At 46.0% G+C, this 274,729-nt stretch overlaps 22 protein-coding genes, 4 long non-coding RNA genes and 4 pseudogenes across 50 annotated transcripts; 16 read left to right on the forward strand and 14 right to left on the reverse strand.

The window, feature by feature from the left end:
• Window positions 1-10,476: 10,476 nt before the first annotated feature.
• LOC120666670 (UDP-glycosyltransferase 76F1-like) lies at window positions 10,477-14,210 on the reverse strand. The gene is made up of 2 exons (XM_039946574.1): window positions 13,340-14,210; window positions 10,477-11,436 (listed from the first exon to the last, which is right to left on the reverse strand). Exons 1-2 carry the CDS (start codon window positions 13,896-13,898, stop codon window positions 10,556-10,558), a joined length of 1,440 nt encoding a protein of 479 aa, XP_039802508.1. The 5' UTR covers window positions 13,899-14,210; the 3' UTR covers window positions 10,477-10,555.
• A 3,561-nt stretch (window positions 14,211-17,771) lies between these two features.
• LOC120695094 (protein FAR1-RELATED SEQUENCE 5-like) lies at window positions 17,772-20,585 on the forward strand. Its single transcript, XM_039978409.1, has 4 exons — window positions 17,772-18,006; window positions 18,088-18,173; window positions 18,300-19,993; window positions 20,079-20,585. The coding sequence occupies exons 1-4, from the start codon at window positions 17,772-17,774 to the stop codon at window positions 20,518-20,520; spliced, it is 2,457 nt and encodes an 818-aa protein (XP_039834343.1). The 3' UTR covers window positions 20,521-20,585.
• Window positions 20,586-23,329: 2,744 nt separating this feature from the next.
• LOC120695914 (BAG family molecular chaperone regulator 1-like) lies at window positions 23,330-24,561 on the reverse strand. Of its 2 annotated transcripts, none has more exons than XM_039979121.1 (3): window positions 24,187-24,561; window positions 23,847-24,102; window positions 23,330-23,743 (listed from the first exon to the last, which is right to left on the reverse strand). In XM_039979121.1, exons 2-3 carry the CDS (start codon window positions 24,087-24,089, stop codon window positions 23,441-23,443), a joined length of 546 nt encoding a protein of 181 aa, XP_039835055.1. In that variant the 5' UTR covers window positions 24,090-24,102; window positions 24,187-24,561; the 3' UTR covers window positions 23,330-23,440. The 2 variants fall into 2 exon arrangements, with proteins under 2 accessions (XP_039835055.1, XP_039835056.1); XM_039979122.1 differs by having other exon boundaries at window positions 24,242-24,421.
• A 9,902-nt stretch (window positions 24,562-34,463) lies between these two features.
• On the forward strand, window positions 34,464-35,390 carry LOC120666679. The gene has a single exon (XM_039946586.1). It carries the CDS (start codon window positions 34,555-34,557, stop codon window positions 35,161-35,163), a length of 609 nt encoding a protein of 202 aa, XP_039802520.1. The 5' UTR covers window positions 34,464-34,554; the 3' UTR covers window positions 35,164-35,390.
• Window positions 35,391-37,414: 2,024 nt separating this feature from the next.
• LOC120666688 (protein RETICULATA, chloroplastic-like) lies at window positions 37,415-44,665 on the reverse strand. Its single transcript, XM_039946598.1, has 8 exons — window positions 43,891-44,665; window positions 43,700-43,798; window positions 43,384-43,604; window positions 42,858-42,927; window positions 42,673-42,752; window positions 38,832-38,896; window positions 37,893-38,110; window positions 37,415-37,740 (listed from the first exon to the last, which is right to left on the reverse strand). Exons 1-7 carry the CDS (start codon window positions 43,954-43,956, stop codon window positions 37,917-37,919), a joined length of 795 nt encoding a protein of 264 aa, XP_039802532.1. The 5' UTR covers window positions 43,957-44,665; the 3' UTR covers window positions 37,415-37,740; window positions 37,893-37,916.
• A 1,116-nt stretch (window positions 44,666-45,781) lies between these two features.
• Window positions 45,782-47,830, reverse strand: LOC120695095 (annotated as a pseudogene).
• A 2,340-nt stretch (window positions 47,831-50,170) lies between these two features.
• On the forward strand, window positions 50,171-54,069 carry LOC120666693 (pentatricopeptide repeat-containing protein At3g24000, mitochondrial-like). 3 transcript variants are annotated; one of them, XM_039946614.1, is made up of 3 exons: window positions 50,172-50,434; window positions 50,977-53,936; window positions 54,025-54,069. In XM_039946614.1, exon 2 carries the CDS (start codon window positions 51,018-51,020, stop codon window positions 53,196-53,198), a length of 2,181 nt encoding a protein of 726 aa, XP_039802548.1. In that variant the 5' UTR covers window positions 50,172-50,434; window positions 50,977-51,017; the 3' UTR covers window positions 53,199-53,936; window positions 54,025-54,069. The 3 variants fall into 3 exon arrangements, with proteins under 3 accessions (XP_039802544.1, XP_039802548.1, XP_039802555.1); XM_039946621.1 differs by having other exon boundaries at window positions 50,173-53,405; window positions 53,517-53,936; XM_039946610.1 differs by having other exon boundaries at window positions 50,171-53,936.
• A 2,018-nt stretch (window positions 54,070-56,087) lies between these two features.
• On the forward strand, window positions 56,088-58,698 carry LOC120666715. The gene is made up of 2 exons (XM_039946633.1): window positions 56,088-56,248; window positions 58,173-58,698. Exon 2 carries the CDS (start codon window positions 58,184-58,186, stop codon window positions 58,349-58,351), a length of 168 nt encoding a protein of 55 aa, XP_039802567.1. The 5' UTR covers window positions 56,088-56,248; window positions 58,173-58,183; the 3' UTR covers window positions 58,352-58,698.
• A 9,912-nt stretch (window positions 58,699-68,610) lies between these two features.
• On the reverse strand, window positions 68,611-72,159 carry LOC120666725 (annotated as a pseudogene).
• A 2,671-nt stretch (window positions 72,160-74,830) lies between these two features.
• Window positions 74,831-78,736, forward strand: LOC120666732 (ras-related protein RABE1c-like). Its single transcript, XM_039946654.1, has 8 exons — window positions 74,831-75,214; window positions 77,200-77,272; window positions 77,384-77,484; window positions 77,585-77,650; window positions 77,727-77,824; window positions 78,050-78,112; window positions 78,210-78,302; window positions 78,386-78,736. Exons 1-8 carry the CDS (start codon window positions 75,142-75,144, stop codon window positions 78,455-78,457), a joined length of 639 nt encoding a protein of 212 aa, XP_039802588.1. The 5' UTR covers window positions 74,831-75,141; the 3' UTR covers window positions 78,458-78,736.
• Window positions 78,737-82,230: 3,494 nt separating this feature from the next.
• Window positions 82,231-86,852, forward strand: LOC120666740 (THO complex subunit 4B-like). The gene is made up of 5 exons (XM_039946664.1): window positions 82,231-82,536; window positions 82,652-82,822; window positions 83,513-83,581; window positions 83,664-83,848; window positions 86,365-86,852. Exons 1-5 carry the CDS (start codon window positions 82,390-82,392, stop codon window positions 86,558-86,560), a joined length of 768 nt encoding a protein of 255 aa, XP_039802598.1. The 5' UTR covers window positions 82,231-82,389; the 3' UTR covers window positions 86,561-86,852.
• A 794-nt stretch (window positions 86,853-87,646) lies between these two features.
• On the reverse strand, window positions 87,647-90,834 carry LOC120695096 (subtilisin-like protease SBT4.9). Its single transcript, XM_039978411.1, has 6 exons — window positions 90,685-90,834; window positions 90,429-90,547; window positions 90,227-90,321; window positions 89,732-89,978; window positions 88,869-89,660; window positions 87,647-88,758 (listed from the first exon to the last, which is right to left on the reverse strand). The coding sequence occupies exons 1-6, from the start codon at window positions 90,832-90,834 to the stop codon at window positions 87,876-87,878; spliced, it is 2,286 nt and encodes a 761-aa protein (XP_039834345.1). The 3' UTR covers window positions 87,647-87,875.
• A 1,826-nt stretch (window positions 90,835-92,660) lies between these two features.
• Window positions 92,661-95,963, reverse strand: LOC120666748 (vacuolar protein sorting-associated protein 2 homolog 1). The gene is made up of 5 exons (XM_039946674.1): window positions 95,715-95,963; window positions 95,085-95,215; window positions 94,467-94,571; window positions 93,744-94,004; window positions 92,661-93,010 (listed from the first exon to the last, which is right to left on the reverse strand). The coding sequence occupies exons 1-5, from the start codon at window positions 95,749-95,751 to the stop codon at window positions 92,873-92,875; spliced, it is 672 nt and encodes a 223-aa protein (XP_039802608.1). The 5' UTR covers window positions 95,752-95,963; the 3' UTR covers window positions 92,661-92,872.
• Window positions 95,964-100,136: 4,173 nt separating this feature from the next.
• Window positions 100,137-104,957, reverse strand: LOC120666759 (APETALA2-like protein 3). Of its 4 annotated transcripts, none has more exons than XM_039946700.1 (10): window positions 104,353-104,919; window positions 104,228-104,253; window positions 104,066-104,096; window positions 103,894-103,981; window positions 103,660-103,805; window positions 103,216-103,260; window positions 103,021-103,130; window positions 102,795-102,931; window positions 102,251-102,355; window positions 100,137-100,391 (listed from the first exon to the last, which is right to left on the reverse strand). In XM_039946700.1, exons 1-10 carry the CDS (start codon window positions 104,742-104,744, stop codon window positions 100,338-100,340), a joined length of 1,134 nt encoding a protein of 377 aa, XP_039802634.1. In that variant the 5' UTR covers window positions 104,745-104,919; the 3' UTR covers window positions 100,137-100,337. The 4 variants fall into 4 exon arrangements, 3 of the variants coding, with proteins under 3 accessions (XP_039802634.1, XP_039802618.1, XP_039802627.1); XM_039946684.1 differs by lacking the exon at window positions 100,137-100,391 and adding an exon at window positions 100,932-101,591; XM_039946693.1 differs by lacking the exon at window positions 100,137-100,391 and adding an exon at window positions 100,941-101,588 and having other exon boundaries at window positions 104,353-104,957.
• A 4,876-nt stretch (window positions 104,958-109,833) lies between these two features.
• LOC120666798 lies at window positions 109,834-114,694 on the forward strand. 5 transcript variants are annotated; one of them, XR_005671864.1, is made up of 6 exons: window positions 109,834-109,986; window positions 110,884-111,054; window positions 111,146-112,062; window positions 112,454-113,453; window positions 113,760-113,930; window positions 114,020-114,694. It is a non-coding gene; the product is annotated as an uncharacterized LOC120666798 (long non-coding RNA). The 5 variants fall into 5 exon arrangements; XR_005671867.1 differs by having other exon boundaries at window positions 112,488-113,453; XR_005671865.1 differs by having other exon boundaries at window positions 111,170-112,062.
• A 3,834-nt stretch (window positions 114,695-118,528) lies between these two features.
• LOC120695097 lies at window positions 118,529-121,206 on the forward strand (annotated as a pseudogene).
• Window positions 121,207-127,457: 6,251 nt separating this feature from the next.
• LOC120666817 lies at window positions 127,458-130,856 on the forward strand. Of its 2 annotated transcripts, XR_005671872.1 has the most exons (4): window positions 127,458-128,141; window positions 128,257-128,428; window positions 128,560-130,705; window positions 130,799-130,856. It is a non-coding gene; the product is annotated as an uncharacterized LOC120666817 (long non-coding RNA). The 2 variants fall into 2 exon arrangements; XR_005671871.1 differs by having other exon boundaries at window positions 128,257-130,705.
• Window positions 130,857-144,927: 14,071 nt separating this feature from the next.
• On the forward strand, window positions 144,928-149,283 carry LOC120695098 (MEIOTIC F-BOX protein MOF-like). Its single transcript, XM_039978412.1, has 4 exons — window positions 144,928-145,125; window positions 147,530-148,357; window positions 148,668-148,838; window positions 148,928-149,283. Exons 1-4 carry the CDS (start codon window positions 144,928-144,930, stop codon window positions 149,132-149,134), a joined length of 1,404 nt encoding a protein of 467 aa, XP_039834346.1. The 3' UTR covers window positions 149,135-149,283.
• Window positions 149,284-151,439: 2,156 nt separating this feature from the next.
• On the forward strand, window positions 151,440-153,947 carry LOC120666779 (MEIOTIC F-BOX protein MOF-like). The gene is made up of 4 exons (XM_039946715.1): window positions 151,440-151,637; window positions 152,025-153,022; window positions 153,261-153,431; window positions 153,521-153,947. Exons 2-4 carry the CDS (start codon window positions 152,141-152,143, stop codon window positions 153,737-153,739), a joined length of 1,272 nt encoding a protein of 423 aa, XP_039802649.1. The 5' UTR covers window positions 151,440-151,637; window positions 152,025-152,140; the 3' UTR covers window positions 153,740-153,947.
• A 3,306-nt stretch (window positions 153,948-157,253) lies between these two features.
• Window positions 157,254-159,906, forward strand: LOC120666783 (MEIOTIC F-BOX protein MOF-like). Of its 3 annotated transcripts, none has more exons than XR_005671862.1 (4): window positions 157,254-157,477; window positions 157,877-158,781; window positions 159,152-159,322; window positions 159,412-159,906. XR_005671862.1 is itself a non-coding variant. In XM_039946727.1 (4 exons), exons 2-4 carry the CDS (start codon window positions 157,968-157,970, stop codon window positions 159,613-159,615), a joined length of 1,251 nt encoding a protein of 416 aa, XP_039802661.1. In that variant the 5' UTR covers window positions 157,254-157,477; window positions 157,877-157,967; the 3' UTR covers window positions 159,616-159,906. The 3 variants fall into 3 exon arrangements, 2 of the variants coding, with proteins under 2 accessions (XP_039802661.1, XP_039802668.1); XM_039946727.1 differs by having other exon boundaries at window positions 157,877-158,843; XM_039946734.1 differs by lacking the exon at window positions 157,254-157,477 and having other exon boundaries at window positions 157,497-158,843.
• A 3,761-nt stretch (window positions 159,907-163,667) lies between these two features.
• LOC120666821 (PHD finger protein ALFIN-LIKE 2-like) lies at window positions 163,668-167,949 on the forward strand. Its single transcript, XM_039946783.1, has 5 exons — window positions 163,668-164,618; window positions 164,776-164,808; window positions 164,934-165,156; window positions 167,240-167,360; window positions 167,451-167,949. The coding sequence occupies exons 1-5, from the start codon at window positions 164,516-164,518 to the stop codon at window positions 167,694-167,696; spliced, it is 726 nt and encodes a 241-aa protein (XP_039802717.1). The 5' UTR covers window positions 163,668-164,515; the 3' UTR covers window positions 167,697-167,949.
• Window positions 167,950-170,987: 3,038 nt separating this feature from the next.
• On the forward strand, window positions 170,988-174,663 carry LOC120666823 (cytochrome b5 domain-containing protein RLF-like). 2 transcript variants are annotated; one of them, XM_039946801.1, is made up of 6 exons: window positions 170,988-171,326; window positions 171,525-171,692; window positions 172,315-172,663; window positions 173,714-173,848; window positions 173,989-174,039; window positions 174,341-174,663. In XM_039946801.1, exons 2-6 carry the CDS (start codon window positions 171,654-171,656, stop codon window positions 174,415-174,417), a joined length of 651 nt encoding a protein of 216 aa, XP_039802735.1. In that variant the 5' UTR covers window positions 170,988-171,326; window positions 171,525-171,653; the 3' UTR covers window positions 174,418-174,663. The 2 variants fall into 2 exon arrangements, with proteins under 2 accessions (XP_039802735.1, XP_039802730.1); XM_039946796.1 differs by having other exon boundaries at window positions 170,989-171,326; window positions 171,620-171,692.
• Window positions 174,664-200,936: 26,273 nt separating this feature from the next.
• LOC120666829 (zinc transporter 8-like) lies at window positions 200,937-203,879 on the forward strand. Its single transcript, XM_039946806.1, has 3 exons — window positions 200,937-201,767; window positions 202,191-202,340; window positions 203,186-203,879. The coding sequence occupies exons 1-3, from the start codon at window positions 201,057-201,059 to the stop codon at window positions 203,489-203,491; spliced, it is 1,167 nt and encodes a 388-aa protein (XP_039802740.1). The 5' UTR covers window positions 200,937-201,056; the 3' UTR covers window positions 203,492-203,879.
• Window positions 203,880-206,826: 2,947 nt separating this feature from the next.
• Window positions 206,827-210,323, reverse strand: LOC120666847 (cadmium/zinc-transporting ATPase HMA3-like). 2 transcript variants are annotated; one of them, XM_039946833.1, is made up of 6 exons: window positions 210,021-210,323; window positions 209,313-209,924; window positions 208,983-209,120; window positions 208,560-208,893; window positions 208,137-208,339; window positions 206,827-208,033 (listed from the first exon to the last, which is right to left on the reverse strand). In XM_039946833.1, exons 1-6 carry the CDS (start codon window positions 210,262-210,264, stop codon window positions 206,937-206,939), a joined length of 2,628 nt encoding a protein of 875 aa, XP_039802767.1. In that variant the 5' UTR covers window positions 210,265-210,323; the 3' UTR covers window positions 206,827-206,936. The 2 variants fall into 2 exon arrangements, with proteins under 2 accessions (XP_039802767.1, XP_039802774.1); XM_039946840.1 differs by having other exon boundaries at window positions 209,313-209,919; window positions 210,021-210,249.
• Window positions 210,324-211,024: 701 nt separating this feature from the next.
• LOC120666837 (cadmium/zinc-transporting ATPase HMA3-like) lies at window positions 211,025-214,905 on the reverse strand. 2 transcript variants are annotated; one of them, XM_039946815.1, is made up of 6 exons: window positions 214,471-214,905; window positions 213,751-214,365; window positions 213,515-213,652; window positions 212,979-213,306; window positions 212,540-212,742; window positions 211,025-212,451 (listed from the first exon to the last, which is right to left on the reverse strand). In XM_039946815.1, the coding sequence occupies exons 1-6, from the start codon at window positions 214,775-214,777 to the stop codon at window positions 211,346-211,348; spliced, it is 2,697 nt and encodes an 898-aa protein (XP_039802749.1). In that variant the 5' UTR covers window positions 214,778-214,905; the 3' UTR covers window positions 211,025-211,345. The 2 variants fall into 2 exon arrangements, with proteins under 2 accessions (XP_039802749.1, XP_039802757.1); XM_039946823.1 differs by having other exon boundaries at window positions 213,751-214,360; window positions 214,471-214,612.
• Window positions 214,906-217,116: 2,211 nt separating this feature from the next.
• Window positions 217,117-219,113, reverse strand: LOC120666872 (annotated as a pseudogene).
• Window positions 219,114-219,380: 267 nt separating this feature from the next.
• On the reverse strand, window positions 219,381-223,495 carry LOC120666863. Its single transcript, XM_039946849.1, has 2 exons — window positions 223,232-223,495; window positions 219,381-222,962 (listed from the first exon to the last, which is right to left on the reverse strand). Exon 2 carries the CDS (start codon window positions 222,186-222,188, stop codon window positions 219,711-219,713), a length of 2,478 nt encoding a protein of 825 aa, XP_039802783.1. The 5' UTR covers window positions 222,189-222,962; window positions 223,232-223,495; the 3' UTR covers window positions 219,381-219,710.
• A 3,624-nt stretch (window positions 223,496-227,119) lies between these two features.
• Window positions 227,120-229,318, forward strand: LOC120695915. Its single transcript, XR_005683942.1, has 3 exons — window positions 227,120-227,801; window positions 227,942-228,113; window positions 228,843-229,318. It is a non-coding gene; the product is annotated as an uncharacterized LOC120695915 (long non-coding RNA).
• Window positions 229,319-235,102: 5,784 nt separating this feature from the next.
• On the reverse strand, window positions 235,103-238,829 carry LOC120666880. 9 transcript variants are annotated; one of them, XR_005671936.1, is made up of 4 exons: window positions 238,541-238,829; window positions 236,145-237,887; window positions 235,954-236,054; window positions 235,103-235,398 (listed from the first exon to the last, which is right to left on the reverse strand). It is a non-coding gene; the product is annotated as an uncharacterized LOC120666880 (long non-coding RNA). The 9 variants fall into 9 exon arrangements; XR_005671933.1 differs by having other exon boundaries at window positions 235,103-235,451; XR_005671930.1 differs by having other exon boundaries at window positions 235,103-237,077; window positions 237,331-237,887.
• Window positions 238,830-265,637: 26,808 nt separating this feature from the next.
• Window positions 265,638-268,542, reverse strand: LOC120666909 (amino acid transporter ANT1-like). Its single transcript, XM_039946900.1, has 3 exons — window positions 268,142-268,542; window positions 266,708-267,352; window positions 265,638-266,363 (listed from the first exon to the last, which is right to left on the reverse strand). The coding sequence occupies exons 1-3, from the start codon at window positions 268,400-268,402 to the stop codon at window positions 265,971-265,973; spliced, it is 1,299 nt and encodes a 432-aa protein (XP_039802834.1). The 5' UTR covers window positions 268,403-268,542; the 3' UTR covers window positions 265,638-265,970.
• Window positions 268,543-274,729: the final 6,187 nt, after the last annotated feature.

Below are 274,729 nucleotides of genomic sequence, written 5' to 3' on the forward strand. Positions count from 1 at the left end.
TTAAAAAACTGTAGATGGTTGAAATTCTTCAGGAGCGTAGGGAGCCTTCACGGTTTCTTCTCGATCCTGTAGCGAGGAAAATCCTCTACTCATAATAATACCTTGGGGTAGGTCTTTCTCCTATGTCTGAGTTTTTTTAATAATGTTCAAAATTTTTGGATGTGTATTTCTCTACTAGTGGTGCCTGTCTTCTATATATGTCATTTTACCGTCCATGTAATCGATCCAAGAAAAACAATCCATATTGCTTTTTCTAATAACCCACGAGCACTTAACAGCATGGACCATATATACAAATTTATAGAGTAACTTAATCAAAAATTGGCGGCATTCACTACAATGGTTCATCCATCGTTATCATATTAAATCAAGGTGCCGTTTGGTTCAGAAAATGTAACACAAACGCAAATGTAACAGAAAACATGCTTTGTTTGGTTTCCATTCCAAATTGTAACGCTAATGGAAAAAGGTACACTACTACAAAAAGGCTAATTTGTCCTAGTTGGGAAACCGTTGTTGTCCCAGTTTCCCAACCGAGAACGCCAGGCCGGGACAAAAGGGGGGGTCCTTTTGTCCCGGATCTGGCAACCGGGACAAAAGGCTACCTTTTGTCCCGGTTCTGCCAGCGCCACGTGGCTGGCGCACCCTTTTGTCCCGGTTGGTGTTACCAACCGGGACAAAAGGTCCCTTTTTTTCCTGTTTTTCTTTTCTCAATTCTTTTTGTATTTCAATTATACTTTTGCATTTCAATTAAACTTATGTATTGGAATTCAGTGTGTATGATCTCCACTATTATATACATGTGAATTCTTTTACATATGAAAATGTCTAGGACCAATATTATATAAATATATATATATACACACACATATATATTATTGGAGTGCTTATATATATAATACATACATACACATAAATAGAAATTTAATACATACACACACATATATATTTACATAGGTATATTCATTCTTAATTACATATATACACGTATATTATCATATTTGCTGCGATTGTCAATATTAGATAACCCATCATAGTAGAATTCGTCTTTTGGATCGAGGACTTGCTCAACAATAAATCCGGACAATTGTTCTTAAATCGCCATAATCCTTTCCTCCGGTATGAGTTTATCGCGCACCTCCTCGACCTATGGAAAAAGGGGATAATTAATTTTGACTAATTAAAATACGAGTTCAAATATTAACAATTTTTTTACTTACTTCCTCCTCCCAATCTGTCCAGGCCCTTGGAGGACCTACCAGACCATGGATGTTCTCGCATATATAGTATGCGCATAAATTAGTGCCTTGTTTCTGCCTCATACACTTTAAGAGAGAAGAAATTATCAGGTATTTACATGAATATATAATAAAACTAATGAATCGTGCAACAAATCATCCAAGTGTGTACCGCAAAATCTGTCTTGATCTTCAATTCCTTGTCAAATTTTCCTGGATGATTTTTAGCGAATTGTTTCCAAATCCTGTGCATGATTAGAATAATTATAGTCAAGTAACAAAGTGATTCAAATTATCGGTCATCGACGGAGTAGTGGTAGAATTACTTTTTTATCATGTTAAGAAGATTTTCGTATTGTTCTGGATTTCTCCTCAATGAGTCCATAACCACAAGTAGTCTCTTCTCGGGAATTATGACAATTAGGACCCAGTGTTCACTGCAAGATTATACGGAGGCAGTTCTTGGTAGTTAAGGTTTAAACAATTCGATTACAGAATAGAAAGAGTTAGACGGAAGGAATCACTCACGCAAAGTTGTAAGGAAATAATATCATTTGCTTGTTGTGATGAACGCTTATGTACTTGAACAAGTTTTGGTATAGCTCATCGGCAGTGTCACATAGAATCCTCCAATTACAAGTAATTGGGTCGATGAAGCCGAGGTGAGAGTATCTCTTTCTCCTGCAAGATTGTATCTCCATTCCACATGATACCGAATAAATCAAGGGATCAGTATGTTGAGATCATGCAAAACAATACGTAAGAAGAATAAAATACTTACAGAACCCACAAGCCCACCATAGAGATGTCGAGGTCCTCCTGATGGAATAGTTGGTAAATTTCTTCCCAGTTTATCCATATAATGGCCTCCCCCCGTAAGAAATCGTCATCTTTAATCTTTGCGCCCTGCATGAAGATGCAATCGGCCATCGCACGCATGTAGTGCTGGTGCAGCTTATATATTTGCGTTGGAAGCACGGACACTACTTCGGGGGGTACAAGAGTTTTACCCAGCTCATACGTCCATTTGACTACCACATTGGCCTTTGGAATATCTTCTCCCCCTACAATCTGAGCCGCCGTCAGGTTTGATTCTTTCAAAAATGTAACAAAGTCTTGTTGTTGCGTCGTCTGTCCTACTACGAGAGGCTCTATTGATTGTTTCTTTTGGGCTCCGAGCTGTGGAATGCCGGACGACGACGACTCTGATTGTCTCTTCTTTTTCTCAGTAGTTTTGATAATTGTGTATTCGTAGTCTGAAGGGGGGTCTCTCGGAATGAATTTTCTCTTATTTGCTTAGCACATTCCCTTAAAAAATTTCAAATCCATCGGATTTATCACTTTCTCGGGCTCCGGCTTCGGCTTCGGCTTGAAGTGCTCTTTAACTATTTCTTGAGTTATCCGATCGCATTCTTCAAGGCTCATGTCCTAGGGTTTAATAGGAGCCTCTTTGGTTTTCTTCTCCTTTTCCTTCTTCTTTGGAGGCTCCTTAGCCGGTGCAGCTACCTTCTTTGCCGGCGGCTGTTTCTGCTTCTTTGCCGGCGGCGGAGGGGGTGACCATGGAGGCGACAGTGATGCTTGAGTGTTCATCGGCGCATGAGATGATGGTGATGGAGAATGTGCCGGTGAACCTTGCCGAGACAGTGCTGCCCTTGGGGAGTTTTGCGGAGATGCCGGCCTTGGAGAGGCATGGTGAGATGCCGGTCTTGGTGTTTGATCATCCGACTTTAGGACAATGTAGCGCTTATCTCATAGGATGTAGCCATGAATGGCTTCTGCTAGTGTCCTCTCTCCATCGCCTCCAGGAATATCAAGCTCGAGCGTCTCCCAACCCTAGCACACCTGCTCCACGCCAACTCTTGTGTATCCTGGCGGAATTTGCTGCCCGTGGTACACGTCGTCTGGTTGGGTTGGCATGGCGGTACCGTACACAACAGTGAACATTAAGTTCTTAATGGTAGTCTGCAGGTCACAAGGTGCCCGCTGGGTGATCTCATCCACTGGAAATCGCTGTGGGGCCATCGCTTCAACTACGGCCTGGATCCCTGTTGGCTCGGCGACGGCGACGTCTGTGGAAGTGCAGCTGCTTTTCCGCTGAGACAGATGATCGGCTGCGACATTAGGCTCTGGAGGCACCGTTTGCGCTTGCTGTTGCTGGCTCATTGCTATGGCCACTTGGCGTTGAACCTCTTCCTCCAGTCTTTGATCGTGTGACATGGGCCATTCCTCTAGCCTTCGCAAGTACTCCCGCTCATCATTCTTTCTTCTTTGCCGGCTTCTATATGATTCAATGTAATCCCTGAACCCATACTTCCACGGAACCACGCCTTTGCCTCTTGTGTGGCCCGGATGCTCTGGATTCCCAAGGGCATAAGTCAGCTCGTCCCTCTCTCTATCCGGCTGGAATGTTCCCTCGGCCGCTGCTTGTATGGCCTCCTGTAGTCTCTGGGCTGCTCGCTAGATGTTTGGCCCATAGATGCAGTCACCAGTCAATGGGTCCAAGCTTCCCCGTGACCATAAAACTAGGTCCTTGACCTTTCAGGACAGTTCATGGTCGCAGGTTGGATGCCTCTGTCAAGCAGATCCTGCTCCATCTTCTCCCATTTGGGTATTGCAAGCTTGTAGCCTCCTTGGCCTAGAGTGTGATGGTACACTTTCTTCGAGGCATTGTCTTTGGCCTTCTGCACCTTCTGAAGCCCAAGCTCTGAAGACTTGTATTCCACAAATGCATCCCAGTGACCCCTGAGCTTTTCGAGCTCGCCGGTAAATACGGGTGTGGTCCCGGTCTTGATATATTTCTTCGTCAAAATTTTCTTTAATGATTGCAGCTGTTCGGCCATCTTACTTAGGGTCCAGCGCTTGCATATCTCTTCAGATTCAGCTGGAACCGTGAAGTTTTTCTTAAGCTCCCGCCAGCACCATTCTTTTTCCCTTTCAGGTACCGCATCCCGTTCCTCGCTTGGATTGGAAGCTTTCCAGAGCCTGAAGCTGATCGGGAGGTGATCCCTGACAATACATCCGGATTGTCTTATAGATTTTTTGGCGGCAGCTTCTGGAGCGATCGGTTCGCCATCTGGACCAACTGCGACGATGATCCAGACGGCTATAAAAAACATTCATAGTATTCATATAGATTCAGATGAAAATATGATTGTCACTACAAATAAGTATAGTTGTGATATGTACATTAGCACTTTGTTCAGCAGCAACATCATCCTGAATAGATGGTGGCTCAATTCCATCACCGGACATATTCAAATATATGTCGGTATTGCTGCCATCATCAGCTTGTTCAGCGACATCTCCTTGACCTTCGCCAATCATATTCAACAGGAACTGTTCGTCTTCCGCGTCTGTGTGTCGCGGGTCCATCGTAACTAAAATATGAATACAAATAAAACCCTTATAAAAATGCTCTAAATAATTCACATCAATATTGAGTAAGTAATTCTCCAAGTATGTCACTAAGTAATTCAATGAAATATTCACTTATTAATTCACACAGTATTTCACTAAGTAATTCACTAAGTCATTCTCCAAGTAATTTACTAAGGCATTCTCCAAGTAATTCACTAAGTCATTCTCTAAGTATTTCACAAAGTCAAAATGCAATTTTCTACAATATTTTGTAGTCGCTAAGTAATACACATGAAATATTCAAGAAATATTATAAACTTTTGACATATTTGCGAGGAGGATTGGATCGGACTTCGTTTAGAAGGACATACGAGGTCGAGAAGGGGACTACGTTTGGATCGGACTATGTTTACATGGACGTATAGATGGACGAGGATTTGATCGAACTACGTTTACATGGATTGGCGTAAGTTTGTAAAATGTACACATACATATACATACACACATGCACACACACACACACACACACATATACATACACACATGCATACACATTAAATTAAAACCCTAATTTACAAATTTACACACATGGATACACATTCACTCTAAATAATATGATCTTTCTACTGGCCTAGCCCATATTATGACTTTACAGAATAGATCTACTCACAAGGATTCCAAAAAATCCTTATTTGCATTTTTATGATTTTTCTATGATTTTTAAATGAATTTACAAGTTCACTGCAAAAATTTAAGAACAAATCTAGATATTGCGTAAGGGTCCATGGTATTCGCAGCAAAGCCTCTAGAAACAATTTTGATATTGCATTTCGGCCCTTGGCCGGAAACAGAGGTACGTAGAGCCAAACACTAGCTAGGTCGGCGGTGCTCGTGCTTCGGCGAGGGGGAGCGGCGATGGCCGGGTCGAGGGTGCCTTCGGTTGGGGCGGGGATGGCCGGGAAGGGGGTCCTCCCGTGGCTCGGGTGGTGGCGGCAATGGCGTCCTGCGGCGACGGCGCTCCGGTGAGTTGCGGCGGCGGGCTCCGGCTGAGAACCTGCGGTGGAAGGAGGAGAGTGAGATGGGAGCGACGGCGCGGCGCGAGCGGAGCGGCGATGGGAGATCACCGTGAGGGCTCGGGCGGCAGCGATGGGAGCGACGGCGCGGCGCGAGTGCGAGGGTGAGCGACAGCGCGGCGCGAGTGAGGGCGAGCGACGGCGCGAGGGCGTGCAACGACCATTCTGGTGATCTAGGCTGTCGGCGATGGCGGACGCGGCGGTGGAGGAGCAGCGGAGATGGCGGACGCGGCGGCGGAGAAGCAGCGGAGATCAAGAAACCAAGTGTTGGGAGAAGAGGAACAAGGCGCACACATATATAGGATGGGGGCCTTTTGTCCCGGGTGAAGCCACCACCTGGGACAAAAGGCCCTTTAGTCCCGGGTGGTGGCTCCACCCGGTCCAAAAGGTGTTTTTGGGCGGGCCGGGAAAATTCCCAGCCCGCGGCCCACCTTTAGTCCCGGGTGGATCTACCACCCGGGACAAAAGGGGCCCGTTTTCCCTCATTCCCGCCAAATCTTATGTTAGTTTTTGTTTGTTTTTACTTCTCTTTTAAAATTGGCTTTCATTTGTTAATTCAGTTAATAGAATTATGATTCCAAAAATTATGGAACAAAATTTCTTATCTCTATATAAACTTGATACACGCAACAAAAATAATTAATTTTCATTCAAGTGATTGGGTCAACGAAATATCTAACTTTTTTGAAATCATGTTTGTTATTTTGACCATGCAAAAATATATTAGGTGAACAAATTTTTTCAAACTGTTGCTTTTCGACAGAAAGTGGATTCTATCACGATATTAATGTTTAAAAAGTGAATTTTAGATAAAATTAAGCAATTTCATGATATTAATGAGTAGTGTGTGAGTTTGAGAGATAGTGTGTGTGTTAGTGAGATTGTGTGTGTTAGTGAGAGAGTATAGTGTGTTAATGTGAATGTAATTTCATGAAATAAATAAAATTAGTTGAGTAATCCATTATTGAATGAAAAATATAATTGAGTATGGTAATTAAGTGAAAAATATAAAAAATGATATATATATATATATATAACACATAAAGTATAATTGTACAGTACATATATAATAAAAGTATTCAAATTGCGATTACATTTTTATACAATAATATAAAATGATTCAAGTACATGAAGGATTAGCGGTAACAGACTTTCTCTTCACAAATGTCCCTTGATTATGATCACGGCGCAAGTATGGAGCATCATCATTGGCTAGCAGTATGCATGGATCAGCATTTACTTCGAAAGGTGGAATGGCAACAAAATTATTATATTCTTCTGACAAGTCTGTCTTGTCATCCACTCCAACGATGTTTCTCTTTCCTGATAGAACTATGTGTCACTTAGGCTCATCCTTTTGCTTGTTTATCCCCTTATTTGGCTTGCTGGACATGTCCTTAATGTAGAAAACCTGAGCGACATCCTGGGCTATGATAAATGGCTCGTCTCTATACCCAAGATTGTTGAGATCAACTATTGTCATTCCATACTCATCTTTTGTTACCCCTCCTCCAGATAGCTTAACCCATTGGCAACGAAATAGAGGCACCTTGAAATTGGGACCGTAATCCAGCTCCCATATCTCTTCAATGTAGCCGTAATATGTGTCCTTTTTTTCATTATTATCTGTGGCATCCATACGAACACCACTGTTTTGGTTGGTACTCTTTTTATCTTGGGCTATCGTATAAAATATGTTTCCATTTATCTCGTACCCTTGGTATGTTAAGATATTCCAAGATGGTCCCCTAGCCAATAAGAACAGTTATTCACTTATATCCATGTTATGCATTAGATGCTTCCGCAACCAGCTGCAGAAAGTGTTCATGTGCTCACGTGTAATCCATGCCTCAGACTTTTCCGGGAAATTGGAGAGCAGAATTTTCTTGTGTTCCTCGATATATAGGTCAATCAAGGATGATTGTTGAAGAACCGTATAATGCGCTTTCTTGAATGAGAAATCATCTGTGCAGACATAAGATTTCTTTCCTAATGTACCCTTTCCAGTTAGTCTCCCCTCATATCGCGATTCAGGGACTCCAATCGGTTTAAGGTCATCAATAAAGTCAACACAAAAGTCAATGACCTCCTCAGTTCCGTAGGCACTGGCGATGCTTCCTTCTGGACGAGCTCGATTACGAACACATTTCTTGAGTACCCCCATGAACCTTTCGAATGGGAACATGTTGTGTAGAAATACTGGTCCGAGGATATCAATTTCTTTCACAAGGTGCACTAGAAGATGTGTCATGATGTTGAAGAAAGATGGTGGAAATATCAGCTCAAAGCCAACAAGACATTGCACCACATCGTTTTGCAGCTTTATCAAATTCTCCGGGTCAATTATCTTCTAAGAAACTGTGTTGAGGAAGGCACATAGCTTCACGATGGTTAACCGGACGTTATCAGGCAGAATTCCCTGCAGCACAACCGGAAGAAGTTCGGTCATAAGCACATGGCAGTCATGGGACTTGAGATTTGTAAATTTCTTCTCTGCCAAATTTAAGATTCCTTTTATATTGGATGAGTATCCAGATGGAACCTTTATATTGCTCAAGCAGTCAAACATGGTTTCTTTCTCTTCCTTGCTAAGAGTATAGCTGGCAGGACTTAAGTATTGTTGTCCATTATCTCGCTGTTGTGGATGTAAGGCATCTCGTTCTTCCATACGTTGCAATTCTTGACGTACTTCTACTGTATCTTTTGTCTTTCCGTACACTACCAAGAATGCTATCAGGTTGACACAAAAATTCTTCGTGAGGTGCAGCACATGAATTGCATGACGAACATCTAAGACTTCTCAATATGGTAGCTCCCAAAATATAGATTTCTTCTTCCACATGGGCGCCATTCCGTTTTCGTTCGGAACAGGTTGGCTACCAGATCCCTTTCCAAAAATAACTTCTAGATCTTTTACCATGTTGAAGACATCTTTACCACTACGGTGCATCAGTTTTGTTCGGTGGTCCGCTTGGCATTTGAAATGCTTGCCCTTCTTTCGTACCGCATGCCTGATGGGAAGAAACCGACGATGACCCATGTATACAACCTTCTTACAGTGAGTCAACCATATATTATCGGTATCATCTAAACAGTGTGTGCATGCTTTGTATCCCTTGTTCGAATGTCCTGACAAGTTACTAAGAGAAAGCCAGTCATTGATCGTTACGAACAGCAATGCTCGTAGGTTGAAGTTTTCCTATTTGTATTCATCTCACATCCGTACACCTTCATCGCCCCAGAGCAATAAGAGTTCTTCGACCAATGGTCTTAGGTACACATCAATGTCATTTTCGGGCTGCTTTGGACCCGGGATAAGCACTGGCATCATGATGAACTTTCGTTTCATGCAGAGCCATGGTGGAAGATTGTACATACAAAGAGTCACAGGCCAAGTGCTATGACCACTGCTCATCTCACTAAAAGGATTCATGCCATCCGTACTCAAACCGAATCTTATGTTTCTCGCATCCAAATCAAATTCAGGGTACGTTCTATCTATTTTTCTCCACTGCGACCCATCAGCGGGGTGTCTCAACATCGAGTCTTTCTTGCGCTCCTCTTTGTGCCATCGCATCAACTTAGCATTATCTTTATTTCTAAACAGACGCTTCAAAAGTGGTATTATAGGTGAATACCACATGACCTTCGCAGGAACTCTCTTCCGGGGAGGCTCCCCCTCGACATCTCCAGGATCATCTTTTCTAATCTTGTAATGCAATGCACTGCATACGGGACATACATCCAAATTCCCGTACTCGCCTCGGTAGAGGATGCAGTCGTTGGGGCATGCATGTATCTTTTGCACTTCCAATCCTAAAGGGCAAACAAGTTGTTTGGCTTCATATATTGTGGCAGGCAATTCGTTGTCCTTAGGAAGCATTTTTTTAACAAGTTTGAATAATTCACCAAATCCCTTGTCGGATACACCATTTGTCGCCTTCCATTGCAGCAACTCCAAGGTGGTGCCAAGTTTCTTCAATCCATTTTGACAATCTGGGTACAACAACTTATGGTGGTCCTCTAACAACTTCTGGAACTTCAACCTCTCCGTTTCACTCTCACAGTCTGCCTGCACATTGTGCAATGCCTGCCCCAAAACGTCGCTGGGATCATTTTCTGCTACATCTACTTCGGGCTCTTCCATGAGAATATCGTCATCGAATGCACCGATTACAGCATTCCCGGAAAAGTGGTCGTCAAAATCTTCTTCATTGTCTTCCATGGTAACCCTCTGTTCTCCGTGCTTCGTCCAACAAACATACTTCTCCATGAAACCATTTGCGAAAATGTGACTGTGTAGGATTCTTGAAGATGAGTAATCCTTGTTATTGTTGCAATGAACACACGGGCAACACATAAAACCATTCTGCTTGTTTGCCTCAGCCATAGACAAAAAATAATGCAGGCCATCAATGAATTCTTTCGAACGTCGGTCAGCATTGTACATCCATTACCGGTCCATCTGCATTTTAAATAAATTGATTTGAATTCTTTACACATATCGAATAAATAAAATATATCAAACCTAAATTAAACTAAATGTAACATAACATGAATAATTAAAAGATCTGCAATATCCATCATACATCTTGATTAATTAAAAGAAGTACTTAATCCATTACAGAACTTAATAAAGGAGTATTATACATGAAACTTAAAAATTCGGACAACAACACATAGGTTTTCAACCGTCCTTGCGTTGGAACGCAGAATGCTCTAACGGATTTCTTGCTGGCGCAGAAGAAGATGGCGGAGCTGAAACCTCCGAGTTTGGTGGTGACGAACTGTAACGTCGCAATAAATCCTCAAGATCAAACGGAGGTTCCTCGCAATAAATACATCTAATAACAACAATAGTTTCTTCATATACATGAAAAAATATATCTAAAATGACATTATGCGCTTCAGCAGCAACTCTATTGCAGATTGGGAAGAGCCTTCTTCCTCGATGCACTTCGCAGCTTTGTCCCTCAGATCCCTGGCCCTCTGTCTCATCTGTCTACCTTCTTCCGTGCACAGTAACTTGGTAATTGCCATCTCGATCTTCCCCCTCTCCAACTCCCCTTCTAGCTCAAATCCTATCTTCCACACTTCTTGGACGTACCTCATATTTATCGTCTGGTCGGCAAATTGGGGCCTGCATATCATCGGAACACCCTCGCAAATGCTCTCCAGAGTCGAGTTCCATCCATTGTGAGTCCAGAAGCCGCCAATGGCATGGTGAGCAAGAACCTCTTGCTGTGGGGCCCATGGCACCACCATTCCCCTACCATGGGTCGCCTCCTCAAAGCCATCCGGCAGGCTCACCTCGTGTGATAAGGACTTGACCATGTTATGGCGGATCACCCACAGAAACGGCCTCTGGCTGTTGGCCAAGCCCCATGCTGTCTCCAACAGTTCCTTCTCATCCATAGACGCCAAGCTCCCCAAGCTCACATAAAGAACAGAGTCAGCCTCTTGCTTGTCCAACCACTTCAAGCAAGTCTGGTCTTGTGCTAGCAAGCTGCTCTCAGTGCCTGACGAAATCTTGTGAAGCGGCCCTATCGTGTACACCAGAACACCGAGGCCACTGGTGATCTTTTGGATATCTGAATCCTCAAGGTCTTGGAAGGTGTTGAGGATGACACCGGAAGAATTCCTCGCTGCATCCACTAAACGCTGTAGGCATCTCGTCATATTACCATGCATAGCAGGGGCCGAGAACACCACGTCTCTCAACCGTAGTGGTGTAAGCTCATCCAATGGCATGTCCAACTGGGCCTTATCTGGAATTACAGAAATGAAAGGAAATGAGTAGCACCCCAACATAGTGAACACAATTTGGACATACCTTTAGCTTCTTCTAGGTTCCAACATGGGTTTTTGATAAGGTACTCCAAAATGATTGTATGTAGACCATTCATTTAATTAGGTAGATCTGAACAAGTATTATCATATATTACCTCTTTGGAGGTAATAGTAAAAATATGTTTTTTTATATATTACCTCTTGGGAGATAATCGGAGTACCTAGCATAGCCCTCTTCCAACATACAATTAATATTATTATGACCTCCAACGACTTTACTTTGTGGCTACAAAACTATACATTGTACTTCAGAAAACTCTAAGACTCATTTACTATTTTGCTACATTCTGAGATTGCGCGACAAACTTCTTAGACGCTCGGCAATTTCGCAAGCCTTTAAAGGGATCACTTGAATATGTAGATCGATTGACATATCAATAATGCATAATGAATTTTACGGTAGTGCCATCTTATAGGCCATATTTTCCATCCAGTAAATCTAAGAGACAATTTAACTCCATGGAATGGAGCGTGTTGACTGAGGGCTAAGCTTAAAGCCAGTCGTTTAGGGTGCGGGAGGTGAGTAGTTCACGTGGGAATTTATCTTTCAGGTTGTGTTCAGCTGGCTTGACGGCTTGTGTCTATTTAGAGTCCGTTCCATTTGGGCTGTAACCGAACACTGTACCAATTTCTATTTTGTCTTAATACAATGATACGCTGCGCGCGTATTTGAGAAAAAAAAAGAGAGACAATTTAACTAACAATAAGTACAACAATGTATTTTCGGATGAGTTTGTCGCTCAATAACCCCCACAAGCACTTAAGTTGAGTTCTACCATGTTAATTAAAAAATTAATATGATGCAAAGCAATAGCGTTTTCATAGTGGGGGTGGGTGGGGTTAAGTTGAATTCTACCATGTTAATTAAAAAATTAATATGATGCAAAGCAATAGAGTTTTCATAGTGGGGGTGGGTGGGGGTGGGGGACAAAATGCGTAGTAGTGGCAAGGAACCCATAGAAGGCCATAATTTCATATATCCATTCGCATGCTTCTCCACAAGATTGCAATTATGATGCTAAATATGTTTTGGCCTGATGTTAAAAAAATAACAGAATATAAAACAATAGAGTTTTCATAATATCGTGAAAAAAACAAACGCGTAGTGGCAAGCTATCCAAAAGGGCTATAATAATTCCATATTTTCGGTCCCAAGCTTTTCCATAAGAATGTTACTCTATCAAAGCAGCCACAGTTTGAACATGGATACCAAAAAAGAAAAGAAAAATCCCACAACGAGGTCAAAGGGCCTGCAGTGTGGGACAGTGGGAGCATGGAAAGCATCAGAGGGAACCGGTATGGATGCAAGTAGGTATCAATGATGTTTTTCTAGTCAGTTAATTAATTATGATGGTATGTCACTCTAATTTATTTCTTCTCCTATAATATTTAGGTAAAATATTATTCTAATTTATTTTATTAATTTTTTTAGGTCGACCCAGTGATTCAAAGATTATGGCCCTGTTTGTTTCCGATTATAATCGGCTTATCGGTAGAAATAAGCGAGAATTCCACCAAACGTTTCGTTTATTTTCGCTTATGTGATAATCCGCTTCACATATTTGAATTACGAGAACCGAGAAGCGAGAAAATCTTCGCTTCTCTTGGCCACGCTTAGATTATAAGCTAAGTGAAAACAAACATGATCTATGTAACTTGTATCCGAGGAACCGGACAATTGGCCCCCACTTGTCAGTCCTCATGCATCATGTCCTTTTTGTTTTGTATTTGATTTCTATCTCGTCGTGCTTATCAGGTTTCCACCCTACTGGCCTACCCATTGAGGATTTGGAAGCAGCAGTGATATGATCGATCCGTCACCTTGGGACGCCGGCGGGAGGAGGCCCTTGTCGCAGAGCACCGGGAACGCCATGTAGGCGACGAGGCAGGCGGCGCCGCCGGTGCGCAGGACCAGCGTCGGCACGCCGAGCTCCTCCGCCACCAGCTGTATCCCGCGCAGGTTGGAGTCCACCACCAGGCACGCCGCCGCCGCCCCGCCGCCCTCCTCCTCCTCCTCCTCCTCCTCGGCGAGCGCCTGGCGCAGGCACTCCCGGAACGGCTCACGGAGGCGGTCGTCGATCCGCAGCAGCGCGCCGGCGAAGTCCGCGTCGCTGCCGGACGGGACCAGGTCGGCCGACGGCACGCCCTCCCCGACGGGGACGAAGCGGAACCCCGCGGGGTGGCGCGCCGGGTCGGGCGCGTTGAAGGCGGCATGGAACACGGTGACGCCCAGGCCGCCGCCGCCCCGCGCATGCAGCGCCCCGGCCAGCTGCAGCATCGGGGTGAGGTGGCCCTGGAACGGCACCGGGAACAGCAGCACGCGCCGCCGGCGCCCGCCGCCGGAGCCCGCCGGAGACGCCGCCTCCCCCGCCGTCGCCATGGCTGCTCAAGAAACTAGCTTTGCGTGCGTGCTGCCTTGGAGCGCAGCAGGTGGGTGCGTATTATAAAATGATTTGACTCGAGGCGATCGGGATAAGGACCACATGGATCGATGATGCGTCACATCGAGACGGGATCAGGGAACGGGATCGATCGAACCAAAAAGGGGGAAAAAATCGCAAGGAATTGCGTTGGGGTTGGGATTGGGAGGAAGAAGCGCGAGATCGTCGAGAGGATTTGATATGCAAGGTCAGTTTGGGAAATGCAGGCTTGCAAGGAAGCAGCACGCGCTCTTGTTTGGAGGCACCTGCTGTCCGTTTGCTTTATTTGCGAGGCAAAAGGAAGGACGACTGGACGGCCTGTTTCCTCACGTTTTCTGTCGCCTTGTACCATATGTCCATATCCCTGCACTGTATGTACATACACTGTACAAAATACAAGGCTGCAGTACAGTACTAAGGCCTCCTCCAAAGAGAGGCGACTTCGCTAGTGAGGGTGTGTTTAGTTGTTTATGTGTAAAATTTTTGCAAATGAATCTTGCTAATTTGAAATACTATTTACAAAACTTTTTTGCACAGATGGGTTGTTAATCGCGAGACGAATCTAATGATGCTAATTAATTCATAATTAATCCATAATTAGCGGATGGTTACTGTAGCATCACTGTTGCAAATAATAGATTAAGTAGGCTCATTAGATTTGTCTCGCGATTTACAGCCCATCCATGCAAAAAGTTTTATAAATAGACTTCATTTACTACTCTATGCATGTGTCAAAACATTCGATGTGACTTTTTTTTTCGTTTACGGGTTTACAGGTACAGATCTAAACAGGGCCTCAAAGAATACTAGTGACCATGTCCCCTACGTCCTAGCAAAAGTGCAATCCTATGTTTGAAAAAAAAAATCTCATAAAGAATGGAATCTAGAGACTGGATCTCAGCTACCTATTTAATTAAGTGATCAGATTTGAATTGCATGCTAAAACTAATCACATATGGCAAACAAATGAAGGCACGAGAATTTTTCACGCCATCACTAATTTGTCTGAGAAAAAAAATCTAAATTGCACCCTTCATAGGACGAAAGGCACATCACAGATAAATAATCTAAACCCACCCACCGATCACAACAACCAGTGGCGACTGGCGTGGTATATATCTGCCCATTTGATTCTCGAGTTGAAAAGAAATAAGCCTAGTTTATGCTGCTTCGTATTTCTGAAATAAGCCTCTCTTTTCTATCCAAAACGTGGTGAGAGTGTCATTTTATTTTATTAATAAATAGATTGCGCAATATGAAAGATGACACCACAGCCTATATATTAACAACAACAGTGCATTAGATCCAACTCAAAGCAATCGGGTCTACAAACATCAACATCCATCGTTCTCTGTATAAGGTTCTTGTTGATGCTCCAACTAAATATCATTTGTTTCTCGCAAGTTAAGATATCCTATTGGTCATGTATGTTAATGCTCCACCTAAACATATAATTTGTTTGACATGAGACCGCATCAAATCTTTACTTGTCAGAAAGCAATTAATGATGTGGTCACACGGGATCTCGAGGAATCTAGGTGACACCCAAGTTCTCTGCTTCTCTGTCAAAATAATGATGCAGCAGTTGCTTTTGGTTTTCAGTTGGTTGGATGTCTCTGATTAGATCACTCCGTTTGACTGATCTGATTTGGATTCATTTCGTGTTATTCTCTCTCACAGAAAATTATTGTTATTAAGTTTAATTTACAAATTACATGCACATATTTATTGAGTTCACTAGAAAAAAAATCATGAGTGTGGGTTCATAATTGAGATCTCATATTGATATCAGTTTCCGGACCAACAATTAATGAGTGGCAGATAGCCAATCTGCATGTGTTTGGAACCGGCAGTAATATGTCTTCTTGCCCACCGCAGTTCTCTTCCAAAAGAAAAATACCGAATGTCTATGTCAGTTTATCAAACGAACTGATGATATATTTTATTTATTTCTAAAGCGAGATTAATTGCTTGGCCCGTTTTGGACTTGGATCTTATTTTTCTTCGTGGGCCGAACGATTCTCCCTTCCCCCGTTGGCTCACTCTCCATTTAATCGAATCCTTCCACCTGTCGCTGCACGGTGAGCCCACCAACCGCGCTCATGCAAATTTCGAGAATAAGAATTTTTTTTCACCACCTTCTACTGTTTGAGATTCGTGCAAAACAATCACAGTTTTTGGATTTACTTCAAACCCTAGCTTAACTCCCCTCTCTCTCAACCACAACTCGTGCGTCCACCCCGCCACTGCACCGTCGCCGCCACTTGCTCCACACCGCTGCCGCTGCTGCCTGCTCCGCGTGCCGCCTCGCCGATCGGCCGACGCCTTCCACAGCGCCGGCGACAGAGAAGAAGGTTCAACATTTTCAAACTATTGGTTCAATATTTTTAAAATTCTGGTTCAATATTTTTCAGAATATGCTGGTTCTAAATTTTTTTTCTAGTAAAATATTGAATGGACCATCAGCTGAACTTTAATGCATTTTATAAGGGGACCGTATCCTATGGAAATCAAGGTACCGGTGGAAACTTTGGAAACTCCAACGGAGGCCACTGGATCTCCATCCGAGGGCAGTGGACAGAGCTGGGGACTTTTTGCATCTAGGCGCCCGCCACTTCCCCCAACGTGCGTGCATTTTTTGCACATTCCCCCCTCCGTCCGTAACCCACGCGCCGTCACGAGCGTTCCGTCTCCTTCCGTTCCGTCACCGTTTCCTCCACGCGACGAGCGCATCTGCCCGGCGTCTTCTGCCGGCGGACTCGACAGCATCTCCGGCCTCCAACGCCTCCCTCGGCTCGCCGCCTCCCTCGGGTCCCAGCCTCCCTCAGTCCGCCACCGCCTGCCTCGGGCCATCGCCGCCGGCGTCGAGCCGCCGCCTCCTCCCTTGAGCCGCCGCCTCCCTCCGTCGCCCTCCGTTTGGTGTCGTGCCGTCCGTCGCCCTCCGTTTGGTGCCGATCGAAAATGATCAAAGCTCGGTTCCTGGGCACGTACGTCCGTGCGAGCCCTAGGTACGCACGGGTCGCCACCGCCCGTGGCTGAAGGGCACCGGAACGGATCGCCGCCACCCTCCGCAGCAGGGCCACCTCGCCCACGTCCATTCTTGCACGGCCCGTGGTCTTGCCGTCGGCCATGGAACCGCCGGCCGCCGGCAACGCGTGAACGCGATGTAGTTGGGAGCCGCCGGTTACGCATATTCTGTGCAGGGTCTGCTCAGGAGTTTCTGATGCCTTGAACGTATGATTTTGCAGGCATGTGTTGAGAAGAAGTACGGAGGAATTGCGCCCAAGAAGCCTTTGATATCCAAGGTACGGACAGTGTAGTTCATCACTAGTACTGCAGTACAATCTGTAGAAGCAACAAGCAATCTACCTGGCAGCTTTGATCATTTCATTACCGCGTTCTTGCTTGCTAATGCAGGACCACGAGCGCGCGTACTTCGATTCAGCAGACTGGGTGCTCGGCAAGGTAAGACAAGAACAGAGCAAAAATATCCTCACACCAATATTCAGGCACGTTATCGTCAGATCTCAGACTGTATCTATCTATCTTCTAACATTCTAATCCTGGTTCTTCGGATCCCTCTTTCAGCAAGCTGCAAATAGCAGCACAAGGGCTGCTGTCGAGTCTCTGAAGCCCAAGCTGAAGGTCAGTTGGACCATCTCAATTCTCAACATTCAGTTCAACTAACCACTGCTCCTTATAACAAACTTCATCTGAACGAGCTGATGAGATTTCTCCAGTATACAACTGACTAGTACTTGTCAATTGCAGCCTCTACTATGTCTATCATCAGAACGTCCATTCTCGCACGGCCCGTGGTCTTGCCGTCGGCCATGGAACCGCCGGCCGCCGGCAACGCGATGGAGTTGGGAGCTGCGTCTTCGGGAGAAGGCGCCAACTCCGACAGCCTCGTCGCCGCCCAACAGACATGGAGCCACCCACTTAACAGCGCTGCTCTCGACGCTCCCATCATTCAAAGCCGCCCGTCCGCCATGGAGCTCCTCGCCGCCATGGAGCGGCCGTCTGCCATGGAGCCGGCGGCCGGCAGCCACGTGAACTTCGGCGTTGGTAGTGGCAGCCATTCATGCCGGCATTATTTTTTTGTTCAAAATTAATCTGATAATTGCTAACGTGCATGCATGCCTACAGTGGATGATCATGATGGCATCAACGTCGACGCCGGAGTTGAAGCCCACCCTGACCGTCCAAGCACACCACAACATTTGAGTACAGCAGTAAGTTCCTCAACTGTTCTCTTCATGGCATCGAGTGATTTTATTATGAGTTCATACAATTTATCACTTCCGTAGGTCTCTTGTACAAGTGACAGAAGCAATACAAATCCCAAATAACATTTGAAGCCAAAACTTGGAATGATCTTTGATACACTCAAAGATGTGGAGGAATTCTACAAGTCGTATGCACATGAAGTTGGTTTCTCAGTTCGTGTTGGTCAGCACAAGAAGGGAAATGAGGAAATATTAATCAAGAGGTATTATTGTTCAAGGGAAGGGTATAGAAAGGAGAACGTACCAAATGCAAGTGATGAATCTGGGAAAAAAAGGAAGACACACAATGTGATGGAAACCAGATGTGGATGTCAGGCACATATTGTTGTCAAGCTTGGCAGTGACAAGAAGTATAGAATTATTTCAATGGTTGAGGAGCACAGCCATGGGTTTGTGTCGCCAGATAAAAGGCATTTGCTAAGATCCAACCGGAGAGTCAGTGAGAGGGCTAAGAGTACGTTGTTCAATTGTCATAAGGCTAGAATTGGCACCTCACAGGCATATCGACTTCTCCATGTTAGTGAGGGTGGGTTTGAGAATGTTGGGTGCACAAAGAGGGATTTACAAAACTATTATCGTGATCTCCGAATCAAAATCAAGGATGCAGATGCACAAATGTTTGTGGCACAACTTGAGCGAAAGAAGGAAGTAAATCCTGCCTTCTTTTATGAGTTTATGGTGGATGATGAAGGACGACTTGTTCGTGTATTTTGGGCAGATGCTATATGCAGGAAAAACTATAGTGTTTTTGGGGATGTGGTTTCGGTAGATGCGACATATACCACCAACCACTATAACATGAAATTTGTGCCATTTACTGGAGTCAACCATCACTTGCAAAGTGTTTTCCTTGGGGCCGCATTCTTAGCAGATGAAAAGATTGAGTCATATGTATGGTTGTTTGAGACCTTTCTTAAGGCTATGGGCGGAGTAGCACCTCATCTAATCACAACAGATGAAGATGCGAGCATGAAGGCTGCTATTGCTCAGATTCTACCATATACAGCTCATAGACTTTGTATGTGGCATATCATGGAAAAGGTACCTGAGAAGGTCGGGCCCTCTTTAAGAGAAAATGAAGGGTTTTGGGAAAGACTAAACAAGTGTGTTTGGGGGTCCGAGAATTCAGATGAATTTGTGTCACAATGGAATTCTATCATGACAGATTATGGATTAATGGAAAATGATTGGTTTTCCTCTAGGTTTAACATTCGCGAATCATGGATTCCGGTATACTTTTTGGACATACCTCTAGCAGGAATGCTTAGGACAACATCACGATCGGAGAGTGCAAATTCCTTTTTTAACCGTTTCATTCATAGGAAGTTGAGCTTTGTTGAGTTCTGGCTAAGGTTTGACACAGCTTTGGAGTGCCAGCGCCAAGAGGAGTTGAAAGCCGACAATGTAAGTCTTCACACCACTCCTAAAATGATGACACCATGGCCCATGGAGAAGCAATGTAGTGTGATATATACACATGAAGTCTTTAGTAAATTTCAGGAACAAATCGTAGTTGCAAGAGACCATTGCATTGTTCAAGGTATTGAAGAGTGTGAAGATATAAAATGTTTCACCATCAGTAGCCTATCTGGAAAAGAGCGAGTTGTTCAGATGAACAAGACAAACATGTTCGGTAGGTGCTCCTGTAAATTATATGAGTCCTATGGCATCCCGTGTCGGCATATCATACAAGTGCTTCGCGCCGAGAAGCAAAATGAGGTACCATCGAGTTATATTTTGAAGAGATGGGAGACAAGATGTAAAAGGTGTGTATTGTATTTTTTTTTCCTTCTGTACAACCCCTTTTTATATTTTATACTATCAGTCTTAATGGCCTCTTCAATTTTACAGGGAACTATTCTATGATCATGAAGGTAACCTACTGGATGAAAAGCCAAAGGATCCTAGGGAGGTGGCAATGCGGAAAAAAATTTCAGAATCGCGCAACAAGTTTGAAGACCTTATCCAAATGGCCAAGAACACTGAACAAGGGATGGACTTTTTATATTCGAGTTTATCGAACCTAGTAGAACCTCTCCAGAAGATCACGCCTGCTACGAGAGTTGATAAACAGGATGAATATGAATCTTTCCTGGGTAATAGAATTCCAACTGAAGTCGATATACATCCACCAAACGATATCAGGTCGAAAGGGAGATCCAAAAGAATTAGGAAGAGCAAGGAGCCTAAGACCGGAAGTGGAAGTAAGGGTAAGAAGAAGCGCAAGTGTAGGAAATGTAAGCAAGTAGCTGATCATGATGCACGCAATTGCCCAAACAATGTGGTTGGCTGATTTTTCAGTTTCCTGTAACCTTATTGGTGCTAGGTGGATGGTTTGCCTTTCTTTTATGTGTTGCTGGGCTCTTATTTTTTTCTTCTTCCATTAAGCAATATACTGTTTGCCGAATGTTTTTAAACATTCATTATGACCCTTATCATTGTACTGTTGGACACCGATATACAGTTGTTCTTTTACTACTGTTAAGCAAGATTCAGTTTTTCTTCCCTCCTGCATTGCTGGACAGCAAAGCAAAAATGCTGACCATCTTCTTCTGTTCATGGCCATGATCATGTGACAGTTCCAGCAGGCCAGTCACTGATTGAATGAGGCTGCTCAAGGTAGATACTATGATGGACTGAATGTTTCACGTGAAATTGTCATGTATTGTTTATCTTCCCACAATATCAGGCTTGTCGTGAAAATGTGATGAATTGAGAAGCCATGTTTAGTTCTTCAGTCGTTCAGTACTCTATCACCTGAATGTCAAGCACCGGCCACCGGCATCATGACTGGGCGCCGGTTGGAGTTGGAGGCCGGCCATGATGGTCACTCAGCACATATTGCAAAGAGTTGGAGAACCAACGAAAATGCAAGCATCTAATCCAGCACATATAGCAGCTCCTGATGGTCACTCAGAGCTTGTCAACATACCTGATGGACAAATATCAGAGGCTGCAAAAACTAGACATGATCAAGCCACGCTTGGATGACTCCTTTGGGTAGTACCCCCAACTGCTGTTATGCACACCAAATTGTTTCAATATAATTTCCGAAACCTGCAATGAAACCTGCAATGATTCTTTACAGAATCTGGAAACTTGCAATATCCTAGTTTGAGACATGTTTGCCATCAATATTTGACAAACCATGAAACTGATAGTCAATCAAAACTTGTATCAAAGTGTCACCACAAGCAAGAATCTGGTTTGCAATTAGTCAATCTCATTATCAAATGACATAACACAATTGCATTACATATTTTCAGATGATAGATTACAATTCAATCTAAATCCTTTCAAATGACACAACACAATTCAATCTCATCAATACATTGTTCATTGCTCCCATGAAATCTTTGTACATGGTCACTCTGTCAATACAAAATTTCAGAAAATAGGCTACCATCCATCACAATTCAGTTCACAGAAAATGGGATCCTCCACAGAAAATGGCCGAAGCAACAATCCTGCTCCTGCTCGGCTTGCTTGACCGCCAGTCCTCCTGGCCGTGGCGGCGCAGCTCCAATGCCAGGCGACGACGCTGTTGGGCCGCGGCGAACCTTGGGAAGAGGGCGGCGGCGACCCCAAAGCAGCGGCGAGTGGAGGGCTGGGGCGACCCCAGGGCGGTGACGAAGGCAGGCTGTGCAGTGGAGGGCGGCGGCGCAGTCGAGTCCGGCTGAGGCGACCCGAGGGCGGCGGCGCCTCAAGGGAGGCCGGTGGCGACCCAGATCGAGGCCGGCGGCGGCGACCGAAGGAAGGACCTCGGAGGGGATCCAACTCCCGGCGCTTGACCGCCCGTCCTCCTGGCCGTGGCGGCGCAGCTCCAATGCCAGGCGACGACGCTGTTGGGCCGCGGCGAACCTTGGGACGAGGGCAGCGGCGACCCCAGGGCAGCGGCGAGTGGAGGGCAGGGGCGACCCCAGGGCGGCGACGAAGGCAGGCTGTGCAGTGGAGGGCGGCGGCGCAGTTGAGTCCGGCGGAGGCGACCCGAGGGCGGCGGCGCAGTTGAGTCAGGCGGAGGCGACCCGAGGGCGGCGGCGCCTCAAGGGAGGCCGGCGGCGACCCAGATTGTGGCCGGCGGCGGCGACCGAAGGAAGGACCTCGGAGGGGATCCGACTCCCGGCGCGTGGATCCGCGTGACGGAGGGGAACGGACGGAGGCTCACGGACGGACGGAGGGGGGAATGTGCAAAAAATGCACGCACGTTGGGGGAAGTGGCGGGCGCCTAGATGCAAAAAGTCCCCAGCTCTGTCCACTGCCCTCGGATGGAGATCCAGTGGCCTCCGTTGGAGTTTCCAAAGTTTCCACCGGTACCTTGGTTTCCATAAGATACGGTCCCTTTTATAAGTGAGTTGATTAACTATCTTTCATATGTTATACAGGAGCCCCGTGAAAATCCAGCACCCATCCTCGACCCACACGTCCCACCCTGCAGATTGCAGGAGACGGGCCGAGCCAAACCAGCGCGAGTGGCAGGCCCACACCAGCCCACGCAGCGGGTGCGGGTCGTGGGCTCGTGGCCTCCGCGGGCAGCTAGGCTATAGGCGGAAATTCTATATATTTTTCGGAAGATTTTTTTCTTCTCCACCTTCCAGTGTTTGAGATTCGTGAAAACCATGTTATTCGTTAGATCTACCCAATCCTAACCTTCTTTCTCCTCCTTCCTTCTTCCTCCCATGCGCCGCCACCGCATCTACTGCGGCCGCCCCTGCGCTGCGTTGCTGTCGCTGCTGCCGTGCGCTGCGCTGCTGCTAGCCTGTGCGCCGCTGCATGCTGCTGCTGTGCTGTCGCTGCGCCACGTGCGGCCGCCCCCTCTCCGCGCCGGCACCGGAGAAGAAGATGGATTAAAAAAAATATTGATCTAGATTTTAGTTTGTTGAATTTATTGTTTTAAGATGTTGAAATAGTATGTAAAAAATGTTGAATCTATTATTTTGACATATTAAATTTTTTTCAAAATGTTAAAACTAATTTGGGTCTAATAGGTTTTATATATAGATAGTTTATACATCTTCCACAAGTTATATAGGAGCAACTGGCGTGGCTGCAAGTGGCCTCTAAGAGCAACTCCAGTAGAGTTGCTGAATATGGATAAGTAAATACTCATTTAAAAATTCACTTTTAAATTTTACTCACCTAAATATAAACCTCCACTTAAACGAGACGAGTAAATTAGCCTTCTATTTTTCCAGCCGACGACTGGATGCTACCTATCATTCTCTCGTCACGCCACACACCTCTCCCACTCGTCCGTTCCCTACCCCGCGCCCTCGTGCTTGAGCCCCGCCTGCGACGCCGAGACCGACGGCGGCGACCAGCCCCCCTCCTGCCCCTGCGACATGGACGCCGCGTCGGCAGAGCCCAAGAAGCTGGAGCCGAAGTCGACGACGGCGGGCGGCGGCGCCCCGGCACGTGTGCTCCCCATAGTAGGCACGCAGCGGCGCCTCGGTGAGGGTCACCACGTCGGCGTCCACCACCTTGCCGCCCTTGCCCACGATGGTCTCCAGCGCCGACACCTGCGCTGAATCGAGTGGAAGCTCAGCGCTAATTCGACGCCCCGGGTCACCGCGAGCTGCCTAGAACCAGGAATTAAAGCAAGCAGCTGCTCGATTCTTGTACCTTGGTGGCGAGCTTGTCGACGTCGAGGCTGATGCGGGAGATGGACTTGGCGGCACGCTCGGCCTTGTCGGTGCGGCGCTGCTTGAGGATTCGCTTGGCCTGCGCGGCGGGGTCCTCGAGCAGCACCAGCTTGGAGCGGTCCTTGACGCCAGCCATGTCGAGGAAGGTCTTGGAGTCCCGCTCCTTGTCCTTGTACACCAGCTTTTGGTCCTCCGGGTGCAGCCCCGTCTTGGCCGACAACATCTCTTCAGCTCACCTGCAGCAGCAGTTCCATCAGCACACCGCATCTTAGAGCAAGCAAACAAGGCAGCAGCTCGGCGATCGAATCGCATTGCGCTACCGAAGGAGGCCTGCGCGTTGATGTAGATCTCGTGGTAGACGCCGTTGAACTTGACCTTGACGCGGATGGTGGGCACGCGTGCGTGCAGAGGCTCCCGCACTCTCCTCCTCTCAACAGCAGCAGGAACCAACCGAGAACGAGCAGGCACTCGAGCTCCGCTCCCTCCCGAAAAAAGATCTCTGCTTTGACTCGTGCCCCGGCGCGGGAAGGGGCGAGGCTGCCGGCGCCGGATCTGGGCGAGCCGGGGAGGAGGAGGTGGACCGGAGGCGGGCGGGCGGCGGCGGGACGGAGCGCAGCCGGCGACGGCGGGATCGAGCCCAGGCGCCGCCGGCGGGATCGGGCGCCTGGCGGACGAACGTAGGGAAGAAGGAAAGAAAAAAAAATGGGATCCACGATTGGCAGTCCAAACAGAGAGTCATCAAATTAGGGGGCGCTCAAAAATTTGAAAGGACTACTAAAATGGTAGCCTATTTAAAAAACCTGCTGGAATCAATTTTTTTTACTCATCGAGCAAATATAGAGATGGCAGCCCATTTAGCAGCTCTAGGAGTTGCTATGAGCCATGCACGTGTTGGGAGAGGATTTGAAATGTGAGGTCAGTTTGGGAAATAATGCAGGCTTGCACGATCGCCCTAGGCAAAAGGACGTACGACTGGACGGCATGTTCTCTCACACTAGGCTAGAAATAATTTGGCCTGCCGAGCAAATCATATTTGTGCTGACGGGTGGGACGTAATTTGGCCTGCCGAGCAAATCATATCTGTGCTGGCGGGTGGGACGCCCGCCACCACTCTTGTGCCAGCACAAATGGTTTTGTGCTGGCGGGCGGCTCACCCACCAGCACAAATTGTATCTTTACTGGCGAGTTTCTTAAGTCGCCCGCCAGCAAAAATGGCCATCTGTGCTGGCGGCTGTCTTAAGAAACCGCCAGGACAAACTTATTCTGTGCTGGCGGGTGGCTTAACCAACCCGCCAGCACAAAGATTTTTCCATTGCTATAATTTTATTTTCTGTCAATTTGAATTTAAATTTATTTCCCATTAATTAAAAGTTAATATTTCTTGCAAGATATCACTGTACGTTGCATCAATACTTTAACATGGTGCATCAATTAAAATGACTAATGTTTTCAAGCAACTAATATTTAGTAACAAGCGCATCCATCATGTTTACAATAATATTAATATTTACACCAATTATTCAAAGATAAACAACCATTAATTGTCCTTTGTCCAGTTGCTAAGGTTGTTGTTCTCATCCAAAGCCAGCACCCCACTATGGTCAAAGTATTCTCCCGCCACATGACAAATCTCGCGTTGGATGAACCTTGCAATGTCAGCGCAAATGTTGTCGATGTCTCTGTCGCCTAGTCTATTATTGGCCACAGGTATTTCCGGCATCTGAAAAAAGGTAAGATGTTGTATGTTCATATGTCATGTTAAATCATGTTATCAGTATATAGTAGAATATATATGACTTACGTTTTCAGAGTTTGTTCGGTACCTCCCATTGTTTCTAAGGAACTCGCACACGTAGTAGCCACATAGCACATAACCAATAAAGTTTAAGTGCTATGTTCTTACATGGAAATGATATCGAATGTTCATAATTTCCTTCCTGTCCGGTGGATGTGGCCCGCCTTTCATGATGTAGAGGCGGTACGTGCTGTAAGATTAGAATGACATATAGTAATAATTAATAAAATAATAATTTAGAAATGCATAAATTATTGACAAACTAAATATGCATGGAATTGGAATGTCAAGAAATATCTTACTTTTGTAAAATGCCTATGAACTCCTTGTATCGTCTTCGGTCATAGAATGGTTAGCAGAAGGTACTTCCGCTTGTGACATAGCCACGGTGGAAGGTTGAATATGGTCAGCAGCACTGGCCATGTGCTGTGCGTGCTGCTTCTTTCACCAAATGGATTCATCCCGTCGGTGCTCAATGAGAACCGTACATTTCTTTTTTTCTTCTCCAAAAAGTTCATGATTGGCATCGAAAGTCTTTCACTGGCGAGTATTAGATGGGTGTCGAAGCTTTCCATCATTCTTTATGGATTGATCGTCATGCCACGTCATCAGTTTAGCAGTGTTCGGATTTGAGAACAAACACTTTAGGCGGTCGATCACTGGTAGGTACCACATCACCAAGGCAGGAATTTTGCGTTGACAAGTATCATCCTCTGCTTCACAAACTGCACTTTTCTTTGATGCCCTCTTCCTCTTCCCGACAGTGGATCCGACACCATCCTCACTAAAACTGGCATTACTTTTGTAACGACTAGCTTCACAGTTTGGGCACTTAGTCAATGCTGCATAGTCACCATGGTATAGTATGCAGTGGTTTGGACAAGTGTGTATTCTTTGCACACGCATTTTCAGAGAATTGATAAGCTTCTTCGCTTCATATGTGTTTTTGGAAACAAAGTTGGGCTTTGGAAGCAATTGACCAAGAAGAATAAGCAGATCATTGAAACTATTATCTGACCAGCAGAACTTAGCCTTAAGGATTAAAAGTTGTAGCACAAAATGCAAGACTGTCCACTCCTTCCCACAACCATCATACATACGGTCCTTTGCGGCCTTCTTCAATGTCTCGAAGTGCTCTAACCCTTTATCACTGTCTAGCAACACTTCCGGTTCAATATGGCGCAACATTTCCTCCATATCGATATCATGTTCCTCTTCTTCTTGAGCACGCAAATCATCATTGCCACCTGCATGGTCACCATTATTATTTTCAAGATCACCTTCATGCATCATACCATGATCACCGGGATCCTCATCATCATCTTCATCAGCATCTTGCACTTCATTATTGACATTGTTGACGCATGTGTTGCTAGTTAATTGTGCCTCACCATGGTGTACCCAAACCTTGTAATCAACTATAAAACCGCGTTGGATCAAATGTGTTTTGATTACATCAGTGTTCTCCCATACTATATTGTTCTTGCAGTCAAAGCACAGACAACGGATTTGCTTTGTCCTATTAATGTGAGCATGCTCTTTCGCGGCCTTAACAAACTTTGATACTCCCGTCATGAAAGAATATGAATGTCTCTTTATGCCGTACATCCATGCCTTATCCATCCTGAAGCTCTCTATGACAATAAATGTAATATTAAACAAAACTCAACTAATCGCTAATGTAATTTATTTTGACAACAATTATATTATAGTATGTAAAATTTTCTAAAACTTATTAACAATAAAAATCAAGGTCTTAGTGCTAGATCAATTGACTCTTGAAGCTCTTAGTTCTAAATCCTATGGTAATAAATGTAATAATAAGTAAAACACAATTAATTTATTTTGATAACATTTAAAGTACAAAAATATTATCTACTAATTATTAAGAGTAAAAGACAAACTTCTAGTTATAGATAATACTAGATAAAAAATAAACTATTATTACAAAAACCAAGCTCATACTCTTTCTCTCTCCTATTTTTCCTAAACCTAGATCTAGATGATTTTCAAGCTCATAATGGAGGAAAAACATATTAAAACTTGTAAGCAATGGTTCAATCATGCCTAATCATTCAAGAAAGAATGGAAACAAATTAACTTCTAGCTCAATTGCTTCTAGAATGAGGAAGAACACCATGGATGCTCTCCTCCAAAGACAACACAATTTAAGCTCTAAACTATGGATTAAACTTGAAAAAGAAGCTAAATATAGCACAAACTTACCTTTTAGAGTCACCTCCTCCAAGGAATTCAAGAACAAAACCTTCCCCCTTGTATTTAGTGATTTTGGAGCTGTACCCGAGCTCCTTTCGGGCACAGTCCAAAGAAAGGGCGCTGTGTAGAGAAGAAATAGTTTTAGATATTTTAATGACGATTTGTGCTGGCGGGCCATATAACAGCCCGCCAGCACAAATGGTATTTATGCTGGCGGGCTACATAACCGCCCGCCAGCACAAATGTCCCTGTCTTTCCTAGTGGGCACTTAAGAGGCCCGCCAGCAAAGATACCCTTTGTGCTGGCGGGCGCTAGCCAAGTGGGCCTTGCTGGATTTGTGCTGGCGGGTTCCAAATATGCCCGCCAGCTCAAATTATTTTTGGCCTAGTGTCACGTTTTCTGTCGCGCCTCGTATCATATCCCTGCACTGTACATATATACACTGTAGAAAAAATACAAAGCTGCAGCACAGTAACACTTTTTTACAGTAGTACTACAGTAACACGGTACTATGCATGAGGTGTTGCAACTTCACTATGCTGCACTCCATGAATTATATGCACGTAAGTGGTGCCAGACCCGGGGGCAACAGGACAGCTCACAGGCGTAAAATGTTCTAGAAATAGGAATGAAATATGTACAATTCCTTATCCTCGTGTAACTGCTCGGACACGAGTACAACTAGTCTGAATAGATGGAAACTATTCGAGTAGTACTCGGGTAGGACTCATAAGCTAGTATTCGACTAGAATTTCTATATAACCCTGACCTCCAGACTATATAAGAGCGGGCTGCGGGCAGGAATCCCTTCCAAATAATACACATCTAAGGCAGTACAAACAAGCACACAGGATGTGGATTCAAAAAAAATAGCACACAAGACGTAGAGTATTACACACACTGTGGTCCAAACCTTTCTAAAATTTCGTATGTTCGTTGCACCATTGAGTTTCGAATCTTGATAAGCCCTCACCTAATAAAACTAACCACCTCAGAAGTATTTTTCGGTGGGCTTGCGGCTAAACACCGACATTGGTTGCTGCAACAACGGTCCAAGAACGAATAATGAAGGTGCCGGCGACATCCAACGGTCCGAGGAAAACCTTGGGTCGAATTGAATAGTGGAGTGATTGCATGGATGTAACTGGTGGCAGAGCTAATTCATCAAGAGAAAAAAGATCTGGCCAAAAGGAACACAGCGTTGTCGTCTATCCAATGGGAATCATAGCATAACCTCCAAATCCAATCCTCATGGAAGAGGATGCAGGTGCAGAACAAGAAATGGCTTTCACCTCGGGCTAGGCATGTGGGCATCTGCTGGATTACCTAAATTTAAGTTAAAAAAATCCTAGTAGTTTAGGTATAGAGCCCGCATGTATAAAATTATTTGAGGTAAACTTTGCTGGACCCTTTGCTAGGTGTAAAATTGATTCAAGAAATACTAGTGACTATGTGTCAGTACATCGCAACCAAATAATCTCAACCCACAGGCCACAACCACCACCACTGACATGGCATGATTTATGTTGCTTAGTATTTTTGAAATAAGCCTATTTTTCTATCCAAAAGGTGATGAGAGTGTCATTTTATATTGTTTTTTTACAAAACACAGTACAGATGCATCTTTCGAGATCCACCCTACAATATGGGGTCAAAAAGCCAAAAAAAATAAGTGATTCATTTTTAGCCCTTATAAAAAGAAAACGGATTCTTGAACCTCTTTAACACTCATAAATGCACGCACACTCACCCATAGGAATACATGCACGCAATCTCTAAGAGACTAAGCCGGCAGATCCTCGAGATTGACGAAGTCACCATTGGCGCCTCGTTATCGACGAGCACAAATCGCATATCACTGAAGAATAGTGTCATTTTATATTATTAATATATAGATTGCGCAATATGAAAGATGACACCCCCAACCTATATATTAACAGCCACAATACATCAAGGTTCTAAAAAACGCTAGACGCTAGGCGAACGCTTGCCTATGGTTTAGAGTTTTTGTGATTAAACGTAGATTGAACATGATTAAACGTGTGTTGTGATTAAACGACACTGTGATTAAACGCAACGCTTGGCCACCGTTCAGCATTTAATCAAGATTAAACGATGTTTAAAAACGTTTTTTAGAACACTGCAATACATAGATCCAGACTCAAAGCAAACAGGTCTACAGCCATCAATAGCCATCGTTCTTTGTATTATGGTTCTTGTTGATGCTCCAACTATATAAACATCATTTATTTCTCACAAGATAAGATATCTTATTGGTCATGTATGTTAATGCCCCAACTAAATGATGCAGAAGTTGATGGTTTTTAAGCGGTCAGTTTTCAGTTTGTTGGATGTCTCACTGTTGTTAAGGTCTTGTTTAGTTCACTTTTCATTTTGCGTTTTTGCGTTTTTTAAGAGAATCTTTAATATTTGAAGTATTAAATGTAGACTAATTACAGATCTCGTCTGTAAACTACGAGACGAATCTAATGAGACTAATTAGAGGATCATTAGAGTATATTTACTGTAGCATTACTTTATCAATTTAGTATCTAATCACGTCCTAATTAGGCTCATTAGATTCGTCTCGCGATTTACGGTCCATTTTTGTAATGCGATTTATTTTTTTACTACATTTAGTACACCATACAAGTGATTTACAAAAATTTTGTGTTTTGCGTTTACAGGATTTAAACAAGACCTAAGTTTAATTTACAAGCACATGTTTCTGAGTGCACTAGAAAATGGTCATGAGTGTGGGTTCATAATTGAGATCATATCGATGTCAGTTTTTGGACCAGCAATTAATGAGTGGAATTGATATAGCCAATCTGTATATATGTGTTTGGAACCGACAGTAATAATACTCTGCATGTCTCTGTCAGTTATGAAAGCGTGATATAAATTCACACACCTTTATTATGCAAAAAGATAAATTTCCTGCACCACGATCACGCCTTGTACGATATAGCAGTATGCTCCATCGTACATTGTAAGGATGGAAACGGATCGGATTCGCATGTAATCGGATTCGGATAGCACTTTTTACCATATTTTAAATCGAATACGGATACGAATTCGGATATTCTCGGATACGAATACAAAACGGATGTCTCAGATTCAGATTCGAATTCAGATATTAACTTGATATATGAGCTAAACTTTAGCTATTTTCTTTATTAGTAGTTTTAGATTATAAAATCGTTATACATGTACAAACCAAAGTATAATAATATAATAAAGATATCTAGTTAAAAATAACTTATTTATCAATAAATATGTTAATAAATAAATACACAAAAATAAAATTAGAAATAAAAATATATTGCAATAAACATATAAATAATTTTGTTATATAAAAATAAAAATATAGAAGTAATTTTAAAATAAAATAGAAATATTTAAAAGTAAATTTATTTTTTTATCTCTTTATTATAAAATGGGTGGTGAGAAATACTTCATATAATTTTTAAAATAGTGTTTGAATGAAAACGGATACGGATAGTGTCGGATATTGTCGAATACGGATGTGGAATTGGATAGAGAAAACCAATGAAAATCGGATTCGGATGTATCCACTTTGCTGCCACATTAAATTCGAATACGGATACGGATATCCATATTGACGTTTAAGCGGATACGAATATCGGATAATTCGGGTATCTACTATCCGTTTCCTATCCTTAGTACATTGCAACAAGTCAGCCTTGGGGCAACCACAATGTTGTAAAAAGTTAGCATTAGACAATAAATACAGCGCTACTTGTGAGCAACAAACATTGTAGGAATGCACCGTAAGAAAAGATTTCTTGAGTGCATCGTAAGCTTAGAGCTGAACATAAGCAATAAAAAAACATTTTCTGTCACTTCATCTCTCCCTCACGCAGGGCTGTTGATGCTTTTTCTTTTATACGGAGTAGTACTCACACATTGTGTCACAGTCATTAGGCCTTGTTTAGATGTCTAAATTTTTAGGTGTAAAATACCGTAGCACTTTTATTTATATTTAATAATTATTATTCCGTTATGGGTTAATTAGGTTCAAAAGATTCGTCTCATAAATTATAGTTAAATTGTATAATTAGTTATTTTGTTTACCTACATTTAATACTTCATGCATGCGTTAGAACATTCGATATGATGGAGAATCTTATAAAATTTTTGAATTTCGAAGACAACTAAACAAGATCTAGCTATTGCCGATTTTATCTGGACCCCACCTTAAGGTGTACTAACCATTTACCACTAGAGCTGCCTATACTCACTCTGTTCGGCTGGCTGTGGCTAGTGGTTGGTGCTAATTTACTGTGATAAAAAATATTGTTTGCTGGTAGCTAGTGTTGATTTGGTGTAGGAGAAAAATACTACTGGTGATTGCCAGCAAAACAAAGTGACTAGTATCCAATGAGTCAGTTCACGTACTACTAGATGCCGTGCGGGTCCCACATGGAGGTCCATCTCGGCCCAGTATATGGCGGTTTTTTCATTTTTATATTAAAAAAACAAAATTTCAAAAATATATGCCGAATAGGGAAATTTTTAAAAATGAGTACCTGTCGCCCCTGTGGCGATAGGGTGTCGCCCATCCAGTTGGCGACAGGACCTAAATGTAAAAAAAATTACATTTAGGTCTTGGCGCCCAGGGCGCATTAAACAGTGAAATTGTAAAATCGATATAAAATCGTAGAGAAATCAGAAAAATACAAACTCATCTGTTCTGGATTCTATGAAACAAGATCTACAACTTTTGTTACATAAAGTTTTCATTTGATCAATGTATCTTGCTCTATTTTAAATACCAGTTTAATACATTTTTATTTAAATCTCAAGATCCATCCTTTGGATGCATGCCATCTTTGGCCAGAGTGTTGCATGTGGTGAGTATAGTCTTGTGTAAAATTGGTAGGCCCAAAAAACACTTCTAGCATAAGTTTTTAAATTAGATCTTGCAATATATCTAGTTTAAATGAGTTATTTATCCATGCTACTATACTGAGTTTTAGGAGCCATAACTTTTATAAGTCTTATTTTATTTCCTAAGAGCTATAGAAAAAGTTTGGTAAATTTTAGGTAAGTACAACTGGACCAAATGAATTATGACTAAGGTAAATGCACTAAATCAAGATAAATAGTTCTTGTACCTAGAAAAAACTAAAATAATTCATTTGGTCTAGTTATGATTATCTAAAATTTACCACACTTTTTCTATAGCTCTTAAAAAATAAAATAATGGTACTGTAAAAGTTATGGCTCCTAAAACTCATTATAGCAGCATGGACAAATAACTCATTTAAACTAGACATATTGCAAGATCTAATTTAAAAAACTTATTCTAGAAATGTTTGCTGGGCTTACCAATTTTGCACAAGCCTATGCTCACCATATGCAATACTCTGGCCAAAGATGACATATATCCAAAGGATGGATCTTGAGATTTAAATAAAAGTGCATTAAACTGGTATTTAAAATAAAACAAGATACATTAATCAAATAAAAAACTTTATGTAACAAAAGTTGTAGACCATGTTACATAGAATCCAGAACAGTTGATTTTGTATTTTTCCGATTTTTCTACGATTTTATATCGATTTTACAAATTTACTATTTAATGCGTCCTTGGCGCTAGGTCCTAAATATAATTTTTTTATATTTAAGTCATGTCGCCAACTGGATGGGCGACAGGCCCCCCGCCCCATTAGGGGGCGACAGGCACCCATTTTTAAAAATTTTCCTATTCGGCATATATTTTTGAAATTTTGTTTTTTTAAATATAAAAATGAAAAAAAACCTAGTATATGCCAGATCGGTCCAGCCCAATCTTCGTTCCAGCCCAATCTTCGTTCCGTGCCGCGGCAAACCGGGTCGTGGGCTGGCCCAAACGCACAGTCCTCCTGCTCTCTCACCCCCTTCAGCAAATTCAGAGTATGTACTGCCCGTCTGCCCTGCCCCAGTCAGAGACAGAGCCCGTTGCGTTGCATCGCCCTCTTGTTCGTGTTCCTCACCAAGACATCGCCGTCGGACGAGGCGGAAACGGCTTTTGTCACCACTGACTCTATCTCTGTCTGGTAGTCAATCTAGGATCTGAATTTGTTCAGCAGGGTTGCTTCTAGTATTTTGCTCAAGATTCGAAAACTAAAAGAATGTTTACTTAATTCAGTTGATATGGTATCTAATTATCTTTTCAAAGTGATCTGAGTGCTAGTGCTTGTCGGAACATTCTACTCGATGCAGATGAAGGAGATGGCCGGCCGGAGTAGATGATGGCCACCAACGCGTTGGAGTCCGCGGCTCCTGATCAGGCGACGGGACGACGCGGCGTGCGACGGGACGACACAGCGTGCGACGGGAGGAACGACGCATTAGTTGATCGGTAATTTTTGTGGGCCTGTTTTTTATTTTTATCAAGCCCAAATGGCAAACTCTTGGAGATAGCCTTCTTTTCAATTTGGCATATATTTTAACAAGTTGTCAAATCACAAGATTTGTCAAGTTAATTTTGGCAAATTCTTGGAGATGCTGTAAGATGTATATGAACCCCCCGAGATAAACCCCACGCGCTTTCTCCTTTGCTCCGTGGGCCCCACCTGCGCTCATATGCGCACACGTGCTCACTGACCCCAAACCCCCCGCGTCCCTTCCCCACCACCACAACCGAGAATCCAATCCAGCCAAGGCCATGGACGGCGGCGACATCGCGGCCGGCGGCGGCGGCGGGGGCGGGGGCACGAGCATCCACGTCACGGCGCTGGACGGCATCGTGAACGTGAACTCGCTCTTCACGCTCGCCGCGTTCGTGGGCCTGGCGTGGCGCCCCTCCGCCGACGGGCCGGGGCTCGCCGCCGGCGCCGACCGCGCGGGCAGCCCCTGCGCAGCCGGGGACCGCGCCGAGTCCGACCTCGTCTCCTTCCACGTCCTCGCCTTCGCTTGCTTCCTCTTCTCCAGCCTCGTCGCGCTCTGCCTCAAGCAGCTCGTCCGCACCTTCCCGCCCCACCGCCGCCGCGGCGCCGCCGCCGGCCCCTCCTCCTCGTCGTCCGCCCTCGGCCGGACGGCGCGGATCAACCGCGCCGCGCTCCGCGTCGGGATCCTGGCCTCCGCCGTGGGCTCCGTCGCCGGCTGCGGCTTCCTCATGATGGCGCTCGTCAACGTCGTGCAGGTGAAGCTCGGCCGCCTCGGCTGCGGCGCCGGCGGCTCCGCCGCCTGGGCCGCCGTCGTGCCGCTCGTCACGCTCGTCCCCGCCGCCATGCTCATCTACATCGGCATCGTCTTCTACGCCTTCACCCGCTAGCAGATCGACAACAAGCAAGAGCAGAATCTGGTGTTTGGACCAGATCTTGTCTGTGAAATGAAATCCTCAGATCTTGTGTGTCACCTTGTCTGTACAATGCAGCTTGCGTTTGTAAATTGTATGCTTGTGATTGTGTTTTCTGGTCTGCTTATTTTGAGCAAAGTGAATCTGTTGCAAACTTTTATCTGAATCCTTCAAGTTGGACATGGACTGCACTTGCCATGTTATTAGTCAGGTGTGCCAAGAGTGAAGCAATGATGGACCTCAGCTGCTGGTTTCACTCTATTCTGATGACTGCTCCCCCAGGCACCCAACAGTATTTTTCTCTCATACCAAACCAACACCAGTCATCCAGCAGTAATTTTCTCTCATAGCAAACCAGCACTAGCCACAGCCAGCCGAACGGAGTGTTTGTCTCAGTTTCATACTCAGCTGGAATTTTTTTTTTGAAAAACTATACTCAGCTGGAAATGAAACTGTGCCAGGTCCCAAGATTTGAGTTTGTCGTTATCTGCATTGTGTAATGTTGTTGTTTTTGTATGTCTTTTTTCTTATGGAAGATGCATTGTGGTTTAGAGCACCCTGTACATTTGCCAAGTGCTGCCCTGCTCGTCCACAGCATTGCCCATCGAAATGAAACCCCAATCACAAGATGTGAGGAGCCACAAGGAGCCAGCCACGTTGATTTCTAGAGAACCTTGCTGGGGAGGTTGCCATCGAAGCGAGACAGCTGGTTGCTCTCTCAGTACCGACAACTGACTAGAAAAAGTTGGGTTCCACATCAACAATTTTGTTTGATATGGTCCTGTTTAGTTGGTGAAACGTTGTTGGTTTTGGTACTTTACCACATCGTTGTTACTTGACAAATAATATCGAGTTATGGACTAATTAGACTTAAAAGATTCATCTCGTGCTACTCAGTTAGACTGTGTAATTAATTATTTTTTCAACTGCATTGAATGTTCCATGCATGTGTCCGAATATTCGATGTGACGGGTACTGTAGGAAATTTTTTGGGAACTAAACAGGGCCAGCAATGTCAGTTAAGAGAAAATGAAGGCATTGTAGCATTGGGCCTGATTCAGAAGTACTAGCAGAGTCTGAAAATTATTCAGAGACAGTGATGCTTAGGCATCAAGTGGTCTTGTCCCTTGTGAAAAATTTAAAACCCTATCCCACTGGGGAACCTGTGCAGATGACCCATCTTATCTTATAGACGATGAAATGTTGACATCTTATATACAAGAGGATCTTACCACATGGCATATATGAAGTCCATGTCAGGCAGCACTTCAGGACATGTGACACAGACAACTTCATCAACTTGTAAGAACTAGCCAGAGAGATTATTAGCCTATAATAAGGTTTAGTATACACGGTTCATACTTGGGCATGCAGAACAGAATTTGATTCATTTCACCCACTGTCTGCACTATATCACAAGAAATCACTGCCATCATCTCCTCTAAGGTAGTAAGGTTTGAGCATCATATGACAAAACCAAGCACTAAGATGTGTCAGAAAGTAAGAGTTAGGAATTAGGATGCTATCTTTGAATGATTTAATTGTTTAGGATAGAGTAAACTATGAGGGCTTTATTTTGGTTTCGATTATAATGTTCCAGCCATCTCTGCACACTCCAATTTACTCATGAATGCAGATTCTGCAACGCTCAATGGCGACGCATGGCGCTGAGCATCATCTGCCTGCACATTTCAGTCTAAATTACTGATGACACTGGAAACAGCAAGTGAACGATTGAGAAAAGCAAAACCAAAAGCATAGTTAGTTATCCTAGTGTTCTTAATTATGAACGACATCAGCTTTAGAGTTGCTGAGAGCGTGGCCATCTGTTCTGACAAACTGTCAACACGATGTAGAAACACATGAAGACTATTACAGCTTGATCGAGACCCAAACGGCAGGTTGCGTTGGATCGTCAGTCACTTGGATGCATTCACGCGGTCAATGCAGAGAGCGGCGGCGGCAGCCAGCCGAGCTGGTTCGCCGGCGATCTCTGCAGAAGGGGAGGTGCGGCGTAATGCACGTTCTTCAATTGGGTGCCTGTTTGCTTCTTTTTTTTCTCTCTCGACATTAGTTGCCTTCGGCCGACCTGTTCAATTTCCTTGATTCCAGTGCTGTTGCTAGACGGGTGCTGATTTGTTGTGAGAGAAAAATAGTTGGCTGGTGCTGATTTAGTGTGAGACAAAAACACTGTTGGCTGATTACAGCGAACAGAGTGTATAGAGTGTATGTTGCCACTGCCACATAGTCAAATATATTAAATATTATGGAGACAAAATCATTTCAATCAAACAGATCCAGCTATCCGACATCTTCAACAAGAAAATAAACAATTCTATCTCTTGTGGTTCTACCCTGCCTAAGCACTCCTAATGCTAGCTCCGCTCAGTCTCAGAATCACTGTGAGGAACTATCACATTTATTTTTGAGATCTTCTGCACCCCCGAGCAATTATTGATACCATGTCTCTAACTTGTGACAGTGAAAATTCGACGAATGTGGTTGGAACAACAAACAGCAGATCGCGCACAACAGCATCACTGTGAATGGTGACTGCAATAACAAGCATATGAGTTTTCAGCACAAAGGTGGCCACTACAAGGAATGTACATCTACAGTTTTATTGGCTACATCAAGAGAAGAGATTAGTATATTCAAGAAAAGACAAAACGCATGTACATCAAAAAGGTAAAAGAATATCTCACCACGAAAATGTGAAAGCTTGCAACTCACTGGCAGCCAGTCATTCTCGCCCAGTCGACAAACTGCATTCCTCCGTACACATTATTGGCAAAGCGAACGCCGACAGTGAATGCCAGAGAAGCAGCTGGGACACGCTTGGCAACAGGTGATGCCTCAACCAAGCGCTCTAGTCCATTAATAATCTGATAACGTGTGTTGGAAGAAACACCAAGGAATACACCTGCAACAATCAGAACGATTTATTGTTTAGAAAGCTTCAATAGATGCAATCAAGAAATATCAAAACATGAATCCTATGAGAACATCTGAGTAACAACCAGCGAAAATAACTAAGCTTAACAGAACCTCAGATTTTGACTAGTGTAAACAGAAAGTTGTAATCACAGTAAGCTTTAAACAGATGCATATGAATGCCACCAGTGAAACAAGACATTGACTTAATGACTTCTAAAGAGACTGGCTAAATATCAGTTGTTGTCATCATATTCATACAACATGGCTTTCATAAAAAAATACATCTTGTTGAATCAACACACCCTCATTGTAACCTCACGAGTCTTAATTCACTATCAGTGTTCAAAACAAAGTCATCCAAACAAACAAATAAGCATTTGAGAAACTTAAAATACAGCACAAGAGCCATTCAAATTCAGGAGCGGTGCAAGCGGGGGAAGATCCATCTAGATCAAACAAATTTAATAAAATTCCTTTTTTAAGAGAAGACCTAGATACTACTACCACACGTATATTCATAAGAAAATAAATTTTGTACATGATCATGTACCCGAAATATATAAATTCAGTGAATGCATTCTGTAAAGAAACCTCCACATATTTTGTTCAACCTCACAGGGATGAAAGAGAAACATAAATCTAGCAATATGCACATGCAAATAATTTAGATATAAAGGTCATAGAACAATCTGGCTGGCCACCCTTACCCCACAAAGCAGAAGTTTTGAGAAGAGGTGGAACAGGTACATCATCCTCTGACTTCTTAACACTCCTGTGGTACAAATTTCAAGGAAATGACAAAGTCAGAGATTCTACATAAACAATTTGAGAAGAGACTGCCAAATTTGATCACGATAAACATCTTAATTTTTATAAGGACAGAAAGGTAAAAGAATTGTACTCTTTTGTATTATAATTGTTTATTTTAAAATCAGAACTTAAAATTTTTTATAGCAAACTAAGTTCAGAAAAGATCAGTTTACTTTGATCTCCTTGTATATCAGAACGAATACCAAATAAAACTCTATATAAGTTGGTTCACAAGCATCATGGTTGGTACTTGGTATCATACTAGCAATGGTAAAAAACTTAATTGCAGCTGATAGTGATTTAATGAAATATATAGCTGAGATATATAATGTAAGTGAGCAAAAATGCCTAACGAGCATTGAATGAAGTATTTCAGTGGCCATATGGTCCCTCCTGTTTACTCTATCCACGTTTGAAATGGGAATTTGCATATATACATCTGATAGTTTTGGGGGAGATATCAACCACAATCACCACTAAAGCACTCTCTTTTGTTTGGGCTACCAAATCAACATGGTACAATTCACAAAAATAAAATCATGTGGTCTATGGAGCGTTCTAGCACCATTTAATTCTCATACTCAAAACAAAATGAATAAGTTTGAAGAGCACTAGAATTTGTTATTAGCTCTTCATTTTACTTTGAACTTATCATTTGCCAGAATTTTCCTCATTTCGGTTACTCTCTCAACATAATGAATTTGAACTTCATAATATATAGGATAAAGTCTATTTTTGGCCATCCAACTCTTGCCTCGGTTTGGTTTTGGCCATCGAACTCCAAAATCGGGTATCTTCGACCACTCAACTGTCAAAACCGTTCACATTTGGCCATCTGGCTGTTTTGGTGGCCGGTTTCGCTGACGTGGACGCCGCGTCGCAGTAGGGCCCACTTGTCAGCGTTACAACCCCTCTCACTTCTCTCTATCTCCCTCATTCTCTCTCCTATCTCATCTCCTTCCTCCTCTCTCCTTCCTGCTCGCCGGCGCGGCCTCCCCCAGCGCCCTCCCTCCCCTGAGCGGCGCGACGACCGCATCCTCGGCGGCGTGGTCGGCCGGCAGCGGCAGGCCCAGCGCCCTCCGCCTGTCCTCCGCGGCCCGCATCGCGGCGTCGAGGGCGTCGAGCGGCCGCCGCGCCCCCTCCTCCGTGGCGGCGCCTCGAGCGCCTTGTCCCAGCGGGCGAGCACGTCGGGCCCACCCTGGCGCACCCGGCCTGCGCCTTGCCGAGCTCGGCGATGGCGTGGAGGTACGCCCGGTGCACGCGCCGCGCGCGGTCCCGGGCTAGCACACCCTCCCTGGACTCTGCGGTTCCATTCCCGCAGCCGCGCGCTACTTACCTTCCCAGCAATCGATCAGACTGTCGAGGAGCGCTCATTCCCATTCCTTTTTTTTATCCAGCGCGGGGCCTTCCTTCCTGACGCATGATGCGGTCTGCTAAGTTAATATTCCTTTTTTTTCTTTCGTTTTCTAAGTTTGAGTTCTATTAAATCAAGTGTTATATTTTTTTTCTTTTTCAATATTTTTGCCTTCTATTATGTTGTCTCCTAAGAAGTTTTGTTTGATAATTGTTTCATCGAAGTTATGCTGAAAAATATTTCTCAAAAAGTTGGATAGTGAACTTAATAGTAGATGTTGTGCAAGAAGTTTTCCAGATAATATTTCTCAGGAAATTGGATAGTGAACTTATACATAAAAGTTGTGTGAGAACTTATTATGAGAGTTACGCTAATAAAATTTTTGTTACGCTAATAATTTTTTCCAATAAATTTTCTGAAAAAAGTTATGTATGTAAGTTGTATGTTGTGTAAAGTTATGCTAAAAAATATTGTGTAAAAATTTGATTGGAAGAAATTTCCGTATCATAAAAATTGTGAGGAAAAAATATTGCTAGGAAGTTATTTGGAAAGAAAATTTATACATAAATTTTATGTGCATAAATTATGAATATCCAAAACTAGAAAATGAGGGATGATAAAAGTTTCCCAAAAAGGAAACACGTGCTCTGTCGGAGATCAAGCGCCAGGGGTCTTCCTGGCGCGCACGCGCTAATTAGTGCGCCCCCTGGACTCCCACACGTCCGCCGCCGCGCCGCCGTCCCCTGAGGCGATGACGAGCGCGACGTCGACGCCGCAGAGCATGGAGAGCTCCCCTGCCCTCTTCTTGAACGCCTCCTTCCTCCTACCGAACGTGCCGGGGCAGGGGAGGAAGGAGGGAGCGGCGGTAGGGGCCGCCGGGGCAGGGGAGGAAGGAGGAAGCGGTGGGAGGGGGCCGCCGGGGTAGGGGAGCTGCGGCGGCGGTGCCCAGGGTAGGTGCGGCCGCGGTGGGTTTGGTCTGTTCGAGGACGAGCACCGCCGCTGGCTCGCCTGCACGCCGCCGCGGACCACGCCTGCGACGCAGAGCACGCCCCGCCTCCCCGCCGCCCCGCCTTGCTCCGCCGGAAACGGCACCGCGGCCGGAGCCGCCATGACCGCCGAGCAGAGGAACCGGGAGAGAGGAGAGAGAGGGGGAGAAAAGAAAGAGATAGAGGAGAGAGAGGATGGCTAACAAGTGGGCCCCACTGCCACGTGGCGTCCACTTCAGCGAAACCGGCCACCAAAACAGCCGGATGGCCAAATGTGAACGGTTTTGATAGTTGAGTGGTCGAAGATACCCAGTTTTGGAGTTCGATGGCCAAAACCAAACCGAGGCAAGAGTTGGATGGCCAAAAATGGACTTTATCCTAATATATACACAGATTGTATTGAGCAGCATATCATCAGAATTTTTAAATTATTTCGCATTAATTAGGTACTCCTGAAACTGGTAGCATAATTGCACCCACATCACCCATTTTGGACTAAATAACAAACCAGGATCTGCAGAATTAATTAGCTGGGTGTTCCATTTTTATGTGCTATTGATCTTTCTTTTTTCTACCCCTCATAAGCCTAAATCATGATGACATGACCTGAAATATTCGGCTATCCTTTCACATGGCAATTCTTATCAACTCCAATTATCTTCATGTATCTCTTCTTTTGGACAAAAGTCTTCCTATATTGTTTATTGATGATTCAAGAAAAACACAATATCGTCGAGCTCCCAACCAAGCTCCATCACAAGGTGCAGTTCTAATCCTACCATCATTAATTGTTAGTTAGAACCTATATCAAACTCCAGTCCAGTAAACATACTAAGGCCCTGTTTGTTTCAGCTTCTGGGCACTTTTGGACTACTAGTTTTCAGATGTCCAAAACCTGAATGCCCCCAAAAGCCAGAAGGGTGCTTCTAGCTTCTGGCTTTTGGAGGCTTTTGGCTTTTGGAGATCCCAAAATCCAATGGTCTAAAAGTGTCCAAAAAGCTCAACCAAACAGTGCCAAAACAAGCCAATGAACCGCCAAACATGTTTGTACTAACAGTCTATATAGCTATCACCTGATAATTGAGTAACTGAAAAACAAGCAGGTAATAGATAAACACTGATTAAGCAACCAGTAATGAGCCTTATAATGCATAGACTTTAATATAACCTAGTCTGTACACACGTTTTTGCAGTGTACTTGAACAGATTACCAAGGGTCATGCAAGCAAATGCCACAAGGCAGGATGCAACTCAAGTATGTTCCTTTTCCAGAAAAAAAAAGAATAAAAAACTGGACCACATATGCTTGTTAAATAGAACAACAAGATGAGAAAGCAAATCTATAAACATGATAAGAATTTTCATGATAGCAATATAGTACAAGGAGAATAAAATTACCTTTTGGCAGTCATTATCAAATTAGCAATCCCTTGTCCCACAATGCCACAAAAGAATCCAACACAGCCATATAAAACTCCCTGTTCTCGGAGCAAATACCTCAGGCATTAGAAAGACAGATGGTTGCTAACATTTCAGGGTGAAAGTTAGCAGTAAGCCAAGTATTGCACCAAACAAAGAGTTACCTTAAAAAAGTATGTCCCAATCCGTTGTTGTACAGAAAATTTGCATCCTGGCCTTTCAGCTTCAAAAACACTGCAAGAATTAACTTCTGTGAGCATTACTCAAATGAATGGTGGAATGCACTAATGAGAAAAAAAAAGGAACGGTGTTGCTATCATATGATAGTGGTGAAACTACAAGTCACTCATTAATTCTGGAGGTTATAGAAAAAAATAATATAGGCACTTGGCCATAAGAGGATTGATATTCTGAAGGCTCTTGTGTTCGTGTCTAAAATAACAAAGAGTACTCCACGCCTGAACAGAAGTTCTAAGCTACAAGATGGAAACTAAACTTCAACTGACATGTGAGATATTCAATAGATGAATTATGATAATTTCAAAATCAATTATTTATAAGCTAACTTTCACCCCCAAGAAAAATTTTAAACGCAGATTTCCAAGGTTTTAGAATGCTTTTAGGAATGAAAATCAAAGGCATGCCAAGTAAATAACCATGCGCGCAAAATAGTTATTGTTCAGGACTCACCTGCTTGGGAGGGCATCATAAGCATGCCTAACCCGCCCAAGGAGACCTTCTGATGCAGATCCACCACCGAATCGAGCATATGGTGCCAACATGCCAACTAAAGCTACATTAACAACTACTCCTACCAACATATCCGCTGCATACAGCTCAAACTCTGACCAAAACTCCTCCCCCCTCTTCTGAACCTCTGCAAATGTCGCGCAACATGTATCGATAACTATCTGCAACATATGCCACAGAACACATGATCAAAACCATACCGCAAACAATCATCGATCAATGCACAATACTGTTGAAAACAAACAGTCGAACCTACCTCCGTCCCGATTTTGAAGAGGAATGCAGGATCAACCAGCATCCTGTTCCGGAGAAGCGCACAGGACCTAATGGCCGGACCCAGGGGCCACGCCGACGCCTTCCGCACCCAACCAGCAGAACGATTTCACGTTAGCAGGAACCTCGATCGACTCTCTCCCTTATCAGCAACGAGAAGACGGCAGAGCTCACCTGCATGTCCAGGTATCTGAGCAGCAGCAGCTTCTGAATGCCGACGCTCTTGGCCGCCTGGACCATGTCCGCGGGCAAGCTGGGCAGGCTGACCCCGCGCTTCTCGGCCTCCTGCACCACCTGGTCGAAGCTCAGGACGGGCCCGAACTCGTCCTCCCCCTCCTCGCCGTCACCCCCGCCATCCTCCCCGTCCCCGCCGCCGGGCGGGAACTTGCCGTTCCCGCCAGCCCCGTCGTCGACATCCGCGCCGCCCGCCTCACCGTGCGTCTCCGGGAGCGCGACGGGCTGGGCCGCCGCGCCCACGTGCTCCGTGGCGTCCCCGGCCTCCGGCACGTCGACGGCCGGGCCAGAGGCGACCACGCCGCCATCCGCGCTCGCCCGCGGCGGAGGGAGGTCGGCGCGGATTCCCCTGGCGCTGGCGGCGCCCCACCTCGTGGCGCTCGGGCGGGGGCAGCCGCCCCGGCGCGCGAGCAGGCCGGCGGCATTGGAGGCGCGCGCCCGCGCAGGAGAACGCCATGCTCATGGCCGCTCCGCTCGCCGCCGCGCTCCTGAGAACCCGCGCGCGCGCAGAGAGAGAAATGGTCAGATTGGGGCAGCTCGAACAACCGCGGAAAAAAAATCTCTGCGCGGCGAGAGGAGGGAAGCGAGCGAGCGAGCGCGCGCACCGGAGGTGGATCAATGGGATTCTGGGGTGGAACTGGGAGGGTTCGGCTGGGATTGGAGGGGAAGAGAGGGGTTGGTGGGGATTGGTGGGGTGGCGGCTGGCGGCGCGGCGGGAAGAAGCAGCGTGCGGACGGGGGGAAGCGGTGGTTGGGGGAGGCTGCTGGGTTTTGGGGGCGGCCGGAGGGCGCGCGGGCCGTGACATGGACACTCCGGCCCACGTTTCTGCCCGTTGCTCGGTGGCGCTATGACAGGTGGGGCCCTAGGGCTGCCGAGTGAGGTTTTTGCTTTTTTTTTCTAGCAAATTTTCATATAAATAAATATATTGATTAGCGTACCACTATAATACTAAATGTGGATTTATAAAAATACTATTTTTTTTATTGGTTTCTTTGACTCCTGGTCAACCGTTCTCGCGACCTTGCATAGGTTTCTATTGTTTGATTCTTAATTAATGATTGATCCACCTAATTGGATCTTGCAATTGTAGGTTTGTCACGGCGCTGAGAGTTGCGCACGGATCTAGCTTACTTCGATAGTGATGGGTCAAATCGTACGAGTTGCGATGTTTTCCCTTTGCGGTTGCTCGGTAAATTACCGAATTGCGCGCGGGGGCCGGGTGTGATGTTGATATGTAGCATCTTTGCCTTGCCTATGATAGCCATTTCTCGTAAATGTCGGCGATTGGTGATTGCTCATACAAAGATTTAGCAGGCGCAGCTTAGCATTTTTAGATAACGATATAGTTTTATTCTTATGAGTTACTCTAGCTACTCACTCGGACCATGAATATATATAGGGAACATATCAGGTGCAAACCAATCCTTTCGTGCAAACTTTAATCTGATTCACCGGATAACATCCAAATGGCATGGGAGATTGTGTAATTTTACACTTAACCGCCTGCCCTAATCACCTTATGCAAATCCCCCTCCCACTCTCCCTACGCACCACCTTGAATGTGGATCCGGTGGCCCAGATTGAAGTTTGCACAGCTTGTTTGAAGAGGTTGGTTTGCATCTGATATGTTTCCTTATATTAAATTCTAAATATATATCGTTCTAGGATGTAATTTGTGTTACCGCAAAAAAAGGGACGTAATTCGTGGACACGTTTCAGGAGGGAGGAAGAAGAAGGGATGAACATTTGTGAAAAAAATTTACTTAAAAACATGTCGAGCTAACTGAAATTGTCGTTAATTGCTACAACATCATGACCGGCGCCCGGGGAGCTACATGTGAAAAGCTAGGAACAGAGCAGCCGTGAGCATGGAAGAGACGATGGCGACGAGAAGGTCGGCGGCGGCTGAAGCGGCGGCTCCGTCCGGCGCCGGCGAAGTTTCGGGGTTCTTCTCCGTGCTTCCCTCGCCGTCACCGCCGTCCTGATCAAAAACCATTGGTCAGTCACTTCTGAAAGAGTTTTTTTTTTGAGTAAGTGACTTCTGAAAGGTTAAGCAAAAGCTAATCGAAATGAAGCAGATCGTGTGCTCGCCATGGCACCCCTATGCATTGAAATGTTTGTTGCGTGAAGGCGTCCGGCCCCGCTCTCGGATTTTCCGGTCAATGCGTGACTACACGCAAAATGCGTCCAAGTCATGCGAGAACAATGTCGCATCATGCATGCTTCACGCACCTTGGCTGCTGCCTCCGACGAGTCGCCGGCGGCCGCCGCGGCCGGGGCATCCCCTCCTCCCTCCTCCTCCTGCATGCACAAGAAGCCAAAGTCAACCCACTTCGACATCTGCCTTAATTCACACGAACGATGGATGCATTCATGCATGAGTGAGCGAACCGTCGTCTTGTCGTCGCCGGCGGTCGAGCCACCCTCTGCCGCCGGCGCCCCCGCCGGTGATGGTCCGGCCGCGTGGTCGTCCCCCGACGCCGGCGCCGGCGCCGGCGCCGACGCGGCCGTCGTCTCTGCAGGTGCTGCCGCCTCCGCGTCGCGTTTCTTCGCGGCCTTGGAGGATTCGGGCGCTCCGGCTTCTTCGGCGGATGTCTGGGTGGCTGCCGGCGCCGGCGCCGGCGATGTCTCCCCCTGCATTATTATACGATGGCACTCATCATCAGGACGAAGGCGCACCAAATTAAAGAAGGCCAGCGCATGCTCATCGTGCTACGCCGGCGAGGACGCACCCCGTCTTTCATGAGCCCGACGTCGTACACCGGCGTGAGGTCAGGCTGGAAGAGGCCGAAGTTGCGCTCGGCGATGGGGCCGGGCTTGAGGTTCTCGTTGAAGAGCGAGAAGATGTAGGTCTCGAAGGTGCGCCTGGGCATGAGCGGCGTGCCCGACCCGCCGCCGGCCTCGCCGATGAGGTAGCGGTTGTACTCCGCCGCCTCGGCGGCGCTGACGCCGGCCTGCCCGTCCTCCGCCTTGGACGGCCACCCGGTCTCCCCCACCGCGATCTCCACGTCGCCAAACCCGAGCCTCTTCATCGCCGAGAACACCGCGTCCAGCTGCGCCTCCAGCATGCTGGTGTATGTGATGCCCGTGCCGGGGTCCGCCACGCCGGCGTTGGGCTGCCGCGCCAGCGCGTACGCCAGCGTGCCGCCGGTGTAGCCGAAGTAGGGGTACGGGTTCACCATGAACGCGCGACCGCGTCTGCCGGTGGAACTCGAGCATCGGCACGAACACGGCGCGGTCGAAGCCGTCGCGGAACCGGCTGGCCGACGGCTGCTCGGAGACGGAGAGGATGCCGAGCGAGTGCGGCGTGGAGACGCGGATCCGGGGGAACCCCGCCGCCACGAGTGCCGCCCGGAGCGCGCGCATGGCGGGCACCAGGTTGCTGATGAGGGACTTGTCGGCCGTGGCCATGATCTCGTTGCCGACGGCGACGAGCGAGATGTCGGTGGCCGGGTAGTAGGGCGCGACGTTGGCGGACACCCACGCGGCGGCGCCGTCCCTGGTGGCGAGCCTGGGGATGTCGCCGTTGGCCGCGGTGACCACGAGCGCGATGCCCGTGCCGGCAAAGGCGCGGACCATGTCGGCATTGGCGTCGAACAGCTTCACGCGGTCGATGCGGGTGCGGTTCGCCAGGAACGACGCCACCTTGGCCGGCGGCGGGAGGTTGTCGCCCTTGGTGCCGTAGTTGACGCCGATGGCGGTGGCGTAGTAGGGTGGTGCTACGAGGAGGAGGAACGCGGAGAGGACGGCAGCTGATGCGTGCCTTTCTTGCCGCGACGGCGGCGCCATGGCGGTGGCCGCCTGTGGAGGATCGGAGTATGGCCGCGCCGGACTCCGGTCGAACAGCGGGTGGTGAGGGCCTGAGGGGCGTTCGGAGTAACTTGTGACTGTGGTTACTACAACAGTATTCCTAGCTAGCTAATTATGGCTAGGAAATTATTACTAGAAGTAAAATATTCCTTTTTCACTTGTGTAATTTTTGAATGGTAATTAGGGAGTACTTTTGTTCGTTGGGGGTCATCAGAACAAGAAGAATAAGTATTATTAAGTTGGCGTGGGCACTCAGCTGAGTTCAGCTCGTTTATTAAGGGCAAAATAGCCAATTTGATCATTCAACTTTTGCCTCGTGCTCAAATTCGTCCCTCGACTATAAAATTGACCGATTTCATCCTCAAACTTTCTACTTGAGCTCAATTTCAACCTTGGTCCTATGTGGCATGCCTAGTCAACAATTGGTGAGTAAAAGTGAGACAATAGATATAAATAGACTCCTTTACCTCTAATTTCTCTAACATTCGATGTCTCACAAAAAATATGGTTCAACAAATAATGAGAATGTACGAATAAACAAAAGGGCAGGGCTAGTCAAGCCCTTAAGATTCAGAAAGGGCAGGGCTGATGGCGAGGCTGGCAAACGAAAAATGCTACTCATATGATGAATTGATTATATGAAAAACAAGTACCGTCATCCTCTATCAGTCTGCCCCAGTTTGCAAGCCGAAAAACAGAGGCAAAACTGGGATAGCCATTTTGCACATAACCCCCTCAATCCGAGCGCACTTCTTCGCACATTGTCCTCCGCGCTACTGAAAACAAAAAAAAATTCCACCGTGGCTGTGCGACACCGGCAGCCATGCGTGAAGCTGCGGAGGTGCGGCAGCTGTTGGAAACCGGTGGATATGATGCCCTACCTCGTCTTCGGCGTAGAAGCGCTCTGAGGCGCGTTTGCTGATAAGTGGCGGGCCCAAAGGGTAGTCCGGGTAGACCCAGAACTATCTAAAATTTGGTCCCAAAATTTTTGTAGTTCTTCAAAATAGAGTCCAAGTTTGGCCCAACGACTCCTTCGGCCTAGTAACTCACCACCTTTCCATCTCCTTCGGGGCATAGCCCAAGCCCCTTGTCTCCCACTCCTGTTCCCGGGTGAGGTAACGCGCGTGGGTGGCAGCAAAACAGTCGCACAAGGGGGTTCGCCCCACCTAGTCATTTTTTAGGCCGGCGTTTTTTTTTTCAATTCTTCATGTGCTCCCGGCCCACCAACCGTCATGCTATTTATTTTGGGCTGAAACAAATTGACTGAAACAAATTATTTCACTGGAACAAAAATAGAACAAAATTATTCCACTAGAATAAAAAATATTCCGTCAGAACAAAAACTAAATTTTGTTCATTTGAATCGGAACAAATTGTTCCACTAGAATAAAAAAATTGTTCCATCACAACAAAACCTAAATTTGTTTAGTTGGATTAAATATTATCATTGGAACTGAAAAATGTTCTATTGGAACAAAATTATTCCTTTTTTTACACTAACAAAATTATTCCTTTAAAACAAAGGAAAAAAGTGTTCCACTAGGACTTTTTGGGAGGGAAAAAAAGAAAAAATAGCAAAGTTGGGCCTTAACCACCCGGTGGGCCGCAAAACCAGCCCAGCAACAAGGGGCCACGCACGCGGGGCGCTTCTGCGACGGGTGCGACGGGTGCGCACTATAGATGAGCAAACGGGCCGCCCGGCCCGGCCCGGCCCGGCTCGGGCCCGGGACGGGCCCGGCTCAATCGTGCCGGGCCAAGTTTGGCCCGTCGTGCCACCGTGCCGGGCTGCCACGGGCTTCGTGCTTGGCCGACGGCCCAGGCCCAGCCCATGGGCCTATTTTCGTGCTGGGCCGGCCCAAATGGCCCGACCAAAACGGCGTGTCGGGCCGACCCAAATAGCCCATAAACATATGAAGATATCAATTTCACAAATGTTTAAAGAATCGTATAAGCTAAATATTATTTCTCAAATATTATTAAGTTCATAAATATTAAAAAAAACACATAAGTTACACCTATAAATTAACTTATTGACAAATGACAAGTTATAAATTCATATATAAGTATATAATTATAATTATATATAAGCTAACGGGTTTCTACCGTGCCTTCCACTAATTGCGGGTCGTGCCGTGCCACCCGACGGGCCTGCCTAGCGGCCCAAGCCCGGCCCGGGACCCGTGCCGTGCCTAGCCCGGGCCTGGTGTCTTCGGCCCGTGCCGTGCTTGGGCCGTGCCGTGTCGCCCGTGCTTGGGCCGAGCTACCGGGCCTCGGCCCTTCTGCTCATCTATAGTGCGCACGCACCCGCGCGCGCGACCCCCCGGTCGCCCTCGCCCCCCTACCCCGAGGGCGCCGCCGCCATCCGCGCCTTGCGCCGGCTGCCGCAACCCGCGCAGCCCCGCCTCCCGCCGCCTGCCGCAACCCGCGCAGTCCCGCCTCCCGCCGCCGGCTGCCGCCCGCGTGGCCCCGCCTCCCGCCGTCGGCCGCCTGCTTCTGGGCGCCTGGGGCCCTGGGCGAGCACGCGCCTCCCGTGTCCCGCCGGCGCCGTGCTCGGGCACGCGGCCGCGGCAAGCCGGAAAACCCGATGCGCCGGCGCCTCCCGCCGTCCCGCGCACCTGCACGGCCGTCGCCAGCAGCCCCAACCATCACTGACAGTACTGCTCACTGGTGTCTGGTGAGTACTTTCTTTTTCCAGAAACACGAAGCGATTGTGATTTCATTTTCATCTTAATCTTGTTGCGACACAGAAACCTGAATGAATGGTAAGATATTCTTGATCCTTAAATTGGCATTGATGGAAAGAGTATTTTCTACCCGGGGCAACTGTAACTGTGGAAAGAGTATTTTCTGGATTGAATCTAGTGAAAGAATCAAACAAGAAATCGCATGTGTGATGAGTTATTGAATGATTGTTTGGTCACTTTTCTTGAGCGTGAAATTTTCTCTAATATAAGTGAGGATGACATAATTCACACTGGCCATGAAGAAGCGTAAGTAAAGCCACAGCATTAGACTATTAGTATTGCAATCTTCTATTTATGTAATTTTTTATTGATATTGCAACTATTTATATTGTAAATTATTGGAGTTCTGAACTAATTTGTTGAATTGAATGTATTGAGACCTTTTTACTTATGTTATTGTAAATTTGATCATTATATTGTTGACGAAGTGATATTAGAGTATACCAGTTTGCGCTTTGAAATTTTTTGCCAGGACTACCCTAGTTTCAATTCCTGAGTCCGCCACTGTCATTGATGGCCCGCGCGGCAAGGAGTCGCGCCGTGGCCACGCTGCTCTCGCCGCCGCCGAGTGTCTCCTCTCCCTCCGCCGCCGGGCTCTTGCCATGGGCCCGTGATCTCGTTGGAAGGGCGACGGAAGCAGACTTGTCTAGGACGCCCCGGGAGCGCACACGGGGCTCTATTCTGGCCTGCCTGGTCAAAGCTCGTGGCTTCCGCGACGCGCGCGGGGCATTCGACGGAACGCCTAAGAGGAGCCTGCCGGCGTGGGCGACGGTCATCTCCGGATGCGCGCGCGTTGGGAGGCACGCAGACGGCATGCGTGCGTTCGTGGAGATGCTGGGCGGAGGCGGCGTGCCCGCGCCCAACGCCTTTGTCCTCGCGGGCGTCCTCCGGTGCTGCGCGGGGCTCGGCGACGTGGAGTCCGGCAGGCGCGTGCACGGGTGGATACTGCGGAGCGGCGTGCGCCAGGACGTGGTGCTCTGCAATGCGGTCCTCGACATGTACACCAAGTGCGGCCACCACGACCGCGCCAGGCGGGCGTTTGGGGCGATGGTGGAGAAGGACGCAGTCTCCTGGAACATCGTGCTCAGCGCGTGTCTCCAGAGCGGGGACGTTCTGGGGGCCATGCGTCTGTTCGATCAGTCACCATTGCGAGACATTTCGAGCTGGAATACGATCATCAGCGGCCTTATGCGGAATGGGTGCGCCGCTGAGGCAGTGGATCGTCTGCAGCAAATGGTGCGAGCTGGGGTTGTGTTCAATCACTATACTTACTCCACGGCGTTTGCCTTGGCCGGCATGCTGTCGTTGTTGGACCTAGGCCGGCAGCTCCATGGTCATGCGGTGATGTCTGCTTTGGAGGATGACGCATTTGTCTGCTGCTCTCTCATGGACATGTACTGCAAGTGCGGTGAAATGGAGGCTGCTCTGTCAATCTTTGATCGCTGGTCACGGTTCACAGGAGACATGAAATTTGCATGGAGCACGATGGTTGCTGGGTATGTCCAGAATGGCAGAGAGGAGGAAGCTCTCGAGTTCTTCCGCATGATGCTGCGTGAAGGAGTTCCTGCGGAGCCGTTCATTCTCACCAGCGTAGCTGCAGCGTGTGCACATGCGGGAATGGTTGAGCAAGGCCGGCAAGTGCATGGATTTGTTGAGAAGATGGGCCACAGATTTGACGCGCCATTGGCATCTGCCATAATTGACATGTATTCAAAGTGTGGTAGCCTTGAAGATGCTTGCAGGATGTTCGACAGGGCTCGGGCCATGAATGTTGCTCTATGGACTACAATGTTGTGCTCCTATGCATCGTATGGGCAAGGAAGAGAGGCTATAGAGATCTTCAACAGAATGAGAGCGGAAAAGATTACACCGAATGAGATAACCCTTGTCGCTGTTCTATCAGCTTGTAGCCATAGCGGATTAGTCAGTGAAGGAGATCACTATTTCAAGCTTATGCAAGAAGAGTATGGAATTGTTCCAAGCATTGAGCACTACAATTGCATGGTTGATCTTTATGGTCGAGCTGGACTACTTGACAAGGCAAAGAACTTCATCGAGGAAAACAACATCAGCAATGAAGCTATTGTTTGGAAGACATTGCTGTCAGCCTGTCGACTTCACAAGCACATGGAGTACGCAAAATTGGCTACTGAAAAGTTGGTTCAACTAAGACAATGTGACGACGGATCATATGTTCTAATGTCTAACATATATGCCACCAATAGCAAATGGCTTGACGCTTTGAAGCTCAGAAGTTCAATGCAAAAAAGGAAAGTCGGGAAGCAGCCAGGCCAATCTTGGATCCATCTGAAGAATGCTGTGCATACATTTATTGCAGGGGACATGGCACACACGAGATCAGCTGAAATTTATGCTTACTTGGAGAAACTGATGGAGAGGCTGAAGGAAATGGGGTACACAAGTAGAACTGATCTTGTGGTACATGATGTTGAGGAGGAACAGAGAGAAACAACTCTGAAGTTCCACAGTGAGAGGCTTGCCATTGCATTTGGGATCATCAGCACCCCGATTGGGATGCCACTTCGGATCTTCAAGAATCTGCGTGTTTGCGAGGACTGCCATGAGGCAATCAAGTATATAAGCCGAGCTGTGGATCGCGAGATAGTTGTTCGAGACTTGTATCGGTTTCATCATTTCAAGTCTGGTAGTTGCTCTTGTGAAGATTTCTGGTGAAGGTTTTGCTCTAATTATTTATGGTGACAAATTTTAGGCTGTACTTTATCTACACTTGTGCAACTCGTAGAGATAGCAATTGACAAAAAGAGCAAGGTTGTGCATGCCTTTAAGACATCTCTTGAGTCATGATATCGACATCTTCAGCTAGCTTGATGTAAGATTTTGCTGAGAGCTTTGGTGCACCATCATTCGCCGAAGGGGCAGGTCTGTATTGTTTCCATTTGAGTTCTCCTCGCTTTATGGTGGATCACTTGCTTAACTGGCTTGATTTCCATTTCAATACTTGCATGTTTTGTTTCCTTTTGTTATGTCCAGCTGTGTCCACTTTACATGTTGAGTTTTCCTTGCACCAAGCTATTTGCCATGGACCCAGATGACTCAGTTGCTAGCTACAGCTACAGGGCGTGTCTAGCTGTCTTCTCAAGCCATTATTATACTGTCAGCATGCCTCTGGTCACCTTTTGTGGAGCTATAGAGTATGTCTTGCTGCCACTCATTTAGATTTGAAATCTTGCAACCAGAAAGAGCTTGAGAGACAGAGGGCATAAACTTAAAGAGGATCAGAGGATGTGATCACGACAAGGCTGCTCAGGTAACAAAGCTGTTGACAAGATTGAGGTTGCACAGTTTGGATGACGGGCTTAGATTTTGTGGATCGAATAGCGCAATGGCTTTTTGCTTTCATTTTCAGCCATCTGAAAAGGAAACTGGTTTGCTTCTGGAAACACTGAGCTGGTATGCTGTCTTCGCAGCTACTGCTTCAAACTCTTTTTATAACTTTATAGCACCGTGTTTATTTTGCCTTGTGATTTTTCTCATGTAGGGAGATGCTCAACAACTAAAGGAGAACCTCGTACCATCTGGGGGATAAAAATCAAAAGGCAAGAGCATGAAGCTCATCTAGATGATCTGAAGGTGCTCGATCCGTTGCATCATCAGAGGAACACTACACTAGACTGCACTTCATTTAATTTGTTGCAGCTTAGCCTAGCACTAGCGGAAATACAAAACGGCGATCGCGTGCTACAGTGCTTCGTGGCGCGCGACAGTCCAGCCGGCCACACAGCTATATGTGCAGCTGTGCCCACCCACGTGACAGCCAGGCTTGCTTTCGCTTTTTCTTTTCTATTTTCTTCCCCTGTGTTCCAGCAGTTATTATTTATTTTTCCAGATTTGAACTTTTTACTTTCTACTATTTATTTCTCTAGAGAGATTCTCTTGACAAAGACTTTAGAAAAAAAATCTAATACAAATTATATCAAGCATTGTGCTTAGAATTTGTATGATGAAATTGTACAGTTATAACTTGTAAATATAAGTTTCTTTCTTTTTTTGGAAAGTTTTCTTATCCCGCATTTTTCTACTTTTGGAAATTTATAATTTGTAAATATAAGTTTTTAGTATAACTTTTGCGCGTAGAATAAACTATCATCATAAATTTTTATGATAGACATAACTTTTATGTATAACTTTTTTCTAGCAATTTGAGGAATAATTTCTTAGTATAACTTTCACGATACATATAAATTTTTAGCATAACTTTACGATCTATACAATTTCAATGCATAGATTTTTTTCAAATACTTATGGAGCATAATTTTTAGCATAACTTGTAGAATGTTGTCTTTATCAGGGAGATTCTTCTTACAAAAATTCTTGTACACAAGTTCATCATTCAACTTTTTACGTACGAAATTCATCATACGACTTTTGAGTACAGCGCTCAGTATATTTTTTTAGATAACTTTTCACACAATTTTGATGCATAAGTTCGTCATACAGCTTGTGAAAATATAATTTGTCGAGATATCTTTTCAACACAACTTCTATGAAGATGTAATTAGGAAAACTTGTAGGATAACTTTTTACATACAAGTTCATCATACAAATTCTGAGCACAAATGCTTGATATAAATTTTAGTGGATTTTTTCTAAAGTCTTTGTCAAGAGAATTTCTCTAGAGAAATACATAGTAGAAAGTAAAAGTTATTACCTAAAAAAATGAATAATAATTGCAGCCATTACGGAACACATGGGAAAAAATCGAAAAGAAAAAGAGAAAGCAAATCGATACCTGCCTGGCTGTGACCGGACGTGGATCGAATAGCTGTGTCACCGGCTATACCTTTGCGCACCACGAAGCAATGTACCATGTGATTGTGGTTTTGGATTTCCGGTCAAGCAGGAAGGAGAAAAAAAAGCAGTTGATACATGGTAGGACCCACGCACGTGGGAGAAGTGGAGGCACCCGCACGCGCTGATTTAATTGAGCTCATATGTTGGACGCTTGATCACAGAAACCGAAAAAAGAATGGACACAGATTCCTAAAATGGAAAGTTTGGGAGCGGTCGGAAATTGATTGTTAGTTTTCTTCCTAACGCGCGCCAACTAGCCAGCCCCTAGCACTAGTGGTGTATGTACTTTTCTCTAATTCTGTGCAAGTCTAAGAATTGAAGCGCGTGTGTGATTAAAATCTTCATGTGAATTTATGTGTTCTCGCTGTGCGTACGTGTGTATTGACATATGAATGGGTTGAAAATGAATATGCGGCAACCCGGCTATCTTTCTGAATTCTGATAGTATTGGGCTAGGCCGTGTTATGAAATTTGTTTTTTTATCATTAGTCTATATTTAGTACGTCTAATTAGCATCCAAACATCGTGACGAAACTTAAAATAAATCTCAGGAAACCAAACAACCTCTTAAATTTATCTCTTATATATAGGTCTCATAATTTTATCATAAATGCTGCTGCTGCTGAGTCGACTTTGTGGTGGTCAGGCTCAGATCGAGCTCGGCTCGGGATGCTCCGGCTTGGGCTGGCAGGCTCGCTCGAGCTCGGCTCACCCCTCCCGCTCAGGCTCACGGCTCACGGCTCAGGGCCTCAGGTTCATCTCCTCCCTCTATTTCTTTCTGGAACCTTTCCCTTCTCTCGGACTCTCCCTCCTCCCTTGCTCTTCCTTCCCTGGCGGCGACGACTGGGCGAGCGGCGGCGCCGTTTGTAACGTCTTCGCCCAGCTCTTTGCCGGCGACGAGCACCCACAAGGTATGCCCGCCGCTTCTCTTTCCTCCTGCTGTGCGAGGCGGAGCACCCCAAACCCTAACAGAGCAGTTTGTATTCGGATCTGAATCCAGTCGTAATATATTAGCTACTACCTACTAACTTTGATTATGTTTGCAAAAATTATCAGGTCCGCCCCCGCCAAGGCTTGATTAGGTTATTTATTACTCCTCGTCTGCAGTTTATTTCCTAGAAAATTTGGGGGGCTCTACTTTTTAATGTTCAGCATCGAATTTGACTGAGGCGGAGGTGGGGGCGATATAGATGAGTGGGCTTTTGTTGGGATAGGTGTGGATTATAGGTGTGGATTGCAGGTCGTGCTGGTCTTTTTCTTGGCACATGCTTGAGCACTGCTACTTCTGCTGAAACATGAGAACCTAGCAGAGGCTGGCTTTGTGAATGCCTCGTCTATTTATTTTTGGGTTCTTTTACATGCTGGTCCTTTTGTTGAATGAAGTTTAGACTGATGCTTGTTATGGCGGTAGAAAGTAGCCGGATCCAAGCCGCAACATAGAATTTTGTCGGGATTACAAGATCACACGTACTTGTGGACATGGCATGATGGGTGCTTGTTTAGCATCCCAACATTTGAAATCCAACTCCACCATGATGGGCAGTTTTCATTTAATTTCCATTTGTCCATGGTGGCAGTAGATGAACACTGCTCGCCACGTAATGAAGATTTAGTCATGCAAACGTGCTGCCTCTTAATCTCAATTCCCATCTGCCCCTAAACCAGCCTTGCTTGCTAATCTGCATCTCTGCAAGTGCTGCTGAAAGGTGTCCTGCCACCATCAAAGCACCACCTCAAGTTCGACAGACTCAGCTAAGAATGGAGATTCATCCATAGATTTCTTTTGTTGGCTAGAAAGCCTTAACTAATTGGACTGGTTTCAGTTTAACTTAATTTTGTTTTGGCTTATTTACTGTGAGCAATGAAGTCCAAACCACTCTTTCATACTCTCCTGTCTAATAGTGCAAAAAATGTGTCAGTTATTGGTAGGGAATTTCTTTTTAGTCATGGATCCTTTAATGAAACCCATCCATTTGATTTGGTCATCACCTCCATGCATTGTTTTAATTTGAGATCCTGACAGATTTCATCATAGTGCTGAGTCCTGACATTCAAAGTGTTTATGGGTTTATTAAATGCCTTATGTTGTCAGAGTTAACATGATGTTGTCTTTCTACAGTCAAAACACATTATTGGATGACAGTTCAACCTATGACCCTTGAGCGCATATCTTAAGTTAGCATGATCTTGACTGTCTGTCAAAAATTTAGAGTTACCATGTGGCTAGCTGTTGCAGAGTTAGCATGTTGTCTATCCATGTCGAAAACCTTGACTGTAGATCCAAGTGTTCTTCCTTTTGATTGTGAGATGCTGTAAATAGGAAAAGTTTGGACTATTCCACTTTATGTCCTGAATCTGGCTGATTTGAGAGATCAGCATTTCTTGTCTGTTTATGTAGTCCATCTTTCCTAAGATTTCTTCAAAACTTCAGTTGCAAAAGTTGCTTGTGATAATGAAATATATATTTTTTCCTAGCAGCTCTAGTTTGCTTCGAGAGTACAAATTTGGTGTCCTTGCAAGATGGACATTGTTAGTGCACTTGTCTATTTATGCAGGCTCTCTTTCGTAAGATTTTTTCAAAGTTTCAGTTGTAAGGGTTGCTTTTTGATAATGAGCTGTATTTTTACCTAGCAGCTGTAGTTTGCATACCTTTTGTTTGAGAGTACAAATTTGGTGCCCTTGCAAAATGAGTTTACAGTTGTGGCCCCTTCTGCAACAAATAGGTTGTTCATGCTGTATGATTACAACCATTTACAGTTGTGTTTTTCTTTCTGGTAATCATTTATATTTTGCTAATCAAGTTTTGGGATATAACTGTTTTATTCTCGTTTCCAGGTTTCGTCTCTATGGGGTTATTCAGGGGCAGCTTTACTCTCTTGGTGGGAATGGGATGCGGTATCTATATAGCTCAGAATTACAACGTTCCAAATGTCAAGAAGCTGTTCAACACCTACGTTTTCATGGCAAAGCACATCGAGGAAACCTACCGGAAGCCAAAGAAAGACGATGATTGATCCTTTTATATTGGTCTTCCCTGCTATGCTCGGGGAAAGTGGAGTACAGCTAACGTGATAGGAAACATTTTTGAATTGGCAAGGGCAATTTTGGTGATCGACAGGTTATGAACTATGGTGGATTATCTTGGTTAGTTGTGGAATTCAGTTCCTGTAAAAAAATGTTGGTCTGCTTTGACCATGAATATGTAGACGAGCATTTCCTTTGGTCGTGTTCCTGTGCCTGGAAAATGCGCAGAACTTTGCAGCTGAAGTGTGGCGGTGGATAATCTCGCATCATAATATGAATGCACTGAAACATTTTGGCATGTTTAGGTTTGCTTTGTTTTCTTAAATTGCAGTTTGCCTGGATCTGTCACTATGGATGGTAAAATTTTTATTTGGCACTGGAATTGAGGGACTGTTCGTTTGCTCTTAAAATGACTCTTTTGCCCGCCCACCATATAGATTAAGCAAAATCGGCCCAACTCGGACAAACCGAGCAGAAATTCATGAGACTTCTGGCGTACCATCGCAGAGCGTTCTTTTCTTTTTTATATTTAAAAAAAATCAAAATTTTAAAAATATATGTCCGTTTTGAAAAATTTCAAAACTACCTCCGGTCGCCCTATGGGGGCGACAGGCTCTAGATGTAATTTTTTTCTTCAAATTTGCAACGAGGTCCATGGCTGAAAAAAAATAAAAGGAGGGTCTGTCGCCCCCAACGGGCGACCGGTGGCCCCCACCCACAGGCGCGACAGGGGGGCTGTCGCCCCCCGGGGGACCGGGCCAAGCCCCCCTATATAAGCATCCGACCCCGTTCCCTCCTCATTTGAGCCCGAAAATTCCACCAAAAATCCAGAAAAAAAGAGAGGGGTGAGGAGAAGGAAAGCGGCGAAGCCCTGCCGGATTCCGCACTTGTGATCTGCAGGTTATTACATTTAGTTTATGTATTTTTCCATTGGTATTGTAGAGTAATTTAATTTAATTAGTGCTATAATAGAACCATTTAAGTAGGAGTTTAATGATACTTTAGTTATAGTAGTAAATTAGTTTAGAAAATTAGTACTACGCATTTATTATTACGATTGCAGTACTATTGGAGACGTGTTTATAAATTAATTATGATTTAGAATAGAATTTGGCATATGCAGTATAGAATTTGTTAGTACTACGCATTTATTATTACGATTGCAGTACTATTAGAGACGTGTTTATAAATTAATTATGATTTAGAATAGAATTTGGCATATGCAGTATAGAATTTGAGTGTCATCACGTAGTTATGAATACTTATACGTTGTAGTTGAATTCCATACTTAGTTTTTACGGATTATTGAATAAGGTAGTGAAGTAAAGATTATAACTCGATAAGTATTCTGTGATATACAGATATGTCGAGCAAGATGCAGTTTCAAATATTTTATGGTGACTACAATGTTTTGTATGAGCCAAATGGAGTAGACCTTTCTGCCTTTAAGTGCACATCTAGCGCCATAGATAAACCTCTGGAAAGGAGTTTTGGTTCCATATGTAAGTGGCTGCAGTGTGGGTTCCGTGTTGATCCGTTGACACATGTGATGACCGTCCAGTCTCTTGTTAATTGGGAGGTAGAAAGTGATTTATGGGAATTGATGATGATACACAGCACTGATGACTGGCAGAAGTACATGCAAGCAGCTCTAGAGCGTGGGTGGCCTCTGGCCATTCTTGTTTAAATCCAAGAGAAGACACAAAATGAAATCCAACATGGTGCAGATCAAGCAACTCCGAGTATTCGAAGAGAGACCAATTATGTTGAGCAAGATGAGTCAGAAGAGATAGAGAACCAAAACATGGGACCACAGAGCCTTGCTGATGAGAGAGAGAGGATACATAGCATTGTGGACGAGATGGAGGCAGAAGACCAAACCGCAATAGAGATGGAAGAATATGAGGGCTCATCTGATGATGAGCAATACCCATTGCCAAAAGAGTGGAAGGAGCATGGTTTTGGCAGTCATGTCGCAGAAGACGTACGAAATCAGGAGTGGGAGTACAGAGGAAATGAGGTAGTGCAAGGTGCAACATATCCAAACATTGAAGCCGTAAAAGATGCTGTGAGACTATGGGCAATATCATTGAAACGAGAATTAAGAGTCGTAAAGTCTGGCAGTAAAGAATATGAGGTGAAGTGTGTGAATGATGGATATCCATGGCGAGTACATGCATTCAAGGGAAAATGGAAGTCGAACCGGAAATGTTCCATTGTGACAGAGCACACTTGTTTGCTGTCAGAAGTTCTTCCCTCGCATCGGAATATATCATGCGACTTTGTTGCAAAGCAAATATATGGGTTGATTATGGACAACCTAAATTATGAGCCAAAAATAATTGTTCGATACATTGAGCAGACTTACCAGTACACCATTAGTTATTTGAAGGCATGACGGGCTAAACAAAGGGTGTTCGAGATGCGGTTCGGCACATACGAGGCATCATATGATAACTTACCTCGTATGTTATCCCAGGTTGCTGCTAGAAATCCTGGAAGCTTTTATGACACATATCTCGTACCAGCCGTGACTAGGGGCAAAGAATTATGCAACGAGCCTTCTTTTGCATAGGTGCTTGTGTTAGAGTATTTCAGTGTTGTCTTCCGGTGATCTGCATTGATGGCACATTTCTGACTGGAAGGTATAAAGGTCAGATACTCACCGCAATCGGGGTAGATTGCAATAACCAAATAGTTCCGCTCGCATTTGCATTTGTTGAGAATGAGAACTTAGACATTTGGTATTGGTTCCTTGAACGAGTGAAGGTTCATGTTGTTGCTGCACGTCCAGATGTGTGCCTTATTAGTGATAGGCATGCAGGTCTGCTGCAATCAATACTGAAATTGCAACGTGGAACTGCGACAACGCCTCCATTGTGGCCCGATGTCCAAAACAGGTGGTGCATTAGGCATATGGGTGCAAACTTCTATGACCACTTCAAGAACAAGGATCTTAAGAACCTGTTTAAGAGGTTGTGCACCCAAAATCAATAGAGAAAATTCAATGCATTATGGCAGATGTTTGATCAGTTGACTGCAGAGCTAGTGAAGGCAAGGGCATCAGGACCAGGCACGAGTCAGGCTGCAGAGGCTAGGGATTCAATTGAGAAGCCATTTTCACACTGGATTCGAGGTGCACCTAAGGAGAAATTGTCATTCCTTTATGATACCAACGGAATACGGTATGATATTCAGACAACGAACCATGCAGAGTGTTTCAATATGATTATGCGTTCTTGTCGTGTCTTTCCTCTTGTGGGAATTGTTGAGTTCATCATATATGGGTGCATGAAGTATTTCAGAGAGCGCTACATGGCTGCAAGCATAAACATCAGCAACTCCCAAATTCAGTTTTGCACAAGAGTGACACAATATATGCAAGAGAAGAATGAAAAGGCCAAACTGCACCGCGTCATATCGACAGGTACAATGGAGCATAGATTTGAGGTTCTATGCAAGGATAGAACTGGTCGTGGTATCCGTAGAGATAGGGTGGTACAGGAGAGTTTGATTACAGTAGATGGCAAAGTCTTCTGCTCCTGCATGAAGCCTAAGTTATTGCATTTGCCATGCTCGTATCTCATTGCGGCATGTGCAGAGTCTGGGTTGCAGCCAGGAGTATTTGTTTCACCTTACTTCAGCAAAGAAGCAGCTCTATCCACCTGGGGACATGAGGTATACCGGATTGGAATAGTGGGGCCTTTCATTCAGGATAATGAGAATAAGATGTTTATTCATGATCCAGCCACTAAGAAAGGCAAAGGCTGCCGCCAGACACGTCGTATTCGCAATGGTATGGACGAGTCCGAAGCAAGCAAGGCACAAAAGCGTTGCAGCCAATGTGGAACTTTGGGTCACAACTACAAGAAGTGTCCTCAGAATGCACTTCACGATGCTGCTGACGTCGGTCCTTCCGGAAATCCTAGAGATGGAGCACCTCCTACGTTCAGACGACCATCGGCGAGAATTGCTCGTGGAAGGCATTCGGTGTCATGATCCATAATTGTATCGAACATATTTGTAATATGTAGTAATCGTGCGTCCAGTTTGTATGGAACATATCTGTAATGTATAAATATCGTGCGTGGAGTTTGTATCGAACCTATCTGTAATATATAGTAATCGTGCGTGGAGTTTGTATCGAACCTATCTGTAATGTATAAATATTACGCGTCCAGTTTGTATGAAACATATATGTACCTATGTGTTCTCATATATTTTTGAATGCAGGTATGGAGATGGACTCCTTGCTAGACCCAGTTATCGACTCGAGCCACATGTCTTACTTTGCAGCAGTTGAGCACCGAGCCCTAGAGGTGCTACGTCCTCGTCCACCCGGGGAGGCGATCTCTATACACCACGATTAGTGTGACAGGTATGTAATGAAATATTATTGTTTATCACTTATATATTGGTCGGTATTCCTTTGTTTCGATAATTTTGTTTATTGCAGGTTACGTGAGGCTGGTCTACTGACTCTGAGCCGTCTTGTCGAGGGTGGGCCTATTCAGCTCGACCGATCCCTCCTGACGGCGCTCGTTGACAGATGGAGGCCGGAGACACACACGTTCCACCTCCCGTGTGGGGAGATGACTCCTACGCTGCAGGACGTGGCCTACCTCCTCGGCCTCCCTATCATCGGGGAGGCTGTAGGTCCGCGTGTGGTGGCGGCCTCGTGGAAGGATGACCTGGAGGCCCGTTTTGCCCTGGTTGACCTTGTGGAAGAAGCAGGTCCGATCAACCCGCACCCGCGAGCAGCAGGTCCTTCGAATACCTGGTTCCTACAGTTTACAGTACGTATTCGTTCCATATTTAAATTTAATTGTTACAATTCACATGTTCCATTGTCAGTTGAAACCATTAATCTTAATTGTTTATGCAGCCTGCCCTGTTGGCTGCGGATGCCGACGAGTACAGTGTGACCAGATCGCTGGAGGCGTACCTACTTTGGTTGTTTGGTTACATCATGTTCAACAACACTCATGGCAACTCGGTGGATAGGATTCTCCTTCCGTATGCACGGGAGATTGCAGATGGGGACGAGGACGTACCGCCCTACAGCTGGGGTGATTCGGTACTTGCAGCCACTTACCGTGGACTCTGCGACGGCTGCATGAAGACACATGGGAACGCTATCCTGGCAGGGTGCCCACTACTGCTACAGCTTTGGTCGTACGAGAGGCTAGCCGTTGGTCGGCCCATGGTCAGCCACGAACCTTACCACGGGGCCATGTATGGCGACGAGGAGGACGACAGGCCCACTATGGGAACTATCTGGATCTGGCGTCAGGTACGTTCGCAACAAATCTAATTTTGTTATTCATTGTTACATGATGCATTAGCTCACTTTTAATTTTACTTATTCGGAATGCAGAGGTCCTGGGCGCATGCGCAGGTTAGACGCGCATATCCTGAACTTGTTTCGGAGCTCGACATGCTGACGCCCGAGGACGTTGTCTGGGAGCCTTACAGCCCAGAGGCTGTGGCTACCCGTGCACCAGCAGGCCTGTCTTCGCACTGCTCCGCGAATGCGAGCATGTGGCTTACTACAGCCGTCCTAGTTTATGACATCGCGGTTGAGGCATATTGCCCCTGGAGATTCAGGAGACAGTTTGGGCAGCGCCAGGAGTTTCCGGTGCCCACTGCGTTGGAGCGTGTCAGTCGCCAGGACCACAGGTAATTATGAATGAACTTGGCTCATACATTCGTGTCGAATTTAACGATTCTTCGTGGTCCACTTTTGTAGGTTGTCAAGGAGTGGCTTGCCGTGCTCTGATGATTGGCTCACCAAGATGCAGCCATGGGTGGACCAATGGGAACAGGCAGACGAGCACTTGGTCCATCCAACAGGACCACACACAGACAGCTCCTTTAGGGCTTACCTCACCTGGTACTTACCCCGGACTCGGGCTCGTCTGGTTTATGTTGACACTCACCCACAGCCACACCCGAGGCCTCAGGATGGCTATGCCCGGCACCACGTGGAGGCACTAGCTGGCGCGGTGAGTCTCTTGATCATATTTGCATATATATATATATATTCATAAGATAATTCATGTGTTTCTAACTGTTCCTTTATTGAATGGATGCAGTTTCGCCTTTGCAACATGATGGAGACGGACTGCTCGACTTACCTGACGAGGGTACGTGCCGGATCCCCAATGACCCAGTTTGAGCAGACAGAGGCATGGTCGAAGCAGCGTGACCAGTTGCGTCAGATAGTGCACAACTTGGGAAGCCGTGTGCAGTACGAAGACAGCCACGGGTCGTCCCAGGCCTCGTCGTCGTTCCCGTGTCCGTCGACCGTGCACGGGCCGACGTCGCGGTTCTTCCCAAGTGCAGGTAACGTACATATCTCTTTAAAATTAGATCAATTATTCCTACATATTTACTAATATCACAAACAGGATACGATCCAGCTACTGCGTTCGGTTATACTGGAATGTTTAGAGGGACAGCACCAGTTGGCGGATCGTATCCAGGGATGGTACCGGGGCCACAGATACCGGCCTACACAGATTAGTTTATGTTTCATATTTCGGTTTCTACATGTCATGACGAAAGACACGAGCGTACGCTAACATCCGCATTTTATGCGTAGGATTCTACCCCGATGCGGGCGCCGGACCTTCTTCTTCCTCCTTTCGACCAGATAACGAGGGCTTCACCTTAGATAACCTCGACAGCTTGACTCCAGAAGAGCCTGCCGCGCAAGGTGACCCCGATGTCTTGGGGTATTCACAGCTAGGAGGAGCACCACTTGGGATCTCTCAGCAGCAGACACCACAGCCCCTTGCGCGTCCTGAGCGACAGGTGAGGTCTCCGGATGTTCTCACCTACTCCGAGGGCCATGTCCGTGCCCAGCAGAGGGCTAAGAGGGTCCGACGCCCTAGGGGTGGTTAGATATATTTGATGTTTGTATCTCTGATGTTTATTTGTAATGAGATAGTTGTGGACTGCTTATTTGTATCCGATGTTTATGATTGTGCTAGTTTACTTGTCATTTATTTCTATAGATTCTATTGATGTGAACTTGATATGTTTGTGGGTTCCATAATGCTCGTGAAATAAGGGAAGTTCTTGCGAATTTTTTCCGTGATTTAATGAAGGACAAGTTAGGTGCGGTAGGAGTTAGCGGCCGAGATCCGCCGACGATGATGACGACTACACGCTCGAATAGCTCAAAATAGGAACCATAGTGTATCTAACTGCGAGTACGAGATCACAGGTTGCCACTGCTCAACACGGCGATCACGGGTTTCCCAAATGTCGCATTCTTTGCCCAGACATACGTGACAAAAGACGACAACCCAATAGCAGTGCCCTTCCACCATTTCAAAAAGATGTGACAACACGGCAACCACACCAGCTCACCTTCAAAGCAGACTCTCTGGCGAGGACGACGGAACTGTCATTCTACAACGAAGGTCTGTGGCGTGTAGTGGGGAAGGCGGCATCTAAGCGCGATCGACCGAGCGACAGCAATGCAGTGCTGTGAGTCTGCATGCACAGAGATGCATCGAGTAGTCATTTTGATAATCGAATCTAGCCTTTTCAGTGTTAGGTCAGCTAGCCTCTTCACTGTGTTGTCATGTAGGCTTTTTAGGTGCATTTACACTCCACACTCCGGGTATCAGACCTTTGAGCGCTTATAAAAACTCCGAAGTTTGTGAACTCCCAGCAGCACTCAAACACCAAAGCTCATTGTATACCCAATGCCTGGAGGTGAGTCTAGCAGGAAGAATTACTACGGTTTTGGGAAAGGAAATGGGAGAAGAAAGGGAGACCCCATAATATGGGAGGGGCCTTTTGAACCTGATTCCTTTCCGGAACCATTGTTTGAGTTTCCGCCACAGCATAAGAGTGAATTTACCAATGAAACTCCTCTTTGACAATACGATAACGTAGAGAACCGTGGCCAAAATGCAGACATTGTGAGGACTGCTTAGTGCAGATGTGCACCGACGGGATGGATGGCGGTCGACGTTTCTTTAAATGTCCACACGCATGGGTAATACTCGGTTGTTTCATTTCTTTATCTTCAATGAGACACCTTACATGAAATTTGTTTTGTAGTCTTCCGATGCTCCAGAAAACTGTGGTTTTACTAGGTGGGTCGATCCTGCACCAATTGATTCTGTTCAGGAGTTCATCGAGTACCTCCAGATAAAGATCTTTGATCTGGAATGCAAGGTGAACCATTATGAGGAAGTGAGCGAGGGTAACAAAGACGACGAAAATGATGATACCAGCAATGCTGCCGGTTCATAGGATGAACCATGCACTATTCCTTACTGCAACTGACCTTGTCACAAGAAGAAGGGCCCTGTGCCTCTGGCACCACTGCGGAGAAGGCTCAACACAGTTTGCTACGTGGGGGTACGGCTACTAGGACTACCCTAGTGCTAGTGACATGCTGCATCGTTGTGTTTGTTGTGTTTTTTTAAATAACATAAGGCATGCTAGGTTAGTCCGGAATCTGTTTACCGTAGTTTGCAACGGGTTCTGCCATGCCACTGCATGTGTGATGTGTGTTTCATTATCGTTGTATTATGATGTAAAATATGATGGTTCACATTATGTAATGTATTTCTTAGTTTTTATTTCTTATCATTATATTAATTAAATGTGTGCTTTTTAGTATTCTAGTGACATGAAAAGCTCCGAAAATATTAAGGACAAGTTCAAACATTTCATAGATTCCCGGCTACAACTGCAAATTAATGGTAAAATTTACAACACACAGAGTCAAGCTCTCAACTGAAAACATAAACAACTAATTGCAATGGCATGTGCATGCGACAAGGTAATTTCTTGTTGCATCTGAACCTACCATGCCTTATGGAATGTAAAATGCCGGGATTACATGGTACTACTCTACTGAGTGCACCGAGGATATTTGCCCTTCCTAATATATTCGGGACCGGCTTCCTTCGCACAGCGTGCCCTCTCTCGCTTTCTCTACCTGTCAGCTTCACATTCGGCCGCCACCTTACGATCCACCTCCTCCATCCTCTTGTGGATCTCTTCTTGCTCTTTCTTGCGCTTCTCCTCTTGCTGTTCCTCGTGCTTCATTCGACGCCAATGTTCTGCAGCCCACCTTGCTTGTTGTTCCACAAAGTCCTTTGCCTGCTGCGACTGCACGGTGTCGAACCACTGCATAAAATCACAAAGAGGCGGAGGAGACTTTGTCCAACAAAAGTTAGAATCATAACTCAATGTTAGGTCACAAAGAAAAATAGTGTATGTTGTCCTGCTACCTTGGCCCGGTCTTTGCCGTATCGCTTAGGTGGATCATATTCGTAGTTCTCACACATAAAAAACCTCATGCCGTAGTCATCTCCTAAAACCTCAGATTGCATGAACTTGCATAACGAACCGCAGAAGCACATTGGCACATCAATTCCTTCAGGTACGGTGGCTACACACTTGCTCCACGGAATGTAGGTTGATCCTGACGAAGACATTGGCGCTATAGTGTGGTGCGCCAAATGACGAACAATGATTTAAATAATGCACATATCGTATTACAAATCGATGCGTGAAAATATAGGTACTGTCATAATTCTATTGTCTTATGCTGCAATATCAATAAGGTACTGTCATAATTATATTCTAATGCATAATTAATTTAAAAACAAGTCTGTAAAAGTACTCAAATTGTAATACTAAACGAGTGTTCTAAAGCACCAAATCTAATTCAGCTAATCCGCTAATTAAATTAAATTGTTATACAATATCAACGGATTCATACAGAAGTTACCGGTAGATCACAAGTGCGGAATTCGGCAGAGCTTCGCCGCTTTTCTTCTCCTCACCCCTCTCTTTTTTTTCTAAATTTTTAGGCTCAAATGACAAGGAAATGGCGGCCAGGGCTTATATAGGGGGGAGGGACCCTGTCGCCCCTGGGGTGGGCGACAGGCCCCTGTCGCCCGTTGGGGGGGGGGGGCGACAGGCCCCCTTTCATTTTTTTTCGGCCATGAACCTCGTTGCAAATTTGAAGAAAAAAAATTACATCTAGGGCCTGTCGCCCTCCCATAGGGCGACCGGGGGTATTTTTGAAATTTTTCAAAACGGAGATATATTTTTAAATTTTTTATTTTTTTAAATATAAAAAAGAAAAAATTCCCATCGCAGATGCAGAACAAAGTTGTAGTGAGTGAGTAGACCTGAGCATTTCCGGCCCGGTCGAGCCCGACGGGTTTTAGCCCGCTCAGGACACTTGGACAGGCTTGGACAAAGCAAATGAGGCAGGAAAAAAGGAATTCCCTGGTACAACAGATTACAATACACATGGAGTAGCATAAAAGGAGAGGGAAATGCAGTGATGATGCTTTTTCGACAACAATCTCTTACAAGTACTGAGCTACTCCCTCGGTCCCACAAAAATTGTTCATATTTTGTCCCACAAAGACTGTTTATATAGCTCCACTCACAAAATAAGGAAGGCTAATAGGTGCGATAATTACTGCAAGGCGTGCGTGCATAATTAATTCTACTCGGTATTTTGGACTTTTAGCATTGCTACTATCTTGTCTAAACTTTTCTAATCGAACCGAGAGCCCATACGCTCCTCAGCATTGTTCCTTCCTCACAGACGTCCTCACTTTTATTTTTTTTTCGAAAGACAGACGTCCTCACTTTTATGACAAAACAGAACATGGATATGTACATATACCCTCTTCAGCATGGGCAGTCGTAGATGCAGGGGATGTTGCAATGCCCAGCAATGTATTTCTCACCCTTGGGATGCAACATCTCGGGCTACAGGCGAAGCAGCGCGTGAAATCAATGTTCTTCCTCACCGCCGAGCCTTCGAGCTGAAGCCCTTTCTGCCCAACTGCAACAAACAAACATAACAGCTTGTTCAGAACAGAGCCCAAACCACAACTGTGAAATCATATGGATGGATTGAACCGAATATTGTGGTGGTGTACACCACCAACACAGCAGACCAGTTTAAGTTTATCTAGGGGTTTCTGGCATTATTTGAAGAGGTCAGAGTTTACATTTCTTCAGATGCTTGTCACATTCATGAATCATGATGTGCCACAATGACAAGAGAGCCAAAGGAAACTTTTATCCTAACTGCGAGAGCACTAACAAAAAGCCGACTACCTAAATGCAATGCAAGACACAATCCAACCTTACCAATCGCAGGGCTAAGAATCGTACGTTCAAAAAAATGCAAATCTTCTATATATATTAGTTACCATCAACAGTAAGTGCTTAGCATTCATATTTGTAACAGTGTGAGTCACATTGGAACGGGAGTAGGTGAAGCCGTGAAGGTTACTAAGTGAGAAAATATAAGAAATAAAGATGAAGCAAGAATGAATAAGTTTAAACAAGTCAGCTATGCATTAAGGATGTGTCTGGTATGATACTTTAGGGATCAACCCATGCTCGTGAGGAGACCATCCCTAAGATTTTAGTGAGATGGACAAAATCCTTATGTCTTAATACAAAGATACGCAGCTCTCCTGCGTGTTCTAGAAAAAAAAATCCTTATGTCTCAGTAATGATGGACCAATGTTCATGTTTCAAACAAAAACAAAAATCATGAAAAATCCCTAAGAAATGCTTGTCGATTGGAACATGCGAAAAACAAACATCAAACCACATACACTTCAGTACTTCACTCTTATAACATGATAGGGGATCTGTTATGAACATGTGCTGTAGGCAGGTAATAAAAGGGATGACGACCAAGTTGAACAATGTGGTTATTACCAATGTTCAATGTTCCCCAGACAAATAATTAAACAGTCTTTAAATAGCAGCAGCAGTAAGTATAAAATGCAGCTAAATCACCACAACTTCCACCCCAAAAGCAAACTATAAGAGCTTCCAAACACCAGTCATCTCTTGTGAGAATACTGAAGAGACATCATGGCTGAGATTTCCAACGTTTGGGTGCCATAATGTATTCACAGAAAAATCATGCTTCTCTACTCACCAGTATAATCAGGACCCAATGGCTCACAGCAAGTCACAAGGAAGCCACTTGAAGCCCGCCTTCTGCTACAGAGTTGAAGCTCCGCAAAAAAGAACTGTTCTTGCGAACCCTGCTTGATGGACTTTGCGGTGAAGTTAACATGCGTGTAAAAATTGCATGACTCAGGCATGCTATTGACAGGCATAACACCCGTAAGCTCGAACTTGATCTGGGCAGAACAAAATCAAGAAAGGTCATGAAATGCAATTTACAATCCAAGAAAGACAGTATTCCCTTTTCTAGAACAAGTAAATAAATTGCACACATACCTTCTTCCTTTGGTTGTAGTGCTCCAATGCACCCTTTGCATATTTCATGGACTGCTCATGAATAACTTTAGGACTGGCAAGGAGAACATGGAGATCTTTTGTGTTAGAATCCACTTCCCTGAACCCAAAAACACATATATAGAACAGTGTCGAATTCAAACGCCAAATAACATGGATAGTATCTACATAGCAAAAGCTATGAATCTAGAAAAAGCAAAATGACTAATAATTTCGGACGGAGGGAGTATATAAAAAGATACTCGGCAGTGTTGATGGGCTGAAAAATAACCCAAAGTCCAGATGAAGCTGCCGTATAGGCTGAAAAACGGCCCATACGTGCGGGCACCTTGAAGGTGAAATTAATAGACTCTAGAAGCATGTTTTTCATTTAAACAAGAATTGAAATCTTTTATACGGAATAATAATAGAGATTGAATTGACATGTCTGAAACCCTGCATTAGAGGACTGAAATTATCTCAATTTTGTTGATTTCTCTAATTCTGTTAACTACTCACTTCACTTGATCCCAAAAAAGACGTATTATAGGTTTGCCTTAAGTCGAAGTATTTTAAGTTTGATTAATTTATATGAAACATAACAATGTTTATGATGAGTTGATTCATCATTAAATATTTGATTAATTTATATGAAACATAACAATATTTATGATGAGTTGATTCATCGTCAAATATATATTACCAATATTTATGAAAGTACCCATTAGATTCATCATTAAATATATTTTCTACCTAGTTGGTTTCATAAATGTCGATTCTATCTCTATAAATTTGATCAAATATAAGATAGTTTGATTTAGGATAAAACTAGAATTGCGGTATTAGATAATAGGAGCACTTGGTTTCTGGCGTTTTTCTTGAAACATCTAAACTGTTTTGGTTCAAACAATTGTGATGCATTTGATCTGTGTTTACCATGTTGAAGCCCAACTGCCCAAGGTTTCAGAAAATGATGGTATACTAGTCGTTTGTTTTTTGAGTTTTTGTTGTTTCCTTTCTTGTTCCAGAAAGCAAACCGATACTCTTCTTGCTTGACATGCACCAAATCATTGTTGCAGGTTGCTTCTTACTTACCGCTGAGGCGCAGACGGCGGCGCATTGTGGAGGTACGTTTTGGCGAGGCTGTCGAGGCAGCGGAGCTCGAAGGAGGGGCGGCGGCGCCCGGGATCGCCTCCTGACGGCGACCGCAGCACGGCGGTCGGCAACGGCGGCGGCAGCGGGCCAGCCGCTTCTTCTTCCCCTCCTCCTGATGATGACTGCAGGACGATGGCGGAGAGCGCGGGAGGAGGCAGGAGCCATTCTGCCGCCGCAGGCTCTGCTCCGGGCTGATGACGAGCGCCGCCGTCCGGATCGTCGGACGGGCGCTGCGGCATCGCCATGCCGTACGTCGGCGTCACCGGCGCGGAATCCAATTTTTTTGTAGATGGCTTCGTGATCCCGGGATCGAGTTGGACTCCGGATTCGATCGGGTACGCCCACACGGGCGCGGTTAGGTGTCACTTCAGCCGATATTTACACCAACCGTACGTGAAGCGGGATTAATTCTCCCCATATCCGAGAGAGAGCACTTATTGGGCTGAATGAATTTTAGGCCCACTGTCACAGTTTGCTAGCATTGTTTCTGCGCGTCAGCTTCTTTCCCACATGCATACAGATGAAAACAAAAACTGATGATATCACCCACATGCAAGAGAAGTTCACATTAAGAAAATCTATAAATCATAAACTGTGCATCCAAATTAAATTTTGATTGCGTCAGTATCTTTTTTATGACAAGATCTTCAAAATAAGATCACACTTGCATATCTTTGCACGTTATTTTTAAAAAATAATTTTTAATACTAAATAATTAATTTCAGCTACTAGAAATAAATATTTTAACAACACGAACAAATAATTATTTTTTACGAACAAAAAACTAAAACATGATGAACAAATAATAATATAATATGAACAAAATATTAAACATAACGAACATTTGATTGTATAAATAATAATAAAAAAATGCATATCACGAACAAATGAATCATTCACACTGAACAATTTAATTTACAAAGTGAACAAATAATTTGGTAGTACGAAGAAATTAATTACATACAGATAATTTTACATGAGAACAAATGCATTTGCATCGTAAATTTATTTTTATAAACATATATACACATGCTAAACAAGTTAGCATATAAAGAAAATAAAATCATTTCACACAGTATACACTGAGCATGACTCACTCTAAATGTGAACAAATAGCTTATTTTTAAATATATATTGTGTACCTGAGAATAAATAAATAGATGTCAAGGATTGCAAAGAGAAAGGGAAATAAAAAAATAAGGAAAGAAATAGGAAACAGAACAGAAGAAATAAACATAAGAAAAATAAATAGAAAAGAATTATTTTGTTGCATTAGTTGTGACGGCAATGGGAAAAATATATAATTTTCTATTAAAGAATCTATAAAAAAGGAAAGAAAAGAAAATAGAAAAATTTAAGAAACAGAAAGAGAAAAAATAGAAAGAAAAGAGTTCAAAAGAGGAAAAAGAAAAAAAAGTGCAGTATTGTTGCATGCATGCATGCAGTCGGTGAGAGAAGCGATCACTTTTCTAATTTTCTACAAAGGAATAGAGAAGGATAAAAGCTGATATGTATGAGCTGCCATGTGTTGTTGGACTATTTTTCAGTGCGGCCCACCTTAGATTCCCTTCAGCTGATGGATCAGGTTCCTATCGTGACAATATATAGCTTTGGTGCGCCCACACCCACCGATGGATCATTCGGTTCCAGCAAAGAACATGTAGTCAGCAACATAGGCCAAAAGGCCAACTCAGCCCATCGTCAACAATGGGCTAGGCCAAGACACCAACATGAGGCCCATTCCGGAGGACCCAAAGTCGAGGGAGGTCGTGCCGCTCTCGAAACCTGGGTGGGTCCCTTCATAGAGAAGGATTCGCATGTAACACACCTGCCTTCCCTAAAAAAAATGTAACGCACCTGCCACTGCCGCGGGAGCTCGAGGGCGGCACCGCTTTCCCCGTAACACAACATGAGTATCGAAGAAGCAAGCTTAGGCTGTCCACAATGGCAGGAGCAAGAGCAAATTTGCTCTTGCCTCGTTTCCCACGCCCTCTCTGTCTACAGTGCCAAACAGTGCATCTACAGTGTCAAACAGTAGATTTACTCCTCCATTTCCTCCTATCGCTGTGGACGGTCTTACAAATGGCGACGGCGATGTGACTAGGTTTGGGGGAGGGCCCCTCCTCCTCCGGTCACGTCGTGTCGTCATGGATGGTGGAGCGACGATCCAGACCCACCAACTAGCATCCTACGCTTGGTTTAGTTGGTGAAAAATGGTTAGTTTGATAATGTAGTATATTTCATTATTATTTGACAAATAATATCTAATTATGAACTAATTACTCGTGCTAATCAGTTAGATTGTGTAATTAGTTATTTTTTCAGCTGCTTTTAATGCTTCATGCATGTGACGAGTATTATAAAAAAGTTTTAGGAACTAAACAAAGACCTATCTAGCGGGCAGACACCGTTTGCTGGCCGGCGCCCGCCGCCCCCTCATAAGACGTCGCATTCACACCTAGGGTGGTAAGTCTCTCACTCTCCAAGACTCAGGAGGAAGGCGATAAATAAAATAGATGGGCAACATGTAAGATAGATCATAGCAATCCGATCTAATGTATCGACCGGCACTACACAGGACGCAAGATATTACGCTTACAGTGGTCCGAATCTGTCTAAACTGCTCCGCCTCTCACCCGTTGCACAGGTGCATTCCTACGGCGTATTATACCACTAACCGAATATCTAAACGGGAGTTTTCATGAATCTCTATTTGCGGTACTCACCCACCGCCACAAGCTCTAAAACAAACTACAAATTGGAACATCGAGAATATATTGCAAATGCTAAATAGGCTAGCAAGTCAAATTAAAGAGGATAGTTTAGCATCCTCGGCTTCGGCTACAAATAAGCATGTGGACCGTGGATGAAGTTTTTTCCCTAAAAAAAAGTCTCGAGTGATTCATTCCTTCAAGAAAAGGAAAAAAAAAGTGTCGAGTGAGTTAGGCCAGACTATTTTTTCTCGCAAAAAAAAAAAGTTAGGCCAGACACGTGGGGACGTGGAAGTGGAACAGCGCCACTCCCCACGTGGCCGTGACGCGGTCCGCTCAAAGTCCACCGTGGACCACTTCGCCACCTCCTCCGTTCCGTTCTCTCCCCCCACGCCGCAACCGATCCCGCAGTTGCCGCCTCGCTCCGCCGCCGCTTCCGCCCCAGCCCCCAGGTGACTTCCACCGCTCCCGCGCCGCCCCGACCGCCGAGGAAGCGCCCCCCTCCCGATCCGGCTCGCGGCGCGCGGCCCCGCCCGCCCGCCCGGATCTGACGAGGTCGCTCGCTGCCGCGGGCGGTCGCTCCGGCCGCTTGGGTAGGGCTCGCGGCCGCGCGCGGGGAGGTGCGGAGCCTTCGTCAGGGGTCCGGGATGGCGGCGCCACCGGCGAGGGCCCGGGCCGACTACGACTACCTCATCAAGCTGCTACTCATCGGCGACAGCGGTCAGTGGCTTTCAAAAGACCCCCACCACTCAAACCTCTCGATTTCACTCGAGCGAGTTCTGAACGCGAAATTCGAATTCAGTTCCTGTTCGGCTGGATTGCACTGCATGCCTGTGTTGGGAGTTGGGACGGGGGATCCGGGAGGGGGTAGAGGGAGCCAGCCAAAAGCCCGCGCTGTTTCGATGATGACGTGGCAGTTACGAATTAGGTGAAACAGCGCGTTGCATTCCTACGTCGCGGTGGAATGGGGTTTGGGGTTGTCACTACTGATCAGTCATTTTGGCGATGGCACCCTGATAAATTTATGACGAAGTGATCATCCAAGCTCACGCAAATGCAAATCATGACTTATCTTGCTTGTTGGTCTAGCACTCTCTAGCTACTGCAGTAAGAGTGACTGAGGATTGAAATAACTCGATTCCAGATGATTCGTGATTGTTGCTAGTGCTTGATTTGATGGCAAACATTCCTTTGTAACTGTCTACCTGAAATAGTTAGTGGCCTTAGTATTCAGTAATGGAAGTGCCAAATATTTTATAGCTGTCTTTTTACTTTTATGTATGTCTGGCTATTCACCTGGATATTTTCCCTCTTTTAGTTTGTACTCCATCCGTTCCAAATTACAGGTCGTTTTGACTTTTCTAAATACATAGTTTTTTCTAGGCACCTAGGTAAGATATACACACCTATGTCTAGATACATAGCAAAAACAATGCACCTAGAAATGCCAAAATGACCTATAATTTGGAACGGAGGGAGTAGCTTCTTATGCACATGGGTTCAACCATTCAATCATGAAAGCATTACTGGTGCTGTTGAATTAAAATGAGTCAGTAAGCATATGATATGATCGTGAGTTCCTTGCCCAGTTCTAAATTGTGGTATGTTATTGTGTATAGCTACTGCTATTACCTAGCGATGGCTATGTTGTTAATTTGTGCAAAACCTCTAGGAAAAGTTTTGGAGGTTTTGGTAATTATAGTCCAAATTAATTATTGTTGATAAAAATAATAATATTATCTTTGGCACATGGTACAAGGCACAAAAGGTGTACTTTTTGGCATATCTGTTGCCGAGAAATGCGTATTCACTCTTTTATTTTGTCGGTTTTACTGTACTTGCTATTAGTACAGTTCTACAGTATTTATGAGCTCCCAATTCTAACGATTGATGTTTCACCAACCTTGCTCGGTGAAGCAAAACATATGATTAGTTGATTACTAGGTGTATATTCCATCTGTTGCTCTGAATTTTTTTGTGGCATGCATTGTTTCCATAAGGGATGAAACTGTGAAGTACTATCACGTAGCATTCACTTAGGAGAAGAAAGGAAAGTCTTTTCATCTGTTACGTAACCTTCAAAAACTTGGCTGGTAATGTATTACCTGTCCAACATTATGGATGGGATTTTTTTTTTCAGAGTTGAGAGTTCTCATGATATGTAAAGTTTACTGCTCAACTTTGTTAGTGTTGTTAGCAAGTATGGTTAGGCAGCAAAAACTATTTTCCTGAGGAAGCTCTAGAGTCTAGAGTGACCTGTTCACATTACAGTGGTCCAAGCGGTATTGTGGTACAGGTAGCATTTCATGGTGAAAAGAGTGGCATGATGTTGGTTACATATCTTACGAGGAATGCTACTGAATCAGACGTGGGTTTACACACTAACAAGACCAGTCTTAGTATGATATATCAAATGCGTTCTCATTTCTTGCATACAAAGAGTACCCTGATTTTGGATACCTGTTGCCTTCCCTACTTTCTAATAATTTTGTTCCCTTTTCCTTCAATATTTATGCATATGTATTGTTTATAGCTATAATTTCTGCAGTTTTTTGTTGATTGTTATGGCCTTCTGGCATGGTATATGTAATGGTATTGTTGCTTGTTCGTGGATTCACATGCACTACTCTGTTTGTCCCAAAATTAATGGCTCCTAATCATTTTAGTACAAATGACCTAACTAACTTAAAGTAAACATCATGTAGGTGTTGGGAAAAGTTGTCTCCTTTTACGGTTCTCGGATGGCTCCTTCACCACTAGCTTTATCACCACCATTGGGTAAGTGCTGTTAAAGTGTAAAAAAAATTGTTTACGAGTGGATCATTATTTTCGTACGAATGCCGTTATTTGGATGGTTCTAAAATACTTTCTGTTTTATTCTTCAAAAAGGATCGACTTCAAAATAAGAACAATTGAACTTGATGGTAAGCGCATAAAGTTGCAGATCTGGGATACTGCTGGCCAAGAACGTTTCCGAACTATTACAACTGGTACACAATATGCCTCCTTTGCTGTGGAGTGGAACTAAGTTGGTTTTTGAACTATTTGTGGTGAAAATATTCTGAAATTGTAAACTTTTTGACTATGCAGCCTACTACAGGGGAGCAATGGGCATTTTGCTCGTCTATGATGTTACTGACGAGTCGTCGTTCAACAGTATGTATTCTTCAACTTCACTCAATACTTCAATATAGTTGGTTCCCTCAACTGATCATGTTGTTATTTTTGACAGATATAAGAAATTGGATTAGGAATATTGAGCAACATGCTTCCGACAATGTGAATAAAATTTTGATAGGCAACAAAGCCGACATGGATGAAAGCAAACGGGTATTTCTGTTCATCTTTATTGTCTCTCACATTTCCTGTCCATCTTATTCTGCATTCCTATTTGAGATTTCGTGTAGTTTAATGTTCAGTTTAAGATGAAAAATGGATCTTCTTTTGTGATTGTAATGAATGTAACTTCATGTGATAAACTAGTGCACGTCTAATGGTCATCATGTGTATATTCATGGCCTTGCCTTTTTGAATGACCCTATTGTTTGAATACAGGCTGTACCAACATCTAAAGGGCAGGCTCTTGCTGACGAGTACGGCATCAAGTTCTTTGAAACGGTTAGTTAGTTTTTGACATTTCTGCTGCTAACCCTACACCTATTCTAACTTGAAGGAAAGAACTTGATGGTGTGCCTCGTGATTGCTGTTTCTGCAGAGTGCAAAGACCAACTTGAATGTGGAGCAGGTTTTCTTTTCAATAGCAAGAGATATCAAGCAAAGGCTAGCGGAAACCGACTCGAAGCCAGAGGTGCAACTTCAATCTTGTTCTTCCTTTTAAACTAACGATCTGCTTCGTCGAACCTTAACGATTAAGTCATTCTGTGGGTTTAGGAGCGTACGATCAGTATTAACAGACCTGAGGACGCTTCAACACCACAGAAGTCAGCATGCTGCGGGTCCTAACTCCTGAGTGGGTTATGTTATCACACGGAGGATAAGATAGTGGTGATACCATGCTTGTAATTTACCCTTTTCTCTGGCTATCATCACGTGGTTCGTGAGCAATTGCTTGGGTTCAGATTTCTGTGTTTCACTGTGCACAATTTTAGCTGTAACACTGGTAGAAATGCAAACGGTCGCGAGTCAATGTTCTGGTGTGTGTGCAGAACAGCAAATCTATTGTGAGACCGTTTCATTTCTAATCAATATATACACGTAACTTTGCCCTAGTGATTATCAAAATGCTTGCTGAATTGTTACAATTAGGGCTTGTTCGGTTGCATACGGTTTCATTCCGGTCACGGAATGATACATAAGAGATATAACAAGAGATCCGGATTTATTCCGGGTCGGAAACTACTTGCAACAAAATAAGTTCACAATAGATACAACAAGAGACCCGGAATCAATCCATGAGTTTAGAGATGGGGAATGAATCCGGGTCTCTTGTTATATCTATTATGAACTTATTTTGTTGCAAGTAGTTTCCGACCCGGAATAAATCCGGGTCTCTTGTTATATCTCTTATTGTTTTTATCATTCCGGGCCCGGAATGAAACCGGGTGCAACCGAACAAGCCCTTAGTTTGACACGCTGATGTTTATTCTCAACAAATGCTAAGTGAAAGGTATAACTCATTCTGGAAAAGATATATTTGCAGGAAACATTGGTGAGTTCATCTCATGGGTGGTCAAGAGTGAGTCTTGCCCAAAACATTTTCTCCTACCTTTCACTGGGAGCTTAAGTTTAGAAAAGAAAATGCTGGCTTTTCTTTGAGCACATCTCTCTGCCGCCATTCTTTGTATATATGCACCGAAGCCAAGAACCATCCATTCTGCAAACCTCCTGAATACCTTCTCCTCCACCCATCCCCTGCAGGATGCACCACCCATTGCTTCATAAGACAGGGCAGCAGGGCCCTCTCTTCTCCTTCCATTATTACACAAGCAAAGAATAAGCACCAAGCATGGCAGGAGCCAAGCTCAACGTGACCGTCCTCGGCATTTTCCTGGTAGTCGCCCTCCTCCTGAGCGGCGGCGCCGCCATGGAGGGGACGATAGACTACCACGCCATGGGCGCCGACGAGGAGCCTGGCAAGGACAGGGCGCTCTTCCGCCCCGGCGACGTCGCCAACAAGTACACGCGCGGCTGCGAATCCAGTGAGGAATGCAGGGGCAAGTGATGGTCAGATACATCGAGGGGAAGGGAAGATGCAGTCCCACTCCTTCGCATGCTGCTTTGCATATTTTCTTTTGTTTTTATTACATTGGTTTTCCGAAAAAAAGTTGAAGGAAAAGTTTGGTCTTTCATTGCACGAACATGTGGTGAGATCATGAGCATTGACCGTTGTGGATCGCGCTTGGTTTTAACTCGCACATTGACATTGTTTTGCTGTGTAAGTGCAAGCACATTGTTTTGCTTCGTAACTACAAGCACATTTTCCTTACGAAATCCAAATTTTATAAGGAAAACAAAATGGCTATGCAGGCCATCCACTTGTACATTATCAAGAAAATAAATAGCCATCTAGAACTTCACCACGTCTTCCATTTCCCTGTCTAATTGCTCTCTATAAGATGCCAAGTCTAGCTTGTTGGCACAGCTACAATTCTATTTTTTCTTGCCTAGAGCCCAACTTCTAAGAAAGGTTGACTCAGGTTTTGCATAAAATCCGATAGGTAAAATTCTTTCTTCCTAAGGTTTGGGAGTTAGCTGACTGAGGATTTGTTGTCAATTCAATTTCAGTTGGGATCAATAGTTATATTTCTAATTTTTTATCTACTAAAGTGAAAATACAAAAAAAATTCAATACGAGAGGTGTAAAAGATTATAAAACAAAGAAAAAGTAAAAGGACAAAAAAAAACCAATATAAGAGAATGGTAATTTGATTCATATTGTGGGAAAATATAAGTGCCAGCTGCCCAGCTTTATATAAAGCAATAATGTAACATATTATCTCATACCTCGAACCATGTACGGGTTATAGAGCAATATGCTAACGAGAAAAAAGAAACATACATGAGGGCAGGTGAAGTGCAATGTTATTCATGCTGTCATACCAAAAAGTATTATATTTCATAAAATTTTATGTCCCTTGCAAGTGGTTATAAGCAATCTAATAAACTATTTTTCCGAGAAGCAAAATGTCAAACAATTCATCTCATACCCATCATTCATATTACTCGGACAATCTCCCGTATTACCGAGAGCGGTTACCTGTAATTATTATAGACGCAAAGGATAGAATACTTGGTAGAAAATCACTCCCTTCATATTAAACCTTATTTCACGAAATAAACGAACCACGCTTAAATCAAATAACAAGTGTCTTTTATAAAATAAAATTAAGATTTTAGTAGGGTTTTTGGCAAATTAACCTAGTAGTGTGGTTTTGAAGTGGCACGTGAACCGCGATTCCATTCTGAGGATCGCGCGCTGCTTTGCTTCTCATTTCTCAACAATCGATCTGACACGCGGGAGCGCCTCCTTCCTTTTTCATATTTTTCTAGCGTGGAGCGCTCCTCTACTTTCTTTTTTCTTCCGACCAAGTTTGCTGCTCACGATGCAGGTTTTCGTGGCCCACGATGCGCAGTCCCCACCCGCTGTTAATTTTCACCCACCCCACGTGAGTGACGTTATTTTCTCTTTTCATTTTTTCCTTTACGTTCCATAATTGTTGTTTTTTTCCAGATTTTTCTTTTACCTTCTATATGTCTGAAGTTTTCCTGACAACTTTTATATGGAAATTATACTAAAAAATTATACCAAGACTTTGTGCTTGGAAGTTGCATGATAAATTTGTGCGTACAAAAGTTGTGTGAGAAATTTTTCGGATAACATCTTCGTACAATTTGTGCTAAAAAGTTATCCTCTATAAGTTATTTTAGAAAACTACACATTAAATTTTGTATGCACTGTGAAAGTTGTGCTAAAAAACATTAATTTCAAATTGTTAAGAAAAAAATATACATAAAAGTTATGTACATCATAAAAAGTACATGATAAGAATCTGGCTTCAGTGAAGATGTGCAAAAAAATTATACTTGCAAATTATATATATAGGTTATAATGTTCCAAAATTGGAAAAAATTGTCCGAGAAGTCTTCCTAATTATATTTTTCCATAGGAATTGTGCTGAAAAATTATCCTCTGCAAATCTTTTTAGAAAAAGTTATCTCGATAAGTTGTATTTTTATAAGCTTACGACGAACTTATGCCCCAAAGTTGTGTAAGAAGTTTTAGTGAAAGTTATGTTCAAAGTTATCATTTAGTTAGAAGACTAAAAAAAATTATGCGTACAATTTGTCCCTGCCGTGTTAAAAGATTATCCTATAAATAGTTGGTTTGAAAAATTATGTGTAAACATTATAAGTATCATAAAAGTTATGCTGAAAAAATGTTATTTTGTAGCTACGTTGAAAAAATATCACTTGATATTTGTCTTCAAAAAGTTGGAACACATATATTAGAATTAACTATCTAAAAGTAAAGAAAGAAATTTATTTGGAAAGGAAACAAGCGTGGTACGACTCCTGGCGGCTGGCGCGCGCTGATTATTAGGTGCGCTGCTTGTCTGCGGAAGCAAAAAACGGAAAGAAAATGACGACACGGAATCCAACAATGGAAAATTTTGCCCTGTTCGAAATCGTTTGTTAGTTTGGCTGCTGGGGCGCGCGCGCTAACTAGCAAGCCCGCACGTGAACACCAGCAAAAGCCCGTTCACTCCGAATAGCGAGGAAAGGAAGGGAGCTCGTGCCAGTGTGCCACACCCGCACCCGCCACCCGCCCTCGCCCGCAGTTCACATCAGCCGCCGCCGCCGCAGCAGCAGCAGCACAGCGACGTCGCCGCCGTCCCCCCGCTGCCGGGCCGGTTCCCTTCCAGCCGCCGGGGGCCATGTCGAGCGGCCTGGACATGTCCCTGGACGACCTCATCAAGCAGTCCAAATCCCGGCCCAAGTCCAACCCGGCCTCCTCGTCGGGGCCAGCCCGCCGCGCGCCGCCGCCCGCCCGCGCGGCGCCCTACCCGCCGGCCGCCCCCAAGGTACGCCGCGTCGCGCCCCGCGCCCTCCTTGCCCCCCCCCCCCCCCCCACCCCCGGGTTCACCCACCTCCGCCCGAAAACCCTAACGCTGCCGGCGCCGGCCCGTGCCCACCCAGGCCCACCGCGCCGCCGCCGCCGCCGACTCGCCCTACGGGGTCTACTCCGAGCACATCGCCGCCATGGCCGCTGTCGTGCCGCCGCAGCCGGCCGCCGCGAGGTCGCTCGAGACGGGGACGAAGCTGCACATCTCCAACCTTGACGCCGGCGTCACCGTCGAGGATGTCCAGGTGCTACCCGTTCTCCTGTTGCTTGGCAGTTCACTAAACAAGTCGGCAGTTGGTTCGGTCCTATATATCGTGCTGTTTCTGAAGGACATAGTCTCCCTGTTTGTTTTATTAAGTGAGCTCAGAGACGCTGTACTTTCATGTCATCATGTGAATGCAATCTAGCCGTACTAAGTCCTATCACTGCCAAATTCTGTTTGAATGATGTAGTCTTAGCTGTTTGTTGTAATGCTTTTGTTTTGAACCTTTGGTGACATTCAGTCATTGGAGGAATGACATTTCACTAATTTCCTGTGGTTTGGACTATGCTAGATGCCCTTAAGCTTTTTCAACTGGGTTGGCTTGTGCTTGACTTTGGTTTGGGGAATGGGTGCAAGGGGATGAAGGAAAACATGCTTGGGAGAGTAGAAAGGAATCTGAAATGAATTCTCTCATTTCCTTTCCTATTGTATTCTGGTACATAAGGCTCTTGCTCTCTTGGTTGGGTGGTTGTATGGCTCACGCCTATATGTATATTTAACATTCTAAATGCTTACATAAATCACATGTACATACACATACTTTTGAATGTCATACTTAATTAATTTCTGCAAATTCATTGTTAACCTTTTCTAAATCTTAGCTTTTTCTCTGAGCATATAATCATGATTGATGTGATTGCAGCTGATCTATTATGTTGTTCTGTTTCATCAGGAACTCTTCTCGGAGGTTGGCGAGCTCAAACGTTACTCAATGAACTATGACAAAGATGGGACATCCAAGGTTTATTGTTGATTGTACTATCTCTTTCACTATTATTAGCATTTTCTTGTTGTGGATTTCGTTGAAACCTTCATTTTCTTAGGGAACTGCGGAAGTTGTCTTTGCAAGGAAGGTGGATGCTTTGGATGCCATCAAGAGATACAATGGCGTTCTACTTGATGGGAAGCCAATGAACATAGAGCTCATCGGAAACAATGCCGAACCACCTCCCATGCCACCAGTAATACACAACCGTCCTTTGCAGAACTATAATGATATCCATAGCAGGTTAGTCACACCAAATTCTTTCTGTTATCTGTCGTTTTCAGTCCGTGCTAATTACGCTTTTTTATGGCTTGCATTGGGGGTGCAAAAACTTGTATGAGTAAACTTTTTGATAAGATTACTTGATACTCCCTTCGTCCCAAATTATTAGTTGTTTTAGCTTCTCTAGGTACATAGTTTTCGCTATGCATTTAGATATATGTTATGTCTAGGTGTATAGCAAAACTTATGAATGTTGAAACCCCAAAACGACTAATGATTTGGGACTAAGGGAGTAGTACTAAAGGCATGCTGCATCGAAACCAATTTGGATTTTGGTCAAATGATGGAGTGGGTGAATCTGCAAAGAAATAGATGTTTGAGTCCAATAAAAAAACCTTGACCAGTGGGGAAAAGACCGCCCCCACGGCATTGGACTAAGAAGAAACCTCAGCCAAGCCAGGCGAGAAAACCCCTTAACCCAGGCTTCACCCCATAGGGCCGCACCGTAACCTGGGCCAACCACGACCCACTATGTTAGTGATCATTGCAACTACCCCCTGGTAGGAGGGACCAAACCAACCACAGGTGCCACAGGCTGGTGCCCTGCCACTATTTTTTGGGTTGCCAGCGAGTTTTTTTTTCTGCCACCAGGATTTGAACCCTGGTTGGTGTCTTCCTCAACTGGGAAGCTTACCACTACACTGCAGGAATGTTGGCTGTTTCAGTCTCATGCATTCAATGATGTTTGGAAATGTGCAAAAGTATTTACTTCAGACCAATTTAACAAGGTTATCATTTAGTTTTACTGACATCATGTCCCCCTACTCTCAGTTCTACAGCTATTTTGTTTATCCTACTGCTCTAAGATAGTAAGAAGATATCATTTGCAAGCACTATAGCAGTTGGCTAGAAATGTTATGTTATAGTGTTATGGTTGCTATGTTTCTTGTAATGCAGCTCATGTTTTAGTTCGTCATGTTCAGACTTCAAACAATCAACCCATATTTAGAAAAAAATGCTTAATTTTTTTATCTGGCTATTTCGGCCTGTAATATAGCTTGTGCTTTTGTTCGTCATGTTCAGATAATCAAATATTTTTAGAATTGTTTGATGAGTTATGTGGCTATTTCGGCCTGTTTATGAACATGGCTCTAATTATTCGTCTCTTTATTAGGGAACTTCAATCCATAATAAAAGTGAGAATATTATGAAATGTCCTATGTCTATTGCGAGAGATATGGGAGGCAGAACAGCCTTTTTGTGTGTTGAGAAAGGGAGGGGGGGTACCTGTGGATAATTGAACAGAGTAACGGACCTGAAATAAACAAATGCAAGATTTAACTAAATACCTTCATAGAACTGTCCATTGTTTATAATTACCCGCTAGTGCATTTCTAAGCTTGTTTTGTTAGAATTGTGCTATAAGAAGCAACAGGACCTTTTCATTTTATCATGGCTCATGCTGGAATTGAGGGGCTGGGTTATCTGGTCAGGAAGTATATACAACCAGTCATTTGCTTTGAGTGTTATAAATTATTTGTACGTGCACTGCGATGGAACAAGATTATTTAGGTGTGCAACTGCGTTCTGATCACCCAACAATTTGCACATGCATCTTTTGTGAATTTTGCTTGAGGCCTGTATGATTGATTTTAAAAATGTATGTTTTCTTACATTTGGAAATGCTGTTAACATGCATCACTATGCAAGGCTGGAAAGTGAAAACTAGAAATGGCAATGCCAGTTTTTCTCCATGTACTCCCATCCGGTATACAGCAAGCCCATTACCACTGTTGCCCCATCCCTCCACTGAAGAACATATATGTTTAGTGTAGAATTGTAGTACCACAGTATCATAAGACAGGTTCCTGCAGTAGAAATAATTGTTTCCTTCATTTTTGTATTCACCACAACTGGAACCATAGGTCCATAGCGCCATCTCAAGCCAAATGAAAAAAAAAATCCATCAAACACCACAGGTGGTTCATTCTTATAGCCTATATAGGTCACTAGAGTTGGTACACCAGGCAAATGCTCTAGCAGCTACTTCATGTAGGAAATATTCAACTTGCCAAGAGCAAACAGTACTATCCCTACCAGGCGCATTCACCTTGAAAGTTTGTGCGACATGTCAACTTGCATGCAGTTGGGAGTTGTGTGCTGGTTAAGGATGTTACAAGAATGAATACTGTTAACCTGTATATACCATGCATTTTAGAAGCTCTTCCCTCCTATGGTAGCTGTTATGGTGCTTCACTGCTTCTTATATTGTTAGAATGTTAGTTATGGCATGGACCTTGATAGCTTGTGTGCTACATATATTTGGTCACACAAGTGTATGTACAATGACGGTGCAACACAGCCATCTGGTGTGGTCGTTTCCATCCCTGCTGTCTGTTGCAATTTTGGTACTAACCCACAATGGGTCCCATCCATCCATCCATCCATCCATGATAGATGATACAGCATATATTTGCATGCATCACTGGTGTTATTCCCACCATGTAGTCATAACATTCTGGTCATTCTGTTTGCAGTGTGCCTCAAAACCAAAGAGGTGTTCTGCGAAGAGCACCTCAAAGCAATGGTCGTGGTGGAGGCAGTAGTCAGAGCAGTGGTGGTCGCGGACAAGGGAAAGGCCGAGGGCAGGACCGGAACCGCACGCCCCTATCTGCGGCAGATCTTGATGCTGAACTGGACAATTACCATGCATCGGCAGTGAAAGAGAAATGATGCTCTGGCGTCCTGCTTATTGTACTGGTGGGAAGGTGCTGAGGTTGCGGCTTTGTTTTAGAAGTTTGAGGTTGTTACTATCCTAGCTATAGTGTTTTGTACTAGATATTTTTTTCCGCATAGTTATAGAACCATTCAGATATATTGTTTGTGCACTACGATTCTGGTGTGGACCATAATTGATCCAGTTAGTACTACATCCAGGATGTAAGTTATGCTAATTTGCAGCCCTGTAGGCACGGTTGAGAACAAATGCAAACCAACGGTTTCGTCTGTGCTACTCTGGCTCTAACCCGGTGCTTTAGCTGACCTTCTATTTGCATGTTCTGACACGAGCCAGACATGTTAAAAAGTTAAGTTGATCTTGAATCCCTGTGTTCTGCGCTGTATATAGTTTTGCAGTTGTCTTTGTATTCTGTTCGCAACGATATCATATTAGGGGTCTGTTTGACAGAGCTAAGATAAGCGGAGCTGTGCTGATCAGCAGTTTTTAAGTGAGACTCTGCAATGGACTAAGATGATGGGTGCATGAAGTTTATTTTTAGAGAATCACTTTTTAACCATACAATCACTTCATATAGAGAATCGTTTATGGTTGGATCTCAAGAAATAAAATCAATATTAGTGAAATGTGTTTTAAGAGAAATTTGAGAACTTTTAGTTAGTTTGTTGAGATGGTGTTTAGCGAAGACTATCGATTAGTTGTGTGGTGCAACAAATTATATGGTTTATTCCCGTGTTAGTTGGGTACCTCAAAAAAAAAACTTGTGGCAGGTGAGTAAAATCCGGTTTAGTAAATCTAAATCGCTGATCCAAACAAGCCCTAGGTGTACTCAACAGGCCTGAAGTTAGGTTTCGTTTAGTTAGAAAACCTGAACTAATTTATAAAAGCGTAACACAATTAATTCGGTTACTTTCGTGATCTCAGTTCAGAGATGACAGTGAGCTTAAATGGTTCCTGAAACGCAGGGACAACCTGTCCCTGGCCGAGAACAAAACGCAGTATAATAAACAAACTAAACAAAACGAAGCAAATCCTATTTCAACGGCTAAAAACATTCCTAGAAACAAGATCGAATAGATCCGTTGAAATAGTATAATTTAATCAAATTTGAGGAAACCACTTTCTAATCCCTGCACTTCATTGTCACTCAGGAAGTGACAAATCAAAATAATTGTTTCAATGACTCCAAAGAATTGATTCTGCTAATAGCACCACGCTCTAACCTATGATCTTTCTAATGGCACCAAGCTAGCTAATCTATAATTCTACCTAACCTATGACCTTCTTCTTCTTCATCCTAATGACACTCCCTCACATGACGTGTTTATGAGGGAACACGTAGATGGGGCTCCTCACATGGTGCCTCCCGTCGGACCAGACGACGGACGCCGACGCGCCCATGGTGCCGTTCGCCGGCAGCAGCGTGCCGGAGACGCTCACCTTGAAGCTCAGCTTCTTGGTGCCAGCGCTGAACGCGAGCTCGTCGGGCGTGACGGCGACCTCGACGCCGGGCACCGTGGTCACCGTGGCGCGGTACACCGAGTCGGCCGGGCCGACGTTGGTGACCGTCCGGGGGATCTCGGCGGCGAATCCCACGCCGTAGTTGAGCACGGGCACGGCGATGGACGGGTAGTTGAGGTCGCCGACGGCGCCGGCCCTGGCGGCGGCCGAGCAGGCGGCGGCGGCGGCCCTCCGGCCGGTCATGGCGGCCAGCTGCGATGAGTTGTAGCCCTGCGCGCAGAGGAAGCCGACGTAGTCGTCCTCCCCGGCGTCGTACACGAGCCCCGGGTACCGCGCGCGCATCGGGTTCACCTGCCCGGCGCCGTACGCGAGCTCGGCCTCCGGCTCGCCGGAGCCCATCGGGATCGCCGTCGTCATGAGCGCCGACAGCACGGCGGCGTGCGACCACCCCGGGTGCACCGACTTGACGTACGCCGCCGCGCCCGTCACGTGCGGGCACGCCATGGACGTGCCCGAGATGATGTTGTACTTGGCCTTCCGGGAGTCGACCTCGCTGCCGGACAAGCTCGCCGCCGGCGTCCACGCCGCCAGGATGTCCACTCCCGGGGCGCTGATGTCCGGCTTCAGGACGCCGTATGTGACCCTGTTCGGGCCCCGGGACGAGAACTCCGCGACGCTCGGCGCCGCCGCGTCCTTCACCGTCACGCTCTTCTTCACGGTCACCATGGGGTGGCTGCGGCGGCGAACAAATAGCATGTCAGAGCGGCTAAGTAGAAATCAAAGCAAGGTAATGCATGGCTGGCGGCGGCCATGGCGGCTCGCCGGCAGGCGGCGGCGGCTGACCTGGTGCTGTTGTAGTAGTCGACGATGTGGTTGAACTCCTTCTCCAAGACGATGACGACGGGGACCGCGAAGGAGAAGGCGGTGTCCTTGTCCTGGTCGGCGTAGCTGTAGACGATGGCCCCGTCGGCGCCCGTCTGGCTGATGGCTTCCGTGCTGATGAAGGCATCCTCGCCGCAGAGGAGCACGGCGCCCTTGTACCTCTTGCCGTCGAGCTGGTCGTGGTCGCAGCCGCCGGGGTCCGTGAGGAGCGACGACTGCTTGCCGAGGTTGGGGAAGACGGTGATGGCGGTGCCCACGACGCGCCGGCCGTTGCCGAGGACGAGGTCGCTGATGATCTTGCGGTCGGTGGAGGTGGCCGCGACGGAGATGGTCCACGGCGCGACATTGCAGACGGAGCCCATCGCCGGCCCGCTGTTGCCTGCGGAGGTGGAGACGACGACGCCGCGCCGCGCCGCGTGGAACGCGCCGACGGCCAGCGTGTCGGCGGGGTAGTCGAGCGCCACGGCGGAGCCCAGGGACGCCGAGATCACGTCCACGCCGTCGGCGATGGCGTCGTCGAACGCCGCCAGGATGTCCTCGGACGCGCAGCCGTCCTCCCAGCACACCTTGTAGACGGCCAGCCGCGCGCCGGGCACCGCGCCGCGGGCCGTGCCGCCGGCGAGCCCGCCAAGGCTGGCGCCCGCCACCGCCCGGCCCGCCGCCGTCGACGCCGTGTGCGTGCCGTGGCCCTCCCGGTCCAGCACCGACAGCGTCGTGTTGCCGCCGTAGTACGACCGCGCCCCGATGATCTTGCTGCATGCGATCGATGATGAGAATGTGTGATGGATCAATGCAAAAATGATATATAGAAAGCTGCTACGTACTTGTTGCAGGATGTGAAGTTCTTGGAGCAGACGCCCTTCCACTTGGCCGGCGGCGGCGGGAGGCCATCGTCGGAGAAGGACTCGGAGTCCGGCCAGACGCCGGTGTCCACCATGCCGATGATGACGTCGTTCTCGAACTTGAGCCGGGTGCGGTCGTTGTGCAGCGGCACGCCGAGGAAGTCCCAAGACCTCGTCGTCTGAGGCCTGTACACCACCTTCTCGTGGATGGACAGAACGCCATCCATGCCTGACATTCCATCCAACAATCAGCTAGTAGTTAGTATTATTAGACACTAGACAATGATCAAACTTCATGATCAGGTAGACAGATCTTCTTTTTTTATCGCGGCCGTGCCTGAGCACGTTTTTGATTAAGAGGGATCAGGTAGATTGATCTACACTTGCAAATAATTCACTGAAAGTGTATGTAGATTGGATCTAAGACAGAAGTTGCTGCAACCAATATGCAATTCGATCTAGCTTGTGTATGTTTACCGGCGAGCCTGTTCCTCTCGTCGTCGGTGAGCCTGGCCGCGAAGCCATGGAGGCTCCTCGAGTAGTGGTAGACCACCCGGTCCGCCGCACTCGAACTGAACGAACACAGCAACTCGATCACCAAGTCATCATCAGATCGATTGAACAACTGCAGCAAATGTACTTGTACGCATGCATGAACACGACCAACTAACTAACTTACCTGTCGTCATCGAGCACGCCGGCGATCATGTCGTGGTGGAACGCCGCGACGGCCGCGCCGGCCTCCGCCTCGGGGAGCTCCGCCGTCGCCGGCTGCCTCTCCGTGAACACCACGTACACCTGCACGCCGGCCGCGCGCGACAAGAGATTCAGATCAGATACGCACGAACTACTGATGGCCGGATGAAGATGAAGTAGCTAGCGACGACGACGGTGCAACAGATTGCTAAAGCCCGCGTGTCGATATGAGCACTGACCTTGGTGCTGTCATCGCCGCGGCAGGCAGCCGCGGTGGCGGCCCTTGCTCCGCCGGCGGCGGGGCTGTGGACGGCGGCGGCGTGGCAGAAGAGCACGCCGAGGGCGGCGAGGAGGAGAAGCAGCGGCGGCGGCGACGTGCGTGTCGCCATTTTCGCTGCGCGGCTGGTGGAATGGTTGGATGCTACGTGACGGTGCCGGCGTGTATTTATAGTGCTTTGGCCCTCCGATAAGTTAACAACCTTCCCTGATTTTCTTTTCTGGTGGTTATTATCTCAGATTTGTTCCTCATCAATCATCGATCGAGGAGTTGCTTTTCTGTCGATCATCATCCAGAGGCGTCCCATTGGCGTGGGACGGGTCCGATTGGCGTGGGACATATGTGAGCATCTCCAAGACCTCTTGTATTTATAAATAGTTATTAAAATCCTGATATAAATATTATGTAAAATGAAATAGCTAGCAAAAAAAAGATGAAATCCAATAGTTTTTTTTAAAATCTAAAAAGGAATGGCTAGCGCTCAGCGCTAGGCAAAGATGACTAGCGGCACCCCCTGGATAGAAAACGAGGATAGAAGACGAGGTAGATAGAGTTTCTGTTAGATAGAAATTTTTTGTCTTCCTTTTCTTTTTTTTAGAAAACTCACCCAAGATACAAAAGCTTTTGGAGATGCTCTGAGATCGATTCATGTATACTTGAGTTAAGTTGTGCCCGATTGCGATAGCAAACGCGGTTGTAGATTGATATCACAAGGTTGTGATGTCACACGCGCCCGAGGCCGCCATGTTGTTATTGCAAGACTAGCATAGATGTACGTGAGTGCGTCCCGCGCGTGACTATAAAAAGTTTAGCAAAATGATTTAAGATTTTGTAGATAATAAGAATAGATTCGAAATGAACATATTTTTTTATCGCAAGAGAATTGCGCATCTTTGTATTAAGATAGAAAAAAGAGAGTTTTTATAACGCGCTAGAGTGTACCCCTTGCAGTTTAGTTTTGTATTACACGTAACGAGAACAACAAAAGATGAGAGACTAGTGATAGTGAACTACTCTCTCCCGAGACAATCCAGCGCTACTACTCCTGCGGCGACCCAATTTTCAGCTTCGAAATAAACATATAGATCCACGTAATTAATATATACTTCTTCTGTTTCAAATTATAGGTTGTTTGACTTTTTTAACCCCAAGTTTGACCACTCGTCTTATTCAAAAAATTTAGGCAAACATAGTCAAATTTAAGTATTTTTTGTACAATTTCTATTGATGAAGCAAGCCACACCAAAAATTCTAATTCTTTTTTTAAGTCAATTCTTGCCCCCAAAGTTTGACACGAAAATAAAATAGCATAAAAATAGAAGAAGAAACATGTTTTTTTGTAGTTATGATTAATGAAGAGAGAGTATAAATCTCTAGTTTTTTTGTTCACCATGGCTAACGTGCCCACGCATGCTCAGGAACCAGTTTACCTAAGTTCGGCTTAAACGCCCGCAACACCTACGTTACAATCTACTTATGCTTTCGTCCTCGCTTCATATAAAAGAATTAACTTGAGGTTGCAATGCTTCTTAAAGTTGGATATTTAAGTTAGCTCATCTCACTCTCAACTTTCCATTTGGGACAATTCTTAAGCTACCAAACCTCATGCATGGTACTCCAATCTGACCCATGGGTTGGATGTTACAAATGGTCGCCATAGCCCCTTCTTCCCTCTCCCTCTTCCCACCATCTAACAAAGCAAAAGTTTGGCCACGGCGGACAGGGTTCGGAGGACCACGAACGCCCGTGCCCCTCCACCTGATCTGTGTCTTCCTCCCGCCAGGTTTTGCTTTTCATTAACGGGGCGAGCACTCCAGCTTTTGTTGCTGTACAATGATGACGGTGCATGTAACAACAGCTTGCAGATCGCCAGTTTGGACTCGAACTCGAGTTTATAGCAACCTGACATACCAAATCTGCAAACAACAATCCTTCATGGATTCAGAAGGGGAGAAACGATTAATATCGACTTTTCAAGCACAACAAACTTGCAGATATACACTTGTTATTCTTACTGGCATATTGAATACTTCATTTGTTTCAACATACACGCTGGCTTGTAAATTTTGTTTCAGTGGGTATTCCTTCACATTCACAGGAAACGGTGCTACAAGGCACTACTCTTTTGCTAATGCAGCCTCACGCGGAAATTACATTCTCCTCAGATTGTCCAACCTTGCCTGCAAATCGGCGTCAATTCCACTGTCAGCGTTCCCGGCGCTTTCAGCCTGGGCAACCTTTCCAGCAGAAGCAGGCTGAGCAACAGCAGCTGATGGGGCTCCAACAAGCTGCAAATATACGGAAGATGATTTTATATACAGTATTCTCCCATCAAACATCAATCCATGCAGACCCAGAAGCATCAGTCTCGACCTAGCAGTTGGCCATAATGGCACTTACTTTTAAAGTCTGACTTAGCATCAAAATGGTTCTGATTTTGCTTATTTCAATTATTCCTAGCTTATCCAATGTTGGATGTAATAAATTTCTCAAAAAACAAATGGTAGAGCTATTTCTAAAATGTACATATAATATTTATTGAGCAAAGATCTGGAAATCCTAAAATAATTGGAAGCAGATTCAAAAATGCATATTGGCACTGGATAATTGTTCGAAAGGTAAAACCAGGAACTGTATGAGACTGGGTAGGACAAATAATATTACGGTACCACCTGATACAAGTGAGCAAAATAGTAGACTAAATATATCCCCCAAAGAACTGCCTCAAAATTGGGATGGTAATACTAAGCTATCCTGAAGATGAGACCATTAACCATAATTTTATTTCCTTTACGTAATTAAAGAGAAAACCACAGTCCTCTCTGCCTCAGGTAGAGTTGAAAGGTTGGACAGAAATATTCTCGCTACTAGTAGGCACAGCAGAGGACCATAAATTCATGGTCTTATCCTATGCAACCTCTTGGCTTAATCAAGGATGGTACATTTAGAAGACCAATCTACGCTCTAACCTCCAGTATGCACTCATGACTTGTGAGAAGATAAAACCCCAAAATAACTCACCTCTTGGTTGATATCAATGCCAATTTCATCAAGCACTTGATTCACAAGCTCCTCGGTTTCTTCTTCTTCCTCGTCTCCTTCCATAGCATCATCTATGGCATCTCCCATCACCTCGCTCACCATCTCCATCCTCTCATTTTGTCGTTCAAACTCTTGCATTATCTTCTGCAATCCTGGCAAATTTAGCTGCCTATTCATTTGAGCCATTGCTTTTGTAACACCCTTCATAGCATCACCCATAGCTTGAGTTGATTTTAGTGTCTGCAACAGTTGCACAACTAAAATGTTAAGAAGGGCAAATGGATGCAATGCAAAATTTAAGATACATAAGCATAAGAAGCAAATTTAACATTTTAGCTTCAGGTCTTCAGCCAAAATGCAGAATATACAGTTTTCAGTTAGAAAATTAGAATCGTATATGAAACCGTTTCGCTATTTTGTAAGGTTTAATGAATTGAAAATGAGACTACTTCAGATCAATTTAATCATACAAAATTGTGAATTTCTAGTTAGTTTTTTCTACAACTAACTAACAACACAATAGGACAATACAATGCTATAGAAAACATATGGCAGTTTGGTACAGCAAAAATAAAAGTACCACACTGGTACATCACTAGACCAACATAAACTGAAGATGACTTACCGCAGCATCACAGCAATATTTGGTAAGGTGATTAAGGCATCAATATAGAGAGAGGATAAGACAAAACACATGGTTACCTGAACTCTTAGAGAAACTCCTTGGAGCTGGGATTTAAGTTGATAGAACTTTGTTATCTGATGCCGGGTACGAATAAGATCTTTGGCCATTACTTTGACAGCTCCCTATATCAGTAACAAAAAATTAGCACGCAAACACAACAGGAAAAATGTATGAAATTGCAACACGTACACTGAATTTCCATGTACATTTAATAAACTACAAGAAGCAAGACATCGACGCAAGGATTTCTAGGTTAATATTACTAGGCCATTGAAGTAACTACTTGATAATTTAATATAGAACTTTTTGAGCCCTAAGCTGGCCTTCAAGAGCTAGCTATGGTCTTGTAAGCTTGTGAGTGAAATGAGTCTATGACATGAAAATATGTGGTACACCATAGTTGTGTGTTGCCTAACTCTGGCTAACCAAACTTTCAGGTCGTAAGGTAAAATGAAAATAGGTAAATATCTTAATGTTTCCCCACACATCGCAACTGTTGGATATAAATATTTTCTACAAAATTATATCATCAGATATGATTGGAAGTTGAAATGTAGGGGACTATTCTAAAAAAATGATAGTAACAGCAGAATCAGAATATGACTTTGAAGTTCCAAAAAGTACCAAGTTCATACCATCTGGCCTTCTTTAGCTGTTTTCTTGATCTCAGTGATGAGCTTTTTCTCCTGGGCCTGCAATCCTTGCCTCTCCCGCTCAATTTCCCTGATGGATCGATCTAACATTCTCTTGTTCTCTCTCAAGAGCTCTGAAAGAAATTAAGGATCACAAACATCAAAAACCATAAGCCACAGATAAGAAATGTAAGGCTACCATTGTCCATTCCATTCAAAACATAAAAAAGCACCGAGTGACTATTATTATCATGGAAAACGCTCCGAAACACACTGAATCCGCTCAGGAATTGGAAGAGGTGGAAGACCTCATCAAGACATCAACAGATCTAAACTGAATAACAGTTCAGCTGCCAGTCCAACTCCAACAAACAGTCTTGCCGAAATCCACACGGTCGAAATCTCAACCTCGTGGCATCCTCCGACTACTCGCCGTGTTACTCCCTAACGACCTGTGCCAAGAAATCCTACCGAGAGCCTGAACCGCCCGACACGAAAATATCGCTGGTGCCTATACACGTCAAGAAATCCCTCCCCCGCCAAACAAAGACAAAACAAGCTACCGCAGCTAGGACCGATCAGTCGGACAGAATTCGAACGCGAATCTCCCCGGATTGGAAGGAGGGGTCTTACCGGCGGGCGTCTTCCGCTTCCCGAACAAGAAACTCATCTTGGATCCTCCGGCTCGCGGGGGCGACCGGGGTTTCGGTTGGTGCGATTCGTGAGGAGATCGCCCCCTCCGAGAATTCGATCGGTTCGGTGGTAGGCTCCTGGCCGCTCAGGGACGCCGGTGGAGTGATGATTGGATCGCCCTCCTTCCTTTCCCCTCCCCTCCGCGTTTCTTGCCACCGCAAGTTGTTGGAGTTCTTCTGATGCCAAACTGAAAAAAAAAGAAAAAAAAGAAAAGGGGAAATATGCTTTTGGGCTAACGGAGCAGAGAAAAGGTTAGTGGGCCACAAGCATGAAGGGCGCTGGCCCAAAATATGCCTTATTTACATAATGAAAATGAAAAAAATACAATATTAAAACTGCAAACATTGACTATTCATGATTTTGCCACTCTCAGTGAATGACCCTACGAGACCATTTGTCTATGAAATATGGGTCCAATGGCAAAACTTCAAAGGTCAATGTTTGCAGTCCCATTTTGCAAATTTTCATTTAGAATTGTTCACAGGAAAAGATATGGGCCAAACAGGAATTCAGTCCTTCCTCCCATAAAAGATTTTTTTCTATTTTGATTATATAAATATCTGCTAAAATATTTCTAGAATAAAAATAAATCAAAACCTCTGAGTAGATGGAGTGAGTACATGCAAGGAAGCCCGGCCTTCCTACCATTTGTCATGATGTTTAGCAAATGCAGGACAAATCAAAGAGGATGGATACACTGTATTATTTTTACGCCATGTTGGATCTGGCGGGAGCTTATGTGGCGGCGGAGGGGACGTGTCGCACTGCATGAATTTGCTAATACTCCCTCCGTTTCAAATTATAATTCTTTATTTACTTCTTCATTCACTTTTGCAACTCCGGTCATGTACAGAGCTACTGCAGATGAGAGGCCCATGTACAAGGCGCAGAGCTAGAGAAGAATAGGGAGTGTGGCGGCACTTGGTAGCATTTCTATTTTTTTTCTTTTCTTTGAGCCAATGGATCATCAATTCATCAAACGTTTTTTTTTCTTTATGAGAATCGATTCATCATACGTGCATGAGCCAAGAACTCATCTCAAATCCTGGCCTCCAAGGCAGGCCTAGAACGCGACGCTCTCTTTTGGCCCAGTCTGGGGGACTAGTACGAAGCAAAGCCCAGCCCATAGGCCATAGCCCATAGCTGATGGGAGTTGCACGGCGGCGACCTACAGTGTCTAGGGTACGAGCACTGGTTGGCGGAGCTGACAGTCGAGAAAGGTACTAATTTACTGTTGACTGACGGGACTGACTCACTGTTCCGCTTGCACGGACGGACATGTCCATGAATGCACCCAGCGGGGCCCACCGCGCGCGACCCATCAAGAAGGAATCCTCATCTTTCCTTTCCTACGGCCTATATATATATATAGGGCCGCGTCCTACAACCGCTAGCTCTCTCCTCGTTTTACCGCATACGTACTCCAGGACACGTCTTTTTTAAAAAAAAAATAGTTCTGTTAACACCAAATAATTACTACTTCTATAAAATACCACTGAAAACATGAACCCTCCTAAAATAGCACTGAAAGGTTGAAACATTATCTGAATGTAGCATTCCGTTAGATTTGAGCGGCAGGTCTGTTAACTTGAACATATATACTCCCAAACCGTTTTTACATATAAAAATAGCCACATCACATAATCGCTCTGTTCGGCTGGCTATGACTGGTGGCTAGTGCTGATTTGTTGTGAGATAAAAGTACTGCTAACTGGCTGGTGTTTGGTGGCTCGTGCTAATTTGGTGTAAGACAAAAGCACTGCGACCTGTTGCAAAAGAAGCATAGTGCTCATGTTTGATTAATTTCAACAAAAAAGAACATCATCAATGACAATATGTTGTAACAACTCGTAGCCATCGGCGAGATCAACTCCGGGACGTGCTCATAATATCTCGGTAATCTTAGGAGGAAGACGCTCTTCCTCTTCTATTTCTATTTCTGAATTAGGATTGTTCGATGCCTGATGGATATGCATATACCAACTGTTATGTAGTCTTGGCCTTGGCCTACACTTGGGTCGTGACTCGGCAAATGGGCTTGACAGTTCTGGGCTTCTCTTAGATTATGGCATCATCATTGGGTTATGACCCATGTGCAGTAAGAGAGGGAGGAAGGGATGGGAGAATTTGATGCTTACCATTAGGGGATCTCTGGTGGATGCATCTCTACTGGAGGGCGGGCAGACACAGCACCCCCGTCGGGTCAGGGCACCCCCCTTCGCCTGCCTAGATGCGTCCAGGGCAGGGCGGCTGAGCGGGGCGCCACCAGCGATGGCGTGGAAGGGACTAGGCGGCGGCGGTCCGGGAGGGGGGCGAAGCGGGCTTGCCCAAATGCGTCTAGGGCGGGGCGGCGGAGCGGGGCACCGCCAGCACCCCGCGCGGGAGGGACTGGGCGGCAGTGGTCCGGGAGGGCAGGGGCAGGGCGGCGCCAGTCCGGGAGGGGGGCGAGGCGTCGCCGGCGCAGGTGGGTGGAGTAGTGGCAGCGATGGCCTGCGGAAGTCGCAGGGAAAGCACGGCATTGGTGATCTGCCGAACAGGGAGGGGTCGAAGCAGAGGATAAGGTTTGTATGGGCCAAGGGCAAATGAGTCTTTTTATGTCTAGCTTTTGTGCTCAAAACATATGACTAAAATCCTTTTGTGAAAAAAAAACTAACGGAATGCTACATCCAGGTAATGTTTTAACCTTTCAATGGTATTTTACGAGGGCTCACATTTTTTGTGGTATTTCACGGAAGTCACAATTTTTCAGTACTAGAGAACCAAATTTCCCTTTTTTCCTTCTTGTGAAAGTCTAAGGCACTTTACTTTATTCCAAATAAAATTAAATTTGATGAAATTTGTAGATAAGAATGTAAGCATCTAACACATCAAATAATTAAATTACTAAAATATATGTGGTTATGAATCTAGTTTTTCTCGTTTGATATTCGAAATATTATTATTCCTATTTTTTGTAAATTTGGTCAAATTGAGAACGAAGCGATTTAAGACAAACCAAAATATCTTACATTTCAAGACATGTTAAGTGAATAGTACTCTATATAGCTATACTAGTAGGTATAGCTAGGTCGAAAAATCAGTCTTCCGGTTGTGTTTGTGTTGATGCCATCTCAGCCTCGTTTAGTTAGCGATTTTTTTTATTTTAGTACTATAGCAATTTTGTTATTATTTGACAATTAATATTCAACCATATAGTAATTAGGCTTAAAAGATTCGTCTCGTCATTTACGATTAAACTGTGTAATTAGTTATTTTTTCGACTACATTTAATGATTCATGTATATTGTATATATCCGAAAATTCGATATGATAGGTACTGTAGAAATTATTTTGGAAACTAAACAGGGCCGGCCAATAGGAGTGGCCTGATGCCCAGATCCTATGTAAAGAATGCAGGAACAGTCAGGTAGTTGTATGCCAAAGCATGGACCATTGGCAGCGCGCACAAGTGAACAGAGAGGACAGGCAAGCATCCCATCCCATCCCAGCCCATAAGGCTTGCTGCTTTTCAAGTGCTCAACCTCAACTCAAAGACGTCAAAAGCATTCAGCAGCCTTGCCCCACGGCCGACCCTAACCCCAGTGCCAAGCTGCTGTTCCATCCCAATTCATACGAGCACACAAACCCCCAAGGCCCCAACCAGAACCATAGCAGCTAGCGGCAAAAGAAGCGAGCCGGCCGGCGTTCAGGGCAGTTCAGGCAAGGCCGCTGAGTGGACTGTTTTTTAAGAGCAACTCTAGTAGAGTGATTAAATTTAAATGACTAAAATTTATTTTAGTCACTCACTTTTCAAGTTTAGTCATATAAAATGTAGTCTCTACTCCAATAGCACCGATTAAATAGACTAAAAAATGGTGGGTTTTATTTTTAGTAGTCTAAATAGAGGGTGACCAAATTAAGAGAGTGGAAGAAGAAATTTAGTCACTTCTTCATTTTAATCACCCAAATAGAAGCCCTGCTGAAGATAAAAATTTGAATAAAATAATTAAAATATGAGTTTAGTATTTAAATAGAAACCTTGCTCGAATTACTCAAACAACCCTATCCTATCCACAGGTGTCATTCGAGAAATAAAAATTACTATCCAGGAAAGGCTGACGGGCATTGCATGTCGTGCCGTCTCAGGCCTATCGCCGGACGACATCGCACAGACCCGACCAGCCAACCCCCCGCTTTGGAAGTGGCATGGCACTGCCGCTCTGCCAGGCCGCAGCCGCAGGCCATGCCCACCACGGCACCACCACAACTCCTCCGCTCCCTCCAAGCGGAAGCCAGGGATGGGAAGGTGACAGCGACATGGCACACTCCATCATGTGTATAGGACTTGGTTCGATTTTCCGGACTTGGGAGGGGGATCCATCACTCCGTCAGAAGCAACAGTGGCCACTGACACCACCGAGCAGCAGCAGCAGAGAGAAAAGAAAGAGGGCTAGCAATGGCGGGCAGGCAAAGGAATAGTCGCCGGCTAGCGAGGAAAAGGCATTGGCCGATAGGGCCCCCCTTTGGCGCGACCCCATTGGCGGCCGCCGCTCCACTCACTGCCACTGCTGCCCAATCCACTGCTCACAGGAACTCCCCCCCTCTGCACCAGTGCCCTGGGCGCAAGAACTTTTCACCCTGCCAAACCAAAAGTATCGGCCGTGTTTGGTTAGGGAGGAAAATTTCCGCGCACGTTTTTCGAGAAGAGAATTTCGTATGCATGGAGTACTAAATGAAGTCTATTTGCAAAATCTTTTCAGATATGGATGTAACGTTTCGCGACGAATCTAATGACGGTAATTAATTGAGGATTTGCTACAGTGATGCTACAGTAACCATCCTCTAATCGCGCGGTCAAATGCCTCGTTAGATTCGTCTCGCGATTTACACGAGGGGTTATGGAGGTGGTTTGATAATTAGACTTCATTTGATACTCCAAATTAGTGGTAAAAAATGCTATAGTAATATCATGAAAACCAATCAAACACGGCCATCATAAATTATGGTTCATTTATTCAGAGTCTTTTTTTACACCCTCACGGGTCGTGTTTGGATCGGTCTTCTAGAATTCTAGAAAGTGTGCGTACATTTTTCGAAAGAAAAATCATGCATAAAGTACTAAATAAAATCTATTTGCGAAACCTCTTTAGGGATGAATATAACTTTTCGCGACGAAACTAATGACAGTAATTAATCGATGATTGGCTAAAATAATGCTACAGTATCATCATCTAATCACACAGTCAAAGACCTTCCTAACGCAAGAGTTCTGGAGTTAATTTTGTAAACCGACTTTATTTTACAACGTAATTAGTGGTCAAAGTTGATAAATTTTCTACTCCAAACTTTCCTAATCCAAATCAAACGGGGCCACGGTCCATGAATCCGCTTCCCAAAACGAAGATCCGGACTTGAGGGAGCCATGAGCTGGGGAGACAGAGGAAGGACTCTGCCTCAGTCCGTTCCCTGGTCCCCCAACCAATGGCCGGCCCCCCTGTCACCGACCAGGCCCGACCAGCGACGGACGGGCACCGGTCAGGCCAGGCGCCCGTCTCGGGATGGACAGGGGCGGGGCAGGGCAGGGCAGGAGGAGGAGCTCGCCCGTCAGGCGGTCGGGGGGAAGCGGAGCTGGTGGTGGTGGCCGCGGCGGCCGGCGAACGGGCGGGGGCCGGACGGCGCCGGCGCACCGGCGGCGGTAGAGAATCCTGATGATGCTGCAGTAGCGGCGGGGAGCAACGGCGCAGGGGAGCCCTGCATTTGCCACGCCCAAGGAGGGAACGACGCCTGGGGGCCCGGCCCCGGCTCCGGGCGCTTCTCCGTGGCTGCTGGTGCCTCCTCCTGCAGTTGCCCACACATAGGACCCGGGAAGCAAGCGTCAGTCCTGAATCCTCCACAAACACCCAGCTAAACATGTCATCAACACATTTTCAAAAATAAAAACATGTCACCAAGCATTTTTTTTTGTTTGAGACGAATCAGCTAAACATGTCAGTTTTATGGTTATCGATTGGTGTTCCTGCAAAGCAGAGCAGCGCTGAGCTGAGCAGCTAAGCAGGGGAGCAGTGCAGTGCTGGATCGAGCGGCAGATATAGGTGAGCATTCATGTAAACGTATAGCATCTTCAGGACTGAAGCTGCAGGACGCTACAACAAAGTACTACTCCTAGATATGTCCATCGAGCGGCGCCACCGTCGTCCACTGTAAAAGGTTCGACAGCTATGGCTCATGCAAAGTTGCAGGCTGATGGCAGAGATTCATTTGATCGAACTACGGCAGCTCACAAGCCAAACAGTGCCCACAACTACCTGTATGTGCTATTTTACAGGATCAAATTCATAGCATCTCAATCGCAAGAGCAAATTCGGATTCGGAATTGAATGGATACGCAAAGTGCTACTCGTACTAAGTTTTTAAATATTGTCCATTCTGGATTCAGCATCTAGTGGTAATTATAACTGCATTTGAGACAGAATAGGAAATAGGGGTGTTAGACTTACCCTGAGGTTCACAAAGAAGCCTGGAGAAGGAGATGCATACAGATGTGGCTGCTGGGGTGGAACCAATGTGCTGTGGGGATGTGCAAGCCACTGAGGGCTTATTGGCTACAGCAGCAAAAGATCCAGCGAGTCCAATATAAGATTGAGATCTTTAATACCCCTCAGAAAAACACGATTAGAATCAAAGCAACCAGAGCGTTATGGCTTGGAAATATCTTTTAAGCGTTATGCACATAAACATACAAAATTTCTCTAATTTTAATTACAACCAGGGAGTAACAGAGAAAATACATATTCTTTTGTTTGGAGTTTTGGTTAAGAACGTAAGAGAACAAAGAACAGCAGCAAACTTATTTTTGCTAGCGTCAAGCAGGGTTACCAAAATGGCCAAATGTAAACAGAAATTTCCATGTTAACTACCTGACAAGTGAACTTTTAAGCTATTAAGAAAAGCTAAGTTATAAGCTACTCATTTAACTGGTATTAAGAATTGAGAAGCCGGAACGAATTGTATCGCTATAGCATAATATTGTCATATATTTACCTGAGAAACAATTGAACTTGAAGCTTCAGGAGAATTACAGTTTACTCCAAACCCAGTCAGGATACAATCACTTTTCGGAAAGTGCACATTAGGTTGTGAAATCCTCAAATTTAAATCAAGGATGTCCCCATCAACCACTGCCAAGAAAAGTCAAACCCGATAAGATTTTGTAGAGGATGGTTCTAGTGGACAGTGGACACAACTAAACAAAATATTCCAATAGTACCATCTTTCTCGATTTCAGGTGGAAGTGGAACATCTCCATCATAGGAACTAGAATCAAAATTAGTAACAGCGTCGGGACCATTGAAACGAATGGCCGCCCTGTCATATGCTCTAGAAAATTGAGACTGTTCAAGGTGAGTGAGGGGTTTTGGTATCCATGAATATATAAAAGAAGCATGAAGTGCGCTAACTGAACCTTGCTGCTTCGATTTCACTGTCAAACAACCCGAGGTAGATGTACCTGCACATGAACATCACTTCTTAGTAAATTTACAGAGTGGCATGGTGATATTAGCCAAAATGCACAGGGATTGCAGTTTTCAATTACTATATTACCAGGAAAAATAAGAAAGGACAAAATGCAGCCATTTACCAATATTGTCAGAGTTACCAAAGAAGGCATAAACAAGTTCCTTCCAAAATACATTTCTGAATCATTCAGGTTTACCATTCTTCCCCCCTATAGCAGCTACAAAAATGGAGTATCTTCGTTTCGTCTCAATAGTAACTGCCAGTTCTGTTCAAGCAGTTCATCTCGATAGAGTTTTTGTTCTTGTCATGAAAAAGAATGCCTGAGCTAATCTAGAAACTATTTGAAGTAGCTATAACCAGAGCAAAGCAAGATATCAGGACTACTTACTTCTTCCCAAGAAGCTGACCCATCCGAGCTTCCCATCGACCACACTTGTGTTGAGTCACACCCCGGTACTTTGAGCTCCCCCTCGCAAACCCAGTGCTTTGACGCCGGAGTATGTGAACAAACTCCTCCTTGGTCCAATTCTTCATCTAACAGCGCAAAAACTAATCAGTCCATATCGATCAATCCCACACTCAGAAATGAAACACCCAGCATCACAGGTCTGGCTCAGCACACCTGCTTCAAGTCAGCCTCATAGTCCTTCAGATGGAAGTTGATGTCTGCGTCGAGGCCCCTGAACTTGATCGCAGCCCGGTCATAGGCCCTGCACAATCCAAATCAATCCAGCAATCTCAGGACACCCACAACAGCAGTCAGATATGAACGCGTCAGTGTTAAGAGTTCAAACCTTGCTGCGGCGTGCGCGGTGTCGAATCCACCTGAAACAGAAACGTCACCAGCAGAGCCCAATCAAATTAAGCACAGTAAAAGTTCTTTTTTTGGCTTACTAGAAGCACAGTAATAAAAAATTAACGGCAGCTTGAGCAGGGGAACTAGGATTTGAGCTGACCCAGGTAGACCTGCTTCCCGCAGTCCCTGCCCAATTGGAGGATGCAAACGAGAGGTTGCTGAGTGAGTGAGTGGGAGATCCAATGAAAAACAAGCATGGATTAAGCGGCCGGCGAGAGGGCTCACCAGATGTGCGACTCCCAGCGGCCGGTCCTCCTGTAGAAGGTGACGCCCCTGTACTGCGAGCTCCGGGACCTGGGCCCCCGGCGGCTCTTCTTCCCGGCCGCGGGCGACGAAGGCGCGAAATCCGCCGCGCGGCGCGCCCAGGGCCCCGACGCCTCCGGGGGCGGCGGCCCGTCCGGCGGCGGCGAGGCGGCGGCGGCGGAGGCGGCGTCCGGGTGCGGCGAGGGGAAGAGCTGGCGCGTGACGACGGGCGGCGAGAGCGAGCAGCAGCCCTCCTCGTCGGGGCTCCCGCCGAGCAGGTCGAACCGGAAGAAGCCCCCGGCGCCGCTGGAGCTCGAGGTGGCCGAGGCCGACCCGGGCGTCGGCGAGTCGGCGGCATTGAGATCCAGCACCATCGGCTCCAGCTCGGCCCCGGCACGCGATCGAGCTCGCGCGCTGCCTGCTGCCCCGGACTCCTCCTCTACCAGCAACCTAGCAGCGGCGTCGGGGCGCGGTGGCCATGGAGGAGGAGGGCGCCCCAGGACGAAGGGGGCGGCGCGACGGGACGTGAGGGGGACGAATGGTATCGCAGGCGAAGCCATTTTTGTGCAAAGCTTTTTATACTGTGTTTAGATGCGAAAATTTTGAGAAAAATGAGGTTGAAAAGTATTATAGCATTTTTTTTATTTGTTAAATATTATCATATTATGAGCCTAAAAAAATTCATCTCGCAACGTACATTCAAATTGTATAATAAATTATTTTGTTTATCCATATTTAATATTCTATACATACATTATTTACTATATTTAATATTTCGATGTGATTTCGAAAAATTTGAAAAAATTTGGAACAACTAAACACAGCCTTAACCTGCTCTCGAGAGTGGAGACCACGCCTTCACTTCACTTCAGCCCCGCAACGAAATGCTGCGCGCACACACGAGGCAAACCTTTTCTTATTGCCCTTTTCTTTTCTTTTTTTTCTTTTCTTTATTTACTATTTTTTCCTTATTTATGCCCCTGATTATGAGTTTATAATGTTGATGATCCATCTAGGCGAGGCGCGAACAAGATAATCACTCACATGTGTAATTCATAGGTACTTTTAAACCAGGGCGTTAGGTACCTCGTCCGTTCATGCGACATGTTACCATGGGCCTTGTTTGGTTCGGCAAGAAATCTAACGCGCACGCTTTTTGGAAAAAAAATCTCGTATGTATGAAGTACTAAATGAAGTCTATTTGCAAAATTTTTTTAGGGATGGGTGTAACTTTTCGCAACGAATCTAATGACGGTAATTAATCGATGATTTAATACAGTGATGCTACAGTAACTATCATCTAATCGCGCGGTCAAAGGTCTCGTTAGATTCTTTATGGTCACTAGCGCAGGGATTCTGAAGTTGGTTTTGTAAACTGACTTTGTTTGACACCATAATTAACGATTAAAGTTATTACTATTCCTAGCGCGCTAGGATTCTAGCACGTAACGCCATGATTTCAGGGACAGCGAGCGTAGTTCGAAACCCAAAAGTGAGGAACCGATAGCTCACTTGCAAGGTACCGTTAGTGTTTGGTTGTGTCTTTTTCGGCGTTTAGAACTGAAAGGTGAGGGTCGGAGAGCACCGTTACAAGGTAGCGCTACCGTTAGTGTTAGGTCGATGTTCCATTTTTCGTCGTTATGCTATTACAGCCGCAACTAATGTTGTAGAAGTGTTTTAGTTCATGATGGCTGAAAATCGCTGACTTTTAGAGCTCACTACACCTACTTAACAAATCTAGGTAGATATTTGTGATCTCCATCTCGCATGTATATCCTCGTTCTCGCTCAAATGTCCCTTAAGAGGTGAAAACATGTTTTTATGCCGATGCCACACTTGCTACACTGAAGCTGAATAAGATGCAAAATGACATGCTGTCCTGCAAATTGGCCAAGCTTTACTCCCATCATACGCCTCCTTTCTTCTTTATGATGTCTATTTTTCTAGAGTAGCTCATACATCTCTAAAAACAAACAGATAATCTATTTAAAGTTTTGAACAAGGTATTATTAAAAGTGGATATGCTATCAAGCAAGATGCTAGTGACGCCACACACTGTTTGATCTGAAAGCATGGCGTTCAATGATTGTTCGCGTAGCATTTCGATGTCGGAAAATATCCACCGGCCTAGTTCGGCATTGGCTGTCGAGAGTGTACACTTACCCTCCTCGGCAGCACAAAGGTATAATGGCTGAAAGTACCAAGAGCTTTTTACACACATAAGGCTATGGCTCATGAACAAAGATTTTTTTTTCTTGATTACCCGCAAAAAAGAGTTTTTTTTATTGAACTCGTGAACAAAGACTGGATAGTGTGTGTTTCAAGACTGTCCGTTCTTCTTCTTTCTTTCCGCTAGTTCTTGGTGATTTGCTGCCATTTAGCTAATGAAAAAAAAAGGTAGAGCTGTTCCGGCCCTTAGAAATGGCCAAACATCACTCAGCAATGAACTACCAGCATTCATACAAATCATAGAAGAGAGCAACAAAAGCCACACAAGAAGACGAGACGAAGTTGCTCGAAGAAGAAGAAGAAGAAGAAGACGACGAGACGAAGAAATGTTCTGTATGAATTGCCGCATCATGTATCAAACTATCAGCTAGTTGCATTGTATTCCTTCTCGGGAAAGGGAAAGGCCATAGGAGTATTTTTATTCCAGAGTGCTGGAACCCTTTTGTTATGTTTTGTCTGCATTTCAGAGTTGATAAGGTACCTGGAGCTATCTAGGATTTTTTTATACATCACTGATAAATTGTTTGATTCTTGATGTTTCTTTGCAAGCTCCTTACATACCAATGTTTTTTTATAAGAAAAAAAAGTTGTCCTGCCCATGCCACTAGTTTTAGCTAGTTTATTTAGGTCTCTACTTCGTATCACGAACGGATGACCTACAGTCGCTATAGCACGAGAACTGACCCTCTTCAAACTTCAATTTCTTGTCCGTCATAGTAAATCGTAAATTTGCACTATAGATGTGTGGACTTGCAGGGACTAGGACAAGGTTGGAGGACTACAATTGTATTCCATATTTGGAAGAAGATTTGGAGAGAAGAGCACATGTGAAGGGAAATAAGGATACAATTGTTTCGGATGGTTAATAAGGTCCTCTTTGCTTGAGTTTTTGGGCAGCTTTTCAGTGTGAAAAGCTAGAAGCTCAAACAAACAGTGAATTTTTCCCATAGTTTCCGGTAAGCCAAAAGCTCAGAAAAGCTAAGTTTTATATGTAAAGTTGAAAAGCTCAGTTTTCTTAGCTTTTTGAGTCCATAAAGTTAAAAGCACCATCTAAAAACTTTTGTTAGTCTTTCAGAAGCAAAAAACTAGCAGCAGTTTTTCAAAAAAGCTCCAGAAGCTGTAGCTCAAACAAACAGGTCCTAAAAAATATGGAAAGACCATAGTATCCCTATACTCTTAAAGTCTGCAATACCATATTAGGCCAGTCTCAATGGAAGTTTTATGACATTAAATTACATGTCACATCATTAATTTTGCTGACATAACAAGGAGAGAGAAGAAGAGAGTTCTATGTGATGTGAGAGGAGTTTAATCTTCATAAAACTTAGCCCGCACAGTTACCTCATTCTCAATCTTGGTAACCCTGCCATAAAACTATTTACTAAGACTGGTCTTAGGTATTCTTGACCTTTTATACCAGCATAATTTTGCATGTTATATTTTACTACATTGGATGACACTAGTCATCGGCAGCTTCGTTGTCTAGATGTTTACATGTAAAAGACAAAAGATGGTTCAATTTTCCTTTAGAATTCAAGCGAAAAGCATCATCAATCAACTTGTATGAAACAAATTGAGAGATGCAACTCGAGAGAATGACCAAATAAAACATTGATCATCAAACTCAAGTGTGGAAGAACCAAGCAAAACCAAAAACAACAAGGAAAGACCAAAGCATACACACAGATATACTATATTCAAGTTGACCCAAATGGAGACAAAACGGCCTTGTAGTTTTACCCTCCAACCATCACATCCATATAGCAATTAGCAAGCAAGAAAATGACATGTCATCGACGCCCACACACGCACAAGCTTCCCTTTCCTTTCCTCTAATGGGGGAGCTAGCTTTGGGGCAAGTGGCTGTTTTTTTTTTCTCTGTTGGAGCCAATAGCTGTTGGAGAGTGCAAGGGCCAGGAATCTCATGTGTAGGGGCACCATGTACCTAAGCTCTTGTTAATTGGCCACATCTTTCTTGGGTATCACTGCCATGACTTGGACCTCACTACTCACACTAGACTACAGAGCATGCTGTTGGTGCCAGCTCCCAAACTGGATGGATGGGTATTTCCAAAGTGGAGATGAATGGGGGATCGATGCTTGGCTACTGTTACTGTACACAACTACTGTTCATTAGCGTGTAGGGCCATGGTGCATGGTGGCGCGTACATGATCAGTTGTTTGGAGCACAGGAACGACGACGACCGAAATAGTGTGCTCAGCTACATCATCAAACTTGCCCTTAAAAAAAAAAGCTACCTCATCAAACCAGGAAAGGTACAGGCACCACTTTGGCATTGCAGTGGCTTTTCGGATAAAGAGGTTTCTTGTATTCTAATTTCAGAAGCATTTCTTATTTTGATCCTTTCAAACTTATTTTGGAGGCTGGGGCTTAGCTTGTGAAAGAGAGGGATGCCTCAGAAACTCATGTGAATTACATGTTTGGCAGGAATTTTGCCTTAGTTTTTTTTTGTGTAATTTCTTTGCTTTTCCTTATTGTTCAATGTAATATTGTTTTGTGTGTGTGTGTTTTTTTTTTTTGCGAAAAGTTGTTTTGTGTGTTTTCATCAAGGGAATATTTGAATCCTGGTGTTTTTCCTTTTATTTTAATAAACATCAATTTTTGGAGACATAATATTTGGGTCCCATTGCGTAGGTTTAACTACAGAGAATATACTGTTAAATCTCGGACTCCTCAAAACTTGATGCATTGTTTATAAAAGGACCTTGAGTTTGAAAGGTAGAAAGGAAATGCTTCCCATACTACTTTATGCATGATACAAGCGCAACCATGCGTTTAATTTAAATCACCAGGTAAATTTATACGCTTCTACCCAAACGACTTGAACCATACTACCACCGTTCCAAATTTATAGTTCATTTGATTTTTTCTGACCCAAAGTCCGACCACTCGCTTTATTCAAAAAAATTTGTGCAAATATAATCAAATTTGAGTCATTCTTGAAGATCTTGTATCGATAAAACAAGCCACAAGAAAAAAAGTGATATTTGCTTAAATTTTTGAATAAAATGAGTGGTCAAACTTGAAATTCAAAAAATCAAACGAACTATAATTTGAAACGGAGTAGAAAATTGACCGTATGTGTAGTAGCCGTGCAAAGATCCGAAATGGGATGGAATCACACCTTCTTGGGCAGCCCACCTCCAAAGTCCAAAAGGCCCAAACACGCAGCTAAGCGAAAGCAGCCCGCTCGCCGCCGGCCCATGCGGACTCGCCTGTCGTCTGACCGTTGGCCGCCGAAGTGGGGCGGAGTGGTCAAGAGCAGCCTGGCGGCGGCGGCGGCGGCTCGAGTCTTGGGCGCTTGACTCCTCATCGACTGCTCTCTCCCTGCAACGCGCGAGTTATTGGATCTCCGCGTGCGTCAGGTATTGATGAATCTCTCCCGGCGACGCGCGGGTATTTCTTCCCATTTCTTTCGAGGAAAGAGCTAGCTAGCTTTGCACTTAGGGCCGGGTTCCATTCGATCTGCAATTCAGCATTCGTAAAGGTTTTTAGGGTTCCCTATATGATTAATGTGGGGTAATTTTGTGGAATTTTATGTTTGGGTCTGGAGATAAATTGGGATGCTTTGTGTAACTAGTTACACTGGGAGCACTGTTATCGATAACTGACTCCTTTGAATTATACTAGTAGGTTAAACAACATGAGCTGACTGTAATAAAGTAATTAGGGAGCATAATTTTCCTACAAACCGAAGGTACACAAAGCAATGCTTTAGTGACCACTTCAATTTGCACCTTCAGAACCATGGTACAGTTTAAAATCACTGCAGGTTCATGGTGCCAACTGCCAAGGCCTTCTTCAACACAAAATCAAATCATCCATTTAGATTGGGCGATGTATTTTGTTATTCATATCTTTTATTTCCCTGTTGTGCTCCGTATTCTGATAGTGGACTATGAGCTCGTGATGTATTTTGGTACTCTGTTCAATGTGACAAGGTTAGAGTTGACAGGATTTAAAACAGAGGTATACCTTCTAGACGAGCTTCCCCTAATTCCTTCTTTACATTCAAGAAGATGCCCACTCGAACATTAATATTCACATGAGTGACGATCACTGCTGCTGGATGTCTGTTGATGCCTTTTGCGTATGAATGCATGCAAGTTCTTTCATCTGTGAAAGATAAAAGTTATTTCCAGACTTCCAGCTACTAGAAACTTACTAAATAAAAGTGCTTTCATCTGTGAAAGATAAAAGTTATTTCTGTGCATGACTGATGTATTTACTTAATCCTGATTTGATTTCTGTGTTTATTTCAGGTGATGCTCAGTGAGAAGCCTGACAAATTCCCAACATTTCGTTGCGAACCTTGGACCTTGATACTCCCTTGTTTTATTGGTGAATATGAACTGAACGACAAATTGAAGGCCTTAGGCAGCTTTCTTCAGAATCCTCCTTGTTTGGAGAAGCTTACTTTGGAGTGGTGCATGGTACTTACTCTCTTGTGTCTTGTCTCTTGTCATGTATCTTATAATCTGCTTAGATATCTTACACGGATATTGTATCAATTTCTGCCAAAAGCTTACATCATTTTCTGATTTGGAGTGGGAGGTCAAAAGGAAGAACAACATCAAAAGTTGATGGAAGTCATCGACGATCATGACCATGATCGCCGACTAATTGAACTTGTGTGGAGCCTCGAGAGGAGGCTACCAGATGTCAAACATTGAACTTGCCAAGAAGGACAACTAATCTGCGCAGTCCTTTTCTCTTTGCAGCCACTCCTGAGGCCCTTTAGAGGCATGACTAGGGCATGTGCCTTCCTTCTGCGTTAAACTCTATGGTTTCACGGGATACGGATTCTGCTTATGCTTATATGACATGTTTATGTTTATATGACATGGATCAAAACATTTCGTTCCTGGCACAGATGCCATGTGATGCATTTGCAATCTTATATCTCTGATAAAGTTTCTGAATTAGATGGGTCTCTGGTAGTCTGGTAGCACCATGGGCGAATAGCTAGGGGGCCCTACTCATTTTCTTTTCTCAGAACAAAAGATTAGGTTCATCATTCTGCGTGATAAAAAAGCAGATGGATTGTTCTGTTAGAAAGTTTGAACAGGAATAATTCGGTCAAATGTGTAGATCTTCCCATGATCAATTTGATATGCAGAGCTAGAAAACAGAAATGATAGTAACTTCGCACAAAAAATGGATGAGCTATCCTCAAAGTTGATGATCTGGTAGCTAGCCGTTCTAAGAAAAGGCAGCAGCCCACCCAGGCCTTCTTGAGCCCAGAATACTGAGGCTCACCAGAACGGCCTCGAGCACTGAACCCTCTGGCTCGCTTGGACAGTCTCCAGCGGCAGCCGGCGGCCGGCGACAGAGGGAACGGCGGAGCGAGCAGCGCCCGTCCAGGTCGCGAGCTGCCAGTGGGGGCGGCCGGGCGAGGCGGCTTCCAGGAGCGGCGTGGCGGCGCATGGGCATCTATGGAGGTGACTAATCCCACTACCCAAAATCACTCAAATTTCTAACCCTAAGTCACGGGCTCATGGCGCGAAGAGGGGGCGGAAGCTTCAAGCCATTGCGGCGCCGCTCGAATCTACCGTGACTCTATTGTTATCCTTAACGGGGACCCTTTGATCCGAGAGTTCACAATCCTGAACAGTAAATTCCATTTCCTCGAGTAGTCGGTTGTTATTGTTAGGGATACTTGCGACTGCACTGAGATTTGGATCACGAGTCCATATATCTCGTGAGGGAATTAGATCTTTAGAACTAAGTTTCATTCTCTAATTTCTTTAATTTCCTTGAGATGCTTCTATTATGGATTGCACTCTAATTTCTGCAGTTGGGACCCTCCCCCCCCCCCCCCCCATTTTGCAGTGAATAACTTCTGTCACATCAATTTGCCATCCAGCAAATCTTGGCCTTCAGGATCCAGGCAACCAGATCTCTGACTTCCCGGCGAAAGCAGTCAAGCGTCTGCGGAGGAACTGGAGATGGCGCAACCTGAGCCGATGGCGAAGCGCAGCATGGCATGTAGCCAGGGTGTAGTTGGTGCTGTGGACCGGCTTAGCGCACTGCCGGATGGGCTCATCCACACCGTGTTCTCATTCCTCCCAGCCCCGGAAGTCGTGCGGACATGTCTGCTGTCACGGCGGTGGAGAAGCCTTTGGCGCTCTGCGCCCTGCATCAACCTCGATATGCATGACTTTGGGATCCCCGTGGTGACCATCCGTGATGGTACCCTGGAGGAGAAGTGGGGGCCAGGTTTGAGGATTTCGCCACCAAACTGCTGCTGTTCCATGATAATACCTCGTCCTTGGGTGAATTCCGGCTTTCATCTCGCATCTATAACCAGCGTCATGTGGACCAGTGGATTCGCCGTGGCATTGAGTACTGCCCTTCTGTGCTCAAAATTCTGATACTGAACTTTCCTCGCTTCAAGTTCCCACCAATAGTGGGCTCAAATTTTTGTCATCTTAAGACGCTGCACCTTCGCAAAGTGGATTTGGGTAGCCATTTCGCGGGCCTGCTCTGTTCTAACTGCCCTGTCGTGGAAGATTTGGAGCTTACCAGCTGTGACTTTTCTGGCAATTCTTCTCAAGGCATTACATCATCCTCACTAAAAAATTTGGCATTAGTCTATTGTTTGAACAGCACAGATTATTCGTTGGTGATCACAGTTCCTAGCCTTGCAAACCTGCGTCTCATTTATGGATGCTACAAATCTGGTATTTCTTTATGCAAGATGGATTCCCTTGTCAAGGCAGAGATTGATGTTGCAGAATACGAAACAACGTTGCCTCAGCATTCCCAGCGTGAGCTTCTTTGTAACCTCTACAATGTGACTAGCTTAAAATTGGTGGGTTTTGAAGTGGAGGTATTTAGTCCTGACAAGCTTCCCTTGGTTCTCATTTACATTCCTTATTCCTCAAAGATGCCATGTGACCATTTAATATTGCACATAAGTTATCACTACTGCTGGGTGTCCTATGAGATTTGCCAGTTGCTCTTTCTAGATGAATCTATGATGACTTTATTACATCTAGGGTAAAATTACAACTTCTTTTCCGTCTAGCAGATAGTTACTACACATGGCTAGAAAGGGAACACTTGCTATCTCATCACTTGCTGCTAATGACCTATGCATTTACTCAATTTTGGTTTGGTTCTGTCTTTAATTCAGGGGATGCTGAACGAAGAATCTGATAAATTCCCAATATTTCATAATATGCGAACCTTGGACCTTCATAGCTGTTTTCTTGATGATTATGAACTGTACGAAAAATTACTGGCTTTAGGGAGCTTTCTTTGTAGTGTGCCTTGTTTGGAGAAGCTTATTTTGAAGTGTTGCATGGTACGTGCTTGTCTTATCTTATGTATTGCCTCATGTTTTAGATGATTCGCTTAGATATCTCACATGGATCTTTTTGTTTCTGTCAAAAGTTCTATCCTGTCTTCTGATTCAGACTGGGAGATAGAAAGGAAAAATATCACTCTGCGCCGCCAGGATGGAAAGACTTTCCAGTGTCCAAAGCTGAAGTTGATAGAAGTCATCTACAAGCACGATATTAATCACCAACTAATTGAACTTTTGTGGAGCCTCGGGAGGAGCCTACCAGACGCCAGCATCAAACTTAAGAAAATCTGAGTTGTTGATCACCAACTAATTGAACTTTTGTGGAGCCTCGGGAGGAGCCTACCAGATGCCAGCATCAAACTATAGAAAATCTGAGTTGTTGATCACCGACTAATTGAACTTTTGTGGAGCCTCACGAGGTGCCTACCAGACGCCAGCGTCAAACTTAAGAAAATCGAGTTGTTGATCACAAGCTACTTGAACTTTTGTGGAGCCTCGGGAGGAGCCTACCAGACGCCAGCACCAAACTTAAAATCGAGTTGTTTCATGCCTAGCACATTTCTTTGTGCAATCTTCTGTGAGGCATTTGTCTTTGCACATTTCTTAGCATATCGAGCGGATGTGCATGTGCGCTGCGAGGGCATGAATTGGCCACTGGTGTTCCATTATGTATTGAACTTGCGTGATGTAGGGTATGTTTATTCAGACATGAGTACTGAGTTTTAAAATTACATTTATGGTTCCTGGTTGGGTTCAATTTTTGTTTCGTTGTGGAAGAGGTCTCATATGATACCTTGTCGTTATATATTAGTATCAAGTCATACTGATACTATAGACATAATCGGCTACAGCTTCCACAAGCGAGCAATGTCACTTGAACCTAGAAAGTGGAAATCACAGGGATTGGAACACATCTATTTCACTATTGACAAAATTGGATGGTAGACACCGTTAAATATGTGGCTTGTCTAAGACCACTGAAAATTATTGTCCTTGCTAGAAGACACTAGCTTGACCTCTAATAATTATTGTCCTTAGTAAAAGACACTATTCATTCAATCGTGGTAATACGCTACATGGCAAGTTGCTAGTGGGGCGGGTGCGGGCTGCCCGCCAAGCATCCGCAAGAGCCGCGTCTATGTCATGGGTCATGCAACAGCCCGCATAGTGCGCACTTGCTTTTGCGGGCTTATACGGCAGCCCGCATGTACCCACTGGCGTTGACGATACTGTATAGCTGTAGTAGTTGGATTTTACCTTAGGTATATTTGATTTTAGGTATACATAGCTCATGTGTAGTTCAAGCTACACTACTTTGCACAAAATAGCCGTCAGTTATACTGAGTCATCTCCAACAAATTTCAATCAATTTCGATAAAATTTTATAGTATGAACACGAGATTTTATTTCCAGAGCCCGGCTCTTACGTGGGGCACACCTTTAATTCTAGCCACACTTCTTTGCGCAGACTAGCTGCTGGTCATATTGAGTCATCCCCAATAAATTTTAGTCAATTTCGATAAAAATTTATTGTGTGAACATGAGGTTTTATTTTCAGGGTTCGCCTCTTGATGTGGGGCCCACGTGTAGTTCTAGTCACACTGCTTTGCATATAGTAGCTGCCAGTCATACCGAGTCATCTCCAACAAATTTCAATCAATTTCGATAAAAAAAATTTAGTGTGAACGCGATGTTTTATTTTTAGGGTCTGGCTCTTGATGTGGGGCCCACATGTAGTTCTAGCCACACAGCTTTGTACAGAGTAGCTGCCAGTCATATTGAGTCATCTCCAACAAATTTCAATCAATTTTGATAAAATTTTATAGTGTGAACGTGAGATTTTGTTTCTAGAGTCCAGCTCTTGACATGGGTCGCACGTGTAGGTCTAGCCACATTATTTTGCATCTCTAACAAATTTCAATCAATTTCAATAAATTCATAGAGTGAACACGTAGTTTTTAAGCCTATCCCAAGCTATCCATGTGTATTCATGTGTGTAGCGCCGGAAGGGACATACTGCGACTACGTGGGTAAGCGGGCTTCGCGGGCTATTGCGGGTTATCCACTTAAACCCGCTTCAGCAAAGTAGTCTAGGGTGCTAGATTATGTAGGCTGGTGAGACTACCTAGCCCAACGAATTAGCAGAGTGGCCGGTGCCGCTTGCATCATGAGCTACATGACACCGGACCTATTATTATATTCAATTTTATTTAGAAGCTATAGTAATTGACTAGTCCGAGTTGTTTCTCATTTCGCTCCACCTTACTCCGCCAAACCGGACTCGTCGAATCTCGGCGGTGCCCACCACGCGGCCTCCGGTGACGTGGCACGTGGGCTAGGAGAACGGCCGGCTGCGACTCATGCGCAAGTTCAGCCGGCGGCAACAACACCCTCCTCTTATCCAAGTTCTGCGTGGAAAAATCAGATGGATTTTTCAGTTAGAAAGTTTTAACAGGAATAGTTCGGTTAATTGTGTGGATATTCCCGTGGTCAATTTGATAAGCAGAGCTAGAAAACAGAAATGATAGTAACTTCGCAAAGAAAATAGATGAGCTATCCCATCCTCAAAAGTGATAACATAAACTATGGCATTAGCGGGGGAACCCTAGTCGAAAGTGATAACATAAACTATGGCATTAGCGGGGGAACCCTAGTCGTCTTCCGAAAGTTGTAAACTCGTGTATCTTTAAACGACTAGCGGCCCACGAACCATAAACTGCTCAGAGTTGTGCCGTTTGCATATTTTCGGCTCAAAATAGGCAGCATACTAGGGCTAATCATGAATGGATTAGCAGCATAGAGCGTGATATGGTGTTTTTTTAATTATACAGTACAACTCAGAAAAAACAAATTATAATCACATCATCAAATGGGTATGGTATTAATTTTTTATTATCCTTTTATCTATTGCATCTAAAAGTGTTGATTTATCCGATCAGTAGTGATATTCAATATTATTGTTAAAAATGATATTCAAAATTTTCAAATAGTAGGTTTAGCATCTCTTAACAGTAAATTCAACATTTTTAATAAATTAGTTCAACATCTTAAATGTCAATGTTGAAATTGTATATCTACAATGTTGAAGTAGTATACATAAATTATCGGGCTACAATAATTAAAATGTTGAATTTGTTAGAAAAATAAAAATATAGCATGTCAGATCTCATTTTGCTAAGAAAATTCAAAGAAGTATTATGGTTTAAACATAATTGAAATTGGATGAAACAATCACTATCTATTTTTAAAGCAAGAATTGTTTCCTTAGTTCGTTTTGAGATTGAGCTGCATTTTGCTTCGTGGGCCGAACTACTCTCTATTTTGTCCGCGCCCGTTTCTCTCTTTTTTTTCCTCCCTAGCACACTATCTTCTCCTCCCCGATGTAATAAGCAGTGTGGCGCCTCACGCGCCTGCTCACCATCTTGGAATCTGCCGCCGCACCACCCCTTACGGGGGCTGCTTGGGATCACGCATGTGATTCCTAAGTGGACCTGTCGCACCCACTCTCACCCCATCAGGATATGTGTTTTGGGTCTAAAACCGGCCCAACAAATCAGGACACTTGTGTTTTATTGTTAGAATAATCTTATTTTGTTCTGAAACAATTTTTTTTGCTCGAACAATAACAATTATTTCAGTAATAAAAAATATTCTAAAACAAAAAATAGTTATTCAACATTGTCTGATAATTTGACCGAACATTTGCGCACCCCCACCCCTCCTCCCGCACCGCCCATGCCCGTGCCGTCTCAATGCAAATGCTCGTGCGGTCGTGCCTTCCCATCGCCGTCCATGGCAGCCTCTCCCGTTGGAACTTGTGCGCGGCAGCGGCAGTGGCCGCTCCTCACATGTTCATCCATGCATTAACCGTCTGTTTGCATGGTTGGAGTGCTGGGACCAACCCGGATGGGTTCGACCCATTTTTTTGTTGTTTGAATAGGGGTTGGGGGAGGGATGGAACCAACCCCAAGAGAATATACCTCCAAGATGCGGGTTGGGTTGGTCTGTCGAAATTTGGCGGACGGAGCCGCTCCGCTCGGGTTGGAAGCATCACGCACGAGTAAAGTCACCCTCAGCCTTATCCCGTCACGCTATCTCTCTCTCACCCTCCACTCTCGCTCGCACCAGTCGACCGCCGCCAGGACACGGCGGCTTCGCGCCCGCCCGCCGGCCCCGTACGCCGCCAGCCCCGGCCGCGGTCTCCTTTCCCGGCCACCCCGCCCGCGCTCCGCCCCTGCCTAGAAGGCGGTCTCCTGGCCGGCGGCCGCACCCGCCAGCCGGTCCCCTGCCCCGGCCGCCCCGCCAAGCCATCGGCCACAGGCTCCCGTCCTACCCTAGGCTCCCGTCCCGCGCCAGGCTCCCATCCCGCCAAGCCAGCGCGCCGCCCCACCGGTCCCCTCCCTCCACCGGTCCCCTCCATTATTCAAGGTAAATCCACTACTGTTTCATGTAGATCCATGCTGGATTGTTCATCCTTGTTCATGTGTCAAAGATGTTTGATGTAGATCCATGCTGGATATGTGTTAGTACATGGAAACCCTAGATGGTATTTTTGCTAGGTCTAAGTATTCACAATTTTAATCTGTGGTATGTAGATGGATAAGAGGACCAAGGTATTCATTTGTGCTGTTGCTTCATTTTGGTTCTTGTCGGTCATGGCAATTATTGGTCGGTCTAGGAAAAGAAAACGAGTTGCAAGAAGGGTTGGAATTACTTATGCCCCAATGTCTGAAAGGGATAGGAAGAGGATTGACTACCTGAATGATAAAAATTTGGAGGAATGACACAACTTGTGTAGACATGCTGAGAATGAACAAAGCACGTTTCTTTCGGTTTTGTCAGTTGTCTAGAGATCATGCTTTACTTGAAGATACCGTTCATATGTGTGTTGAGCAGCAAGTGGCAATATTTCTACATACTGTTGGACATAATGTTAGGAATAGAGTAATTGCAACCAATTTTGGTAGATCCGGAGAAACAGTATACTGTTGGACATAATGTTAGGAATAGAGTAATTGCAACCAATTTTGGTAGATCCGGAGAAACGGTCAATCGTTATTTTAACATAGTACTTCATGCTATTAGTGAGCTACGAGAGGATTATATTAGGCCCCCTTCATTGGACACTCCACCTCACATAGAAGGAAACCCAAGGTGGGATCCATATTTTAAGGTGAGCTATGAGCTGTACCTTATGTCATATTCTCAATTTATTTTTGAGAGAACCTATAATTGGCATAATCTTGATTTCTTTGAACATCATCTAGGATTGTATTGGAGCCATTGATGGTACACATGTACGAGCCACTGTTCCTAAGGAAATGCAGCATGCCTTTCGTGGTAGGAAGACCCACTGTACTCAAAATGTAATGGCAGCCGTAGATTTTGAAAAAAGGTTCACATATGTCTTGGCGGGATGGGAGGGGACAGCACATGATGCACTAGTTTTACGAGATGCTTTAGCACGTGAGAATGGCCTTCATGTGCCACAAGGTAACAGATTAATCATGTCCACTAATTTATTCATCAAAATTAATGGATCATTGAGATCTGACCAAATTGTCCATCATATGTTAGGCAAATACTACCTAGTTGATGCTGGATATGGAGCCAAACCAGGATTTTTACCCCCTTTTTGTGGTGTACACTACCACTTGAATGAATGGGGGAGTAATCCAGTGCAAAATGAGAAGGAATTGTTTAACCATAGGCACAATTAATTGAGAATCATCATAGAGCAAGCATTTGGAGCCCTAGAAAGGAGATTCAAACTTCTTGATGATGCCTCTCCTTTTTTTCCATTCCAAACTCAAGTAGACATTGTTGTTGCTTGTTGCATCATTCATAATTGGGTGATTGAAGATAGGAGGGATGAATTCAATGTACTAGATGACTCTAATGAGGAAGCAACAACATATGCTGGGACAGAAAGTGAGAATGCCATTATGGTCAGTTTTAGGCAAGGCTTGGCTGGCCAAATGTGGGCTGATCATCAAAATCGAGGAAACTAGTATTTGAGAATGTAATTCGTGTTGTATTTGATTTATAAGACCATTTTTGTAATTGATTTATAAGACCGTTTTTGTTCTAAGTCATGTGTGAGAACAATAATGCTTGCTGATTTGTTCTAAGTCGTGTTGTAATGCTTGCTGTGAGAACAATAATGCTTTCTGATTTATAAGATCAGTTTTATACCTTTCTGAAATTATGCCTTCATGTTGCCTGAAATTATAATTAGATGAAATATACTTTCTAATTACATTTTACTTGATCAATTTTGTAGGGAAATGGATCTAGCACTTTCGGGAGTTGCAGGGACTGGTTGACATGCTACTTGGACTTCGTCCTGGTTAGGCTTTATGCTCTCTTACCTTGCCAATCTAGTGGTTAATGGCACCAAGACTTCATCTACCTACAAGATGGTTCACTACAATGCTTGTGCAAAGGTTCTCCAAGAAAAGTATGGCATTGTGCGCACTGGTGACCAGATTAAGAATCATCTTAAGACATGGCAGAAGAAGTTTCATCGTATTTGTGACCTTCGAGGGTTGAGTGCTGCTAATTGGGATGAAGATACTTGCACTATTACTCTTGATGTTGAGCACTACAACAACCATGTTAACGTATGGATGTCGCCCACATTGCTCACATATTGGTTGCTGAATTGTACTCATGAAATCTAGGATTTGATGACATATTAGTTGCTGAATTGTAGGATCGCAAGGCGGATGCTGATTTTTCAAACAAGCCTCTTGAGCACTTTTGGGAGATGCACACAATATTTGGAAGTGCCATGGCTACAGGCAAGTTTGCAAAGGACTCAAGTGCACCTCTAGGTACAGAGGATGGAGGTTCAGAGGATTGGGAGACTGAGGAAACTGGAAAGGGTGATCGAGCTGCCATTGCCAATGAAGACAACAATGGGGCAATATCATCTGCAAGCAAGACCAGCAAGATTGTCAAGACCAACAACAGCAAGAAGACCAACAAGAGGTCGAGGACTGATTTTGATCCATTGGTTGCTGCAATTAATAGAGGAAGTAACAAGATAGCCAAGGAGATAAAGGAAGTGGTCAAATCAGACAATGATGTGCCCTCAAATTTGTTTGACAACTTGATGGCTCTGAATGGTAGTTTCAATGAGACTCACTTATCCTTCTATTATGCCCATTTGGTCTCCCAACCTCACATAGCTAGAGCTTTCAACAACTTGCCTTTTCACCATAAATTAAATTGGGTTGCAAAGCACATTGCTGACAACTACCCTGGATAGTAAGGGTAAGTTGTAATGGTAGGATTAATCTTTTGTTAGTACCACATACAACTATATATTTGTGGTCTAAGTAAGCTTGTTTGTTGCTATGTGGAAGCCTTGAACTTGCTATATATTGTGTAAGGCTTGAACTTGATGCATCGTGCAAGCATGAGACTTGGTAATGTGTGTAAGGCTTGACCTTGGTATTATGTATACTGTGGCCTAAGACTTGTATTTGGCTGTTAAGTTGTGATGTCTATCTATATATTGCTATAATATGTGTTGAAATGTTGCTGAAATACTTGAGAACATACATAGTTTGGCGGGGGAGGGGGGGGGGCTGGGGTAACATCACCATTTTAGTGGGAAGGTGATCAGATTAGTACCTCCATCCAAACAGGTGACGGGTTGGCTCTAACCCCTTGCAGTCCTCCAACCAAACAAAAAACTGGGACGACTCCACTATCGCAACCAAACATGATGAGGGTTGGAGCCACCCCCAAAATGAGGGTTGGAGCCAACCCAACCCACAGATCCCGCGACCAAATAGACGGTAAAGTGTCGAAAGAGCTGGTGGACGGAGGCCATCTTTTGCTGCGACTCTTGCTGGCCCGTCGCCGCATGGCCTCCTGGTCGAGCGGCCGTGAACCTGCCCAGCAGACCTTTCTTTATGCTCCTTCGTATTAGTCCCTCCATTCACTTTTGATAGTTATATTTTAAAAACTTAAATATTCAAAATGATAACTATATTTACTATTGTCTTGGGCTATGGCAATAAATAACACTAGTTACAAGAAGTTTCCAGTTAAAACATTAGAGGATAAAAAAAAGTCTGTTGCATTTATTAGATTGATAAGCATACTTATGGTGCTCTTGGTCATTGTGACATATGCAAATATATCAATCAAAACTGAATGAAGGGAGTATTGTGATATTGCACGCACTTTAATGGTTTAACGAAATGTCGCTTCAACCTTACTTCTATTTTTGGCCTTTTGCAATTGGGCTAGGACGTGCTTGCTGCACGGTGGTGTAATTAGATGCTGCGGCATTCTTGGAACAAACAAATTTTGTGATTTATTTTGTTGTTCGAACCATCTAAATTGTATGAATTTTGACGGTTAAAATAACAACCCTTCAAATATATAGACTATTGAAATATAACATATGGAATTGGAAAAGTGAACTTATAGTAGTGGGTCTAATTTGATGAGAGTTTGTACAAATATAGGCAGAGTCTTATGGAGCGGATAGACAAATAAATAAAGATATAGATAGCATGATTTGGTGAGTTTGCTAGAGATGATCTAAGGGAGCAAAGATGAAAACCGAACAAGCATTGAACTTGAGTGCCAAATAACTTTATGCCGCCTTTTTTCTTCTAACTTGCGTGCATTACAGATTTTTCTTTTTTGTTTGAAACTAACAGTAGAGCACTGGCAAGCATCACAAAATATCTATCACGTCAAATCGTTGCGAAAACAATCGAAAACTTTTTTCACTTAGATTGAGCCCACCGTATCTCTCATGGTGGACCCGTTTATCGGGGTTGAGGGGAATGGGAGGGAGAGTAGACTTATAAAAATTGCGAGTTGGAGGATGTTTTTGCTCAAAATCAATTGTTTTTCTCCCCCTCTGCGCACATACCCGCCTTATACCCGTATTTCGGACTGGTTGCCGCTTGGTGCTCGCCCACCTCTTCGCCCACCCCCGCGCCGTTCCGCTTGCACAGTCGCACCCGTGCGTCGTGCATGCTCGAGTGTCTGCTTGCCGAGGAGGTGGCTGCCGGCTTCAACGAGGACGGCACAACGCCGCAATAGGAGCCCGTGGTGAGGACTACCCGGCGGCGCAGCGGGAGCCCGCGACCTGGACCCTGGTCCGGCGCAATGGATCGGCCCGCACCCACCCCCGCACCTACGCCGTTCCGCTCGCACCCGTGCGTCGTGCGTGCTCGGGTGGAAGCTCGTTGAGGAAGTGGCTGCCGGCTCTGAAGAGGACGACCCAACGGCGCAGCAGGAGCCCGGGGGAGGACGGCCTCCACACGTGGCTTGCCACCGCGCGCTGCCTCTGCTCCAGTCGGCCCGCTCTGCCTCTGCGTGCTGCCGTCCCCCGCTCACCGCTCGCCGCCTCAGACAGGAGGAAGACGATGAGGCATGGGGTCGCGTTGATTTGGCAAATGAGAGATTGAAGATGATGATCGTGCTACTATTCAGGATGTGGAGCAAGAGATTCATGTTGGGGAGGACCAGATGGGGAGCCTCAGTGTTAAATTTCGAAAGACTTACCAACTGGATGTCAAGTTGTCAAATAATGAAACACGTGCGTACATAAATTTCACATGTTTACGGCTTTGGCATGTGACCCCTGTCCAGTGAGTAGGCTACCAGAATATTTAGCATGTTGAGTTTTGGAAGCAGTAACGTTGATAGTTCTGAGGTTTGGAGATTATTTTGGCAATCACTAACATTGCTATATTAAAAAGGTATGAATATCATGTCAGAATCGCAAACTTGACTGGGCCGTTCCATTTGATTTTGCATAACAATTGTATAATATAAATATGTACTATTTTTTTGCATTATGTTATTCGGCGGAGCTACTTGTTGATCTGCAACCATTGCGTGAGTAGAGGAACAAGAAAAGATCTACGTTGTCAATTGTCATGATAATCTAACATTACACCAAGTATTATCGATGAATGAAAAATTCAAAATGAAAAGGAACTAAAAATATAAGTTTATACAAATACTTCATCATCTAACAATATTTCTAAATTAAAATCCAAAATTTAAACACTCCGACACACATCGATGTATCACGACCGTCTTCGCTAGCACATGGGCCTTAAGTGGTTAAATTACGTATTTATTGTGTGTATATAATTACTATAAATAATATATTCTCTATTTAGCACCCAGGGTGCTGAATAAGTTATTCAACACGCTCCTCCAATCCCGAAATCGGAAAAATATGATCCCAAAACCAAAAAAAATCTTCTTTAAACCGGAAAAAGATAAGCATCCATTCCGCAACCGTAAAATTAAAAGGCTCAAACCGGAAATTATTCTGTGTGACCAGAAAATTTAACTCATCCATTCTGCAACCGAAAAATTAGGAGGTTCAAACCGAAAATTATTCTGTTTGACTGGAAAATTTAGCTGAGTTATGGCCATCCATTCTGCAACCGAAAAATAAAGCTCCTAAAGTCGACAGCCAAGTCCAAACAAACCTAAGAGAAATCAACGGAGGTATTAGAAGACATCAATAGGAACCTTGACAAATAATCATTCGTTTCCACCTTATTTTGTTTTTCTATTGCAAAAAAGTCAACGTTCTTCTACCCATGTTGTCAATTTGAATAACTTATTTAGCCTCAGTGTCATCCCACACCTAACGTGCTTGATATATTTATAATTTTCTTATTAGAAATTTTAATTTTCCGACCACGGTCGATACTCTTTCTGAGGCAAATGGATTTCTTATGTAGTCCAACATGCTTGATATATTCATAAATTTTTTGTTACAAATTTTGATTTTTTGGTTGCAATAACACATTTACAGTTATTGAATTTTTGTTTTCGTGTTTCAGCCTATTTCGGATAATTTTCCGGGCAAAACACAATTTTCCGGTTTGAGAAATACATTTTCTGGTTCCAGATCCCTGAATAGAGGTGTATCATGTTCTTTTTCGGTTAAGGTTAAAAGTTGCCGATTTCATGAATACTTTTTTTCGGTTTCGGATTGTTCTTTTCCGGTTGAGATAACAATTTTCCGGTTACAGAAATATCTTTTCCGGTTTCAAATCTCTATTCATGGGTTTTTTCGGTTGAACAAAGAATTTTCCAATTTGGGGATTCCATTTTCCGGTTTCAAATCTCTGTTCATGTTTTTTTCCGGTTGAACACAAAATTTTCCAGTTTCAAGATTCTATTTTCCGGTTTCAAATCCCTGTTTATGGGTTTTTCCGATTGAACAAAAAAATTTCTGGTTTCTGGTAGGGGGCTAGCGTGGGGGGGGGGGGGGCGCTGGATAACAATCCAGCACCCAACGCTCTAAATAGCACCCCCTCTATAAATAATATAAATTTTTCTTATAAAGATCTTAAGACACATGCGTGACTCATGTACACTTAGGCCGTGTGGCATGTGCGTGCCGTACATGCATCTAGTGACTAATAAGGGTGTTTTGCTTTAAAATACATTTGAAAAATATCCTTGGACTTGGGATCCTTTTGCAATTTAAAAAAAAGATAGAAAACACTCGGTGCCATCATGAATATGAATATAGGTAACATCAATTTGCAAAGGAAATGGCTCTATTTGGTACTTCTCTCGAATGGGTTAGAACACACTTTGACCGCTAATTAGAGGTATTAAATAAAGGTAGTTTACAAAACCAACTCCAAAACCCTGCGCTTGGAAACCTGAAAAATCTAATGAGACCTTTGACCACGTGATTAGAGGATTGTTATTGTAGCTAATCATTGATTAATTGCTGTCATTAAAAAGTTACACTCATCTCTGAAAAAGTTTTGCAAATAGATTTTATTTAGTACTTCATACATGCGAAATTTCTTTTCTCAAAAATAGTGTTATACTCCCACCGTTCCAAAATGTAGATCGTTTTGACTTTTCTAGATTCATATATTTTGCTATGTATTTAGACATATGTTATATCTAGATGCTTAGCAAACACTATCTCTACTACTAAAAAGAGGCTAAGGGTGACATTCTTTTCAGTCGTCTTTCGTCCCGTGGTCTATCGTGGTCTATTGTTGTCCGACCTCGCGGCACTCTTGTCCTTCGTCGTCCGGCGTCGAGCCAATTCGGGGTTTTTACATTTTTACCATTATAACGAATGACGCTCATCAGATTATCACTCTTAGAATGACATCTATAACTATACCAGCGGTGAGAAGTTTCACTTACATTTTTACCACATTTGCTGATGTGGCACGCCACGCCAGCCTCAAATGCTGGCGTCCGGTCAGCAGGCTCAGTGAAATGTCCTTTCTGTCCCTGATATGCTCCCCTCTCTCCCTCACTCCGACAGCTAGGTCCCGCAGCTCATCTCACTTCCATGTGGGCCCCACGCTTCAGCACCATCTCCTACCTCTAGCACCAAAGCTTTTTCCCACGGCGCGCACCCCCGTCAAGCCTCAGCTGCGGCCCCTCGCGCGCTCGCCGCCAGCCCACGGCCACGGCCACCGCCGCCACCGCGAACCAGTTCACCGGGGCGCAGCCAAGCCGCGCTGAGCGGCACGCGAGCACGACCTCCTTGACCGCCGCCAGGGCAGGGTCTTAGCGCGCGACGCCGACGCGGTGACGCGGTTACTTGCTGCTCGTACGGAGCACGGGCTTGCCGGTGCACTCATTTGCGGCGAGCGGGAGCTCGAGTTCTCTAGGAAGCCTTCTTCCCGGTCGTTGCTACCGCCGGTGAGCACAATCGCTCTTGGAATTTCATGATTGAGGATTCCGCTCCCCTCTGAGCACATCTGGGTGCAGATCTTGCTTCTCGTGATGACCAATTCCTTTGCAATCGAGACATCGCCGGAGGACATTGCTTACTCTGAAGAATGGGATCCACTGAGCATCGGTTGAGCTAGAGGGGGAGGAATGCGCACTTGCTAAGGGAATGAGGAAGAATTTGGGGCTCAGCTCCGGCCCTGCGCGGACGTTTGGTGACCTCCGGTGGCTGCTCCCCTTCCTCGCGAGCCTGCTCGTCACGGACACGCTCTTGCTCGCAACCGCCTGCGAGCTCTTCTCGCCGCCCTACCCCGCTCGGCCCCGGCGGCGTGGGTGGCCGTGGCCGTGGACTGCCGGCGAGGCGTGAAGGTCCGCGGCCGAGACCCGACGATGGTGCGCGCCACGGGCAAAATGCCATAACAAGGCCAGCCCCGTCCGTGCGACTACGGCAGTGGCTTTGGTGCTGGAGGTAGGAGATAGAGCTGACATGTGGGGTCCACGTGGAAGTGAGATAAGCTGTGGAACCCAGCTATCGGAGAGGGAGAGAGGAACAGGTCAGGGGCAAAGGACATTTCATCCAAGCCTGCTGACCGGGCGCTAGCGCATGGGGCTGGCGTGGCGTGCCACATCAGCAAATGTGGTAAAAATATAAGTCAAACTACTCTCCACTGATATAGTTGTAAGTGTCATTCTAAGAGTGATAATCTGATTAGCGTCATCCGTAATAATGATAAAAATGTAAAAACCCCGGCCAATTCCCATCGTCCGATGCTTCGCGCACGCCCCCCACAGGGCCGCGTCCGTCGCCGGTAATCCCATGCCCTTCCCCCATCCCCCATTCCATCGCGAGCCAGACGTGCGACTCAATCGCTAGCCCATCGCGCCGCCGCTCCGTCCCTCGAGGATCCGCCCGCCATCGCGCGCGTCCTCCACCTCCGCCCGCCCGCTCGCCCGCCGCAGCGTGTGTCCTCCTCCGCTCGGGCGTTTCCTTCCACGGCGTCGCCGCTGCTCCGCATGGGCTCGCTTCTTCCCTAGCGTCGTCGATCCAAGCGGTCCCCGCTGCGCTGCATCGGCCATCGCCACGCCACACCACGGGCCGTTGCGCACTTCCCGTCGTCTCCGTCCATCCTCCCCAACCTCACGTCGTGGGACGTCGTGGACCCTTGCGCCGTCGCGGGCCGTCACGCCGCGCCACCTTGCCGTCGCGGGCCGTCACGCCGCGCCGCCTTGCCTTCGCTGGCCCTCGCGCCGTCCCGCAGTTCCCGTCATCTCCGTCCGTCCTCCCCCGCCACATGTCGCAGACCCTCGCGCCGTTGCGGGCCGTCGCGCCGCCACGCCGCGCCATCGCGGGCCCTTGCGCCCCTGCCTCCTCCGCCCGCGCCATAGGGGCTGCACCCACTCCCAAGCATCAACCTTTGGGAATTGTGTTGCCTCTTCCTCAAGGACAAAGCTTGGGCATCGACAAGTGCGCCCGACCTCTGCTTCCTGGTAATTGCATCTGCAGCTCAAGTGCTCAACCCTACCCTATTTGTGCCGGCTGTTTCTTTCGTGAATGCATGGAGATGTTTTGATTTGAGCCTATTTGATTTGGTGGTGCTTGCAGTTCTACCTTGCCTCAATCACTCCAAGTGTTGCGCCAAGAGAATTTGTCCGGGCGAGTACCTGGGGTTGCTTGATTTGAATTGTTTTGAGGTGGAAGTTATCAGTGGTGGTGTATCATTTTCATGTGCAAAGCTGATTAACGGTGATTCCTTGTGGAGAATCAGATGATTCAGGTGGTACATTTTCATTTGACAGTCTCGGTACTACCTGATTTGTTTGGTAGTTTGTACGATCTGTTTGGTTATTTTCTTGAAATTTTGACATGTTTGTATTAATCACGGTTAGTGCTACATCTTGAATATAGTGCTGGGTAAAGTAAGGTGGAAGCTCCGACAGGTACTGGTAGTCCTGATCTGCTATGAGGCACACATGAAGCACCGCATCCTTGCTGGCCTAGAACACCACCGCCATGCATGCTCTGGCCGAACTTCCCATCGCTGCCAACTGCATCTGCATCCTGCTTCTGGTGAGCACACGCTTACGTTCCCCTTTTCACTGCTCTGATCTGTTAGAGTATGTTAATTGCCCTGGTTAGGTTAAGGTATCAATTGCCATATAATTTGAAGTAGCCAACCATGTCATCTTTATCTCGTGAGTGTCTCTGCTGATATACTCATATCTGGTAACTGATATGCAATGTGAACTATGAGGTTGGTTTTTATTTTCAAGTAGTGATTGTAATGCATATATTCCTTTGAAATCACGTGCACTTTACAGAATGCAGTTGTGATATGAATGGCAAATACCAGTGATCTAAATGACAGTTTACCAATGCAGTAAGTCGAGGCCTAACAAAACAAGATAATTTTTTTTAGAGTAGAACTCTTATGGTGCTAAGCATCTTAAGGTGCTAAGCATCTCTAATTGCAGCCAAATTGGCCTACAAAACTGAAAAGGAAAGGCTGCAAAGTTCCTATTGATAGGATAATGTGCCTTTTATTTAACTGTCACATCATCTAGGTTTCCAAGTTGAGTTTTGCAGTAAATACATTGTCATGCTTAGATCCTTGCTTATTCTTGAATGTTGTGAAACAATTGGTGCTTAATGTTTGGTCCAATATTTTGAAAAAAATGGTGCTTGATGTCTGATACAATTTTTTATCACCTAGATCTTGATGTCTGCAGATGTGACACCTCCTCATATCTATAAACGTTGACAAGGACATTAAGTTTTTGTTACAGCTGCGTGTAATTTTCAGTATTTGTTCCATTCAGTGCATTCTACTTCCAGTAGTTGTAATCCACTTTCAGTATTTTGATCCATGAAAATATCCATGGTATTTTTATGGAGTCAGGTGCCAGTTTCTTTTCTAACTTCACTTGGCATTGCTTCACGTTTCTTCATATTGAACTGTAGAGCTTTATCTGCATCTCACATTTTCTGGAAAATGTTTATGGAACCCACTTTACACATGATGGTTCCTATTCTAAACGAATATAGTTAAGCTTAGGTGACAATTTGTTTATGTAATTGAGGAAGATGAGTCTTAACCCAAAATGATTACCCAATATTTAGTTTAACAAACACATGATCTGATTAGCTAAGGTTACCTGAATTTGATCAAATTGAGATGTATGCCCTATACTGCAAGGCATTATGATCAGATTGGATTATCATTCTTTGATGAGCATGCTCTGGAGGCCTGGACTACAGTGAATAATGTACGTTAGAGTACATTAAATTTGTTTCTCTGAATGGCTGCAATATTTTGATATTCCTATGTAAGCACATTATTTTGTTGGATTCTCTAAATTACATGGACAATCTACTGCTGTCATCAGCCATACGTACTATTTAACTTTAACTGACAAATATTTTTGAGTACCTATGTGTTAATCCAGTGTTTGATTTTTTATGTATTGTTAACCAGATAATATACGTTGCTTTTTTGTGCAGACTGCATTCCAGTGTCAAACATTACTCGTAACCATTTTCCAATATATAAGTAGTCCAAATTATGTGTACGAAGTATGAGACTTTGGTGACTTCCGTTTTAAGTGTTGAAACAACGTACATAGTGTATATGATGCTCAGAAAATAGAATAAATTTGAGTAATGCTTGCACTTCAGTGCACTGGAAAAATGATGAGTTCAGTATAATTTTTACTCTTATCATTTTTACTTTCAGTCTAGCTTTTCATGGTTGTAGTACTATTCTATCGTGGTAGTGTCCTATGCATTTTATATTTTAGACAATTCCTTTTTATACTAAGATGCAGATCAAATAATTGGAAGGCAATGCTGAAGGCTGAATTTCAGTGAAGTGGTCTATGGTCTATTGCTTAATTGCTGATTGTATTCAGTGTCAACAAACCAGCTAATATGACTGGTTTGATTAGTTAATGTTCAATTACCAGGTTAGCATATTCGAGGACAGATTGTATGGATCTGACAAAAAAGAACAGTGATCACATTCCATTTGGAGACCTTCATAACACCACCAATGGAGGTAACTAATGAAGTTCGCTTCAACTTGCATCCTTGTGAAATATATAATTGGTCGCTCTAAATAGATTTATATACGAAAGTCCTGTTATTGCAGTTACCAGTCAAAATGAATAGTTCACTGCCACAAGCTGCGCTTCGCTGAATTGCACTACTGTAAGGATCGATGGACCAAGAGGGGGGGGGGTGAATTGGGCCTTTTTCAAAATTCTAAAGCAATAAAACAACCTTAACCTATGCAAGGCTAGTAAGGCTCAATTCACCAACCGGCTAAACAAAGCAAACTACACAAGCTAACAAAGATATGAAACTAAGCAAGGTAGAGCTAAGCTATGATCTCTAAGGTCAAGCACATGAAAGAAAGCATGAAAGTAAGTGCTTGAAATGAAAGAGAGTGCAAGAGACAACCGGATTTTTCCCGTGGTGTCGATGTGTTGGCACACACCCCTAATCCACGTTGTGACACTCACTAAGAGTCTTGTCACCTCCCATGTCACCGAGACTTGGGCGCTCACTAAGAGTCTCCGTTCACCATCCCGGCGTGGTGGAGCTCAAGCCACGTACAATCTTCTTCTCCGGGCTCCCACAATCCTTGGCAAGCTCCGCGAGAAACACTTCGATCACCAAGATCGTCTAGGTGCTGCCAAACACCAAGAGTAACAAGTTCCTAAGCCTTCACTTGACCTACACTCAGTTGGCCCTAACTCAAGCACACTTGCTACACTTGCAATGGATGAGTTCTTCAAGGTTAAAGCACAAACTAAGCACTAGATCTTCTCTCTTTTGCTCAAAGCTCTATCTCTTCTTCTCAAGGGTGGCCTCAGGTTTTCAAGGTGTCAAAGGCAACTGAAATGAACCAGGGAGTACCCTTATATAGAGTGGAGGAGGTCACATAGCCGTTGGAAGTTTTCTGCAGAGAAACCGTGACCACCGGAAGAACCGACGATATAGAAAATATAGGCATCGGTTCAACCGGTCTCTCTGTGTCAAAGAAGTAGCCGTTGAAGTTCTGACACAGTATCCACGCTTGCGTCATTGCACCGGTGCATGCTCCGTAGGGGCATCGGTTCAACCGGTGCTGAAGAGGTTCGCTGATCAACTCAAACAAGCGTTCTGGAACAAAGTACATCCAATGCACCGGTGCTTTGATTCTGAACCGTCGGTTCAACCGGTGCTGAAGAGAAGTTGGAGTCCACCAAACATGCTCTCTGGAACAAAAGACTTTCATTGCACCGGTGCTTTGATTCTGAACCGTCGGTTCAACCGGTGCTGAAGAGAGGTTGAAATCCATCAAAACATGCTCTCTGGAACAAAGGGCTTTCATTGCACCGGTGCTTATCTTCTTGACCATCGGTTCAACCGGTGCTTTACTTGATGTCTGCCTTCATCCAGAGAAGATAGACCGACAGGGCATCGGTCCTTCCGCCATGCATCGGATGCTCCGATGCTAGAGCACCGGTTCAACCGGTGCTACTGATTTTCTTTGTTTTCAGCTGTTTTGACTTGGATTCGAATGTGACTTTGATTGTTTCTTCTTCCAAGAGTTGTGTTGACTTCTATTGACCATCTTTTGCTGTTTTTGAGTGAGTGTGTAATATTTCTAGGGCCAACTCAAGATTGATCAAGCTACTAACTCATGAACCCCTCTTAATAGTGCGATCACTACAAAACTATAAAACCTATACTAACCTAAGTGTCCTTCTCAACCTTGTGACACTTAGGACTAGAAAGATCCTTAGCCTTGACATATAAGTTAAAAGCCGAGATCGCCTTTTTGAATGACCGAAATTGAGGGGCCTCTTTTGACATATGACCAAATGAGCGATAATGATCTTTTAAGCTGCACAAACTCATTAGTCACAATAACGGTTGTCATTAATCACCGAAACATACCTTGAGGGCCTAGATGCTTACAATCTCCCCCTTTTTGGTGATTGATGACAACACAAACATAAATAACGAGAGAGCAAGAAAGATAAAGCTAGATAAACACAAGCGAACTCGAAAAGAAGGACCAAAGAGCTCAACGGCTCAAACGAAATTCATAGATATGTCTCAAAGCACGGCATACTCAAGCGACAAAGTGTACATATCCATGAATTAACACCAAATGTGATACAAAGAATCAAAGTCCTGATAACTACGAGCTCTCTCTCTAGCTCTACCCTCCCCCTAACTCTACCCTCCCCCTTAACACCTCTCCCCCTTTGGCAACAAAGCACCAAAAAGGAAGGCGATCTAATCCTGAGCTGGAGAAGGCGGGGTCTTCCGGCTGGGTCCGGTGGAGAACTGAGCGGCGGAGTCGTCGGCGTCGTCGTCTGTCCAGTCGTCGTCGACCGAAGAAGACTTCTGCTCGACCGGAGTCGTCGGAGCAGCAGAAGTAGCTGGTGTAGCGGTAGAAGCTGGCACGGCGACGATCGTGGAGTCCGTCGGAGGAGCAGACGTGACGGGAGTCAGGTCTGGCTGAGTGGGGCGCACGACGGACGGACGGAGCACCTCGGGCTGAGAAGGAGAGTCGAACGTGAGTGACTGAGCCGAGGGGTGCTGGAGCTGGTGTAGGATCTGCTGCTGTCTATGAAACTCTGCACGCTGCTCGGCTGTCCAGACACTAGGCTGTGGAGCAGGAACCGGGGCAGCAGTAGGAACAGGACTGGCAAACAACCCGGTCGGTAGAAGTGGTGACACCGGGAAAGATGACAAGGGTGTCTGCATGAATCCGCCAGCAGGTGGAGGAGGAGCAGTGGGGTCGAACTGGAGCTGCTGGGGTGTAGGGAGCTGAGGCTCTGGCAGTCCAGTGTGTCGGTACAGCTGACCGAAGCATCCCGAGAAGAAGGTAAACATCTGCTGCTGGATCTGGGACTGCTGCTGAAGCTGTAACCTCATGGCCTCCTGCTGCTGTCGAATCCCCTCAAGCACCAGAGTCTGGGCCTCCTGCTGGCGAGCCTGCTCGGCCTGCATGCTCAGCTGAGCTGCTGCAAATCTGTCCTGCTGATCTGAGAGCCGAGTAAGAATAGCAGCGAGTGCATCTGGCTGAGTGACCTGAGCGGTGGAGACTGGAGGAGCGGGGGCTCGTGCTGCACCAGAAGATCCTGCCTCATCATCATGAGCTCCTCGAGGGACGGTAACAGTGGGAATGAAGTCCTCGTCATCCTCCGAGTCCTCTGAGTCAGTGATCAGGTAGTGTGGGAGCTGAGCCTCTGCAGCTGCTAGTGAAGCGTCCTCGGCTGCTGTCGGATCATCTGCAACTCTGCCCTCAGCCAAGAAACGCTCATCCAGAACCCGCTGTGCTCGGCGCTGGCCTCTCGAGCCACGACGACCGTCTCGAGGAGTAGCTGGTGAGTAAAAACTGAACTGTGTCCTCGAGTGCTCCAGCTCATCCATACGCTCATTCTGACTTAGCTGAGCCAGAATCCAACAGATCCAATGAGCAAACGGATGCCGACGGTGAACTGTCATGCCATCCAGAATCACATCCTCTAGCTCGCAGATAAAGAAGTCGACTAGGTCAAAGTCACGACCTGTCATGATATAAAGTAGAAGCCACTGCTGCAGAGCTGTGATCCCCTCGTTGTATCCAATCCGAAACAACAAGCTCTTCCTCAAGGCTAGATGGATAGTGTGTGCCATGGGAGTCAGCCTGTCCGGAGTCCTCGGTGTGCCAGGTAGGAAAGGCTGCTGAAACAGAACACTGATCTCCTCATCAGATGGAACGTGAGACTCGTGAGGACGTCGAGGAGGTACCGTGCTGCCATAAGCCTGATAGTGTATGAAGTGTGGCTCCTCGGCAATCTGAACTCCAAGATAGGTAGCCAGTCGTGCTCGGGTCAAGCGATAGTGCCTTTCCTGGAACATGAAGTCTATAAACTGCCGGTCCTCCTCAATAAACAGAGTGGCGTAGAAGACTCGAACCCACTCTCGAATATACCTGGACCTCTCACTGAGTAGAGCAGGCAATCCAACATATCTCTCAAAGAGAGGAAGCACTGGAGTCCCACCTGCTGCTACACGCATAGCTACCCAGTGGAGCATCTTGTGCTCACTAATCTTGATGTCCAACTGGCAGTAGGTGTGGTAAAAAGACTCCTGAAGCAGAGTGTAAAAACGACGATCAACTCCGACATCCCTCTGTTCGGGAAACCACTGCTCCGGGGTCACATAACGCAGTCTCTTGACCCTTGGTCCTGGTATGCCCCTGAGATCAAACAACTCAACCTCGGGCAGCTCCTCACCACTGTCCTGACCTCCTATCTGAGTGTCACTGCCGGTGTGCTGCTGCTGCTGTGCATGGCCTGCTCCCCTCTGAGTGCCACCACCTCGAGTCCGTGGACGTGAGCGGGACTCAGGTGTGGCCTGAGCTGTCTGAGTACGTCCTGAGCGACGTAACTGCTGCTGTGGCTCCCCCTGAGCCTGAGGCTCTCTGATCCTGAGTGAGCCCTGCCTGTCAGCTGCGTCTGCCACTGCCTCAGCCTGCTCTCGCTCGCGGTCCTCGCGGGTGCGCTTCTTCTTCTTCTGCACAACCACCTTGCTCTTGCCTTTCTTGTCTCCTGCCATCTGTCATAGAAGTAGTATGATGGGATATGAGCCTAAAACATGAATTCTAGTGGATAGCAGCCTTGATATCGATGACATGCTAAAAGATTTAACTATGTGAGCATGTGCAAAGATAGGTGACAAGATTCTTATGTGTGTGATCAAGGGAATGATATATGTAAACACATGTGCAAAGGATGATATACAAAGGAATTTCTCTTTGCAACAAGATGTAAAGGTCATACCCTTGCAAATCAGGGAAGAAATCGAAGAAAGAATCTAAGAGGAAATTCCTCGAGCACCTTGAGGGCGCCTAAGCAAAGGGTGGATGGATCAAATCAATCTTGAATGCTTGAGCGTGGGAGGCTTAATCGGAGCAGGGGAGGCTGCACGTGTGTTGGAGTGTGCGTGCTGGCGCTGCAGGCGGCGGCGCAGGACTTGGATGGCGGCGGCCTGGTGGTTAGCGGCGCACAGGTGGTGCAGGCACGGCGCGGGCGCGCGAGCGACTGCGGAGCAGCAGCGCAGGAGAGGTGGGGTCGCGCGCGGGCGGCGGCGTAGTGGAGAGCTTCGGGCGCGGCGGCGTCTTGGAGTGGTGAGCAGGCGGCGCGTGAGCGGCGGCGGCACGGTGTACGGGCGTGGGTGCAGGCGGCGGTTTTGCGAGGAGGAAGAGAAACAGGAGTGAGACTGACGAGTGGGCCCGTGGAAGGATTAAGTGAAAACAGAACGGACGGGCCCGCCAACCCTAAGCACCGGAAGGTCCGATGGTGCAGAGAAAAGACCGTCGGTGTAATCACCGGTGTAAGTTTGACCAGATCTGAACGAGATTGAAACGTGGTCAGAAGGGCACCGGAAGATCCGCCACTGAGGCACCGGAACATCCGATGGGCGTCGGTGTATCTGCAGGAGTAAGGTCCAGAGGCTATGCAAGGCCCATTTACTCTACGCAGTAGCACCGGTTGAACCGATGCTGAAGCGTCGGTTTATCCGCCATACATCGGAAGCACCGGTGATCCATCGGAGTAACGGCCGGAGGTTGTTCCAGAGGCGTTGCAGAAACCTTTTCACGAAGACTTAAGCACCGGTTGAACCGATGAGATGAAAAGCAAGGCGTCGGTTTAACCGGTGGTTAAAGAAATTTTCTGCTGAACTACAAACTCTACTTCTGATCCAAAAACTTAAAGCCAAAGCCATAAACACTCAGTTTTGGATCATTTTCGAGAGACAACCTCACCCTTCAAACACTCAAACTAAATGCTCGCAAGCTTTTATATTAACTTAGGCAAATTAAGATCCAAGCGAGGTTTAAACACAAAAACCAAATGTATGAGCCACTTTGCCTATGAACTTAGAGATAGAAACTTTAAGTTCGATAGAACGTGACTCAATAGGCATGAAAGCACAACATTGATCTTATCACCCTTGTAGAGATGATATATCATATTTAGCATGAATATCTTTCTCGAAGTGTGATTTGCTCCCTTGTGATGCTACTAACGAGATGCAATGCCAATGCAAAGCGTGAAATTAAACATGGATGCATTCTATATGACAAGCACATGCATTGCAAAATTTAAATCTATCTTGTCAAGTTTGAACCCTCGTCAAGCTTCTTCATGATGAACCTTTCTTCATGCCATGAGCAAAACCAAGACCACCGGCTCATGCAAGACCCATGTTCATCACTATCTTGACAAGGTTAGACAAGCCCCTAGCTCATGTACATATGAAATGCATCTATATGACAAGACAATTATATGACGTTAGAAGCATCTAGAACGTTAAGCTCACTCCTTAGCCTAACAAAAGTACTCTCGTCTAAAGGTTTTGTGAATATATCCGCCAATTGCTCCTCGGATCTCACACCTTGTAGTGATATATCTCCTTTGGCTTCGTGATCACGCAAGAAGTGATGGCGAATATCAATGTGCTTTGTGCGAGAGTGTTGAACCGGATTTTTGGCAATTTTTACGGCACTTTCATTATCACAAAGGAGCGGGATCCTAACTAGTTTCACACCGAAGTCCAAAAGGGTTTGCTTCATATATAGGATTTGGGCACAACATGCACCGGCCGCTATATATTCCGCTTCCGCCGTGGACAAAGCCACGGAATTTTGCTTCTTACTTGACCAAGAAACTAGAGAACGCCCAAGCAAGTGGCAACCCCCGGAGGTACTCTTGCGATCCACACGGCTTCCGGCAAAATCCGAATCCGAGTATCCCAAGAGATCTAAACTAGCGCCTTTGGGGTACCACAAGCCTATGCTAGGGGTGTGCTTGAGATACCGAAGGATCCTATTCACAGCCGAAAGGTGTGACTCCTTTGGGTTAGCTTGAAAGCGGGCACACAAGCACACACTAAACATTATATCGGGCCTAGATGCGGTAAGGTAAAGCAAAGACCCTATCATAGAACGATAGAGGGATTGATCAACCGGTTTACCGTCCACATCCAAGTCGAGATGCCCATTGGTTGCCATGGGTGTCTTGATTGGCTTGCACTCATCCATCTTGAACTTCTTCAAGATATCTTTAGTATATTTTTCTTGATGGATGAATGTCCCTTCCTTCATTTGTTTGACTTGAAAACCAAGGAAGAAGGTCAATTCTCCAATCATGGACATCTCGAATTCCCTAGACATCATGGTAGCAAACTCATGGCTTAGTAAATCATTAGTTGAGCCAAAGATAATATCGTCAACATAAATTTGACAAATGAAAAGATCCCCGTTGACGTCTTTTGTGAACAACGTGGTGTCCACCCTCCCGATCTTGAAGCCTTGCATGATTAGGAAGTCACGAAGCCTCTCATACCAAGCCCTTGGAGCTTGTTTGAGCCCATAGAGTGCCTTGTGCAACCTATAAACATGGTTAGGATTCCTCGGATCTTCAAACCCGGGAGGTTGCTCAACATAAACAAGTTTGTTAATAACACCATTTAAGAATGCACTTTTCACATCCATTTGATACAACTTAATGTTATGATGTGAAGAGTAAGCAAGAAGGATACGGATAGCTTCAAGTCTTGCGACCGGAGCAAAGGTTTCACCAAAATCCAAACCTTCGACTTGAGAAAACCCTTTTGCCACAAGTCTTGCTTTGTTGCGTATCACCACCCCATGTTCATCTTGCTTGTTTCGAAAGACCCACTTGGTGCCGATGATGTTCTTGTCTTTTGGAGGAGCTTCGAGGACCCAAACTTCATTGCGGGTGAAGTTGTTCAATTCTTCTTGCATGGCCATCACCCAATCCGAGTCCTCAAGCGCTTCCTCTATGCTAGTGGGTTCAATACAAGAAACAAACGAGTGATGTTCACAAAATGAAGCATGCTTAGAGCGAGTTCTTACTCCCTTGGAAGGACTACCAATGATTTGACCAATTGGATGATCCTTGGAGATGCGACCATGCTTCACTAGCGGTATTTGCGTGGATGGTTGTTGGGGTGGATCTTGTGTGACTTGTACTTGTTGTGGAACACTTTGCTCTTCTTGTTCTTGGACTTGGGGTGTTGGTGTTGGCACATCTTCTTGAGGTAGTGGATCATCTTTTTCTTGATCTTTATCCACTTGGGGTGCCTTGGAGGTGCTTGGTGTAGATGAGGAAGGTCCTCCCCCTTGATCATTGCCTTTATGCACCTCTTCCGGCTTGATATCCCCAATGGACATATTCTTCAAAGCTTCATCAATCTCTTCATCACCTACATTTTCATAGCCAACAACCTCCTCTTGGGAGCCATTAGATTCATCAAACTCCACATCACATGTTTCTTCAACTAACCCGGAGGTTTGATTGAATACTCTATATGCTTTGGAGTTTGATGCATAACCAAGAAAGAAACCTTCATCACATCTACTTTCAAACTTACCGAGCCTTTTCTTCTTGTAGATGAAGCATTTGCAACCAAAGACTCGAAAGTATGATATATTTGGTTTCTTCCCGGTGATGAGCTCATATGGAGTTTTCTTGAGGAGTCGGTGGGGATACACTCGGTTGGATGCATGACACGCCGTGTTGATTGCTTCCGCCCAAAACTTCTCGGACGTGCCATAATCATCCAACATTGCTCTTGCTAGGGTGATGAGTGTCTTGTTCTTTCTTTCCACCACTCCATTTTGTTGAGGCGTGTAGGTGGCGGAAAACTCATGCTTGATGCCCTCTTCATCGCACCATTCTTCAATCTTCATATTTTTAAACTCGGTGCCGTTGTCACTCCGGATCTTCACAATTGGGGAGTTATACTCCCTTTGAGCTCTTCTTGCAAAAGTCTTGAAGATTTCCGGAGTTTCACCCTTATCGCCTAGAAACATAACCCAAGTGTAACGTGAAAAATCATCAACAATTACTAGGCAATAGAGGTTACCACCAATGCTCTTGTATGTAGTTGGACCAAAGAGATCCATGTGAAGTAGCTCGAGCGGCTTGGAGGTAGACAACATCGTCTTGATGGGATGATGTGTTGCAACTTGCTTCCCGGCTTGACATGCTTTACATAGCTTGTTCTTGTCAAACGTGACATCCTTCAAGCCGGTGATCATCCCTCTCTTCTGAGCTTTCTTGAGGTTGCTCATGCCAATATGAGCAATTCTTCTATGCCAAAGCCACCCAAGAGAAGACTTGGTGAAGAGGCATGTCATGGTACTTGTTTGCTTTGAAGAGAAGTCCACTAAGTAGATGTTGCCATGCCTAAACCCCGTGAATACCATTGACTTGTCTTCTTCAAGAGTTACTACAACACCATTCTTGTCAAAGGTACACGTTAGTCCAAGATCACACAATTGAGCAATAGAAATAAGATTAAAACTAAGTGCTTCTACAAACAAGACATTAGAAATGGATAAATCTTTAGAGATAGCTATTCTACCCAAACCTAAAACTTTTCCCCTTGAGTTATCACCATAGGTGACATGTTCATGATCGCCGGGGTCTTCAAGAGAGGTGAACATGCTATCATTGCCGGTCATGTGTTGAGAGCAACCGCTATCAAGTACCCAATGTTTTCCACCGGCTTTGTAGTTCACCTACACACATGAGAATTCACTTTTGAGTTTTAGGAACCCAAACAAGCTTTGGGCCTTGCACATGTGTGACAAGAGCTTTTGGGACCCAAAGTTGCTTGGGGAGCTTCTTCTTTGACTCCTTAGTGAGTTTGCCAATGAATTTGGCCTTCACCTTGCCCTTCACTTTACTCAAGAGAAAATGGTTATTTTCAAACATTGAAGAGTAATTCTTGGGTAATTTAGGAAGAGGACGTGATGGTAAAGTGCACTCCCTAGTGTGGTGCCCGGTGACTTGGCAATGTTGGCAATATGATCCAACTTCCTTGATGAAGCTAATCTTGATCTCCGGAGAAGGAGTAGTAGCTATGTTTGGCTCCGGAAATGAACCAAGACCTCTCTTGCCATAGTCACGGGCATTGTTGAAGAGAATCTCCTTGTGGATGTATTCTCCTCTTGAGAGCTTCTCCACACTACTCTTGAGGCTTGCAACTTGATCCATCAATTCCTTTTCCCTAGAAGGTGCAAGCTTGGGCAAAGCATTAGTAGCATTTGCATTAATGAGTAGGTCATCACATGAAGTAGAAGCATTGACCTTCTCAATAGTTTCATGAGCAAAGTTCTCAAGACTTGGGTCAATTGCTTCATAGGCAAATTCAAGTTCTTGATATTTGTGAGCCAACTCCCTATGCTCTTGTTTAAGCTTTTTGTGGCTCTCTTCAACTTGCTTAGCAAGTACAAGTGACTCATTGTGCTTTTTGAGCAAGTCATTGTACTTGCCAAGCAAGTCGGAGTGGGCAAGCTCTAACTTGGCATGAGTGCTCTCAAGAATCTTGACTTTGCCCTTTTCCCTCTTGATGACGGATGTATACTCATTAATGAGGTTAGCAAACTCATTAGGGTCAAGCTCATCATCACTATCATTTTCACTCTCACATACCTTAGAGTTACCTTTGGCCATGAGGCACATAGGAGGTGGAGGTAGTGATGGTTCTTCATTTGTGAGGGCGATGGTGACTATGTCTTCTTCATCACTTGATTCTTCGCTTGATGAGACATCGGTCACCCACTCTTGCTTTTCCACCAAGAAGCTTCTCTTGGTGTGCCCTTTCTTCTTTGGGAAGAGCTTGGTCTTCTTGTCATGGCTCTTCTTCTTCCCAAGCTTCTTGTTCTTGTTCTTCTTCTCATCTTCTTCATCATCACTTGAATCATGGCGATGTTTGACTTTGTTGTCCTTCTTCCTTTTGTCCGGCTTGGGGCAATCGGGAGAGATGTGGCCTTTTTCTTCACAATTATAGCAAGTTTTGTTCTTGACATCTCCCCATGGCCGGAACATTCTTCTTTTGGGGTCAAAGTTGAAACCCTTCTTGTTGATCTTGTCATTCAAGCGTGTGAACTTTCTCATCATGAGAGCAAGTTCTCCATCATCTTCTTCATCGGATGAGCTCTCATGATTATCCTCTTCTTCATTGCTTGAGCTTGATTCTTGCTTGACCATCTTGAGCTTGCGGGATTTGTTAGCCTTGGTTTTGAGAGCAATTGACTTGCTTGTTGTTGGCTCTTCGGTCATACCAAGGATACTCATTTCATGAGCGCGAATTTCGCCCACAAGCTCTCCCACTTCCATTGTATCAAGATTCTCCTTTTGAAGCATAGCATTGATAATGTTGTACTTGGGCTTCGGAAGGAGCATGAGAATCTTGCGGTTGATGGAGCCACTGTCAATTTTGGAAACTTCAAGAGCATTAATGTCCTTGACAATGACATTCAAGCGGGAATACATATCATTGCAATTTTCATGAGCAAGCATTTTAAAAGAATCATATTTTGCTCTAAACAAGTGATATTTTTGTTCACGGACTTTTGTGGAGCCTTCATGAATTTCAATTAGCTCTTTCCATATATCACTTGCTAAGTCCATGCCATTTACTCTAGCAAAGACTTCCTCACTAATGGCTTCGAAAATTGCATTTCTAGCCTTTGCATTCCATTTTAATTGCTCCGTGGTGGGAGTTCCGGTGAACCCGGTCTTTGTTGCCAACCACACTTCGGGGGCAATCGCATCAAGGTATGCGGCCATACGAACTTTCCAATAGGCAAAGTTCTTGCCCTCGAAGTGAGGCGGCGAACCTCCCATCTTGGCCATAGCTCTAGGCGGTGAAGCCTAATGATCCAAATGAGCAACGAGGCTTTGATACCAATTGTAAGGATCGATGGACCAAGAGGGGGGGGTGAATTGGGCCTTTTTCAAAATTCTAAAGCAATAAAACAACCTTAACCTATGCAAGGCTAGTAAGGCTCAATTCACCAACCGGCTAAACAAAGCAAACTACACAAGCTAACAAAGATATGAAACTAAGCAAGGTAGAGCTAAGCTATGATCTCTAAGGTCAAGCACATGAAAGAAAGCATGAAAGTAAGTGCTTGAAATGAAAGAGAGTGCAAGAGACAACCGGATTTTTCCCGTGGTGTCGATGTGTTGGCACACACCCCTAATCCACGTTGTGACACTCACTAAGAGTCTTGTCACCTCCCATGTCACCGAGACTTGGGCGCTCACTAAGAGTCTCCGTTCACCATCCCGGCGTGGTGGAGCTCAAGCCACGTACAATCTTCTTCTCCGGGCTCCCACAATCCTTGGCAAGCTCCGCGAGAAACACTTCGATCACCAAGATCGTCTAGGTGCTGCCAAACACCAAGAGTAACAAGTTCCTAAGCCTTCACTTGACCTACACTCAGTTGGCCCTAGCTCAAGCACACTTGCTACACTTGCAATGGATGAGTTCTTCAAGGTTAAAGCACAAACTAAGCACTAGATCTTCTCTCTTTTGCTCAAAGCTCTATCTCTTCTTCTCAAGGGTGGCCTCAGGTTTTCAAGGTGTCAAAGGCAACTGAAATGAACCAGGGAGTACCCTTATATAGAGTGGAGGAGGTCACATAGCCGTTGGAAGTTTTCTGCAGAGAAACCGTGACCACCGGAAGAACCGACGATATAGAAAATATAGGCATCGGTTCAACCGGTCTCTCTGTGTCAAAGAAGTAGCCGTTGAAGTTCTGACACAGTATCCACGCTTGCGTCATTGCACCGGTGCATGCTCCGTAGGGGCATCGGTTCAACCGGTGCTGAAGAGGTTCGCTGATCAACTCAAACAAGCGTTCTGGAACAAAGTACATCCAATGCACCGGTGCTTTGATTCTGAACCGTCGGTTCAACCGGTGCTGAAGAGAAGTTGGAGTCCACCAAACATGCTCTCTGGAACAAAAGACTTTCATTGCACCGGTGCTTTGATTCTGAACCGTCGGTTCAACCGGTGCTGAAGAGAGGTTGAAATCCATCAAAACATGCTCTCTGGAACAAAGGGCTTTCATTGCACCGGTGCTTATCTTCTTGACCATCGGTTCAACCGGTGCTTTACTTGATGTCTGCCTTCATCCAGAGAAGATAGACCGACAGGGCATCGGTCCTTCCGCCATGCATCGGATGCTCCGATGCTAGAGCACCGGTTCAACCGGTGCTACTGATTTTCTTTGTTTTCAGCTGTTTTGACTTGGATTCGAATGTGACTTTGATTGTTTCTTCTTCCAAGAGTTGTGTTGACTTCTATTGACCATCTTTTGCTGTTTTTGAGTGAGTGTGTAATATTTCTAGGGCCAACTCAAGATTGATCAAGCTACTAACTCATGAACCCCTCTTAATAGTGCGATCACTACAAAACTATAAAACCTATACTAACCTAAGTGTCCTTCTCAACCTTGTGACACTTAGGACTAGAAAGATCCTTAGCCTTGACATATAAGTTAAAAGCCGAGATCGCCTTTTTGAATGACCGAAATTGAGGGGCCTCTTTTGACATATGACCAAATGAGCGATAATGATCTTTTAAGCTGCACAAACTCATTAGTCACAATAACGGTTGTCATTAATCACCGAAACATACCTTGAGGGCCTAGATGCTTACAACTACCCGTCCCTGGTACTATGGTGTTTATACAATTTGCAGGAGGCGATGTCACGTTAAACAAGGAAAACATAGACCCTAATGGCAGTATTGATTGGCTCCATAGAAACTCATCATACGAGCACCACAAATTTGATAATGACAGTATCAGTTCTAATACCAGCTATTTTTTACTGTGGTGGTCTCTCTAGGAGTTTGATGTTTACTATTAGATTTTTCAAGAAAAACTATGATGCCATTTTCTAAAAATTCAAATTTTATGTATATATTCAAGCAACAACAATATTATCAATTTCGTCTGTGTAGGTTTGTACTTCATCCATGTATTGGACTTATGTACAATTTTATAGTTTTGGATTCAGTGACGAAAAGTTGGGTCTCGGTATATAATCATGATGAAAAATTGATTATGCTGAGTCATTGGATTTGCAACCGATTATAGATAATTATTTGTCCTTGTACAATAATGTAATGACTAGGGTCCGAACAAGTGATGGTGACACAGATGACTTTCCAATTAAGATAGGACTACATTAAGGATCAGCTTTGAGCCCGTATCTTTTTGTCCTAGTGATGGATGAGGTCACAAGAGACATACAAGGTGATATTCCTTGGTGTATACTTTTCGCTGATGATGTCATGTTAGTTGATGAAAGCCGTGCGGGAGTGAATAGGAAGCTAGAGTTGTGGCGGCAAACGCTAGAGTCCAAATGTTTTAGACTTAGCAGGACTAAAACTGAGTATATGAGGTGTGACTTCGGCGCCACTCATGAGGAGGGAGATGTTAGTTTGGAAGGCCAAGTAGTGCCCAAGAGGGATACCTTTCGATATTTGGGATCGATACTACAGAGAGATGGAGATATTGATGAGGATGTTAGTCATAGAATCAAAGCAGGATGGATGAAGTGGCGCCAAGCATCTGGCGTCCTTTGTGACAAGAAGGTACCTCAGAAGTTAAAATGCAAGTTTTATAGAACGGTGATTAGACCGGCAATGTTGTATGGTGTGGAATGTTGGCCTACAAAAAGGCAGCACGTCCAACAATTAAGTGTTGCAGAAATGCGCATGTTGCGTTGGATTTGTGGGCATACAAGGATGGATCGAGTTCGAAATGATGATATACGGGATAGGCTAGGGATAGCACCAATCGAAGAAAAACTTATCCAACACCGGCTGAGAGGGTTTGGACATGTCCAATGGAGACCGCCAGAGGCACCAGTGCATAGTGGTATCCTAAAGCACGACGGTAACATGAGGAGAGGCAGGGCCGGCCGAAGTTGACATGGGAAGAAACAATTAGAAAAGACTTGAAAGATTGGAGTATACCTAGAGTTTTGTCCTTGGATAGGAGTGCTTGAAAAACCGCGATTCTCGTGCCAGAACCATGACTTACTTGGGATTAAAAGGCTTTGTTGTTGTTGTTCTTGTGTATTATTATAGTTTTAGGTTCAGTGAAAATGTGCAAACCATGACTTAGATTGCTTTCTTGAAGATTCAAATGATGATTTGATTTTCATTCCTTTTTTTGAACCATAGTTCTTTGGTAACATCTGATAAATATTTTGCCACCTGTGATTGGTCGGGTTGCTAATTGTTTTGCCCGTTGTATCGCATGGGCACGAACCTAGTGAATCTAAAAAAAGCTAAAACGACATACATTTTAACCATACACAGCCATTATAAGGGCCTTCTTCAGTCCAGAATATTGAGGCCCACCAGAACGACCTGAAGCCCTGAACCCTTTGGCAGCTCATATCCCACACACCCCTAAATCCCCTAAAAAAACACCCCCTAAATAATTAAAAAAAGGCTCAAATCCCACACCGGACAGTTTGCAGCGGCGGCCGGCGGCCGGCGGCAGAGAGAGCGGCGGACCGAGCAGTGTCCATCCAGGTCGCGAGCTGCCTGTGGGGGGCGACTGGGCGAGGCTGCGCATGCGGCTTCCAGGAGCGCCGGGGCGGCGGCCGGGCGTCTAGGGAGGTGACTAATCCCGCTACCCAAATCCATCAAATTTCTAACCCTAAGCCATGGCGCGAAGAGGGGGCGGAAGATTCAAGGCGTTTTTTGCGGCGCCTTAATGCTACCCACCGCTTGACTCTGCCGTGTCTCTATTGTTAGCCGTAAATAGAACATTTGATCTGAGAGTTCACAATCCTGAACAGTAAATTCCATTTCCTCGAGTGGTCAGTTGTTATTGTTAGCAGTGGCGGAGGACGACAAAAATTTTAGGTGTGGCGGCGTGTTGCCGGTCACACCTCGCCTCCAGCCGTTGGTCCTCCGCGCCCGCGCCGGCCACCGCTGCCACCCCGCGCCGCTGCGGTGCTCGTCTTCTTCGCGCTCGAATTGTGCAGACCCGCTCCACCTCCACCACCACAGCTTCCCGCTGCCCCGTCGCCGGCGTTGACCCTGCTACCTCGGCCGGCGGCCGCCGCCGGAGCCCGGAGAGAGAGAGAGACGGAGCTTGATGGCGCTCGACGCATCGCGGCGGAGCTCCCTGGCGCTCGAGTTCACCGCCGCGCCGCACCACTGACGGGATCTAGCGCCGCGCTCGCCGGCGGAGGAAGGGGCCGCGAGGTATCCGGCAACGGAAGGCCCCGCGCCGCCGCCGCCCACCGCCGCAGCAGCCCCACGCGACAGCCGGGGGATGGGAGCTGAGCAGCCGGGGGGGGGGGGTGCCGGGGCAGGGACGAGGGGCGACGCCGACGAGAGGAGGCCCTCCCTCCAGCCCGCTCCCTCGCCGAGCCGCGGTCCGCCCCCGGCACGCCGTGCTCTTCCCTCGCCCTCGCCCACGGTCCGTCCTCGCCGCGCCGTGCTCCACCTTCGCCCGCACCATGCTCCGCCCTCGCCGCGCCGTGCTCTGTCCGCGCTTCCGCCTCTCACTGCTTCGGGGGCGGCTTCTCTTGAGCCAGCCATGGATGCGCCGCCGTCACCAGCTCCTCCGCCCCTGGGCTTTAGGTATGGCGCGCGCCATACCGGGCCATAACAGGCCCTCCGCCCCTGATTGTTAGGGATATTTATGACTGCACTGAGATTTGGATCACAAGTCCATATATCTCGTCAAGGAATTAGTAGATCTTTGGACCTTCGTTTCATTCTCTAATTTCTTTAATTTACATCAGATGCATCTATTATGAATAATTTGCATTCTAATTTCCGCTGTTGGGAACTTTTTTTTTCATTTTGCAGTGCATAACTTCTGTAGCGTCAATTAGCCATCCAGCAAATCTTGGCCTTCAGGATCTAGGCAACCAGACCTCTGACTCCCCCGTGAAAGCAGTCAAGCGTCTGTGGAGGAACTGGAGATGGTGCAACTTGAGCCAATGGCGAAGCGCAGCATGGCATGTAGCCAGCGTCTGTGGACCGGCTTAGTGCGCTGCCGAATGAGCTCATCCACACCGTGTTGTCATTCCTCCCAGCCCCGGAAGTCGTGCAGACAAGTTTGCTGTCACGGTGGTGGAGAAGCCTTTGGCGCTCTGCGCCCCGCATCAACCTCGATATGCAGGACTTTGGGATCCCCATGATGAGCATCCATGATGGTGCCCTGGAGGAGAAGTGGGCCAGGTTTGAGAATTTCGCCACCAACCTGCTGCTGTTCCATGATAATACTTCGCCCTTGGGTGAATTCCGGATTTCATCTCGCATCTATAACCAGCGTCATGTGGACCGGTGGATTCGCCGTGGCATCGAGTACTGCCCTTCTGTGCTCAAAATTCAGATACTGATTTGTCCTCGCCTCAACTTCCCACCAATAATGGGCTCAAATTTTTGTCATCTTAAGACGCTGCATCTTCGCAATGTGGATTTGGGTAGCCATTTCACGGGCCTGCTTTGTTCTGCCTGCCCTGTCATGGAAGATTTGGAGCTTGGAAATTGCAGGTTTTTTGGCAATTCTTCTCAAGGCATTACATCACCCACACTGAAAAAGTTGGAATTAGACTGTTGTGTGTACAGCACAGGTTATCCGTTGGTGATCACCACTCCTAGCCTCGCAAATCTGTGTCTCATATATGGATGCTACCAATCTGGTATTTCTTTATGCAAGATGGATTCCCTTGTCAGGGCAGAGATTTATGTATTAAAATACCAAAAAGCTTTGTCTCAGCATTCCCAGCATGAGCTTCTTTGTAGCCTCAACAACGTGACAAGCTTAAAGTTGGTGGGTTTTGAAGTGGAGGTATTTAGTCCTGACAAGCTTCCCTTGGTCCTCCTTTACATTCCTTATTCCTAAATATGCCTTGTGACCATTTTATATTGCACATAAGTTATCACTACTGCTGGGTGTCATGAGATTTGCTAGTTGCTCCCGGTAGATGAATCTATGCAGTCTTTATTACATCTAGGGGAAAATTACAACTTATTTTCCAGGTAGCAGATAGTTACTACACATGGCTAGAAACGGAACAATTGTTATCTCATCACTTGCTGCTAATGACATGCGCATTTACTGATTTTTGGTTTGGTTTCTGACTCTGTCTTTATTTCAGGGGATGTTGAATGAGAAGTCTCATAAATTCCCAACATTTCACAATATGCGAACCTTGGACCTTCATACCTGTTTTCTTGATGATTATGAACTGTACGACAAATTAGTGGCTTTAGGGAGCTTTGTTGAGAGCGCACCTTGTTTAGAGAAGCTTATTTTGAAGTATTTCATGGTACGTGCTTGTCTTATCTTATGTATCGCCTCATGTTTCATATGATTCACTTAGATATCTCACATGGATCTTTTTGTTTCTGCCAAAAGTTCTATCTGCTTTCTGATTCAGAGTGGGAGATAGAAAGGAAAAATATCACTCTGCGCTGCCAGGATGGAAAGATTTTCCAGTGTCCAAAGCTGAAGTTGATTGAAGTCATCTACGATCACGATTATAATCACCAACTAATTGAACATTTGCGGAGCCTCGGGCGGAGCCTACCGGATGCCAGCATTTCTTTGCGCAAACTTCCGTGAGGCATTTGTCTTTGCACATTTCATAGCATGTCGAGTGGACGTGTATGTGCGCTGTGGGCATGAATTGGCTACAGTTGTTCAGATTGACTGAGTTTCAAAATGGATTTACATTTATTGTTCCTGGTTGGAATCAATTTTTTGTTTCGATGTGGAAGAGGTCTCATATGATACTCTGTTATTGTAGAGTTTAGTGTACAGACTTAATCGGCGACAGCTTCCACAGGCAAGAGCATCACCACGCACATACTTGTATCCGTAGCAATGTCTCTTGAACCTAGGAAGTGGAAATTGTTGCGATTGGAACACATCTGTTTCACTATTTGGTAGCAACGCAATCTTTTTTTTTTGCGTGGGAAAAAGTTTTCCATTGGCTCAGAGGCTCAGCACAATCGCTGGCCACCGCGTCCGCGATACAACTTCGGTCACCGTGTCCCATGACAGTACAGTACAGACTCATGAGGACTCCAACACCCCAATCAGGCAAGAGCAAAGGATCCACGGTTAGGAGCTTTTTGGCAAAACAATACCTCCAACCAAAAGCCTTGCATAATAAGAGTCGGCTAATTATATACCTCTAGCTGGATAAGTCTTGCTAACTATTAGTTGCTCAGGGTTGTTGCAACATTTGTTTCAAACCCCACGGATATAGATTTCTGCCATTGCTACGCTAAGTTCATCCGCCTTGATGCAGATGGTTGGGAAATTAGTGGACCAAACACTTAGTCTTTGCTTATTACTGAATCACACACCCGTGGGCTGAGTGTGTGATCTATCGCCACATTTCATGTATCATAGTTATCGGGGTTTCTCCTTATCAGGCTGTTATTTGAACTTTTTAAGTTATTTATGTATTTGAACCTGGTTTGTAAAATTTTATGTACCGTACTTTGGTATGTAAAAGTATTATAATGAAGTATATCATGTTTGTACTATGTCGGTTGAGAACATGTTGTCATATTAAACCATTAAACTAATACGCCTGATGTGTTCAAATAGTTTCGTGACAGGTAGGTAGTGAAGTCACACCTTGTTCTATAGATTTAGTTAACAGGGATATAAATCTGAAAATGGTTTCTGAATTAGATGCATATATAGTAATCTTGCCAAATTCCATGATTGCCAAACTTTTGGGGTCCAAAGCAAACAACAACAAATCTTTTTGAGTCCACCTACACTTTGGTTGGGCTCCCTTTGATAGTCACCCAAACTTTCTCATAGTCCTTCATATTATGTGATAATTACTCGATTGACTAATTAATACTCCCTCCATTTTTGTTTAATTGACAAAGCGTCTCTAGCACACAAACCAAGGCTAGGATTTTTTTACTCTCTTGGACCAAATTGCCCCTACTACTATACTATAGAGGGCATACATAACACGTGCCGCTGCAATCCAAATTTGTGGCCCAAGATATGCCGCCAGCGTGCGCTGGTAGTGCTATGGATTTGATCTTCAGGGGCAAATTTGGAATTTCTACAATAGGATGGAAGGAGTGACAACTATTTGCAAACAAAATAAAAGTCAAAGTTGTCAAGTAGTAAAAACTGAGGGAGTAGTAAAGCTCTCTTTGTCTGTTTTTAAGGAACCACCCTCACCAGCGTCAGGTCAGCTTCCACGCAGCCCCTCACCGTCTTGTACCACTCCCTGGACCCGCCCCTCCACATGCACACGTGAACCCACTCACCAACCGGTAGGTCCCACCAGCTTGCCCTACTTTTTTTTTTTTAGGGTAGCCCATTGCCCTACCTTAAACAGAGAACTAAACGTGTCATTCTGCACTTTTTTCTTATCTTAAGCATCTTTTTAAGTTGCATGTAACTATGTAAGTAAATGCATTCGATTCTAGCTAAATATTTTGTCTAGAAAAATGCAACAATGACTTTACTACAAGCTATAAGCAAAATATCAATGTCACTTCCACATATGTTCACACAATCTCATTACCAATCAATGTAGTTCATACAATTACAAGAAAATATAATATAAAATGTAAGAATAAATGAGTTCACAAGGTTATAATTATTATATTTCAGGTACCCAACGGGTATCCATAAGTAATAATTTTTACTTGTGCTCTATTCATATGTAAAATTCTATACTCGCATCCATACCCGCGAGTAAAATTTGATACTCATCTCCTTACCTATCGGATAAAATTAACATCCACCAGCCCACCCGTTGTAAGAAAAAAAAGCAGCCCACCCAAGCCTTCTCAGCCCACTACACTGAGGCCCACCAGAACGGCCTGAGGCACTATCAAAAAAAAAAAAAAAGAACGGCCTGAGGCCCCCCACCCCTGGCCTGCTCATATCTCACGCTGCTAGGTCATCCACGGATCCAACCGGTCCCACGCCTGACAGTCTCCGGCGGCGGCCGGCGGCAGAGGGAGCGGCGGAGCGGGCAGCGCCCGTCGAGGTCGCGAGCTGCCAGTGAGGGGCGACCGGGCGAGGCTGCGCATGCGGCTTCCAGGAGCGCCGGGGCGGCGGCCAGGCGTCTAGGGAGGTGATTGATCCCGCTACCCAAATCCCTCAAATTTCTAACCCTAAGCCATGGCGCGAAGAGGGGGCGGAAGCTTCAAGGCGTTTTTTGCGGTGCCTTCATGCTACCCACCGCTTGACTCTGCCGTGTCTCTATTGTTAGCCGTAAATGGAACCTTTGATCTGAGAGTTTGAACAGTTAATTCCATTTCCTCGAGTAGTCAGTTGTTATTGTTAGGGATACTTATGACTGCACTGAGATTTGGATCACGAGTCCATATATCTCGTGAGGGAATTAGATCTTTAGAACTTCGTTTCATTCTCTAAATTTTTTTAATTTCCTTGAGATGCGTCTATTATGCATAATTTGCACTCTAATTTATGCTATGGGACTTTTTTTTTCATTTTGCAGCGAATAACTTCTGTAACGTCAAATAGCCATCCAGCAAATTTTGGCCATCAGGATTCAGACAACCAGACCCCTGTCTTCCCTGTCAAAGCAGTCAAGAGTCTGCATAGGAACTGGAGATGGTGCAACCTGAGCCAATGGCGAAGCGCAGCATGGCATGTAGCCAGGGTGTAGGTGGCGCTGTGGACCGGCTTAGCGCGCTGCCGATTGAGCTCATCCACACCGTGTTGTCATTCCTCCCAGCCCCGGAAGTTGTGCGGACATGTCTTCTGTCACAGCAGTGGAGAAGTCTTTGGCGCTCTGCGCCCTGCATCGACCTCGATGATGAGGACTTTGGGATCTCCATGATGACCATCCATGATGGTACCTTGGAGGAGAAGTGGGCCAAGTTTGAGGATTTCGCCACCAACCTGCTGCTGTTCCATGATAATACCTCGTCCTTGGGAGAATTCCGGCTTTCATCTAGCATCTATAACCAGCATCATATTGACCGATGGATTCGCCGTGGCATCGAGTACTGCCCTTCTGTGCTCAAAATTCAGATACAGGTATATCCTCGCTTCAAGTTGCCACCAATAGTGGGCTCAAATTTTTGTCATCTTAAGACACTGTATCTTCAAAATGTGGATTTGGGTAGCCATTTTGCGGGCCTGTTCTGTTCGGCATGCCCTGTCCTGGAAGATTTGGAGCTTGATAACTGCGAGTTTTCTGGCAACCCTTCTCAAGGCATTACATCATCCTCACTGAAAAATTTGGTATTAGAATTTTGTGAGTACAACACAGATTATCCGTTGGTGATCACAGTTCCTAGCCTCGCAAATCTGCGTCTCATGTTTGGATGCTACGAATATGGTATTTCTTTATGCAAGATGGATTCCCTTATCAAGGCAGAGATTTATGTTGCAGAATACGAAACAACGTTGCCTCAGCATTCCCAGCGTGAGCTTCTTTGTAGCCTCTACAATGTGACATGCTTAAAATTGGTGGGTTTTGAAGTGGAGGTATTTAGTCCTGACAAGCTTCCCCTTGGTTCTCGTTTACATTCCTTATTCCTAAAAGATACCATTTGACAAATAATACTGCACATAAGTTATCACTACTGCTGGGTCTCCTATTAGATTTGCCGGTTGTTCTTTGTCAATGAATCTATGCAGTCTTTATTACATCTTCACTTGCTGCTAATGGCCTATGCATTTACTCAATTTTGGTTTGGTTTCTGATTTTCTGTCTTTAATTCAGGAAATACTGAATGAGGAGTCTGATAAATTCCCAAAATTTCATAATATGCGAACCTTGAACCTTCATAGCTGTTTTCATGATGATTATGAACTGTACAAAAAATTAGAGGTTTTGGGGAGCTTTCTTTGTAGTGCGCCTTGTTTGGAGAAACTTATTTTGAAGTATTGCATGGTATGTGCTTGTCTTATCTTATGTATCGCCTCATGTTTCTGATGATTCACTTAGATATCTCACATGGATCTTTTTGTTTCTGCCGAAAGTTCTCTCCGTCTTCTGATTCAGAGTGGGAGATAGGAAAGAAAAATATCACTCTGCGTTGCCAGGATGGAAAGACATTCCAGTGTCCAAAGCTGAAGTTGATTGAAGTCATCTACAATCACGACAATAATCACCAACTAATTGAACTTTTGTGGAGCCTCGGGAGGAGCCTACCAGACGCCAGGATTGAACTTAAGAAAATCGAGTTGTTTCTTGGCTAGTACATTTCTTTGTGCAATCTTCCGTGAGGCATTTGTCTTTGCACATTTCTTAGCATATTGAGTGGACGTGTATGTGCGCTGTGTGGGCATGAGTTGGGCACATGTGTTCCATTATGTATTGAACTTGCGTGATGTAGGATATGTTTATTCAGATATGAGTGTTTTGATTTAAAATGAATTTACATTTATGGTTCCTGGTTGGATTCAATTTTTGTTTCATTGTGGAAGAGGTTTACTCATATGTTATCTTGTTCTGTAGATTTTAGTTAACAGGGGCACAAATCTGCAAACGGTTTCTGAATTAGATGCATAACAGAATCTTGCCAAATTCTATGATTGCCATACTTTTAACTCCAAAGCAAACAACAGCAAAATCTTTCTGGTGCATCAACACTTTGGTTGGGCTCGCTTTGATAGTCATCCAAACTTGCTTATAGTCCTTCATTCCGGACGTCTTACGTGCATCTCCAAGAGTTCCCTGTTTCTCTTTTCCATCCTTGTTTTTTCGGGAAAAGTAAAAAAAAATCTCCAATGGTTCTCCATTCTAGCTCTCATCTCAAAAAATATGCATCCCTTCGCGACTCCCGGTTGCCTCTCCCTTGCGACTTTTTTTCGTCGCGCGTGCTTCTTCCCCGCGCCGCCTCTCCTTCGCGTCGTGGCTTGGCCCTGGCTTGCGCCGGGCCCCTCCGATCGGTCGGCACAGGGCTTGGCTGCCTGTTGCCCCTATTTTTTATATTTTTTGTCAATGCATGATGATGTTTTGGACAGTACTTATTCTGGCCGCCACGGTGCATCATCGATGCAAGTAAGAGGTAAACGGAACCCACTCGTCGTCCTCTTTTTTTTCCCCTAAATTTCAAGCTCTCTCGTGCCCTAGATCATCGGCAATCTGACTTGCAAGAAGCCCCTGTCTGCCAGCCATGTCCGCTAATAATGAAAGTTTCTTGTAGAATTAATCTTGTGGAACCACAACTTCTCATTTTTAGAAATAATAATAGAGAACTAGTGGAGATGGACTTTTTTTTTGCCTCCCCGTAACTATTTGGTGAGTAGAAAAACAATAAGTTTTGGAAAGAAAATATTGGGAACGGTTGGAGATGCTCTAATAGTAGAAGCCTAGGTGGCAAAAGAAGGTCCGGAACTGTTGTCTGAATGCGTCTATGACAAGGTCATCCTTGAAGTTGACTACAGTGGCGTGAAGACGATACTGGAGGCCAGCGAAGGCATGAGGTCTTCCATTGGCAGAATTTGCTTTGATATCACGGAATTGGGTAAGAGTTTTGTTGATTTTAGGGTGGTTTGTGTGAATAAGGAAGATAACTCAGCAGCTCACAACTGTGCTTGTATGGTGTCAGCTACCGATCGCTCCCATTTTTGGCTTGATGCTATCCCAAAGTTAGGATTAGCGGCCAAGGACTGTACTGTTTTGAGCTAATGAAATGCCTAAAAAGAAAAACTCTCTCTTGCTGTTTTTAAGGGGAAAAAACTCCAAACACAGAAGATCCCGGCCTCGCCAGTGCCAGGTCAGCCTAACCGTCGCGCCCGACCGTGCAGCCCTTCACCCTCCTGCCCCGCTCCCTGGACCCGCCCCTCCTTGTGAACACGTGAACCCGTTCACTGACCGCGGGCCCCACCGGCCGCTCCATCCGTGGATCACGCCCACCGCCTTGCCCTCGACTTAGGCCCTGTTAGTTCTCACCCCATAAATTCTATAAATGCAAAAAATCGTCACATCGAATGTTTTGACACATGCATGAAATATTAAATGAAGTGTATTTACAAATTTTTTTTGCATAGATGGATTATAAATCACGAGACGAATCTAATAAGCCTATTTAATCCATGATTTACAACAGTGATACTACAGTAACCATCCACTAATTATAAATTAATCATAGATTAATTAGTATCATTTGATTCGTCTCGCGATTTACAATCCATCTATGGAAAAAGTTTTATAAATAGACTTCATTTAGTACTTCAAATTAATAAGATTCTAACGCAAAAATATTTTGCGCTCGAACTAAACCGGACCTTAAATTCCTGGTGTCATAGCGTCAGCCTGTCTCGGAACCCCCCGCTGCACTACCCCACCGCCGCCGCCGCCGATGGAGGCGGCCGCCCCCCATCTCCAAGCTCTTCCATCTGTGAAAGATAAAAGTTATTTCCAGACTTGCAGCTACTAGAAACTTACTATGTATGCATGACTAAAAGGAACAATTTGTTCTCATGTTACCTTCCGCGGATGACTGATGCATTTACTTAATCCTGATTTGATTTCTGTGTTTATTTCAGGTGATGCTCATTTTAGAAGCCTGACAAATTCCCAATATTTCGTAGCATGTCTTTACTTAATTGAACTTGTGTGGATCCTTGGGAGGAGGCTGTCAGATGTCAACATTGAACTTGCCCAAGAAGGACAACTAATCTGCGTAGTTCTTTTTCTCTTTGCAGCCTCCCTTGGGGAGGACCTTTAAAGGCTTCGAGAGTCTGCATAATTTGTAGCATGGTGACTAGGGCATGTGCCCTCCTTTTTGCGTTGAACTGAAATGGTTTCATGAGATCCGGAGTCTGTTTAGGCTTATATGACATGTTTATGTTTATATGACATGGATCAGAATTATTCCGTTCCTGGCACGGATGCATATGATGAATGTGCAATCTTATATATCCGATAAAGTTTCTGAATTAGATGTGTGTCTGGTAGTATGGTAGCACCATTGGCGAATAGCTAGGGGCCCTACTCATTTTCTTCTCTCAGAACAAAAGGTTAGGTTCATCATTCTTGCGTGATAAAAGCAGATGGATGTTTGTTTTAGAATGTTTGTATAGGAATAATCCGGTCAAATTTGTAGATCTTCTCCATGATCAATTTGATACCCGGAGCCAGAAATGATAGTAACTTCGCATAGAAAATGGATGAGGTATCTTCAAAATTGATAACGTACTACTCCCTCCGTTTCAAATTATAAATCGTCTGATTTTTTGACCTCAAGTTTGACCATTCGTCTTATTAAAAATTTTGTGCAAAATATCACTCCTTTTGTTGTAGGTTTTTTTATTAATACAAGATCTTTAATAAATTAAATTTGATAATATTTGTATAATTTTTTTGAATAAGACGAGTTGTTAAATTAGAATAAAAAAATCAAACGTACGTTTCAGATGTTTTTTCAGGCCCTATTTAGTTCCTAAAAAATTTTCTACAGTATCCGTCACATCGAATGTTCGGACACATGCATGGAGCATTAAATATAGTTAAAAAATAACTAATTACATAGTCTAACTGATTAGTACAAGACGAATCTTTTAAGTCTAATTAGTCTATAATTAAACATTAATTGCCAAATAATAACGAAAGTACTACAATGTCAAAATTCAAAAAATTTCACGAACTAAACAGAGCCTTAGATGTTATTGCAGCAGCCCACCCAGGCCTTCTTGAGCCCAGAATACTGAGGCCCACCAGAACGGCCTCAAGCACTGAACCCCCACTGGCTTGCTCATATCTCACTCACGCTACCCCTGAAAAAAAAAATCTCACTCACGCTGCTAGGTCGCTCGCGGATCCACCGGTCCCATCCCAGGCCGGACAGTCTCCAGCGGCGGCCGGCGGCAGAGGGAGCGGCGGAGCTGGCAGCGCCCGTCCAGGTCGCGAGCTGCCACTGGGGAGCGACCGGGCGAGGCTGCGCATGCGGCTTCCAGGAGCGGCGTGGCGGCGTCCGGGCATCTAGTGAGGTGATTAATCCCGCTACCCAAATCCCTCAAATTTTCTAACCCTAAGCCATGGCGCGAAGTGCGGGCGGAAGCTTCAAGGCGTTGCGGTGCCGTCATGCTTCCCACTGGTTGACTCTTCCGTGACTCTATTGTTAGTCGTTAATGGAACCTTTGATCTGAGACTGAGAGGTTCACAATCCTGAACAGTAAATTCCGTTTCCTCGAGTAGTCAGTTGTTATTGTTATGGATACTTACGACTGCACTGAGATTCGGATCACAAGTCCATTTATCTCGTGAGGGAATTAGATCTTTAGACCTTCGTTTCATTCTCTAATTTCTTTAATTTCCTTAAGATGCGTCTATTATGCATATTTTGCACTGTAATTTATGCTAGTGGGACTTTTTTCCCCATTTTGCAGTGAATAACTTTTGTTACATCAAATAGCCATCCAGCTAATTTTGGCCATCAGGATCCAGACAAGCAGACCCTGACTTCCCCGTGAACGGGAGATGGTGCAACCTGAGCCAATGGTGAAGCGCAGCACGGCATGTAGCCAGGGTGTAGTTGGCGCTGTGGACCGGCTTAGCGCGCTGCCGAATGAGCTCATCCACACCGTGTTGTCATTCCTCCCAGCCCCAGAAGTTGTGCGAACATGTCTTCTGTCACGGCAGTGGAGAAGCCTTTGGCGCTCTGCGCCCCGCATCAACCTCGATGATGAGGACTTTGGGATCTCCATGATGACCATCCATGATGGTACCTTGGAGGAGAAGTGGGCCAAGTTTGAGGATTTCGCCACCAACCTGCTGCTGTTCCATGATAATACCTCGTCCTTGGGAGAATTCCGGCTTTCATCAAGCATCTATAACCAGCGTCATATGGACCGATGGATTCGCCGTGGCATCGAGTACTGCCCTTCTGTGCTCAAAATCCAGATAAAACCTCGCTTCAAGTTCCCACCAATAATGGGCTCAAATTTTTGTCATCTTAAGACGCTGCATCTTCGAAGTGTGGATTTTGGTAACCATTTCGCGGGCCTGCTCTGTCCTAACTGCCCTGTCATGGAAGATTTGGAGCTTACCAGCTGCGAGTTTTCTTGCAATTCTTCTCAACGCATTACATCATCCTCACTAAAATTTTTGGCATTAGTCTCTTGTGTGAACAGCACAGATTATCCGTTGGTGATCACAGTTCCTAGCCTTGTAAACCTACGTCTCATATATGGAAGCTACGAATCTGGCATTTCTTTATGCAAGATGGATTCCCTTGTCAAGGCAGAGATTGAAGTTGCAGAATACGAAACAACGTTGCCTCAGCATTCCCAGCGTGAGCTTCTTTGTAACCTCTACAATGTGACTAGCTTAAAATTGGTGGGTTTTGAAGTGGAGGTATTTAGTCCTGACAAGCTTCCCTTGGTTCTCATTTACATTCCTTATTCCTAAAAGATGCCATGTGACCATTTAATACTGCACATAAGTTATCATTACTGCTGGGTGTCCTATGAGATTTGCCGGTTGCTCTTTGTAGATGAATCTATGCAGTCTTTATTACATCTAGGGTAAAATTACAACTTCTTTTCCGGCTAGCAGATAGTTACTACAAATCTCTAGAAAGGGAACAATTGTTATCTCATCACTTGCTGCTAATGACCTATGCATTTATTCAATTTTGGTTTGGTGTCCGTCTTTTAATTCAGGGGATGCTGAATGAGGAGTCTGATAAATTCCCAATATTTCATAATATGCGAACCTTGGACCTTGATAGCTGTTTTCATGATGATTATGAACTGTACAAAAAATTAGAGGCTTTGGGGAGCTTTCTTTGTGGTGCGCCTTGTTTGGAGAAGCTTATTTTAAAGTATTGCATGGTAAGTGCTCGTCTTATCTTATGTATCGCCTCATGTTTCAGATGATTCATCTAGATATCTCACATGGATCTTTTTGTTTCTGCCGAAAGTTCTATCCGCCTTCTGATTCAGAGTGGGAGATAGAAAGGATAAATATCACTCTGCGCTGCCAGGATGGAAAGACATTTCAGTGTCCAAAGCTGAAGTTGATTGAAGTCATCTACAATGACGATAGCAATCACCAACTAATTGAACTTTTGTGGAGCCTTGGGAGGAGCCTACCTGACGCCAGCATCAAACTTAAGAAAATCTGAATTGTTGATCACAAACTAATTGAACTTTTGTGGAGCCTCGGGAGGAGCCTACCAGACGCCAGCATCAAACTTAAGAAAATCGAGTTGTTTTGTGCCTAGCACATTTCTTTGTGCAATCTTCCGTGAGGTATTTGTCTTTGCACATTTCTTGCATATCGAGTGGACGTGTATGTGCGCTGTGTGGGGCATGAATTGGCCACAGGTGTTCCAGTATGTATTGAATGAACTTGCGTGATGTAGGATATGTTTATTCAGATATGAGTATTGAGTTTTAAAATAAATTGCTCAGCACGTCATTGGTCCACGACATCAAAAAATATAGTCAATGCGATATCCATCGGACGGCCCCGCAGATTCTCCCGTGCTGATTGCCCCCCTTCGTCTGCTCGAACCTTCTCGCGTTATCCTTTCTTGCTTCCTCCCCTCTTCCTCCCGTCCTCTCCCTCCCACCTCCTCCTCCGACGAGCTCCTCCCACCACACCTTCAGCCTCCGCGTCCTCTGCTGCAGGTGCTCTTCCTTGGCCAGCTCCGCTCCTCCCGGTGTCCAGGAACGGCGACCCCCTCTTCTTTCCCTCGATCTGGTACGTTTAGTTCCTTCCCGTTCTTCAGTTTTACCCGTCATTCCGCCTCAGAATCTATAGCTTCCGCCATTGAGTTCTACGCCAGGCACTTTAGTTTCGCTTATGGTTGTCCATCTCCGTTCCTTCCTGTGCTGAAACTTTTTAGCTTTTGCAGATGTGCGCAGCCCAATCTTTGATATTATATAGCTACAGATCTATACAAACATGATTTAGTATTGTTTGTTAGGTGCCGCATTAGGTTCCCCGCTGCTGCTCCAATTTTCTTGGTGCCGCATTAGGTACTCCACTGCAGCCTAAAGCTTCAAAAAAAAAACACTGCTTCTCGTCCCTTGGAGTGTCAGCTACAAACCTACTGATGGCATATTGCCAAATGATCACCATTTCCTCATTTTAATTACTAATTGTATGCTATTTTTTATTTCAACTCTCACTACTGCACAGTTCGAAATCACCTGTTCCAATGAAAAGCTACAACTGATTTGGTCACACCTTCCACATCGACTTCAGTATTCCTGGTAACATACTAATTACATTCTTGCTCTCTTCCTGACATTTCCAAGTTCACCACCATTTTCCCATCTTAATTGCTAATTGTGTGCTACTTTTTATTTCTGCTCTCATTGCTACAGTGAAAATCACCTGTTGGAATGAAAAGCTGCAATTGAATTGGTCACACCTTCCACCTCGACTTCAGTATTCCTGGTAATATACTATTTACACTCTTACCTTCCTAATACTTCATGTTGCGTTCTTTACTTTTCCAAACCTCATGGCTTCAAATATAACTGTCGACGTCACTACAGACTGTTGTAGACTTACACCTTCCTAGATTCACTGCTAATTTAAATTAAAAGAAGAAGACTGTCATAGACCCTGCACTTATATGTGCACCATGACTACATAAAAACTTAAACCCGATTTTTAATAACAATAGGCATGCTGTCTCCTATTAATAGAATTCAAGGGAATATCTCACTTACTAAAATTATTATGACATATATACTATTATTTTTCTTACCTATGCCTTTCACACTGGAAACCCTGTGCCCATCGAGACTTGGAACTCCTTTTTCTTTCCCTTTGCTTACTCCGAACGCACCTCCTAAATTTGCATGTCTCCAGTTACTACTACTTAATTTAATTTCCTCTTCTAATTCCTTTTCTCAAATGCACATTTCTAACCTATGCCTTTCACACTGGAAACCCTGTGCCCATCGAGACTTGGAACTCCTTTTTCTTTCCCTTTGCTTACTCCGAACGCACCTCCTAAATTTGCATGTCTCCAGTTACTACTACTTAATTTAATTTCCTCTTCTAATTCCTTTTCTCAAATGCACATTTCTAACTTCTAGCTTTTTCCTTTTTTACTTTGGTTATATTTGTCTTTTTTTTATATACTTTTTGTATTACAGCTCCACAAACGAGAAGTGGAACATTTGGCACTGTTACAAGAACACCATGTTTGTAAACGGACCATCTCCAATTGCACTCCTCAATGCTGCAGTTTCCGAATGCCGTTTACAATATGCATCTCTTATCCCTGAGATTGCAGATGACTCGACAGTATTATGTGGTGTCGAACTGGAACTGCCGCAGTTGGAACTCATATAACACCCAGGGTTAACCAAACCGGTGGGAACCGGTCCGGTTTGACCGGTTACCTGTCAAGCCGGTCTGGGCCGGTTCCGGTTTAGGCTGGTACCCAATCGGTCTAAATTCAAAATTCAAATTTGAATTAAAAAAATGAAAAATTCCCAAAAAAATCCTAAAAATACTTCAAGGTGCGATGAATCTAATGGTGTCAAATTTTCTCAAAAATTCGTTCATTTAGTATAGTTTGCGGGGATTTCAAGTTAAACAAAAAAGCGTGCATTCAAAAGTATACAAATACAATGTAAAAGTAGTACAAAAGAGTGTTGGAGGGTTTATTTAGGCTAAAATATGTTATACAAATATTTATTTAGTATATTTTGCGGGTATTTGAATTTAAACTAAAAAAGAAAAAAAATTGAATTTGACCAGTTACCAGTCAAACCGATCGGTAAACCGGCCGGTAAGCCGGTCGGAACCGGTTGAACATGCGATTTTGAATTTAACCGGTTTCCACCGGTTTCCGGTCAAACCGGTCCGGTAAACTGTTATCGGACCGCGCCGGTTTGACCGGACCGGTCAGTTTATTTAACCACGCCGTGAACTTTTTTTTCTGGGAGGCGCTGCATATTTAGATCCTACCAAACGCATGTATCTATGTATATACCTATGTAGGTACTATGTATATGTACCAACGACTCACTTTCCGTAGTACTAAATCTTTCGGTAGCTTACTTTTATTGCTCAGGAAGTATTACATACATACACCTTAAAAGACTTATTTTTTTTTAGAAAAAATGCACTATCCTATATAACAAAAAAAATCAAGGGCGCGCAAGCGCGCGTAAAGTACTCGTTTACATTAATGGTTCCTGTTGGATTCATTTTTTGTTTCGTTGTGGGAAGAGGTCTCCCATGGTACCTTGCTCTGTAGATTAGTAGTTAACAGGGGCACAAATCTGCAAACGGTTTCTGAATTAGATGCACAGCACAATCTTGCCAAATTCCATGATTGCCAGACTTTTAACTCCAAAGCAAACAACAGCTAAATCTTTATAGTGCATCAACACTTTGGTTGGGCTCCCTTTGATAGTCACTCAAACTTGCTCATAGTCCTTCGATATGTCGTTAGGGTAGTCTCATGCACATAATTACTTAGACCGAGAACTACGTAAATGTACCAGATGAGTTTTATGGTAATAAAACTCTCTTCACATATGATGTAACCTTATTTTTATCTCTCATTATCATGTTAGTAAAATTGATGATATTTAATGTTATAAAATCGATTTACTAATTAATATAGCTCTCTCTTCCAATTTTTTATGAAATAAGACTCAACCATGACCCGACAGTCCGGCACAGAAGATCCCGACCACCCTCGCCCGCACCGCCAGGTTAGTCTAATCGCCCGGTGATCGAGGCTTATGTAGCCTGCAAGCAGGCAAGGGCAACGAGCGCGGGGAGCAGAACGGGTTGGGCGCCGGCGGCGCGTGCGAGCGTAGCAGCGAAGCAGAGCGCGGGGGAGGGAGCTTGGGGCAGGGTTGAGGGAGGCGGCGGAGGAGGGGAGCACAATGGATCCTGGATGAAACGAAATCGGGCTCAATGGCGTGTCGTGGTGATAAAACGCTCTCCCTCTCTTTTCTATTAATTTTCTTGTTAAGTCATTATTTTTGCTGATGTGTCGTAGATTAAAAGACGCGACCAACTGCCGGTCGTAAGTTGGACTGGTGGTACGGCCGCCTCCTCAGAGGTGTGTGCATGCACGTGAAGGATAAGAAGAGAGGAAAAAAAAATATATGCATGTAGTTTCAAAATAAAAAAGATCATAATTTCAAAACCGATCATCGAAATCAAAATTCGATTGCACAAATTTGTTTGTTTCTATAAAAGCTTCAAAACAAGATCTGACACCATTATATTTTGATGATATATTTTTTGAGAGAAAATATTTTTTCATATATTCTAATTTGTTTATGATATTTGTAAAAATTACTTATGGATTTACATAATGTTGTTTTTGCAAGTCCGAATTCAGTTAAGTGGATATTAATGTTCATATTGTGAAGATAGACTGTTTAGTGTCCATAGTGGATAAGTGTAAACAATTTTGTAAGGTAGCTTAATGTTGATTGCATAATCAATAATAGACAATTTTAGCAGCTCGGTTGAGCATTTTAACTAATTTATTTTGATATTTTTTTTATTGTGCATAAAGCATTTTATGAGTTTTAAAAAGTATTGTCAAAATATATTCAAGTGAGGTCTTGTTTTGAAGGTCTTCTCGAGATATAATTGTGCAATTGGAATTTGAATTTGATGGATGCTTTAAAAATTACAATTTTTTTAGTTTTAAAATTGCTTGTATGTGCCATCGTCTCGCGGTAGTGGAGGATGAATTTAGTATGCCATACAATAGTGTGACCGTACCGCTGGCCGTAATAAAGTCATTACCTAGATTAAATACTTACAAAATTTCGATAACCGTCGCGCCCCACCGGGCAGCCCCTCACCCTCCTGTACCGCTCCCTGGATCCACCTCTCCACGTCAACACGTGAACCCGGTCACTGACCGGCGGGCCCCACTAGCCGCTCCATCCGTGGACCGCGTCCACCGCCGTGCCCTCGCCTTAAATCCCGGCCCGGTGTCAGAGCGCCGGGCCTGACCCGGAACCGCCCCGCTCCCCAACCGCCGCCGCCGCCGACACCGCCCCGCCGCGCCGCCGCCGATGGAGGCGGCTGCCCCCGTCTCCTCCGCGCCCCGCAGCGTCGGGGAAATTTACAGGGACTACACCGCCCGCCGCGCCGGCCTCGTCCGCGCGCTCACCTCCGGTACGCCGAGGGCACGTGGCACGCCCCCCTCCCCCTCCCCCTCCCTGGCTCCCTCTCCCTCTCCCTCTCCCTCGGCCGTTCCCGCGCGCGGCCCGGCCTCTCCTCCGGATCCCGCGTCTCACCCCGTGCGGTTCCCGTTGCTTGGCTGTGCTTGCAGATGTGGACGAGTTCTACGGCTTGTGCGACCCAGGTACGACCGGATCGGATCTGGGGCTGGGAGCTTCGGCCGGGCTCCTGTATTGGCGGTGTCTCCGCCCATTGGTTGGGGTTTGGGGGGGATTGATTGGCTCAGCTGGCTGCCTGGTTGGGCTGCAGAGAAGGAGAACCTGTGCCTGTACGGGCTCCCGAACGGGGGCTGGGAGGTGGCGCTGCCGGCGGAGGAGGTGCCCCCGGAGATGCCCGAGCCCGCGCTGGGGATCAACTTCGCCAGGGACGGCATGAAGCGCCGCGACTGGCTCTCGCTCGTCGCCGTCCACTCCGACGCCTGGCTCGTCTCCGTCGCCTACTTCTACGCCGCCCGCCTCAACGGCAACGACAGGTACTTTGCTGCGCTACGCACCGCCCCCCTTTCGCTCTGTGTTAAATTGACTGTCTCGGTCTGAGGAATTTGGTTCTGGTAGGTAACCGTCGAATTCGATTCTTGTCTTGTCTGCTTGATGCTGCTCCTGTGCGCGTGGGGTTGATGGATTGCTTATTTTATTTCACCGCACCTGAGGCATGTGTGTGCCCACATGGTTCTTGTGCTTCCTTCGCTTCCCCCCACCTTTTCCCTTATCTTTCTGCTGTCTGTATTCCTTGGTTCTCTACTGTGGCTACAATGTACAAATGTTTCTTCGTTGATGAAAAAGGCATTTGGAAGTTTCTTGTGGAATGCTTCTGAAACTTAGATCTTTTAGATACATTATGGTTGCCATCCATTTCTGTTTTTCAGATTTGCGCTTTTGATTAGTATGAAGATAGCGATAGGCGATGCTACGCTACATTTTTTTAATTGGTATACTTGGAGTCTTTGGACGAATCATAGCCCAGTTGAGTGTTACAAGTTGGTCTGTAATCTTCAGCTTTCCATGTTGTTTGCGTTTGGAGTTTCACTGAGGGTGCATATTTTCAGTAGGCGGAATTTATGATCTCACCATTTCAAATGTCAGGTTAAATGAGTTTACACTTGGATGTGCCACTTTGATCAACTCTCATTTAAATTTTCCTTGTTTAAACTGAACTGTGTCAGAACAGACTGAACTTTCTGGGACCAAATTGGTTGGTACAACCAGGTCTTGGAAATCTGGACATCTTAATAACCATTAAAAGCATATCCAGTTTTCTTATACATACAACCAATTTGAATTTCTCAGACTAATTGGATATTGTGAAAGATATTAGAAATGTCCATTTTTATCTGTCTTCCCTTAATTGAGTCATATAGTTTCCCATGTCTCCTTCCTTAAATTTTATTAGTTCGGTGTACCATACAAATCCCTGCAAATGCAGTAACTTTTGGGTTGTTTACCTACTTGAATGGTTGACAGTCATGCCCATTGCAAGATTTATAATCTTTGTTCTCATGATCCTTTCACAAAATCTCTTTGTTCGTCATAGAGATATAGGTTTGGTTGGTTTGCTGAGCTTTGGCTGCTAATTTGCCAGTCAAGGTATCAATTTACTTAGGTGCTTTATGAATGAAGTCCTCGTACGATTTCTGCCTGTCAGCTTTGACTCTGTTCTTATTTTTCAAAACTGGTTTCTTTTGTTATTTGCTAGTTCCTTTTACCGTATAGGGCTAATTAATTGCCAGTGTGAAGTCATTCTATTTTCTTCATATTTTTGTTTTATTTTACTTAAGGCAAAACAATTTACTCATTATTTACTAAATGCCCTTGTTGTGCTTTAAGTGCACGTGATGCTTTCTTGGGCATTTGAAGTCTTATTGGCGATGCTTTGCTAAACTGTTTCTCAGAGTGTTTTCCCACGGATGCTGTCAGCATGCGTGCTATTGGGACTATTTCATTGTGTATTGCATACATGGTTTCTATACTTTTATCTATCAATTTATGGATGAAGGGGTACTTTTATATAGGATAATTTCCGGACTGTCTTGTGAAATGGGAATACAATCCTGCTAAATATTGTCCTTCCTACAATGTTCAAAAATCTTCTGTGGTAATTGCTTCATAAGGTCATTTCAGCTTTCACTTCTATATATTAGAATAGAAGCAATCTCTCTGTTTTCACAGTTCAGGTTAATTGTCATACAACAACAAAGCCACTGGAGATGAAATCCTACAGGTGTCACAAAATATAGGAAAGTGATAATAAAAGGTGGTAGCAATAGAGTGATTAAAAAAAATAAAAGTGGTGGCAATAGTAATAAAAGGAATAATAACAAATTTACTACTACAAGGGGACAGGTATTCTTAACAAACCCTTGTTAAGGTGACAATTAGAAATTATGGTTCACTCCGAATATGAAGAAGTTAGTGTTCTTGATTGTCTTTTTGTTTTGAAATTACTGCAACAGCATCATTTTCTAGAGAATGCAGTGAGCATGGTTTATGGAAATTGCTACCGGACATCTTGACTCATTTTTTTCTCTCGCATTCATTATACTATTCTTTGTTTGTTAGGAAGCGCTTATTTAACATGATCAATGATCATCCATCCGTGTGTGAAACAATGTTTGACCGGAAGCAAAGGGAGAATAAGCCTGGTGTTGATAACAGCGGCAAATCCAGGCACTCAACAAAGGTGCCATGTTGACACCCTATTAATCTGTTTGCTCTTTGTCAAATCATTATCCAACTGTCTGTTGACACCCTATTTTACTTTGTTATGCAGCGATCAAGTGATGGCAAGATCAAGAACTCAAGATCCGCAGCTGTTGAAGATGGGTATGAGGACGACGAAGAACACAGTGAAACCCTCTGTGGCACTTGCAGCAGTTTGTACAACTCGAATGAGTTCTGGATCGGATGTGACATTTGTGAGCAGTGGTTCCACGGCAAGTGTGTGAGAATAACACCGGCGAAAGCGGATCAGATAAAGCAGTACAAGTGCCCTGATTGCTCCAAGAAAAGCAGGTAATAAAACCTTGGAGCTGTGGCCTCCCATTGCTGACTCAGCTGATCAACCAAACAAAACTCTCCAATTTGGCTGTAGATGTGAATTGCCATAGGCATTGTGTTTGTTGTGTTAGATGCTGGAAAAGACACATACAGGATAGTTGGGTCTAATAGACTGGTGGTTTTGCTTTTGCTCTTGTTTCATTGACATGTGGATACTAGCCATTTAGTCTTGAGAAATCATCTGTTGATGCATCTTATCTTGGTTGGTGTAATATTTGCTTCCATTCGGTAATCTTTGAGTTGTGGATTCTAGCATCTTGATGGACGTGGCCAAAAATGAGATTTGTCACTCATTGGAGTGCTCATCTGAGTTTTGGCTTGTTTCCATCTGAGATTCTAGCATCTGAGTTTATTTTGCCATTCTGTCCCTTCTATTTTGTTTTCCTTAATGTTTCACGGTATAAGTCTGTATTTGGATGTCAACACTAGCACTCATAATTTACACCTAGAACCTGTTTAAATTTATTTCAATTTATTATCGAAATGCCTGCCGTTTAAAAATAGCAATCATCTCGCGCTGTGCTGTGCATACCTACTACACTAACTTTGTTTGATCACCCTCGCTGGAGAGTGATACATGGATGAAAACGGATCGGATATAGACGGATATCACTGATATTATATTTGTGTTCGAATACGGAGTTGGATATGAATAGTGTTATTTTTTGTCGGATAAGATTGTAATAGATATCGACATCATAAAAATATAACTTATGAGCATTCGGATACGGATCGGTTAAGTATATTGGGTACTCGGAATCGGATACGGATGGATAAAAATCTTTTCAGACTGGATCGAATTCGAATATGGTCGGAAATATCCGCCCCATTTACATCCTAGTGATACCCATGGTCACGGACACCCTCAATGCCTAACACGTGGCGCTCAACCTCAAGTTTTAGTAAAAAAAAGTTTTATATAGTCTTTAATCCAAAGTTTTTTTTTTTGCCAGGAGCAAAGAGGTAATTCCCGCAACCCAAAGCTCTCCCGTCTCAAAAGCTCTTCCGTCTCCAAAATCCAAATCAACAAGTTTGAACCGAAAAGGTTTCCGACGGTAGAACGAACACGATTCCAGTTCCGACTCGAGCCGACGCATTGTCCGATCCCGTCGAGGTCCGGCCAGCATTGAGCCTTCATAACCCAAGCCATGGTGAACAGATGCGCAAGCAGTTCTCGTTCTCGAACCTTGATCGATCGTCCGGCAGCCGGCATCCATGGGGTCCCCGAGGTCCCCCCTGCTGAAGCAAGTCACGTTCTCAGCTCCCACCAGCGGCGGCGGAACCCTGCAGGCGACCCGCAGCCGCCGGGCGGCGCCCCTCCTCGTCGCGGCGGTCTACGACGCCGCCGATCTCTCCCGCGTCGACGTCAGCCTCGTGGACGTGTCCTCCGGCGCCGTCGTCGCGCGGCTGGGCGGGCTGAGCAGCGGCGGCCTGGTCTGCCTCGTCGGCGACAAGGCCGCCGTCCGCGTGATCGACACGGCCACCGGCGCCTCGACCGACGCCGTCGGCGCCGCACCCGGGGACGCCGCGCCGGCGCACAACGACCAGCGGGCCCGCCCGCCGCCGTCGCACGTGTTCGGGCACGTCCCGGCGACAGGGGAATACAAGGTGCTCCGCATCTCCGCCGCCGCCGCCGACGCCGCGCCCGGCCAGTCCCAGTCGTGCGAGATTCTCACCGTCGGCGGCGGCGGCGAGCCGCAGTGCTAGCGGCCGGCGCAGGCTCCCCCGGCGCCCGTCGCGGCGGCGGCCTACCGGAGCAAGGCGGTGGCGCGGGGCGTCGCGCACTTCCTGCTGCTGCCGCATCACCATGGGGCCACCGAGTGCGACGCCGTCGCCTCGTTCGACCTCGACACGGAGGCGTGGAGGCCGTCCCTCCTCCGCGGCCCGCTCTCCTCCTCCGGCGCCGGCGCCGGCGGCCGCCACGCCTGCCGCGCGCACCTGAGCCTGGCGGAGCTCGGTGGCTGCCTGGCCGCGGCGCACCACGACTACCGCGGCGGCCGCGTCGACGTGTGGCTGCTGGCGGACCTGGAGCAGGGGGCGTGGCGCAGGACGCACTCCGTGCGCCTCGCGTCGGTGCTGCGCGGCTGGGGAGCGCCGCCGCCGGAGGAGCTCGGGCGGCTGGTCGCCGGCGGCCGGGAGTCGCTGGCGCAGCCGGTGGCGGTGCTGGACGACGGGAGGGTGGCGCTGTGGGTGGAAGGGAAGGGCTCGCTGCGGGTGTACGATCCGAGGACGGGCGCGTGCACGGAGGTGGCGGACATGGGGAGGTTTTCTACTGTCATTGGCATGTCCACGGCCGCCATCGAGTTACAATGGACGATGGAGGCACGGAAAGACTCCCTCAATACATCTCTCAATTTCTAAGCGGCAAATGGTATTTTTTTTCTGTCAGGCTGTTGCCAAAGACTAATATCGAGATGTAATTTTCTTCGCAAGACAAGATTTTTTTGTAGCATAAAAGATTGCAAACGTGACCTCGAGCATTGCAAAGGCAGACCAGTGACTCAATCACCGTGTTCGGCTGGTCTCCAGCCCTCCAGACCTACAGTATTTCTCTCTCACACCACTCCAGCTCCAGCCACCAGCCAGGTAATAATATTTTTCTTTCATATCACTCCAACTCCAGCTCCAGCCTCCAGCTCCAGCCTGCCGAACACTCCCCTACGGTTTGTTTAACCGGTAGCAGTAATTTCCAACTCCGTAAAACTTGAAGTTGGGATGCTTTTGGTCTTCTAGGAGGATGAAAATTTTTTTAACAAAAAATCCAGATGCAGATGTCTACATATAACGCAAATCTCGAGATATCAACTCGTGCGTCTAAAATGGAGTAATGTATTAGCATACATTTTGTTCTTGTACTTTATACATAATACAAAATAAAAAAAACCATTACATAACATGCTTATCAACTTATATACTGCCCTGAACGAAGGCATCGATACGTTTCAAATCCTCCTATAGCGTGCTCAATGGGGCCACCATATAGCCTCTCATTTTAGGCATCGACAGTATAAAACCACTTAGGAGATGCATATGATGTGCATCTTGGTACTATGTACCATCTGATAAAGTTCTTTAGTCGCTTAAACTATTCATAGATAAATTAGACAGAACGATAATGCAAAAAGATATATGGCTATATTTTTAGTTATTGCAAAAAAGGTAGTCAACACCGTAGAAAGTCGAAGTGTGAACAGCATCACGGGTGACGAATCGTATGGGGAAGTCACCAATTTACCATCTTCTCCCTCGCTTCGTCCCTCCAAACCAGCCTCCCTCCCGTGATCCCGTCCCTCCCCATAGGTCCATCTTCCCCTCTCCCTACCCCTGCGGCGGCGACGGCGACGGCGACGGAGAGGCAACCGGTGACGCCTCTCTCCCTCCTCCCCGCCGGCTTCGAGGCCTGTTCCTCCCAAGCTCCAACGCCTACTGCCTACATCGAGCCTTCCCTGCCCACGCTCCCAGCGCCCGGCGCGCGCGCCTACAGGGTCCAGGCCGCCTTCCGCAGAAGCGCGCGGCTCGCCTTCCCCTCCGCCCCTCTACTTGACTGCCGCCAAGTGGAGATCCGCAAGGAATCGGATCGGCTTTATTGGTACGGCGCCCTAACCTAGCTTGCTTGGATGCATTTCCCCCTTGCATATCTTCTCCCACGCGGACAATGAAATCAGAATCTAGTCCTGTTTGTTGCGAATTCCTTTGCTGGACGGTGGGGGTAATAGTATCTGTAACTTTCCCATGGGGAAAAAAAAGGCGTTAGCCTGAACAGTAATCGTCTCTTGCTGTTTGTCAGGCATTGCTATGCAACCGTGAATCCGTCCTGAATTTGGTTGGGGTTTCTGAAATCACCTAGTGTTTTACACATCCTGCCTTGTGAACATGAACCAGGGCATATTTGGAGTGTTGTTCGTAAGGCTCTGAGATGGCTGATGGCGATTCGTCTGACTTCACATTCTGCAAAGTAAGCGTGGTGATCGTTTGTGTCATGCTTTTATGTTTGTTGTTCTAGTGCTTTGTACCATTACATTACAAGTGCATAGGTTACATTTCTGAATACTATCTAAATAAGTGAAGCGGAGGAAATAAGAAACATGATGGGTGAGGGCTCTGATTGTTGTTGTCTTCTCTTTGCTGTATGGAAATGCATGCCTTGATGCTATTATCTTGGAGTCATGATGCATGCATCAAAACAGTTGCTCTTAGTTGTTCTTGTCTCAGTTGCTAATGTTGTAGGATTGGGTTAATTAGCTGCTTAGCTATTGTATCTTCATCGGCACTCACTTCATTACCCTTTTTTAGGTTAGTAGTTGGATATCGCTGAAGTATAGAAAAAACATATATATTATGAATTATTTATCGTCTTCACTTTCGCTGATTACACTTAATTGCATGATGACTTGTCAATTTGTTACCTTAGTGGTCTAAACCTCTTGTAATAAATATGTAACGGCTGTTTGTCCCTTGACCCGTTAAGTTGCTAAGAGCATCAATGGCTTGATTTAGAAACTTACAGGTGGTAAATTTTCTTGCTTCTGGTTTACTTTCTGATATGGCGTCTAAACTTTTGTGTTATATCTTTTCAGGTTAGTTCTGAAGAAAATGATGGACAATTAGGATCTCCCAAAGCCATTCCTGTGGCTAGTATGTCGCTCGAGGATGTTCATGTTGATAGTGCAAAAACTGCAAGGAAAGATGGCTTGAAAGCCAGTGGCTCAGATAAAGATAGATCTGGTAACAGTGCTAGTGTATCAATACAAGACAGCAACATGAAAGAACCAATTACACAAACCAGTGGTGCAGCAGAATCAAATGCGTCGTCGCAGGCAAAACCTTCATCGAAGAAACCTGCAGTACGGAAAAAGGTTCCTTTTGAGAAGGGCTATAGCCAAATGGATTGGCTAAAGCTGACACGAACACATCCTGATCTAGCTGGTAAGTTGTTACAGACTTTAGTGGGTGCTGTTTAATGATCTTTGGTACTTGGATTTATATGGTTGCTACAGAGTGTCATGATGCTGCCGCATAATTGATGCCTCTCAAAGGACCTGTCTTGGGGATCTGGGAGTGACAGTGAAGCGGTCATAACTATACTAGTTGAAAACCTTTCAACTTCTGCATTCTATAGCGATTTAAGTTACTATGCCATGTTTTTCTGGTGCGTATTTTTGTCTGAGGTAAAGGTTCTGAATATGTTTATCTGGTGTGCCATGCTGACTTGTTAGGTCCTGAGAGGGGTTCCATCAGTATAAAATATTGCCAGCTTGAGAAACTCAATGCTTACCTTGCTGAATAGTTCAAATTAACTAAGTTGAGAACCTTTTATATTAGCCATTTTCCTTCAAAGAAATTGCCTTTTCTAATTTAACACTTTGTCTACTGTAGCATGTATGCCTTGGTGACACTTTGCATCTGTCCTAGGACTATCGATAGTTTGGTTGGCTGATGGCTCTTCTGAATACTAGCTCCATCTTTATGCTTCCATTAATGTTTCAGTTTTGTAGCACAATAAGTCAACCAGGTTCATAAGGGATGAGGCTGTTGTTTTGCTTGAGGGCATGATCGATGATATGTTTCTTAATGATAATGCCTTTAGCTACAGATTAATAGGATTTTTTTCTTTTGTAATTGTATGTGGTCATAATAAGACTTACATGCCTTAACCTGATGATTTTTCTGATTGAAGTTGGCTGTTGAGTACTTATGTAAAGAACAAGATGCTGTGATGAGCATCAGAAGTGCCTTCATGATAGGCAGCTATTCAATGCTTACTCAATGATGCAAATCCTTTTAAAGATTAACTTGAGACATTTTGAGATCTTGTAAACCTCTGTATCTCAGTCTGAGATTGACTAGAACTATGTACTTACACTGAATTTCGAGTTCATGTTTTCTCATCTTTCCTCTGCTTAATGTGCATTTTGCTCCTCAATTAATCGTACGGATAATTGATGCAACAAAAATATGCTTTTCTTTCTTGTATAGGGCTCAAGGGGCAGTCAAATCGAAGGTTAATTTCTTTGGAAGAAGTTAAGCAGCATAAAACTGGAGATTGCATTTGGACAGTTCTCAAAGGCCGTGTTTATAATATTGCTCCATACATGAAATTTCATCCTGGAGGTAATCTTAGCTCATGCAGAGTTAATCTGTTGAGTTTCAGAACTGCTGCTTCCACTTTAAAGCCTTTTCAGTTGTTCCTTCAAATTGTCGTATCATGATAGATTTTGCTACCTTGCATCATATTTTGCATTTGTTTGTAGGAGTTGATATGCTTATGAAAGCTGCTGGAAAGGACTGCACTGCTTTGTTCAGTATCCTTCTATTATTATTATTTTTGCAATGTTGCTGAAAATATCTTGTTGCTTGTTGTGGACTCACACTGCAACACAATTCTTCTCATGCAAGCTGGTGTGTTAGTGTTACCAAAAGGCGTGTCATAGAAACGGCACATTATGTGTTGTCACACGATCACTATGATGCTTTTGCAGCCTTATCTCGTCAATCTCTTGGTGATTGACGTGCTGATGATTCTGATCGTTAGTTGTCTCATTATTGTGATTGTTGATTGTTCTGAGGTTTATAATTCTTGATGACTCCTTGACTTTGCTATAGATAAATACCATGCTTGGGTAAATGCAGAGTTCCTTTTGGAGAAGTGCCTTGTCGGATTCCTTGATCCCAATGAGTAGATCTCAAGGTTCATGCCAATGCGGCATTTTACCACTTCTGCACTAATGGACTATTTGTATTAGGCACACTAGTCGATGAATTAAAGAATGTAAATGTTCTATTGTATCACAATGAGAATACAATAATTCGTTTCACTCTAAAAGAAAGAGAGAGAAATAAGCTTAGTGTCTGTTCGTCCTTATAGATGTGAGAATCCAGGGATACACTAGTATGTCAATGAGATGCGAGGTAGATTGCAACAGTCAGAATGAGGCCAAGCCCTTGCTCCCGCAGAATTGAAGTTATTGTGGTTGCATGATCATGTCTATAAACAAGACAAGTGGTTTTCATATGCATGTGTTCTAACCTTTTTTAGCATTATAATATGCATGTGGAATTTTCAAATTCATGTTTCTCACATGGAAGTTGAATTTGTCAAAAAGTGCTCATGGTTTTTCTGATTTTTATTATTCTTTCTAATTGATTGATGTTTTTCTTGATTTTTTTCTTTGTATATTTTAAAAATTAATCTACAATTTTTAATGGTCAAACCGTATTGACTGGACAGCATTGAAAGGAGATTTGCATTGGCACAAAAGTGGCGAACAAAATGGACGGTAGAAGGGACTGCAATGAGCCGGAAAAGAAAGGTTTCTTTTTTAAAAGCCAGGGGGGGCCGTTGGGAAGTCTTCCTTGGTCTTTTTTTTTTTCTTTCTGAAAGAGACTTTCAATGTTTTCTCGTTCTTTATTAACATAACATTGGCAGTTCCTAAAAAAGTGCAAATCCCGGAGTTTTTTTATGACGGTAGAATACCATGTTCTTTATCACACTACAAAATTCAAATTTAAACTCAGATTGTATATGGTCCGTGAAATAATTCATACGAGTAGATTGAAATAAAATTTGATAAATGGATAGTGGACAAAGTGAATTATCGAGGATACTCCCTCTGTTTTTATTTACATGTCATATTAGATTTGTCTTAGGCGAAATTTAAAAAACTTTCACCAAACTTGTAGAATGAAATAATAACACTTACAATACCAAATTTGTTTTATTGAATCCACCATAAAGTATATGTTGATAGTGCACATGCTGGATAGTATAGTTGTTGCTATATTTTTTTAATAGACTTGGTCAAAATTAACCAAGTTGGACTTAGAACAAACCTAATTATGATATGTAATTGAAAATGGAGGGAGTAGTAAAGTAGCCTCTTTCAAGATCATAAACCACTTGGGCTCCAAACCCTACACCTTACACACGTGACACTTTCAAGTATGACTCATTAAGATGCCCCTATGGTCAAGATATTCAACATAAGAAAAATCAAGATATTCAACATAAGAAAAATCAGGCAACTCCCATATAATCTCTCTCTGTTCCTCGTCTATAGAGTTCAAGATGCCTTTGCCACCAAACACATAGATGTAACGCATGGAAATCTGACAATTATCCGTTAAGATACTGAAATGTACTTTTGCCAGTGCTCATCTATTATTTCACGTCTGGCGTGCGTAATACATTTGATCTCCTTGTCACGTTAGAGCTTTCAAACATGACTTCAAAGTGGAACCAGATGCTAAAAGCAAACAAAAAAAAGGTGAAAATGGCCGCAGAAACGCCATCGTTCATCGTTCTTTCATGCTTTTCCCCTGTTGCTGAGCCGCTGGTCCACTCGATCTTCTTTGCAAAAATCTAATCCATCCTAATCTCAAAAAAAATCTAATCCGTCCTAAGTGGCATCTAATCCGTATCTTTTGTTCTGTTAGCTTTCTGCTTTGTGGTCAATGGCGATGTTAAAGATGCTTCAGAATTCGGAGCGCTTGGGAGTCTGCGAAAGGCGTTGCTGGAAACAGAGGCCAATGCTTTGTGGCATCTTCAACCTTGGACGGTTGCTACTTCTTCAGTGCCTGCTTTAATTTAATTCCACCGCAGCAAGGAAAAGGCCGTCAACTTTTCCCCAACTAGCACAACAAATTGAACTTTTCAGCGGTAGATTGACAAATAAGACTAGTCTCAGTGGGAGTTTTATGGACACAGATATAGACTGAGAATTAGATAATCGTGTCAGATGAGTTTTATGGTGATAAAACTCTCATCACATCCCATGAAACTTCATCCTTCTCTCTCCTTGTCATGTCAGCAAAATTGATGATATTTAATGTCATGAAATTCTTTATGAAACTCCATTAAGACTGGCCTAAAATGCCATTAGCCTTTGACAGTTGATTGACGTATCATTGTTCATACTATTTTTTTTTCACTATGTGCCCTTTATTTCTAGGTTTTATGGTTCAACCAACAATTCCTTGAGAGATCCTACGTTTTGTTTCACTAGAAATAGTTTAATCCAACTATTTTCCTTTTCCAACATTTGTACGTACCAACTTTTGACAACTCAACATTTCCTCTATGCAATACTATTCTTACACGTTTATTCTACACCCAATAGTCAAATTACTGACCGAAGTGACCAGAAATTATTGAACCGAGTTGCCGAATTACCGAATCACGTTCAGTAAAATGATGTTCAGTAATTGCGCACAATGTTTATTACTGAAAATTTGTTAAGTAATTAGTTGGGTGCAGCTACACCTAGGGTGCAGAATAGCACGTGGATATATTATATATATATATATATATATATATATATATTCAATTTTTTATTTCAGTCCGGCTTTTATTTTATGGCAGGGCACGCAACAATTCTTTCAAAGATGTAACATTTTTTCCCACTATATTGTTCATCCCAACCATTTCTATTTTCTTAGCTTTTGATCGACATTTTTTTTCAAAGAAATATGTGCCCTCAACACTCCTCGACTCAATACTTCATTTTCTAATCTGACATTTTTAACATGATTCTACCACTAAAAATCACATCCAACTGACATCCCCAAATCGTTTTATTTACTTTTGCCACGCACAAGTCCTATGGAAAGAGAGAGAAAAAAGCCCCCCGAGAGGCCTTCACAATTGACTGGTAACATGGATGTGTTCTTCCTGCAATCCTGCATATGCTTCGGCCGAAAAAAGGACGCATGTGGTCAGACACAAGTGATGGAGTTGGATACGACCCATGGACTTGTGAAGGCCTCAGACACAAGTGTTGTCGTCCTGCAGGCGTTGACTAGACCCAAGTCGTCGGTCAAGTTTCGCTGCGTGCGCTTGCGGTTCTGCTTACACACACACAGCTTGCATTGGTGTCGTCTCTGAGCTGAGCTCGCGTCCTGCGGCAAGGACGTCGCTGCCAAACAGATCGCTAGCGCATCCGTGTATTTATATATATACAAATACTACTACCTCCGTCCCACGGTATAAATATTTTTAGGTTTGGTCAAATCAAAATTGTTCAATTTTAACTATAAATAATAAATAATTTATAAAGATCTATAAGATAAAAATAATATTATTAGATTCGTTATGAAAGCAATTAAAGTTGATGGTTAAAGTTAAAATAATTCGTTCATAAAAACATTGATGGTTAAAGTTAAACAAATTTAACTTTGACTAAATCTAGATCTAGAAATATTAATTTTGAGACAGAGATAGTACTAACCACTAGCACTACTACATTGATTTTTACTGAAAGTAACTTTGGGCAAAGGCTAGCTGCACCGTCGTCGGCGCCGCCGCCCGCGGCCTACACGCGTTGCCGTCTCCGCCGGCGAGGGGCGGTAGAAAGAAGTGTCGACACTCTGGCGACATGCCCCCCGGTCGCCGTCCGTCCGTCGGCGGAGCCAGCGACCCTGGCCTCCTCGCTCTCGCTCGCCGCCCTACAGCCTACCGGAGACTAACAGCGCCCTAAACTAGGTTAGAGTTTATTATTAATTAATATTGTCCTTGAAAAAAAAGAAGATGAAAAAAAGAAGGAAAAAAAACTTGGCAAAAGTACGGGGCAAGACTCGGCTCCATCGAGTCGTCTGAGGATGACGACGACGGGCGCCAAGAATATCTGATTGTTCTTTTCTGACAGATTCTGGGGCTGCAGGGGGGTTAGCGTCATCGCTACTCCATTCGGCCGGCTGCCGGTCACTAATTTTCTCTCACATCAAATCAGCATCAGTCATCAGCCATCAACCAGCCAGTAGTAATTTTTTCTCATAACAAACCATCACCAGCTACCAGCCGTAACCAGTAGAACAGAGAGACATGTGGAAAGCCTCATTGGTCTTGCTTCACGGCATGCCGCGTACTGGCTGTTCAGATGCGCAGGGACGGCAGTAGCAGAAGCGCTTGCCCATCTACTGTTGTCTTATTAAAACGGTGAAATCATTTGGCACTGAACTACGACCAAACATATAATTGCAACTCTAGGATTCATATTTTGCAAAACCCAATTGCATCTTATTATTATTAATGTATGTTAGACTTCTAGGATCGACTAGTGCACGGATCGAGTGGTTATTTCCTTTCTCTTTTGAGTACATGAGTACAAAGAAGTCCTATATCTAGAACATAGAGTACACAGGGAGGGAGAGGTAGAGACCATCACCACCGGCGGAGCTTGAAGCGGCCATCTCTGGTTCGTTGATGGAGATCCGCTCAAGGGCGGCGACGAACGGTGCAGAGGCGTCGTGGGCGTAGCGGCAGAGTCGAGGACGGTGGCAGCGACGCCGATGGATCAGCGTCGACAGCAGCGGCGGTGAGTCTTCCCGTTGCTCCAGCGCCCCCTCCAAATCGGTTAGGGTTTAGGAAATGTGGGTGAGGGTACTGGCGGCGCGGTGAACCTCGTACCGAGTGCCTGGCCCCTCACCCTCTTTTATTTGGCGCTGTACGGCGGGGGCCCACCAACAATTAAGGGTTGGACGCCCCCAATCAGGGCGCGGATCAAGGGCCTAATAGGCCGTTAGGCTTATTAAGTAGGAGATCAATCCAACATTCTCCCCCTTGATCTCACTTTGCACTTTAACTTTATACTTTAACTTGAACCTTTTTCCTTTAGTTGTTCCATCACAGATTAATGAATAGAGCGTGCTTTATCATCACGGTCAAAAAACGATAGACTCAACAGCTACCACACACATCACTGTTTTGAAACAAATTCTTTATCTTTTGGGCCTTTTTATCCTCCAGAAATCACAGGCTTTCCCTTAAACCCATGCCGGCTATGCGTTCCATGAACACATTGGGTGGTAAGCCTTTAGTGAGCGGATCTGCAAGCATTTTCTTTGTACTTATATGCTCGAGTGTAATGGAGTGATTCTGGATTTTCTCTTTCACAACATAAAACTTTATGTCAATGTGTTTGGCAGCACCACTTGACTTATTGTTGTGAGCATAAAACACTGCTGGTTCATTGTCGCAGTACATTCTGAGTGGTCTTTGAATGCCGTCTACCACTCTTAAACCGGGCATAAATTTCTTTAACCATTCAACCTGCCCCGAGGCCTCATAACATGCTACAAATTCAGCGTACATCGTCGATGATGCAGTGACACTTTGTTTGGAGCTTTTCCATGATATAGCTCCCCCTGCGAGTGTGAACACATAACCGGACGTGGACTTTCGGTCATCGATGCCCCCCGCAAAATCCGCATCTGAATACCCTTCTATCTCTAGGGAATCAGATTTTCTATATGTTAGCATGAGGCCTTTTGTGCCTTGCACATAACGTAAAACTTTCTTTACCATGATCTAGTGTGCCTATCCTGGATTACTTTGATATCTACCAAGTATCCCGGTAACAAATGCTAAGTCAGGGCGTGTACAAACTTGAGCATACTGTAGGCTTCTGACAGCTGAAGCATATGGAACTGCTTTCATTTGATCGATCTCATACTGGTTCCTGGGACATTGAAATTTTCCAAATCTATCGCCCTTGACTATTGGAGCAGGTGTAGGCTTGCATATATGCATACTGTACTTCTTTAGTACCTTTTCTAAGTATGCTTTTTGCGATAGTTCTAATACCCCCTTTGTTCTATCTCGGTGAATTTCAATTCCCAAAACAAATGAAGCTTCACTGAGATCTTTCATGTCAAAGTTTGAGGACAAGAATTTCTTTGTCTCTAGCAACAGACCGACATCGCTACGAGCAAGTAGAATGTCATCCACATACAGAATTAGGAGAATAAATTTTCCACTTCTGAACTTTGCATAAATGCAATTGTCCTCCTCATTTTCTTTAAACCCAAATTTCCTTATTGTTTCATCAAACTTTAGATACCACTGCCTAGAGGCTTGCTTTAATCCATAAATGGATTTCTTTAAGTGACATCCCATATATTCTTTTCCTTCCACAACCAAACCTTTCGGTTGTGCCATGTAAACGTTTTCATACAGATCCCCGTTAAGGAATGCCGTCTTCACATCCATCTGATGTAACTCTAAGTCATAATGTGCCACTAGTGCCATTATTATCCTGAAGGAATCTTTACACGAAACTGGAGAAAAAGTTTCGTTATAATCTATCCCTTCCCTTTGCGTGAAGCTTTTTGCCACGAGTCGTGCTTTGAACCTTTCTACATTCCCTTTGGAGTCATGTTTGATCTTATAGACCCATTTACAGCCTACTATTTTAGCTCATTTAGGAATTTCCTCTAAGTCCCAAACACTATTGGAACTCATTGATCTCATCTCATCCTTCATAGCTTCCAGCCATTTAGATGAGTGAACATTTCTCATGGCTTCTTCATATGAAGTGGGATCACCCTCCATATGAATCTCTTCAGTATTATATACTTCATAGTCGCTAGAAATAGCCGACCTTCTTTCTCTTTGTGACCTTCTAAGGGCCACTGCCTGTGGCACATTTTGTGCCTCAACTTCTGGCACATTTTCTATAGGGGGCTGTAGCTCCTCCTCCTCATGTCCAACCGCGGGTTCAGGCGGTTTCTGGATGATAGGTTCCGAACCTTCACTCACTGTTGGTATGGGTGGAGTTGCGACAGGTGTTGACACCGTAATATCTAGAATAGTTGGCTCAACAACAACCGAAGAAGGTGCTGGTGTCACTATCTCTAGAACTTTTGGTGCAGCATCAACATGTAGTGAGAAAAATGGCTCTTGAATCATAGGAGTCGGCACATACACCGCTTCTCCTCAAGGTCAATTTCTCTAGGTACCATGCTCCCCCTGATCATTTTGTCTTCTAGAAAGACAGCATGTCTCGTTTCTACAAACTTTGTATGTCTGTCTGGACAGTAGAAACGAAAACCTTTCGACTTTTCAGGATAGCCGATAAAATGACAGCTTACAGTTTTGGGATCTAGTTTTCCAATACTTGGATTAAACACTTTAGCCTCAGCTGGGCTCCCCAGACCCGTAGGTGAGTCAGTGAGGGTTCTCTTCCTGTCCATAGCTCATACGGTGTTTTGTGCACCAATTTGCTTGGCACTCTGTTGAGAATATAGATGGTGGTTTTTAACGCCTCCATCCACAGACGCAATGGCAGTGTGGAATAACTCATCATACTGCGCACCATATCCATCAGTGTACGGTTGCGCCTTTGTTGTCGGTCGAAACCCACCGGCGAGTAGCGACAGGCAACACGAAGAGCCGGGAGGTGACCAGAGCGCTGGCAGGCACTGCTCCCTCGTTGACGGCCCGCAATTCGATCACGCGCCCGAAGATTCCGGAGAATGTCGGGCGTGCCACCTGACCTATACCCGATCAGGAGGGTGTGAACGTGCTCCAAACAGTTTGCCTGCGTTCAAAGACACGTGTAAACATAAGTCCGAGCCGTGGTCGGCTCCCCGGGACGACTCTTGCATCGGCTTTAAAGAGCCGATCGAGTCCCGGTGTTAGATTGGATCTGCATCTATCCAGATATTGAAGAATAAAGAAAATAACTGTAAAGCTGCTTCAATTAAATCTAACTAATCTAATCCACGATGGTAAAAGCTTCACTGCCAGATCGGAACATCCTACACGTGATTGGTCCTAATGAACATGATAAATAACTAAACCATAACAAAAAACAGAGGCCTAAGAACTAGCAAGAGCCGATTCCCGGATCAATTCCCTGTTAAGACCAAAGCAAAGCATCTAACACGTCACCGGATCATCCAATCCGTTTGCAAGGCCTAACCTAGCAGATATTACACCAACTCTTAAGAATAAGAGCAAACCATAACAGATCAGATCTATTAAACATAAAAGAAGTAGGGTGTTGCCTTGGATGAAACCATAAGAGAAGCGATCAGGGCAGCATGGCGCTTACTTGGATGAAACCCTAGGATTAGGGGTGGCGATGCGCCGAGATTGTTGTTTGCGAGACGTGATGACGTTCTTCTCTTCATGAATAACATAGGGTACATATTTATAGTCCGGAGACTTGGGAAATAATCTAAACTAATCTTGTCCTGATCGGACTCTATCTCTAATCTTGATCTAAATCAAAAGATACATGGCCCATGTGGCCCAAATGCTCACGCAGGAGCCGATTTACAAGCCTTCTTAATCTTCTGCTTAAGCCCATCTTGCTTTCGGCCCTGTTAATTTATGGCGATAACACATGCCCCCTGGTTTTGGCAATGATAATTCCAAAACCACTCCGTCGCTTCATCTTCCCGTTAATGCTCATTAAAACACACTGCAACCACCAAGGAAGATGCAACGTCTCTGCAATTGGCTCCTCGTAGAATGTGAAACTGCCGATCCGTCTTCCATCTTTTCACTATTTAATCTCACCCCGAATCGGCTCTTCTTCACGGCAAACTCCTTCTTCCTCCCAAAGCCAAGTAGCGCAGAAAACCTCACCTTCAGTAACCAGTAGCCATGGCAATCTCTTCCTCCTCCGACTCCAACTCCTTCGGAGATTCTTCCTTTTCCTCTTCTCCTTCTTCTTCCCCCCTCCCAGCTTCTTCCATCGACTCCATCCCAGAGAGTCGGGAGCTGACGCCGGAGTGGGACCCGACAGCAGCGTATGAAGCGCTGGCTCCTCTGCACTGGGATGCAGAGGAGTTCGACTTCGGGACCGTCTCCGAGGAGGACGAGCCCGAAACCGAGGGAGAAGACCTCCAGCTCCTGTTCCAGGAGGAGTCGGAGAGCAGCGACGAGGAAGACCCATCTTCGGACGGAGTCGACTCCTCCTCGGAAGAGGATATTGATTCCTCCGACGACGACGACGAGCCGATGGGCGGAAAGCTCTTCTGGTTCCTCGGGTCCTCCAAGGAGGACAGCGAGGAAGAGAGCGGCGGCGGCAACGGCTGGAGCGACTTCGGGTCCGAAAGCGGCAGCAGTGCCTTCGGCAGCGACGACGATGACGACGACGACAGCGACGACGACGGAGATGCGCCGACCCGGAGCCCCAAACGCCGTAGGTACTAGGTACCTACGGGCAGTAGAAGTAGCACTGTAGGAGTAGGATTGCAAAGCCGAAGGATCAATTCCTTTGTAAAAATCGGCTTTTCCTTGTAATGACCTTTCTTTTAATGAAATCAATTTCCTTCAATTACTATGTACTTGTTCACTTTCCAAAAAGCCGATGGCAACGCATCAGGCTTCTTTAAATATCCAAGAGCCGACGAAATTCAAACTAGAAGCAACCCGCATAAGAGTAGAGTACCACTTCCACCTTGAACCGAACTCGAAACAAACTCCCAAATCTGAGCATAATTCGAAAACCCAGCTCTACAAATTCGAGCAAGAACTCTTCAAGCATCCGGAATTCGAATCAGATCCCATAGCAACCAAACCCCAAGTCAACGGATCTGAACCATGGCAGACTCTGCAGCTCAGACAACAAATCCCACTGTTGATGATGCGGCAGACTCTGCAGCTCAGACATGGTACAGCAGAGTAGCAAAAACTTATATGCCCTTGTGGCAGGATTTGAACATAGCCGATGCACTTAGCTTATCACTGTCCCCTCTCGACAAAGATGAAAATCTTTTGAAAACCATCGGCTATTTTTGGTCTGATGCCCTGAATTGTTTCTTCTTCGGTCATGGACCCATGACCATTACTCTGCTAGATGTCACCATGATAACTGGCCTAGACATTAGATCTCCCAATCCTGCTACCAACAAAATGGCAGAAGTTCCCTTTAAACTTTCATCCAAGGTTAACTACACAAACTGGGGCACTTACATGAGTCAGCACGTGAAAACAAAAGGCCCAGTGATTGAAAAGGAACACACAGCTTTCTTAAATCTTTGGCTAGAGCACTTCATCTTCTGTGGCCCTTCTTTAGCTCCAACTAAGAATTATCTCCCCTTGGCCTATCATCTGGCCCATGGCAACCACACCGGCCTAGGTAAACTTTTCCTTGGAGAAACCTACAGATATCTCCATTTGATGACATCTAACTTGCTTAACCAAAAGAAACTGAGAACTGGAGGCCCTTGGTGGTTTATTCAGTTGTGGGCACAACTGTACTTTCAGCACCATATCCCCAACTTCCAAGGCCTGACCAAGAATTCCTTTCCTGATGAGAGTGGCAAACCAGTTAGATGCACTAGTTATGGCCAAGCTTTATTCAGCCTTCCTGGCAGTAAACTGAACTCAACAGATGCAGCAAACTGGTTCAGAGTTTTCTACAAAGGACAGGATAACCCACTCTATTTCCCATTTACTTAATCTGAATCCTTTGAGAATCCAATTGCATTTAGACTGGATAGTTTTGCCGATGACAACAGCACTCGGCATCTGTATTCTTTAATGATTCGACCTGGCTTCCTTCCTGTTGGCATCAGCCCCTCCAATAGAATTATCAAGCCAGGTTACGAAGCTTACCAACTAGTCACAGCAGCTCGGCAATTCGGCCTAGGACAAGTCCCTCCCCACTTCCATATTCACCACTTGGTGGAGAGTAGAGCCGATCTGCCTGATGGTCTCACTAGATCAAGATGCTACAGCATGTTTGATGACCTCCATATTCCAATACCAGCCGATCTGTCCTTTGATCCTTCATCAATCGATTTTAGCACATGGTGGGGAATGTGGAAAACCCATGTTTTCAGAAAAGCTCTAGGTCCTCGACTGCAGCAAATTGATCCCGAATATGTAATCCCCGAGGAAGAGGTACTGAATCTGTGCACTTCATTCTTTCTAAATTCTCTATCCCTTTACTTGACTTAATCCTGCTCACCCTGTCAGCAGCAACAGGATGATCCAGAACCCGTGACCAGCAACGGGGAGCCATTCCACTTTCTTCCAACTGCCCCTGATGTACTCTTCTGCAAAGGATCACCATCAATGAAGAAAGTGATAATGAATATTCAGCCAGACTTACTTCAGTCGGCTTCCAAACGAAGACAAGCTTCTGCAGTTGTTGCCCCCCGAGTCTTAACCAAGAAAAGGAAGATGATCACGAGGCAAGTCATCAAGAAATCAGCACCAGCTTCCCCGAGTCCATCAGAGTCCAACACCAACCAGGTAACTCCTCATTCTAAAACTTCTCCTTTATTGTGTACACATGTACTCTGGTTGACTGTAATTTTATTTTCAAGATGCAGCTGAAGAAATCCCCAATACAGAAAGTCCAGTACAACATGAGATGACTGCAACTCCTAATGTACTGATGGAGACAAACGAGGAGCAAGATGATACAGTCGATGTTCTTGATGTCGACACAAGCTCTAACAGGACGATCATTCTTGAACCGCCCAACGCTTCTTCTTCAGAACAGGTAACATTACAAAAACCAATTCTGAATCAGCTGATAGCTTCATAAACGTACATTGCTCTAACTTCAGATATGTCCATAGGGCTTTGATATTTCAGGTTTGCTTTCCTTTGACCCGGCATCAATGGGTCTGACTGCCCCCGGAGTAAAAACACCATCTTTGCAGCAATCGGCTAACTTGGCAAATCAACTTCATCTCATCAAGGATCTACTATCTGCTCCGATCACTGTTTTGGTTGATGATTCCAGCAAAATAAAAGAAATTCTTGGGCAGATAGAAACCCAGCTTCCAGAATCACTTCAAGTCAAACTTTGGCCAGCCGGCCATCTTCTTTTCTTTCGGGCAGAGGTGAAGGCAGCTCAACAAAGAATAGAAGCACGTCGTTCTCAAGTCTCTCTGAAAACTGACATAGCTCAAAAGTGCAAAGCCCTCAACCAAAAGAAAGCAACTCTGGATGCTAAAGCTGATATCTGCGAGAACACAAGACGACTCAACCTCTTGGAAAAGGAACTGATGGAACTTGAAGAAAAGGTCCGCAATACCCAAAGACTAATCCAAGAGGAGAAAGCTTCGATCGCAAACTCCAAGCAGGAAGCCCAAGAAATAACTGAACAAATACAGGCAGAGTTTGCAGAGATAAACACCTTGAGTCGGCAGATAATATCAGGCGATGACAAGGATGACGAAGCAATCATAGCACGAGCAGATGTCGTACGTGCAGAAGCCATCCATGCCATAGAAGGATTCCTGAAGTAGTAGAACTATTCAGAAAACATTTGATGTTGCCTGTAAAACTTGAAACTTGTACTCATTTAAAACATCTTAAGTCGATGGTTACACATCGGTTATATTGCTTCTCATATGTATTTTACCAACCAACTCAACGTGTTGGCCTCTCATTCATTTTTTTACCGGCCAACTCAACGTGTTGGCCTATCTCTTTTTTTTTACCGGCCAACTCAACGTGTTGGCCTATCTCCTTTTTTTTACTGGCCAACTCAACATGTTGGCCTTTCTCGGTACAGCCGGATGGATGTCATCGGCTCTTGTTACTCGCTTTCCCACATACTTGTGAAATACTTCTTGAGGTGTTGGCCATTGACAGCAACAGGAAACTTGACACCATCCAGCTCCTCAAGCATGTATGCATTCCCAGGCAAAACCTGATCAATCTTGTACGGCCCGTGCCAAGTTGGAGACCACTTGCCATACTTTTTATCTTTAGTTCCCAATGGCAATACTGCCTCCCAAACCAAGTCTCCAACCTGAAAATTGTTTGGCTTGACCTTCTTGTTGTACGCACGAGCAACTTTAGCCTTGTTTTCCTTAATCTTCTCCAACGACCAAAGTCTTAGCTCTGTCAGGTCCTCCACATTGTCATTCATCAAGGCTGCATATTGTTCAGTTGTCAGATCGTTCTGAAACTCGACACGTCTTGAACCAGCCGTGATTTCCCATGGCAACACAGCATTTTGGCCGTAGACCAAATGGTACGGCGATGTCTTGGTGGACCCGTGACATGAAATACGATACGCCCACAACGCTTCTGACAACACCTCATGCCAGCGCCTAGGATATTCATCGATCTTTCTCTTTATGAGCTTGATGAAGCTCTGGTTGGATGCTTCAGCCTGTCCATTAGCTTGGTCATAGTATGGAGATGATCTGATCAGCTCAATTCCCATGTCATCGGCGAACTTCCTGAATTCCTCTGATATAAAGACCGATCCTCCATCGGTTGTAATAGTTTGAGGAATCCCAAATCTGTGAATGATGTGCTCTTTGACAAAGCTGATCACATCTCTTGACGCTACTGACCTCATGTGCACTGTCTCTACCCACTTTGTGAAATAATCTATAGCAGCTAAGACCCATTGGTGACCCTTGCTCGATGATGGGTTGATCTGACCAATCATATCCATTGCCCTACCTCTGAATGGCTACGGTTTGATGATAGTTTTTCATTACTGATGCTGGCACTATCTGAATTTTGCCAAACCTCTGACATGCCTGACATCCCTTGTAATATTTGAAGCAATCTTCAAGCATGGTGGGCCAGTAATAACCCGATCGCCTAATCAGCCACTTCATCTTATGAGCCGATTGATGAGTACCGCAGGTTCCCTCGTGAACCTCATGCAAGAGCCGATTTGACTCTGAAGGTCCCAGGCATTTAAGCAGTAGTCCTTCCAAGGTTGTGTAAAACATATCATCCCCTATCAGAACATACTTCATAACCTTGAATCTTATCCTCCTGGGTGCCCCCCGAGCCGAATCCTTCAAGTAATTGAAGATATCGGCTCTCCAGTCTCCAGGTTCTACAAACTGAATTTCTACGTCGACCCCATCGGCCGTTTCCTTGTATCCAGAAGCCATCTGTGCCAAATCATTGGCTTCATTGTTCAGAGTCCTGCGTATCCAGTGGAAATTGATATACCTGAATTGTGACATCAACTCACGGCACTGCATCCATATCGGAAAAAGAGCCTCGCTCTCGCATCTATATTCTTCCGTGAGCTGAGAAATCACCAGCTTCGAATCTTCAAATATTTCCACTGCTTCTGCACCAGCCTCGAGGAGCAATTCCATCCCTTTGCGAACGGCTTCATATTCCACCAAATTATTGGTGCATGGGGCAGTCATCCTGATGGAAAAGGAGTAAGTCGCCCCTTGAGGCGACACCAACAGAATTCCCACACCGCACCCATCATCACAAGCCAATCCGTCAAAGAACATAGCCCAAGCACGAATAAATAGTGCAGCTATATCAGTGCTGATTCTGTCTGCAACAAGATCCGCCAATGCCTGTCCTTTGACTACTTTTGTAGGCTGATATCGAATATCGAACTCTGACAATGCAAACATCCATTTTCCAAGTCGGCCCTTCAGAACAGGAGCCGACAACATGTGCTTTATGACATCCGATTTGCATAGGACAATTATTTCCGCCGAGAGCAAAATATGACGAAGCTTTGTACATGTAAAGAATAAGCAAAGGCAAAGCTTCTCGATTTTAGGATACCTGGTCTCGGCGTCTAACATGCGTCTGCTGAGGTAGAAAACCACCCTCTCCTGGCCATCGTGCTTCTGGATTAACACCGAAGCAATAGAAGTGTCACCTACGGATAGGTACACATAGAACGGCCTATCTTGCTGAGGAGGAACCAACACTAGAGGCTTTGATAAATATTCTTTGATTTCATCAAAAGCTTGCTGCTGTTCTGCCCCCCAGCGAAACTCATCATCATATTTGATCTTCACTAAATCCATGAACGGTTCAATGCGCCCAGACAGATTAGAAATAAATCGTCTGACAAAGTTAATTTTACCGATGAGCTTCTGCAATTCTTTCTTCGTAGTAGGTGGCTTCATCATCTTCACAGCTTCTTGACTCTTCAGGCCGATCTCGATTCCCCGTTCATGCACCAGGAATCCCAAAAATTGACCGGCCGATACGCCAAAGGCACACTTCTTTGGGTTCATTTTGAGCCCAAACCTTCGAGTCCACTCCAAGACTTGACGCAGATCTTCTAGATGCCCCCCAGCTGATTTGGACCTAACCACAACATCATCAATCACTGTGTTCGGCTGGTCATCTCCCCTCCAGGGCTACAGTATTTTCCTCTCACACCACTCCAGCCACCAGCTCCAGCTCCAGCCAGCCCAACAGTATTTTTCTCTCACACCATTCCAGCTCCAGTCTCCAGCTCCAGCCTGCCGAATGCAGTGAATATAAATCTCTACCAGTTTGCCGATGAGATCATGAAAAATATAATTCATGGCACGTTGGTATGTTGCACCGGCATTTTTCAATCCAAAGGTCATGACCAAGTACTCAAATAAGCCGACCGCGCCTGGTACTCTGAACGCGGTCTTGTTCATGTCTTCTGGGGCCATGAAGATCTGGTTGTAGCCGGCATTACCGTCCATAAAACTCATCATTTTGTGGCCGGCAGCTGCGTTGATCAATGTCTCTGCAACAGGCATCGGGTATTCGTCCTTTGGTGTCGCTCTGTTGAGATCTCTAAAATCGACGCAGACACGCCATCGGCCATCCTTCTTTTGTACCGGTACCACGCTAGAGATCCATTCTGCATACCGGCACGACCTGATGAACCCAGCATCCAACATCTTCTCCACCTCTTTCTTGACTTCTTCTAGGACTTCAGCCTTCATCTGACGTGCTCGTTGCTGAAACGGCCGAAACCCTTTCTTGAGCGGGAGCCGATGCTCGACGATGTTTCTGTCCAGATCGGGCATCTTAGTGTAGTCCCATGCGAAACAATCCCGGTACTCTTTCAACAGCACAATCATCTCCTCACGCAAGACCGGATCCAACTTCTTGCTGATAAATGTCGGCCGTGGCTTATCCCCAGGACCGATGTCAACCTCTTCCAAATCATCAGCTAACGTGAACCCGTATCCCAGCTTGCCGTCATCTGAAAAACCAGCTGTAAACGCAGGCGAGTCTTCGTTATGCACAAGATCAGCGGCAAACACAGGGAGATGACAAGAAAAATTATTTGGCCAACCGCACGGGCTGGCCATTTCTATACTTCCATTATCATTCGAAACCAAATAGTCAACGAGTGGCCAACTGCGAGAGCAGGCCATCGTATGTACATGATGTAACAATTCTGACCCTAAATCAGATTTTTCTATTTTTTGGGGCCGGTTGCTGGGACCGGCCTCTCTAACTTTATTACACCCCGTAGCATGCCAGGACATGTTTACTCTGTGAGGCCGGTGGATAAGACCAGCCTCAGTCCATTTTTTGTCGCCTCGATCCGATCACAGTCTTCCAGTGCAATCCCTGGGATTGGGTCTTGTCCTTCTGCGTCCCAGGCGTTCATATCTGCGAGCAAGACCTCGCTGGAATCGTCTGCATGGACCACTTCTACTTCATCGCCATCTCATTGGACTAGATACTGATGCATTGTGGAAGGGATACAGCAGTTGGTGTGAATCCAATCTCTCCCAAGCAGCACCATGTACGTACTCTTGCTGTTGACGATGAAGAGCGAAGTTGGGATTGTCTTGCGGCCCACTGTCAACTCCACATTAAGAACCCCCATTGCCTCTGATGGTTGCCCGTTGAAGTCGTTGAGCGTCACGTTGGTCTTGATGAGGTCGGCAGAAGAACGCCCCAACCGGCGCAGCACTGAATATGGCATCAGGTTGACTGCAGCACCGGTGTCAACTAACATCCTGTTAACGGGTTTACCGTTGATGAAGCCTTTGAGATATAACCCCTTCAAATGTTTGTAGCTTTTTTCCATTGGCTTCTCGAAGATGATCAGCTGGGGGCCAAGATCCAACTGTGCAATATGCAAATCCTCCGGCTGGGGTGCCCGGAACTCTGATGAGAGCACGAACACCATGTTCACATCAGCCGATGGCTTCTCATCGGATTTTGTCTGCATGGGGCGCCACTCTTTTCTTGGAGGGCGCCTTTCCACTCTTCGCGGATGTCTAACCTGTTCCACGAGATCTGGACGTGCCTTCCTCAGCACGTCAAGGTATCTTGCTTCTGCCTCTTCTAGATTGTGCAAGTGCTGCACTCTGCGCTTCTACGAGCGATTAAGCCCGTCAGGACACCACCGTGGGCGATGGTACCTGTCTTCTTCTTCTGGCTCGAGATCACCCTTGGTCGGCTGCTCAACGTGATCGCCGCGACGCACTTTGGGCCCCAGGCGCCGGAACACCGATGTCTCGACTGACTGGCGTGTCCGAGGCCTGCACTCCAAACAATCATCTATAGTGGGCAATCGGCTTATGCCGGAATTCCAACAGTACCTAAAGAACGGGCAATGCCAATGGTCGCGTATAGCTTGGCGCCTTCCCAGCGTCCTCCCTGTGCGGTGCTCATACTCCTCTTCTTCCGACTGATATCAGCAACGCAGCTTGTGCTGATATTCATATTTTTCCAGAAGCCGATCAGAAGCTGAAAGCTGATTACGAATGTGACGCACTTGTTCTTCAGTAATATGCTGTCGCTCTGGCTTATTTTGATCTTGGGGCCGTTTGCCAGAAACAACCTCTCTCCTTTGCTCGTCACGACGGCGTACAGGCCCCGCCATGTTGATCTGAAATGAAAAATTCTAACCCGTAGGAGTGAAGTCTGACAACTCTACCACATTGGCTTGCTAGAAGGGTTTCGTGTCGACCTTCATCGTGTGTTGAGCCAGGATTAATCGGCCTTGCTCGATAGCCGATTGAATCTAACGACGCAGCTCCTTGCATTCACCCATGGCATGAGTGAACGAGTGATGCCATTTACAGTATAGCCTCCCCTGCAATTCCTGTGCGGTTGGCAGCTTGTGATTCTCTGGGAGCTTCAGCTGCTTTTCTTTGAGCAGCAGATCAAATATCTGCTCTGCTTTGGCCACGTCGAAGTCGAAGCCCTTCACAAACCCCTGCTGTTTGACCCATTTGCACGGGACGGGGTTTGCCCCCCGAGTCCACTCTGCCACGGCCACTTCTTGTTCCTCGCCAGAGTCATCAGATTCATCCACTTGGGCCATGTTCACATGGCGCTTGAACTTGTTCTGATACAGCTCAGGATGGTAGTGTTCATATGCCGTAAGCTTCTGCACCATGTGTGCCAGAGAGGTGAATTCCAACTGTAAAGCCAGATCCTTGATCGGCTTAGCGAGTCCCAGGACAACCAAATCGACTGCCTCCTTCTCTGTGATGCGCGATGAGTAGCATCGGTTCTTGACTTCTCTGAAGCGCTGTACGTACTCTGAGACAGTTTCCCCTCGCTTCTGGCTGACTTGAGCGAGGTCGGCAATTCCAGCTTCAGCAGCCTCTGAATGATACTGGGTGTGAAACTGATCTTCCAGCTGCCTCCAAGTTCGAATCGAATCTGGAGCCAATGACACATACCATCCAAAAGCTGGGCCTGTAAGAGATTGGCCGAAGAACCGAACCCTCAGAGGATCCGATACTGAGATCATCCCAAGCTGCGTTAAGTATCGGCTCACATGCTCAATGGAGCTGGCTCCTTCTGACCCGCTGAACTTGGTGAACTCAGGGAGCCGATACTTGGGAGGCAACGGGATCAAGTCATAGTCACTTGGATATGGCTTGGAATAGTCGATCGCTTTTCTCTTGGGCAGGATGCCGAACTGGTCTCTCAGTATTGCACTGACCTGCTCCACACTAAGAACTCTTGGGGCCGATGGCTCAGCACTCGCCCCGGTAGCATACTTTGCTAGCCACGCTTGTTTCTTCGCGTCTGCTCAAAAAGCTCCTGGGTTTACCAACTGTACCGAGCGTGTTGGATTGACGCTGTCAGGGATGTATGCGCACGTGTAGCCGTGCGGGATCTCCTTGGGTGGCTCGGTGAGGAATTGGCCTTCTCCAGGATCACCGCCGATCTTGTGGACGACATAGATCGGCGAACTCTGCTGTCCTGCTGCCACGAGCGAGTAGGACACTGGCGGCCTAGATTGCAGTGCAGCTTCCCCCCTGTGACTCCCCAGAATTGGCCCCGATGGGGAGTACTGGTTCTTGATCACCTCCTGGACAACGCGATGTGCCATGTGCTCGAGCTCGTTCACCAGGCTTTCTGAGTGCCGATGGAGCGCGTGAGCCACCATGTAGTTCATCTCTTGGCGTAGGGCCCTGGTGCGCTCCTCCGACGGCATAGACAGATCAACGTTGTCGAGAGCGCCCTTCGGTGAGAACCCCTTCCACCTGATGCCATGGTTGCGGGTCCTCTCGAAGGAGCCGATGAGATCGGCTTCGAACTGAGCTTTGACCTCATCATATTTCTGTTTATGTTCCAGAGTCAGCTCTTCATACGTGACAGGTTTGGTGACCGGCGGACCCGATGCTTGGTCTTGAGCTCCTGTCATCTCTGCGGCGGGCATTGTTGTTGATGAAGGTCCCACCAGGCGTGCCAGAATGCGTTGTCGGTCGAAACCCACCGGCGAGCAGCGACAGGCAACACGAAGAGCCGGGAGGTCACCGGAGCGCTGGCAGGCACTGCTCCCTCGTCGACGGCCCGCAATTCCGTCACGCGCCCGGAGATTCCGGAGAATGTCGGGCGTGCCACCTGACCTATACCCGATCAGGAGGGTACGAACATGCTCCAAACAATTTGCCTGCGTTCAAAGACACGTGTAAACATAAGTCCGAGCCGTGGTCGGCTCACCGGGACGACTCTTGCATCGGCTTTAAAGAGACGATCGAGTCCCGGTGTCAGATTGGATCTGCATCTATCCAGATATTGATGAATAAAGCAAATAACTGTAAAGCTGCTTCAATTAAATCTAACTAATCTAATCCACGATGCTAAAAGCTTCACTGCCATATCGGAACATCCTACACGTGATTGGGCCTAATGAACGTGATAAATAACTAAACCATAATAAAAAACAGAGGCCTAAGAACTAGCAAGAGTCGATTCCCGGATTAATTCCCTGTTAAGATCAAAGCAAAGCATCTAACACGTCACCGGATCATCCAATCCATTTGCAAGGCCTAACCTAGCAGATATTACGCCAACTCTTAAGAATAAGAGCAAACCATAACAGATAAGATCTATTAAACATAAAAGAAGCAGGGTGTTGCCTTTACGCAGCTAACTGTATGCAACAAGAGCTAGTATAAGATGATGACATGATTGCATAAAGACAACATGATATTCGTAGACAATAAGCAACAAAAGCATGATAGATCTACTAAAGCTGTGCTACGAATATCAAGATAACTAGCATTACTCGCCATCAAAAACGCTTCAGTACGAGTAATACTAAGGTAAAAGCAAGAACAATGCTGCCCTGATCGCGAGAAGCGATCAGGGCAGCATGGCACTTACTTGGATAAAATCCTAGGATTAGGGGTGGCGATGCGCCGAGATTGTTATTTGCGAGACGTGATGACGTTCTTCTCTTCATGAATAACATAGGGTACATTTTCATAGTCTGGAGACTTGGGAAACAATCTAAACTAATCTTGTCCCGATCGGACTCTATCTCTAATCTTGAACTAAATCTAAAGATACATGGCCCATGTGGCCCAAATGTTCTCGCAGGAGCCGATTTACAAGCCTTCTTAATCTTCTGCTTTAAGCCCATCTTGCTTTCGGCTCATAAATTAACCCTGTTAATTTATGGCGATAACAGCCTTTCAGCTACTCCATTTTGCTGAGGCTCCCCCGGTGTGGAATATTGGGCAACTATATCATTTTCCTATAAAAACCTTGCAAAAGGTCCAGAAACTTGTCCATAAGGGGTATGTCGACCGTAGTACTCCCCTCCACGGTTTGACCTTACTATTTTAATTCTTTTATCAAGCTAATTTTCAACCTCAACTTTGAATATTTTAAATTTATCCAATGCCTCAGATCTTTCTTTAATTGGATAAATGTAACCATAGCGGGAGTAATCGTCTGTGAATGTTATGAATGAATCATAGCCATCCACACTTTTCACAAGAAACGGGCCACATATATCTGTCTGGATTATTTTTAATGTTCCTGCACTTCGTTTGGCACCCTTTTTAATTTGCTTTACAAATTTTCCTTTAATGCATTCAACACATTGTTCAAGATCAGAGAACTCTAGCTGAGGAAGAATTTCACTCTTCACTAATCTTTCAATTCTCCCCATCGAAATATGGCCTAAACGACAGTGCCATAATTTCGATGAAGTATCTTGAGTTCTCTTTCTTTTCTTTGTTTCTTTCTCTGACAAGGATTCATTCACATTCACATCATATACAGAATGCACTTTATCACATATAGATAATAAATAAAGATCATTGTAAAGGAAAGCATCACCAATACAATTATTATCATACTATAGTTCACATTTGCCATTCGTAAAATGACAACCAAAACCATCTGTGTCTAAGCGTGATACACTAATCAAGTTTCTCTGAAGCGAAGGAACAAATAAAACATCTTTTAATACAAGCATGAAACCATTAACTAGCTCGAGGGAGACATCGCCAATAGCTTCCACATCTGCTTGTACTCTGTTCGCGACTTTAATGTGTCTTTCGCTTCTTAGCGTAGTCCTTGTCGAACAGAACCCCTGTAAAGAATTTGTAACATGCACAGTTGCACCAGAGTCAATGCACCAAGTAGATTTAGAAAACTTTATATACAGGGATTCATTTACAAATGAAATAACATTCTCACCATTCTTTGCCATTATCATTTTCAGGTAGTTGGGACAATCTTGCTTATAATGTCCCTCCTTGTGACAGTAGTGGCACTCATTCTTGCCTGCTGGAGGACGCTGCTGTTGATGCTGATATGGCATGGGAGCTTTATCTTTTGCCTTAGGGGAAGAAGCAGCATGGAAGGGCCTTTTCTTGTTATTATGCACAAAATTGATAGACCCACCATTCTGTTTCTTGAGTCTATCTTCCTCTTGCGCACACATGCCAATTGCCTTTTCCATGTTCCACTTCTCTGGCTATGAGTTATAGTTTACAACGAATGTTGCAAACTCTTTTGGCAGAGAGGCGAACACCAGGTGCACCATAAACTCTTCCTTGAGATCCAAGTCCATTGGTTTGAGCTTGGAGTTCAAGGCGCACATCCCCATGATATGATCTCATATAGTACCAGCATTGCCATAATACTTTTTTGTGACCAACTGCTCTATGATCTGTGTGGTATAAGTCTTTGAAGAACCAGTAAACTGGTTCTTTATCTTTTCAAAGTACTCTGCAGCAGAATCACACTCTCCAATTGAACCCAAAATGTTAGGATCAATTGTGTTCTTTATCACTGCCACACATTTCTTGTTGGCATTATTCCACTTTGTCTTTTTGAGATCATAAGCCATCTTTAAGGGAGCATAGTCCCTTTTGTTTTTCTGCCACTCAGCATCAGTGTAAGATTCCCCTCTCACTGGAGCCGGTGGCTCAGTGGGCTTTGGAGTGGTGATTATCTCATCCACCTCTCCACAGACGAAAGCAAGATCAACCTTCTTGATCTATTCGCCATAGTTGTCTCCTTTTAGAGTTGGGATGTGATTGATGAATCCCATCAAGTTCATCCCCACTGAAAATTTCAAAAAATAGTGAGAATATAATAACAACAATTGCATGTAATAATTCCAACGTTGGTCAAAAATAAAACATACAACTGTTTATGCAATTAAATCTATATCACCGTTGGGCAGAAATAGAAATAAATACACAAGAACTATGAAATTACAGTATTGTAATTAACAACGTTGGTCAGAAAAATAACAATACCATAATCCTCAAAAATACTTTAAACATGCTCTGAGATTTAATTGTCTCGTTGGTTCGAATTAAATTAGAGAGCAAAAACTTTAAACTTTGCAGCGGAAACATGTAAAAATTCTATTTTCAGAAGCAATACTATGGACTTTTATCTCTAAACAATGTACACGTTGGTGCAAAATTGAATAGAGATCAAACTATAAAAAAATCATTCAAAAATACTATTGAAAATGCTTCTGGAAAATAGAAAAACAATTTAAAGCTTTCACTTTTGAGGCGGCCCAGGCGCAAAATCGGCCCAGCCCGCTCGGCGCGCGCGGCGCTCGGGCCTTCGGCCCAACAGCCGATGGCCAGGCCGCCAAACCAGCCCAGCGCCGCGCCCCTCTTGGGCCAAATCTGGCCCGCTCACCGTCGCGTCGCCTTCCGCCGTCGGATCCAGATCCGACGGCCGCCCGTGCGCCTCGCGCGATCAAAAACCGGCGATGGCCGGCGCTCCCCGAACCCTAGGGTTCATTCTCTCCCTCCCCGTCTTCTCTCTCCATGCAAAATGGTGGCGGCCACTGGTGGACGCCGGAGGAGGAAACGGCGGCGCCGCCGCCGGGCCCCTCGCCGGCGCGCGTGCTCCCCCGTGTGGGAGCACGCTGCCGTCGAGCGGCCTGGCGGTGGTGCCCTTTCCGAGCCCGCGCGTGGAGAAGGCGTCCCGAGTCCACGAGCGGTGGCTCCGATCTGTGTGCCGGTGAGCCGGCGCTCTATTGGGCTCCCGCACGGCCGATGGCCGGCGGTGGAGCCGGCGGTTGGACCCAGGTAAGGCCCCGCCGCCCTTTTTCCCTTAGGGTTAGGGTTTCGACTATTCTTTTCTTTTTCGATTTGCCTTTTCTTTCTTTGATTTCTTTCGATTCGCGACTTGAATCCTCCTTTCCCCTACTGGATCTATGCACTAGCAAGGCGATTGATACCATTGTTAGACTTCTAGGATCGACTAGTGCACGGATCGAGTGGGTATTTCCTTTCTCTTTTGAGTACATGAGTACAAAGGGGTCCTAGATCTAGAACATAGAGTACACAGGGAGGGAGAGGTAGAGACCATCACCACCGGCGGAGCTTGAAGCGGCCATCTCTGGTTCGTTGATGGAGATCCGCTCAAGGGCGGCGACGAGCGGTGCAGAGGTGTTGTTGGCGTAGCGGCGGAGTCGAGGACGGTGGCAGCGACGCCGATGGATCAGCGTCGATGGCGGCGGCGGTGAGTCTTCCCGCTGCTCCAGCGCCCCCTCTAGATCGGCTAGGGTTTAGGAAATGTGGGTGAGGGTACTGGCGGCGCGGTGAACCTCGTACCGAGTGTCTGGCCCCTCACCCCCTTTTATTTGGTGCTGTACAGCGGGGGCCCACCAACCATTAAGGGTTGGACGCCCCCGATCATGTCGCGGATCAAGGGCCTAATAGGCCGTTAGGCTTATTAAGTAGGAGATCAATCCAACATAATGTAATCCTAGAACTCGCTTTTGATGCTTCTGCTACTTCTGAAATAGCTCAATGGTTTGTAGAGGTTGGAGATGTTGAATAGTTTTATATCTCCTCGGAGGAGATCACCGCCATTGGAGTCCACCTTTGGTGTTGATTCCAATAAGAACCAACTGAATGGAAACCATACACTTGCTTGCTTATGGAACTATGATAGTGGAGACTCGAGAGTAATCAACAAGAGGATCAGAGTGACGAATGAGTAAGATAGAAGCAATTCGCTTAGAGCCGATCCAGCATGGGCAAGGGGACCCAAGGCCTCCTACCTCATGGGGGTGGGGTGGTGGTGCGTGACAAATAAGGTGAATCAAATTGAGTTTTCAAATGAAAAAGAATTTATGAGCTAGTAGAATGTACACTAAAATGGTGAGACAAGCTTTAACCATATGGTTGCATGGCATCTATCCTGAGCTATCTTACTATTACTAATTGGAGGCTCTTTTGAAGCCTCCATGTGAAGTCATCTAGGATCATACGTGGACACTCTAAAAATAAAGAAATTCTAGAAATTCTCACAAAAATCAGAAACATCCGGCCATCAATCCAACAACTCTAATCATACTACTCATTAGATCTGTTATCTTTCCTAATAAATTATCCACCTCTGTCATTATAAAAATAGACTAAAGTAACACCTTAAACATGTATCTAACTTACCCACCTCTGCCATTATAAGAAAATCTAAAGTAACCCCCTAATCTTCATGTAAATTAGCCACCTATGATATTAGAAAATAATGCAAATAACCCCCTAAATTTGCATATAAATATGCAATCATGTCATTATTAAGAGATAAAGTAACCCCTAAATCTGAATCTAAATTATATAATTATAACAAAGTATTAAAGTGCACTAATATAAAATTCTAAATTACTATTTCTAGCATTATTAATATATTATTTATGTTATTGTTTATATACAAATACTATACACGATATGTGCCACCATGTATTCATGTATGATAGAAAAGATAAGAATACCAATTCACAGACAAATGGTTCAATTAAATATATATCAAACACTCATAGAGGTGTAATGCAAAATGAAATCTATTGCAACTCGATGATGATAAATATGTATTTTAAAGTATGTGTTAGCATATTTAATAGATGCAAGAGGGGGTGAGATAGATAATTATAATTATTAGCTATAAATCTTATTTTTATCCTTATTCTAATTAGGCTGTGCGGGAGCACGAGTTGATAGGCTAGTTGAGATAATGATTTATCATGGATGAGTCTGTACTGAAATATAGCCCTATAGAATGATATGAGCATCTTCAACACTACTCCCTCCGTCCTGAAATGTAGGGTGTTTTTTAGACAGATTATGGAGATAGAGAAAAGATGCATGTACCTTTTATTAATGCACCATTCAGTTAATCAATTGTTTAATTTTAGGCCGGCTGTTGAGCTTCCACACCGAAATCAAGGAGAGTAGCATGCCTTTTTTACTTCCCCGGCCCAACACCTTTACAAAACTAGCACCAAAACCAAAGAGATTATCATGTCTTTTTGTCCAAAGAACCCTTTGATGCTTTATATTTGAGTACAAATTTTAAACCCTCCAATATCTTATATTCCAGGACAGAGGGAGTAATAACCATTCATGCATTCTTGTAGTAGGGGGCGATATTATCCAGCATGAACATATGTAATGGATTATTTCTAGCTCATTTTCCCCCTAACATACTCTCCTCGTTCCAAATTATAATTAGTTTGACTTTTTAATCTTAAATTTTACCACTCGTCTTATTTAAAAAATTTATACAAACACAAACACAGTCAAATTTAAGTTATTTTTAAAAAATATTTATTAATAAAGAAAACTACAATAAAAAATTATAAATTTTTGAATAAGATGATTAGTCAAACTTATGATAAAAAAATAAAATGAATTATAATTTAGAACGGAGGCAGGACATGCATACAAATCCAACTACAGAAAGTCAGCCGGCGGGGCCCGTTCGAGACACAACAGTATTCACACCGGAGAGGGGTCATGGATGAAATTTGCCCACGCCTACGGTATCCAAACCCTTCTTCTCTTCCTAGAGAGGGTGAAACAAAGTGTCGTCATCCCGGTAAATCACCTCCGAATTCCCCGAACAAACTACGGGGTCCCTGCGCTCGGCGGCACGGTCAATTCTCGCGCGTGTCGTCATCATGTCACAGTCGTTTTCCTACTCTAAATCCCCAAAATAACCCAGCAATTATAAACCCTAATAAATACATGGCGTCCGCCTCCTCCTCCCTATCCTATATACAGCCACGTTGCTCCGGCTTCGAGCTCTCTCTTCTTGTACCTCCTCGTGCTCGTCTTCATCGCCGTCGTCGATCCGCGGCAAGCAATGAGGCCGCCGCGCGCCATGCTCGTGCTCGCCGCCGCGGCGGCGCTGGTGCTGCTGCTGCTTCTCGCGCCCGGCGCGCGCGCCGACGACGACAGCGGGTGCGGGGCCGGCGGCGCGGCGGCGCCGGGCGACCGCGCGCGGGCCAAGGCGCTAAAGATCGCGGCCTTCTTCTCCATCCTCGTGTGCGGGGCGCTGGGGTGCTGCCTGCCCGTGCTGGGCCGCCGCGTGCCGGCGCTGCGGCCCGACGGCGACGTCTTCTTCCTCGTCAAGGCGTTCGCCGCGGGGGTCATCCTCGCCACGGGGTTCATCCACATCCTCCCCGACGCCTTCGAGAAGCTCACCTCCAAGTGCCTCCCTGCCGGCGAGCCGTGGCAGGACTTCCCGTTCGCGGGGTTCGGGGCCATGGTCGGCGCCATCGGCACGCTCGTCGTCGACACCGTCGCCACGGGCTACTTCACGCGCATCCACTTCAAGGACAGCGCCGCCGCCGCCGGCGTGAGCGCCGCCGGCGTCAGGGACGAGGAGAAGCAGCAGGCGACGGCCGCGGCGCCGCCGCACGCCGCCGGAGGGGGCGACGATCACGAGGGCCACGTGCACATGCACACGCACGCGACGCACGGCCACGCGCACGGCTCCACGGCGCTCGTGGCCGCCGTCGGCGGCGGCGAGGGCGACAAGGAGCACGCGCTGCGCCACCGTGTCATCGCCCAGGTAATTAATTCCTTCCAGCCAGTCGTGACGAGTTGCATACGCATACGGTCTCCTCTAAGCGTAACAGCTGTAGTGTTTTAACCATGCATTTATTTATTGAATTTATCGCAGTTGAAACAAACTTTCATACTAGAGATGAACACTAGAGGAGTTTCTATAAGAACAAGAGAGAGAAGAAAGTTATATATTCATTGAAAGCTACATATATATGTTTTCTAAAGTCTAAAATGTTGCACATATTCAGTGATGGTTAGAACTCAGTTTGATTTAAAAAGGTTCACATATCCTTGCAAATGAAATTAATTATCAAAAGGACACATAGCACGCAAGAATGACTTGAAACGTTGAAACAAACACTTTGCAACAAAAACAATCAACTGTTTGCTCATGGCTTTTGATCAACAATGATGGTTGATTGTTTAGGTCTTGGAGCTTGGGATTGTGGTGCACTCGGTGATCATCGGCATCTCCCTCGGCGCATCGGAGGAACCGAGCACCATCAAGCCCCTGGTGGTCGCCTTGAGCTTCCACCAAATGTTCGAGGGCATGGGCCTCGGCGGCTGCATCGTTCAGGTACCTTATCTCATATAAGAAAAATAAAAGATTAAAGACTTAATTACACCAAGTGATGGATGCATGAAAAAAAAAATATCACACCTAGATACAATTTTCCGTACTAGAAGTAGAATAACCCAACCAAATAAAGGGCAGTTGCTTTTCTTTTTTGTTCAAAAGTAGCTGAGTGAGCACTTCATTCTTGGCCGATATTGGAGTCCAAAATACCATCATGATTTGACTTGGCCATTTGAAACGAGAGGCGATGAAGTGGTCGATCGCATTAAAGCATGATATAATATCATCAACTGAGAAGAGAGTGTCTGATACCCCTTTTGTGAGAACAAAGTACAACAGCACATGTACAGCACTTCGGGTGGTTCCCAGACATGCACTGAACAAAGTTAGGGATGCCACTTGGACTGCCCTTTTTTCAAAACTTGGTTTTTTCCCTACTTACCTGCTAATGTAGTCAAACAGACATGACAGTTATGGTCTGCACTTTGCCCAAAAAAAAAGATTAGTTTCAGACTTTTTGTCCTGTCTTCACGCATTTGTTTGGAGAAGACTGAGTGGGCTTAGACTTGGATGGTGTTCAACAGCGCTATACAAATTCAATTGGATGAACCACGCAAAATATTTTTCCAAATAAATAAACTGAACTTATAAATGAGCTAACTTAAACAATCGGTTGCTAGGCGTACCTAGGGGGCCCATGCTCTCTCTTATTAATCGGAACTCTCTACATATATACATGTGTTTCTAAAACCTTAAATTTGGTATATAAAAAGTTAAAAAATTACTTTTTATAGTTAAGATATGTTTCCTAGCTAGCTCCAGCGACTGACTTATATCTTACACAGGCGAAGTTCAAGCTCCGGTCAATTGTGACCATGGTCCTCTTCTTCTGCCTGACGACGCCGGTGGGCATCCTCGTCGGCATTGGGATCTCGTCGGTCTACAATGAGGATAGCCCGACGGCGCTTGTCGTGGAGGGCATCCTCAACTCTGTCGCGGCGGGGATCCTCATCTACATGGCGCTCGTTGACCTCCTCGCCGAGGACTTCATGAACCCCAAGGTGCAGAGCAGGGGGAAGCTCCAGCTCGGCATCAACGTGTCCATGCTCGTCGGCGCCGGGCTCATGTCCATGCTGGCCAAGTGGGCCTAGTCATTACACCTGTTTTTGTTCTATGTACAACCGAGGAGCTAATTCTTGCAGCTAAGGAAAGACGACGAGGAGGGTTGCTTTTGCAGTTTCCTAGTAATCCCATCCTAAGTTAACTACCGTATTCCATCTATTCAGGGAGGGTTAGGACGGATTATTGGTTTGTCCCAATAATTATTGAGAAAAGAGAAAGATAAAGAGGACCTGCTCGAGCATAATCTCCAAATACGGTAGTTGGATTGGGGAATGGGGATCTGTTGCAGATGCTCTTACGTTATTTTTTTCCTTTCCAAATTTGTGTTGTTGTAACGGTTTCAAGCAGATTTGGACTAGACAAAATCATCGACAGGTGGTTATACTCATGCAGCACCTGGGATCTCCTCCTTGTTCCTCCATCGATCTTGATCTGAATTTTTTAAAGGAAATATCCTAGCCTCGAGCATTCACACGTGAATATATGTAGCCAAACAAGACACGGCCAGCAGCATCTTGGTCTGGATATGCACAGTTTCTTCCGTGGCCGGCCATGGCCCTTGCTTGCATGACCGTCAAAGGGGGATGTCGACACCCTTGGGTTTGCACGGTGCACACGGAGAGTCATGCCGATGGCGCCCGATCTTTTTTGGCAGAGTTTGTGAGTGCCGGAGTCGACGACGACCACCCTCGTGTTGCAATGCCTGAGACTGGGGCTTTGAGGCTTTCTGTCGTCAATTAGTGTCGACACCCTCCTACTGTCACCCTTTTCTTGTTAGGACACGGCACAGACAGGCCGTGATGCACATGGCCACCCAACTTGTTTGACGTACGTGTGTGATGCCAAACTCCACGGGCGTTGCTCAATCAATGAAACATGGCAGTTCATGGACAAAGACTCCTTGAGGCAGACTTGTGACTTTGTGAGGTACCGCTTGAGTTTGACTAAGGACCGGTGCGTTGAGCCAGCACCGAGTTATATTAATCATCATGGATTCTATGGCAAAATAGGCCTATGATAGTACACATTTGCGGCTAAGTAGATGTAAACAGGGAATATAAAACCAGATATTGGCTTACCATCCCCATCCATGTAGGGGGAAATTCTCTATCCCTGTCTTCATCACCAATGGGCCATGGCTCTAGTGGTCTCTTCACAATAAGTTGGCTCTTATATTTTCTTTTAGCTCAAAATTGTATAAGATCAGAACCCGGCCGCTCGGCCTTTAGATTCTCTGGACCAAATTCTAATACCCTTTACCACCCCACTATCAGGAGATATTTTCCCCATCCTCGCCCCTTCGTGGGGAATTATCCCGGTGGTTGAGGCTATGCTTATTGTTGCCGATGAGGTGTACTTATTTGTCCACCATGTGTATATATTTTGTCCGTGAGGTGGATGCATGTTTGTTCTTCGTGTACAAATATTTATTGGCATGTGAATCTATTTTGTTTTCTATTGTATGTAACAATAAGTTCACGGTGATAAATTATTTGTTCATTGCCTAAAATAATTTATTTGTGCATGCAATAAATTTTGATGACAGTCATTTTCTATCGTTTGTCCTATACAATCCAATGTTTACTATGTTTAACTTTTTTGTTCGCTGTATATTATTATTGTGTATTATGTTTAATATTTTGTTGTTACCAAATAATCACTTCATACATTTTTTCTAGCTTCGTAATATATTGTTACAAACATATTATCTAAAACATCCAATTGTATTCTGTCTGAGAACCTTGTTGTGTGGGGTGAAATTTCTCTTGTATGGATGCACATACATCTCTCTCTTTTCCATACTTGACAACACGGGGATCCAGTAGCAACAGTACATACCTGGTCAATAGACCTCGATGTGCAGGGTTTTAGGTCTCCTCCAGCGGGACGGGTGACGTCGCCAGCAACATGGAGGAGGGAGGGTGTCGGCACAGTAACAGTAGGTGCTCGGGCCGCATGCCTGTGAGGAGGAATGCTTCGTGTGCTAAACGATGCATGCAGCGCTAGCGAGGACAATTATACACTATTCACTGATTAGAATATTGATTAAGCCGACGACGTCGCCGGCCGTTGGAGAAGGCCTTATGGGCTCCGCCTTATCTGACACTTGCACTACGTAACACTAAGTTTTTTTTTTGGAAAAGTCTAGTTTACACCCTCAAATTATTACAAAAGTCTGATTTTCAACCTTCAACTACAAAACCGAATAACAAAGGTCATCCAACTATTGAAACCGGATAAATTTTGCCCCTTATGTGGTTTTGAAGGTGGTTTTTCCTTTTGTGAGAATTAAAAATATTTAATTTTAAATTAAAAAATTCATAAGTAATTCACTAAAAATGCGAAATGGTTATCAAAAGTTTTCTAAAAATGTAACATATTTATTGGCATGATACTTTTTAGTTATTCATATCTATTTTTTATTATCATAATATTTAGTTGCTTGTAGTTATGTCTATTATTTTTGAATAACCAATATTCAAATAGAGCAATAATAGATAGGTTACATTTTTAGAAAAAAATTGATACTAGTTTCAATTTTTCTAATTTAAAATAAATTAGTTTTAATTTTTTAGATCTAATTAGAATTTCTTTAATTTTTAAAAAATACAAAACCACCCAAGGGCCAAATTTGCCCAGTGTCGACATTTTGATGGCCTGTGTTGTCTGGTTTTGTAATTAAAGGTTGAAAATCGGACTTCTGCGATAGTTCGAGGGGTAATTCGGACTTTTCCCTTCTTTTTTTCTCTCCTGTTGCAATAAACGTTGGAAAGGAAGAAGCCGGTAAAGCTGAAAATTATAGCTCTTCCGGCTCCGGCTCCTACCTCTACAGTAGCTATAGTGCTAAAGCCAGAGCCGGCGGGAGCTGCACCAAAAAAATAGGGATGCTGCACCAAAAATATAGGGATGGGGCCAATTTCTCCCCTAAATAGGGATAATTTCTCCCCAAGCCCTCGTGCTCATTTTCTACCATTTGATTTAGGGGAAAAGTTGACCCATCCCTATTTTTTTTTAAAGTTCCATCCCTATCTTTTAGTAGGGGAATTCCTCACCACGAAGGCTTGGGGATGTGGACCATTAACATCGATCTCTCTACTTGCGGCGTGTGCCGAAATCTGTTGGCGTGTCAGCACGTTGTGCGTGTGAAATGCTTTGTTTGCACATGTCACCTTCTAACTGAAAACTGAACAGTAGCACATACTGTTTCATCAGTTCATGCAGAACAAGCCTGGCAATGAGAATCAACCAAGTCACCGACTGGCTCATCATAACTCTTCCCAAATCCCAACCGTGGCTGAGCTCAACGACATTTATATGAGCACTGTGTCCTGAGAACAACCTACTTTGTGTGTGTGTGTGTGTATATATATATATACACACACTATACATACATATATATATATACAACATATATACATATATCGTCCCAGCTGGCGATCCAAAAAGTGTCAGCAGACGAGGGTTGATGAGACGCTATCTTTCCTTCCCGCCGGAGCAACACACTGCAGCATCCTTGCAGCCGGCATCCTTGGGCGAGCCGCACCTACTCCTCGCCTTGCTACTACAGCAGGGCGTCCTCGCGCTGATGATGATGCACACCTCGTCCTCGCCGTTGCCGTGCGGCGCGCAGATCGCCGCCGGCGGCGCCGCCACGGACGAAGCGCCGCCGCAGCATCCGCCCTCCCCCTCCCCCGCCGCCATCGCGTGAGCACTCGCCGCCTCCTTCCTGTGCTCGGCGACGGCTTGCGCCGGTATGGTGATCACCACGGAGTGCTCCGGCGGCGGCTTGCATTGCTTCTGGCAGCCGTGGCAGTCGTGGTGGTCACCTGGTCTCTTGGCGCTCGGCGCTCCGGCGAGGTGGGACCTCGCCGCCGGCGACTTGGCCGCCGCGCAGCACGCCTTGGGCTCGGATGCCCCGCCGCAGCACGGCCGCCCCGCCGCGGCGGCGGCGTCCCTCAGCAGCAGCATGCTGTGCAGCACGACGAGCAGGCACGTCCCGACGTCGGCGAGCACGGCGACCCACAGCACGGGCCGCCACGCGACGGCGAGCGCGAGCACGGCGGCCTTGGCGCCGACGGAGAAGGCCACGTTCGCGGCGATGGTCCGGCGGGCGCGCCGCCCGAGCCGCACGGCCCTGGGGACTCGGAGGATGTCGCCGGACATGAGCGCGGCGTGGCTGATCTCCACGGCCGCGGCGGACCCGGACAGGCCCATGGCGAGCCCCACGTCCGCCGCGGCCAGCGCCGGGGCGTCGTTCATGCCGTCGCCGACCATCAGCGTCGCCCCGCCGCTCGCCCTGAGCTCCGCGACGAGCCGGACCTTGTCCTCCGGGAGGAGCTCCGAGTGGAGCTCCTCCAGGGCGCCGCCGAGCTGCTCCTGCGCGTGCTTGGCCGCGGCGGCGCTGTCCCCGGTCAGCATCACCGACTTGATCCCCATAGATCTCAGCTCCTGGATCGCCTTCGCCGCCCCGGTTCTGCAGTCGTCGGAGAGGGAGAACAGCCCGACGAGATCGCCGTCGCAGATCACGTGTCCGATGGACACACCTTTGTGATCATCCATCTCTTGGACAGCTTGTATACGGTTAAACAAATTTCATCATGTCAGAAGCCACTTCAAGTATGATATTATGATCAATGCTAATTCTTGGAAATCAAGTTCTTGGGGTTTGCTTACGTGCTTGACATGAGGACCTTGCCATGATCTTTCTGTTTCCAATGTAGATGTGTTTACCGCTGATCACGCCATAGATGCCCTCGCCATGATAGATGTGGAATTCAGTCACGTGTTCCGGCTCCGGTCGGATAGATTTGGTCCGAGAGTACTCAACAAGTGCAGCAGCCATTGGATGGCTTGATTTGCTCTCCATGCTGGATACCCTGAGGGAAGAAAAGATTATCTATACTAATACTACTCAGTATCTTCAGCAATACATAGTGTGCCCAAACACACTAGTAACATATAATCAACTATATTCTTTCAAACTAAATAGTCAAACAAATGACAACACGCCAGACTAGCATCACGTTTGTGTTCACTAAAAAGCAGTAAAATTGTCAGGTCATAGTGACTGAATTCAAAGAGGCCAAATTCTTGTACCAGTAAAGGAGCTGATCCATTTCAACCTTGTTCCCAACCACATGGAAGGCACTGATGCTGAACTCCCCCCTGGTGATCGTCCCGGTCTTGTCGAACGCCGCGACCCTGACCTCGCCCAGCGACTCGAGAACGTCGCCGCCCTTGATGAGCAGCCCCATCCTGGCCGCCCGGAGGAGCGCGCAGAAGGTGGCCACCGGCGTCGACAGCACCAGCGCGCACGGGCACGCGCTCACCAGCAGCACCAGCGACAGCTGGAGCCATGGCTTCAGGCCGTCACGAGCCCCCAGCAGCAGCAATGGCACGAGCACCACTCCTGCGGCGACGACGATCACGGCTGCAAAAGAGCACTGCTTCTGCTGAATTGCTGCCAATTCTGCGTCGTCAGACTAGGATCGTCTCGGGGAGGTGACCGTGCCGGCGTACCAGGGGTGTAGTACTTTGCGCACGCGTCGATGAGCCGCTGCGTCTTGGAACGGCTGCTCTGCGCCGCCTCCACCAGCCTCTCCATCCTGGCCACCGTGGAGTCCTCTGCCAGAGCTGTTGTCCTCACCGAAATGTAGCCTGCAACGTGACAGAGATTCATTCTGCTCACCACATGTATGAAGAAGTTTGTGTGCTGTTTGTCTGCTTTCGGCTTATTCCGACTTATTCTCTCTCACAGAAAACTATTAAATCAGCCGAGCAGAACAAGTGGAAACAGATGGTGTTCACAAGTGTAAAAGGTGTGTGCAAATATAATGTAGGTGTTTTTACCGTCGAGGTTGACGGTGCCGGCCCAGACCTCGGACGGCGGCTGCTTTGGCACGGGGAAGGACTCGCCGGTGAGGCTGCTCTCGTCGACCTCGCTGTGCCCGCCGACCACCACGCCGTCGACCGGGACGACCTCGCCGGCCCTGACCGCGACGACGGTGCCCACGCCGACGTCGCGCGCGCCGACGACCTGGCCGGTCTCGGCGAGCACGACGTGCTTGGGGACGGCGGCGGACATGAGCGAGCGCATCCCGGCGCTGGCCCTGGCGCACGCCAGGATCTCGAGCCACTCGGCGACGGTGAAGAGGAAGACGATGGCGCCGGCCTCCGTGTAGTTCCCGAGCGCGGCGGCGCCGGCCACCGCGATGAGCATGAGGATGTTGATGTCCACGGTGAGGTTGCCCGCCGCGGCGAGCGCCCGGAGCAGCATCGGCTGGGCGCCGACGCAGGCCGCCGCCAGCGCCAGCCACCGCAGCGGGGGCAGGAGCGGCGCGAACAAGGACGCGGCGAGCAGGGCGCCGCAGGCGACAATGAACGGGCTGGGCCACCGGCCGCCGCCGGTGCCGCCGTAGGCTCGGATCGAGGCCTCGAGGCCCGCCTTGTTGAGGACCTTCACTGATCCGGAAAGGGCAAGAAAGAATTGACTCCGATCCATCTGTGGAAGAAGAATTCGAGACGAGGAGACCGACAACAACAAGATGGTCCGGTTACCAATGTGGAGGTGGGAGACGGCGGCGGTGTCGTGCTCGACGATGACGGTGCGGGAGGGGACGACGACGGTGACCGCCCGCACGCCATCGATGGGCAAGAGGAGGCGCTCGACGAGCGCGACCTCGGCGGTGCAGCAGATGCCGAGGACGTCCAGGTAGGTCTTCTCCCACGCGGCCGCCTTCCTGCGGCCGCCGCCGTCGTGGTCTCCGCCCCCGGCCGCCGCCTCCACGGCCGGTCCCGGCATTTCGGGGCCAGGAGGAGAGGCAAGGCGAAGCGGAAACGCGAAACGACGTGCGCCCGCGGGGCCAGCCAAATATTTAGCTTAGCCGGCTGCTCCTTTATCCTAGGCGCGGGTGGGCCCCGCGATTTCAGCTTCTTTCCTTGTACTCCTATTTTGGGTTTGTTTCTCCTTTGATGCTGCATTTGTTTTTGTTTGGTCGTATTCAGAGAGGAACTTTCAAAAAAACAATTCAAATAAATCTGCACTACTGGAAAAAGATCTTCCATCCAATCCACCAAAAGGAACTTCTCTTTTGTTTTGTTTTGTTTCTCGCCTTGAGTCCACCGTCTTGGCTGACCTTGTACACTTGTCACTTCTTGATATTTGAGAAGAGTCAATTACATCCACCGTACAGCAATTTTGATAGGTGGGTAAAGATTGGAACAACAAATTGTAAATTACCCAATTCAGTACAATAACTTAACAAAATTGGTGCATCTATGGTCCGAATGTATTCAGCTTAACAAAATACATCTTGGGTAAAATACGCGTGAGGTTCGTGGTGGCTAGTTTAACACTACAAATACATGTTTCAGGCAAATGACACATGAGCAGCTGTTTACTTGAGCAATTTATGATGTTCAATTTATCATTCAATTCCCTATCATATCAAAATAATTGTAAAAAAACCATATTCTATATTTTAAACAAATCATGCTATCAATGTTTGGACTGTAGACCGATTTGCCAAATTGTTGCACCAAAGTGAGCAGTTTACAAGCTATTGGACTAATCTGCACCCACTTGCCAAGTTGTCGAACCCAATTGAGAAGTTTACACATTGTTGGATTAATGGGCACTCACTTGCTAAGTTGTTGCACGGTAGGTGCATTTTACCCATTTCAAAACATTTCTGAACAAAGAAGTATAATTTGTACGAATTGACTGCACAAAATGTGAGCTTTACTATGTTTCAGTAAACAAAAACAAAAAAAGCCAAGCTTCCTAGTCGAGTTGAACACACATGGTCGATGCACCCGGTTAGATTTTGCAGTTGTTGCAAGAACAGGCAAGTATTTCACTTGCAGTTCAGAGTTGAGACATCTCATGTACCACCAGAGCAACACCTGGCATCCCTGCTGCAACCTTGCCCGGCCTTCTTAGGAGAATCACGCGCGCCTCCTCCATTGCCGCAGCAGGCCGTCTTTACACTAACACGGCCGCTGTCTTCTTTACGGGGCGCCCGAGCTCCAGAAGCCACCGTGGAAGCCGCACCGCATCCTCCGCCGCCGCCGCCGCAACATCCACCGGCGTTGCCGTTCGCCGCCGCCGCGCGAGGAATCTTAAGTTCTTGGTGTCCGGCAGATGGTGCCGCCGGTATGTCGATCACAACCGAGTGCGCTTGCTCAGACGGCCTGCTTGCTGGCTTCTGGCAGCAACGGTAGCCACCAGTTCCGCCACCTGGTGCTCTGGCACCAGCGGCTGCCGCGTTCGGTGCTCCGGCGAGCTGGGACCTCATGGCCAGCGACCTCGCCGTGGCGCGGCACGCCCCGTCCTCCTTCCCGCCGCCCCTCGGCGCCGCCGTCCCGGGCTCCCTCAGCAGCGTCATGCTGTGGAGCACGACGAGCAGGCACGTCCCGACGTCGGCGAGCACGGCCGCCCACAGCACGGGGCGCCACGCGACGGCCAGCGCGGCGACGGCGGCCTTCGCGGCCACGGAGGCGGCCACGTTGGCGGCGATGGTCCGGCAGGCGCGCCGGCCGAGCCGGACGGCCGCGGGTACCCTGAGGATGTCGCTGGACATGAGCGTCGCGTGGCTGGTCTCCATGGCGGCCGCGGAGCCCGACAGGCCCATGGCGACGCCCACGTCCGCCGCGGCCAGAGCGGGGGCGTCGTTCAGGCCGTCGCCGACCATCAGCGCCGGCCCGTACCTCGCCTTGAGGTCACCGACGAGCCCGACCTTGTCCGCCGGGAGGAGCTCGGAGTGGAGCTCCTCCATGGCGCCTCCCAGCTGCTCCTGCGCGCGCATGGCCGCCGACCTGCTGTCCCCCGTTAGCATCACCGACTTGATCCCCATCGATCTGAGCTCCCGGATCGCCTCTGCCGCGCCCGTCCGGCAGTCGTCGGAGAGCGCAAACGCCCCCACGAGATCGCCGTCGCCGACCACATAGCCGATCGATGCGGCATTGACACCATCATCGATTCTTGAACCTGTATGTGAAGCAGAGTTGAGCAATTCAGGAAGTTCAGAATGTGTGGAGGAAGCTCGTTTTCTGAACCTGTTTGTGTGATGTCTCACCTTTTTGGCATGAGGACCTTGCCATGATCCTTCTGTTTCCAATGTAGACATGTCTGCCATCGATCTCGCCATAGATGCCCTCCCCGGGATAGATGCGAAATTCAGTGACGTTTTCCGGCTTCGGCTGGATGGATTTGGACTGAGCGTACTCAACAAGGGCAGCTGCCATTGGGTGGCTTGATTTGCTCTCAATGCTAGATACCCTGCAACAGAATGTGACATCCAAAAAAAATTCAGCATCAAACTTCACTTAAACTGAACTGAGCAGTGATCAATTCATCAGATTTATAAGAGTTGGGTCACACATGCTCTCATTGTCTCTGTTCCTCCAGTTGGAACCCTCTAATTCAATAATGCGTGCGATATGATTGTAAAATCAAATTTCTCATTAACATACCGAAAATGGAATTTTGAGAAGTAGATCAGGCATCAATCATACCAGTAAAGAAGCTGGCTCATTTCAACCATGTCCCCAACCACATGGAATCCATCGATGCTGAACTCGCCCTTGGTGATAGTTCCCGTCTTGTCGAATGCCGCAACCCTGATCCCGCCCAACGATTCGAGAATGTCCCCTCCCTTGATGAGCACCCCCATCCTCGCCGCCCTCAGGAGCGCGCAGAACGTGGCGACCGGCGTCGACAGGACCAACGCGCACGGGCACGCGCTCACCAGCAGCACCAAGGCCAGCTGAAACCATCTTCTCATGTCCTGTGCTCCCAGCAGCAGGGGCACAAGAGCCACACTTGCTGCAAGGGCAACCACGGCTGCAAAAAGAACAAAGTTTTTATACTGAATTTGTTGTGCATTGCATAGTTCTAAAGGCGTTGCCAAGGCGAGCTGGGTCCACCTGGACACCTAGGTGCCGCCCAGCCGTCCAGGCTTACCCAGCTCGCCTTGGGTCGCCTTTAAAACACTGGTGCATTGTATGTTTTCAGAAAGTGATCTGAGGTGGAAGGCGACGGTGTCGCGTACCGGGTGTGTAGTACTTTGAGCAAGAATCGATGAGCCGCTGCGTCTTGGACCGGCTGTTCTGCGCCGCCTCCACCAGCCTCTCCATCCTGGCCACCGTGGAGTTCTCGGCTAGAGCAGTTGTCCTCACGGCAATGTAACCTGCAACATCACATTCTCTGGACTATGATCACCACCTGAACATTTTTGCGATCGTTGTCTTCTGAATGTATAACTGAAAAAAAGATGCAGCCTTTTACCGTCCAGGTTCATGGTGCCGGCCCAGACCTCCGCCGGCGGTTGCTTCGGCACCGGGAATGACTCGCCGGTGAGGCTGCTCTCGTCGACCTCGCTCTGCCCGTCGACGACCACGCCGTCGACCGGCACCACCTCCCCTGCCCTGACCGCGACGACGGCGCCTACCTCGACGTCGCGCAGGCCGACGACCTCCCCCGTCGCGGCGAGCACGACCCTGGGCGGGATCGTGCTCATCAGCGAAGACATCCCGGAGCCGGCCTTGGCGCACGCCAGCGCCTCGAGCCACTCGGCGGCGGTGAAGAGGAAGACGATGGCGCCGGCCTCCGCGTAGTCCCCGAGCGCGGCGGCGCCGGCCACCGCGACGACCATGAGCACGTTGATGTCGAGGGCGAGCCCGGTGGCCGCGGCGAACGCCCGGAGCAGCATCGGCGGCGCGCCGGCGCAGGCCGCCGCCAGGGCCAGCCAGCGCAGCGGGGGCAGGAGCGGCGCGAGGAAGGAGGCGAGGAGGAGGGCGCCGCTAGCGAGGACGTACGGGCTGGGCCACCGGCCGGCGACCACCCCGCTGCTGCCGTACGCGCGCACCGAGGCCTCCAGGCCGGCCTTGTTCAGAGCCTTCACTGATTCCGGGCAGGGGGAGAGGCGGCGGGATCAGCTCGGGGACACGGCGATTTCTGAGGAGCGAGGAGTGAAGCGGCGGCGGCGGAGGAGGAGAGGTCGGTTACCGATGTGGGACGGGGAGACGGCGGCGGGGTCGTGCTCGACGATGACGGTGCGGGAGGGGACGACAACGGTGACGGCCCTCACGCCGTCGATCGGCGAGAGGAGGCGCTCGACGAGGGCCACCTCCGCGGAGCAGCACACGCCCAGCACGTCCAGGTAGGTCTTCTCCCACTTCCCCCTCCTCCTCCCGCCGCCGCCGCCGCCGCCGCCGTCAGCGTCTCCGCTCCCCGGCGACGGCAGCGGGAGCAGCCTCTCCTCGAGCTCGGCGGCTTCCGGCGCCCCCGCCGGCCTCCCTGCGCCACCCGTCATCTCCCTCCTGGCCGGAGCGAGGGGCGGAATCCAAGGACAGGAATAGCAGGAACAGCGAGAGCTCGCAGCTCGGCTGGAAGTCAACGACGACAGAGCTGAGCTCGAGGTAGTTATTCCGGAGGTGGAGTCGGGGAGCACGCAACAGGACCGCGGCGGCGGCAGCGACGACGACAGCGACGGCGGCAACAAAGATTGGAGCTTTCGCGGTCCCACCTGGGAATTCTGGTTGTGGGGTCCACCTGCCAACTCGCTGCCGCCGGATTGCTTTCCCAAACGGTAATAGTACCGTATCGTGAAGTCTAATGTTAATTAGCTAGCTTATCAACATGTTTCGGAAGACAGGTTTGCCTCCGCGCGTGGTGAGAAAAAAAAAACTTTGAGAAAAGCCATGAGTTGGAAAAAAGAGTATATTTTGAGAGGAAAAAAAAGAGAGTATCTTGAAAAAAAAGGAAAGATACTAAAAAAAAGAGATAGTATCTTGAGAGAGAAAAAAACCTATTAGTTGGAAAAGAAAAGAGAGTGAAAAAAGAAATATATTAAAAAAAGAGAGAGGTATCTTGAGAAAAAAAGAAAAAAATAGAGTATGTTGAAAAAAAAGAAAGATACTCAAAAAGGAAAAAAATATGAACGCTCATGGCAAGAAAAAAAATACTCAAAAGAAAATCACGGCGGAGGCTTGTGCTAGGGCATTAGCACTCAGCCTTTTATTTTTATGTTTTGTACAATGAAGTTAAGATTTTTCTGTGTGAAAACTATGCATTTTATGTGGTAACCAAATGCTCAGGAACCAATAGGTTATTAGTCTAGTTGGTTCATGGCCGGAAATAGCGGTAAGAACAACTATTTGTGCCATCCATTATAGCCATAAGATCGTCATCTATAATCGATGCAGTCAATCTTCAAAACTCATATTTACACCGTTTCAAATTGAAGGTCGTTTTGGCCGGAACAGAGGGGGTAGTTTTTTCACCACCAAAGTTCTAAAGCAAATATGCTTATGGGTTGCTCGTGGGTTTTTATAGTTAAATGCCATACTTATATACTATCACGATATGTTAAACGTGATTTGAATTGCACGGTTGGTTGTGCCACTGCCATGGCCATCCATCTCCAAAAGGAGAAGACCAGAGCATAGCGACTGTCGGGTGGGGCCTCCAATATAGGGGAGCACGAAATGGGGAATCGCTGGCTGGCTGACTGGCTGCGGCTTTGAGAGACCAAGACGAACTTTGGATCATCTCTTTCAACTCCAAGTTAAAGTGAGACAATGTTTCCCTAAACCTCAATCTAATCCAGTGAAGAATCATTTGGAATTGGATTGAGTTTTGCTTTGAGTACTGTGGTTCATGGGATATTTGGAGATGGAGGTGGGGATTGGAGATGGCCTCCCAATTTCACTCTGGACAATGTGCTGCTTCCATCTACCATGGTGGCGCCACTCTGGACAAGAGAGTAATAGAGTATGTTTAGGCCAAGGGCCCATACCAAGTTATTGGGAAAATAGTCATTTTTGTCCCTCAATTATACTGTAAGGATCAAATTTGTCCCTCAATTTTCAAATTGACCAATATAGTCTCTTGACTTTCATTTTAGGGTCATACCTATCCTTATGCTGATATTATACTCCATCATGACATGAGATAAATGCAAAATGTATTTTTTACCCTTGGCTTATTCTTTCCCTCCTTAATTTCCACACTTCATGTGCCCCGGAATACAATGTGATGCATGGATAAATAAAATTCTATGTTCCAAAATTAATACTTGTGATGTTCAGCTCCTAAAAGCATTGATGCTCATGCCACTATATTGATTTGCTTGCATTGATTAATTTTTTTTAATTAATAATAAACTGTTGAGGAATTTAGAAGGGGAGGAGACAAGGGTAAAGAGGGCTTTTTGCATAAATCTCATGTTATTATAGAGTATAATATAGCACAAGGATGAGTTTGATCCGAGAGACTATATTGGCCTATCTGAAAGTTGTGGGATAAATTTGACCTCATATCAAAATTGAGGGATCAAATCACCTATTTTGCCGATGTTATTTGGACGAACGTACACACACGCATATGATGCAATTGCTTGCAACAAAAAAAAAATCAAATGGAAAATCCGTTGCTTCCCAAACTGAGCATCCTAAATTCCAATTGTACCCTCCTGATTTTTAGGACAGAATGTTCAGAATGAGACGGCACTTTTTATTAGTATTCAAAAGGACGTCACGTCGTTTTCATTTTTGTTCCAGTCAGGAAGATGCTGATTTTCAATCAAGTTTCATTTGACGGCACTCCAAGTCTGCAACCAATCCTTCAGCTGGTAATTTCGTTTTTATCAGTCAACTAACCTAAAAAACAATCCTTTTTCCAATCTTTCAAAAAAAGAAGTCGTTTTTTCTCTTCAACTTCCAAACCTTACTGAAACCTTGACACATTCTTAGAGTTACATTTCAGAATTCAGATGCTAGAAATCACGGCCTAGACTACCATTACTGTTGTTTCCATCTCCTCCTTTGCTGATCGATCCAAACACAGCCGAATGGTTGGAATGTTTTGCCTACTCTGCTAGACTGCTACGGTGAGCTGCAGCAGCTCCCTGACCTCGACCATCCTCGTCTCCGTGTGCAGCGGCGTCGTCCTCTTCTTGCTGGGCCAGTACGCCACCCACCTGGTCAAAAAAAAAAAAAAAGTACGCCACCCACACCCTCGCCCGCACCTCCCACTCCACGGTCTTCCCGGCCGCCGCCGGGCGCATCCGCCAGCGCACGCCCTCGCCGTACTCGTCGCCGGCGACGATCACCCCGCCGCCCCGCGTGAAGGGCCGGCCAGGGCTGGTGTACCGGCCCCGCAACCACGGCCGCGGCCGCCCGCGCGGCTCGCCACCGCCGCCGCCGCCGTGGTGGAGGGACCAGCCCAGCGACGCCGTGTTCCCGTGCACCGCGTGCTCGAACTTCCAGGGCCTCAGGGTCACCGCCTCGTGGGCGGCGGAGACGCCGACGCCGATGGACGCCGGCACCACGCCCCGCGACGCGCCCAGATCCAGGCCGACCTCGTGCACCGGGTTGTCCGGCGACCGGCTCACGGAGACGGAGAGGATGTCCGGCTGCGCCATGGGGCTGAGCTGCAGGTGCACGCGCGAGGGGCAATGCTTCTCGTCGGAGCCGTACCCCTGCTTCGCCATCAGAGTCTCGGATACCAGCTGGACCAGGTCACACCTGCAGCAACACCCAGCAATCATGTGAAGTTTAAAGAGCCATTAAAGATGCACTGTACTTCATATGACAAAGAAACAATCTGCATCATTTTCATTTGACAAATCTTAATAACGTTTAATCGCAGGTGTTTGATTGTGTGACAGGATTGATTGTGAATTCAATTGAGCGAAGGAGAGACCTTATGGTGTCGACTTTGACGGTGACATCGATCCAGTTCTCCTTGATGGTGACTCTGCACGAACTGGATGACTCCCTCAAGCTGCTGGTAGTTCAGTGAGAACAGCAGCTTCTCATCTTTGGTCTGACGCGAGGGGCGCTCCATGACCATGGCCACAACAGGGCAGTACACGTGGACCTTCCACAGCCTGCTCGCAGAAAGAGCGTAGGAGAACACCGTGAAAGGCGACGGTGATCCGTCGCCTGACCGGAGACACTCCATGGCCCAGTTGGTGACGCCGAGGTTCACCGACCGCATCCACAGCTCCTCGACGTTTGACCCCAGCATGAGCATCAGCTTCTTGGCTGCATACTGCATCTCATCACGCATCAGTTGTGAACTGATCTTCTTGATGAACTCATGACGGAGGTTTGATGGAGCTTCGTAGATGGAGACCAGGATTGCTAGAGTGAAGGCGGCCAAGTTGAAGGTCTTGCCGGGGTCTTCAGATATCAGCACATTTGGCAGCCTGAAGATAGACTGGCTGTTAGAGTAAGGTCCATACCTGAGAACCCCACAGATGATATCATGCAAGAAACTGGCAGAAAGGTCCGTGGAATGAGCTGATCTCAGTGTAGAACAATTGGAGCTCCAGAGTGAGATCGGGTCATGCAACTCAGCGCAAATGGAGAAAGATAGGTTGAGTGGTTGGGTTCCTGAATGCTTGTTGATTACAAGATTCAGAGATTGATTCGTGGATGGAGAGTTGCAAATCTGAAGAGAGTATGACCCTCCTCTCCACTGCCCTGGGAGCCTTCTGATCCACTGCCAGATGTCAGGAACGAACCCGGAAGCCATGACTGAAGAAGAGCTCTGGCTCTCTGGACTCCCCATTGTCCGTCTGAGAACTACATATAGGCGCCAAAGTGAGAATAACATAACATCAAGTGCTGACGTCGATCTCTTTGGGATCAATAAAAGAAAGTTGAGAACAACTAAAACTCAAATTTTTCTAAGATTGCAGAGGCTTCCTCTAGATAATGTGTCGAATCAGTATACTCCGAATCAGTGTATGGCTGAGGACTGCAAAGGAAGCTTGCATGCAAATGGTGCCTATCCAAGATATGCTGTCAATTCTTTTCCCATAGCTAGTGCATGCTATAGTGTGAAAACATGACCCTTTTTGCAAGCGAAACCATGGTGATTATGTTTCTTTTCAGGTTATTGAAGGTATGTGTCAGAGTGCGCACGTCGCAGGGCGTAGTTGTGGTGGACGGGAGGCCGGGGACTTGGCTCCCGGCGGCGGCGAGGACGCGACGCCGTCCTGACGGCCGGCGTCGAGCAAGAGCAGAGGAGTGCGGTTACAGGGAAGGAGCGGGAGCCCTGAGATCCATATGATCTCCAAGCTTAACCTCTATTCATTCTCCCAGTACATTAGTTATAGGTTACATATTCAAACACAACACAAGCGCTAACTGGCACGACGTGCGTGGGCGCTTACAAATTCAAACACAACACAAATGCTAACTGACAAGTCGAGGACGCGTTCCTGGCTTCTCTTCTCAGCCACGATGGTGTCGTTCATACACGCTGCCGACCATAACATCTCTCCCTCCCTCGGCAAACAGCTCGTCCTCGAGCTGGAATTCAGGAGAGGCCGCGCGAAGTTCTGCGAGTGGCGCCCATGGAGCTGCGGCAGATGGTAAGCTTGACCACTGTACGAGAATGCACCACTGGCCACTATGCGGTTGGGAGCGTAGGGCGCGGTCTGGAGCTCTAATTTGATGGTACCCGGCACGCAGATCCAGTGTAGTGAAGAAGTATGCTGCATGGTGTTCATCAATTAACTCTTCCACAATAGGAATAGGGAACTTGTCCTTCACTGTGTGAATGTTGAGAGCTGTATAGTTGACATTGAAGCGCCAAGATCCATCCTGTTTGTTGACCAAGACTACAGGTGCTGAAAAGGGTGATGTGCTTGGCCTGATTATACCTTGCTCGAGCATGTCCAGTAGTGGTGTTTCATCTGTGCTTATGGAGTATAGCTGGCTTGTGGACGGAATATCCCATCTAGTAGACCCAATGCCTTTCCACAACACTCTCTTGCCAAGGTGCCAGAAAGCCATGCACAGATCATCAAAATCCCAAAGTATTGGTCCAAGTGTCTTCAGGAAGGAAACACCGAGAACTATGTCATAGCAATCTAGTGGAATTGTGTAGCAGTCTATTTGAAAATATTCATCACCAATTCTGATGCCCACATCTTTGGCAAGTCCAGTGCATGCAATTCTAGCACCATTGGCTACAGTGACAGTTGCTCCATAACTATTGTGAAAACGTAAGCCCACGTGATGAGCAGCCGGGCCACTGATAAAGTTGTGGGTCGAACCTGAATCAATCAAGGCTGTAAATTGATGGTTCCCAATACCCACTTTCACTTGCATAGTATCTGCTGTTCTGATTCCCGTGATGGCATGAAGTGATATCAATGGCGGCATGTCATTAGAATCTTGTGCTTCACTTTCTTTGAGTGGGTCATGATCATCAAGGTCAGAAACTTCCAGGTAGAAGAGTCTGTGGCATTTGTGTCCCCGAACATAAGGTTCATCACAATTATAACATAATCCTTGCTTACGGCGTTCATCCATTTGTACCGGGCTGAGGCGCCGAAGTGGCCTGGGAGGCACTGCTGCTGCTGGTGTTGACGTAGCTGGCATTGCCACTGGTGTTGCTGTATTGGCTGCAGAGCTAGATAGGGAGGGCAGCGCAGGGCGCTGCTGAAAACATGGTGTGCTGGTCTGGGAAATAGCTGAATGTGTGGTACTGCGGCGCTCATATGCACGGGCTAGAAGCATAGCACGCTGCAAGTCTGCTGGTGCTTGGAGTTCAACATCTATGCGAATGGGATCCGGAAGACCGCCTGTAAACAATTGCACTTGCTGTTCAGGTGTCAAATATCCTGCGTGAGCCATTCTTGTTTGGAATGCTTCTTGATACTCTTGCACTGAACCCCGAAATTGAAGTCGAGCTAGATCAGATAAATGGTTGGTTCCAAGAGGAGGCCCGAAGCGCTGCTGGCACAGTGTGCGAAATAGCGACCAACTGATAGCCTGAATGTCCCCAGAGTCTCGTTCCAACATATAAAACCAGTGCTGGGACACTCCTTGCATATGGAATGAAGCAAGCCAAACTTTGTCGCTGTCGCGAGTACGCTGTGCTCTGAAGAAATGCTCGCAGCGGTTCAACCAACCAAGGGGATCTTCCTTGCCATCATATGTTGGAAAGGACAGTTTATGGTAGCGAGGAACAGTAATGCCGTCATCGTGATCTTCAGCTGAGTCATGGTGGGCTGTATGGTGGCTGGGGAGTTGTGGGATGGATGGAATTGGGGATGGGGATGGAGGGAATGGGATCTGGGTTATAGGAACGGGGCGGCTTGTCAGCGGTGCTTGGGGCACGCCGCCGTAGCCCGGCAGGCCATATGGGGGGCTCGCGGGTGTCCGTGGGTGGGCAGGTGGCGGGGGCGGACTGAAGGAAGGTCCCGCGGAGTGGAGAGCGGAGGACGGCAGAGCCCCCTGGAGGAGCGGCAGGGGTGGGACACCGTGCCCCAAGGCGGGGTACGGCGCGGCGGCAGGTGCTCCTGCGGCGGGTGACGGCCGACTCTGCACATCTGCGAGCCGAGAGGGGATCGAATGCACCTGGCGTTGGAGGCCGTAGATGGCGGTTGTCGAAGGCGGCGGTTCCCCTGGTGGTGGCGCGGAGGAGCCGGGGCGGTGCTCCACATCGGCGAGGCGGGCGGCGAACTGGCCCATCTGTCGCTGGAGCCCGTAGACCGCCGTAGTAAGCGCGTCGAGGGCCGCGGCCGGAATCGAAGTTGCGGCGGCCGAATCGACATGCGGCGGCGCGGGATGGGGCGGCTCCAGAGTGGAATCGAACGGAGGACCGGCGTGGGCTGCTGCGGGTGGAGCGGTTGTGGTTGACGGCGGCGCGTTGGACGCGGGCGGAGGGACGGAGGCGGAGGCGGACTGGTTCCCAGCCATCGGAAAGGACGCTGATACCAGATTGTCAGAGTGCGCACGTCGCAGGGCGTAGTTGTGGTGGACGGGAGGCCGGGGACTTGGCTCCCGGCGGCGGCGAGGACGCGACGCCGTCCTGACGGCCGGCGTCGAGCAAGAGCAGAGGAGTGCGGTTACAGGGAAGGAGCGGGAGCCCTGAGATCCATATGATCTCCAAGCTTAACCTCTATTCATTCTCCCAGTACATTAGTTATAGGTTACAGATTCAAACACAACACAAGCGCTAACTGGCACGACGTGCGTGGGCGCTTACAAATTCAAACACAACACAAATGCTAACTGACAAGTCGAGGACGCGTTCCTGGCTTCTCTTCTCAGCCACGATGGTGTCGTTCATACACGCTGCCGACCATAACAGTATGTGTCTCCAAAGTGAAACTTATATTTCTGGCTGATGGAACTATAGAAATTTCATAAAACTTTTGGAAGAAAACAAAATGCTCTGCAAGATGACATTTTAGAGCATCTATAACCAGAAATTCAGTTTTGAACTATGCAATTAGGTGAAAGGTATCCTCTTATCTTTCCATGCATTGAGATCAGAATAAGATTCCTCCGTCAAAGCTTATCCATTTCCATGTTCCTTATGCCTCAGTTTAGAGCTTTTTGCTTAACTGATGGATGGATGCCTCAGAGACCATCACGCAAGCAAAACTCCTTGGTAGCCCCACCAAACATAGAATTTATCATGCCAAGTCGCCAACCTTCATTTCCATAGGTGGTTATGCCTTCACTAAACTATGATGATAAGGACATTATAGTAAAGTGGGTTGATGAATGCATCATGAGGTCAGACCAGGGAAATTCTAACTTGTTTGGTTTTCTACCACTCAACACCCAAATGCCCAATAGCAATTGCAAGCGTAAACAGTTGTAGTTTAAATTCAATGCCGTCCTTTTATTAATGGAAGGTATAATCTATAATCCCTTGTAAGGACAATTATACTCCCCTTAATTCTCTTTTTTTTTTAAGAAACAGGAAGGGCACGCCCCTTATTTCTCTTTACCTGTCATTTCAGGCATCGATGCTGTCTCTGATATATATGGGCCTTTGATCTGCAATTGTAATATTTATATGTTTGAAATTAACAACACAATGATGTAGAAGTACATTGAGTATAAAATTCACTAATATAATTTTGATGTGATAAATCTGGTTGTTTTCCATATTCTGATAAGCTACCATCGTGTATGTCGAACCAATAAGAAAACTGCAGGTGCAAGGACCAGACATCTATCCATCAGCATAGAACAAAAGGGGTATAATGTAGGGAAAAGTCCAATTTTCACCTTCGAACTATCGCAAAAGTCTGATTTTCAACCTTCAATTACGAAACCGGACAACATAGGCCATCCAACTGTCAAAACCGGGTAAATTTGGCCCTGGGGTGGTTTTGAAGGTGGTTTTGCTTTTTAAAAAAATTAAATAAATCTAATTAGATTTAAAAATCAAAACTAATTCACTTTAAATCAGAAAAATATGAAACTAGTACCAAAAATTTTCTAAAAATGTAACCTATCTATTATTGTTCCATTTAAATCTTAGTTATTAAAAATAATAGGCATAACTGCAATTAGCCAAATATTATGAACATAAAAAATTAGATCTGAATAGCTCACAAAGTCATATGACAATAGATAAGTTACATTTTTAGAAAAAAAAATTTATACCCATTTCATAATTTTTTTGACTTAAAATGAATTACTTATAAATTTTTTAGTGTAAAATTGAATATTTTTAATTCTCACAAAATGGAAAACCATCTTCAAAACCACCCCAGGGGCCAAATTTGCCCGGTTTTGACAGTTAGATGGCCTATGTTGTCCGGTTTCGTAGTTGAAGGTTGAAAATCAGACTTTTGCAATAATTGGAGGGTGTAAACCGGACTTTTCCCTATAATGTAATGATGGTTAGAAAGAGAGACAGAGAAGTTGCGGTTCATTAACAGGCCAGACAATTCATCAACAGGCCAGATCAATGACAAACAAACAATGATCAATCAAACAAGTCTTTTGTTATCATCATTTCAATAAAACACACTATCTGCACAAATTTCATATATTGATTGTGCTTGTTAAGTAGTTCCTAGATTGCCAAAAAAACAATCTGTGCAGGAAAAAGCATGATACACACTGTCTGAACTAGGAAAAACCTAAGTTAACCTGTTTGGGCTTGTTAGCCTGACTTGATCCAGAGCCCAAAAGCTAATATTGGAGCTTCTCAATGCCTTAAGCCTGTCTAAACTTCTACTGAGAATGAAGCCAGCTCTGTTTTTCCCTTTTGCCTGAGGAAATGTGATGTTCTTAATAACATCCCCTTCAATCACTTGACAGAATAGCACTTCTTCCATCTTTTTTTTTCCAAAAATATAAATATATAATTATAAGTTACTTTCATGTGATTTGTCATCAAAGGAACTTGCGTCGCGATTACGGTAAAACATCAAAAAGAAAAGGGGGGAAAAGATTGACACGGCTGGTAGACATTTGCTATGTAGGCAGTACGAAACAAACCAGCTATTAGGCATCCAAAGAAAACATGGGCAAAATACCTTATACTGCAACGTGTGGCCATTCTCCCACCTTGCTATGTTGGGCTTATAGGCTTATAGCAGGCAAAAGTCTTTTTTTGGTTAAAAAACAACGCCGCTGATGAAACTGCTAAACAACAATTATGCATGTCACATTTGCATAAGCTGAACAATCTAAGTAGAGGTAATAAGCTGAGCGTGCACAAACCCGAATCATTTGCGTGCTGGGAAGCTGCATCTCAGGACGGACGTCCCACCCTCCTTCAGACGTTTCTCATTGGGTTCATCTGGCTTGGCCATGGTTCGCAATGAACCAACTTGCACAGGGTCCGTCCCCGTCCAGGGGAGACGATCGTGACCCTTACACGCATTTCGTCGAGCAGTCTGGCTGCGCCCTGTGGGAGGGCGGGGAGAGGGGGTGCTGTGGCCTAGTGGCTGCGCGAGCGGGGCAAAGGGGTCATGTTGGAGTTCCCTGGAGGCACGCTCGGAGGGGCAGGCATCGGCCATGGAGGACGGTGGGGATCGGGCGCGGACCGCGGTGGACTCGCGGCAGAGGCGAGAGGCCAAGGTTTATATAACTGTTTCAGTTCGAAAACTTTACGGCGGAATTTAAGAATCATTTTGGTTTGAATTTGAATGGAGCTACGATGTTTAAAGTTCAAATTTGTTCGATTCTTGAAGCTGATATCTCTAGATCCATAGCTTTTTCTGCCAAAAAGATTCTTGAAGCTGATATCTCTAGATCCATAGCTTTTTCTGCCAAAAAAATTTGTTTGGGCTGATTTTTACCCAGAAGGATGGAGATGGGGAGTTGCAAGTGTAGAGATGGTCTTTGTTCAAGCAACATAATTTGCCATGGAAACAATTTTTAGTCGTTGTTTATAAGCGCTCCTTAGACAGCAGAAATCGTCCTTCAGCCAGGAACATTTGTTTGAAAAGAAGACATCAACAAGATTTTTTCTTCTCCACGGTCGCGAAAAAAGATTTTTTCTTCTCCTTGCCTTCTTGAAAAAAAAAAGGAGAGTTCACACAGGACCGAAGCAAAAACGTACAAATAAATGTAATCTCCAATTAGAGATATTACAAACCATTGGTAATGATCACACAAATGGGTTTCAACAAATAAATAAAATAATTGTAGATATAAATAAATTTAGTATTAAAAACATCTGTAATATATATATATATATAATACTATTTTAAAACAATCTACCATGTTAAATTTTTACGAACTATTTTACAACATGTATGTTTTAGAAGGTTGTTGTCGGCGTACAGAAAATGGGAATCCTCTTTGCAGACAATTTATGGAGATGCTCGACCGCCACTACTCATAAAGGGGGTGGCCCTTAGGAGTGGGGCCGCCTAACCCACAGGGCTTGGGAGCTCGAGGCACCCAGACTGGCTCTGGGCCGGTTTGGTTTCTTCCAGCGCAACTAGCGCAACGAGGGAATTTTGTATGCATGGAGTATTAAACGAAGTTTATTTGTAAAACCTCTTCACAGATGAGCATAATTTTTCGCGACGAATCTAATGATGATAATTAATTAATAATTAACTACAATAATAATATAGTAACCAACCTCTAATTATGCGGTCAAAGATATTATTAGATTCGTCTAGTAAAATAGCACAATACTGTGGAGTTAGTTTTATAAATTACATTTATTTAATACTATTAATTATTAATCAAAATTTATGCTACCTATGCTACCGAGACAACCAAACAGGACCCCTGTTGGAAGACCCCGGGGAGCAGCCTAGCACCCCGGGACGACCCCGAGCAGCACTATGCAGGACCCCGGGAAGCCTCAGGCACAGGCACCAAAGAAAGGTGGGCGCCTGGCACACGTGCCTACGGCTGAGACAAGAGGAAAGGAGGATGACTGACACACACATGCACATGTAAGTAGGTGCCAGTAGGGCCATCTCTAAGAATCGAAACCTGGGTCGATTCTCTGGGCTGGGAGCGCGCCACGTCGCTGGAAAAAGAATGGCCGTTGGATCGGGCCATCCAACGGCCATGGCAACGCCCTCCGTCGCCGTCCGAGCCCCGCCGCGCGCGCGCCGCTGCTACTGCCTCCACTCCGGTCGCCCGCCCGCCCGCCTGCCGCGCAGGGATAGCCTCCCGACGGCGAGATGGCCCACCGCTGCCTGCTCGTCCTCGCCCTCGTGGCCACCGCCGCCGCGCCCGAGCCTGGGGAGAGAGAGAATGGGGAGGGACCGAGGGAGGGGAGAGGCGCAAGGCACAACGACGGCGCGCGCAGCCCTCGCCCACGCCGGCCGCCGCCGCGCGGCCCGCCGACCCGCTCCGGCCGCCGACTGGCTAGCGGCGCCGTCCTCCTCCTCCTCCTCCTCTCTCTCTCCCACGCGCACGCGGCCGCGCGGCTAGCGGGCGGCGACTGGCTAACCGGGGCCGTTCCACGCCACCTCCGCTCCGGCCGTCAAGGGGCGCGGCGGCCTGGGCCTCCTCCTCTGCGACCTCCTCATCACCGCCGTCGCCGCGGAGCCCCCCGACAGCCACATCTGCGCCGCTCCCGTGCTCCGCACGTGGATCCGCACGCAGGGAGACCCCTCCGCGTCTGCCGCCGACCCGGACAGCTAGGCGGCCAAGTATGGTAGGTGGCGCAGCCTGTGGCCGAGCTCCCGCGTCCCGCCCACAGAGCTCGCTTCCGATCTCCGCTTTTGCAAGGTCAGCTACAGAGCTCCTCCCCCACCCTCTCTATCTCACCTGACATGCATCTGCTTTCTCTTCGCCCTTGTTTTTAGCGTGTGCCAAGATTTGATTATTTTGTTTCTTCCACGAAGTGGAGTCTGTGGAGGGGTGGTAGCAGGAGGCAGATCTTGATCTGTTCTTGGAGGGGAGAGAGGAGCCGGAGTTTGTTGAGAAGCGGTGCTCATCTCATCATCTTCCGCAGCAGGCGACCAGAAAAAAATCAAGCTCACTCGAGTCCACGGCTCACCACCTCTCCTGTCCATAGCAAGAAGCAATGAGTTTGCATCGGCCAACGATGAAGAAATGCTGCTAGGATTCGAAGCAAAAAATGTAAGTCAGCATTTCCTTCTCCACTATTCCTAATGCGCCTATTCTTACATTCCAAAATTCCTCCAGTCCGATTAGATTAGACCTACGCCACGCACAACTGTTTGATTAGCACAGATCCAGTACTTAGTATCATTTTGCAGGCACCAGAGGATGCTCATCTCATCACCATTCAAGAGGATAAAGTATTGCAGCCCATAGCAAAATGCACATACACTGATTTTGGTAGATCTTCAGATCTGATCAAACTTCCTGCTACACAATGGTTTTTACGAGCTAGAACCTTCTCAGATGACCGCAGGAAACTTCACAGAGGTAACATTAATACGACACTTGTAGTTTACCTGCACGTGTGCTACTTTGTTCATTTCCAAACCTGCCTCCAGTTCATGGACTTAAGAGTGATAATATATTGTTCATTCAGTTAAGTCACCTCTTTGAAAACAGAGAAGGCTCTCAAACTGATTGACTGATGCAGTAGATAATTGAATTACAAAAAAAAGAAACCAAATATTCTTACACATTTCAATGATGCAAGAAAAGTCCAACCCTTGTCTGTATGTTTTCATCTTATTATTAGTTAGTATAAATCTGTTAGACCTCTTTTGTGGTCTACATTTAATTACTGTGAAGCGAGCAAAAAAGAAGAAAACCCTTTTTGCATGCATTGTTATTTTAGTATTAATCACTGAGCCTCTTACACCTTCTCTGCCATCTGCATTTAGTTGCCATTTGGTCAGTCACTTCATACATGTTATCTCAGCTCTGAATCCCAATATTTGTTAGTTTCCCGGCCTAAATAACTGCTGCACATATCCAGTTCAAGCTGAACAAGAAAATGAAACGATGTCAGCTGCTAAAACAATTTTAATATTATACTTCCTACTGCTTTATACTTTATCAGTTCTCCAACCTGAACACCGTACCTTTGTATGTGATCACTACAGCTTGTCCTTAACATTTCTTCGGCTGCTGTATGTGGATAGTGCTTTGACGCTAAGATTCTACTTTATCAGCATTAGTTCTTACTTTTGTGTCCCTCAGAGCAAGCGCCTTCTGGGCTGGTCGGTTCCTTTATGTGGTCGGTTGCATGGACCGTGTCGTGGTAACCAATTGCAACAAGCGATGCTTGTCATCATGGGCAGTGGCGTGGTCAAGATCAACAATGGCTACGGTCCATGCAGGTGCAGTTCGCTTGGTACACAACTGATTGGCTGCAAACACCTGGTAATAACTAAACTACTAGAAACACAGCGCGGCGCTGCCGCGCCTTACCGATCGGGCCAATAGAATTCGGTGTTTGCCTCTCGGAGGAAGTGCAACACATGAAAGCTTGCAGCATTGACATTGAGGAAATATTAGTGCACGTACAAGCATTGCAATTGCTAATATGCATAAACAGGAATTTACAATTTAAAACTTTTGTATCAAAATATTATTGACCCTACTGATCTTGTTCATAGACATGTGCATTACACCGAATTGCATTTGGCAAGACAATGATAAAATTTTCAAGCGGACTGATTTGGATTATTTTTTTTAGCAACAATGATTTGGATTATGTTAGGCATATAAGATTGTGGCATATAAGTATGTGTTTTCAAACAAAGAGAATGCCAACTGATTTACCTCAGTGTAACTTATACATAGTTGGATAAATTTCAATGGTCTACAAAAAAACGCATCTATAGCTTATAGGAAATACAAAGCAAGTTTGAGCTGCACTTCATTACTTTAGATGCCATTAATTTAGTAGAAAACAAAGACAAGAACCTAAAATGTTGAGTTCCAGTTTGGATCTGTCCATGTATGAAGTGGTCACCATAAATACAACTGCTTAAAAAAACTGTCTTATGTGATCCTGCAGCAGAATAGAGGGTAGGCCACAATCTAAATTTATTTTGACTGAAGAAATAGTAATAATACAAATCAATGAAAGAAAGTTAGCAATTGAAAGCGCTGATGCACATGAGTGAGGCCTTGATGAGAAGCAGAAGATTGAATTGCAGCGGGAGCAACCACCATTGTCTCCACTGGACTGAACGCCGAGCCCATTCGTACAAATACTTACATGCGATCCATTGTACCTATGATTTGAACACCAAAACGACTTCAAATAAAAAGTATTTAAAATAAAAGCCGCTTAGAATTTCAAAATCTACACCTTTATTATATACTACAATTTCACATTCGTTCATCCGCATAAATATTTATGTAGGATCCATCCTATCAATAACTCGGACACTGAAACGTCTTTACGTCAATAAAAAATTGAATACAAACATATCTAAAAATTTCATAGCTTACATACTAAAACATCACATGCATTTAAAAAAAACTTAACATAATTTACTCTACGTTATTTATATACTGGTCCAATAACTTGTTGTGCAGCAATGCTGCGCATGGCTTTCTAGTCAATGCCTATTCTTGCTACACACATGCAAAGCTAGGTAGAGCTCTGCCACACGCATGGTGCAACTTGCAAGGCAAGTGAAGTGGCAGCTGCATGCGTGGTGCATGTACCCAACAAGCATTTAAGAGGCTTCGCCGACATGTCTGACACTTAGTAGCACTAAAGAATTTAGATCCTGTTTAACAGATCCGATTTAAATCCCGTAAACACAAAAACAACATCACATCGAATGTTTCGATACATGTATGGAGTACTAAATAAAGTCTATTTACAAAACTTTTTACATGGATGTGCTGTAAATCGCGAGACGAATTTAATGAACCTACTTAATCTATGATTTGCAACAGTGATGCTACAGTAATCATCCGATAATTATTAATTAATAATATATTAATTAGCATCATTATATTCGTCTCGCGATTTACAATCCATCTGTTAAAAAGTTTTATAAATAGACTTTATTTAGTACTTTAAATTAGTAAGATTTTTTTAAATTTTTTTGCAACGGAACTAAACACGGCGAGGAGGTGGCGCAGGCAGCAGTGCATGAAGGACACGTATCCTCAGTAGGGTCGCGTCACACGAAGGCAGCAGTGCAAGACGGGCACGTATCCTCACTTCCTCAGTAGGGACGCGTCACACGTTCCCTGGATACCGCCTTACGAAGAGATTGTATTATAAAAGGATAGACCGGGAAGGGAAGGGGAGGAGGTTTTCTTCCCCAAAAAAGACTAGAGAGCTGAGATACGAGCTCTGCCCATGTGCTCTCTGATTCGTTCTCTACCAAGAAATATATAGATAAGCAGGATGTAGGGCTATAATCCTTCGAGAGGCCTGAACCTAGGTAAAAACTCTATGTGTCCCTTTTATTCTTCACAATCTATTACAGGAGTTAGCAGCATGTTTATCCCCTGGCCGGATCTCAAAATGGGGGTTCCATGAATCCCTGCTCGCGGTACTCACCCACCGTCAGTTGGATTACCTACAACATGTCTATTGTACACTACAACAGAATTCTATTTTGCGAGGCACTTGTAATTAGCGTCGGAGGCGGGCAGGCTCCCGGCCCGCCTCGGTTAACAGGCGCCGGGCCGCCTGTAGCGAAAATGGCCTCTCATGCCATATTTCAATATAATGTTTTGGCGATTGATGACACACGCAACACTTGAACTAATGTGTTTGCTTAGATGATATACTCAGGCTTTTAGGTTCAAGTGATGACAAAGAGAAGAGAGGCGAAGCTAGGCCCGAAGGGCCGCCCCTACGGGGGTTCCGCTACCCGGTTAGCGGACGGGGGTCGAGGGGGAGCCGCCCCTCGCGGGTCTCAGGGCAGCGCCCTGAAACCTAAAAGAAATCAAGTCACCGGTTGAACCGACGCCAAGCAAATTACACACGTCGGTGCATTGACTTGAGCACGTCTGGGAGTTTTAGTATCACCGGATGAACCGACGTAAGGCAAAATGTACTCATCGGTGCAATGACAGAGATGGCCTGCGGGCTAGGGTTTGGCACCGGATGAACCGACGATAGGAAGTTTGAATACGTCGGTGCAATGGCAGAAGCAGACCAAGGAAAATGCATACATCGGATGAACCGATGATGCACCGGTTAATGGCGTCGGTGCAGTTGTCCAGAGAGTTTGTTTTTCAAGGATCAGAGGACAGTTGCACTCACCGGTTAAACCGACGCTAACATTACATACACCGGTCGATTGCGTCGGTTGATTGCCCGTACACGTAACGGCTAGTTTTCAGTGGGCAGTTTAGTATCACCGGTTAAACCGACGATGGCGATTTGGGGAGCATCGGATTAACCGGTGTTAAGCACATTTCTGGCAGCTTTTCTCCAACGGCTATATTTGCTTGTGCTGCCTATATATACCCCCAAGGCCGCACCATTTGAGTGTGCTGGAGTTCAAGGAAGTATACAAGAGCTAAAGATCATCTCCAACCACCATAGAGCTTCATTGTACATCATATAGGCTTAAGCACACTTGTTAGAGTGCTTAGTGCTTGATTAGGGATTAGTTCTTGCGAGAGCTCCCTTGAGAGAAGTCTTGCTGCGGCAAGCAAATACTTGTACTCGTCGTGTGACCCTCCGACTTGGTGTGGAGTGGCAACGACACTTTGTGCGGGGAAGGAGGCCCCTACTTGGTGTTAAAGCTCCAAGATAGTGAAGACGGTGCCGTGGTGACGCTTCGAGATAGACGGTGGCGGTGACCTCGTCTTTGTGACTTGGTGTCACTTAGCCTTTGCTTGTCGGGAGCCTTGGAGGCGTGGCAAGACGGTGATCAAGCGAAGAGACTCGGTATCACACTTGTTCTTTGTGAGCAAGTGGCCGTGGACGTAGGGAGGGACTTTGGTGTCCTAACCGAACCACGTTAAATCGTGTGTCTTGGTGTCTTCACGGGAGTTTGCATATCCTCTCCCTTACCGCTTTACTTACCGCATTACGTTTCCGCATTTACTCTTTCTTGCTTACCTTTACTTTCCTAGTTAGTTTGATTAGGATTGACTATAGGTTGCAAGTCTTTTGGGGTAAGTAGAGGGTAGCATAGATAAACCTTAGTCATAACTAGCATGTGTAGGACGTGTTAGGTTTATCTTATGCAATTAGATTGAGCCCTAGGATAGAAAAGCGATTAGCGACCCTATTCACCCCCTCCCCCTCTAGGGTCGGACACCCCGGTGATCCTTACACCGCCGACCGTATAACCGCCTCGGTTAATAGTTTAATCGAGGTGGTCACTTTAAGTAAGGATTTCGAATACTATCTGCGGTAGTAAGTGACGACACAATTCCTTATGCACTCAAAGTATATATCAAATTTGTTGTTGACACTAGTGGTTCGCATACAGTGCTTACAGGAAATACGTGGAAGACCCCGATTGCTATGATCGGAGGTCCGAGAGCAAGAAGCAGAAGTATGTCACAAAACTGCGCCTGAGGCGAGATTTTCCGGTACGTATGAAGAATCTTATGTGCTACTACATTGTGCATGCAATCTATGTGTCCTAATGATTGTCTTACATGAATGCAGTGCGCGAAGCAACCTGAAAACTCAGTATTGTGTGGATACTGTACTTGTTCGTACCTCAGGACTTGTGTAAGTTACAACGGAAGCTGGCGACAGCTCAAGAAATCCATAGGATGGTGGCGCAGGTCAAGGGTGGACAAGACAACCATCAACCAAATTATATCTAACATTTGCAAGTTTGTCACTGATGAATGTTGTCATGTTGGGGGTACCAGCTTCTATGACGAGAGCGATTTAGCAACGGACGATAAGTTCGTGAGGCTACGCAACTGGAGAACCCAACTCAACATGAAGGACTACAAGTTGCCGGAACTCGATTAGGTGCCCATAGCTTCTGTAATCATTTGAACATCTACGCTGTTTTGAATCGCTGTAATATATTTGTGAATGGATGTAATATATTTGTTGAACATGCATGTACTATGCAAATCGGAACGACATAAAAAGGATGTAATATGTGTGTTTACCCTTTCGTAAGCGTGTATTCTGATTTGGTTTACAAATTCAAAATCAAATATGCTTTTTTTTATTCTAAAAAATCTTAACGGAGGCGGTCACGTTAAATGTGTCCGCCTCAGTTGAAAACATTAACCGAGACGGTCATATTATAGTAAACGCCTCCGTTAATGGATATTAACCGAGGCGGTTGTCTTAACCCGACCACCTCGGTTAAACTATTAACCGAGGCAGTTGAGCGCCCGCCTCCGTAAACGCCTCCATTAACCGTGACGATAGCTCCGAGGCGGTTGGGCTGCCCGCCTCGGAAAAGCCTTTCTGCCCGCCTCGCAAAAGAATTCTGTAGTAGTGGTAGTAGATAGGTTTTGGCACACATACATGGTATGGTATCCGGCCAGTTTTGGGTTTTTCTTATAGAGCATTCGTGTTCTTACCTCTACTTTGATGTGTAAGTATGATTTTGCCCTTATTTTTTAAAACTTTGTGATTTTACCTTTTACTATTCACAAGTCAATACGGTTTTACCCCTAGCCAACGGTCAAAATAAGAATAAATATGCAAAGATCAAGGATAAAATCACAATAACTTCTAAAAAATAAAGGCAAAATCACACAGTTAAAAGAGAGAGGGGCAAAACCCCAATTGCACTTCAAAGAAAGGGGATATGAATTGATGAGCATATTATGCAATGATTTTTTATTATATATAATGTACAAGAACAAGATGTATGCTGAGATGCTACTTAATTATACACGCATAGGGTGACTTCATCAATATGAAGATCCGCATATGTGCACGAAACTGTCTGTGTCTGCATTTTGTTTCGTAAAGAAAAATCTAGCAAAGATGGTAGTTTTAACCTAATATAAACCTGATATTCTTTCTTAAATCTTAACTAGTTGAATGCCCGTGCGTTGCTACGAGAGTCAATTTTTTAAACTTTTTTAAACACAGTAAAAGAGTATATAGGATCAAAACGATGCAAATCAAACAACCAACTGGATAGCAACAGTCTGAGCCAAAAATTCAACTGGATGGCTCCGGCGTGGTGGCCATCGCGGCCGCGACGCTGGCGGGAGCGGACGATGCTGACACGGTCGTGTACGACGCCAACCAGATGTTCGTGGACGTGTCCGGACTGCCTCCGCGACGCGCTGCGTGTTGCTTGACGGTCGAGCTAGCATGCCTTTCGTGCGAATCAGATTCTCTACAGTCGGCAAAATCGAGTTCTCTGCAATCACGTATCAAGTGTAAAAAGATGTAAATCTGTCAAAAAATAACAATATTCATCATATATAACGTTGTTAGTGTAACAAGCCTAGTAGTATAATGCTCGTGCTAAAGCTACGGTGAAATTTTGCAGTGTAATTCAAACAACTAAAGCCTAAATAACATATGGTATGCAAAACAAACAATAAAAATTATTATATTAATTTCATCGCACATGTGGTGGTTACATGCTACGAGACCATCTGACAAAAGGTTTTATTGCAGTTTACATCATGTGTTGACTGAAGTGAATATTATTCCAACCCCTCCGCGCCGCCGCTCCGCGAGGCCATCACGTCGTATGAGGCCGCGCTCGACGACCTCTAGTGCTAGCTCCAGTGCAAGCAGGCGGAGGTGGGCAGCCTCAAGGGGAAGCTCGCCGCCGCTACCAGTCGCCGTAACTGGCGCCACCACCCGTGCAAGCTGAAAGGCCCCGCCGGTGAACATGAAACATGGAGAACTGAATGAAACATATCCTGACATAGAAGTTTTAGAACACAAAAGAAGGCATGAAGAGCAGAAATGAGACACCTCTCAAATTGAATGGAAACAAATAAACCTAACTGTAAGAACATTAATATTCTCATCTTGCTCCATGAATAAAAATAAATGTATTTCACCTTGTTATCAAGCTGTCATCTAGAAAAAATATTCAGAAATTAAATGCATAATACTACTAATAAGAAAGCTATATTCCATTAGATTCGAAGTGAGAAATAAAGCGGTCGAGAAGCTATAAATCTACAAATAAATCAGAAAACTTGCCTCATATCAGTGTGATTTCTGACGTGAGAATTGTAGATGCCAACAGATGAACAGATGCACTACTTCTAAATCAAAACCAATTTGCCGTGCTACTTTGATAATAGAACCAATCAGATAGAATTGGTGCTCAGACCCAAAACTCAATCAAGCTTGGATAACATCATGTGAGTGGCACGTAAACATATACAAATAGACATAAGGCAAAGATCTCACCATGAGTTGACCACCAGCGTGCTGTGGGCCACCAAGAGGATGGCCTACAAGCAGTCACCATGGCCAAATTTGACTGTGTGCACCAGATTGAACATCAAGATCTGATGAATGTATCAAACAGCTCCATGATTTAGTTAGTCACTTTTGTGAGCAGTGGGATTACAGGACAAGGAGTTTCAAGCTTTACTCACATTGATGCTGGCCGGCCTAGAGGAGCCTGAGCACACAGGCGATCCTGATTGACATGCATGGCCTCGAGCATGAACAAAAATAAGGCTATGACGAGACCCAACGCGAATTGTTATGAAATCAAGCAACTGAATAATTCGACCTGCATACTTGTGAATCAAAAGAAGGGTGAAACATATCATGTATTCTGAATAAAATAGACATTCCAGATCAATCGCCGCCGCAGACATGTAACCAAAACAAACAAAAAACTTCTTGACCATAATATAAAACATTTGGACATATCTTGGACATTTCATTTATAATGAACATAATTTCTGTGTTACTTATAAGTGTCTTGTCTCTTGCATGGCATATCTCATTTACCCCAAAACTTGTTTTGCTGCAAACATACAACAAGAAACTGATTTTTTTCATACAAGAAGTATGTCTTTAGCCAGAACTGCTTGAAATAAAACAAGCTAAAAAGATATCAATTGGTAGTTTTTTTTCATATCCAGTCCATGTTACTGTGACACAAATAAAATTCCCATAAAATCAAGAGTATGGAAATCATATACTTTTCAACAACAAACTGAACAGATTATAAAATCCTCAAGCAAAAGTACAGCTTGAAAGAGGACCTCATTTCCAAATCAATAGAAGGGTGCAGGACATAAGGTAGCACATTTACAGGGAAATTATGTCCCCGCTTGCAACTGGTACATGGAGAACTGCTACAGAGAAGAGCATCACACTGCCACTCAACAAAGATTATGGCATGAATGTCAACCATCAAATTCTCACCGCCTCATAATTGTAATGCAGAAAGTGAAACAACAATGAATGGCGCGCGCCTAGGGGTAAACTAACTTTACCTTCAAGAAGAATTGACGTCTGTGTTACGCCTGTTACATTTCATGTGGGAAATTGGGAGGATGCACTTCTTGAACATGCTTTCATGACAAACATGAATGAAGCAAGATGTCAGTATGCATAGGAGTGATGAACTACACAGATTGAGATGGTTGTGCAAATCTTGTTCTCAAGTGCACACTTTTAGTAAAGTCAAGAAACATATATACCTGAATTGACTTTCTTCTGAATAAAAAAAAGGCTTCGACTACGAGTTAAATGGAATCCATAATGCGAAAACTGGAAGCAGCAAGGCAAATAGAATTTTCTGTTTGCGCATTACCTAGTTATTACCTCTTCCAAAAATGTAAGCTGATGTGCACAGACTTGGTGGCTGAGGAGGCTGCGCAGAATGGTGAAGATGGCCATCCCGCGAGGATCGAATAAGCAAGAAACTCATAGTCTTGCATCCCATGGACATGGATCCTTGCCGAAACAAGGGAGCTGCTCAGGTGGTCAACGCCAGTCCTACTCCTTGGGGCAGCGCGGTCAAACGCCAAGCTTGAGCCACGGGCGTCCTCTAGGGCCGCGATCCTGTCACCGCTGAGCACACAGAGAGCGCGACCACTGCGAGCTCCTCAGCCGGCGGCGCGTCCCCGAGAGGAGAACGGTGAGGGGGCGCAGTGGAGGTGGAAGGGCGGGGAGCATGACGCGGTCAGCGGTCGCCAATAGAATCTGAGAGAGGGGGAGGGAGGGGAGAGCGGACTGAGGGAGACAAAGGGGGATGCCATGGTGGGGCAGAGGTCGAGGCGTCGAGCTATCTCTTGGCGGCGAGCTCACGGCACTGCTGCCGATAAAGGACCACCCTGCTGCCACATGCTTCGCCGCTCAAGCCTGCCCTCTGCGCCTCTCTATTGAGTGTTAGGATAAACCCAGCGCGTGTGTGCGCGCGAGCTGGTGGTGCGCGCGCGCGTCGCGCGTGCGCGCGCGCGGGCGGTGTGCTCCTTCGCGTGCGTGCGCGAGGCCGTGGCGTGTGTGTTCGTGTGATCGTGTGGCGATCACGTCGGGCGTAGGTGGTCGTGATCAGGGGGAGCTCGTCAGAGCGAGCAAGTCGGAGGTCGTTGTGTCTGTTAGAAGCTCCGCCTCGTGCGCGGCATCTGGAGGCCGCGCGGACCGCGTCGTGGGCGCCGTGGCGGAGCTAGCGGATGGCGGCCGTCGAAGTAGGGTAGCGCGTGGTGTAGTGCGCGTCCGCCCGGGGCTATAAAGCCCGTTGTAACCTCATTGAGCTCTAAGAGCGAGTAATTGAGGTGCGGCGTCCGGCGCCGTGCGTTCGTGCGCAAATCGCTCTCCGTGGTACTGTTCATCTTCCCCAACTCGCCAGCCCAAATTCGTTGCCTGTGTTGCCTAATCCGCGAGCTAATCGTGTCTGGGAGTGTGAGGGAGATGTAGAGCGTCTACGGCGCGCGAAGGTTTGGCCGGGGGATCGCCGGAGGTGCGAACTCGACGACGACCCCCCCGGCGGAGCTCTGTTCGCCGTCGTCGCGGCGCGAGGCGGAGCTCCAACATTGAGCAGCAAGCCGTCGCGGGCGGTCGGGCATCCAAGCCGTCGCCGTAGAGGAGCGGCGGCTGGGGTGGAGATTGGCCTCCGCCGTGGTGAAGCCAGGCCGCCGCCGCAGGTCGGCGCAATCGACCCGGCGCCGCAGGACGACGACGCGACCGGGGCGGAGCGAGCGGGCCGCCGACGCCACGGGTCGATGCGGCCGGGTGGAGCAGGGACACCGCGCCAGGTCAACGGAGCCAGGCCGGAGTGGCTGGGCTGCCGCCACGGATCAACGCGACCGGGGTGGAGCGGGGTGTTATAATTAATTAACCGTCAACAGGATTTTAGCTTAGTCTAATCATGATCACTAATTACTTAATGCGGAATTAATTAGATTAATACTGACCAGAACTTTTGAATCCATGAACGCCTCTGTAGTTGTAGTAATAGGGCTGATGTAGATGAAGTAGAGTTTAATCTTCACCAATTAGAGAGATTTAGATCTCTTGTTTATGAAGATCTTGATGTCGATGATGACCAGCAACTCCTGTCGGTGCCTGCCACGAAGTAGATGAGGAAGTCGCGCTTCCAGCCCCTGCAGTGCCCTAATTGATTGGTGTTTTGCTAATCGCGAGATTAACTGATTAGGGTTACAGAGGGTACCCCTCCGTCTCATATTTATAGACAGCACTGTGGGACCGGGGCCGACTTATAGATGGAAACATTAGGTGTACCTGCCAAACACAGTACATGAATATATTTGGTATGTTATCTCTAATTTGTGGAAATTATTGCCATGTAGATCTAGGTTGTTATCCTGAGATCATAAATTTCCAACACGGGGCCGCCACGACAGGGCGGAGCGGCCGGGCCGTCGCCTTCCTTGATGGAGCAGATCAGGGCGGGGGCAGATCAGGGTGGAGCATTTCAGGCGGGCGAGATCGGGGCGGAGCAGTTCGTGGCGGCGGGGGAGCGGCGCTACGGCAGGGGAGGCAGGGGCGCGCGGGGTGCCGGATCGGAGGAGTGGCACGGGAGCAGTTTTTGGCGCAACGGCGGAGGAGGCAGGGGTGTGGGGCGCGGAGGAGGAGGAGGAGTGGCGCGGCGGTGGGGGTGAGCAAGAGAGGGAGGCGAGGGAGGGCGGCGCGGAGTGGCAGCGACGGCTCGCGCGAGAGGGACGCAAAGCGGCGGCGGCGCCGCAGCGGCTCGTGCGAGAGAGAGGGGGGAGGCGAGAGAGCCGGCGCGAGGGACGGGGAAGGAGGGAGACGGGGATGCTGGCCGGAGGACGACGGCTCACCGGCGGAGCGCCGGGACGGCCTCGGCGCGCGGCTCGCGGGGTGAGGAAGGGCGTGGGCAGACTCACGGAGGGGAGCGGATTCATGCGAGAGGTAAACAGCACTTCGTTCTTTTTAGGTGGTAGGAGATCATTGTTACTCGATATCTTTCATACATTTGATAGTTATAAAATATATAGACGGAAACATAAGTCATGTCTAACTAATGAATAGGGAAATGTAGAGAATTCCAAAAAAAAGCTAATAAAACTTAAATTTGCATCATTTTAGTATCTCCACGAGTGAAGTTGTCGAAGTAGTGCAATTCTCACTTAGACAAGCCTTACTACTACTAGCCCATGGCCATTGTTACTCGATGGCGGCCGTAGACAAGCCAATGACAGTAGAAAACTGAGCGACTGAAAAGGCGACCAGAGAAAGGTGAATGGGAGCCAATTAAAAATTCTTCAATCAGAAGCTCAGCCTAAGATCCCAAATTCGCACCCAACCCTCAAGTCCTAGGTGAAGTGTAGAGTAGCTATGAGGAAGCTACACTAACACAAAACAGCCCTAGAAACAAGCGAAAAGTAATGCGGAAGCAAACAGCGAGAAGAAGCAGCTGAGGAACACACACGGTATACACACCGGTTGAACCGACGTGCATAGGGGCACCTCGTCGGTTTAACCGACGCACAGAGCCGGCAGCACGAGAAAGCAAGCACCGGTTGATCCGACGCAATGGTTTGAACTGCGTCAGTTCAACCGATGTTACACACCGGATGATCTGACAAAATCGAATTTAAACACCGGTGCAGTTGTCCAGAGAGGCAACAAAACTGAACCGAACACCCACCGGTTGAACCGACGTTCACTAAAGCCTATACGCCGGTCAAACGGGCAGAACGGCAGCAAAAAGACACTCGCTGGTTGAACCGATGCACTTGCGAGAGAAGGCACCGGTGCAACCAGACGACAAGCAGAAAACCTTAACGTGAGAAACACCTATACATCGGTTGATCCGACGCATACAATTTCAAAACGTTGGTTCATCCGGTGCTAGATGAAACAGAGTCCAGAAACGCTTGTCAGCCCGTGTTCTTTTGAAAACTTGATGATCGAGTGACCAAATCAAGTCTAAAACTCACCAAATTTTGTAGGCATGATCACAAGGGACTTGTGAATACGTCCACGGAAGGAATCGATGAATTACTCCATGGTTTGGGAGAAATCGACGAAATTCGAAGCAAGATTGGGGTTTTCTTAAGAACACAAAAACTTCGATTCGTGGTGACTCGTGATTCCGAGGGGTTTAGCACTGTGCTAGATGGTTTTGAATCACTACAAAGAGTCACGAAAACATCAAGAATCAAGCCATCAACTCGTGCTCATGAATCGACAAAAGAAAATTGAAATTTAATCAAACGAGGCACAAGATGAACAAGAACAAGATGAATTCAAAAACCCCGGAGGGCACAAAGAGGGATGGGCCTTCTTTCCCGAACAATCTCAGTACCAAATCCTCAAGTATCCATGGCTAAAAACCCTAGTCCTAGAGAGGAGAGGGAGAGGACCGGGAGGGAGAGAGGGGGGTGGCGCCAGGAGAAGGGAGAGGTGGTTCTGTTCTGGTTGGCTGGCGCACCAGAGAGAGAGGAGAGGGAGAGGGGTATTTAAGGTGCCCACGCAGGGGTCCAAAATACCCTCGACTCAAACTAGACACTAAAACGCCCGTAGGGGCAAAATCGGAAATATGTACACGATCTCATCCGACGGCGGAGTTTCTTTCTTTGACTCGAAGCCTTCTTCGCGATGCCGCCATGTCGATGAAGATTCGGTTCGCGGTTTTGGGGGGTCCGCGAAACCCGGGTAGGTGGCCGGTTTTGAGAAAACCGCCAAAACTCCACGCGCGGGAAGATTCCCGCCTCCACGCTGTGGCCCTAGACGCCGTTCCCGCCTCGGCCTTCTGACGGCCCTAGACGCCGCCCGACGCCCGTCACCTCCTCGCGCGTAGCGAGGCCCTAGAGGCCGTCGACGCCCGTCGCATACGTCAGTCCCGAGACCGATGGCAGTGCCTCCACGACTTGGCGTCTTCAACCGCCGTCCGCCTACTTGGTTTTGTGGCGCAAACCAAGAAACCCGCTTTCCGTCGCCGCTTGCGCCCTCGATCCAGGAGTGGACGCCACAGCTGCCGCCCGACCCGAGCTGCGGTCCCGGCTGCCCTTTGCCGCCGTCCACCGCACGGTCCATCGGCCACAGCACCTCCACGACAGCTTTACGTCGACACTTGACGCCCGTGTACCTGCAATCCAAAGACCAAGCGCACGATCACACCGCACGGTTGACAATTCAATCATCACAAGCAGGATAGAGTACTCAACATTCCTCAATCTCCCCCTTGATGAGTGCATTGTCAACACACCACAAACGAATCAAGACTGAAACAAAAACATTGAAGAACAAAGAATCAAGAGAGAACTTGAACAAGTGACAAAAGCTCGAAAGAAGCAAGAACAAGTCACTTGACCAAGCACAAATCGATTCCCTCAGACAAGGGCAACAACTCGACGCAATCGATCAAACACAAGCATGACTCCTCAAAGACAGAGGCAGGGCTCGACACAGTCATGCCAGAAGCGGAGGGAAAACCAGGAGCTAAACAAAGCAGAAACTCCCACTGAATGCATTTCCCCCTTACCAGTGCAACTCTCATCAAATGTATGCACCCTCAAGGCCCTGTGCTCAACAAGTTTTTGGTTCTCTCAAAAATCAAACTTCTCCCCCTTGTTGACACATGCACACATCAAGACTAAACAGACCTAAAGCTCCCCCTGAAACTGAGACTCCCCGTGAACATATGCTATGCAATGAATGCAATGCAGGAGGTGTAAGTGAAAGCATTCAGTGATACAATGATATGAGCAATAACTAGTCACAAGCACGTGTGCATCCATAAACAAGACCTGCATCTAGCTCAACAGGGTATATCAAATCAGTCTAGAGCTAGGCAAGTTCCAGTTTAGGGGAAATAAAAGCGTCACCCTTGATCTAGTACTAGCAAGTAGGGAATGAAGGACAGTGCTAATCAAACTCATACAGGTGAGCCAAAAACATTCAAAGCATGTTATAAACATTGATTTTGCAATCTCATTATATCAAGCAATTTAATGCCAGGGGTTGAAAACTTGTCATGCTTTACTTAGCAATGAGACCAAGCCTATGCCAAAGGCAATCAGAAGCTTAAGGCACTCGTTTCAGTCATGCATAGGCTTGCCCGGGTTCTCACAAGTGCAAAGTGAGCCGTCCCGAAAGCTCAATCAGTGCAACAAGCAATCCCACCTGGATCTTTCCATTCCATTTCAAGCACATTCAAGAAATTTTATTAATTTTATATCATGTCAAGTATGAATTGCTGAACGAAAGGCTACACTAGCATGAATGAGATAGCAAAGCATATCAACACGCCTTAACATGCTAGTAGCCAAGACAGGGTGACCAAGTTTTCAAATTTTCAAATCAAAATAGCTTAACTCAGATGATGTCATAAACACAGTGGAGCAAGCTATACATGATCACGATTATAAACTCACACTAGCAAGCACTAGGAGATCATAGCAATGTATACAAGAATGCTAGTGCAAGTGAAGCAATGCAAATTGCATAAATGTACAATGCATATGCACAATGCAACTACCAAACCTAAAAAACGAAGAGAAAAACAAACAAGACCTACAAAGCTAACCAGGGAAAAGTCAGTGATCAAAAGGGGTAACAAACCCCAAGCTCCCCTTGCAAGCGAGCAAAGGTGTCCTACTCAAGGGGTTTGGTTAGGATATCTGCGGTTTGCCTCTCTGAAGGGACATGGATCAAGTCTATGTGGCCTCTCTCATGATTGTCTCGCAGGAAGTGGAACCGGATATCTATGTGTTTGGTTCTGGAGTGTAGGACAGTGTTCTTTGCAATGCTAATAGCGGACATGTTGTCTACAAAGATGGGAACCCTATCAAAACTCAGTCCATAATCCTGCAAGGTTTGTTTCATCCAAAGTATATGGGAGCAACAGCTAGCAGCGGCAACATACTCAGCTTCTGTGGAAGAAAGCGCTACGCTAGCCTTCTTGCGAGAGGACCAAGACACCAAAGATGTACCGAGAAATTGACAGGTGCCGGATGTCGACTTGCGATCCAACCGACACCCACCGAAATCGGCATCAGAAAAGCCCACCAAAACCAGAGAAGAATCCGCAGAGTATCAAAGACCAAATTCAGGGGTGAATTTCAAATACCTGAAGATGCGTTTCACCACCTGCCTGTGGGAGGTACGCGGAGAGGCCTGGTATCACGCAAAAAGGTCGACGCCGAACTGAATGTCCGGCTGCATCGCCGTCAGGTACAGGAAGGAGCCGATCATGCTCCTGTACTTCTTCTGGTCCACCGCCTCACCGTCCAAGTCCTCATCAAGCGCCGTCGATGTGTTGATCGGAGTCGGCTGAGGAGACAAGTCACTCATGTCGAACTTCCGGAGCAAGTCCCTGGTGTACTTGGCTTGATGGACGAACGTGCCCTGAGGAGTTTGCTTGATCTGCAGCCCAAGGAAGAACTGCAGCTCACCCATCATACTCATCTCGAACTCCCTGGACATCTGCTCAGAAAACTTGGAGACAAGAGCGTGAGAAGAGCCACCAAAGATAATATCATCCACGTATATCTGAACCAATAGAAAATCAGTGCCAGACCGCATGAGGAATAAAGTTTTATCCACACATCCCATTTTAAAACCTTGAGCTAGCAAAAATGTTTTCAGTCTATCATACCAAGCTCTAGGTGTCTGTTTCAAACCATAAAGTGCTTTCTGAAGTTTATAAACACGGTTTGGAAACTTGGGATTTTTTAAACCAGGGGGTTGTTTTACATAAACCTCTTCTTCGATAAAACCATCTAAGAAGGCAGATTTAACGTCCATTTGGAAAACTTTAAAACCCTTAGAAGCAGCAAATGCAAGAAAAATCCGAATCGCTTCCAAACGAGCAACAGGGGCAAAAGTTTCCTCAAAATCAATCTCTTATTTTTGGCAAAACCCCTGGGCAACAAGACGAGCCTTGTTTCGAACAACCAACCCATCCTCACACTGCTTGTTTTTGAAAACCCACTTCGTTCCGATGGGATTACAAGCAGGTGGAGGCTCGACTAAAACCCAAACTTGGTTTCTTTCAAAATTTTCGAGTTCCTCATGTATGGCATTGACCCAATTAGAATCAGAAAGAGCATGTCCAATATCTTTGGGCTCAAAAGAGGCAACAAATGCTGAATGAGCAAAGCCAGCGATACTTGTTATCTTGGACCGTGTGACTCTCTCGTTGAGGTCACCTAGCATCTGTTGAGGTGGATGACGACGCTGAATGTGTCGCGGTGCTTCCCTTGTCGAAGTCGCCTCCTCCTCTACCAAAGCTGGTGCCTCCTCAGGTGCAGTTGGTGAAGGCTGAGTCACCTGCTCAACGGCCCCCCGGGAAGTAGACGTAGTAGGATCGGGTCCGTCATCATCATCCGAGCTCGTGGCAGAGGTGACTGGGTCCACAGCACGCGTGGTAGCCTCAGCATCACCCTCCGCAGCTTCTTCCTCATCATCTTCAAAGATGGAGGTTCCGAACTCATCCTCTCCTGCAACTTCAAAGATAGAAGCATTGCACGGTGCAGTCTCATCGAAAGTGACTTCACAAGTCTCTATGACGATGTTAGAATCAATAAGCAACAGACGGTATGCTCTGGAATGAGATGCATAACCGAGAAAAATGCCGTCAGACGAGTGAGACTCAAACTTATCAAGATTTCCTTCTTTCAACACAAAACACCGGCAAACGAAAACTCTGAGATGGTCAACACTGGGCTGGCTTCCAAATCGCAACTCATAAGAGGTCTTGTGCATGAAAGCACGCAGAAAATGAGGTTGGACACATAACAAGCGGTATTGACCGCCTCAGCCCAGTACTTTTTAGGAGTCATATGCTCATCGAGCATCGTCTTAGTCATCTCCTCCAGCGTCCGATTCTTTCGCTCTACAACCCCATTCTGCTGTGGAGTGTCGGGAGAAGAATACTGGTGTTCAAGACCTTGATCGCTGCAAAAGGTGTCAAAACGAGCGTTTTTTAATTCTGTGCCATTATCACTGCGAATCGCTCTCATGGCCTGGGGTAGCTTATTTTTCAACCTCAAGATCAAGTCTCGAACAAACTCGAAAGCCTCATCCTTGGTTCTCATGAAAAAGACCCAAGAATAGCGAGAAAAGTCATCCATGATCACAAGAACGTACCACTTCCCACCGACAGACATCACCCGAGAAGTACCAACAGTGTCCATGTGTAGCAACTCTCCAGGGTGAGTGGTCATCACCTGATTAACAGGCGAATGAGAAGTAGCAATCATCTTTCCGTGGCGACACGAATGGCATATAAGGTCCTTTTCAAATTTCAATTTGGGCAATCCTCGGATTAGGCCTAGTGAGCTAAGTCTAGACAACAAGTCGAAACTCAAATGTCCAAGTCTCCTATGCCACTTCCACAGATCGGAAGAAGGACCAGCCAACAAGCAACGAGAAGGGCCAAGAGAGGTTCCAGAGAAGTCAACCAAGAAAACCCGATCGCGAGGTAAAATCCGGCAAACCAAATCTCCTCTGGAATCCAAAACACGAGAATAACACTCCTTGAAGCGAACTTCAAGCCCCTCATCAAGAAGTTGCGAAACAGAGAGCAAGTTAAAGCCAAGATTCGAAACCAAAGCAACCTCTCTCAGGGTGAAGCGATCAGAAACTCTAACAGCGCCAACACCACTTACCTTGCCCTTACCATTATCCCCAAATATGATGTATTCTTTGTGGCACGTTGGGGTGAGGCTGGAGAACCATTTGTCATTCCCGGTCATATGGCACGAACAACCAGAGTCCATGATCCACCTGTTCTCCAAGCCTCCAACCTGCACATCAGTAGTGAGACAAAGGGTGAGCAAATGTCTCAACACTGGGGTTACCAAAGTGTGAAGCAAACCAGTGTCGAGCCATTTGCTCTACAGAGGGGTTAGCAAGATCAGGCAAAGCGTATCCCATGTCCCGTCTACCGCGAGGCTAATGACCACCACCGCGAGGAAAGCGTGGTGCATCGTAACCTCCTCCAAAGCCTCGGTCCCGTGGTCCATAGCCATACTGAGGACGACCAGGAGCACGACCGGCAAAATGACCACCCGCTGGAGCACGGTAACCACCACCGTCTCCCTGTCCTCCACCTACACGGCGCGCCCTAGCATCCTGCCTAACATCACACCAAGGAGGACCATGCACCCGAGCAGAGTACATGTCCGGGTTGCGTCTCTCCTGCTCATGCCTCACAGCTCGCTTCCTTCCTTCTGAAGCAAAACTCCTCCAGGTGACCCTCTCTGTCATAGTACTCGCAGTGGTACCTCACCTCTCTCTTGGGAGGTGGAGGCCTCGCCTGCAGATGGGGAGGAGCAAACCCCTTCTTCTGGGCAACCTGGGCTGTGGCAATAGGGAGCGTATCGAGGAGATTCTTCAGCTCATTGGGCTTTGGAACCCAAACCTGCTTCTGTGGAGGTGCTTTCGATGGTTCTTTAAGCACACCATCCACGGGGTCAACAAGCGAAGGCTGCGTGCTCGTGCTAACAGTGTTTAGAGCACTTGGAGCTCCAGCAGCCTTGCTCATCTTACCATACAGCTTGTCAAAGTCTGACTTCGTGTATGTGTAACCGACCCCAAAACCATCACCACGCTTAAACTGCTTGATCATCATGCCCAACTGCGGCTCACTGCTAGAAACCCAACTCAGAATCGCCCTAAGATAGGTATTCTCATTCTCCAAGTTGGCTTTCTCTACTGCAAGATTATCCAAATCAGAAATCAAACCGGGGCAAACATGACAATCAATAGGTGGGCTAGACTCCCCGACCTTAGTCTTCCCTAAAGACTTAATCAAGGCGTTCTTCTCATCTAGCTCCGACCTAAGCGTGGGACAAAACTTACATGCACCAAGCAAAACTGGCCTAGACTTCATCTCCTCTAGCTCGCACACAAGAGTAGCAAATTTAGATTGCAAAGCGGCTAGATCAGACTTAAAGATGGGACACTCATCACATTCAAGCACATCACTAACTATAGGAGCATCCTTGACCAGTTCAAGCTCATGCTAGGCCTTGGCTAGCTCGTGAGACACGTCAGCAAGCGAAGTCTTAGCAACATCTAAGTTCGCAACGTTCTCATCATGCTTTGCACAGAGAGCAACAAGATCATTCATGTAAGATATGCAGCCAGTGCACTCATCCTCACCAGATTTCTCTCTAGCGCAAGCAAGCTCTGCCCTAAGCTTTCTACGCTCTCTAGCTGCATCCTTAAGCAGTCTCTTCTGATTGTCGAGAGCGGCATACAACTCCCTAACCTCTGTATCAAGCAGGTCAATCGTAGAGTTTACCTCTGAATCACTCTCGGATCCAGGAGAAGAGTTGTCGTGCGTCAGTGTAGCATGTCCACCTGGAGACGCACGAGCACCATTGGCCTCACCCGCCATGGTGCAGAAACCCTTGCGCCGACCGGCCGCCAAGCAAAGGCCGATGAAGCCGGTGGCATCCTTGTCCCGCTTCTTCTTCTTCTTGTCGTCGTCGTCAGAGATCGGTGAAGAAGAGCGGTCGGTGTCGGAGATCTTGTCGAGGTTGCTAAGCTGCGCCAGGAAAGCCTTCTCCCGCTTTTTGGCCTTGTACTGGATGCGCTTCTTGAGCGACTCCTTGTCGAAGCGTGCTCCCCGGTCACGACTGCGGTGCTTGTGACGCCGACGCTCCTTGTTGGAGCCTCCCTCGTCTCGGTCGCGATGGCGGTAGTAGTCGAAGTTGTTGTTCTGGCCACTTCCGGACTTCTTGGGACAGTCGGCGATGAAGTGGTTCAAATCGCCGCAGTGATAGCACTCGGGGTTCTTCTTCCTCTGCCTATTGTGGTAGACACGCTGGAACTTGTTGATGAGGAGGCACAAGTCGTCGTCGCCCAGCGTCTCTAGCTGCTCATCTGAAACAGAAGGCAAAGTGGCAAGAGAAAAGCCAAGAGCAGAGTTAACGTTAGAGCTCGATCCACCCGGGCCAGTCACAAGAGCGATGCTCTTGGAAGGAGGGGCACCATTGAGCTTGGCTCGTGTCTGGTTATCCACCTCCGTGGCCTTAAGCTTGCTGAAAAGCTCATTCACGGTCAGAGTCTCATAGCCTGCAGACTCGATGATCATGTTCACCTTGAGATCCCAAACAGAGCGGTTAAGTGCATAGAGCAACTTGAGGGCCTTCTCATGCTCTGTGTAGTCAAGGGCATCAGCAGGTCTGTTCGCACTGACTTTGTTCACGATTGATTGAAACCGACTGAACATGTCGCCAATGCTCTCACCCGGCCCCTGTGTGAAATTCTCGTATTCACGCCGGTGAGTCTCGAACAACATAGCCTTAACCTAAGGTGTGCCCTCGTGGTAGTTCTCATGGCACGTCCAAACCTTGTGGGCTTCCTGAAAACCCTGGACGCGTGAGAACTCCGCACGAGAAATGCCAGCGAACAAGGCATGGCATTAGTCTCGTGCTCAGACACCTGAAGAGGAGAGGTCCGAACGGCAAGCACCTCGTACGCCTGGTTCTTGGTAATATCCCATACCTCGGCTCCCATGCTTTGCAAGAAGGCACGCATGCGAACCTTCCAATAAACATAGTCCTCGCCGAAAAACACTGGGATCTTACCAAGACTCGTCATGGTCGCCAAGTGGTTTTCGAACCGATTAAGGTACTGAAAACCTCAACCAAGCTCTAATACCAATTGAGGGACTGAAAAGTCGACCAGAGGGGGGGGGTGAATGGGAGCCGATTAAAAATTCTTGCAATCGGAAGCTCAGCCTAAGATCCCAAGTTCGCACCCAACCCTCAAGTCCTAGGTGAAGTGTAGAGTAGCTATGAAGAAGCTACACTAACACAAAACAGTTCTAGGAACAAGCGAAAAATAACACGAAAGCAAACAGCAAGAACAAGCAGCTGAGGAACACACATGATATACACACCGGTTGAACCGACGTGCACAGGGGCACCTCGTCGGTTTAACCGACGCACAGATGTAGGGTCGAGATGGCGGACTAGAGGGGGGGTGAATAGTCCTTTCTAAAATTAATTACGCCGGCTAACCGAAACTTATGCGGAATTGAAACTATTCGCTTAGCCAAGACTTCACCCCTCTAACTATGACTCTAAGGCACCTCCAAAAAGGATCCTACACAAAGCAAATGGAGTGCCAATCTAGTAAGAGCTCTCCTAACAATTCTAATGCCAAGTCATACAAGCCTAAGCACTAGTACTTCACAAACCGGGGAGCTCCTACACAATTCTAATGAGCAAAAGCACAAAGCCAAACCTAAGCTCACTAGATGCTCAAGGACAAGGATACACAATCCAAATCCAAGAGCTCAACTTGCTTAGCTACACAATCTAAGCAAGAGCAACTAATTAAGCTACACAAGTTAACTAGTTACACTAGGATCTCTACTTCTAGCTACACAAGCAAGAAGATGATTAGCAAGCTACACAAGCTAACTAATCACTAGAGAGCAACTACACAAGCACAAGATATATATGAATGTAAATACAATGCTTGTGATTTGGAGAATGCAAACCACCGAGAAGAGTAGACAAAGTTGACACGGTGATTTTTATCCCGAGGTTCACTTGGTTGCCACCAAGCTAATCCCCGTTGAGACAAGCTCCAAGGTTGCCGCCGATCCTCTTGCTAGTGGTGACTCTCAAGTCACACTCTCCCACGTGGAGTGCTCACACCGAGCTCTAGCACATGATCCGGCCGAACCACTTGTTGCTCTTCACGTCTCGCTCAACTAGAGTTGCTCTTCGCGGCTCCCGCGGGGTGAGCACAATACCCCTCACAATCTCTTCTCCGGAGCACCGCACAATCTTCTTGCGGGCTTCAACGGAGCCTCTTGCCACCAAGCCGTCTAGGAGGTGGCAACCTCCAAGAGTAACAAGCACACCGGCTTGCAACACGATCACCTAGTGCCACTCGATGCAATCTCTCAAAGCAATCGCACTAGAATCGCTCTCTCACTCGATCGGATGATTACTATCAAGTTAGAGTGAGTAGAGGGCTCTCAAGCACTCTCACACATGGACACCAAGTCCCCAAGGTGCTAAGCCATCTCAAATGGCCGGCCACACCCTCTATTTATAGAGGGAGGCCCCAAACTAGCCGTTACACTCAAATCCCGTGAAAACTGAGTTTTCGCGGACTGTCCGCCTCACAAAAACCGGACCGTCCGCCATTTAAAACCAACGGCTAGAACTGCAATGATTATGTGTCAGAGTCGACCGTTAGAGCCCCGGGCGGACTGTCCGCGCCCCTGGGGCGGACTGTCCGCGGTTCAAAACTTCGAACCAACCGATTTGCAAACGTCTCTGACTAAATCTGGAAGTTACCGGCGGACTGTCCGCTCCCCAGGGGCAGACTGTCCGCAGTTCAAAACATGAGCACACACAGAAACCGCAGTGTTTCTGTCCCAGAAATTTCAGTAGGAGGCGGACCGTCCGCCCCCAAGGACCGGACGGTCCGCAGGTCATTTTGGGCACCCAAGACAGAACAACCAAGTTTCTGCGCCCGTTTCAGCTTTTAAAGGCGGACCGTCCTCCCCCATGGACCGGACGGTCCGCAGGTCATTTTGGACCACCCACAGAGCCAAAAACGGTTCTGTTTGAGCTCAACCGAGATAACGGCGGACCGTCCGCCACTCAAGGGCGGACCGTCCGCAGGTCTAGCGGACCGTCCGCAGGTCTATTTCCAGCAGAAATGTACCTCGGTAAAACGACCATAACTCTTAGCTCCGATGTCCAAATTAGGTGATCTTGGACTCTATGGAAAGCTAATTCAGAGGGCTACACAACCCAACTGAATACTTGATCCAAAACACAATGGATCAAAGCAGTATTCCACTCCAAGAGCCACCTAATTTCCGGAGAACACCGAAAAACCTTTCTTACTTCCCAATGTTGATCAACATCAACTCCAACTCTTTCTCCTTTGCACATGTGCCAACACCACCACGTGAACAACACCATGTGCATGTGTGTTAGCATTTCACAATCATTTTCAAAGGATTTTCACTTGATCTCACCACGCCACTCGATCCTAGCAACATCGCAATGTTAGATCGCTCAAGTGGCACTAGATGACCGATATGCAAACAAGTTTGCCCCTCTTGATAGTACGGCCATCTATCCTAAATCCGGTCATGCACTTCTCTACACAACCTTTGACCGGTGAAATGAAATGCCCTACAAGTCATACCTTTGCCTTGCGCATTCCATTTCATCTTCCCAAATGTTGATGCCACACAAGCACCAAACTCCATCAAGCCTTTTGATCATCATTATGAGTCAACACTTCGCTTGATCTTTCTTAAATGATATGATCCACTCCATATCATCACATGACCTCTTTGGTCCATCGATCTTGACCTTGCTCGCTCTTCACCGTTGCCTCGGTCCATCGGCGCCAAATCTTGCCCAAGCTTCACCGCCTCGCGGTCCCTCGCTTCAAAGCCTTGACTTGCCCTTCTCCATTGCAACCGGTCCATCAAGCCAAGCCTTGTCTTGATCTTCTCCACTTTGGTCACATAACTCCATGTCATGTCTCATATGCAATGAGCTCTTCGATTACACTATATGAGCATAGCATCAACCCTTAGCCATTTCTCCTCCATGGCACATGTTGCTCATACTAGTGTCTTTGTGTGGACTAATCTCCTGTGTATCTCAATCATAAACACTTATTAGTCCACCTAAATTGTCACTCAATTACCAAAACCAAACAAGGGCCTTTCAATCTCCCCCTTTTTGGTAATTGATGACAACTCTACAAAGATATGGAAATTAAACATATTCCAAGCTAGCACTTCACACATGTGTAAATAGCTAATTTGGTTTGGATTTTATGTTTCTTATCCACTATTGAGACCACTTGTAAAAGATTGGATAAGCACCATAAAAAATCCAACTTGGTAGTGATAACTCCCCCTACATGTGTGCTCAAGAGATTTGGTTTTAAACTCACACACATGCATAAATATGAAATTTGTGGGATTGTTATCACTACTAAGTGATGCTAAGGTATATAGGATAAACCTTTGAAGCGTGATACCAACTTGATTTGCATCCTTGAAGTTCATTCCTTAGCATCAATGAGTAACTAGACATTCATCAAAAACTCAAGATGCTTCATGAGATCAACAATATTAGCAAGGCTCTTGATCCATTTGTAAAAAAAAATGTCTAGCTACAATCTATGCATGCTAGTTATCAAATCATCAATTAAGTTCTATGACTAGCATACATCACACACAAGCAATGCATATAAAAATTTTAAAACTTATGCAAATGCAAGCAAGCACATGAATATGCACATATCAAATGCAAACAACTAAGTTCATGAGCTTGCTCCCCCTACTTGTGTGCTCCTCTTGTCCAAGAATATTGATCCTCCTCAATATTGCCCCTCTTGATCCATGTCCATGATCGCACTCTCATCTCATCTCTCCCTTTGTCATCCAAGGATAATTCATATCTTTGTTCATTTCTCTCCCCCTTTGTCATCAATGACCATAAAAAGGGCCGAAGCCACATGAAATTGGCCATGTGAAGATCAATGGCTACCACTTGAGGTTGTACCTCTTGTACTTATAGGGTTACCACTTGAATACCCCTTGTAGGCAATCATATGAAGCGTTTGTGGTTTGATACAAAGAGTTGGACTTGGGTAGATGGTTGAGTCTTGAATCTTCATTTTTGATGGACACTTTCAATTTGATTGGAATTGACACCACTTGTAACAACATGTGGAAGCATGAAGATCACCTTGAAATGCCACATGTAGGATACTAGTAGGATCCTTGACCTTGATACTTTGTAGTGGGGCTCCTCCCCCTATGTCAAAGAGTTTTGTCAATCTACTTGAATCTTGAGCTCTTCTTGATGAGGATAGCTTTCTTGATTTGAATTGATCACTTAAAGTTGAGGATCACTTGTGGAACCACCATTGTTGTACTAGATCTACTTGAATGAGTACCACTTGTATGACCATGTATATCACTTGTAGAGATACAATGATATACCTTTTGTTGAATCTAGTATCATTTGTAAAATTATGATGGATCACCTTGTGGAATTTGACATTGATAACCAATTCTTAAACTAGATTGTTTCCATGAGCTTCTTTCTCTTTGACTTGATCTAGACTACTTGCCCAAATAATTCAACTCGGTTTGAACCAATGACAAGCTTCTTCACACCTCATTCAAAGAGTTATCTTGACAATGTTGAGTTAAACACTTGAAAACTGATTTTCTAGATCAACTACTTGGGTTACTAGCTCATGAACATGTCATATGTTACCACTAGATCATATCAACTATACAAGCAATAGTGGCATCATAAAACATTTAAAAATATTTTATTTTTCATGAATGATCACTATATATGACTATATGCACTAATCATGTCCTTAGCATATAATGAATGCATATGTCAAGCAATTTCACCTTGCTATGTTGGAGTAGAGGATAGTCACTAGATTCCAATTTAGTTCTCCAACTAGCATCATGAAGTCCAATTATAATAGCTTGGTGAAGACAATGAATACCAATATGAAAACCATCCTTCACCCATATGAATTGAGAAATATTTATAATCAAGTGCACTATCTTGTTGTGGTTGGCTTGCTTCTTTTTTTTTTTATCTTTGCTTGTTTGAGAGAATACCACTTGAATATACTTGAACTATCATGAAACTCTCTTATGTTAGGTGTTGCTTGCTTTTCTTGATCAACCCATTTGATAGCTTCAACTAAGCATCTCCAATGACTCTAGATTACCACTTCCATGTCGGCCTTCCAAGCACCTTGCTTGTCCATCCCACTCTTGGGCGGCCCGGCCCCTCTCCAGGGAGAAGTGATCTCTCCAAGAACCATTCTTGACACTCACTTGAATAACTTTGATTGATTGATCAAACTATGGACTTGTCATGATGAAAAATCTTCACATCTTTCTTTAAGTCCTTTTCTTTCTTCTTGAGCTTGGTCTTGATCTTTCAATTAAGTGCCAAGAGTGTGACCCAATACTTGTCATGCTTCTAGATCATTTCAAAACCAAACCTAGGTTCCTCAATCACTTGTAAAGATGATTTCAACTTGAGGACCTTTCAATATAAGTGACTCAAGATCAATCCAATATTTGTCACTTTTCTTTGTAGCTGATGATAAGTCAGGATCCTTCTTTCTGTCCATTCGCGGACCGTCCGCGGTCTTTTGGCGGACTGTCCGCAGTGTATTTTTGCGGTTGAGAACTTTTCTGCAGAGCCTCTGGAGAACAAGTCTCATGAACGGCGGACTGTCCGCCCCTTACCCGCGGACTGTCCGCAGTACCAAATTTCAGACTGTCCAGAATTGTGCCAACTTTCTCAATTCCAACCTCAATTTGGGATCATTGCTCATATAAAAATCCAAAAATCTCAAATATTGCATGAAAACCTTCAAAAGACTCATATGAGCAAGTTTCAACAAGAATTCAAAAATAAATCAAGTAGAATCATGAAAACTCATAAATGGCTCAAAAATTCAGAAAAATGAAACAAGAAGTGCATATATGAACCAAATGCCATAAGTATTAGTTTTCAAATCATTTTTGAGAAGTCAATGACATTTAACTCATTTTCCAATATTCAAAATGATTTTTCATCCAAAACAAGATTCAACTCAAATAAATTTGCAAGCCATCAAATATTTCCAATAAATCATTGCAACTAGAAAAAGATACTTGTATGTTGTAGTACTTGGACTTCATTGTTTTGACTTGACATTGGGATGAGAATAGCACTAGGTTTCAATTACTTGACTCAATCACATGATGAACAAGATAGAACCAATTGAGTCAAGCCTCCAATGTCATTGGTACCTACACACATTTATCCACGTTTTGATGGTGCCCAAACTAGGTTGGGTCCTCTCAAGTTAGGAGCAACATACTTTGGTAAAGCCTTAGTATGAATAGCGGGATGTTTTGCAATAGTAACAAATGAGGTACCATCACCATCCTTTCTAAGCATAATATTTGCATCAATTGAAATAAGCTTAGAATTGTTACCTAAGGGACATGAATAAGCCATGTGTCCCCTTTCCCGGCATAAGTAGCATCTTCTCTTTTGTTGAGCCTTTTCTTTCTTACTCATTTGATGCTTCTCATTGCCTTGCTTCTCATAGTTTGCTTGAGCCTTCTTCTCAAGCTTGTTTGGGCAACCCGAAGCTAGGTGACCCAATATTGCACAACTATAGCACTTGATGTGAGCATGTGGATTCTTCTCTTGAATCTTGTTCTTGCTTAACATCTTGGCATCTTGAATATGAGTTGGATGCCTTGCTCTTGCTTTGCCACCCCTTCTTGTTCTCTTTTTCATCATCTTCAAGTCATCAACTTGATCATCATGGTTGCTCTTGACTTGAGGTTGGGATGCCTTCTCTTGCTCAACTTGTGGCTTTGATTGATGTTCTTGTTGCTTCCCCAATTGCTTGGTTGGGCACATTGAGGTGAGGTGACCCCAAGTGCGGCACTTGAAGCATTTGATATGTTTAAGCTTCTCTTCTTTCTTCTTCAACTTGAGCTTTTCTTTGTTGGGGCAACCATTTGCTAGATGTCCCATCTCATGGCATTGAAAGCACATGAAATGAGATAGCTTCATTTCTTCTTGCTTCTTCATCTTCCTATTATATTTATTCTTGCCCCATTTCTTGCCTTTGGCTTTGCTCTTGTTGGAACCAATGCCACTCATGTCACCGAAGCTTCTTTGATTTTTGATTATGCTTTCAAGGGTGACTTTTGATTTTGTCCATCTCTCTATCTTGTTGCTCAAATACTTCACTTGACTTTGGAGCTCTTTGTTTTCTTCTACAAGGTTAGTCTCATATTGCATAGTAGAAGAAGAACAAGCATCTATATGTGAAGTACATGGCATAGACAATAAATCATCACATGAGGTGGATACATGTTTCTTGCCTACATCACAAGAGTTAGCAACATTTTGCAATTGATCATTTGACCCATGTGATGAGCTCTCACTAGTTTTAATTCCTTTATTACAAAGCTTGCTAGTGAGTAAAGCATGGTTTAGTACCAAGTTCTCATGAGCAACACTAAGCTCCTCATGAGTCAATTTTAACTCCTCATGTGAACAACTCATGACATAAAGTAGATGCTTTTGTTGTTCACATGTGTCTTTGAGAAAAGAGTTTTCCTTTTCAAATTTGATTGTTTTGGCTAACACTTCCTCAAATAATTTGGTCATGCTAGCATATCTATTCAAGAGCTCATCATATGAATTAGGATCAATCACATTGCAATTTGATACCTTTGTGTCACCTTGTGACATGAAGCAATGTGATGATGGAGATGAGCTTGACGTAGCAATATCATCCCTGCATGAGCCAACTTGATCATCAAGTATGCTTGGAGTAGAATCATAATTTGCAAAACTTGAATCATCATCAATCATGTCAAGTGAACTTGTTGTAGATTGATTATCATCGTCATCACTTGACCATGAGGTGGAGCAATCTTCCACAACCACCATGTCATGGATGTGCTCATCATCCTCATGCACTTCCTCCTTGGTCTTATAATCATCATGATCATCGGAGGCCGCCCCATATTTCTCATTTAGATAACTCCAAATATCATGGGCGGTTTTCATATCCATGATCTCACGAAGTATACAATTATGCAAAGATCTAAATAAAATGTTAGTAGCTTGGATGTCTAGATCTAGGCATTTCTCTTGTGTTGGAGTTAGATTTCCTTCATCTAACACATGAGAAAAACCTACATCCACCATCCACCACATTTGAGGGCAAATAAATTTAAAATTGCATATCATCCAATTTTTCCACAGTGCAAAGTGTGTGCCATCAAAAATGTGTGGACACTCAACATCTAGCCCATAAGTCGCCATCCTCTCGGGTCGGTAAGGACCACAAATGAGAGACCTCGGCTTTGATACCACTTGTAGGGTCGAGATGGCGGACTAGAGGGGGGGTGAATAGTCCTTTCTAAAATTAATTACGCCGGCTAACCGAAACTTATGCGGAATTGAAACTATTCGCTTAGCCAAGACTTCACCCCTCTAACTATGACTCTAAGGCACCTCCAAAAAGGATCCTACACAAAGCAAATGGAGTGCCAATCTAGTAAGAGCTCTCCTAACAATTCTAATGCCAAGTCATACAAGCCTAAGCACTAGTACTTCACAAACCGGGGAGCTCCTACACAATTCTAATGAGCAAAAGCACAAAGCCAAACCTAAGCTCACTAGATGCTCAAGGACAAGGATACACAATCCAAATCCAAGAGCTCAACTTGCTTAGCTACACAATCTAAGCAAGAGCAACTAATTAAGCTACACAAGTTAACTAGTTACACTAGGATCTCTACTTCTAGCTACACAAGCAAGAAGATGATTAGCAAGCTACACAAGCTAACTAATCACTAGAGAGCAACTACACAAGCACAAGATATATATGAATGTAAATACAATGCTTGTGATTTGGAGAATGCAAACCACCGAGAAGAGTAGACAAAGTTGACACGGTGATTTTTATCCCGAGGTTCACTTGGTTGCCACCAAGCTAATCCCCGTTGAGACAAGCTCCATGGTTGCCGCCGATCCTCTTGCTAGTGGTGACTCTCAAGTCACACTCTCCCACGTGGAGTGCTCACACCGAGCTCTAGCACATGATCCGGCCGAACCACTTGTTGCTCTTCACGTCTCGCTCAACTAGAGTTGCTCTTCGCGGCTCCCGCGGGGTGAGCACAATACCCCTCACAATCTCTTCTCCGGAGCACCGCACAATCTTCTTGCGGGCTTCAACGGAGCCTCTTGCCACCAAGCCGTCTAGGAGGTGGCAACCTCCAAGAGTAACAAGCACACCGGCTTGCAACACGATCACCTAGTGCCACTCGATGCAATCTCTCAAAGCAATCGCACTAGAATCGCTCTCTCACTCGATCGGATGATTACTATCAAGTTAGAGTGAGTAGAGGGCTCTCAAGCACTCTCACACATGGACACCAAGTCCCCAAGGTGCTAAGCCATCTCAAATGGCCGGCCACACCCTCTATTTATAGAGGGAGGCCCCAAACTAGCCGTTACACTCAAATCCCGTGAAAACTGAGTTTTCGCGGACTGTCCGCCTCACAAAAACCGGACCGTCCGCCATTTAAAACCAACGGCTAGAACTGCAATGATTATGTGTCAGAGTCGACCGTTAGAGCCCCGGGCGGACTGTCCGCGCCCCTGGGGCGGACTGTCCGCGGTTCAAAACTTCGAACCAACCGATTTGCAAACGTCTCTGACTAAATCTGGAAGTTACCGGCGGACTGTCCGCTCCCCAGGGGCGGACTGTCCGCAGTTCAAAACATGAGCACACACAGAAACCGCAGTGTTTCTGTCCCAGAAATTTCAGTAGGAGGCGGACCGTCCGCCCCCAAGGACCGGACGGTCCGCAGGTCATTTTGGGCACCCAAGACAGAACAACCAAGTTTCTGCGCCCGTTTCAGCTTTTAAAGGCGGACCGTCCTCCCCCATGGACCGGACGGTCCGCAGGTCATTTTGGACCACCCACAGAGCCAAAAACGGTTCTGTTTGAGCTCAACCGAGATAACGGCGGACCGTCCGCCACTCAAGGGCGGACCGTCCGCAGGTCTAGCGGACCGTCCGCAGGTCTATTTCCAGCAGAAATGTACCTCGGTAAAACGACCATAACTCTTAGCTCCGATGTCCAAATTAGGTGATCTTGGACTCTATGGAAAGCTAATTCAGAGGGCTACACAACCCAACTGAATACTTGATCCAAAACACAATGGATCAAAGCAGTATTCCACTCCAAGAGCCACCTAATTTCCGGAGAACACCGAAAAACCTTTCTTACTTCCCAATGTTGATCAACATCAACTCCAACTCTTTCTCCTTTGCACATGTGCCAACACCACCACGTGAACAACACCATGTGCATGTGTGTTAGCATTTCACAATCATTTTCAAAGGATTTTCACTTGATCTCACCACGCCACTCGATCCTAGCAACATCGCAATGTTAGATCGCTCAAGTGGCACTAGATGACCGATATGCAAACAAGTTTGCCCCTCTTGATAGTACGGCCATCTATCCTAAATCCGGTCATGCACTTCTCTACACAACCTTTGACCGGTGAAATGAAATGCCCTACAAGTCATACCTTTGCCTTGCGCATTCCATTTCATCTTCCCAAATGTTGATGCCACACAAGCACCAAACTCCATCAAGCCTTTTGATCATCATTATGAGTCAACACTTCGCTTGATCTTTCTTAAATGATATGATCCACTCCATATCATCACATGACCTCTTTGGTCCATCGATCTTGACCTTGCTCGCTCTTCACCGTTGCCTCGGTCCATCGGCGCCAAATCTTGCCCAAGCTTCACCGCCTCGCGGTCCCTCGCTTCAAAGCCTTGACTTGCCCTTCTCCATTGCAACCGGTCCATCAAGCCAAGCCTTGTCTTGATCTTCTCCACTTTGGTCACATAACTCCATGTCATGTCTCATATGCAATGAGCTCTTCGATTACACTATATGAGCATAGCATCAACCCTTAGCCATTTCTCCTCCATGGCACATGTTGCTCATACTAGTGTCTTTGTGTGGACTAATCTCCTGTGTATCTCAATCATAAACACTTATTAGTCCACCTAAATTGTCACTCAATTACCAAAACCAAACAAGGGCCTTTCAACAGAGCCGGCAGCACGAGAAAGCAAGCACCGGTTGATCCGACACAATGGTTTGAACTGCGTCGGTTCAACCGATGTTATACACTGCATGATCCGACAAAATCGAATTTAAACACCGGTGCAGTTGTCCAGAGAGGCAACAAAACTGAACCGAACACCCACCGGTTGAACCGACGTTCACCGAAGCCTATACGACGGTCAAACGGGCAGAACAGCAGCAAAAAGACACTCGCCGGTTGAACCGATGCACTTGCGAGAGAAAGCACCGGTGCAACCACACGACAAGCAGAAAACCCTAACGTGAGAAACACCTATACATCGGATGATCCGACGCATACAATTTCAAAGCGTCGGATCATCCGGTGCTAGATGAAACAGAGTCCAAAAACGCTTTTCAGCCCGTGTTCTTTTGAAAACTTGATGATCGAGTGACCAAATCAAGTCCAAAACTCACCAAATTTCGTAGGCATGATCACAAGGGACTTGTCAATACGTCCACGGAAGGAATCGACGAATTACTCCATGGTTTGGAAGAAATCGACGAAATTCGAAGCAAGATTGGGGTTTTCTTAAGAACGCAAAAACTTCGATTCGTGGAGACTCGTGATTCCGGGGGGTTTAGCACTAGGCTAGATGGTTTTGAATAACTACAAAGAGTCACTTAAACATCAAGAATCAAGCCATCAACTCGTGCTCATGAATCGACAAAAGAACATCGAAATTCAATCAAACGAGACACAAGATGAACAAGAACAAGATGAATTCAAAAACCCCGGAGGGCACAAGGAGGGATGGGTCTCCTTTCCCGAACAATCTCAGTACCAAATCCTCAAGTATCCATGGCTAAAAACCATAGTCCTAGAGAGGAGAGGGAGAGGACCGAGAGGGAGAGAGGGGGGTGGCGCCAGGAGAAGGGAGGGGCGGTTCTATTCTGGTTGGCTGGCGCACCAGAGAGAGGAGAGGGAGAGGGGTATTTAAGGTGCCCACGCAGGGGTCCAAAATACCCTCGACTCAAACTAGACACTAAAACGTCCGTAGGGGCAAAACCGGAAATATGTACACGATCTCATCCGACGGCGGAGTTTCTTTCTTCGACTCGAAGCCTTCTCCGTGATGCCGCCATGTCGATGAAGATCCGGTTCGCGGTTTTGGGGGCTCCGCGAAATCCGGGTAGGTGGCCGGTTTTGAGAAAACCGCCAAAACTCCACGCGCGGGAAGATTCCCGCCTCCACGCCGTGGCCCTAGACGCCGTTCCCGCCTCGGCCTTCTGACGGCCCTAGACGCCACCCGACGCCCGTCACCTCCTCGCCCGCAGCGAGGCCGTCGACGCCCGTCGCCTCCACGACTTGGCATCTTCAACCGTCGTCCGCCTCCTTGGTTTTGTGGCGCAAACCAAGAAACCCGTTTTCCGTCGCCGCTTGCGCCCTCGATCCAGGAGTGGACGTCACAGCTGCCGCCCGACCCGAGCTCCGGTCCCGGCAGCCCTTCACCGCCGTCCACCGCACGGTCCATCGACCACAGCACCTCCATGGCAGCTCTCCGTCGACATGCACGGTTGACAATTCATTATCCACGAAGAGGATAGAGTCCGCAGTATTCCTCAGAAACCTGCGCATGCCCGCCACCTCCGTGCAAGCGCCCGTCCTCGGATCGTACACCCGCAGCGAGCCCTTCCCTTCCACCCACAGCGCGACCCTCCCGTCGTGCAGCACCGCCAGCGGCTGCGCCAGCGACTCCCAGCCGCCGGCGACCAGCCGCCCGGGCTCCTCCGGCGGCGGCGCTCCGCCCCAGCCGCGCAGCACCGACGCGAGGCGCACTGAGTGCGTCCTGCGCCACGCCCCCTGCTCCAGGTCCGCTAGCAGCCACACGTCGACGCAGCCGTGGCCAGGCAGCCGCCGAGCTCCGCCAGGCTCAGGTGCGCGCGGCAGGCGTGGCGGCCGCCGGCGCCGGCGCCGGAGGAGGAGAGCGGCCGGGCCGCGGAGGAGGGACGGCTTCCACGCCTCCGCGCCGAGGTCGAACGAGGCGACGGCGTCGCACTCGGTGGCCCCGTGGTGGTGCGGCAGCAGCAGGAAGTGCGCGACGCCCCGCGCGACTGCCTTACTCCGGTAGGCCGCCACCGCAACGGGCGCCGGCCGCCAGAGCTGCGGCTCGCGGCCGCCGACGGTGAGGATCTCGCACGACTGGGGCTGGGGCTGGGACTGGCCGGGCGCTGCGGCGGCGACGGCGGCGGAGATGCGGAGCACCTTGTACTCCCCTGTCGCCGGGACGTGTCCGAACACGTGCGACGGCGGCGGGCGGGCGCGCGGGCCGTTGTGCGCCGGCGCGGCGTCCCCGGGTGCGGCGCCGACGACGTCGGTCGCGGCGCCGGTGGCTGGTTTGATCACGCGGACGGCGGCCTTGTCGCCGACGAGGCAGACCAGGCCGCCGGCCGCGCCCAAGTGGCCGCCGCTGCTCAGCCCGCCCAGCCGCGCGACGACGTCGCCGGAGGACACGTCGACGAGCCTGACGTCGGCGCGGGAGAGGTCGGCGGCGTCGTAGACCGCCGCGACGAGGAGGGGCACCGCCCGGGGGCTGCGGGTCGCCGTCGCTGCCGGGAGCTAAGAACGTGACTCGCTTCAGCAGCGGGGACCCCATGGATGCCGGGCGATGGAACCAGGCTGGAGAACGAGAGCTACCTGCACAGCTATCTGTTCACCATGGCTTTGCTTATGAAGGCTCAATGCCGGCCGGAACTCGACCGGATCGGACACTGCTTGTACTCGACTCGGAACTGGAATCTTGTTTGTTCTACACTTCTGTCGGAAACCTTTTCGGTTCATTGATTTGGAGACGGAAGAGCTCGAAGACGGCGAAGCCCTCCGGCCACGAGGTGGAGGTAGTCCCGCCGGTTCCTGTCGCCCTGGGGATGGCGGCAGCCCCACATCCTGGTGGCGACGTTGGCCGTCCCCGGTGGCGCGTCCACGACGTCGAGCACGTCGAGCGTCGCGGCGTCGAACACGGCCGTGCTGCCGGTGACGTCCAGCGCGAAGATCCTGCCGCCGAGGCAGGCGAAGTCGGCGAAGCTGAACATGGACGCGTCCTCGACGACGGCGTTGTCCAGCTTCGTCAAGGCGGCGTCGCCCGGCCGGCAGAACACCAGCCCGTCTGCCCATGCACCGGGTGGTACATCAGGATCAGCGTGCCCTCGGCGGCGGCGCCCCCCGCCGGCCAGCGGGAACAAGAGCGCGTAGCCGGAGCGGCGGCCGGGAGCAGGAGCCGCGGCGCGTCGCGGGCGGCGGCGCGCCACGCCCGGCACACCGAGCGGAACAGGGTGACGCCGGCGGTCACGTCGTCGCGGGGCGATCCGGTCCAGGAGCTCCGGGGGGAGCTGCGTCCAGTTGGGCTCGCCGCCGGCGGCCGCCATCATCGTGCACCTCGCGTCAGGGATCGACATTCCTGAGCACGCCGGCGAGGTTTCGGTCGGTGGGGGGAGCTGGGAACAACGACGAGGAGGCAGGTCGAACGGTCGACCGCACAGAATTTATTGTGCGCTTGCGTGGTGGTGAAGGGCTGAGTGAGGGCATCCGATCCGTGGATTCGCCGGACGGAGGGCTCGATATCACGAATCCGTTCCTCAAAGATAGCATTTCAGTTTGATCAAAGACGCTCTGGAATGCCAAGTTTGCTGTGTTCAGGGTTTCTGTCAGAATTTTGTGACCTTTGGCTCATCACCTGAACGCATTCGCACGCACATCGCGTTGCTAGGCTCCGCCATGGCGCCGCTCCTCTAGAGGAGCTCCCAGCTCCCACCATGGTGACCACTCCAGAGTACCTAAATTTAGTATGAAGATATATTACACGACTCCTTGGAAATTTAATATAAATTTGGTCAAATTCAAAATTATTTGACTTCTCGGGAAGCGAATTCAAAATTATTTGACTTCTCGGGAAGCGGGAGTTGCATTCTTTTACGGATGGTTTAGAGTATGTGCAAGTATAGCTATGTTTTGCATATATTTATTATCTTTTTTTAAGGAATCAACAAAACTTAAATCCTCTATATCTAGGATCGGCCTAAGTTAGCCCAATGTTGTTACTATAGTTGGCCGGACGCAACAGAATTTGCGGTCGACCCGACCACACGCTCTCCATCATTAACAGAAACCATCAACACGGGTTCTCTTTTCCTTTTCGGCACCGGCGCGTCTTGCTTCCGCGCTCCCAGTCCCAGGCTGACACGCCCGGCGCGCCAGGAGGCCCACCCCCTGCCCGCCCCCCACCAGCCATACTTTTTGACCACGAATTTTATTTTTGAAATGTTTTTCGGCCGCTTAGTTTGCTAGCTACAATTTTTTTTACATTTCAATATTCTGCTAAACAAATTTTATGCGGATCGAATTTTTTTAAGCTCAAAATTTTTTAATAAGCCATGCAAAAATCTGGAAAGTTTGTTAGTAAAAAAGTTTTGTAAAAACATTTAGTACAAAAGTTTTCTTTTTTTATTTTTTCTATAGTTTGAAACTTTTTTTCAATTGGCCTGCCCAAAATTTTTTACATCATTTTTTTGCTAATTTTTTATTTACGTACAAAATTTCCAAAAAACAATGCACAAATCTATAAAGTTCGGTACCTATAATTTTTTAGTAAAAAATATTGTTTTAAATATTTTTGGCGCTATCAGATAGTTTGAAGTTTACTTTTATTTCATTCATCCAACCAAAATTTACACCCAAATTGCACTCTCTGCGCCTCATTAATCTGCCCAGCCATCTCTTCTACCCATCAACGTAGAGCTGCCGCTGAGGCCGCAATGGCACGGTCAGAAGCTTTGACCCGAATCATCCGGAAAGTGAATGCACGGAACCCACCTAGATGCCGAGAAAAAAAATGATTAGATTGTCGGAACTCGACCGTACGTCCAGGAAAAAACGGGCGACTGTAAATTAGAAAACCCCCTAAGTTACAGAGTTGTCCCAACAAACCCGGTCAAAAACACCAGAATTGTAGCAGATCAAGTCGAAATCAATTCAAATATGCTCTTGTTTATAAACCATTTACAACCCATGTGCACGTGCCAGTTAAACATATGGAGATTGGCTTAAGGGGGCCACATGCAGAAAAGACATTAGATACATCTAAGCTATACAACCCATCTTAGCCTTGATCCCAGCATCATCTGTATATTATATAAAATGCTATGAATATCAGAGTGATCTCCATTTGCCTCATGCCATCCCAAGATCCAGATTTGTCAGTTGCACTGTCAGGCTGATGACTCCTTAGTGTCTAGGGTTCAAATCCTGATCTGCACATCTTGGCCATTTGGGCCATTGTCTAATGTGAGGACAGAGCAGAGACAAGACCGTATCCGGCAAAACCCAGACCAAAGAGAAGGATGGCATAGTCCAGCACCCGCCTCCATAAGGACATTGACGAGCCTACAATGTTCAGATGGAAGACAGCAGGCAGCACGAAGGAGAGAAGCGCGCACATCGTGCTCCCGACGAATGAGATGAACGAACCAAAAGCAGGGATGAAGGATGCCACCACAGTCAGGATGGCCACCACGAGGACGCGGCTTGAGTGCAGGCCTAGCCACTCAGCGCCAGGTACATTGTGGGAGAGCTTCTGAAAGCATCCACTTGATCTGAATCTTGTCTCGACAATCTCATGGATCGGGTGCATCATAACTGGGAACGTGAACGCCAGCGCGATGCATAGGCCAACCTGCCAATTGATTTCAGATTGTTAAGAAAAAAATGTGATTCAAATATCAATTTTCATCTAATTCTCATGCGAAAAGATTACTCTAGTTGATGGAAAATATGAATGCTACTTCAATGCAAAGCCAATGGGTCATGAAATTTCAAGACAGTCCAAATTACTACGAGTGTGACAGTGTCCAGTGTGACAGTGACTCCTTTCACATTTTGTCAATAGGAGATCATGTGCATAATTGATGACTTACGAGATCAGATCTTATATATACCTTGCATTTTTCAAATCAAACTGCATTCATAAGTAAGCAACAAGAAGAACTGAAGCAGCAAACTAATGAAAACTGCACTAACCTTAACTGCAACTGATGTCCAATTGTTTGGAAGATTAAGTGTTATGATGTCTTTGGTGGCATCACCATAGGCCAAGTACCCACACACTCCAAAACACACATACACGGTTATAATGGCAGCAACTGCTTGAGAAAGTACCCGGCGGAACTTTCTCCGCTCCGCCATTGAAGCTTCCAGTGCAAGGGTCATGCTGAATCCTTCAAAACAGAAGACTGCAACCCCAAAAGTGAATGGCACTGCCCAAAGTCCATTAAAAGCACTTCTACTTGCAAAGGGATGATCAAAAAGTTGAAGATCCTCTTTGATCACAATTGCCATGGCAAGGACGTTGCACACATCTGCAAATATACTGAATGGAGAAAGAGAAGGCAGTGAACGGATTAAGGAAAGTGCGATCTGCACAGGCAGAAGGATGGCAAAGATGAAGCCAGCTGGGGACATCAACTGGCTGAATATGGAATGAAGATTTTGGCCAATGAATATTAGGTACGCTACAGAACCACCCGCCTGTGAAACAAGGATGAGGATTTCTGTCAAGCATCGACCTACAGTTCCAAAGCACCTTTCACCCAAATCCCCATATGTATAGTAACCCTGACAGCACTCTTCGGGTTCGTCCTCTTCGAGTTTATCCCTGCAGTCCACCTTCAAATTGGAAATGACACCATGTAAATTAAACAGAAAACAATTAATGAATCCAAAGTTGTTCGACTCACAAAGAAATCTTCTTTGATTTAGGTAAGTCACAATCATAATTATACTGTCAAATGTGGAGTAGCACCAACAAAATTCTCAAGTGAAGTCCAATTAAAATCTAAACAGAAGAAAGTAAAAGGAACTATTATTTTTGGCTTTGTCGAAAATCGTTGGATTTTGGCAGTCAAATTTAAAATGGAGCCAATAACTGGTCAACTGCAAAACCATTTCCTTTTTGCTAATACTCGGCAAAGTCTTAGTAATCTGTTGACTTTCAGTAGATTCTTCTTTCTTCTGTAGCACGCAGAATCCTAGTATGGTGGAAAATAAGAAACAATAATGTAAGCTTGTCCTCTGCATTCAGTTTCTTTAAAAATCATAGGCAATCACAAATTGCCAATTTGCCGGTATACAAGTACTTCCACAGCATTTGTTACTGTACCTACCACCCGTAAACCAGAGTCTGGCATTTGTAATGCTACGCAAACACTCATATTTCAGAGTCTGAAATTTCTATTGCAGCATTGAGGAGAAATTTACACTGACAGAGTAGCAACAGCAGTGCTGTCTCGACCTTAGCCAAATTTTATTTTTACGCGCGATTCGGATCTGAAAGAAGACGAACGAACTGCAGACAAAAGCAGACTCTGCCACTCTGCACTGTACTGCACTGTGCTCGGGAGCAGAAAGCAGAGTGAGGAGAGGAGGGAGAGATCAGAGATGGGAGGGAGCACTGACGAGTCGGAGCATGCAGTAGAGCGTGGCGGAGCCGGCGGCGGCGACGCCGACGGAGCCCGCGAGCCACCCCGCGGCGCGGAAGGCGTAGGGGAGGCCGAGCACGCCGGTGCCGACGATGGAGACCACCACGTTCCCCAGCGTCTGCGCCGACGTCGCGCCGACGCGTCTCGGGCTCCCGTCCTCCCGCGCCAGCAGCAGCGGCGCCGCCGCCGAAGCCGAGCCGTCCGCCGCCGCCGCCGCCGCCGCTTTCGCCCCCGCCATCCCCGGCGCGGCCCGGGGGGACACGCGGCGGGCACGGGAGGGAGGCCGGCGAGGCGAGGCGAGCACTGAGCTGCGAGCACTGGGCTTCACGTAGCGAAATTGGATTCTTGATTGGTGCCAGCCTTGGGCGCGCGAGGGAGGGAGGGAGCCAGGGAGGGAGTTGGTGGGGGGCAAAGAAGAGGTAGCTGGCGCCGGGAAAGAAACGGACAGCCCCGCCGCCGTGGCAGTGCGTGTGCTGTCTGGATTGGTCGGCGCTCCAGATTTGCCAGCCTTTTTCCTTTTTTTCTTTCAGTTTTTTTTTTTTGAAAACTTAGGCAAACTTTATTGATTCACGAATACTGTTACATCGTTTACAAGCAAATGAAGGATAAAAGAAGGGGGCTCCTTAATCCAAACAAAAGAGCTCTTCTGTAGTAAAGCTTGCCTAGCTAATTCATGGGCGACAGTATTACAAGATCTATTGCAGTGATTAATAGAGATCTCACTAAACTCCTTCCAAAGGTCAGCAATCTCATCAAAGATGGTCACTGCCGCAGTAGCCGAGAAACCACCATTATGCATTGTTTGGACCACTTCCATACAGTCTGATTGGATCTCAACTCGGGTACATCCAATCTGTTGGGCCAAAAGAAGACTAGCTGCAGCCTCCGACGACACTGCATCCAGAACATGGGGTATGAAACTATGTGACACAGCTATGAAGCCGCCCCCTGCGTCCCTTATAACAGCACCCGAACTTCCCGTTCCTCTTATCTCATCAAAAGCACCATCAGTGTTAATCATCAAGTATCCCTCATGGGGTTTTCTCCACTCTTGATTGATTACAGTCTCCTTTTTCGAAGCAACATAATAGTTTGATGTAATTGCTGCAATTGACATTGCCGATCTGGATGGATTTTGAATTTCTTCCCCATGCACTAGTTGTCTCCTTTGCCACCATATATACCAACAGCCAGTAAGTATGAGTTCTGCCCGCCCAACCTTAAGATCACTTTCCTCTCCGCCATTCCTGATAATCTCTTGTATGAGCACCGAACCCGATCTGTCCATCATCAATAATCTCTCAATATACTGCCAGACACCTAGCGAACTCCATATCTCCTGTGCTCGGCTACACGAAAAAAGGATATGTCTTATGTCTTCCGCCTCATCGTTAACCTCATGGACCTCAGATTGGAAAAGATGGGAGAAATATTCATACACCATTGATCGCATAGTATTACCATCTTCATGCCTTGTGCCATGGTCATCAACTAAACCCTTAATAATATTTTTTTCTCCTCCTGGTGGATGCAAAATGATGGAAAAAGCTAGTGTTACGGTCACCATGCTTTAGCCAGTTAGCACGTGCCCTTTGGATCCATGTCAATTCTTATTGCTCCATCAGCAGTTCCAACCGAACTAGAATATCTTTTTGGGTAGCGACACTGTCCTCCGTGAGGGGACCTCGCCGCACCCTTTCCAGTTCCTTTTGTAGTTTCTTTATTCGATAAGTTGGCCCCTTCAACACCTTCTGGTCCCAAGTATGAAGTTCCTCGTGAACTTCACAGGTCTTTTGCATGAACGAGCGCCCCTCGCCATTGGCCACTGCCTGCGCCCAGGCAGTTTTAATCATCTCCTCCACCGTTTCTTCCTTCAACCAACGGGCCTCAAATCTCCGGACGCCCCGCTGGGCATGATCAATCGGAGCAGGCGGTCTGTCAGTTTCAACAATTAACGGCCTATGATCAGATTTAGTCATCTCTCCATTGACTAGTCGAGCGTCGGGGAAGAGATCATTCCACAAAGCATTAGTTACCCCCCGATCGCGTCGCTCCCGAATTTTTCCTCTTTGCCATGTAAACAGATCACCACTATAACCCATATCCGATAGGCCGCAATCATTCAGCGCTTCACTAAAAGCTTGGAGGTAACGTTGAGCTCTCGGTCGCCCTCCCTCCTTTTCATGGTGAAATAAGATTTCATTAAAGTCTCCTAGGACCATCCACGGTTTATGCATTTTACCATGGAGAGTCCTCAGTGCCTCCCAAGTTTTTCCCTTTTCCTCCCATCGTGGTTCACCATAGATACCGGTGAGTCTCCACTCTCTGCCATCATCCACTAGCACATCAATGAAATATTCCGACACCTCTTGCATTTTAATTGAGACATCATTTCTCCATAACATGAACAGCCCTCCACTGCGGCCGTAACTCTCAACAATGATGCAATGAACACATAATAGCTTCCTTCGTAGCTCTTCTGCCTTCACTTTATCCAGGTGTGTTTCAGACAGAAATAACACATCTGGTCGTTCTCGCTTCTGGATGTCTCGAAGCGCTCGCACTGCCCGGGCACTCGCTAGCCCGCGGCAGTTCCATGCTAAGATTTTCATTGTGCCCGGTCACTCTCCTCAAAGGAGAGCGCCGATCTAATAGAACTGTTTAAACCCTCCTCACCTCCCCCAGAAGTCCTTGCCCTTTTTTCTCCTGCTCCTTCACCGGGCTAATTACAGGGTTTGCCACCGGTGAGTTTTGAAGCAAATTGACTTGTGCTACTCGCCCCCTTCCATCAACATCAGACGCATCTCTCTTCCTTGCAGCCATGTTATTTTGATCATCATCTTCCCCATGGGCAGTTTCCATCTCCTCAACATCTTCCTCCCACCAAGCACCACGTCCTCCACTATGGCCTCTGCCTCTCCCACGGCTCTGACCTCTTCCTCCCCTGGAGTCAACTCTCACATCCACCAGCGGCGTAAAACTGACGCGCAACCAATCACCCCACTCCCAATTAGATTTAATGTGTACCCCATCTCCACATTCAGTGACCTCATGACCCATCTTTCCACAATGGAAACAAAAGCCTGGAAGCTTTTCATACTGCACCAAGTACACCATTCTTTCCTTTAGCGTTATTGGAACCACTCACACCAGCGGTTTATCTAGCTGCAACCAAACCCTAGCCCGGAGATACGGAGTAGGATTGATCTTCCCTTCATTGACAACCATTGTGATTAACTCGCCCACTTTCTTTGCTACTTTCTCTGCCAGCTCCTTCTTCTTCATTAGCCCCTCTGGAACACCTTGGATACGAATCCAAGATGGAATTCTATCCAACTTATATGTGTGTATGTTAGAAAATCCATCATATTCTTCAAACACCACTGTGGCTCCTCTGAATAGCCAAGGACCGCCTTCCATCACCCGCGTCAAATCACCAAGACAGTGTAATTGGAGGAGGAAAAGATTTGGAGCCAATACCTTGAACGTGACCTCCTTTGCCGCTGCCCATGCGTTCCTCATTGCGGTGAACAAGGCTGCATGGCTAAACGGCTTTGTCGTATGAACCCTAAACAGGGCCAGCCAACGTACATCTTTGATTAGCTCCTCGAACTCCTTTGAGAAATCTAGGTCTTCATCTTCTTCCCCTTGCAGCTTCAGCCCCTCCAATCTCTCCTCCAGACTCGGCTCAGCTGGGTCTCCCGTCTTCCCGTCATCCATCTTCTCCTTGTTTGAAGTGGACGCCATGCGTCCTCCTACGCTTCTACCCTTGCTGCTTGGTTCGTAGATCACGAGAAAAAAGTGTCGACCTCGTACAGATCGGCAAAATATCGGGGACTCTGGCGGCATTGCCAGAGGATGGGTAAAACCCTAGGTTAGGGGATTCAGGTTTTCTCTTCTTCATTTACTTCTACTCGTCTCCCGCTCTACCTAGGCAGGCCACAACAAAATAATTAATATTTTATATAAATTTTTAATAAAATAAATTGTCAAATTTATTTAAAGTTAAAAAACTAAAATAAATTATAATTTAGAATGGAGAAAATATCAAGTATTTATATTAGTTCTATTGGTAAGTACCCCTGTTTTTAAACAAAGTGTCAACTTGAATATTGGATCTTTGGGGAATGTATGTTGGAATCTTATTTGAAAGGTTGGTTAATTGAGTTGTTTTAAATAAGTTATGTACACAAAACTTAAATGAATGATTTGTACTATTTTTTTATTGTCTTTTCTCCGAGAACTTGAACCGCGACAGAATTATACGTGTTCTTAAAATGTTCAAAATCTAATAAAAAATCACCCCCATATATTCTTATGACAAAAATCTCGTAAAAGCTGTGTTAATTACAGTAATCATGAAAAGTTATCCTTAGAAGTTGTACTTCTACGTACTCCCTTCGTTCCAAATTATTGTTCTTTTGATTTTTTTAACCTCAAGTTTAACCACTCGTTTTATTCAAAAATTTGTACAAAATATTACCTCTTTTGTTATAGCTTGTTTTATCAATACAAGTTTTCTAAAATAATTTATATTTAACTATATTTTTATAATTTTTTGAATAAGACGAGCGATAAAATTTAAGATGAAAAAATTAAACAAAATATAATTTAGAATGGGTGGATAAGAAACTGGAGCTTGACTTCACCAGGACGTCATCCACACGGCCTATGGCCACTGCCGGATGTGGGACTCGTGGATGGCGAAGGCTCGCTCCCTTGAAGTGACCGGTGGCGAGACGAGGACCATGGGCTGGCGAGGCACCATCCGCCGTTGGAGCGGCACGCAGCAGTGGCATGGCAATCATATGGGTCAGGACGGGATGGGATAGAGATACTCTAATCTTGTAGATGTTCTAATAGGGGCTTTTGTCCCTTGCCATGCTGTCGTATTACCAAGAAGGCACGAAGCTCCTCGCAATCGCAACTCTCGCAGACAAGGCTAGATACGAGACAAGGACAAAGCAAAATAAACGGGGGGTCTACTTGTCGCGCGCGTGGCTGCACGACACGTTGTGGCACAGCTGCTATTTCATTCATTTTGGCCTAGCAGCTAGCTGCAGACCGTCCCCGTAAATATGAAAAGCCATCCTTCCCTACAGATGGTAACTTTGTGCTGATTTTTTTGAACTAACGGCATTCGACGAGTGCGTTTCTATTAATATAGCAGAAAATACAAGACTACGGCACTGGGAGGCCATAGGCAGGGAAACAAAAAAGAAAAGAAAAAAAAAGAAAACAACTATACTCACCCGGTTGGATTGGAACATCAACGCTGGGTCGTACACACGAGGATGATAGCGGAGAAAAACCAAAACTGCAGCTCCCATCCTCATGCCGCACCCTAGTAGACATCAGAACTCCAGCGTGAACCGGCGCTGATAGAGAAAACAAAGGAGGTAGACGCCTTCGTTGGACGTTGCAACCATGCAGGACCTATCCAACGGAATGAAAAGCGCCGAATCTGAGCAAAACAACGCGCAGGGGCCTCGCCTCATCCGCCGTTGGACGCCTCCTCTCGTGCGCGGGGGCCTCGCCACATCCGCCACCACTCCAAGCTCCGTACTCGTTCCTTGTGTTGCCGACAGGACAGCGAGCATGATGCCCCACCTCCAAAGCACCTCACCAAACACCCAGGCCGACGCCGAACGTCCGATACACCGCGTTGCTTCCCCCCACACGAACCGCTGCCTTCAAACAGCACATCAAGGTTGTCGCCTGTGCCGTCATACGACGTTGTACCGCACCAGACAGGCTCAGCCAAGCTGAAAACCAACCGCCGCAGTCCGCTACAAGCCGAGTCGTCTCTCATTGCCGTTGCCGCAAGCGCCGTCTTCCGACGCCGTCCCACACCGCACCGATGGTTGCAATGCAACATCGGCCGCCGTGGTCCGCTGCGAGCAGACAAACGACAACCAAGCGAATACCCCTGGCCACCAACAAGAAGGTATATGCTTCGACGTGAGGAAGAATCAACACCCTTGAGCATGTCCCATGACGGGATAGCCAACACCGGTCGTCGGAGCAAGCAGTGCCAGAACCGAGCAGGGTCTCTAAAGACGACGCCTCCAACAAGGGAACGACGCAAGATGCGCCGTCGTCGCTCGTCCATTACTGGACAGGGTTTTCACCCAGAGAACCTCGCGCAGTAGGGTGATTGCTCCACAATGACGCCCTCAACAGGGGAAGCGACACCCTAAGACGCCGCCGTCATCTGCACCGGCACAACGCCGGCGAGGGCTTTCGCCCGGAGCATCAACCCATGCTGCACGTGCCCGGCTTGACACTCCGAGTCAAGACCAGGGTGGCGCCTCTGCCGCGCTGCCACACACCATGCTGCCGCTGGAACACCTCCGCTGCCTCCACCTGGCCACAGCCTCCTGCCCACACGCGCCGGCCACCCGGCATCGGCGCTCAGGAGGCGCGTTCAGCCTCCGCCCGCGCCTTGGGCGCCGCCGGACGCCGCCAGCCACTGCCACAGACTCCCGCCGTCCTCGCGTGCCGCCCCAGGCCGCCATCACGCATCGCCTCCGCGCGCCCGCGCAACGCCCACACCTCAGCAGGC

Source organism: Panicum virgatum, chromosome 2K, assembly GCF_016808335.1.
Source record: "Panicum virgatum strain AP13 chromosome 2K, P.virgatum_v5, whole genome shotgun sequence".
Lineage (NCBI taxonomy): Eukaryota > Viridiplantae > Streptophyta > Magnoliopsida > Poales > Poaceae > Panicum > Panicum virgatum.

Excerpts from the sequence above, each read along its gene's own strand:
- LOC120666693 (XM_039946610.1), top strand. The coding sequence starts at position 51,018 with ATGGCCCGCGCGGCAAGGAGTCGCGCCGTGGCCACGCTGCTCTCGCCG.
- LOC120666863 (XM_039946849.1), bottom strand. The coding sequence starts at position 222,188 with ATGGCTGGGAACCAGTCCGCCTCCGCCTCCGTCCCTCCGCCCGCGTCC.
- LOC120666715 (XM_039946633.1), top strand. The coding sequence starts at position 58,184 with ATGGGGTTATTCAGGGGCAGCTTTACTCTCTTGGTGGGAATGGGATGC.
- LOC120666688 (XM_039946598.1), bottom strand. The coding sequence starts at position 43,956 with ATGGTCCAGGCGGCCAAGAGCGTCGGCATTCAGAAGCTGCTGCTGCTC. Across the intron at positions 43,605-43,699 it reads TCTTCAAAATCGGGACGGAG|ATAGTTATCGATACATGTTG; the intron begins GTAGGTTCGACT and ends CATATGTTGCAG. Across the intron at positions 42,753-42,857 it reads TTGGGACATACTTTTTTAAG|GGAGTTTTATATGGCTGTGT; the intron begins GTAACTCTTTGT and ends CTCCGAGAACAG.
- LOC120695914 (XM_039979121.1), bottom strand. The coding sequence starts at position 24,089 with ATGTTGTCGGCCAAGACGGGGCTGCACCCGGAGGACCAAAAGCTGGTG. Across the intron at positions 23,744-23,846 it reads TCGACAAGCTCGCCACCAAG|GTGTCGGCGCTGGAGACCAT; the intron begins GTACAAGAATCG and ends GATTCAGCGCAG.
- LOC120666821 (XM_039946783.1), top strand. The coding sequence starts at position 164,516 with ATGGAGGCGGCTGCCCCCGTCTCCTCCGCGCCCCGCAGCGTCGGGGAA. Across the intron at positions 164,619-164,775 it reads CGTCCGCGCGCTCACCTCCG|ATGTGGACGAGTTCTACGGC; the intron begins GTACGCCGAGGG and ends CTGTGCTTGCAG. Across the intron at positions 165,157-167,239 it reads CGCCTCAACGGCAACGACAG|GAAGCGCTTATTTAACATGA; the intron begins GTACTTTGCTGC and ends TTTGTTTGTTAG.
- LOC120666759 (XM_039946693.1), bottom strand. The coding sequence starts at position 104,930 with ATGGCTTCGCCTGCGATACCATTCGTCCCCCTCACGTCCCGTCGCGCC. Across the intron at positions 103,806-103,893 it reads ATGAGGCTGACTTGAAGCAG|ATGAAGAATTGGACCAAGGA; the intron begins GTGTGCTGAGCC and ends TTGCGCTGTTAG. Across the intron at positions 101,589-102,250 it reads GCTTCTTTGTGAACCTCAGG|GAGGCACCAGCAGCCACGGA; the intron begins GTAAGTCTAACA and ends CAACTGCAGGAG.
- LOC120666829 (XM_039946806.1), top strand. The coding sequence starts at position 201,057 with ATGAGGCCGCCGCGCGCCATGCTCGTGCTCGCCGCCGCGGCGGCGCTG. Across the intron at positions 201,768-202,190 it reads GCCACCGTGTCATCGCCCAG|GTCTTGGAGCTTGGGATTGT; the intron begins GTAATTAATTCC and ends TTGATTGTTTAG. Across the intron at positions 202,341-203,185 it reads TCGGCGGCTGCATCGTTCAG|GCGAAGTTCAAGCTCCGGTC; the intron begins GTACCTTATCTC and ends TATCTTACACAG.
- LOC120666783 (XM_039946727.1), top strand. The coding sequence starts at position 157,968 with ATGGTGCAACCTGAGCCAATGGTGAAGCGCAGCACGGCATGTAGCCAG. Across the intron at positions 158,844-159,151 it reads TGGTGGGTTTTGAAGTGGAG|GGGATGCTGAATGAGGAGTC; the intron begins GTATTTAGTCCT and ends CTTTTAATTCAG. Across the intron at positions 159,323-159,411 it reads TTATTTTAAAGTATTGCATG|TTCTATCCGCCTTCTGATTC; the intron begins GTAAGTGCTCGT and ends TTCTGCCGAAAG.
- LOC120666779 (XM_039946715.1), top strand. The coding sequence starts at position 152,141 with ATGGTGCAACCTGAGCCAATGGCGAAGCGCAGCATGGCATGTAGCCAG. Across the intron at positions 153,023-153,260 it reads TGGTGGGTTTTGAAGTGGAG|GAAATACTGAATGAGGAGTC; the intron begins GTATTTAGTCCT and ends TCTTTAATTCAG. Across the intron at positions 153,432-153,520 it reads TTATTTTGAAGTATTGCATG|TTCTCTCCGTCTTCTGATTC; the intron begins GTATGTGCTTGT and ends TTCTGCCGAAAG.
- LOC120666823 (XM_039946801.1), top strand. The coding sequence starts at position 171,654 with ATGGCTGATGGCGATTCGTCTGACTTCACATTCTGCAAA. Across the intron at positions 171,693-172,314 it reads CTGACTTCACATTCTGCAAA|GTTAGTTCTGAAGAAAATGA; the intron begins GTAAGCGTGGTG and ends ATATCTTTTCAG. Across the intron at positions 173,849-173,988 it reads CATGAAATTTCATCCTGGAG|GAGTTGATATGCTTATGAAA; the intron begins GTAATCTTAGCT and ends ATTTGTTTGTAG.
- LOC120695098 (XM_039978412.1), top strand. The coding sequence starts at position 144,928 with ATGAGGTGTGACTTCGGCGCCACTCATGAGGAGGGAGATGTTAGTTTG. Across the intron at positions 148,358-148,667 it reads TGGTGGGTTTTGAAGTGGAG|GGGATGTTGAATGAGAAGTC; the intron begins GTATTTAGTCCT and ends TCTTTATTTCAG. Across the intron at positions 148,839-148,927 it reads TTATTTTGAAGTATTTCATG|TTCTATCTGCTTTCTGATTC; the intron begins GTACGTGCTTGT and ends TTCTGCCAAAAG.
- LOC120695096 (XM_039978411.1), bottom strand. The coding sequence starts at position 90,834 with ATGGCGACACGCACGTCGCCGCCGCCGCTGCTTCTCCTCCTCGCCGCC. Across the intron at positions 90,548-90,684 it reads GCGGCGATGACAGCACCAAG|GTGTACGTGGTGTTCACGGA; the intron begins GTCAGTGCTCAT and ends GCCGGCGTGCAG. Across the intron at positions 89,661-89,731 it reads AACTTCACATCCTGCAACAA|CAAGATCATCGGGGCGCGGT; the intron begins GTACGTAGCAGC and ends GATCGCATGCAG.
- LOC120666837 (XM_039946815.1), bottom strand. The coding sequence starts at position 214,777 with ATGACGGGTGGCGCAGGGAGGCCGGCGGGGGCGCCGGAAGCCGCCGAG. Across the intron at positions 214,366-214,470 it reads CGTCTCCCCGTCCCACATCG|TGAAGGCTCTGAACAAGGCC; the intron begins GTAACCGACCTC and ends GCCCGGAATCAG. Across the intron at positions 212,743-212,978 it reads ATGAGCCAGCTTCTTTACTG|GGTATCTAGCATTGAGAGCA; the intron begins GTATGATTGATG and ends ATTCTGTTGCAG.
- LOC120695094 (XM_039978409.1), top strand. The coding sequence starts at position 17,772 with ATGGAACCGCCGGCCGCCGGCAACGCGATGGAGTTGGGAGCTGCGTCT. Across the intron at positions 18,007-18,087 it reads CCACGTGAACTTCGGCGTTG|TGGATGATCATGATGGCATC; the intron begins GTAGTGGCAGCC and ends GCATGCCTACAG. Across the intron at positions 19,994-20,078 it reads TGGGAGACAAGATGTAAAAG|GGAACTATTCTATGATCATG; the intron begins GTGTGTATTGTA and ends TCAATTTTACAG.
- LOC120666670 (XM_039946574.1), bottom strand. The coding sequence starts at position 13,898 with ATGGCGACGGCGGGGGAGGCGGCGTCTCCGGCGGGCTCCGGCGGCGGG. Across the intron at positions 11,437-13,339 it reads CCTCCCGCCGGCGTCCCAAG|ATAAGGCCCAGTTGGACATG; the intron begins GTGACGGATCGA and ends CTGTAATTCCAG.
- LOC120666732 (XM_039946654.1), top strand. The coding sequence starts at position 75,142 with ATGGCGGCGCCACCGGCGAGGGCCCGGGCCGACTACGACTACCTCATC. Across the intron at positions 77,273-77,383 it reads AGCTTTATCACCACCATTGG|GATCGACTTCAAAATAAGAA; the intron begins GTAAGTGCTGTT and ends TTCTTCAAAAAG. Across the intron at positions 78,303-78,385 it reads AAACCGACTCGAAGCCAGAG|GAGCGTACGATCAGTATTAA; the intron begins GTGCAACTTCAA and ends CTGTGGGTTTAG.
- LOC120666748 (XM_039946674.1), bottom strand. The coding sequence starts at position 95,751 with ATGAGTTTCTTGTTCGGGAAGCGGAAGACGCCCGCCG. Across the intron at positions 95,216-95,714 it reads GAAGCGGAAGACGCCCGCCG|AGCTCTTGAGAGAGAACAAG; the intron begins GTAAGACCCCTC and ends AATTTCTTTCAG. Across the intron at positions 94,572-95,084 it reads CAGCTAAAGAAGGCCAGATG|GGAGCTGTCAAAGTAATGGC; the intron begins GTATGAACTTGG and ends TTACTGATATAG.
- LOC120666740 (XM_039946664.1), top strand. The coding sequence starts at position 82,390 with ATGTCGAGCGGCCTGGACATGTCCCTGGACGACCTCATCAAGCAGTCC. Across the intron at positions 82,537-82,651 it reads ACCCGCCGGCCGCCCCCAAG|GCCCACCGCGCCGCCGCCGC; the intron begins GTACGCCGCGTC and ends GTGCCCACCCAG. Across the intron at positions 83,849-86,364 it reads TATAATGATATCCATAGCAG|TGTGCCTCAAAACCAAAGAG; the intron begins GTTAGTCACACC and ends TTCTGTTTGCAG.
- LOC120666847 (XM_039946833.1), bottom strand. The coding sequence starts at position 210,264 with ATGCCGGGACCGGCCGTGGAGGCGGCGGCCGGGGGCGGAGACCACGAC. Across the intron at positions 208,340-208,559 it reads ATGGATCAGCTCCTTTACTG|GGTATCCAGCATGGAGAGCA; the intron begins GTACAAGAATTT and ends TTCTTCCCTCAG. Across the intron at positions 208,034-208,136 it reads AAGGTCCTCATGTCAAGCAC|CTGTCCAAGAGATGGATGAT; the intron begins GTAAGCAAACCC and ends ACCGTATACAAG.
- LOC120666909 (XM_039946900.1), bottom strand. The coding sequence starts at position 268,402 with ATGGCGGGGGCGAAAGCGGCGGCGGCGGCGGCGGCGGACGGCTCGGCT. Across the intron at positions 267,353-268,141 it reads TCTACTGCATGCTCCGACTC|GTGGACTGCAGGGATAAACT; the intron begins GTCAGTGCTCCC and ends TCCAATTTGAAG. Across the intron at positions 266,364-266,707 it reads GGACATCAGTTGCAGTTAAG|GTTGGCCTATGCATCGCGCT; the intron begins GTTAGTGCAGTT and ends ATCAATTGGCAG.
- LOC120666679 (XM_039946586.1), top strand. The coding sequence starts at position 34,555 with ATGGACGGCGGCGACATCGCGGCCGGCGGCGGCGGCGGGGGCGGGGGC.